This window comes from Ictalurus furcatus, chromosome 5 (assembly GCF_023375685.1).
Source record: "Ictalurus furcatus strain D&B chromosome 5, Billie_1.0, whole genome shotgun sequence".
Lineage (NCBI taxonomy): Eukaryota > Metazoa > Chordata > Actinopteri > Siluriformes > Ictaluridae > Ictalurus > Ictalurus furcatus.
The window spans coordinates 21,917,084-22,184,965 of record NC_071259.1 but is presented as its reverse complement, the minus strand read 5'-3'; the positions used below and the strand labels follow the sequence as shown (position 1 = coordinate 22,184,965).

Sequence of the window (267,882 nt, the reverse complement as noted above, 5' to 3'; positions counted from 1 at the left end):
CCTCAGTGAAATTTAGCTAGCTAGTTGACAGACACTGCTAAAGTTGTCAACCTGATTTGGAGGGGTTTTTTTTTTTTATTTTTTTAATTTTAATTTTTTTATGTTCTTACTTATGGATTCAAATATGTAATATTTATGGTAGTACAATCTGTACAGTGAAAAGCATTTTGGTTTTGTATGTAATTCTTGTAATGCTAGCTGACTCAAGGTTCACTATCTGTTTTAGTTTTCAGATCCCTGGCTTAGGATTGTTTCAAAACTGGCTCATACTTCATTTTTTATGATTGTAATGGTGATTGTTGCATTCTGAAATTTCACACTTTATAACTAGGCTGTGGACCATGCCTCGAAAATGTTAATTTCATGGATCCCTGGCTCATATTCACATCTAAAATATTTCTGTTAACACAGTAAAAAAAAAATGCTGGCAATAAAGATTTGTGCACATGTAATGCATGTTTCTAAAATTGTTTTTAGATTTCTAATAATAAAAAAAGGTTTAACTCAGTCTGTACAGGCAATATCTTAGTACACCTATATTGAGAGATCCAATCAGAGCTCATCTATGATGCATCAAGAGAAAGTAGGCCAATCAGATTACTAGTCAGGTGGGACAAAACCAAAGCATAAACATTACACATGTGAATAGTGGAGCAACACAGCACATTTACAGTAAACACTTTTTATTGCAAACTGTTTTTTCTTCTTCTTCAAAATCTAATTTCCAAGAAATGCAAAAAAGAACTTATTCATATTGATATGAAATGTTGTATACTGTATATAATGTCTTCTGAACACGTCTATTTCTGGCATCACCCATCTTGTGTACTGCAGTGGCAGCAGAAGTGACAATAACAACCTAAAGAATTTCTTAATAAACGGCTTTATTCTGTTCATATGTACTGTATGTGTGTGCATATGTTCATAAATATAACTTTTTTTATATACATAAAGAATTTTTTATTAATAAATTTGCCTGCATGTGTTTTTAAGAATTTCTAGTTATTACTCCCCAGAGTATCTAGCTGTACCTATAAATGTATTGCTATAGCCATTTTACAAACAAGGCAAACATTGAGCAAGCACAGAAGAGAAAAGAAAAGGCATTCAAAGAAACAGAAGGTTTGTACTTAGCATGACAAAAATTCTGCTTTCACTCTACTGTTGAAGTATAAGTTATTTTGACTCAAAATAAAGGATGAGGGTAAAAGCTGAAAAGCAGACGTGAAAGTTATTTTGACTCACTTCTATGCAAGTAAAAATATCTAATGGTTACATAATATTAATAATAGTAACAAATGCTAAATCTTCCATCAGCTGTGGTATTTGTTTATTGCTTATGCCTAGGCACAGATAGACCGGCCTGTCCTGCGTTTATACAGCGGCATTACTTTAGTCATAATTAAGTTATTAGTTTTATTTGTCTCTGAATTAATGTGTAATTGAATGACAATAATATAAAATGACTGGTTTTCTCAAAATATTTTCGATGGTATTTAATCACGTTTTGATAAAAAGTAAACTATATCTAATATGTTTTCTTAAATCTGACTGACCACATATCCTTTTCCCGCCACTGTACAGCTACTCTGGTGAGTGTGTTTCCGTTTCCATCTCTCTCTCTCTCTCTCTCTCTCTCTCTCTCTCTCGCGCTCTCTCAGGTCTTTTCTTAGTTTAGGGTCAGTCACTGTGCTCAGGTATTCTGCCAGTTTATATTCTCTGTTTAGGGACAGAGAACATTCTAATTTACTTTGCTGAGATGTTTGCTTCTGTCCAGTGTTTTAGATATTTTTCTTTCTGTGTTTTAATAATTTGATTGGGTCTGTCTGGGGTTTGGTTGGACATGTTTTGGATTGTGAAGTCAGCTCTAAAACCAGCTGGCTGAAGGGGCTTCTCTCGGGGGAGAGAAGCTCTTGGCATCTTAGGACTTTGTTATGGTGGGTCTCTGTGTTACTATTTTTAGGCGGGCATGGAATTTAATGTCTGTTTTTATTATTATTGGTAGGTACAATCCTAACAGAGCAGACATTATTTAGAGTTTTTTGTTGTACTCATAGTATATTTTTTCAGAATTCTGCCTGCAGAGTCTCTACTGGGTGTTTGTCCCCTTTTAGTGAACTCTTGGTTTGTGAGTAGGGTTATTTTCATAATCGATTAGTCGGCCAATTATTTTTCGATTAATCGATTAATCGGCCGAGGGGGGACTTTCAGTACCATTTTTTCATACATTTAATATAAAATCCACAAACTGAGTGTTACAAATATGAACTTCAGAACTTCAAAATTTTACAACTGTTTGTCCAATTATATAAGACTGATAAGAACCCAATACACACAGACACACACCAGAATATATATTATTCATTTAGGACTGTAGTTATATATATATATATATATATATATATATATATATATATATATATATATATATATATATATATATATATATATATTGGTAGAACCTGTCATTCCCCAGGGATTGGTTCAAATACCAGGTTCAATTACATTTAATTGTTGGTGTGACATTTAATTTGACTCTCTGAATTATCTTTTGTTTATTTTATCCATCAGTGTGACACTTGAACTTGTCTACCAGTCATAGGTTTTTGCAAATTATCATTTCATTTGTAAATAAATTTAAAATAAATCCATCAATGAACGATCGTCAGCTCAGCTAACGTGAAATTTGTGAATGCACACGAATAACCAAATTGATTAACTTTAAAACATCTCATTTGAATATATTTTGACAGGGCCTACATTTAACAAAAAAACCCCCCATAATATTATTTAAACATTTTTAAAACTTTCCTATGGACCCCTGCAATTACACCACTGACCACTAGGGGTCCGCGGAATTACTGCACTAGAACATACAGTATTTAATGCATAGTGTAAGTGTATAGTACGTCATTTGGGACCTTAGTATTTACATTCCGATGCGTTTTCGAACAAAAGTAATGTAATAAGTAAATGTGCCGTGCGCAGACCAACTAATCGATAATGAGATTCTTTGACAATGATTTTCATAATCGATTATTATCAATGATTAGTTGTTGCAGCTCTATTTGTGAGTGAGCCCCAGACCTTACATCCATAGAGTGTGATGGGTTCTAGAACCAACTCAATTATTTTTAGCCAGATTCTGATGTCAATTGATGTCAATTTTGATATATTTCTTACTGTAATAGCATAAAAAGTCCTCTTCGTGCTATTTCTCTCAGGTTGATGTTTATACCGAGGTATGTGTAGTTCTGAATGTGTTCAAGGGGCATGTTGTCTAATTTGAAGTTATGATGTTGGTCTTAGTGGTCTGGGTGCTGCAGACTGTTCCAGAGCCCTGGATAGTTCATTGATATATATATTGAATAGTGTGGGACTCAGATTTCCTCCCTCAGAGTTATGGAGTGAGGCAGGGCTGTAATTTGCGTGTGTTTGCCACCAATTTTAACCACTAATATTTGTAATACATTTCTGTATTCTAAATTCTTTATTCTAATATTTTGAGACACTGGATTTTTGTTTCCATGAGCTGTAAACCATTATCATCAAGATTAAAACAAAAAAAGCCTTGAAATATTTCAGTTTATGTGTAATGATTCTAGAAGATATGAAAGTTCCACTTTTTGAATTAAATTACGGGGAAAAATTTACTTTTCCACGATATTCAAATTTTTTGAGATGCACTTGTAAGTAATATTAGATCAGTCTCTAACACAAATTATGAGACAGGTATACCTTGACCAAAAATAACCTTATTTCTATAGATTTTACACCCATTGTTACTCTAAAATATAGAAAGATGTATGATTGTGGGGGGTGGGGGTGGTATGCCCAGACCCCCCCCAAAAGAGGCTTAGCTCCACCATTCAGAAATCTCTAGGGATGTCCCTGGTATATACAGTATTGTCTGATCTGCGATATTTTGTTGGCATTAGTTGAATTAGTTGGCGTTTACTCAGGACTTTTCTATCAGTGAGAAAATGGAGAGGAGTCTGTTGTTTAGGATGTTGCAGAAAAGTTTACATAGGTTGCTGTCTACACATATACCACTGTAGTTATTTGGGTCGAATATGTCTCAGCTTTTCTCCATCTCACTCTCTCTTACGCACACACACACGCACGCACGCACGCACACACATACGCACGCACACACACACACACACACACAGACACTTTCTCTCTGTATTACTATACTTGTGAGGACCTTCTACTGACAGTGACATAATTATCAATGCAGGTAATTACTGCTATGTCTACACCTAATTTCCTATAATTTTGGGGGACGTTTGAGACATAAACACACACACACAGACACACACACACACACACACACACACACACACAAAGGGAAGCGGAAGGAGGCGGAGCAGTGCTGGTGTTTCTTTGCTTGGAGCAGCGCTGATCGTGTTCACACTGACCGGCAGCATGGCAGGAGAAAGCGAGGCCGATCTGGAGCAGCGTGAACCCGAGCACACACACACCATCCGACAGCCTTTCCTCATCGGGGTGGCGGGGGGCACTGCCAGCGGAAAGGTCGGAAATCTCATTTTCTCCCCGACAGAAAATAAATTCTGCTTGCCAGGATGCCTATAATACTGTATTCTTGCTGTCTGTAGATGAGAGCTCATGACCGCGTGCTTCACGCCAGACCTTAACGTGTCCTTAACGCCTGTTCCGTTTTTCCGGCATCACGTTTACTTTAATGTCGGATAGATAACTGACCCTACAGCTGGTAACGTCATAGAGGCTATTTATACATTACACACATTAAATCTTTTGTACTTTTACATGAATTGAACTAACTGTAGGCTTTTATAGTGCCCCCTCCCAAACTATTAAAATAATATTATTATAATAGTTACAAACCGTAAACCAGTCTACATGATGATTTTAATAGGCTACAGACGGCGGTATTAAATTCCAGCCTGTGTAATATCGTGTATTGTTTAAAATAGCCGTGTTTGACTGACCCACCCTGTTCACGAACACTGACCACGAATGTAGTCATAATTATGATTCCCTCGCCTATCTCACTGAAGTTTCAAGGTTAACTGTCCCTATGTTATTGTGTAAAACAGTAGAGTTAGCCGGTTAGCTTTTGTTCATGTGTAATGCTCCACGCGCACGGAGGCAGCTCGCTGACAGATTCCATCAGATTGGCTCAGCCAGTGTTGTCTCAACATTTCTGGCTAAAAGGGAAACCACTTTGTCTTAAAAGACGACTGTTACATTTACAGTTGCTCAAAACACGGCGTTATTTACGCATTTTGTGGATGGAGCTTCCGACTAGTGCCTTACAGTAGATTTACCGGTTACGCACATTCACAAAGAACAGTGGTCCTTTGTTTGAAACGGTAACACGGCTTTTACGCTTGTCTGACCGTTACAGTATTTGTACAGTATTTAGATATTTATTTAACCAAAGTAACGGATGAATTAATCTGTTAAAGCTACATATTTGAGAGGTTGCGATCAGTAGGTAAACAATAATGGGGTCAGTAGCACATATGATGTGTGTCAGGACAGGACACACTGTGCACCACCTAGTTAAGGTTTCCAACTATCTAATCAGTCATATAAAGGGGATTTTCATCGTACATACTGATGCATGACAAAGGAAAAAACAGTGTCTCGGTTATGCTGTCTTAGGCATTTTTCTGGCATGATTTGGGTCCACTTGTCCCGTTAGAGGGAAGAGTCACTGCAAATCAATACAAAGTTATTCTGACTCATCAGCTTTATCCGACTTTCCTGATGGGAGTGCCCTCTTTGAGGATCACAATGTTCATTCATCTACAGGACACAAGGGCTAACAGATAATGATTCAGATCATATGATATGGCCTTGATAGTCACCATCAACCCAAGTGAACATCCATGTGAGATTTCAGACAACACACTAAATCATCATCATATAGTTGGTGTTTTATTTTTATAGAGTCACCTCTGAAAGTATTGGACTGGTAAGGCCAATTCTCTTGTTTTTGCTATACACTAAAGACATTTGGGTTTGAGATCAAAAGATGAATTTGAAATAGTAGATCTTATAGATTCCTAATATATGCATCTGAAATAAATATTGGACCTGTCTGACAGGTGTTTCTTGTTAGATTGATTATGTACACAATATCTTTGATTGTCAGCTCTTGGTTTGAGCCCTAGTTTCTGCCTGTGCAGACTGCATTTTAAAACAAACAAACAAATAAATAAATAAACCAACATAAAGAACAGAGAGCTGTCTATGGGAGAAAAGCAAGGCATTTTGAAGCTGAGAAAAGAGGGGAAAAATGATCAGAGGCATTGCACAAACCTTGGGCATAGTTAACACAACAAATTTGAATGTCCTGAAAATGAAAGAAACCACTGGTGTACTAGCAATCAGACATCATTCAGGTCGGACAAGGAAAACAACAGCAGTTGATGGCAAAAACTTTGTGAGAGCTGTGAATAAGTATCTTAAAACAGCAGTCAGTGTCATCACCAACAACCACCACTGGGCAGGGGTGAAGTTATCACAATCCAACATTTGAAGAAGACTTTGAGAGCAGAAATATAGAATCCATACCACAAGATGCAAACCACTCATGAGCAGTAAGAATCAGAAGGCCAGGTTGGAATTAGGTAAGAAATACAGAGATGAACCACAAATATTTTCAACCAAGGTTCATTCTGCCTACCCATTTACAGAGAACTGCATCCAGTCTAATTGGGAGGAACTTCATCATAAACCAAGACAATGACGCAAAACACACTGCCAACACAACAAAGCGCTTTGACAGGGGGAAAAACTGAAAGGTTTTAGACTGACCAAGTTAATCACCAGACCTTAGCCCACCTGTGCATGCAGTTCACCTCCTGAAGAGATGATTGAAACAAACAACAACTAATAGTTGGTCTGTTGGCAAGACTGCTTTATCCTGATCCTGGTCACCGTGGATCTAGAGCCAATCACAGTATCACTGGGCGCAATTCAGGAGAATGACCCTTGATGGGTTGTCAGTCCACTGCAGTCCATGCACACACACTCATTCACAACTAGGGGCAATTTAGCATGGAAGGTTTTCTTGATCTGGCCAACTGTTGCAAAGCAGTATTTCTTCACCAGTGAAAGATTTCTTCTGTCATTTGCCAAAGATTTTTCATGGTCATCTGGGCCTTTTGGTGTTACTGAGCTTACCAGTGCATTCTTTCTTTTTAGTAATGTGCCAAATAATTGGTTTGGCCACACCTAATGTTTTTGCTAGATGGGTGTGTTTTGATATTTAAGCCTAATGATGGCTTGCTTCACTGGCAGTGACAGTTCTTTGGACTTCATATTGAGAGTTAACAGCAACAGATTCTAAATGCAAATGCCACAACTGAAATCAACTCTAGACCTTTTATCTGCTTAGTTGTAAGTGAAGTAATAATAACACACCTGAGCAGCCAATTGTCCAATTACTTTTGGTTCTTTAGAAAGGAGGGGACCACATATAAAAAGTGCTGTAATTTCTACACCATTCAACATCCATCACATGAAAGTGTGCACTTTGAGGTCATATTCATTATTTAATTTCAGCACCAATATACTGGGGTAGACAGTTAAACTAACAGTAACTTTGTTAAAGTCCCAACATTTATGGACCTGACTGTATATAGTACAAGTTGGATGTTTTGACAGAAGTCCTTCCTCGGCTGTACTAGCAAATATATATGTATATATATATATATATATATATATATATATATATATATATATATATATATATATTTGCTAGTACAGCCGAGGAAGGACTTCTGTATATATATATATATTCGTATAATATACAACAAAAGTGAGCTGTCATATTAAAATAACTACATTAATTCTAATTTGACATAACTAGAAGCTGACAGACAAAAACATTAATTTCTATATTGTACTTGTGATGATTTCCACAGCTGAGTTACATACTTACATAAGCCCTGTTACACTCTTTTATCAAAACATTTATAATTGCTTGACAGAGTGAGAGTGAATGCCTGTTTGGTTGCTAGACTGCTTGCACAGAAAGTTTGCTCAACATTTCACTCTTTCATGAATGGTATCCAAGAAGAAAACTGTTATCAACAAATTGAATATTTTAATTGTATGAAACAGGCATGTATTACTATATTGTACTTGTATACTGTATATTTTAAATATTTTATTATTTCCTATACATTAATGCATATATCTGTGGTGTTATGTGACTTGGTTTTCTCTGTCATCATATCACCAGCTGGCAGGTGGCCTTGCTACATCTCTCCAATTCACTTGAGGAAGTAGTTTTATTGTGGCCAGGTTTATGTGCTTTGACTGCTCTTCCTAAGATATAGCTTGTATTTGACCTCGTCTGGTTCCATTAGATCTTTTATTTATAGATTTTTAAAGTTATGCTATGTCTTCAGAGGGCTCATGTAAGAACACTGTGTTGATGCTGTAAAGGTACTTATACTCAGAATTAAGGATATGCGGCAAGAGAGTGAACTTAATACCGCTTGTCTAATTATATTGAATACAGGAATTTCTGGTTCTTGTGGCTCTTTTGGCTCTATTTTATTCATGACATGGCACCATATTGACAGTATTGCATTCAGGCTCAATGGCACTGGCATTAGATCTCAAAAATTGGTTGGACTGGGGCTCAGGCTGAGACAGAAGAATGTTTAGTCAGCGTTGACAAGGGCTGGTCAGTTGGCTTTTTTTCTGTGCCCTGATGCAGCATACTATAGTTTTCATTGATGTGGGGTCAGTGAGTGCAGTAAAGCCCTGACATAAAATGGTGCAATTGCATACAATTATAGTTTGTTTTTAAAACTTGTTCTATTGATAAAGAGCTTAGCATTTTGTAGAATAGTTTAGTACAAAGATTTAAAACCCCATTTTATTTCTGTAGGATTCTGTACAATTTCAAAGACCTAAAAGTCAATGAGGCAGCAATGTCAGTTTTTCTTCAAATCATGGAGCATGTTTATGATTGCTTACAAAGGGCCAGAAACAGCTTGTGAGAGTTTGCAGATTATGTGTTAAATGGATTGAGACAAGCAGTACTGCAGCTGATAAGAGCTCTGGAAGGCATGGTGAAACAGCCCTGAGAGACTGATACACTTATTGAATTCTGTGTATGTCAAACATTGTGTTCATGGATTAACTTATGATTTTGTTATCACATACCCTTATTTGAATTTTTAATGTAATATTAATTTGCGATTAACATTAACTAGCAGTAAGTAGCTATAACACGTGCTTGCTGGTGGATAGAATAACAGTGTAAATAGTGTTTTGTTATTGACTTTGTGAGATCCTGAAACAGTGAAATTATTTGCTGTGCCATTAATACAATTTTCCTATGCCATGCTTTTATTCTGACTTTTATTAGCCAATTAATTAATATTAATACTCTCCCTTGTTTTATACTGTATTTTATACTGCATTGTAGTCATTCCTGAGCATTGTTTTCTGTTACTCCCTCCCATATAACAAATGTAAAAGTATTTATGAGTTAGTATTAACCCCTACACATCGCTGTCATGTGGCTAAAGTGTTGTTGGTTTAAAAAGGAGCTAGACTTATTATGATCATGTACTTCTTCATAGCACCATACAGTTAAGGGCATCTGCTGTGTGGGTGGTTGAATTCAGAAATAGAAAATTCAGCAGGGAATGTTGTGAACACTGTAAAACTAGGGGGGGGGGGGGGGATGGGGAGAGAGAGAGAGAGAGAGAGAGAGAGTGTGTTAAATTCTCACACAGAACCTAACCTAACAATTAACTCAATACACTGATATGATTGCTGTAGTAACACCTAGATTTTCCTTGGAAATGTGAACACTGAAACAACACAAGCATAAGGCATTTCAATCCAGTTTCTAGTTTTAAGATATATAGTCAGCTCCATAATTATGGACCCTGGAATTATTAAACCTTTGTTAAAAAAAAACAGGTTAAAAAATGGTTATGAAAATAGGGATGCTCCAATCAGGATTTCTTGTCATCATGATCGGCCAATACCGATCCTGATTGTTCAAGCTTTATATAAGTGATATGTTAGCTTTGAGTTGACCATCACTGTTTCTCTTTTTTTTTCAGATTAAGTAATACTACAGATGTTGCCTTGGTTATATTATTTACAGTAATGTTGTAGATTGTTGTTTTAATTGAGAATCAAATAAATAAGCACAACAAATATTCATTTTACAATTAATATTTTAATAGGCCTTTAAAAATACACGGCAAATGGCAAATATGGTTTCTTGAGACCTTGTAATAATTTCACACTGGTGATGACATGACTGCAGTGCTAAAGTTTAACGTTGTCAAATTGCGATAGAATGTGATTATCGGCCAATACCGATTGGTGGCCAGTCGATCGGAACATCCCTAATGAAAAAATGCCATTCTTCTGTGTCACCTGAGTATATCTCTGTGTTTCCACAATGAAACAGAAAGGAATGAGTTCCTAAACACTCAAGTGAACTTCACAAGGTCATTTGTACATTGGAATATGCTTCAATTACACACAGTGTGTACAGTTATTAGGCAAATAGTATTTCTCAGCTTAATTTTATTGGTGAACAAATACAGTGGTCTCAGTTGATCCTAAATGTTTATTTCACATCAAAGTAGAATGTTTAACAAACAAAAACTGTAATATCTCTTTCTCAGAAGAAATTAACAGCATGCACAGCTATTAGGCAACTAAATTTCACATATTTATTTTTTACTTACTTGTTTGTTCTCCAGTCTTAAAGTATTATTTAATAAATAACTAACATAATATAACATTTAACAATTGAGGAAAAAAATATTTTGGCACTTCAAAAATATTCAGTGATGAATATAGCCACCCTTCTTTTCAATAACTCCATGAGCCTTCCATCCATCGAATGTGTCAGTTTCTTGATCCATTCACAATCAGTTTTAGCGGAGGCAGCCACCACAGCCTCCCAAATTCTGTTCAAAGAGCTGGATTGTCTTCCCTCAGTGTAAATCTCACTCTTGAGAATGGCCCAGAAGATCTCAATAGAATTTAAGTCAAGTGAGGATGGGGACCAGGTCATCTTTTTCTGTCATCTTTCATACCATATCATCTTTGTATGTCATTCTGTCATCTTTGATACCTTTGCTGGCTAGTGTACCTTGATGTATGCTATGGAGCATTGTCCTGAATAAAGGTCATGGCCTTCTTGAATGTTGCTGACTTCTTCCTGTACCACTGCTTGAAGAAAGTATCTTCTACAACTGACAGTAGGTTTGGGAGTTGATTTTCAGTCCATCCGGGGCTCTCCCAGCTGGTCCATCTAGAGTCATTGTCATTTCATCATTTCACAAAACCTTTCACAAAAAAAGAAATCGTCTTCAGGTAGTTCTTGGCCCAGTCATGACGCTTCAGCTTGTGAGTCTTATTCAGTGGCAGTTGTATTTCAGCCTTCCTTGTCTTAGCCATGTCTCTGAGCACTAGACACTTTGTATTTCTGGACACTCCTGGAAGGTTGCAGTTCTGAAATATGGTGGCACTGGACTCTAATGTGTTCCTGGTAATTTCATGTTAAGTCTTAAGTCTTTTGCAGTCAATTAGTGGCTTTTCTTGTCTAAACATTTTTTTGTGTGTGACCCTGTCGAGTATTCTTGGCAGATTGTTTGATTGTTCAGTGGTCACGCCTCAGTAATTTTGCAATCTTCAGTGTGCTGCATGCTCTGATAGGCATTTTACAATTTTTGACTTTTCAGTCTGTTAAATCTCTTTTTTTGGCCCATTTTCCTGAATTAGAATCTGCCTAATAATTATGCACACCTTATATAGTGTGTTAAGTACTTTAAGTCACACCCTGCCTCATTAAACAATTAAACGTCACTCGCAAATAATTATACCTTGTTAGCATTCAGTTTTATATGGTTAAGAGTTGGATAATATGCATTGAAATAATGATCAGATCATAATACTGACTTGCCTAATTATTTTTTAAAAAATTATTATTATAATAAAACATAAATAGTACATGTTCACAAGGATTTTTTAGGTGTTCCAATAATTGACACATATTTTGTTATTCTTCGTACAATAATTAACTAAATAACAAAAGACATACTTCCCAAGGGTGTCTATAATTCCGGAGTTGTCTGTATGTTGTTTTCTGCAAAACTAGTAAACTAAATGTCTCATACAGAACACTTGTAAATATCTTACTTATAAATAGGCTGGCTTTGGCCTGATAAGTTACATGATAAGACATGCACAATGTTACCCTTGAGCAGGGAGTGAGACACTTTTCAAGACACAGTGTACAATGTCACACCTACATTGCCTCTACTTATCCAACAAGAATCAGTCGGGATTAAAGTGCAATAGTAAGAAAGCCCAGTTAACACGAAGCTTGCTTTCCTACGGTGTAACATGCAGACTTATTGTTGTATATTTGAAAGCACAGTTTCTTTGCAAATTCTAGTACTAACAACTCCTTGCAGTGTCATGATTGACAGCAATACTATTTTAATAAATACTGTGAGGAATTAGCCCGGGGAAGGGCGGCGTACAGACCCACAGGAGGCAGAAGTACGTTCACAAACGGTGGTTTATTGGTGCAAGGGTGAAGTGAGTGGGTTGTGAGGGGATGAGTGCGGGGCTTGTGGAGGCGTGACTGCCGGTGTAGCCTACTCGTGGCGGAGGCGGGATTCCCGAGACGGGGGCGAGGGTTTTCCCAGGCCGGCGTCCTCCGTAGGTGGGACTCTCACCACCCGGCGATCTCGTCCGCGCTTGCACCTTTTGTGGGGAGAGAGAGAGAGAGAGAGAGAGAGATTAGCGTGGGGCGTGAGGTTACCGTCGTGCTCGGTGATTGCGAGTCGCTATGTCGCTGGAAAACACGCACGGAGTCCGTCATGTCGCTACGGTCTTCTCTCCTCTCGTACGGCCGGAAGTGCGCCCTTTTATCCTCCTCCGCCGTCGCCTGAGTGGTGGAATTTCTCCGTTGGGTCCGCCAATCGCTGGCCGGCGTCGCGTCAGTCCCGCCCTGCTGCGGCGGTCCTTCCGGCTGGCGGAATGTTCGGCACGAAGCTGCCCACGTCGTGCCGGTGCGGCAGTTGGAGAAGGAGCGATTTCCTTCTTGTGTGCGCCGGCTCTCTGCCCGTCGCGACAGTACCCCCCCCCTCAGCTCCGAGCCTACTGCCGCTCGGTGGTGGGCCCAGAGGGTGTCTCGTCGTGAGAGCCCATCCGCGTTACCATGCTGGGCCCCCGCCCGGTGCTTAACCTGAAAGGAGAAGTCTTGTAAGGCGAGGAACCAGCGGGTTACCCGGGCGTTGGTGTCCTTCGCCTTGGCCATCCACTGCAGGGGGGCGTGGTCCGTTATGAGGACGAAGTGCCTGCCTGCCAGGTAGTATCTCAGCTCCTCGATGGCCCATTTTATCGCCAGTGCCTCCCGCTCGACCGCCGCATACTTCCTCTCGGCCGGGGACAGCTTCCGGCTGATGTAGAGGACCGGGTGTTCTTCCCCGTCAAAGGTCTGGGAGAGGACGGCGCCCAGCCCGGTCTCGGATGCATCAGTATGCACGGTGAACGGGAGGTCAAAGTCCGGGTTGCGGAGTACCGGCGTGCTGGTGAGGGCCCCTTTTAGGGCCTGGAAGGCCCTTTCTGCGTCGGCTGTCCACCTGACCTGGTCTGGCTGGCCCTTCTTTGTAAGGTCTGAGAGGGGAGAGGCTACAGCAGAAAAATTAGGCACGAACCTGCGGTAGTAGCCCGCCAATCCCAAGAAGGCACGTACCTGCTTTTTCGATGTCGGACGCGGGTAGCCCTTCACAGCCTCGATCTTCTTTAATTGGGGCTTCAGCATTCCCCGTCTGATGCGGTATCCCAGGTACTGGGCTTCCGTCAGCCCTAGGTGGCACTTCTTTGGGTTGGCGGTCAGGCCGGCCGCCCGGAGTGCTTTCAGGACCTCCCTGAGGTGGAACAGGTGGTCGGCCCAGGTGGAGGAGTGGATGACCACGTCGTCCAGGTAGGCCGCTGCAAACTGCCGGTGGGGCCGCAGGAGGATGTCCATTAGCCGCTGGAACGTGGCGGGCGCCCCGTGCAGCCCAAAGGGGAGAACCCGATACTGCCAGTGGCCGGTGGCCGTGCTAAAGGCCGTCTTGGGCCTTGCCTCCGGTGCGAGCGCCACTTGCCAGTAGCCTTTGGTGAGGTCCAGGGTCGATATGAATCGGGCTCTCCCCAGCCTCTCGACCAGGTCGTCCACTCTGGGGAGGGGGTAGCTGTCGAACTCTGACACCTGGTTCAGCCTCCGGAAGTCGTTTCATAGCCTCATGCTCCCATCCGGCTTCGGCACGATGACGATGGGGCTGGACCAGGGGCTGCTGGACTCCTCGATGACGTGGTCCCGCAGCATGCGACTGACTTCCTCCTCGATGGCCTGGCGCCGAGCCTCGGGGACACGGTAGGGCCTTTGTCTCACCACTACACCGGGAGGAGTCTTGATTTCATGCTGGACCAGCTGGGTCATCCCCGGGGTAGCCGAAAACACATCTGCGAACTGGTCGATCAGCTCGGTAAGCTCCTGTCTTTGGGCGGGGGTGAGGTCCTCCCCTAAGCCGACCAAGGTACCCTTGCCCCGGTCCGAATCCTGAGCTGCGAACGCCGACACCACCGGGGCTGGTTCCACCCATTTTTTCAGCAGGTTTACATGGTATAGCTTCTCGTCCGTCCGCTTACCGGGCTGCTGCAGGCGGTAGTTGACCGGGCCCCGGCGCTCGAGGACAGTATATGGACCTTGCCACCGGGCGAGGAACTTGCAGGCGCTGCTGGGCACTAACAGGAGGACCCGGTCCCCCGGCTGGAATTCCCGGGGCTGTGCGGGGCGGTTGTATACCTTCTTCTGCTCCTCCTGCGCCGCGTGCATGTGCTCCCGGACGATGGGGCCCACCCTGTCAATCCTTGCTTGCATGTCCTGCACGTACTCGATGACGGAGTGGAAGGGGGATGGTTGCTCCTCCCAGGCTTCGCGGGCCACGTCCAACAATCCCCACAGGCGCCGCCCGAACAGGAGCTCGAAGGGCGTGAAGCCCGTGGACGCCTGGGGGCACTCCCGAACGGCGAAAAGTACGTAGGGGAGGAGGAGGTCCCAGTTCCTTCCTTCCTCGTCCACCACCCGGCGCAGCATCCGCTTGAGGGTCTGATTGAACCTCTCGACCAGCCCGTCGGTTTGGGGGTGGTAGTCCGACGTCCGGAGGTGCTTCACCTGCAACAGACGACACAAATCCGCCATTAGCTTCGAGACAAAAGGCGTACCTTGGTCGGTCAGAATGTCCTTGGGGATCCCCACTCGACTGAAGAGGAGTACCAGCTCCCTGGCGATGTTTTGCGAGGTGGCCTTGCGGAGCGGCACCGCCTCGGGGTACCGCGTGGCGTAGTTGACGAGGACCAGGATGTATTCATGGCCCCGGGCAGACTTGGGTAGGGGCCCCACAAGATCCATGCCCACTCGCTCAAACGGGACGCCGATAATGGGCGGGGGGATCAGGGGCGCCGGCGGGGGCCTCCGCGGGGCCGTGCGCTGGCACTGCGGGCACTGTTGGCAAAAGGCCCGGACCTCCGCATCCATCCCGGGCCACACGAAGCGGTCCCGCAGCTTCTCCAGGGTATTTCGGGCCCCCAGGTGGCCGCCGAGTGGATGGGTGTGGGCTAGGTGCAATAAGACGGCCGTCTTGGGTCAGGGCACCACCAGTAGGTCCACCTGCTCCCCACGGCGGCAGGCCCGTTGGTAGAGGAGCCCCCCTCGGACGAGGAAGTACGATGTGGGGAGCCTCAGGTCTGGACTCTGGTCGACCCCCTCTATCACCCGTACCTGAGCCCAGCAGTGCTTCAGCCGGTCGTCCTCCTTCTGCTCCCGGCCGAACTTCCCCTCTCGGTTCACCTGGGGAAAGACAGACGACAGAGGGTTAGTAGCTTGGGGGGTCTTACCTTCCATGGTGGCCTCTCCGTCGTCCTGGGCCAGGTAGGCCGGCCGGGCCGGGGTCCCCTTCGTACGTCGCCGCAATCTCCGGGGCTCGGCTCTCGGTACCACCAGGAGTCCTGGCCAGTCTCGTCCCAGGAGGAGGGGCACGGGGAGTTCGGGGACGATTCCGACCTGGAGGGGCCAGGTGCCGGCTTCGCCCCGGATCTGGACCTCGGCTGCGGGGACTTCCCGGGTGTCCCCATGGACGCAGGTCACGGTGAGCGTCCCCCTTGGGCGGTGCTCCTCAGGCAGGATGGAGGGCCAGGCGAGGGTCACCGTGCTCCCGGTGTCCAGCAGGGCGGTTACCGGTCTCCCTTCGACCCACACCGTCAAGGAGGGCGCCTCCGGCAGTTGCTGCTGATGGAGGGCGCAGCCTGCCAGCCATGGTTTTGTAAGCAGCCGGGCGGCTTCCCTCTCCGGCTCTGTAGGCATGGGCTCGTCTCGGGGGTGTTCACAAGTGGGCGCCCTCTGGGGGTTCCTCCAGGTGCGGGGCCGGGTCTGGCGGTCGGACCGGGGGCCCGGGGCACCGGGGGGCCGATCGAGGTGCTGCTGCTCCCCGGGGTCGAGCTCCAGGGTGGCCAAGGTTCGCTCCAGGACAGTGAGGAGTTCCTGGGGCGTAGTTGGGGCGTAGTTGGGGCGTAGTTGGGGCGTAGTTGGGGCGTGTGCCCGCGCGGCCTGTCTCTCTGCCCGGGGTAGCGCCCTCAGGAAACGGTCGACCGCCACTTTCTCCGCCACCTCCGAGGCGGTATGCCGATCCGGCCGGAGCCATCGTTTGGTGGTCCGGATGAGGGCGTTCATCTGGCAACGTGGTCGGGCCCCTGGTCGATAAACCCAGCGATGGAATTCAGTAGCAGCCTGGCCAGGGGTTCGGCCACACCATGCCAGGACTCCCTCCTTCATTGCCAGGTAGTCCGCGGCCTCCTCCGGCTCGAGGGCATAGTAGGCTGTTCGGGCCTCTCCCGTGAGCAGTGGACCAAGGGCGCGTGGCCAGTCGTCACGGTCCCACCCCTCCCGGCGGGCGATACTCTCGAAGGCTTCGAAGTACGCCTCGAGGTCCTCTTCGGGGCCGAGGGGGGGTAGTAGGCGGCAGGTCTCGCTACTTGCGTCGGGGAGAGGCACGGAGGCGGCGGGGGTCTCAGTCCTCATGGCGATCAGTGTCTGTGTGGCGACCTGAAGGCTCTCGGCGAGCTGCTGCGTCACAGCGTGCTGCTGGAGGCTTGTCTCCAGCAGGTGTTGCAGGGCGTGGTCCATTTTGGGGGTTTTTTTTTTTTTTTGGTATTTATTTATTTATTTATTTTTTCTCTCTCTGTTTTTTTTTTATTTTTATTTATTTATTTTTTTTACGTTTGTGGTAGGCGAGTCTGTACTATGCCCGCATCCTCCACCAGTGTGAGGAATTAGCCCGGGGAAGGGCGGCGTACAGACCCACAGGAGGCAGAAGTACGTTCACAAACGGTGGTTTATTGGTGCAAGGGTGAAGTGAGTGGGTTGTGAGGGGATGAGTGCGGGGCTTGTGGAGGCGTGACTGCCGGTGTAGCCTACTCGTGGCGGAGGCGGGATTCCCGAGATGGGGGCGAGGGTTTTCCCGGGCCGGCATCCTCCGTAGGTGGGACTCTCACCACCCGGCGATCTCGTCCGCGCTTGCACCTTTTGTGGGGAGAGAGAGAGAGAGAGAGAGAGAGAGATTAGCGTGGGGTGTGAGGTTACCGTCGTGCTCGGTGATTGCGAGTCGCTATGTCGCTGGAAAACACGCACGGAGTCCGTCTTGTCGCTACGGTCTTCTCTCCTCTCGTACGGCCGGAAGCGCGCCCTTTTATCCTCCTCCGCCGTCGCCTGAGTGGTGGAATTTCTCCGTTGGGTCCGCCAATCGCTGGCCGGCGTCGCGTCAGTCCCGCCCCGCCGCGGCGGTCCTTCCGGCTGGCGGAATGTTCGGCACGAAGCTGCCCACGTCGTGCCGGTGTGGCAGTTGGAGAAGGAGCGATTTCCTTCTTGTGTGCGCCGGCTCTCTGCCCGTCGCGACAATACATAAAAATATTAAAGGTTAAATGCACAGTATAATTAAAGGTCTACAATTTACTTAAAAAGATTTGAGTGAGATGCTATGTTTACAGTGTAGATAGTTAAAAACTGTTACACATTTATTTATTATGACACATTCATACATCCTTTGTCTTTTGATTGATTATTAGTAGACCTACATTGTAACAGAGGATATGAAAACAATAACAGGATATGATGAATATCTGCATCATTGCAGATGTCTGCATATACTTTAAATGGCCAAAAGTATGTGGACACCTGACCATCACACCCATATGTCAGCCTTCCCCAAACTGTAGCCACAAAGTTGGAACTTGGAATTGCACAATTGTATATGATGGCTTTGTATGCTTGTAGCATTATGATTTCTCTTCACTTGAACTAAGAGGCGCAAACCTGCTCCAGCATGATAATGCCCATGTGTACAAAGAAACGTCCATGAAGACATAGTTTGCCAAGGATGGTGTAAAAGAACCCGAGTGGCCTGCACTGCAGGGTGCTCTGAGTCCAACCCCACTGAACACCTTTGGGATGAATTCAAATCTAGTGGCAAGCCTTTCCAGAAAAGTGAAGGTTATTATAACAGCAAAGGGGTACTAAAGCTGGAATGGGATGTTCAACAAGCACATAGATGTGATTGTATCAACTGTGTATGCTACAATACCAGAAATAAAAGACATTACTTGCAATCAAAAAAATATAGTAAAATTATTATAAAAGCCAAAAACTTTTCTTGGATATGGTCCAGATCCTGCCCCACCAAATATACTAAACTTTTCAGCTTGTGTACAACAACATTGTGATGAAATTAATCATGTTTATTATATATAGTCACCTAAATCACCTAAACACTTTCCGGCTATAGAGGAAAAAATTTACTGAAATGGGAGTAAACTAAATGTCTCATGCATAATACTTGTAAATATCTTACTTATAAATAAGCTGACTTTGCCCTGATATGTTACATGACAAGACATGCACACTGTTACCCTTGTGCAGCGAGTGAGACACTGTCAATTTACAATGTCACACCAATAATGCCTCTAATTACCCAACAAGTATCAGTCAGGATTAAAGTACAATAGTAAGAAAGCCCAGTTACTACAAAGATGCCCTGTGTGTGCAGAGTTTGCATGTTCTCCACGTGCTGTGGGAGTTTCCTCTGGTTCAAAGACATGCATGGTAGGTTGATTGGCATGTCCAAAGTGTCCATAGTGTGTGAATGTGTATGTGATTGTGCCCTTCAATGGATTGGCACCCTGTCCAGGGTGTATCCCGCCTTGTGCCTGATGCTCACTGGGATAGGCACCAGGTTCCCCGCAACCCTGTAGGATAATCGGTATAGAAAATGGATGAATGGATGGATGGAAGATTAAAGTGTATTATAAGTTTGAAAGTTATGTCAAGTTCTCCATATTCAGAGTCAGTTTGTTAAATTAAAATTAACTCATTAAATTAACCTGTATGTAGTTCATGTCTCCAAGGTTGCCAGATTTTTCTTCAGTAAAGATTGGGTGTTCTCAGTAGCGGTCCCATGTCCTCCATGTGGAAGAAAACTTTACAGGGACAGTCAAGTAATTAATTCAAGGACTGAATCACCTGTAACTGAGACATGCTTCTTCACAGCTGCACAAAAAGTCCTGCACAGCTGTCTGAGTAGCACATAAGTCAGTAGGTCTGAATACTGGTATAAGCAATTTCAGTATTAAGTCCTCAGTATGCATGTGTAACTCAACATTGATTACGGCCCTAAAAGATTGGGGTTGTTGAAATATTTTGCAAACCTTTTGCATATGTCCTTGGTATTTTAAACATGTAATTGGTTGATACAACAATATTGTACTCTTTACAACAAAATTTGAATGATTTATTAGAAAATTACCTTTCAGATTTTCAGGCATGGGGGCCCAAATGTCATAAAATTTTTTAAACCGACAGTGGACTGTTACCACAGGTTTATACATCGGACAGATATTTGAATGATTTTTTGGTATATTTTTCCTTACAGTCATCCGTGTGTGGTAAGATTATGGAGCTTCTTGGCCAGAATAAAATTGACCATCACCAAAGGCAGGTTGCCATCCTGAGTCAGGACAGTTTCTACAAGGTGCTTACCCCAGAACAGAAGGCCAAGGCTCTTAAAGGGCAATTCAACTTTGATCACCCAGGTAACTGTAATGTAAGTTAGGAGCTGAAATTTTTTTGAAGGCTCCTGATATCTATCCTATAGAATATGTTTTGGAATTTACACTAGTTGTGGACCTGGAAAGTTCTTTTTTTTTTCTTTTTTTCTCATCCACTTTTTCCTTCCTCCTCTTAGATGCATTTGATAATGAGTTAATAATTAAGACTCTGTGGGACATCATGGAGGGAAGAACAGTTCAGATCCCAGTCTACGACTTTGTAACCCATTCCAGGTAAGCCCCTGCAGCCTCTCACATACAAAGTGATATGGATTGTGTTTAATTTTCTTTCTAATTTCTCCTGTGTTTCTTTACAGGAAGAAGGAAACGGTAACAGTGTACCCAGCTGACGTGGTGCTGTTCGAGGGGATTCTCATGTTCTACTCGCAGGAAATCCGGGATCTCTTTCAGATGAAGCTGTTTGTCGACACAGATGCTGATACACGACTCTCACGCAGAGGTGAGTATGGTAGCACTAACACTACCAAGTGGTGTATATACAGTTGTGTTCATAAATTTACATACTTCTTGCAGTGTGCTGCTCAAGAAGGCAACACAATGCATTAAGAGCCGGGGGGTGTAAACAATTGAATAGGGTGATTGGTGTAAATTATTATTTTGTCTTAGGGTTAATGTAGTGTGTTGCCTTCTTGAGCATCAGTGAATGTTTGCACCTTTTGTAATAGTTGTGTATGAGTCCCTCAGTTGTGTGAAAAGATGGATCTCAACATCATATAGCCACTGCTGGAAAGAGGTCAAATGTGCAGAAGATACTGGAAAACCAAATAATGTGCAGGACCTGGAGGATTTTTCTGAAGAACAGTGGGCAGTTTAACTGCTCAGGACAAACAAGGGACTCATGAACAACTATCACAAAATATAAAAACAGTTGTTGATCATCCAGGTAACAACACATAGTATTAAGAATTAAGGGTATGTAAACTTTTGAACTGGTTCATTTGTGTAAATTCAGTTATTATTATGTCTTGTGGACTATATGTAAATATCTGTTATGTGAAATAGCTTATTCAAGGCAGGACTAAATAAAAAACAAAATGCAACTTTTATGATCCCTCTTATTTATTTTTAAATTATTAACATTTTTTCAGATTCTGCAAGGCGTATGTAAATTTATGCGCACAACTGTAGTTTCAGTACTTGTATCGCATTGTTTGTAGGCACATTACCTTCTGCTGCATTTTCTTCATTCTTGACGTCAATTTAATTTGAACTATTTCCTAGTTTGTTTTTTCCTTTTTTTTCCATCAGTCTTGCGAGACATCAGTGAGCGAGGACGGGACCTGGAGCAGGTCTTAAGTCAATATATCACATTTGTTAAGCCTGCTTTTGAAGAGTTCTGCCTACCAGTAAGTGCTGAAGTATTTCCCACAAAACCTCCCATTAGTTAATCACCTCTCTATGGAGCAAAACTGCAAAAGTGAGGACCTGATTGTTTTTATATAGACAAGAATATATTTTGTCATTTACAAATTTGAAACAAGTCTCTACCTATGAAACATGTTCTGTAGTTGTTAAGCACTGTTTGTAATGTTTTTAAATATGTATTTAAATATCTTGACCATCTTTTGAAAAATTGAAAAGGGAACTCTGTAGATGTTGAGATACTTTTATGTGAGTTTTCATAATCTGCAAGAAACTATAATTAAACCACCATCTGGTGGATTATGGGTAGAATATGATGCACCTAGATGCAGAATAAATTACTCCAAATATGTGCATGGTTCATGTTCTCAAATGATCATGTATAGTTAAAAAAAATGAAAGAAAAAGGCATGATGGATCAAATTTTACACAGATATGGGTCTGATCTGGTCTCCACTGAAATTAAAGGATTGTTGAATAAAATGAATTGGTGCAGCAACTAGTTAATGTTAGCACACTAGCCGGATCATATCAACAGACTAAATTTACATTTACGACATTTGGCAAATGCCCTTATTCAGAGCAACTTACATTTATGTCCTCTATTCAGCTGAGCAGTCCTTGCTCAGGGGCCCAGCAGTGGCAGGCTGGTGGTGATGCTGGGATTTGAACTCCTAACCTTCCAATCAGTAGTCCAATGTCTTAACCACTGAGCCACCACTGCCCACAAAAGCAGAAAAATCCACTCTAAATAAGACTCATAACTACATAGCTACAATTAAATCAATAACCCAAAAATATAATCTTGTTAGTTTGAATTGGATGAGTAATTTAATAATACTACCAAATATGGTTAGTTTATGTTTTCATTTCTAAAATGTGTTCTACATAGTGCAATGAGTAATTTACAACTTTAAACAGAAAGCAAAGCTTCTATTAATGATTAACATATTTTTTTTATTATGATTTAAATGTTGTACATATACAGTACAGTGCCCTCTGAAAGTATTAGAATGGCAAGGCCAATTCTTTTGTATTTGCTATGCACTGAAGACAGTTGTGTTTGAGATCAAAAGATTTAGAACATGGGACCATTTGTTTGAACCCACCCATTTTTCAAGTGATCAAAAATATTGGAACATGTGACTGACAGGCATTTCTTGTTGTCCAGGTGTGTCCTGTTAGATTGATTGTTTAAACAAGTAATAGCTCTTAATGTCTACTCTTGGTTTTAGCCCCAGGTTTACCTGTGAAGACTGCATTTGTAGTTAAAAAATGTTAAACCAACATGAACACTGGAGAACTGTCTGTGGGAGGAAACCCATTTTGAAGCAGAGAAAAGAGGGAAAATCGATTAGAGCCATTGCATAAGCATTGGGCATAGACATTACAACTATTTGGATTGTCCTGAAAAAGAAAGAAACCACTGGTATAATAACAATCAAACAGCAGGTTGATGACAAACTCTTTGAGAGCTGTGAAGAAAACAAAAAACAACAGTCAGTGACACCATCAACAACCTCCACAGGGCAGGGGTGAAGGTATCACAACCCACCGTTTGAAGATAACATTCGAGAACAGAAATATAGAGGCCATAGCACAAGATGCAAACCACTCATCAGCAGTAAGAATCAGAAAGCCAGATTGGAATTCACAAAGAAATACAGAGATGAGCCACAAAAGTTCTGGAACCAGTATTAACCTCTACCAAAGTGATGGAAAGGCCAAAGTGTGGAGAATGAAACGATCTGCTCATGATCCAAAACATACAAGATCATCTGTGAAACATGGGAGAGGTAGTGTCATGGCTTGGGCTTGCATGGCTGTTTCTGGAACAGTCTCACTAATCTTTATTGATGATGTAACTCATGGTAGTAGCAGCAGAATGAATTCGGTCTAATTGGGAGAAATCATGCAGCAAGACAATGACCAAAACACACTGCCAACACAACAAAGGACTTCAGCAGAGCAAGAAAGTGGGAGGTTTTAGACTGGCCAAGTCAATCACCAGACCTTAAGCCAATTGAGCATGCATTTCACATCCTGAAGAGGAGACTGAAGAGTGAAACCCACCCAAAACAAAACACAACTGAAAGAAGCTGCAGTACAAACCCGGAAAAGCACCACAGAAGAAGAATGCAACAGTTTGCTGATGCCAATAAGTCACAAGCTTGATGCAGTTATTGCAAGCAAGGGATATGCAGCCAAATATTAAGTGTTATTAACTTTAATTTTCTTTACAACTTTTGCTTACCTAAAAATTGGGTGGTCTGCTACAAAAGGTGCCACATTGCCAAATTGTTTAACACATCTAGATGTAAATATCAGTAATTGAAAGCTGAAGTTTTGATCTATTGCCTCATATTCATTTTGATTTCAAAGCGAAATGTCTACAGTATACAGCAAAAACAAAAGTATACTCCCCAATGTGTGTGTGTGTGTGTGTGTGTGTGTGTGTACAGTTGAGGTCATATGTTTACATATGCCTATGCAGAATCTGCAAACTTTTGAAAAGGAATATCAGTGTATATTGTTATTTTGTTATTATTGTGTCTTGTGGACTATATGTAAACATCTGTTATGTGAAATAGCTTATTCATGGCAGTACTAAATAAAACACAAATTGCAATTTTTATGATTCATCTTATTTAAAAAAAAATTATTAACATTTTGCAGATTCTGCAAGGGGTATATAACCTCAACTGTATATATTAAACTACAATGGGTTTAATTAAGTGGCTAATAAATGGCAACATCATTATAAATGTAGGTTGTTTGGGTTGAGACTGAGTGAGAAAGTTTTTTTTAACTGTTTGGTTTAACTGTCTTCCTGTATACTAGTGAGCTTCAGGTTTTAACTGCCGTTTCGACTTCCTGAAGCAGGTGTTTCATGCTCCTTTTTTTTCTTGTGTTGCTATCACATCTGTAGCTTGAGCACCTAGGTATGCATTCTTTCTGGGTTTAAAACATTTTTTTTTTTCACAAATTTAGAAAATTAAGTTTAGAACCTTATTAGTGTTGATATATACAACATGTAAATACAAACATATTTCATACGACTATATTAAATTGGATAAAAATATACAGTACTGTACGAATGTTTTGGGCACCCTATTTTTTTATTACAAACTTTGTTATAGATTTTTATTTTGTGATGTCTACATTATCGAGTCAGTACAAAAACATTTTAGATTTCCTAACAGTTTTCCAGCACAAAATTAAATGTTACAGAAAAACATTTGGCTTAGTAGTGATGTTGGCTACTAAAGTCTACTACAATTACTAAAGTCAAATAGCTACTACTGGAGATGTAACATAAGATAGCTATGTACCTGCCAAAATTAGAGCAGTATAGCGTTTGGGTAGCAGGCTTGCTTAGTTAGTGTTAATAAATATTGGACTTGCCAATACTGTTAGGCATATGCACTCTTTTTTTTGGTTGCAGGTATTGTGTGGGCCAATGCTATTTGCAAGAGTTTGGTGGTACTCACTAAGATTCCTTTTGGTTCAACACTGGCGTCACTGATAGGAGGCAGACCCTATCATGCCTACGATTTTGGTGTGATACTTAATACTTATCAGATGGCATATATGTGGTAACTAATGCAATAAGTCCAAAAACTAGCTACAAATTTGACCTGACTTTTTTTTTTTAAACAAAAAAGCTGTAGTGCAGAATTAATGATGGGTTTAGAGTAAGAGTCACATACACTACTTGCTGCTGTGGAGAGTTTACTAGTTGGGGCAGTGTCAAAAACAGTGAGGCAGATGGTAAGGAGATGTAGGCAGATGATTATAAAGAAAGTGGGCTAAATGTATTTTGAAATATTTTCAGACTAGATGAAGCCAATTCTATAGCCATCTGTACAAGACTACACTGGGGAAAGTCTTTTTTCATTTTCTTTTGCTAATGGACTATTAGCACTTTGATATCACTCTGCATGAAGTTTTAATTAATTTTAAATGCATTAGTTTTGAGGGGGTTTTTAAATCCTATTTTTTTAAAAATGTCAAACCTGCTGCCAAAGGAATTCATCCCACAGTTATTTTTGTTGTCAGTTAAAGTTAAATAAAATTCAAATGAAATCCTTGCACTAGGACAGAGTGAATTCAGTTGTGACATGTGCTGTACAAAAGAGTACATTTGGGGCAGTATTTTTGCAGATCACTATCCAATTCCTCTCAGCTAGTTTAGAGTTTAGTTTAGACCACAGGTGCATGCCAGCTCAAATAGGCCCATCCTGACGTGTTTTCGGATAATACCGAGTTAGAAATGGCTGAAAAAACTCTTAGACACTGCTATAGACGCATCCTTCGTCCATCATTAAGCTATAAGGAGCTTCAGCACTGCATGCTCTCAGTTTCAGATTCACCGGTTTTAGTTCAGCTCAGCCACAAGAATGTATTTTATCAAATGGTCCTTCAGTAGTGTTATATGATACACAGATGTATTATTTTGCACATTGATTGCACCGCTTTATTTACTTTCATTTTTAACACTCTAGCCTAAAAATCCGCTGAAGTTGTAAATATAATTTGTAGCCTGTGTAATATCTGTTAATTTAAGTGCAGGCTGATGTGTCCTTTGCTACATGAATAAAACACTCTTAAAAATATTGATGTCCTGAATCTGTTTTAGATTTAATTCTAGCTGTCTATTTTTTTTCTTTAATTACTGGTCGACTAGTAAAAATTTGTGGGCTTGCAACTGCTAGTTTAGAGATCTGTTATTTTTTTTCTAGCTATTTGTAGGTCTTTTGCCAAACAATAATCAAAATAGCCGTTAGAACATTTAGAGGATTTCTCAAGAACTCAGTTTCCTTGAAAAACGTCTAGTATAAACATCTCTGGCGTCGTGCCAACCAGGAAACGGTTATAAAATGCTGATCGAAAGCCACCTGTGCACTTGAGTGTCTCTTTTCTTCCTGGGAACCTTACTAAACTGCTTCTTGTTTTTATGTTTCCAGACAAAAAAGTATGCTGATGTGATCATCCCAAGGGGAGCTGATAATCTAGGTGAGATTAGTGTGTGACCGTGGAACTAGAAAATGTTTTGGTAGTAATTATCACCTCTTCTGTTTTGGAATGCTGAATGTTTCTTAGCAAGGCCATTCTCAGATTCTGCACATTCCTATTCAGCCGCCTTGCCCTTTCCACCCACCCCCAGATGTTTAGTGGTCCTAAAGGTATACTATTAGTAAAAACAGACTCAGTCAGTCTCACAGCTGAAAATTTCAAATTTTATTTAAAGGTGGTTGTTTAATTTCAATGTCCTACTTAGTATGACGCCCAAAAAAGTAATATAATTACAGTATAATTACAGCTAATGCTCTAACCATTCATAATGTTACCAGTAGAAATAGAATCTGTAATAAAGTAGATAGCAGCCATGTTTTATTTAAAGGTAACATTATACTAATACTTTACCAATTCTACTGTAATATTTTGATATATTGATGATATTTTCTTCTGAGGTGTGTTTGACCCCTTATTATTCTTCTCCTTCTCTAGTTGCCATTAATCTGATAGTGCAGCACATCCAGGACATTCTGAACGGTGGCTTAACCAAACGACTGAACGGTTGTCTTAATGGCCACACTACTCCTCGCAAGCGGCAGCCATCAGAGTCAAGCAGCAGGCCACACTGATATGCCCTACAAGGGAACCAGAGAAGAGTGGCAATGGACAAGGGACTTGAAGGGGGGTTGTGTGTATATATATACACTGATGATTTGCAAACTGTATTTAAAAGAAAAAAAATCAAGAAATGCCTTCTCTGACTTGCTACAGTGTTATTGTTTTGTCTTTTGTTTTTCAAATGACTGCTGCACTTAATTGTGAGGGGAAAATTTTCCTTGCTGAAAACAGTTGGTCAAAGCTATTTTGCCTGTCCTATTAATTTGCATTGGCATATTTTATCCATCTGGCCCTAGATTATGAGTGTTTCTAAAAATAATAAGACCGTACGGGTCACTTCAGAATTTGCCAAAGGGACATAGCTGGTAAAGACCTGCACTGACTTGAATAAAAAAAACAAAACACAGCATATTTTCACGATTAAAGTACAACTTCTGCCTCTGTTGTAATATTATTGCCTCTAAAGCATTTTCAGCTCCTCTGCTGTATGTTAGTGTTTATTCCAAGAGCAAAGTGACTTTATTCAAAAGGAGTGATGCCTTTTTTTTTCTTTAATTCCTTCATTTTTGCTAACATCCATCTTCATTATTCGTAGGTCAGGGCTTGTATTGTATCTTGCACTGTAAAATAAAGCTCAGTGGCATGTTATGAACAGTATGTTAACATGACAGAGATGCTTACGTACAGACAAAGAAAAGTTTGGATGTTCTCCAGGTCCTATGCAGCATGTTCAAAGACAGACTCTCTCAACACACCTTAAAGTATATGCAGATTCAGTAAAGAAACCAAGAACTTGTATGGCTGTCCTTGATCTACTGTATTCAATGTAGTGTTTTGACACCTTTCAAACAACACTAAGAGGCAGATGATAAATTGCAAAAATACTGATTTTATTTAATAGAATTTGTTTTTACAGATAATTCTTGAGTTATATTTATTGTCAGCTGCAAACATAAAGCACACATTACGATGGGACGCCACTCAGTATGTATTGTATGGATTTTAACCCAACAAATTTTGCCACACAATCTATTTTGTCATTTTGCAGAAGGAAACAACACTTTCAGTTTTCTCTCTAACTCAGGATCCCATGTTCATGCATGGGATTTATGCAGGGACTCATGCATTGGACCAGTGACTTTTCTTCTTCATTTTCCTTTTATAAGGGCTCATCAATACCGAACCTCTTTTGAGAATATAATCCTGTCCTAACTATAACAGATTTTGTATCTCTTATGTTTCATATTTATTATTTTTCAAAATCTACTTTAAAATTACTCTCAGAAATGAATCAGTACTGTAGATGGTCTTACATTGTCCTTTCTGTCCTGGCATACTGTACATTTCTTCCACTTTTTGTTCCTGCTACATCTACACCGACACTGCTGCTATGGTACAGGGTAATTCGTAAATGGCTGAACAGTGTAATGAAAGTGTATAATCAAATTGAGGTGGTTGTCTAAGCCAGTGAATTTATATTTAATTGTTATTTTAGGAAGCTGCAGTTCAATAAAAAAAAAGTGAATTAGATAGAGAATTGTGGTGTTAAAAGAACGGTTTGGTCTGTCCCCATTAAATACAAGTTGTGTAAATAACTGTTCTTTTGACATTGTTTATGTTTTATGTATAAACTTTAATGTCATGACACAAATCAGTATGTTCTGATATTAATCATGAATTTGCAACTGCCTCCTGGTGGACTGTGCTGCTTCTACTCACAAGTACTAATGCAAAAAACACATACCTTAATGATATATACCTGTGGTTGAATCGGTGAAGTCTCTCAGACACCAGCTGTAATAAACTGCAATATGCCTTATAACAATTTCAATTTCACCACTTTGCATTTTTATTTCAAATTATGCAGACCAGAGAATAATTTTATTTCAGTTTGATTTCATTATGGGGTAATCAATTTCTGTGGTATAACTTTTTGTTAGTTGTTCTTGGGAAATGCATTCTTTGACATATTTGTGTGCTTTTTTTCAGAATATGTACAACTGTATGTATACTTGTCGATATCATCAAACTGGAGATGTAATGATTCAGAAAGTTAAGAAGCTTGCAAACTTTTTTTTAATTTTTTAAAATTTATTTATTATTTTTTTTATGGACCAGGTATGATAGCAATGCAAGTTAAAAGATAAGAGGCACTGTTTTGATGAAGGATTATAAATATGTGGTTCTGCAGCAAGTAAATGATATTAATAGATAATGGACAGTATTAGATTAATCATGAGAGATAAGTTGGGTCATGCGTTTGCACTTCTTTGTAATCGTCTCAGTGTTTCACAATGTACTGCAATTTAAATAAACGAATAAACAGAGATAAGATGGACGATTAAATAAAATTTTTGTACTATACGTTGTATTGTATGTGAGTCGATTTTTTTCAACGTTGCCATCATCGTGTGGTAGGCGATAGTCATTGCAAGCGCGTTTCGCGCATCATCAAAATGCGACCATCTGACGTCATTACGCGGCGCTTCCTGTAAGCGCGTATGTGACTTGCTAATCGGTGGCGAGAAGATTTGAGCCGTTTGTTCAGTGAAAGGTGCTAAGATAATATAGCTGTATATACGCCGAATATTTTGTCGCTTGTATTTGCGCAGTTATGTCCACGAACGACTTTTATTTACGATATTACGTGGGACATAAAGGGAAATTCGGTCACGAGTTTCTGGAGTTTGAATTCAGGCCGGACGGTAAGTACGGCGCCATGTAAACTTGCTAGCTACACAACTAGCTAGCTACACAACTAGCTAGCTAACATTGCTAATTGCTTTCTCGCTTAGAATGCCTTAAAATGTTTTTTACAGGTCGACTTAATGTGTTGTGATGTATTCAGTAATTCTTGTTGTGTGAGAGTGCATTTGTGTTTATATCTTGAGGATATTTCGAGCAAACTCCAGTTGTAGCTTGTGTTACAAACGCGCCATGGTCCTGCTGTGTTTAAACTGGTTTAGCTGCACTGTGATATCGTAATGTTACATAATATTAGAGGTTGATTACCTTTGTTTTAAACTTAGTGTATTATAGATTTCACTACTGTTTATAATAAATCACACCCCTAGTGCTGTTTTTTTTAATGCAGGGAAGCTGAGATACGCGAACAACAGTAACTACAAAAATGACGTCATGATCAGGAAAGAGGTAAAGCATTTCTCATGTACATGTTTTCTACCAGATTCTGTGCCAAAGCAGTGCTTTTTAACATGTTTTTCGTTTTAGGCGTACGTTCACAAGAGCGTGATGGAGGAACTGAAGAGGATCATTGACGACAGTGAAATCACGAAGGAAGACGATGCACTGTGGCCTCCTCCTGACAGGGTGGGCAGACAGGTGTGTACTAGGTTTTTGTACTCTTTCTCTGTATGTACTGTGCGAAGAGAGGAGAATGTCATTTGTTTTGGGACAGGGAATGTTTTGGCAAACCACTGATTTCAACTTTATTTTTCTCCTCTAGGAACTGGAGATTGTCATTGGTGACGAACATATCTCATTCACAACTTCCAAAATTGGGTCTCTGATCGATGTTAACCAGTCTAAGTGAGTATAGTTCATCAGTGTGTAGTTAGTTACTGTGTGTGGCCTGCACATCTCCACACTGTGGGACCTTGATAAATGTACCTACCAATAAACATGAAATGCATATATATTTTTTGTTTTAAACAAAATCTGTAATAACCCTTGGCCAAAGCCCATATATGGTTTTTATTTATTTTCTGAGCCCAGTTATTTACATAGCAGACGTATAACTTCTGCCTAATTTGCTTAACATCCATAAGAGTTAATGTATGGGTGTTTGGCTAACTTCTAGGATTGGGAAATGGTCTTTAATGTGGCCTAATGAAGTATGATTTTTCTCCCCGGCAGTGGTGGCATGCATGTTTGTGTTTGGCAGATGTTGTATAGAGAAAGGAAAAAACAGAATTAAATGCACATGTCTACGTTTTATATCAGCCTGTAGACTTCACGCAGCAGCACACATTCAAGCATTAGCTTAAACTCAAATTTTGTTAAAGTTCACAGTAATATCATGCAAAGCAATAGCATGTTTATAATATTCTGATGGTTTGTGCCACTACTTGTAATTTTTTTTAAAAAAACACATGAATGCTCCAAGTAAGAGCTGTGACTAGTGTAAAAGGGAGGTTGGTTGCAATGTGCTGTGTATGCAGCATTGCTGCATTTAGTGTAAAGTGGAACTATCTGCTGTGTCTGTTGTAATATGAATCTTTTGTACTAAACAGTATTGGATATGTGTGGTGGGTTTTTCTTTTTGTACAAGTTTCTTATCTGACCACCTGTATGCAGAAGAGTAAAAGCCACTAACTGCCGAGATTTAATTTTCTTTTGGTCCCAATGCATCACCTATCTTGGTGGGCAAGTTAGTGCTGCTCTCTGCACATGTGGACATGGGGCATAACAAACATGCAAAAAGGTGTTATTGGTTTTTTTTTTTTTGTATTCAAATACTGGCACCTCAAACACTTAACCAAGTATTGAACTACCCCTGCACCTCCCGTTCACATAGTGATCAAATTAAGAGTGAAATTAGGTGGGTCTTTGTGCAAGGAAATGACAGAATATGAAAAAGGCCATGTCTTTGGATTTGATTAAATGAGTGAAATGTTGCTACATGAGAAGCACCTAATTGGAACCTCATAGACCCATGTAAACTCATTAGGAATTGAATGTGATACAGCATTTTACATTTTGAAGCATTAAATATTTAATAATCGTAATTAAATATTTGTGGTTTTCTTCTCTCGCAGGGATCCAGAAGGCCTCAGAGTGTTCTACTACCTGGTACAGGATCTCAAGTGTCTCGTCTTCAGTCTCATCGGCCTCCATTTTAAGATTAAGCCGATCTAAATTCAGCAGTTTCTACAGACAGTTAATTTAGTTTGTTTAACCTTTCAACGTTTTGTACAGTAATTTCTGGCTTGTCTGCTGTTTTCCTTTTTTAAATAAAACACTGTTTCAGAAGTATGAAACATTTAAGTGTTTTAATGTGAAAAACTGTCACTGCTACCTTAAATGCACAAGCATCCTGGTCAGGTAAGAGCAAAAGGTGTTCACTGTTGTATATCTCTCTGCTCTTGCTAAACCAAAAACAGCACCTGAAAGTTAATTTAAAGTTAATAAAATAAAAATTAAAAAAAGCATCATTCCTCTAGGTCAGACTTGGCAGTAAAATATTTACAATTAAACTAAATTACATTAACAGGCTGGACCAAGACACATTGAGGGACTTGAAGCAAATCAAAACTTTGCACATGTACTGTATAGAATTATATTTTAAATAATGAACTTAATTAGTTGGGATTCTTGTCAATCCCTCCAGGATTTTGCGATCGCAGAAATGAACACAATCAAGGAAACTACAATATTCGCAGGAGCTTACAACTTAAATTACTGCAGATTTGGGCCAAGATGTGTCATGTGACAACACACATTCACCCAAAGCCTTCTATTCACGTTCGTAGACCTTGAGTACAGCTAAAAGGGCTCATTTACCAACAACCATCACTGCAAAAGATAGTGTAAAACAATTTTGTGCAGTTGCAATTTTGCCAATTCAAGTAGTTTTCTGCAAAAAATGAGAAAAAACTGCAAATTGTTTAGCAGATTTTGAAAAAAGCTACAGCAAAATCAAGCATTTTTGGATGCAACAAGCAAAAAAAAACCTGAAAAATCATTTCATTTACAGCTACAGATTTAGATAGTGTACACATCCCAAAATGAACATTGAACATTCATTTGTACTGTAAAACTTTGCAGAAAGTTTTAATAGATTATTTGTCAGAACTGAAAGTTCAGAGGAGCTGATCTACTCAAATAACTGCAGACAAAGAACTATATGTTGATGAAAACATTAACCTCTGAGCACTCTAAAATGAGTCATTTTCATGATTCCTCAAAACCGATCATTATTCTTGTATACTTAGCTGGATTGTATTGGCTTTCCTTCAAGAACCGTAAATATATCCTCCAGAGACTTGTGAACACATCTGAGAAATTCATGTACGTTCCTGGCGGGGTAGCTGGAAACGTTGCAACCGATCCAGTCGTCATGGATGCCATAGCCCACTCCAAAGCCATCTGGGACCACGGGGGCAAAGCCACCCAAACTGACAGCAGGGCTAGTGAGTGTGCTGGTGGACAGGATGTTGTGGTTTATGGCTACATAAGCTGGATCCTGGTACAGACTCGGCATAGGCATTCCTTTAGAATTTACCAGGTAACGTAAGGCAAAAAGATGCCGGTCAAATCCTTGTCCTAGTTGGAAAGATAGAAAGGTTACAGAAAATTTAAGATCAGTGAGGGTTGGACATTAACACAACACTGAAACTTTTTATTTTTTCCCCAAACAAATTTAGATCTGATGTAATAGATGACCTGCCTGATATCCTACACATATCAGACAGTTCAATATGTTTTTGAGCTGCCCCAGTTAACTTTCACATCATCTACATTACAGACTGGCTATTTGCTGAACCATAGGACTGGAGCAACAAGGATCAGATTTTTAAATAGGAACATCCTTGACCTCAATATGACAGTATTTCATTGCTCTTGCTTATAAAACACCATTTTTTTCAGTTGCAATGAATTCAAGTTCTCCTCTGTATGTCTACATTTATGTGAGCCTGATAGCTCACCCCTCCAAAGGGTCATCTAACAAACCTCCACTGAGCTAATACAGTAAGAGAGCAGCCATTAAGATGGCTTCAGAGGGCAAGTTGACAAGGCCATGTTAAAAAACAAAAACAAATAACAGTACTGATGGCACTCACCCATGGCTGCCTCCTTTGTGAGCTGCCCATGGTATTTGGAGCAGGCATCCAACAAAACTATGAGCTGCTCCACACTATGCTGACCAGGCTGTTGAACAAAGGCTTTGGCACAGCGCTGTGTGTATATACTGGCAGGCCGGATGGTCTCTGTGCGGCCATGTTTGAAAGCTGCAGTGCTGCAGGACTCGTATGTAGCTACGGTCTGCCCATACTGCCGCAGGAATCCCATCTGGAAAGCCAGCTGGGCAATGGCATCAGGGCTGAGCTTCTTCTTCTTCAGCTGCTCTTTCCCCCCTTGCTTGAACTCCATGGCATCAATGGTAAGCTTCGAGACAGCAGCCTGGAAGTTCTCTTTGGCTTTTCTTATTCCTTGTTCTAGTTCAGGATTTAGCTTGAATTCCAGCCTCTGGACAGCAGAAGCTGAATCTACAGCAGCAGGTTGGGTGCCAGGATTCATCTGTGGTCTCTCTGTGGTGTCTTTGAAGACTTCATTTTGGAATCGGAGGACAGCCACGCCATCACCCCAAGAGTGCTCAAAATTAATGGCTGCTTGTCCATCTTTGGCCAGGATGATACTAAATGACTTGTCATACCATCGGTTGCAGCCGTCCCCATGAAGCATATTGTGGGAGATGTGTATATGATCACGCATTTCCTCCTCATCAAGACACAGGCAGAACAGAGCATTATCCACTAAACCCAGAGCCTCACCATTCCCTGCTTGTAGAAGCTTCTCCCTTAGTGCAGCCCATACGTCCCTGTTCTCGCTCGTCAGAACACCCAGAGGAAAAGCAGGAGCTGGTTTTGTGTCTGCAAGGATGTATTTGAGGTGTGAAAGGATTTCTGTGGGTTTCACTAGATTACCATCCCTATCCAGTGCATCAAATGTATACATATTTCCTCTTCTCATGACAAGCACATGGCGACCTTTCTGGTCTGTGAAGAGCTCATCCCGCTTGGGTTTGGGGATCCGTGTAGAGTTGAAGAGACGGAAGTACTGAGACATATCCAGGGGATAGGCATTCACCATATAGGCTCCAAACCATGAGATAGAGGAGGGCACCCATCGGATGAACTTCTTGAAGGTATCAGTGTTGCTCTTGGCAGGGTTTAGGTGGAACACCTCTGGTTCAAGGAGACCAGCACGTAGGGTCTTCATAAACCGAACCGCAGAACACACCATGTTAGCAGACCGAAGAAGCTGGTTATTATACTCAGGTTTGGGGTCAGGGTTGAATGACATAAAAGGATTAAAGTTCAAGACCACAGACTCGCGCGCAGATAGGTACATGTCAAACCATGGACCTGGTAAAACAAAAAAAAGTTGTTTTTTTTGTACACAAGTAGGACAGAAGCTTAATTTAATGTGTATTTCACTGTAGAATCAGGTTTATAATGTACAATTTGTGTGTGATGTGCTGTGGTCATGGCCGATTAGTGCTGCATTTGTCTCAACTCAGAAGTAGAAAGTCTGGACTAGGAAGTCTCATTTTCTACCGACAAAATGGGGGAAAAACATGGACACCTCCATGAAAGTGTGTTTTGTTAGCAACAAGGTAGCCAGCTAACATTAGTAATCATGAGTTTATGTATTTACTTTCTCAAAACAGTGAACTGTATAACCAGTATTATAGATTTAACCAATGAATGTGTCTATGATGATTGATCTAAAGTACTGTTGACTTTCTGAATAGGAATTCCAAGTTGAGAGGACGTTTTCCTTAGTTTAGTTAAGATTGGAAATTCCAAGTTATGAGTTCAGTCAAACACAGCATTAGTGCCATTGGTGAGAAAGCTCTGGCAGTGTCAGAAATTTAAATCTCAGTGTGGGACCGCTACTTTGATGCTGGTCTAAACACCACCAATAGGAGGACCATATATGATGCCAAAACTCACAGGACAGCTACAAATACAGCAGTGGCAATAGTGAAACATAAATGAAATATGCTAAGGATAGAAAAATAACCTTATGGTTTCAAGCTCACTTTGAAGAATGTTTCTGTTGCAAGCCCGTTTTCTACAAGAGCCCGGATTACACTGATTTATGACGCAAGCAGTTCATAGTAATTTTCTTTTAATCACAAACCTATCGTTCGAAGACCTTTATCATATAATCTAACATGGAGAACATTACCTCACAGTCTGTTACAGAATTCAAGATTTTATTTGGATCATCTCATACAGTGTGACAGGTAATAATCTTAAAAGACTGTAAATGTGCAAGGTAAACCAGTGTAACCAAGACAGAGGTACACTGAATTATGAGTCATGTGTTTTATACATTTTATTTCAATTATGCTTTCCCAAAATAAATCAAGCCACTCTTTCCCAAAAGTATTGTAAATTTATCATATTAACTAGTAGAGAAAATGTTCAATATGATGCCCGCTTGAACAGTTAACAGTGATCCTTGTGAACTGTGACTGGGATTTATAAATAAGAGTAGCCTGCATGTTCTCACCTGAAATATAGCTGGTGTGCTTGTTCATTTTGTCCTGAGCCACAAGCTCCTCATGTAACTGCTTGCCAATGCCATTCTGGAATTCATGAGCCAGTTTCTCTGTTTTACTGCACACACAGAATTCACACATACATACACTGTCTCTTTTATACCTACGAATATCAATATGATTAGCTGGCTTCACTGCCTACCTGTACTGTTCTTCATTTAACAGGGGTTTCTGAGCTGCCAAATATCTCCGTATTGTGTCCTCCAGCTTCGGAACTGGCAATCTATCAATAAGATAATTGAAAACAGTATCATCACATGTGTGTATTTTATTTTAATAAAATATCCTTCAGTTGATCTTTCTATGTAAACAGAGTGGTGCAGGGATGACGTCATTTTGTATGCCAAAACCTGGAAACGAGTTCGCATTTTACCACTTCCGGTTCCACCGTCCCAAAGTCAATGGGGTTTTTTGAATGGGATTTTGGTTAAAAGCCTGATATAAGGTCTGTGGTGAAACACAAGCTCAAAATATTTTCACGTTTTATTTACGACAAAAAATACATCAGTAATACCCACACTCATGTTTTTTTAAGCTTTTACATGTATTAAATAAGGCGCTTGCTAACATGGTGCTAAATAGCATTACAGACGCTGTCGGGGACATTAAACGTCATCACGACGAACAGGAAAAAATTTTGCAGATAAACTAGTTCAGTTATACTGTGCACAATTCCCCAAAAACGTGGATGAAAAAAAACTCATCCAGAGTAAATCCGTATTATGGAGAATGTTTTTAAATCAAGTTTGGAAAAGTTGGCGGAAGCTTTGTGCTGGTTACGTTAAAGTCGAGCGACCGTGGTGTAGTTCGTTTATAGCATACGATTAGCTTTTATTTCTGGCGATTGTATTTAGGCTTCAAACTTCATAAAAGTTGTGTTCATTTGTGAACATTATCTTGATGGACAAAACGTGTTAGTATTGTAAACTTTTGTCGATCACATAACTTTTTTTGCGATAATCCAAAAGCCTATGGGAAAATCCTATTGTACCAGTGTTATGCTAACTTCCGGGTTCAGGTACAAAATGACGTCATCCCTGAGCCACTCTATAGGGCACCAGATTGTAACAGTCTCGCCCCGCCCCGTGAGTTTACATTGTGCTCTTTCACCTAGATTTTTCTAAATGGCACAGTAGCACTTGACCGTCATAATACATGAACCAGGAAACCTGTAATGTGCTCCGCACTATTTACATTTTATTCATTTTGCAAACGCTTTTATCCAAAACGACTTACAAATGAGGAAATACAAGCAAGGCGATATATCAAGCGGGGAACAATAAGAAGTAATGCTACCATACACGATCTTTAAATTGAGTTCTAGAAAAGCAAACTGCCAGAGTAATTTTTAAGGATAATGTGGGGTTGGGGTTTTAGGGGTTAGTTAGGTGTTCACGGAAGAGGTGGGTCTTTAGCTGTTTTTTGAAGATAGTCACAGACTCTGCTGTCCGGATTGAGGTTGGAAGTTCATTCCACCATTGAGAACTGTTACTGAACTGTACTGCAGTTAATAAAATGGCTTTGTGTGATGCAGTTCTCCATGAAGCTTTACTTACCTCGGTAAGCTTTTCTGATAGTGCATACTCGGAACAATACTTCTGTGCAAATATTCAGATCCTTCATATTTACTGCTGTATGGTCGATGATATGCAGTTAGCGCCGACCATGCAGAAGTAGTCCTCAGTGTCAGGGGCTTCAGTGTTGTCTGCAGTTGAAAAGAGAGAAGATATGCCATGTCTGTTTAGCTGGCTCGCCGAGTAGTAAAGTTTGCACGACGATATCAGCCGAGAAAACGAACTGCTGGTGGTTAACACTAGATGTAAAGAAGGTGAGGTTACAGTTGTTTTAGAAACGACAAGATGTGACGCTTTGTGTTTTTAAAAACACCACAATGTCCACACAGACTAATTACTATCTGTGGAAGTAAGGTCATATATGAATTAATCTGACCACTTTATGTGATAGGAAAAACGTCCAATGTACAAGGTGTCAGATTCTGACTTGAGTTCTAACACTAACTCGGATCTTTCTGGTTATAAAACAGATCCCCAGCTCTATTTTTTCTCTTATCCAGTCGTCACTTCCGCGAGCCAAAATCACTCCGCGCTTCTGCATCTGATTCGCTGTACCAGCGCCGAAATAAAAGTCCAAAACTAACCCCTAGCAGCAATGCCCTAAATGATGTCTGTTATTGAAAGTTTACATCTAACTTTGATCTCGTTTACTCCTCCTCCTTTCTTCACTGCATTTTATACTTATGTTCGTGTTTGTTTAATGCAATGCAAGTTTGTTTAATTTTACAATTTATGCTATTTTACGATACCCCCATTGCTCTAAATCATGAACAATTTTATCTACGCCTTCAATAGTCTATAACATTTTTCCACAGTAAAAGTCCCCATGCATTTAATAGCAAATTACAGTTCTGAGATGGAAGTATTATTTTCTTAATTATGATTAATTTCATCTTTCCCCTTTTTTTCCTTTTCTGTTTCTAAATAAAATAAAAAGCTATTTAAAAAAAATCCACATAGTTAAATTGGCACACAGGGCTTAAATAAATACACTGAAAATAAATATATAACTCAGGTGTGGCAGAGACAGCTGACATCCTGTTGTGTTGCACCTTGTGTTTTATATCAGTTTTTTGGAAAGATAATTTCAATAGCATGCCCTACATTACCACAACCGATTGCTATATACTAGGTGACTAGGAAGCGGAAATAAATATAGATTTTAACCACACTGATTTTAATATTGTATTATAATGTTTTAGAAATTATTATTATTAATAGAAAAATTATTAGAATTTGGGGGCAATATGTGGTAGTAATTATGTGGACAGTTATTTTTTATAATAATAAAATAATAATAATAACAACAATACTACTACTAATAATAACAATAATAATAATAATAATAATATATTTGTGTGTGTATATATATATATATATTGTTGAATGCTGTAGGTTGTCTATATAATTCCTTGTACTTGTCTAAATAAAGTGATTCTGAGTCGGAACTACACATCCTTTGGATTTATGCAGTATGCACGCATAAAAATTTAGACTTAATTAGATTTCTGATCTTAAATTGAAAAATTTAACAAAGCGGTTTGGTCAGATCTATTTAATTTTAGGACGGTGAAAGTGTGACGAATGTTGAACACCCGTCATAAATCAAAGTCTCAGAAATGCATTAGGTTTTCAACACAAGCGCACACGCGGGGAAGACTGGAGCAGATGTAGTGAAGCATGGCGTCTGTTCTGATTGGTTGAGTGATGAACAGCCCTGAAGCTGATTGGATGTTGGGTTTCTGAGGTTACGTGGTGGCAGCTCATCCTCAGTTGAGCGCCTCAATGGAAATCAGGCACATCAGGATAAGAGCGTCATCAGGACCAAACGTGTGAGGCTGTATAATTCACTAAATTAAATCGAAACAGGACTGGAAATTCTCCATCACTTCGACCAAACAAAACTGAGTGACAAATTTGGGTAAGCAAAAAACATGACACGTTTTCTAGACCAGTGAATGGTGCATTCCGGGTTCATTTACAGAGCAGAGCTCCTAGCGAGGATGCTAATCCTCTGCTTTTCACCTCCCTTTATAACGCACATTACATTACTTTTACTGGCTAAGCAGTTATAGCTAATTAAATAGGATTCAAGGTTATTAATTCAGCAGATAGTGGTTATTGCACCACATGGTGGCTAGGCTATGCTGTTTGCATTGAGGAACAGAAGAATTATTTACACCAAGCACTGAATTTCATTTCCTTCTGTATGAGCGTATTACATTAGCTATGACGTGATGGCTTATATAGTGTACTGTATATGGTGTACTATGGTAATATGGAAATGTGTGACATTCATTCATCCATCTTTAGTAACCACTTTATCCTGGTCAGGGTCACCGGGGAAACACTGAATGGGATACCAGTCCATTACAGGGCACCATGTACACAAACACATCCATACATACACTCATTCACACCTAGAGCAATTTAGTATAGCCAGTCCACCTAACGGAATGTTTTTGGGAGGAAACCTGAAAAACCCAGGATCGCACCCGGGACCATGAAGCTGTGAGGGAGCAACACTACCCGCTCTTGAGTGGCATACAGTTATTTTAAAGTTTTTGTGCCTCAGCCCACAAAGACTTGGTAGACAGGTCTAAAGGCAATGTACAGGGTGTTCCAAAAGTCTCCATACATAGGGGAAATTAACTTTATTTACAAAACATCCTTACATGATTGGGAGAGTTGATTCTGTGTGTGTTTACAAAGAAATGGCACTCATGATGATCTCATGTAAACACATCTGGTGTTATGCATGTAATTGCATGTCCATGGCAACAGCTTGATTGAGAGAACGATTTCAATACGTTCAATATACCTTGAAATTTGAAGGATCTAGAGAGATTCTGTATGGACTAATGGTCTCAGATCCCTTGCCATGTATTCTCCAATCTCATCAGGCATTATAGGAGAAGACTCAGAGCTGTTATCTTGGCAAAGGGGGGTAGCACAAAGTATTGACTAAAAGGGTGTCAATAATTGGTGCACACATATATTTAATGCTTGCAATTGTCTTATATCCATGAGAGCAGAATATTTTTTGTGAATTTTTTTAACAAAAGATCAAAAGGTTTACAATGAATGACAGTTTACAGACGTTAGGCAATTAAGGTCACAGTTACAATAACTTAGGACACTAAAGATACCTTTTTACCGACTCTGAAAAACACCAGAAGAAAGACGCCTAGGGTTCCTCCTCACCTGCGTGAAAATGCTATAGACCTGCTGCAGGAAGGCATGAGGACTGCAGATGTGGCCAGAGCAATAAACTGCAATGTCTGTAATGTAAGACGCCTAAGACAGTGCTACAGGGAGACAGGAAGGACAGCTGATCCTCCTTGCTGTGGAAAATTACATGTAACTGTGTGTTCCCCCAGACGTGATCAAGAATTTGGAAATGCCGTGGGGTAACTTCTCACAGCAAGAACTGACAAATCTGGAGCAGTCCATGAGGATGAGATGCACTGTAGTATTTAAAGCAGTACAGGGACTCAGTTTATGTCTCAGTTGTTGAATCTTTATATGTTAATACCGATATTTACACATGTTAAGAAATTTGCTGGAAATTAAAGCAGTTGAATGTGTAGTTTTAGTGATTTTTATTGATATCAAACTGATTTCATCTTTCTCTCAGCAGGTGAAGGAAGGCCATGGGCGCTCTCAGCCGGCAGCAATTCTTCCAGGAGCTTCCTTTGGGCTGCTTGCTTCCAACTGCCCAGCAGGGTCTCCTGCAAGTGTGGCAGCTGCTGATCATGTGTTTAGCATGCAGACTGCTGTGGAGAATTGGTAATATCATGGATTGAGGTGGGGATGATTTACACAGGCAACAGTGCCTATATCAAGAGGTTGAATCAGGATTTTGTATAAGGGGGACTCCTACACCTTTGCCTCTGTATAATTCAGTTTCTTGATATATATGTTTCTGTCCTAACATTTAATGTAATTAACCATGAATGAGTGGCCAGATCTTAAGCATTCTGTATTATTTGCTTGTCAGTTTTGGCATCATAATGATTGCAAAACAGCTTTTGATTCATTGAAATTATTAACTGTGTATATACACAGCAGATAACAGTCTACCAAAAGGATACATTTTACAATTGTGAGTGTGAAATATATTTCTCTATAAAGCAGTGTGAAATGGGGTTACATCATTATTATCACCAGCATTAAATTATAGAACTGGATCTTTCCAGTGTAGTATGGTTGTGTTGATATTAGCAGTTTGTCTCCAAAAACAGGCTCCTGTGTAGGCTTCTGTTGATATATATTTAAATTGCTACTATTGTTGGTTACTGTTGCTTATTTCCTAAATTACAATAACACCTCATAATGATTTTTTTAAACAAAATATCTTGTTTGCTTACTTTGGCTTAATCTGTGTCTGACTTGAGCATGGGATCTCTCTCTCTCTCTGTCTCTCCCTGTGTGTGTGTGTGTGTGTGTGTGTGTGTGCGCGTGCGTGTCTTTCTCCCCACTGACAGGTCGCCTACCTGCTTACATAAAGCACCTCAGCACAATTGCATGTGGCTTTTACACCCTCTACCTGTTCTTTGGGTTGCACATGGTGTGGGTGGTGCTGCTCAGTCTTCTCTGCTACCTCATCCTCTTCCTGTGCCGCCACTCCAGCACTCGTGGCCCCTTCCTTTCAATCACAGTCCTCATCTACCTCCTGCTGGGGTGTGTGACATGCAAAATATTTACATGCATTTCTGTTATAGGAAATGTACAGTTTACATTTTATGATAACTAAAGGATGCTCCTTACTGTACCATAATAGCCTCTCTACTTTTTCTATAGACAACACCATATTTTTTAGGATGTTTATATATTATATAATTTTCTTAAATAATTCTGCAGTGACCAGTAAACTGCAGCTATATTGAACACATATGTCTACACATTGCCTAGCAGAAATCTACAATCTTTTTCAGGGAGCTGCATATGATGGACACAAACAGCTGGCACAAAATGAGAGGTCAGTTTATAATACTGAATATACTATTCAAATTTTTAACAGTGCTTTTGTGTGATAGTCACAATTGCAAAATTACTTCCTTTAACTTAGCCTTGAAGCAAACAATAGAAAAATCATTTGTGATGTTATAGTAATTGATAGTAATGAATTATGTTGGGATCAATTCTATTGAGATTGAAATCTTATTAATGCCTGTCATGTCTGCTTAGGTTCCCAAATGGTAGTTGCCATGAAGGCGATCTCTCTTGCCTTTGACTTGGACAAAGGCACAGTGGAAAATGTCCCGTCTCCAGTAGAGTTTATGGGCTATATTTACTTTGTGGGAACGGTCATATTTGGGCCCTGGATCAGCTTCAGCAGCTACAGGGAGGCCGTAGAAGGCAAAGAGCTTGTGAGTCACTGAATCACAGTAAAAGCCTTTCCTAACAGCTCCCAGTCTCTGTATAAATGCAGATTGTAAAGCTCAAGCCTGTCTTCAACAGAGTGTCTCCTGGTTGGTGAAGGTAGCCAGCAGCTGGATAAAGAGCCAGTTATGCCTGGTGATCTCCAACTGCGTCGCTCCTTACCTTTTTCCCTACTTCATCCCTGTCTTTGGAGACAAACTACTAAAAAAGTGAGTCGATACTAGATCTGCTCAATATCATCATGGAATAATTAAATGGAATTGTGTTCATTTCATATATCATGCCATATACATAATCACTGTCATACTATATTATATGGTGCATGTTTTGTTTTTTGGTCAAGATCATAAAAGCAGTAAAACACACAGAGAGTGTGTTTAGGCATTAAACTGCAGTCTTATCTTCTCTTATCTTTATTTGATCTTATGTAATTATTATTACTGTCCTTCCCCCAGTAAGAAGAGGCGAAAGAACAGGTACATTCCTTGTACTACATTTACTTTATACTAGAGATGCACCAATGTATCGGCCGATAATCGGTATCGGCAGATAAAGGCTATTTTTCCAGCCATGGGCCATCAGCCGATAGTTTAAAAACATCCGATGATCAGGGCCGATTATATCCTGTCACTCAAAAGAGGGCAGGAAAACACATTGATTTCGTGCTGTGTGTAAAGAAGATATCTCTTGTGTAGATTGATGACAAAACCGCAGTTTGTAAGCTCTGTAATCTCTGCACTACTAAAATTTTACACCAGAAGTGAGCAGCACTGAAGCGGGAGTTTCAGCGTCGAGTCTAATTTTAGTTATGCTCCTCGAGCTGCTCGCGCTGAATTAAAGCGCCAGTATGCCGTTGAAAGATTTAAATAAAGATGAGTTGACAAACAAGTAGCATATATTGCACAGAAAAATATATTTGTAGAGTAGCGTATTTCATATCAAGTTAATGTTAATATATAAAAAAGTTTATATTATATATTACCCGTTTGATGTTCAGTGATGAAGTAGAAATGCTTTTGTTTGTGGTGAGTGAATGTGAGACTAACAGGAGTTTTTTTTTTTAGAATTTAGTCAGTTAATTCTGTTAATATGAATTAATAACATTCAGTAAGTTAAGAAATCTTACTTTAATCTTCACAATTTAGTTAATGTATTAATGTTAATTTGAGTAATGTGTTTTCTGTTTTTGAGACCAGTTACTGTGAAACAACTTGTTGAAATAAAGTTTATTCATAGAGAATAAAGTTTTTATTTGCATTTCTTTCAGAATTGTGGAATTAATTATTATTAGGCATAAAAGGCAGAACTATCGGTATCGGTTATCGGTATCGGCTGATATCACTGTGAATAATCGGTATCAGCTGAGAAATTTAGTGTCGGTGCATCTCTAGTTTATACTGCATATTCAATTGTGAACACTACAGAATCTGGTGAATGGTATGAGAAAATGTATTAAGTTTCCTGAGAGACAGCAGCACTATACAGGATTTTGGTTAAAATCATTAATGCTCTTAAAATTATTTTTTTTTTATGTTTTAGTATTTATGTTTAATTATTTTTGCATGTATTATTAAGATGTCCAATTCTATATAAAGGAATTGAACTGTAAAGGTCAAATGGTTTAACCAATTTTTGGAAAGAAACCATATAATCTGGATAGTCTTTTGAGGCATAGTCAATGCTTAAATATATACATAGATTCTGAAATGAATCAAATTAATAAAAATTTTTTTTAGTCTGAATTTCTGTTATGTGACACTGCAGAATTTACAGTATATAGTAAGTCTGTGAGTCTCACGTTTCTTAGTGGCAGCTTCTGTTTTAAAGTTTTTCCTCGTTTCTAATAATTTGTCTATTTTTCTTTCACTCTGCTGCTTCTCAGAGGTTTTGTTGCAAGGTAACATATTTTTAAAGTATAATTCTGATTTGTAATTGTGATTTGTTTCCTTTCTTTATCTTGACTTAAGTAACTCAGATAACCATTGTTTCTCCTGTTTATGGTGTCTTCTATCTTTCCCTGTCAGGTTGTTGATGGGCTATGAACACAGCATGGGTTTCCATTTTAGTAATTATTTTGTAAGCTATCTGAGTGAAACCACAACCACACTGTCAGGTGCAGGTTTCACAGACGAGAAGGACCATCTCAAGTGGTTTGTACAAACACGACTTACTACTACACAAAATAACACTGCTTTTTAGCTTAAGTGCATCTTGCTGTCTGTCTCTCCTAATTAACCACTCTTTGTTTTACTGATTCTGCAGGGATCTTACAATGGTTAACCCACTAAATGTTGAGTTTCCCAGGTCTGTGTCAGAGGCTGTTATTTCCTGGAACTTGCCTATGTCTCAGTGGCTCAATATTTGTAAGTTTGTGTTAATAGTTGATGATGGATTTTTCAGCTCATGGCATAATGTCATGTTTGCTGTAGTGTGTTTAACTGCAATTAGAGTTTTAACTTTAATATGATTTTGTCTGTATATTCAGATGTATTCAAGAAGGCTCTCAAATTTGGGACATTTCAGGCCATCCTCATCACTTACACAACCAGCACTTTGCTGCATGTGAGTCTCTGTAGCTTCCTTTGGCCATGTCACTATGACAAATCCTCCGAGTGTTCTCAACATCTAATTTTTCTACTTTTGTGACTTACCTGCTGTTATTTTAATGTGATACCTCAGGGATTAAGCTTTCACATTGCAGCTGTGTTATTTACCCTCGCCTTCATGACATATATTGAGTATGGTGAGTATCTACAGTATATTTACCTGTAGTGTTATTTATTTATAAACTTTTTATTGTATTTGTAATTAAAATCAGATCAAATAAACAATTTTTATATATATATATATATATATATATATATATATATATATATATATATATATATATATATGTGTGTGTGTGTATGTGTGTATATATATATATATATATGTATATATATATATATATATATATATATATGTGTGTGTGTGTGTGTGTGTGTATGTGTATATATATATATATATATATATATATATATATATATATATATATATATATATATATATATATATATATATATATATATATATATGTGTGTGTGTGTGTGTGTGTGTGTGTGTGTAGCATGTAGCATGTTCAGTACTTGACTGTCGTCTTAATCTTTGCAGAGTTGAGGAAAAGACTGTCCGTCATCCTTAATGCATGTGTCCTTTCCAAGAGATGTCCATCAGACTGCAAACACCAAAATAAGAAGGTGGGGATTTTATATTAGACTGGCAAGTTCAATTTATGTCCAAAATAACATAAATGTATCTCTTTTCTTGGTATTTTTCTTTGGTATTTCTTTTCTAAAGAAAACTTAAAGCTACTTACGGAATATGTGTTCTACAAAAATATACAGTATTTAAATAATAATTTTTCAAGCAGTGTTTCAGAATAGAACTTATGAAAGATATTAATAGTAACTCAGTTAGGGGTTGTGTAGACTAGTCAAATAATAAATTCTCTAGTCACTATGGTGGGGAGCTGTTAACTATGATATTGATGCAGCCAGTGAAGAAAGCAGGGTAAGTGTACTTCATTAGTCTAAAAATATTTCAGACTAAATGAAGCCAGTTCTACAATTAACTGCACATTGTGTAAGACTACATTGGGAAAAGTCATTGTGGAACTTCCATATCAATTTTATGGTTAAATAGAGGTGTATTTGGGACTATATTTTAAATCCCACTTATGTCCATTATGTCTGACTCATCTCCTACAGTTATTTTGTTTTTGTATCCATCCACAATAGCTTCTAATAAAATATAAACAAATAAATTATTTAAACCACGGAAACCATGACCAGGATAAAGTAGTTACTAAAGATGAGCCAGTGGCCGAACTAATGAGTAAATCCAAGTTTATACTGCCGGGTTAATCAGTGTGGCCATTCTTCATATCTGAGCACCTGCACATGGCATTAAAGAGATTTTTGTGTGTGTGTGGATCCAATGCAATCCCCATCCCAATGCACATCTCTAGTTCAGAGTTCCATGTTCAATGTTCCAAATGTCTAAAGGTTTTAAAATGGTGTAATATGATACACAGATTTATTATCTCACACATTGTAAACAAGAGGCATTGAAGCTGATGGTGTAATTTGTAGCTTGTGTATGGCTCTTAATTGAAGTGCAGTTTAACACATTATTTGCAGTTGTTTATTAGAATTTAACTGCACTAATATAATAGCCTAAAAATAGCAATGCCCGGAATCAGCTTTTGCTTTAAAACTATGGAAAGGATCATTAGTCATGGTGACTCACTGCAGCGGAGGAACATTTTTTTTCTTCTCTGACTCTATAATCATAATTTTTTCATTGTCCTCAAAACATCCTGCACAGTGATTGTACTAATGAGCATGTCTGCTATTTTCTCTCTTATTCTCTCTAGGCATTTTGGGTTTATTTTATTAATGGAGCATTTAGTGTACTAGCAGTGCTGCACCTCACCTACCTGTCCTCAGTCTTTGGCTCCAGTGCTGATGATATAGACCCAGATGAGGTAAATGGGCTGTTTTTATTAGCGGAATGTTTCGAGCACAAATATGATCTATGGCAATATATAGCAAACATAAAATGATCAAACTCTGAGCACTTTTTTAAAAAAAAATTTGGTCCACAGGATGGTATGGCCAGTCATACTTTTCATAAATGGAGTGAACTGAACTGGACGAGTCACTGGCTTACCTTTGGCCTCTGGGTTGTATACCGCATTATTATGTAAACACAGACAAAGAGATTAAATGGACAGGGAGCAAAAAACAAACCTACAGATGTTTTATCATTCGCATCTGAAGTGGTGGATGCCGAGCTCCGTATGACTTCACTGTGAATTCCTCAAGCACTGAAGGACTAGAGAACAAAACCTCTAACAAATCCAAACTTTATCTGATCATCAGTACAACTCTAGTCCGGATGCTGTGGCACTTGAGTACCGTACAAGTGTCTCTGTGGTTTCTTTACACATTTACAGGCCACATCATTCTTCCAAGAGCAAGCAGCAAGAAACTGAAACTGATTTCACTCATTTTTGTGTATATGTAATAGTACATATTTATATTGTTATAGTGTGTGTGTGTGTGTGTGTGTGTGTGTGTGTGTATATATATATATATATATATATATATATATATATATATATATATATATATACACACACACACACACACACACATACATATATATAATTTCTACCTGATTGGATGATGACAAAATTATTTTAATCAAAGAACACTGTATTGCATATACACTTTTAAAAAGTATTCAAGTATTCCCATTTGAAATTTGCATTGACTTTACACAGATGAAGGAATTTAAGTTTTTTAATTTTTTAAATTTTTTTTTAAAGCAGTGCTTGGTTAGTTAAACTAAAAAAAATTACCACTGATTTACACTCCTCCTTAAGTGGAACCATATCATTCAACCAATGATTTTTGAGAAACACTAAAACCCATTCCCAGATGGACATGGAATCCATCTGGCTGGCTTTGATATTGTTTAGGGTCAACTAGGGTGATTTTCAAAGTAAAAAAAAAATCAGTTAAGTAATGGTTTGAATTGTAGTCCACAGTTTGAATAGCTTAAAATACTGGTGCAGTAATGCAAATCTGTTTCAAGTAAAAGGGTAATACCATAAACAAAAACATTAAACGTGCAATAATTCAATAATTGAAACCCAAAGCTCAGCACGTGTAGTATTATCTATACTTATGCACCAACTGTGCAAACATCAGCTAGACTTTATTACCTGAGAATTTAAAAAATCTAGCAGGAATTAGGTTTAGTATTTAGGGAGAGAGGACAAAAACAAATATCTGTTAACCACAGCACATATCATACCGTGTTTCACACATATTGTTCAACAGCCTGTATTTATCCATTTAAAGAATATTGGATTTATTTTTAATATGACCATGAGCCAGTGCAGATTCCAGTTTGTATTTCATAATAATGTGAAACTACTCTAATATTGGACTGTTTACAGGATGTCATTAGATATTTAAATGTTTATTCAATAGTAAATTATTGCAGATCTTATTAATTAATTTATCTCTCTTATTCCTCTTGTACTAATATTTTAGTCTTATGCATTTTAGTATTCTCACGATTTCCCGTCGCGAAAAGCGCTGGACCATGCAGCGCGCTCTGAAAACCAAAGCGCGAGCTCGTGGAGCGCGCTTCCGGGTTTGTCAGTGACATTGACTTTGTTTACTTGTGACGTGTGTTTTGTTATGGTTTATGTCCTGTCTCTGCCCCTGTATTATCATTGGTTGTTTCCCTTATGCGTCATCATTAGTCTCAGCTGTTTTGTATTCACCCTTGATTACGTTTGATATTTAAACCCCTCATGTGTATATGTTCAGTGCGAAGTATGGAGTGTTATCGCCATGCCAAGTCTTTGTTCATCGTTTCTCGTGGCATGGGTTTTGATCTCACGTCTAGTTTCTCGTTTTGGTTTTGCCTTGCCTAGTTTATGCCCATTTGCCGATCACCTGACCTTTTTCCTGTTTTTGGACCATTCTTTTAAATCACAATTTGGATTTGTTTGCCTGCTTCTCTTTAATAATGCTCTTATCTGCTTTTGCATCCGTCCTAACCTCCTGTACGTGACAAGTACACTCATGTATTAGTATTTTTCATTATGTTTTGTTTGTTCATTTATTTGCATAGTTGTAGTTCAAACTTTATTATCGTGGTAGATTAGATCGATCAGCTGATTCATATTAAGATGTGCCAAATGGAGCAATCAACTCATTAATATTTAATCATTTTCCCAAGCTATATGTGTTTTTATAATCTTTGTATGATGATTTGTCCATCCAGTATTCATTGGCATTCTTATTTATAATCTCCTTTTGGTAATAAACAATAAATAAAGACTTTATATTGCATACAAATATTTTGTGTGTTTGTTGGAGGGTGAAAACACTAAAACTTATCAAACGACTCCATCATCAGGTGTTAGTTTTGGACCTCAGGACTGCTGATGGCTGGATAATTACCACTGTGTCACCACTGTGCTGAGAGTGTTGCACTAGAAAAGAATCTCTGGTCATGTAAAGCATAGGCTCCTGATCACTGTGTCCTGTACATTTTAGTCTTTTCCTTGCTCTAACACACCCACTTCCACTCAGGAAGTGCTGTTAATTATCTGATTAATTGAATCTGGAAGCAGGGAAAACTCTAAAATGTGTAGTCAATTAGCAGGGGATACTTCCACCTGTGACGCAAGGCAGTAGTTCTTAAATGGCATTCATGAAGCATAAACAGAGGGGTCCATGATTTTTATTTTTGTATTTTTTTAGTTTCAGTGGTGAAGATCCATCCATCCATTTTCTATACCGCTTATCCTACACAGGGTCGTGGGAGTCTGGAGCCTATCCCAGAGAACTTGGGGCATAAAGGCGGGGGAGGGACACCCTTTATCACAGGGCACAATCACACACATTCACACACTATGGACAATTTGGAAATGCCAATCAGCCTACAACACGTCTTTGGACTGGGGGAGGAAACCCCTGAAGCACAGGGAGAACTTGCAAGTGCAGAACACAGGGTGGAGGTGGGAATCGAACCTCCAACCCTGAAGGTGTGAGGCAAACATGCTAACCATGGTGAAAAATTATAACCCACTATTATGGAAATTATTTTTTTTTTTAGTTCTTATAGTTATTAGCCATTTTGACTAGACTGTTGAATTAAATTGGTTTAGTTAATAAACAATTGTTAGTATTTATATAATGTCAACTTGGACCTTTTAGATGTTATAGAAAGTTCTGGAATAAAAAGCTCCATGCTTAAGCTGACAAATATTATTGTAAATAATGTTCAAAAAATAAATGCGTTTGAAATGTATTTTCAGTTAAAGGGGACCCTGTCTGCGAAAATGTGCGACTAATGTCCACGACGAATATCAAAAGAAGCGACTAAAAGCTTCGTTTTAGTACCGCACGTAGTACAATTGACTGTCCGGTAGGTGGCAGCAGCGTGTTAGCGTGTTACGGTGCCTCGCCTAGAGAACTGCGAAGGAGAAGCTCACGGGCCATGTGGAACAAGATGGCGTTGTCATCTCGTTTGTTTTTGTGCAATCGTTTTGGCCGAACCGCAGGCGCCCTCCTGCTCAATAATAAACAACCGACAGTCACGCTTCCCTGCAGATGTTATGTTGCCGTTAGCCACCGAAATCGTGAGTACAATAAATGTTGTCATGATTTGTAAACGAATAAGTACACGTAGAGGTCACTACTGAGCATTCCAGGCATCGGATCCTAAGCGATCACTTGGTAGTATTCATTTTTAATAAATACGTCTTTAATGCTCTTCGTTTTCTCTGCCGCCGATTTTTTTTTTTAACCAAAAGACGTCCTTGTGTGGATTTGTGTGGCCCATGTATTGGGTGACAGTGCATTTTGCCTGGTGTACACACCACACTTATTTGAAACTGTACGACAAATGTACCACAGGTTTAATTGATAAAGCCTGTGTGAAATGACTACAAACCTCAAATTGATTAATCTGTTATATCTGCATGGTAGACTTCATTTCCTCTGCCAGAGTGTCTAGTGTGAAGCTGAAATTGTCTGTCCTGTTTTATTTCTATTCACCTGTCAGAGTTGCAGTTCAAACTGGACGAGCGTACGGCCCACAGCAGTCTCGATCTCTTCAAGAAAGACACAGGAGTGATTTACCGAATGCTGGGCCTAGACCCAAGCCACGTCCAGGATTCCCCTCTGCGTTTTTGGGACTGGGCCGTCGTGTTTGCTGACAGCCATGTTACCTCTGGACGTCACTACTGGGAAGTCACGGTTAAAAAGTCACAGGAGTTTCGCATCGGCGTTGCAGAAGTTGCCATGTCTCGTGACGAGTGCATTGGCACAAACTCGTCCTCATGGGTCTTCTCCTACACGCACAGTAAGTGGTATGCCATGACTACCAACAAGCAGGTGCCTGTGTCACTGGTGGGGAAGCCAGATCGAGTGGGGCTGCTGGTAGACTTTGAGGCTGGCAAGCTCAGTTTAGTAGATCCCCAGATTGCAAAAGTGGTGCACTCGATAAAGACTCATTTCCCCTCACCAATCTGTCCAGCTTTTGCACTGTGGGATGGCGAAATACTCACACACTCTGGGTTGGAGGTGCCATCAGGTCTTAATTAGAGTACACACTCCTCCTCCAACCTTTTTTGGATCAACATAGCAATAAGCAATGTCTGTGTACCAAGTAAAATGCAGTACCTCATGTCCCTGGAATATTCAGAGTTAACTGAGAGTCTAAGCAGATCTCCAAATAAACCTTGTTGGGATAATAAATACTGATGAGCCATGGGACTGATTGTGCATATTAATGAAACATTATTTGGCACATTAATGCATGCATCGTGTATCAACATTTATATGCTGTTATACACTGGGTTCAGCAAAACTCTTACATCTTCTACTGATTCCTGAAGATAATGTATGGCAATGTACATACGTTCATATCTCTCTACTCATGCTATCTCTGTGTGCATTTTCATGATGTGTGCTCAATAAAAGAGACTGTGTGGCAGTGATCTTTATTTTATATTTCATTTGCTCTACTTTAAAATATATGTATTACATTAGACACTTAAGGTCTCATCGTTACTGTAATGAGTACAAACTTGTGTTTGGTCAATCAGAATTTGATTTGTATTTGATTTTTGAGCATACAGATGGTATAAAACCAGTTCCTTTCATGGCACTGACTATATATAATGGGTACAAACAATACAGAGCCCTTAGGAATTCACAACAGTAGTAAAAATGATGTCAAACAGCAACTTCTTAACTGATGCTTAATACCCTATATATAGTGATTTATTGTAATAAATAAGAGAATATGCATTTTTCAAATATAAATACAACCTTGCTGTATTATTATTATATATATACACAAAAATATGCACATATTTACAAACATGTACAACACCTGAGTGCTTTGAAAGCACATACCATATCTGTAAAGCGTTCATCTATTTTAAATAAGTGAAACTGTCATATTATGGATTTATGGCAGAAGTTTTACTCTAATTTATGAAAGGTTTTAAGATTAAACCTTGTTAGAGCAAGTGCTACAATGTTGTCATTTAAATGAAGCTATTATTCACTGAATATTTACAGGAGCATGCAAGTTTTTTCTGACATCTGATTTAAAATGTGCCTGTGTTTTGGTAAATAATTATAGTTCCAAAGACATCAGGGGCACTGTACTATTTACTTCCATCACACCTAAGTCATGTTATAAAAATTTCCTGGTGTCTTATTACATTACTCAGGTTTGTTTTCTGTTGGCATAGGGGAAAAGACTAAGGATTACACACAAGCCTTATGGATGCAGCCTAATACTTTGATTAATAGCTGTGTTCATCTGCATGGTATGATCTAATATGAGAACTCAGCATGAGACTAATCAGTACATCAGTATCAACAGCACACCTGGTCTATGACCTTTCATCTACATGGCAGACTCCTAATGTATCATCTTACTATATTTCTCTCAGGAATGCATTTTCATTCAAATGCTGGTGTCATCTATCTCACACAAGCTTCTCCAGAGTCTCCATGTTCCCCAGATCGTCTGCATCCAGTTCTGCCTCACCATGGGCTTGTGTGATGATCTCCTCAGGCATCAGGGTGTGGGAGTAAATGCGCTGATACTCCTTTAACGCCTCAACTACACTGTGCTGTCCAAACTCCATAGCATCATCCAGGGGTGTGTTTCCCCACCTGAGCAACAGGCACATAGAGGAGTGGTCATTTTTATTATTACCATAAATGTGAATTTAAGATCAGAGCAAAGTGAGGTAGGAAATCTTCACCTGTCTTTAACATGAGGATTCACTTTGCATGTCCCTGTTAAGAACTTCACAGCTTCCACATGACCTAAAATACAAGCAGTCACTGAATGCAGCATTATCCATAAAAATCACAGAATGAGTGTGAAAGTTGTTTACCTTCTGCGGCAGCCAAATGCAGAGCCGAGCGAGAATCATAATCCCTTAACTCCATATCCACTGCTGACAAAGCAAACCTGTGAACATTACATGATAATCATTGACAATAGTAACATAAGCAAACAGTTTTATCAAACAAAGAGATTATACAAATTCTTGAAAGTGTTTTCAACCTATCCTTTATCCACCACATCTGTAGTGTAGGTGTGATTACCACAGACACGTACATTGTATTAAGTCATGAACAGAATACCTGTTTAGTTAAAACTCAGTTATAATGGAAGTCTAAGGGCAGTAGTTGTTACAGCAGTCAATGGACATTTATGTGAACCATGTATTTTTATGGGATGTTTTCATGGATTGTTTGACAAAGATATTTGTAAATTAATTCAGTTCAATGAAATTTTATTTGTAGAGCATTTGTAACAATGGACATTGTCACAAAGCAACTTTACAGAGATATATAAATTCCTGATATATATTTTAAATGTATAAATTTATCCCTAATGAACAAGCCAGAGGTGACAGTGGCAAGGAAAAACTCACTGAAACGATATGAGGAAGAAACCTTGAGAGGAACCAGACTCAAAAGGGAACCCATCCTCATCTGGGTGACAACAAATAGTGCAATTATACATAATTCCCTGCTTTAACTGTGTACTACATGGTCAAAAAGTACAATTCATATGAAATCCAGGAAATTCATTATAGTTTTCACATGATGTCCTATCCTTTTAGAGATAGGACCGTTTATTCAGGGGCCCACACCTGTAGGAATGTGTAAGTATTGCACCATTTAAAAAAAAAAAAATCTACATGGTTTGAAAAACTTTGGTCCTAAAAGCTTTATTGAATTTGTAGTATAGAATTGCATATTTTAAAGTTATTGACAAAACTCAGCAGTTTCAACTAGAATATTATACATGACTTTTTAGTGAAAGAGTGTTTTTTTTTCTCAGTATCAAAAAGACCATGGTATTTGCATGGAAATCAAGATTAAGTTGACTAAACCCTGGAGTATTCCTCTAAGCCTAAACGTTTTTAGTGGCAAATTGCTCAGTACCACGGCAATCCAGAAATAGTCTTAATCTAGTGTAAAGAAACCAGCTCATTAAGTTTAGTATTCGAAAATTTCCAGCACAGGAAAATTATTTTTTACCTTCTGAGTGCTGAGACATCTCCACTGTAAGCTGCAATCATCAGCTCAATTACAGCCTTGTTCTGTAAAAAACATACAGTACATACTTAATCTAATTCATTCATTCCAGAGTCTATCCCAGAAACAATGGGAATGAAGCCTGGATTGGACGCTCATCAATTGCAGAGCATATTCAAACTATTCTAGATAATAAAGTATAGTTCCATAGGGTGTTTTAAAGCTCATATTTGAGACTGTGACAGCTGGTTACTTTTAATGTGAATGCTGGCAGTGTCGTTTGATTTGATGCTATGTGAAACTGCTTTAGTAGTGAACGTAATTGGTATCTATGAGATACTGCTCTGAGTCTCACCCTATCATGGCCAGAATGTCTGCGAGGATCCAGTTTCTTGGCGAAGTGTCTCAGGTTGTCATAATTATGGAAGTTAAAGAGAGAAACCAGCTCCTGAGAAAGACCACCACAAACACAGTATGTAGTTATAACGTTAGTGTTAGTCAGTAGTGTCAGTGGGGTGTGTGTAAGAATATGTGTGTACCTGACAGAAGTGCACGCCTCGTACACTGTTACCCACACGATCAATCGGTGGGGACCAGCACATCACTCCCATAATATTAGGAACTACCAAAAGCATGGCACCAGACACTCCTGACTTAGCTGGCAAGCCCACCTTGTGGAGAGAAATATCAAAACATTAACAAAAAGGTCTTTCAGAAGAAATCCACAAGGTAAACATTTCACATTTAGATCATGTTTGTGCATATGTGGAAGACTCACATGGAAAGCAAACTGGCCAGAGAAGTCGTTCATGCCACAGGAGTGCATGAGACAGAGAGTGTTTCTCACAGCCTCTCCACTCAACACATGCTCGCCTGTGATTGGACAGATTCCTCCATTAGCTAGAGTGGCGGCCATGACACTCCCTGACTCGCAGTTAGCCTCGATGGAACACAGCTGGAAGGAGACAGAAGAGCAGACATAAATAATTTCGAAAAAAAGAAACAGTTAAAAGAATCTTTCTTCATTGTGCTTTTATGTCCTTCATATAAAAATGTTTCATTACCTGAAAGTAGAAATCAAGAGCTGATACCATGTCTGAACTATTAGGGAAACACTACAGAGCACAGACAAATTAAAGTCAGTGGGTTCAAAATTGGGATATATTCAAAGCTATTAAAGGAATATTCCTACATTTTTTAACTCAATCTCTAGCCACCACATTAGTAGAGTATGTACGATTACCATCAACAAGAATTTTAAGACTTTTCCTTGCACTGACAATAAACAGAAAACCTTTGTTGTGACATTCATTAAATGAAAAGTCGTACTGTAGGACTCTACTGTTCTCCCTCATGGGTCCTCTTGGGTTTCCTCCAGGTTCTCCACCTTCCTCTCACCTCCCCAAAAATATGCATGAAGGTGAATTGGCTACACTAAAATTGCCGCTAGGTGTGAGAGTGTGTGAATGTGTGTGTGCGTTGTGCCCTGAGATGGACTGTTCTCCCATTCAGGGTGTATTCCAGAGTTCGTGGTATAGGCTCTGGATCCACCGCGACCTCGACTAGTATAAAGCGATTCCTTATGATGAATGAATGATTGTATTGTTCAAGTGTTGGAAAGCTGGATAAAAGTACAAACAAACAGCTTTGGCAAGACATACTCACATGTCTGTCTTATACTAAAACCTTCATTGTATTTCCAACTAGTCGACTAAGTAGTGTTGAATTTGAGTCAACAATTCAAATTTTTTGAACTGTGTTGAATTATTATTCATGGTAATTGTACATAAGTTAAAGATCGTGGTGGATAAAGATTAGGTTAGAAAAAAACACTTGAGTATTTCTATAAATATAAGAAACATACTAACTTTTTTCTCCTTCAGATAATAACCGATTGCAAAGTTTCTATCACCCGTCTCTTTTTCTGACTGAAAGCTATGGATAAAAAGTTATTATAATGAACTGAATGTTCATGAAAACACATTTGTGTGCATTGCTACAAATACAATGCATGCCCATCACTAATGAAGCAGGAAAGTGTTAGAACCCTAATAAGGCGACTTACGTGGCATTACTGAAACCCACATATTCGCCACCTGCCATTCTCTTCATATAGTCCATCATCTGTGGGATAGATGATGATAAATAATCAGTGATAATTGTCTAGTACATTGAATAGTAAATTGCCTTAACATTTTTTTTGACTATTTGACTTACATAATCAAATTTCTCGGCCTTCTTGAAACCAGGCTGAAGAGAAAGCCAGAGAGTAAAAACGTTGTCATTTGTGTACAATAACACAATGAAATTAGTTAATAATAAGAATATAAATAATGAAGAAATAATACAGTTATTAGGAATAAATGTGCATGATACAATTGTACGTGCAAGTTACTGCATAAAGACAGCCTAGGTTAATAATGCAAATAAAACTGTAATGGCACTATAGTCAGTTGTGTAATATGGTGTCTTCAAAAAAATAAAACAGTAGAAGGGCGGCTTTTCAACTGACAGTGACCGCCAGCAGTTCTCTACCTTCCTGTAAAGCGGTAGGGTATGTTAATGTGCAGAGCTGCAGTATGTAGTATGTGCTACTATCACTGGGAGGTTGGTGGGATTAAAGGTTTGTGCATGTGGATATTTGGTTAGCTCGTTAATCACAATTACATGGGATTGCTTGTGAAATTAGAAAAATTCTATTTTAGACGGACAAATTGTTAGGCAGCAGGTGTATATCTGTGGGATGTAGTGTTGTGTTCTAACTCCAATGTTTTTAGCCAGTCATATTCTTAAAATACAGTGTAGTATTTTGACACAGGGTGGCAGTGTGCACACAGATTACTAGGCTGAAGGAGGTCTTTGAAGAAACACTATCACCATTACCATTACTCATCATAAATCACCGTTCTAGTCTTGACAGCTAACTGTCAGAGCTTTTTAATGCTTTTCTGGCTATCAGCTGAGACAGTACGGGACACTCTCTCTGTGTGTCAGCTGTTGCAACACACCACTTTGCTGATCTGTTTTTCCTCTTTATAGTTAGGCCATAAAAACCGAGGTTAAAACTCAGTCTTCCACAAAGTGCAGCAGGGGATGACATGCACTGTAGGGAAAGGTTAGAACAGTGTAGCCTGACTGAGGAATGTCTCTGCCTTAAAAATATACCCACGTGTCTGTTGCAGTTCTCTCTCAAAAGCCTTTTTAGGCAGCTCATTTTGGACATCTCAAACTAACTTTCTCACTCGTATTGTCTTATAGGATCAGAGTAGTGGAATGTTACATGTGAAATTGTCACTCTTTCTTTCATCATCAATCCAATTCATCCTTCTTAACAGCTGATCTACGACGCTCCCTCTCTGACACACCTCTTACTAACCCCCAGTAACTAACACTTATTATAGCATTGGGTGAGCCAATCTCCTGCTCACCCACACCTCATCAGCTGTTCGATAAGAGACTGTAAACAAGGAGAGGACGAAAACCCGTCCTCACCAGTAAACTATGTCAATGGATTGTTGGTCATTAATGGTCACTTTTGTGCTGCAGCTGGAGTCAAATGCACACTGCTGATGTATGTTGTAAATATGTTATAGATATTATGAATAGGAATGTTCATACCTTTAGAAGAGAGCTGATCACTATGGCCCCTGCATTAACCATCGGGTTATGAGGTTTTTCTGTGAATAAATAAATAAATAAATAAATAAATAAATAAATAAATAAATAAAACCACAGACACACAATTTAGAACAACTGACATATGAGGTAGAGCATGTCACTTGAGGTGTGTTTTGAGTTAATCCTGGTTTAATAATGCTCTCCATCCTTCCATTTTCTATACTTCTTATCCTACACAGGGTTGCCTGGAGCCTATCCCAGGGAACTCGGCGCACAAGGCACAGGGGACACCCTGGATGGGGTGCCAACCCATCGTAGGGCACAATCAGCCTACATCAGCCAATCAGCCTACAATGCATGTTTTTGGACTTGGGGAGGAAACCGGAGTACCCAGAGGAAACCCCTGAAGCATGGCGAGAGCGTGCAACTCCGCACACACAGGGTGGAGGCGGGATTTGAAGTCAAACGTGCTAACCTCTAAGCCACTGTGCCCCCCTTAATAATACTAGTGATATGAATATGAATAATTAATAGTAATAGTGCCTGTAAAATGGGACACTGATACACTGGTGATTAAGATTCTGAGCTTGTGATTGGTAGGGTATGACTTAAGACTTCCAGACAGTCACTGTTGGGCCTTTAAAAGCTTCTGGAAAATTAATTAATTATAAATGCTGTACTAATGTGCATTAATATGTACTATACTACCATTACAATTTACCATTACATTTAAACTGTATAAACTTTTCTAAATATTTCTCAATAATTACTTTGATTTTCATGTATAGTAACATGTTTTATGTTAATATTTAAAGGTTTTACAATATTCAAAGAATGTATAATGTAAATCAATATCAGTTATGAAAACAATGGGCCAAAATTTCCTTTGTCATACAGTATAATGACAATATTTAATTTTAAAACAGAACAATATATTTTTATTGCTCCAAAAAATTAAAATTGATAAATGGCATACAAATTTAAATAGTAAATTAATTAAAGAATGTTTAAAAAGGTTGCTTTAAAACATTAAAATATCTATATTTTGCTGTTATAATAAAATCTCCTATCATTCCCAGTTAACAGTGATATGTCTGTACATTATTCAGGTGGTATAATTACAATGTATGCCTTAAATTATTTTTTGACTCTTATATGTTATATTTTAATGATCAAATGATTTTGAATTCCTGTTCATGTTAATCAAATGAAGTATTTTTGACATCATTCTTTAACATATAGGATATTTAAATGACAATATACAGTATAATTTGCTAGATTATTTGAAACATTATAATGTTTACTATAAAACAATTAAAGTATTTCACATTTTTATTTGATTGACTGACTGAGTGATTGATTCTGTTTTGAAAATCTCATTCATCTTTGAACTTTTAGTGTACACAGGTAAAACAGGTAAAAAGGTCAACATGGATATAATTCATTCTCACCATCATCATTTAGACTTAATTTGTTAAATTTGACACCACTGGGTTCTTTTCCCACATATGTATGCACATGCTCAGTCCCAAAATCATGGACAGCCAGAGCGTACTCAAGTGGCATTATGCATGACTGCAAACAGAATGGTTGCCTTGTGTCCCCTACAGAATGCCTGAATAGAGAGAGAGAGAGAGAGAGAGAGAGAGAGAGAGAGAGAGAATGAAAATAAACAACAGACACAGAAACAGATCTGTGGAAAGCAATTTAAATATTTTCTCACCTCTGACCATCGACAGTGCACAAAGCCACACCCCAGAGATCAGGGCTAAATTTAGCAAGTTGAGGAATGTAGTTGGCTACCTGTACATACACACACAGCCATGACAAGGTTATTGATGTACTGTAAGTACTGGAGAAGAACAAGTAAATAATTGTGCATGTGTGTAGAACTCACTTGGCCTCCTTGCTCAGCTTGTTCATTATAGTACAGTTGGTTAATATTGGATGCAAATGTCATGAAATCTGGGATGATGAACTTCTTCTGGAAGGCTTGAGTGAGCAAGACAATATTACTGCCAGCACATCTACAACAAAATACATAAATAAATGCTGAAATTCCGACGACACAGACAAACTAACAGGACTTGTTGTGACTAAAATGTATCACATAAACAATTATATTTATTAACAATTTAAAATCTTCAAAAAGTTAATTATTCATTTATTCATCTTAAAGCATATTATCAGTGACCTTTATGAATCACTTAGTAACTAAAGTGAAAGTAATACAGAAACATATGTATTGGAGTTTAAGGGGTTAAGAAAAACATTAAGGAGAGCTGATGGCAAAATATAATAGTCCATGTGATAGTCAATGCTTACTGTAAATCATTAGAGAAAGGACATGTGGGTTAAAGGAATAGAACAAGTATCTTGTTATAGCTTAACATAGCTCAGATATCGCCCACATTAAGCACGCACACACAGCAGGTGACTCTCTGTTGTACTGCTACATGTTTACTCACCAAGTCAGATGATGTTTATATTTATGTGTGTTAGAGTATGTATGTGCCTGTGTGTTTTCATCGGTGTGTAATACTTAAGAGAGTATATCTGTAATAATTAACAGTGTGGTATTAAACTACAGATCTTGTGAATTTGGTTAAATATTTCCTTTTATATGCTTACTAAAACATATAGACACTTACTTGTACACAGTGTACTGCTCTCATGCTGCATATTGTGCATGCTCAAAATACACTGTTAATTAAAGACCTTGTTTATCGCGTGTTTGTCTAGATGTAAATCTCAGGAAATGAAAGCTGAAATTCTGGTCTATCATCTCATATTCCTCTTCTGATCTCAAACCAAAATGTCTTCAGTGTATAGCAAAAACAATCGAATTGGCCTTGCAGTTCCACGACTTTTGGAGGGGAGTGCCTAATAAATTAGCCATCATTATAGAAAGGTTAACATTTGAATAAGCACATCACTGTGATTTGCCTTACAGCCAGAACTACTGTCAGAGCTGCTGTCGTACAAAACGAATCAACACCTTCTGACAAAACAGATTCAAGAATTCAGCAGTTATGTGGTACAATGTGTTCTAATACCACAGTCTTGCAACCAGTAAACATTTCCCCCCAATTTCTTTTTACACCATGTTGTAGCATAATCCTTCTTGGGGTGTGTCAAAAGTAAAAAAAAAATAGCCCCAATATGTGTGAGCAGACATAACAGATTATTTCATTAATAGTACATGCTCTAATAAACCTCAAGTATCATCATCATCATCATCATCAGGTACTAGTGGACCACTACTGAAGTCCCTGCTGATGGGCTATATATACCTATAACAGGTTAAAAAATGTCAGTTTTCTTTTCATGCTATGCTGGTTTTGATGATTGACTGCAATGCAAAAAAATCCCTCAAAATTCCACATGATCTAGCTACAGTCCTATATGCGCACACACACACACACACACACACACACACACACACACACGCACACACACACACACACACACACACACACACACACACACACACACACACACTTACTTCCTGAAGAGCTGTTGGTCCATCATTGCTGTCCCAGCAGACTCATGTAGTGCATGATGGAGCTGCTGCATGCAGTTCCTCAAACGAGGGTCAGAAGTCAATAATCCTGTGCTCTCCAATTCCTGAGCAACACAACCACACAAAACCCACTCCTCATAAATAACAATTGTACATGCAGAATAGAGAATCCAGTTATCACTTATATATCGGTTACTGACAGTTGTATGATAGCTTGGCTTTCTGGCTTTTACTTATTGTATGATAAAAAGTAAAAAAATAAATAAATAAAAAATTGAAAAAATGGTTGTGCGTATACATGTATACAAGCCTCTTGTGGATTAAAGTGCACTACTGTTCACTCATAATGTCATTTGGGTTCTTTAGTAATCAATTATTGTTAGTGTTTAGCTAATTGAGTACATTCAGAAATTCAGAACGATGCTGTTAGTAAATGTATCACTTTAATACATCAATGAGTAAAGAACAGTTGAAAATGAGTCAGTAAAAAGATGAAGAAAATTTGTCTGTTAAAGGATATTCACACACACGTACATGTGCACACACTCACACACAGTGTCCTAAATATAAACCTAATTACTGCCTCACACAGACAAACAAAAATTACAATCTCCAAAAGCTGCAACTTCCAACATCCTACAGGAAAGAGGTTATAGAATTTGTTGGTGATGAATCTGAAATTCCTAGCAGCATGTGATAGGGCTTGTGATAGGACTACCTAAATTTATAAATCACTTTAGATACAAGTGTCAATATCAGTGGCATCATGTTTCTCTGTCATGGCTGGATAATCTTGAAACATGAAAGGAGGGGGGAAAAAAGTACTCTTCTTAATTATTCCTAAGAGCACCCTGATACACAAATACTATTACTGTTACACATGCAAAACCCGGTAATGTTGTCTGTAACCATTTATTTGTTTTTATAATTAACTTGAAAATTGCTTTTGGAAATTTCCTCATGAATTATATAAAATATTTTAATGTACTGTCTCAATATTTTACATAAATTTACATGTGTGTGCATGTGTGTTTGCATGCTTATATGTGCGAACAGTGTGTTCTGTGAACTTTAACCTTGCTACTCATTTGGTTCTAGTACTTGCAGTAAAACCAAATGTGAGTCATCATTTCTTGCAATCTCACTACAAATACTAGTGTCACTTACACTGATGAAGCGTCCCACTGAGATTTTCTCCTCTCCTTGAGTAATCGTGTAAAACAGGAGGTCCTCCAGGCCAGACCCTGCACCCTTACTAACACAACCAAATCACAACAATTGTGAAAAACAACAACCCATTATGTGACATTGTTCAGGCTATCCCTATCAGATCTGGTTATCTTTACAATAACAGTAGGGATTACTGTAAAAGTATGGATTGAAATGCAAAAGAATATTATAATATTTAGATTTTTTTTTCTCCAGAAATTTCACTTACACATTAGTGCAAATGTTTGCCCATGTCTAAATGACTTACAACAGGCACGTCTAGAAGAATGGGCAAAGACGTGCCAAGCAGTCTGACACAAATACAACATATATGTTAGGAAGAATGCGTGGTGTAAATATTACAACTCCAAAAGCTGTTCAGAGTATATGTAAAGTGGGCGGATACAGTACAATGTATTAGAGATTATTTATATCACACTCAGGAAGGGACATTCAGAAGTAACATATCTTTTTGACCACTGTCAATATTTATCAATAGTTGACCTTTTTATTGATTTATTTTAAATTAATTGTGATCAAAAATGAACATCTGGGAAACCTGACACTCTAAAGGTCTTGTTGCTATAAAAATCGATTTTGCACTCAAACGTACTTCATGATTAACTTAACTACCTGCATGACCCCAGGTTAACCACTTAGCATCACACATTAGTCTACAAAACTACATGAATAAGAAATCTAAGTGCACTACATCTCCCAGGTCTACCACAATACCAGCATACGGCATGTAGGGCTGTACTCCACGATGGATTTATAGTGGCCTACTGACGCAGCCTATATTACCTGTCCGTCTCTGTCTCCGAGTCCAGCATCACGTGCTGATGACGTGGATGTTGCAGGAGTGCTGCGCTCGTGCGCATCAGCCTGATCAGACTGCTTCGGAACAAATGTCCATTTCCATTGTCTAATTTCCCCGCTTGTCTAATGACCGAAACACCAGCGCTGATTGCTCCTAAATGCTTTAGACAGAGCATAGTCTGAGGAAGTCGGCGAACAACAAGGAGATCCCACTACTATAAATATAACTTGTCTCTCTACAGGTTGCTTCTTTTTTTTCTAGCAGGTTCCACGCACTGAGCAGTCATGCAATGTTGTCAGCTGTAAGCTACAGTTCCGGAGTTGATCTAGTCGCATGTGAACTCATACTATAAGTGGAGCTGAAAATACTGAGGGAGGAGGTGGCAGAGCCAGTGTTGCTGGGCCAATGACTAACAGCGTGGAGACCTGATCTAATCCCAAACTTGGCAATGGTGATGATTCACTCTCTCTTGGAAAGATATCAGCGAGGTGTTGCATTGAGGTTGTAGGACAAATGCTGTAACAGAGACCAGTGAACTAAGGACGTATTAACCCAAATTACATAACACTTAAATCATATCAGCATAATAATAGTAATTTCATTGAATATTAATTTATTAAGTTACTTACCTAGTGAGAGTAGATATTATTGACAACAGGTGGGTAAATTACCTTATTAAATTCAATCTTAATTCAAATGGTTTATAATTGTAAAACACAACCGGTTGTATTACTACATGATTAAATGTTGGTTATTTTACATACTGTGAATAGTTACCCTCACTATCACAGGAAATAAACTAGGATGTTTTAGCTCTAGATATACTCTTGCTATATTCTTTCTGCCATATTGAAATGAAATACACAGAATTTACACTCTCAGAAATTAAGGCATCAGAGTGTTTTCCTTGTCACTGGGTTGGTAGGCTGCCTCATTTGTACCTTTAGTATGTATTTTTTTATTTAGGAAGGTGCATGTGGTGCACCTTTAATCCCTCTCAGTGTAAGGCTTTGAAGGTACATCAGTGATCCTTAATGTCCTATTATATGGCTTAAGTTACACTATGTAACAATTACACTATGTTTGTGTGTATATATATATATATATATATATATATATATATATATATATATATATATATACATAACTGTTACATAAGGTGCAAACATTCACTGATGCTCAAGAAGGTAACACGATACAGTACATTAAGAGCCAGGGGGGTGTAAACCTTTGAACAGGATGATTGGTGTAAATTATTATTTTGTCTTCTGGGAGACATGTAAATATCATAGTTAGCGTCTGAAGAGCAGTACCAAATGGAAAAAAAGATCTTTAAACAAAATAATAATTTACACTGATCATCCTGTTCAAACGTTTACATCCCCCTGGCTCTCAATGTATCGTGTTACCTTCTTGAGCATCAGTGACTGTTTGTACCTTATGTTGTAATAGTTGTGTACGAGTCCCTCAGTTGTCCTCAGTGTGAAAAGATGGATCTCAACATCATATATCACTGATGGAAAGGGGTCAAATATGCAGAATATGCTGGAAAAGCAAAGAATGTGCAGGACCTGGGGATTTTCTTGAAGAACAGTGGGCAGTTTAACTGCTCAGGACAAACAAGGGACTACTATCACAAAACATAAAAACAGTCATGGATCATACAGGTAATGACACACAGTGTTAAGAAACAAGACAAACTTTTGAACGGGGTCATTTTTGTAAATTCAGCTATTATCTTGTCTTGTGGACTATATGTAAACATCTGTTATCTGAAATAGCTTATTCAGGACAGTACTAAATAAAAAACAATATGGGATTTCTATGAGCCCTCTTATTTTGTTAACAGTAAGTATTAACAGCATTACGATTTAGCAGATTCTGCAAGGGGTATGCAAACTTTTGGCACAACTGTATATATTGTTCCTGGGTAGTAATGTTATTTCCTAATTGCTTATACGACACAAAAGTATATAAAAATGGCTATTATTCCCTTCCAACTTTGCTTTTGTGACCAGGACATTGGTATTTTGGGTGGGTGAATTTGCATCTTTCCTTTCACATAAAGTCAGAACAAAACAGGTAAATTTCAAACTTTATATGAACAAAAAGATGCAAATTCACCAATTACAATAAAAAAGAATGTTCAGCAGAAATGTTCAGTAGAAGTGTTCAGTAGAAATGTTCAGTAGAAATGTTCTGCAGAAATGTTCTGCAGAAATGTTCAGCAGAAATGTTCAGCAGAGATGATCAGTAGAAATGTTCAGTAGAAATGTTCAGCAGAAATGTCCAGCAGGAATGAAACTGGAGATTGTTTGTTTGAGCTGAAATAAAAAAAAAAGGGGGGAAAGAAAAAAAAAAAGAACACTGGAAAGTTCTAGAAAGTTGTAGAAGTCTGGAAATGCTATGGAAAATAACGTAAATTTAAAAAATGTGTTATTTTCCAGAACTTTCTAGTACTTTCCAGTAATGTAAATAGTGTAAATACAGGGGCCTTAAGTCCACCAGTTTAGTTTAGTTACAGCTGCCTAAATGTAAATATTTCAACATTTTTCTTGGAAGGTATCGAGAGGCTGTACGCATCCAGCGAATGCATTTTGCTATGTTCGCAGTGAATTTATCAAGACAAGCTAAAAAGTACTCCATGTAAGCATCTTCTAAGATGTGTGAGGCCTACAAGGTATATTTCTGCATGCCTGTCAGGGATCAAGACAAACCATGGTTACCGTCATTTCACCTGTGAGCACTGCAAAAAAACAACTCTGGAAGGTAAGATGGATAATTGGTTTCAGTTTATTGAAAAATATATCATATAAGAAAAGTCAATAACAAGATTCTCTTACACGTAAGTAATGGGTGAATTTTTTTTTTCTTCATACAATTTTACTTTATTCTTTTGCAGGATGGTACAGAAGGGAAAATAGTTCACTATCCCAAGAATTTGGCAGGAACCCACTGACCACTTAAGCAGCTGCTATTTCTGCATGGTGAACCCTTCCAATGTTTGAGTGCTATCACATACCAGAACCTTTCTTCATCCATTGCCCTGGTGCCACACTGCCCTGAGCTTCCCATACCCTCTCCTCCGAACAGAGAGCATCCAGTTAGTGAGCAGCAAGTCAGAGAGCGAGGAAGACATTGTAAATCCAGATTACAATTTCAGAGGTGGAGCTGAGGAGAGAAACCCATACATAAAGCATAAAGACCTTAACGTCTTGATCAGAGATCTTGGTCTCACCAGGTCTAGTGCTGTACTTTTGACATCTAGGCTTAAGCAGTGGAACATGTTGGATGAAAGTGTGCCAGTCTCAGGTCATAGGAAGCATAACCAATCTTTTTCCATCTTCTCCACCATCAAGATGCCACATGGCAGATGTTGCTGCCACAGTGTGGCCAGTCTGTTTGAGGCAATTGGAGTCACCTGTAGCCCGAACGAGTGCCGCCTCTTAACTGACAGCTCATCCAGGAGCCTCAAAGCCATGCTGCACTATAACTGGAACAATTACCAATCAAAGCCAGTGTCTTAGTTGGACCAAAGATAACGAACATCCTGGAGTGCAAGGAATTCCCCAAGAAGCTCTCTAGAATGGAGAAAGCAGCTTGGCACAGCTTTATCGCAATGGTTTGGGGGTCCCTGGGCAATCCAGAGCCGAAAATTATATGGAGCTGGTTGAGATTCTGGTGAAGAAGTAAGGCACAATGGGCTGCAGGATGTCTCTCTGAGTCCATATCATTGATGCTCATCTTGATAAATTCAAGGAGAACATGGGAGCATACTCAAAGGAGCAAGACGAGGGCTTCCACCAGGATGTACTGGACTTTGAATGCCTCTACCAAGGAAAATATAATGAGAACATGATGGGAGACTACACTGGGGGCTGTATTGTGAAAGTGATTTACATTGTAATTGAAATCTTGAAAAACTACTCACTTTTAAATCTTTTGTGGTCATTTTTGTATTACTTTAATATAAATATGTATTAATTTTGATTAATATGTTGTTGTTTTCTCAGACTTTATATGAACAAAAAGATGCTTTTTCTCAACAAATATAGTAAATTTCAAAATACCAGTGTCTTGGTCACAAAGGTTTGTGGGGATTAATCGGCATTTTTCATACTTTTGAGGCATACACAATTAGAAAATATCAATTACTACCCTGAAACAAAAATTGTGTTACATGATGTTATTTTTTTAAAGTATACTATATTCACGTTTCCAGGTAAAAGATACACTATATGGCCAAAAGTATATGGACACCCGATCATCACACCCATATGTGGGCCTTCCCCAAATTGTTGTCACAAAAGCACGGACACCACTGAACACCTTTAGGATGAACTGCAATGCTGACTGTGCACCAGGCCTCCTCACCTGACATCAGTACCTGACTTATCTAATGCTCTTATGCCTTAATGGCAAATCCCCACAGCCAAAAATCTAGGGCAAAAGCCTTCCCAGAAAAGTGGCGGTTATTATAGCAGCAAATAGGGGACTAAATCTGAAATGGGACGTTCGACAAGCACATATGGTTGTGATGATCAGGGGTCCACAAACTTTTGGCCATATTGTTTACATACTAAAGGTACAAAACTTGTAGATGTCAATGGTATCACCCTAGCAACAAGAAAAAGTACATTTATTTGATATTTCTGAGAGTGTATAATCAGACAGCACTTGGTCACAGCATGAATGTCGATCACACTGTGCTCAACTGGTTGTATGTTGCCACACTGATGATGTAGCTGAGCTATTTGCAATGATATAAGGACACCCACAGTCATCTGTGCAAATGTTTAGTGTTGTGAGTACAAATGTGAGTACTGATGACACCCTGACCTATTAAACAGTGTAGGGGGAAAGAGGAGGGTATCACTGTTCCTGCATATCACTATTCGCAGTTCTGTGTGTTGGGGATGAACATCTTCATCTTTATGAGAAAAAAGCTGAGGAGCTGTTCTTCCTCGGCTTGGAGCTCCAGGTTTAGGTTATCAGTACCCAGTCACCCAACCGTGCACCATTATAAATGTTGCTTGCAGAGAATGAGAGCTCCATGTTTTCAGAAATGCACACCAGGTTACCCTTGGAGCTCAGTTCCCTAGGAGCGTAGCCATGGAGGAGGCACTGGGGACTGCCCTTATTGAGATCTAGAGAATTCTCACCTCAAAGACAGTATTGCAAGTTAAACTGCAGAACAAAATGTGATTTTAATCATGCATTATGGTATGCTTCAATTTCATATTGAATTATCCATCTGTTTATATATATATATATATATATATATATATATATATATATGTGTGTGTGTGTGTGTGTGTGTGTGTGTGTGTGTGTGTGTGTGTGTGTGTGTGTTTAATCGCGAATCAAGATAGGAATAGGTGCTGCTGTCTATGCAATAACAGATCCGTTTCTTTTTCATGTATGTGGTACTCTGTACTATGCTGTGGGGGCCCCCTGGTGGACATGAATGTAGCTACACATGTGTAACGTTGATTTATTAAGTAATCATTAGTAATCTGTCAAGCTTTTATTAAGTACTTACTGAACGTTTCGATCATACTAGACTTGCTTATTATGCTTCATTACGAAATGAGTAGATTAATGAAGCTGATATGCATTTAGAATGGTTAGTTACATAATATGAGACCCTAATATGATAATAATACTTTTCTTACAGCAAGCTGTTAGAACCTCTTTATGTCTGCAGTCAAAGCCCAGGTCAGATATGATCTTACACTTTATGAAGACTGTAGGGGGCGCACTGCACCCACTGACATCCACAGACAGAGCAGTAGATTCACAGTAACACACTGTAGGTAGAGTAAGTCATGCGGATAAGCCTCACCTCTCTAAAGTCAAATACCAGTGCCACCTTTCAGTGCCATTCAGTGTAATCAGTGGCCTCATATAAACCCACACTTGGTCTGGTTACTTAAGCAGAAGAAAAGCATCTTGCCTCCTCACTGTAGAAATATTTGGAGTCTGAGTTCTGTGCAAGTTCTCTCTAAGGCCTGTGTTAGCAAAGTCACCTAGACTCATCTATAAATCCCTACACAGGATTAGTTAAAAGCATGTTGGTTCTTCACACCCTAAAGTTATTCCTGTCATCTCCTCACTAAAGCTGGTAGTTATTGGGTGGTATTGGGTGGAGAGTGTCTTTACACCAAATCCCTGGGTCACATTACACCTTCTTATTATCAGATCAAACACACGTTTCCTCCATGTCATATCCGCTACTGGTGGCACATACACTCTCACACACATATCCTACCCCATAACGTACCAATACATCTTGAGAAGTAAAATGTTTTTCATTCCTTCTCTATGCCCATGAATGCTGGCTTTGTGTTACTGCGCCATCTTAAATCCCCTTCTCTCCCTACATCTTCCTTACCACTGCCTCACCCTGCTCACCATGATCTCTCCCAGAACTCTGGGGGGGGGGGGGGGGGGGGGGGGCTCACACTCATGCAAATATTACTGCGGGGCTAAATCATTAAAAAAAAAAATTCAAATTCAGTTTTAGTATCTTACAGGTTAACCTGTAATGAAAAGCAGCTGATGTACAGGTGACACTGATAATGCTGCACATGTTTCACAGCTAAATCACTGATATAAGGAATGTGCATGCATGGAACAAATTTATACTGACTGCATATATTGACAAGACTACAGCGCTGTGACTTTCTGGATTCTTAAATTATTTTCAGCACTGAATTGGGCCAGTTTCTCATGGCAGGTCACAGGGCTTACCCTCACTCTCAAATGTGTGCCAAAGAGCTGCTAAGAATGCAGGGTCCTAGTGAACTGTTTGCTTTGTTTTGTCTAAGTAATCATTAGGTGTTTGTGTGTGAGTGAGAGAGTGTATATGTGAATTTGTGTGTGCCAAAGTATATTTTTCTAGAGCAATGCCTTAGTTTTTTTGTATTTCAGACATTTTGTATCCTAAGAAAGCTAGCATTTTATACGATTGACATTTTGTCAAAGCACAATTACAAATGTTGCCCACATAAAATCTCTCCCCCAGAATCCTACATTAGTGCAGTGAGTTTTATAAGTCAGATGAGCAAGACCAGAAATTAGGATATTTCAGTTTTAACACTAACAAATGAATGAATAGCAAAACCTAGGGTGTATTACAGTCTGATCAACTTCAAAAGAACATCCTTGACTCTAGTAGCAAACACGAAAAGCACCAGTAAATGTCAACAAACATTACTTAAACAAACTTACTTACAGTTAGATTACCAGTAAAATTGAGTGGCCCAGATAGACATCATGCTGTGATGGGAAATGTCTCTAGGAAAATCTGTTCATTTGTGTCCATATCCTATGCATTTAGACTTGAATAATCCATTTAAAATTGTGCAAATGAAACCTTAATAACAAACCATGGTGCACATCTTATTACAGACAATAGATTTTCATGATCGAGTGCCTAGTTCTCATTTCACAGACCTTCACAGATGTACCTTTGAAAAAAAAAGTTAATTAAGTGTGGGTACCAGGTATGGCAAGGCCTTTTTTTAGCACCACTCTGGTCAAGGGGTTGGTGCTGAGCCGAGCCCTCGTGCCAACTTCATCTTCTCCTGAAACCCAGTCACCCTACACACCCCTGGAGCCTCGGCGTGGTCTCTCAATCCTCATCTCCTTCCTCCATCCTTCTACCTTTCCTCACCCGCCCTCCACCTACACCCATGGCTCCGTGCTCCCCCACTGCCCAGCTCACTCTCACATTCCTCAGGCCTTCACACAGAGCTGCATTGTGTGTGTGTAGGACAGAGTACACAGTCAGTACTCACTTCACACACACACACACACATACACACATTTTGATATATCAGTGCAGGCACACATGCGCACACACACACATACACACACACACAGACAAACATTCTTGAAGGTCTGTATATAAAGACACACATTAATGAGTTCAAACAAACACAGACACACAAGCAAACACAAACACACACTTCACACGCTCATCTACATACACAGGATGTCTCATACGGAGGCCGGAATTCCAACAGCCATGTTCCTGGCCTTTTCATCCTCGGCCGTCTTTTGCTGTCTTTATTTTGATCCCTGGATCCCTTGAGCGCCAAAGTTCTCTATCTCTTTCCCACAGAATGATAGATGATATGGCTGTGTTTTATTGTTATTGGACCATGAAAAGGAACTCTCAGAAGAACAGAGCAAATTTGCACGTGTTTATGAAATATTCATTGATTATAAATACCCTACAAATATCAGCTGGAAAAAACCTAGACATAAGTAGTTCATTCATGAACCAGTGCGTCCAGACCTACGGTCCCACTTAAATTCACTAGTTATTGAATAATATGCTTTTAGATGAATAACTGAGTAAGACGCCAAGAGTTAAATATAATTTCAAATGCTTTGGACAGATATGGAATAATATGTTACCCTGAATCAAGTCTGTGTTCAGTGCTGTAGCATTCGTTAACCAGCTGGTCAAAGAGCTAAACTTTCTAAAAGTTCTGTTGAATCTGTTGGGTTCTATAATTACACCAGTGGTCAGGCTGTAAACATGCTGACCTGTCTGAGGGTCAGTTGGCTTTTAACCTCCCTATATATATATATATATATATATATATATATATATATATATATATATATATATATATATATATATAAAACCCTATTCATATATGAATATATGAATATAAAGTTAATACCCTGTTAATAACACAAGCTGATGACCTGTGCCCACATGGCCTAAAGGATGATGCATCCTATGAGCTGGGATTGTGGGTCTGAGTCCCACCTAGATGGCTTCTTTGTTTAACCTTCTTCAGCAGTAGCCCAGGCTATAAAAGTATTTAAATGAGCTGGCAGCAACGCTAATGTTTTGTCTGCATAAACAAGATTAAGGATTCACACTCTATTTAGCTGTCACTGGATAAAATCCAACTGTCTGCACGGATCCTTAAAATATAGTGCTGTTAACAAAGTTACTGAAGAGTTCTCTGATCCCCAAAGAGCAAATCGTTATGGTTGATTATTTTTAAATCTCAATTTAAATGCATGACAACATGACTTATTCAAAGGCTGAAAATAGTACAGTGAAAGTCAGCAATCCTCATTACATGCCATAACTTTTAGAATGATTTACGTGTAGCCTAATTCTCCTCTTTGTATTTTTCTTCTTCTTCTTCTTCTTCTTCTTTTTTTTTTTACACTTCATGTTGTAAAGAACCTGAAACATTCAAACCATTCAGAATTAAATGAAGCCTTTCACTGTTACCTCTGTAAGACTTTATGGCAAGGACTGAGACATTCTTACTATTAATGAAACATGAGTAAACTGGACAGTTCACAAACATCTGCACAAACATCTGTCACATCATTTCCAAATCCAAATAATACATTCATTCAGATTTTTCATGGATGTAAATCTTTTGCACTAAAATGCAAGAGCATTGTCCATGCAGAAATGGATGGTACACGTATGAATGAAAATGTCTGATCTATCAGATTAGGATGCCTCATGGTGTGCTTGTACAGTCCTAACCATAATGACTATAATCAGTAGTGTTCAGTAGCCTAGTGGGGCATCTTTTGGGGCATCTTATAAATTCTTTAGAAGAAATCTAGCAGTAGAGTGGTCATATAGTGACACAGTGATAAACGTGACAAAATTCTGCTCTGGACGTGTGTATGAGAGAGGAAAATGGACAGCCTGAGGTAGCTGAAGTTTTTTAATTATCAATAAAATCTAATAAACGTTTCGGTACGCGGCGCTAAGCGCGTTAAAGGCCGAAGAGTAAAGTCAGTGTGCTCCTAGAACCGGGAACGGATGGAGGGATGGAAAGAGGGAGGGAGGATGGCTCCCGGTGAAAATGTGCTGGGACAGAGGTGGCCGGATATTTTTTTTGGGATGGGGTGTGTTTTGGGGCGGTCGATCAAGCTCGTGTTTCAGTGGCCATGGGGGGTCGGGGCTGGCCCAAATTTTTGGAGTATACTAAGATTCATAACTGCACCGGTGGACATAAAACCACGGAGCTCGCGCTGACGCGGTGGGTGCTGTCTGCGCGCAGGGGCCTGGCGTCGGATCCCCCAAAAACACACAACACTCATCAAAAAGCCAACACACTCCCTGCGATACACTGCAGCTGCAGCTTCGCCGATCTCGGCGAAATCTTTCATCCTGAGGAACTGCATGTCTAACTTTTAGACATGTTCAAAATTGTGGACTCACGGACTGTCCTGCTACTTGTAGCGACACAATGTATTTTGCTAGCCCTTGTCAGATGTCAACAGGAAGATGACCGTAAGTTGGACATTTTTTTTGTGTGTCTTTTCATTGAAATCCTATTTTTCCCCCTTGGTAGTAAATGCCTTATGTGTTACCGTGGCGATAGGAGGGGGCAAGTTTGTGCAGGTTCAAAGATATTTGACTCGCTCTTTTTCCTCACACGGCTTGCGGATTTGTGTACTTTTTAATTAGAACATAGTTAACAGCTCTGAGATGTTGTAGCAGCTTTTTATGTGGTTAAGAAAAAAAAAGTTACAATACGAATTCCATAGCCTTGGGATGCAAATTTTCGCCTGCCCGCCGTGCGCTTTGTAATTGAAAACCTAGAGTGGGATTCGGGCTCGCGGGTATCGCGAGATCTAGACAAAGCACAGCAGTCTTCACGTAAATTCCTAAATACCAAACAGCCCTCTATTGGACATATAGTGCACTATATAGGGGACTGAATCCAGTATTGCATACCCTATGTGGTGCACTAATACATAGTGCATGGAGTTATTTGAGAATCACACACAGCTCTATTTCTACCTTCAAGAAATTCTCACCTTACCTTGCCTGGAGCTGAAGATCCTAGTATGCAGCAAGTCAATGAAAGTTTTTCCAGACGAATACCACAGACTGCAGCCATAGCCAAAGAGTTATATAATAGTGTCACTTTAAACATTAAAAGGTTTGTTTTTGGCACACATGGTAATGTGTACTGATTTTATTGCACGGCCTGGAGAGAGTATTGGGCCATTTGTCAACATTATGTTATTGTTATTGTTCACTGCAGTTGTGGGATTTGTAGAATAGTGCTATCCCAGAGGGGAATAACTTTTTTTTTTTTTCTTAGAAGAAAGGTTCTAGTAACCTAAAAAAATCTGTATTTCGTTCCTCTAGGGGGATCCATTAGCATTAAAGTTCTGCTAAATGTTAAACAAAGGTTCCTATTAAAAACAAACAAACAAACAAACAAACCCCACAGAAAGCCATTAATTCAGAAAACTTTTAACAAAACATTTTTAACAGTGTAGGTGAAACAGTCATTTATTGAATTGTGTTGTTATAACTACAGAATTCCTTACACAGCAAATAACTAGGTAAGAGCAGAGAGTGTATGTTGTAGTCATGTTGTGCTCTTATACCGTAATAATTGGAGAATCCTATAATCTGATAATGATTAACACGAGTTACAATTAAGATACTGAACAGCACCACTTGTCACTGCTGTCTAAAGTAAAATACAGTATTTTCTCAGTTGGTGCTAACTCAGCATGCAAGGATGCACACTTGTGTGTGTGTATGAGCATGTGAAAGACAGATTAAGACCAACAGTGCATCCTAGGAAGGCTCAAATGTGCTCCATCAGCGAATGTTCAAAGGGGTTTGGTTTATTTGTTCAGTGTCAGGGCATAGTTCACAGGGTCTGAGATTGATGGGTTTGGCAAAAGGTGGCTGGTGGAATGTTGTCCAAAGGGACCAAAGCCACCAAGGACAGCATCAGACTGCCACCAGGGTAGGAATCAGACTAGGACCAGAGAAAGAATCAGATTGGGACCAGGGAAGGATTCAGACTGGCAGGTTCAAAGGGCCATGAAAACCAGCTGGAAGTGAGAATGAAAGGTCGACAGGTTGAAAGTTTATACTGTGTTGTGTACATCTTTTGTCCTTTACCTTACAGGAGTAAGGACTGAAGGGCAGAACTAATGAGGGTTTTCTTCTGCCTCATATTATGTACAGTTACTTACTATCCCCTTTGGCCAATCAGACAAGAATGTTAATTACAGGAGCAGGTTGGGGTGAACTTATTTAATCTATACAGAAATGTTTAGAGCAACTAAGGAATTATAGAATGAATGTTGATTTTGTGGTTTAAGCAACTACGCTTGAGTCATTCACTTATACTCCCATTCACCCTTGGAGTTTCAAACACAAATAGGTCAAGCACAAATGCCCATGTGTACTTATATGTGTGTGCATTTGTTGGAGGCCTGCCCTGTCCAACCCACATAGGTGTGTTTGCACTACGGTGGTGAGACCATTAGAGCCAGATGGAGGTTGTGAGTATGATGTGTTTGTTTAAGGCACCAGTCTGTCAATGCTGCCCTGTGTGTGTGTGAGAAAGGCCTATTCATGCCAGGTTTGGTGGATGCAGGATTTGGTTTCAGTCAAACTTGGTTCACAAAAGCCCATATTTACAGTACATACAGTGTACTGTATATTTATCTACATTTATTGAGGCATATAGATACATAGTTCATATACATTTTTAGTCTTACAGTAACTTTATATCATCAGCAATGTTCTCAGTCATGGGCTGCAATTTTCATGGATCTGAAGTACATTGACTGTTGAATGGCTGTGGTATGACTAACAAATTATAATGAACATTCATAGGCATTGTGATCAGATGATATTTATTTGCATTGGACATACGAAAGAAAGTATTGATACTACAGCTTATAGTTTGTATGAGGGCATGTGTATGTGTTCACCTGTGTCTTACCCCCACACATCTCCTCTGTGTTGCCCCCCTGGTGGTGGCTGCAGAGGAGGAGTTAGGCGGCTGCATCCAAGATGGCCAGCATTTCGAGGACCGTGCAGTGTGGAAACCTGAAGCGTGTCGGGTCTGTGTGTGTGACTCGGGGTCAGTGCTGTGTGATGAGGTCATCTGCGAGGAGCTGAGGGATTGCAACAATCCCATCATTCCACCCGGAGAGTGCTGCCCCATCTGCCCTGCTGACCAAGACCAGACTAGCGGTCTGCTTTCTCACACACCTCTCTCTGCTCACTACAACTGTTTCACACACCCCCTGCTGTTTGTTTTGGGTTCTCATATTGTCACATGTAACCAGGCTCCACCCAGCCTCTTAAATGGGAGGGGTTAAGGTTAGATGACAATTGAGTTTGGAATTCAAAACTAACAGTCCATGGGCAAAAAAGCGCTTCTGAGTTTTATGTTTTATACATAAAAGCATCAAATACAGAGTGAAAATGAAAGTTTTTCAGCTTTATTCTCTTAGTTAACTGCACACTTATTTATAGTGTTTTTAGTGATTTATTTTACTGTCCTGATCATCTCAAAGTGAAGCTGGTTTGAAGCTGGATTGGGTTTATTCTGAAATCAAAACTACAAATTATGTTTTTTGGCCTGCTAATCCAGTACATATATAAATGTAGGATTACAATTTTAGGCACAACAAACAGCCAGACCACATCTATTAGTTACAGTATTTTTATATTTCCTAGTATACTACTTTGTTTAAAGTATTTTTATTACATTTTGACCTCAAAACCCCATTAGGCACAAATGCTGCCTCTAGCACATTGTGCCAGAAGTTGTTTGAAGCAAATTTTCTAAGGTATATTTAAAGCACAAATTTACAAATACTTTACAGGCTTTTCATGCACAACTTCACTTATTGAGGAAAACCTGACCGTTACTTGTGCTTTGAAATCTCATTTTGTACTTTACAAATATAGACAAAAACATTCAGAAATTGGATTCTCTGGTCATGGACTATGCTGAGAAAATAGCAGAAAAAACTTTCATTTGAACAGTAAATATATAATGTTTGCTTAGGCCTTATTCTGATATTGAACTTGGTCACTGGCTCCTCAGGCCGTTTAAAGGAAAGGGTTTGGAAAACCCCTTCATCAAACAGCTGAACTCAGAGGCCAGTGTTATTGTATCAGATCTATTAGACTATCAGCCAAACAAGAAATCACTTTAGCTGACTCACCAAATTCAATACTTAAGGATTCTTATTATTAACTACTACCACACAATTAAAACAGTGATTCATTCAAATCGCTACTAACTACCTAAACGAGAAACATCTTTGAACATTTTTTTCAAAAGCCTTCAAATTCTGAAGCTTGACAATATTGGCATAAAACTGGGAAGTGTTTTATAGCAGCAAGCTTTTCATGCACAACTTCACTTATTGAGGCAAACCTGACTGTTAATTGTGCTTTTGAATTTCTTAACATTAATTAAAGTGGTGCATGAAAAGGCTTAAGAATTTTCATATGATAATTGATGAAACATCCATTCATACTAAGATCAACACATTTTGTGTGAAACACAATGCATTTTGATTAACCATTCCAGCAAAGACTCATTCTTTATTGATGTACTATTACTGCCAAAGAATGAGTGGTTCAAGACATGTTTAATTGCTATACATGTATGTTAACTGAACCACTGCTGCTGTTTCCTCCCTTCCTTTAAAACACTAACTCAGCAGAATGGGTTCCGAGCATGATGTGGAGGTGGTGCACTAATTAGCAGTGTTGTCCACTTTTAATCCCATGTTTAGTTTCATCCAGGAACCACTGTTGATTGGTTCTGTCAGTGAGAGGAGGTTATTAAGAGCTGGGGTTTTCTAATTACCACCATTTTTGAGAGGTGTTCTTTTGAGCTCTCCACTGTTCTAGTCATTTCAGCTTATTATATTGTCACATAATTTTTGTGACCCTTTGTTGAACCAAGAGGTGTTATTTTTCAACCTTTGTCATCCAGAAAAAGTGCTAATATTTATGTTGTTTACATTTACATTTGCGGCATTTTGGCAGACGCCCTTATCCAGAGCAACTTATATTTATCACGTTTATACAACTGAGCTGAGGGCTATTAATGTCCATAAAAATTGTGTTAATTTTTTTTAATGTTATCTTGTCCCCCCCAATCGCTCATTCTGTCACTGCACTACAGAGACCTTTGGTGCAAAGGTGAGTACAATGTTTATTTTTTCTGATAATAAAATCACAGGATAGTGTATTAGAAATAAAAAACAATAAGACAATCATTTAATATTCATTTAATATAGAATATACATGAATAAATTCATTACACACTTTAATATGAACTTCACACTACACATTGCCCTGCTTTATGCTATACAACACTAATTTAAAACATAAAAAATTTTTTAAATCCAAAATCTAATGCAAACCTCTCTGTAATTCATTAAAGGGACAAAAAGGAGAACCTGGCGATATTGCAAATGTAAGTTCATTTATTAAATCTGGCATTCTTGTAAAATGTTGTGTGTCTTTATTTTGAGGTTCACATGATTGTTATGAATACCGATGAAGGGAGAAAATTCCTTGGACTGACATGAAAATTGTATTTGGAACGGTGTTTATACTTGTGATTTTCCCATGCAGAATTGTAATATATTGTCGGTATATTGCTAAATATATAGAATAAACTTGAAATTCTTTTTCTACAGAATAATCTAGACATTCTATATAGATTACATTTTCCATTGAGCATTATGCCAATTGAAAGAATAATTATGTCATTTGCATTTAATTGCATCAAGATAGTCTTTAATGAATATTATTTTTTGTGTTTCTGTAGGTTCTAGGACCAAGAGGACCGGCTGGCCCCATGGTGAGATATTTCAAAGGATGTTAATTCACCTCACCTCATGTGATCAATGCTACCAGTGTTAACGGTGTTAATGTGCTGTCAAAATATCTCCACCAGGGGGCTCTGTAAGATACAAAGTGTTTGCCTAGAATAACATAGTTGTGTCTTTTACTGTGACTCTTAGTATAGACGTTTAATTTCTTTCACATCTTTTATTTAGTTTTATTTAAAGATTTTGCTTTAAGTGAAGTTTAATTTTTTTTTAACCTTATCCTCTCTGCTATTAAAGGGACCACCTGGAGAGCAGGGACCACGTGGAGACAGAGGCCCTAAGGGTGAGAAGGTAAGTCAGTTGACATTTTTGACATTTTTTCTCCCAGACTTGAGAGGCAAAGTAATGAATAAGGCATAACACTCAGCAGGGTCTTGTCATGTGAAAGGGATTGTGCTAATGTCTTCTCTTTGCTTTCTTTCTTTTCTCATCAGGGAAGTCCAGGCCCCAGAGGAAGAGATGGCGAGCCCGGCACACCAGGCAACCCTGGACCTCCCGGACCACCAGGCCCAAACCCACCTGGACTTGGAGGAGTGAGTTTTTTCTGTCCTGTCCTCTCTGCTCCTCTCCTCTCCTCTCTGTTAATGTATTAAAATAGATTGTTATTCTTGTATTTAGTCTTAAGTTTGTGTTTTTGTGTTCTTCTGTGTGTGTGTGTGTGTGTGTGTGTGTGTGTGTGCATGCAGAACTTTGCGGCTCAGATGGCTGGAGGTTTTGATGAGAAAGCAGGTGGAGCTAACTTGGGTGTGATGCAAGGCCCAATGGTGAGAGACAAGACTTAACATAAACATAAACACTGTTTAATATGATCAATCTAATATGATCAGCTACCACTGTATAATGAGATGTTAGCAATAAGACAAGCCATGTGAACGTAGTAGGTTAAAGCTATTTCCAAGAGAAACACACTTTTAATTCATTGACTCACCGCATTGCACATACATACCACACTGTACAATTCAAAACTTATTAATATTTGAAACAGATTGGTGTGATCAAACCATATGCAATATACAGGACTAGGTCAGTCCGGTCCAGCTGCACCCTTTACTGATGCTTTTTCACAATTCACCTGCCACTCAGCTCTCTTGTTCATGAACCCAAACCCAACAAATTATTATTGTAATAGTACTGACTGCAAATTCCAAATGATCTTTTAAATGATATTTTCTTTCTTAATCACTTAACATTCTATTCATTATATTTTTGAAATTATGCACTGATTGAACTTTATATATTTTTGTAGGGCCCCATGGGTCCCCGTGGTCCTCCTGGCCCCTCTGGAGCACCTGTAAGTATATAGATGCACCAACCCACCATAATTTACACATTTAGTTATAACATGGATGGAAATAATGTCCACTTTATTATCACATGTCTAAAAGCATCTCTGGGTTACAGTGTTTGAACAATTAAACACCAACAGATATTGTGTACTAATAATGGCACAGATCTTAAACAGTGCAAACACTGGGGATAATAGACACAGATATTAAACCTTAAACAGTGAAAGATTACATCAAACATTAAAGTTCACTTGCAAAGAGAATAAGTGGATTGAGAAGCCTGATGGCTTGGGGGAAAATTGTCCTTTAAGCAACTGAGATACATCTGAGTCATTGATGAAATACTTACATGAGATATATTTATGACTCATCATGTGCAACTCCTACATCCGCCAACATATAATGACACACTCTCATCTGTTCAAATATAGGGCGTACAAGGGTTCCCAGGCAGCCCGGGAGAAGCTGGTGAACCCGGACCTTCTGTGAGTATCACGAATGGCCTTCTTCCATCTGACAATACCAGCTTGCACACATTAAACTGAGAAATATAAAGTGCACACACACACACTCACACTCACACACACACACACACACACACACACACACACACACACACATCCAACAATGTATTTTCCCTCCTGTCCTTTTTTTAAAAAAAACGCAAGTTCACATTATTGTTTATTCCATCAGGGCCCTATGGGACCTCGCGGCCCACCTGGACCACCTGGAAAATCTGGAAGTGATGTGAGTAAGCTATTTGTAATCTCATGGATGTAATTTAAGCAGCTGATGCTTATTCCTGGTGCTAAGGTGAGTGTCTAACTGTTATGCTTGCACCTGTTCTTCTCTAGGGTGAGAATGGTAAACCTGGCAAGCCTGGTGACCGTGGACCCACTGGACCGCAGGTAAAAAAAAAATCTACAGCATTTGACCCATATATCGTATTGTTTGTATGTATTTTTTTTGAGTCTCTATTCTGTGAAGTAAGATTTGTAATGGACGTTTTTTTTGTTTTGTTAAACAGGGAGCTCGTGGATTCCCTGGAACCCCTGGACTTCCTGGCATCAAAGGACACAGAGTATGTTGTAAAAGGAAATTTATCTGATTTGCTATACTTTTATGGTTTTGCAGTGTGAGTGTCTTGATTGTAGCTCAACTTTTGTGCCTATGTGTATATGGAAGAGTATATTAAACTGATATCTGTTTGTATTTGTAGGGACACCCAGGTCTTGATGGCACCAAGGGAGAGACTGGAGCTGCTGGAGCTAAGGTACAAAATCACAATGTCCTCCAGATCACTCTGGAGGACAAAAAACATCCTGCTAGGACAAAGCAAATTTCTTTATCATATACGTTACATGTGTGTATTGACAGATGGTCTGTAAGTCAGGGTTTGTCATACTTTTTGTAGTCAGGGATCCCATTAATTGTAAAATTAATGGGACAGAGTACAGAGTACAGAGTACTCAGTACAGAGTTATTCCATACAAATAATTAAAATGTGTTCAATAATATTTTATGTATTTATTAGAGCCATGACACTTTCCATTCTGGACATGTCCACAGACAGAACACATTAGGCCCAAGTTGACATCATTTTGTTTTTGTGTTATTGAGATTTTTGAGTTATTTGAGTTATTGAGTTTTGGATTAAACCCACTTAATCAAAGGGATCAATCGAACAGGCTAATAACTATAGGAACTCAATAATAAACATAATAAAATTGATAAAGGTGGCTTGTGATTTCCACAGCTGTAATAAAATAATAATAAAATAAAATAATCACAAATCCCTTGGTATCCCCAGGCCTCATACTGAGAGCCACTGCTGTAGATGACCTCAAAAGAAATACAGTTATACACTACACACATTCTCTAATGTAGGTTCTGCACATATTTCCAAATATTTAACAACCTTTTCCTAACCTTAAATCAAACCTAGCCAACAGTGCAGACTATATATATATGCACATGTTTACACCCTATTTCTTCTATTAATGCAACATTTTCTACATATCAGTATATGTATACAGAGCAAAAATATTCTCATTTTATTTAGCTAGATATATGAAACAAACAAGTCTTAAATATTTATCTCTCTACACTCCATTCCCATAGGGAGAGTCAGGCTCACCTGGTGAGAATGGCGCCCCTGGACCAATGGTGAGTTGGTTATGTTGTATTATGTTCTAAACCTGTCCTAGTGACCTAATATATAATGCTAAACACATATTATATATATAATTCTATACAGCTAATGTTTCCCTCTTGCCCTTGTTTTTTTCTCTTAGGGCCCTCGTGGTCTTCCTGGTGAGAGAGGACGCCCTGGACCTTCTGGAGCCGCTGTGAGTGATTGATTACAATAGTTTTATGGTGTTCCATAATATGTAAATAACATAAATGACTGCTAGAAAAACACATTGTAACAGGTGTATTATAACAACCGTTGGAGTAGATGAATGACCAAATCTTGAGTGTTGTTCATTAAATGGGATTTTGGTCTAAACCTTGTTAATGCTTGACTTACTCTCATCTTGTGTCTCTGCAGGGTGCCCGTGGTAATGATGGTCTTCCTGGGCCTGCTGGTCCTCCTGTAAGTACTGCCTCTCTCACTGGCAAACCTTTACATAATTTGAACTGAGCAATAAGTTTTGTTTATTCACATAATATTAACTCTGAGTACTTTGATGACTTTGCTATACAGGGTCCTGTTGGTCCTGCTGGTGCCCCAGGTTTCCCAGGAGCCCCTGGTTCCAAGGTAGGTCACACCTGTCAGTCACCTGACTGAAATTAGCTCAGCTCTTAAAAAATATTTATGTTTAATAGGTTGGCAGTTCTTACAGGATGTAGTTTAGAAATCGGTTAACACTACTTTCTGTCTGCTTATCTTCACTTTAAAGGGTGAGGCCGGACCCACTGGTGCTCGTGGAGCTGAGGGAGCCCAAGGATCCCGGGGAGAGGCTGGCACTCCAGGTTCTCCTGGACCTGCTGGAGCCTCTGTATGTAAAATGTCTTAATATTTGATTCCAGTACTCAGGCAACATCTAAAACGTATTTTCTTCTATTTGCCCAAACTTCACTGAGGCAACTGTACATTTATTGATATACATTGTGTTCTGACACAACAGTCCGTTTGATTTAGGAAATTAAATGGATCTGCACATATTTTACAAAGATAACAGTTGTACACAAGCCCCTCATGCTTTTGCAAATTTTGACAATGCAGGGATGAGCCACAAGCACATGGATTCTGTACTAAAAACAGCCTAATATGCTGTTATTCAAACTTTTTCAACTGATCCCATAACACAAGCTACAAAGCTACATCCTAACTAGATCTGTATACTTTAAAATCACTCACTCAAGCGTATTGCTGTATGTTCACTGCTAGAGACAAATTTATGTAGCACAACAGAGAATCTTTGTAAGCATGTACTGAGTGATAAGGGCTATAAATGTATAACACTTTTTCTAAATCTCAATAGTTTAATTATACGAAATAAACACTACTCTGTGTTTTTTCTTTAGCATGAATACTAAGCATCATTTTATGGTTTTTAGGGTAACCCTGGTACTGATGGTATTCCTGGAGCCAAAGGATCTGCTGTGAGTGTTTTTTTGCCACATCTTCACTATTTTGTATTATGTAATTTCACTAAAATAAATCCAATTGAAGTAAATCCTCTTACTGTGCACTTAAGTGAAGTAGACACCATCAGGATACACTATAATGATTTGGACTTGGTAAACACTGTGGGAAGTGGTAGCTCAGTGTTTAGTATGTTGGACTTTTGATCAGAAGGTCGTGAGTTCAAATCCAAGCACTGCCCAGCTGCCACTGCTGGGCCTTTGAGCAAGGCTCTTAACCCTCAATTGCTCAGTTGTATAAAGAAAATTAAATAATTGTAAGTCGCTCTGGATAAGGGTGTTTGCCAAATGTCATAAATATAATGATGATGTGTGCTACAAGTATATAGTTAGAATGAGTAAACACTGTAAGACTTCATTGGATTTTAGATTTTCATGAATTTCACATTAGCTAACCTTATTATAATTGATTACAACATGGTGACTTCAGATTAGACATAACAGAATGTTGTTGACTGTACAAGAAAAGACTCCACTCTTAATTGGTGTGTTCCTCTGCAGGGTGCCCCTGGTATTGCTGGTGCCCCAGGTTTCCCAGGACCTCGTGGCCCACCTGGACCTCAGGGAGCTACCGGACCTCTTGGACCCAAGGGTCAAAGTGTAAGTATTCCTCATGTTAATCTGGATGTCTTTTGGTCCTTTTATTTTAATCAGTTTTGTGTATTAATGGATAAATGCATATTGTGTATTTTACAGGGAGACCCTGGTATCCCAGGATTTAAGGGAGAATCTGGACCAAAAGGAGAGAGGGTAAGCCATATGCTATGATGATCAGAATTACCATACTTTTAATCTCTACTGTCATCATCATTGTCACAATAGCGTTGTTGTTTTAGTGTAATAAGTAAATATTAGTTTTGTAAATGTTTTGGAGTCTGTTAATGTCCTTTGAATACTTTTTTTTATGATCAGGGCAGTTTGATTATATTTGACTTAACAATCTTGGTGTCTCTCCACAGGGTGTTGCAGGGCCTCAGGGAGCCCCAGGCCCAATTGGTGAGGAAGGTAAAAGAGGACCTAGAGGAGAGCCCGGTTCTGCTGGCCCTCTTGGACCTCCAGGAGAGAGAGTGAGTCTGATAATCTTTCTTAATATAACATTGCTACTAGTGCATGTAGCCAGGGCCTTAGAAAAAGTTTAAATCTATAAAAATCCACATAAGTAATAATGTAAAATGCCTCTATTTCTCCTTACTAGGGAGCTCCAGGTAACCGTGGATTCCCTGGTCAAGATGGTCTTTCTGGTGCTAAGGTGGGTGAAAATAACGCACACATTTTTTACACCAGCATCCACAAGCATTGGTATCACTGCTGGTAGCTTTATACAAGTTATTCTCAGATGCTTGGATGCTAATCTGTTCTCTTGGGTTTTAATAGGGTGCTCCTGGTGATCGTGGTGTTCCTGGACTGTCTGGACCAAAAGGTGCTGGTGGAGATCCAGGTCGTCCTGGCGAGCCTGGTCTTCCTGGAGCAAGAGTATGTAGCACAGTCCAAATCTATTTAGTGAATGTTTCTTAACAAAACAGACTGTTCTGGTGTTTTCATTTTGACTTTATCCTTGTTTAGTCATTTGCCTTTGATATACATATTAAATGACTGTATTCTTGGTCTTTCCCCCCTTTCCTGCATGTCATAGGGTCTCACTGGTCGTCCTGGAGATGCTGGACCCCAAGGAAAAGTTGGCCCAAGTGTAAGTATCCCACCATCTCAGTGCACCAGCATTTTTCCTCATTCATCCATTACACGTATTATACTGATTTGTACAAACAGTACTCTGATGCAAAACAAATCCTTTTAGGCGGGGACTTTTTCCATGCATAAATAACAAATACTAGGATCATAATTTCTTTAAAGCTGCTTTTTGGCAATGTTGTTGAAACCACACAAATAAATTGACTTGAATGTTATCATATAGACTGAGGGTTGCAATATTGCTTATGATAAGTTGATATTGTTTGGATGCGGAAAGGAATCAATGGTATGTGGGATCTTTTTCCCCCTCATATAGGGTGCTCCTGGTGAGGATGGTCGTCCTGGTCCCCCTGGGCCTCAGGGAGCTCGTGGACAGCCTGGTGTGATGGGATTCCCAGGACCCAAGGGAGGCAATGTAAGAGAACCGCAAACCCTCAAAACAGTAATATTTGTGATTAGATCCTCTTTTTGGAGATCAAATGTGTGTCTTGTCTCATTTAGGGTGAGCCTGGCAAACCTGGAGAGAAAGGACTTGTTGGCAGCTCTGGTCCCAGAGTAAGTCATCCTTATTTCAACACGGTGACTTGTTGTGTTCAGTTAAAGAATATCCCATAATAAATGGACACTGTCTCTGTCTGTTTTCAGGGTTTGCCTGGTAAAGATGGTGAGACTGGAGCCGCTGGCCCTCCTGGCCCTGCTGTGAGTTCTGTTTTATATTAAGAATTATGATTGATCATTTATTTTTCAATTAAACCTGTGTGTATACAAATAAATATCCACTTGTGTGTATACAGAAAATATCCACTTGACCTTATTTCTCATTTTTCAAATATGTTTTCTAAATTCAGGTGATGCAGATAAAATGAGGAGATATTAACTGAGCTAATTTCCTTGAGAAACTGAGCCTTGAAAAGGCCCTTTAATAAAGTAGTAAAGAGTTCACTATGAATGGGACAAATATTATTGTAATGCTGAATTTTTAAAAAATAGTCTGGAAATGACAGGGCATTAGTACTACTAATAAAATATACTATATTATAACCATGATATATTGTAATTTCAGGGACCTGCTGGAGAGAGAGGTGAACAAGGACAGCCTGGTCCTCCTGGCTTCCAGGTACAATAGGATCATTTTATGGAGAAACTCATAATCACATGTATTGATCATAATGAGCTAAATTAAACAGCTGTTGCAGTGAACTATACTTAATTATATGTGAAAAAATGACTGCTTTTAGTTCCTGTCTTGCAATTGTTCTAATCTAACTTCTTTTTTTGTTTTTTGTAGGGTCTACCTGGACCTTCTGGACCCCCAGGAGAGGGCGGCAAACCAGGTGACCAGGTGAGAATGACTCCAGACTCTGATTATCCTCCTTCAATTGCTCTATCTTGATAATAGCAATACTAATTTTGAGTATTATGACCCCAACCTTTCTTTCTCTTTTTGTCTTTCTACAGGGTGTTCCTGGAGAGGGTGGTGCCCCTGGTGTGGTTGGACCAAGAGTGAGTTCCTCTCTTCTACCACCAATATTTAAAGTCTTGTGGCAGCACATATACAATAATTGGATCAGTACAGTGAATTCTATATTTGCACCAGTTTTAACTTTTGGGAAGATAACTCCTTCTGTCCATGTCTTTGTCAGGGTGAGCGTGGTTTCCCTGGTGAGAGAGGAGGTGCTGGACCCCAGGGTCTTCAGGGACCTAGAGGACTTCCTGGAACACCTGGAACTGATGGACCCAAGGTGAGACATTTTAATTTATCTGCAACTCAGCATCTTGCCTCTGATTTAAACTTTATTGTCTCCTACAATAATTCCTCTGAAGACTGCTGTATCTATTCATAGTATTTATCCTCAGGATCTGTGACTCAATACATAAACATGTAACACACAAAACATACCAGTATAAAATGTACAATTATACTATTATACTATTACTATTATTATACTATATACATTTAGTTTGCTTCAGTTTAACTCTGGATAGAAGCTGCTGTAAAATGAGTTAATTCAACACTAAAGCATTTCTATATATATATATCATATCATATGCATTCCTACATTGATTTATAAATTATATGTATAAATATGGCTCTTCAGTTGTTCTTTGGGTTATTAACAGTTCTTATTAGTTCTAAAGGAATTATATTTGGTACTTTTTATGAAAGGGAAATCCTCTCTTGTAGGCTTTATCTAGGGGTTCCCCCACATGGACAAACCAGTGTACAATTTAGGGTTTCAGATGGATTTTTTTTTTGTCACATTCCAAGACAAAACTGTTGATATGAAGCCATATAAAAATTTCACCTTACATGGTTATTCCATTAGTCCATTAGTTCCTGTTCAGTAGTTTTTCTTATGCTGTAATACTGTATCGTAGGGTGCGATAGGCCCGGCTGGTGCTGTTGGTGCCCTAGGTCCACCTGGTCTGCAGGGTATGCCTGGTGAAAGAGGTATTGCTGGTATCGCTGGTCCTAAGGGTGACAGAGTAAGTACATCTATACCTAATCGTAGAACTCTGAATGTCATCTAGTTCACTATAAACCATAGTTCATTGGAGTAATTTTATTTTCCGACTTGAACAATCTCGCCTTTTTCAGGGTGACTCTGGAGAGAAAGGACCTGAGGGAGCTCCTGGCAAAGATGGTACAAGAGTGAGTGCTAAACTATGTCACATATTGATGCCGTTTAATTTAGCATCAAGTTCATTTTCAAATTATATTCTGAAATATGTTATTCTTACATCTGTCTATAGGGTTTGACTGGCCCTATTGGTCCACCTGGTCCTTCTGGTCCCAATGGAGCGAAGGTGAGAGTCTTTCTCAGCCACTGATGCTTTCTGTATGTTTTTTTCCTTGTTAATAATTTGATATATTATTATGTAATATCTATAATCTGTCTTTCTTTGAAAGGGTGAAACTGGTGCTATTGGCCCAACTGGAGCTGCTGGAGCTCGTGGTGCTCCTGTAAGTTGATTCTGTGTTATTTTGTCTGAGATCTGTGTGTCTAAGCATGGGTTTCTGTTGTCTCCTTACACTCAATTTTATTTCTTCTCTTCATAAACTTTTTTATTTTCTCTCAAGGGTGACCGTGGTGAGGTTGGACCTCCTGGCCCTGCTGGTTTTGCTGGACCCCCTGTGAGTAGGGCTACAATTATCATTCATATATATTTATATAACACAATACTACATTCATTAATTAAACAAATTAATGTCAGCCGCATGAATAAATATGGGTGCTGAATCATTGCAACTTCATTCAAATAGGATTTCTTCCAATAAGCAGTAATAATTTATTTATTATATATCACAACTCATTAGATCAGTCTTACATAACTGAACACAGCTCAGCATTACATAACTAAATGGAAATGAAGAGAAGTGTAAATGAATATCACTGACTGAAGTTGATTGAGGCAGATAATTAAAAAAAAAAAAGATTTCTACCAATAAGCAATGATAACTAATCCATAATCTTCACAGCTCAAACATCGCAGTATAGAGTAGTGAGTTGTGGAGAGGTTGCCAACAGATTGGGAACTATACATAAATGAAAATGGGTATGTGAGTGAGGGTCCATGTTCTGAGTGCCACTGTGAAGCGCACTAGTTTAAATAGACCCAAGTCTGAATTGCTGTGAGGTTTAACCACAAAGGGAACACCAGGCCCAAAAAACATTGCAAAGATTTTTATTTACAAAAATAGTTTGAATATGTGTCTTTTTACGACACCACCTTAAGTAATAGTGATAAAGTATTGGCAGTTTGAGCATGACCAACAACCCTAGTTACTGGTACAGTTATCATAATAGCCATTACCAATATAAGCAGGCACTGCATTATGACCATCCAACCTGTTTTCTCCTTCAGTCACTTTAGTAACCAAATTATGAGTCTAAATACAGCTTTAGTTCGAGCCTTCAATAAAGTTTGAAATTAGAGGTGACATTATCTTAATAACTGAACATGCATATGATTTAACACAGTTAACACCATGACCATAATTAAGAATCAGCACATTTAAATATCCTGTTCCTTATCAGGGTTCTGATGGCCAGCCCGGAATTAAAGGAGAGCAGGGAGAGTCAGGCCAGAAAGGAGATGCTGGATCTCCTGGACCTCAAGGACCCTCTGGAGCACCCGGTCCAGTTGTAAGTAATGTTTAAAAAAAACATGCACTTAGATATTTTTAATGCTATACCTAGGTCCATTCGTGTAATGCTATACCTAGCTCCATTCATGTTTTCAACAGAATGTGGTTCACTTAGGTTGGTAACACCACAGTATATTAATGCACATTTGCTTGGTTTCAGGGCCCAACTGGTGTCTCTGGACCTAAAGGAGCCCGTGGAGCACAGGGAGCCCCAGTAAGTCATTGTTTTAATTATTCCAATGAATGCATTAATCAGATCATGTGCCTCTGTTTATTTAGCTGTTTTCTGGTTTTGGCAATGATCATATTCTATAGAAGAATGAATCTGAAGTGGTAATTAATTAATTGTGTATGATGTAGACTTAGAGTTAACGTGGTGTTCCTTATTCCAGGGTGTTACTGGTTTCCCAGGTGCTGCTGGAAGAGTTGGACCACCCGGTCCTAATGTAAGATATTGATTAATATAAATTCTTGCATTATCAATAATGACTTAAATGGATATTAATAATGTTTAAAGGTTTGTGATAGTACTCATGATATGAAAGATTCCTTACATATGGTTTAATTATTATTATTTGGCATAAAACTTACTTTAAATTGTATCTTGTTGCAAAGAACCATTTCAAGTGGAAAAAAGTTCAATTCCATTTGTAGCAGTTGTTTATTTTTTGTTTATCTTTTGGATTATAAACCAACACTCCTTAAACATTTTTGTAATTTTATTTATTTTCTGTTCAGTTTTCAAGTTAGTTGCATTATAAGCAGCTTTGAAACAAACAAAACATTTGATCAATCATACATATTTTTCAAACCCTATATCATTCAGAAATCTGGTCATTCAGCACCAGTTCATATGCATCACTAAGAGTTATAACCCATATTGATGGCTCTCAATAGTAGTAATGATTAGTGCTTGTTGAGCTACATTTTGAGGTAAAAAATAACCCTCTCAGTGTTATAAAAATGATATAAAACATCACATGTCTATTTGAAATTAGGGCATTTTTATTGACTGTTAAACTTGGGTATCAAGATGGACCAAAATAGGCATACACCTCTGAGGGTTAATAAAATGATAAATGGGCATGGTATTTGATAAACCAATCATACTAGGCTAATAGTACCTGATACTAGAAGACATTTTAATCTCTTCTTATTATAATTTACCTTAATATAATTTTAATACCTTCTTGTCATTGACTTTCACTCTCTTAGGGAAACCCTGGCCCTGCTGGTCCTGTTGGTCCTGCTGGTAAAGATGGTCCTAAAGGAGTGCGTGGTGATGCTGGTCCCCCAGGAAGACCAGGAGATGCTGGACTGCGTGGACCTCCTGGACTCCCTGGAGAGAAGGGAGAGGCTGGAGAGGACGGCCCCCCTGTAAGGCTCCAACTTCCATCATTCCAGTTTTCCACTAAGAGTCATGCAACACTACATATTACACATCAAAATGCCTCATTAATTACTCCCTTGTCTTTTTCTTTTTCTCTTGATCCATAATTAGGGTCCTGATGGTCCTACTGGTCCTTCAGGTTTAGCTGGTCAGCGTGGTATTGTTGGTCTGCCTGGTCAGCGTGGTGAAAGAGGTTTCCCTGGCCTTCCAGGACCTTCTGTGAGTATAAAAATCACTATACCACTTTGTTTTTATCAGAACACACAGAGAAAGAGCCATACAAAGAGCTAGAGCTTTTCATCGAAATAGAAATTTCAACAGAATGTCAAAAACACTACCATTTTAATTGGTTTGGCCTGACCAGATTTTATGTTGGTCATTATTCATCCACAAGCTGATATTGATTATTAGCATATATAAAATCTTGAATCTATATAAAATACTGTTTATTATAAATAATTACAGTTGCTTTTATTTTTTAAATGGCAGTTTACATTCTTATATATCTACATAGATAAATAAATTGGATGAAATCCTGATGAATTGGTATATTACATGTTTAAAGACTACATGCTTTACTTTTTATCTACTTCAGGGTGAGCCTGGCAAACAGGGTGCTCATGGTATTGCTGGTGAACGTGGCCCCCCTGGCCCTGTAGGACCCCCTGGAATAAGTGGACCTTCTGGAGAACCTGGGCGTGAGGTAAAGATATGACCAAAATACACAACACTGAACTTGATTTAAAAAACAAACAAACAACTCCCCAGAATAATGTGCCTCACATCTCTAATACCAAATGTATTAATGTAAATCTCCATTAGTGTAAATAGATGGACTAGAATAGCCAATATTAGAATTACAGATAAGAGTTTATCTTAAACCAATCATTTGGTCAAAAAATTACATTTAAATAAAATTTCCTTGACCCCAAATGTAGGTGATCGTATGGTCACTGTCCTAACTTGGTTCTTTGGTTTTCTACTGGATCTATGAGGCCAGTATGTAGCCAACAAATCAAGAAACCTTTCAGTTTGGCATCATGAATACCTAAATTACCACATATTTTTTTCCAAAAGAATGTCTAAATGACACAATTTGTACATAAAACATTGAAATAGCAGAATCTATATACATTTAAAATAAATCGATAATCAAATTGAAACTATTTATCATCTAAATCACTTTGTATATTTGGATAATTCTATAATTCCTCCTTCAAACATTAGGCCACACAATTTACTTGAGTCTGCTCAGTTATATTCAATCGCTACTTAATTGTTATTCCAGCCAAGATGGCTGCTGCTATTACTGATTTTAGCTATCATACATAATTTTGTCACAACTCCGTGTGAGTTTACTAATGACATTAATCAAACGAAGGTACTATTTTTTAACAAGTCTTCATTGAAATTATGGACCTAGAAGCAACATGCACAGAGAGAAGTGTACAGAGGCCAATGTTAAATATAAATATAGAATTTCAGAATGATGAGTGAAAGACTACTTGAATACTTTTATGAAAATAAAAATGCAGAACCCAAGTACATACTTAAGAAACCACAATGAATGCTTAGGGAAAAGTTATTAAGGGCACAATTGAGTGCAAGGCAAAGTTCCCTTTCCTGATCCTGAAGTACCCCTTTCCTGCACATTTTACTGATCCCCAACTCACCCCAAAGTATGCTTGATCATGCAATAACCTTTCTTGTAGGGCACTTTATATAGCCTACATTTTGGCCAATTTAGATCACCTGTATAGAATTAAGTTTCTGGCTTAGTGACTTTTATATCTTATCAGTATCCAGATATAAAATAAATGACTTGTAAACCTAAGAAATGACCTTAAAAAATTTTTATTAAACAATTTGATTCCTAATAGTTTGTTAGGCTACACAATGCATAATGTAATATGATATGCCAGCTAGCAGCTCTTTGTTAGACAGGACAGTGGCAGAACTTTGGAACTGTTATGTGACGTGACCAATAGAATAAACTAAGCTTCAGCAGTAGCCTGACATGGAGCTGGTTTGTCCAAAAGCATATGTTGCCAAGTAACCGAGCTGGGCTTAAGATTAGCTTTTGTTATGGAACCAAATTTTGATGAAAATTAGCCAGGCTTGTTAAATAGCTCACAGTTAGAATACACTCCTTATTTTAGGCAAATGTGTGATGACTTAGACATACAGTTTGCACAATGTTAGCCTAGCTGCTAGTAGCTGAGGTGATAACTTTACTCATTCAGCATAACGGAAGGATCATGTTAATTTTTGGCTCTAAGTAAAATGGCATGAACTGAATTGTGTAGAAAAACATTATAGAATAAAGATCTTCAAAAGATGGTAATACTGCACACCAATGCTGGGCCATATCTTGCACTTTTGAATCATAGCCAACAGATTGAGACAAATCTGCTTATCCAGACCTGGAACTTGATGCTGTTTATCCCACACCTGGATAAGACAATACTGAATGTATATTTGTATATGTTTGTGTTTAGGGTAATCCCGGATCTGATGGTCCTCCTGGCAGAGATGGTGCCCCTGGTGTGAAGGTAAAGATCAACCATACATTGACCTACCTATTTTACAAATTGCAGGTTTTCTTGAGTCAGAGAAATATATAACAACTTTATAGTGTAACTATAAACTTACACAAACAGCAAGCTAAAAACATGTTTGTGTCTCCTGCAGGGTGAACGTGGTAACACTGGTCCTATTGGTGCTCCTGGTGCTCCTGGTGCCCCTGGTTCTCCTGGTCCTGTTGGACCTGTAGGCAAACAGGGAGACAGAGGAGAGAATGTGAGTACTGCAGCCACAGGAATAAGAGATCCCATATTTATCAGGTGGTCATGATACCAGAGCTTAAAATGAACTTTGAACTCACCAGCCAGTCAACATTTTCCCTAGCCAAAACATTTCCCGGAAACTGTGTATAGCTTACATTTATAAAATTATTATTGAGCTGACATAATTATAAACTTTTTGCTCTGATCTTTTCACGTCAACTAAATTTTAAAGACCTATATGACACCATTATATTCCAAACACAGAGTGACAAACTGAATGGCCCTTCAGGGCTCTAGATTTAAACCTTCTTTTAAAAGTGTGGTTGTGATATTATTACTGTATATGGGAATTAAGATGGACTTCAAAATAGCGAAAAATCTACTCAAAAACCTTTGAGTTCTTTGACAGAACCATTTTACAGAGCTTTTACTTGGCATAAAATGGTATGTAATATAATGCCACTCTAGCATATATACACTACATGGCACTGCACAAATGTTACTGCCCATGACATTGTTTTCATAATATGTTAAGGGCTTTGGCCATCATTGATATGTTGCTAATGTTCTTCAACCAACAAACCGCACATTTTCCAGTGTTTTAATATTTGCATCCAGAAACCAAAAACTCCTTTGTAAAAGAGAGCAACATTTGGTTTGTTTTATTAAATGCTTGACAAACATTTTATGTCATGGCTTGTACTCATAATAGTAGTGCTAATCTATTTCCTTTTCCTTTCTATAGGGACCACAAGGACCTTCTGGACCTCCTGGGCCTGCTGGAGCAAGAGGCATGGCTGTAAGTATTTAATTCAAGAATCAAAATAGATTATCTATGAACCATGATTGTGAATAACATCTGTTATATCTAAGGAAATTCTATGTGTTATCTTATATTGAGCATCTTCATAATCTTTCTGCTCCAGGGGCCCCAAGGTCCTCGTGGAGACAAGGGAGAGTCTGGTGAGGCTGGAGAAAGAGGACAGAAGGGACACAGAGGATTCACTGGTCTGCAAGGTCTTCCTGGACCTCCTGTGAGTTCACCCATTAAAATATTTTGTCTATAGTGGTTTCCTATAAACACTGATAAAACAAAGTTTTAACATGGTGTCTTAACTAATGTTTGCATTTGGGTTTGTAATACAGGGTGCTCCTGGCGACCAGGGTGCTGCTGGACCTGCCGGACCTAGTGGAGCTAAGGTGAGAATCTCAGATTAGTATAATCAAATGTCAGAATGCTTCTGAACCTATAAATATTGAATTATTGTCGTGAGACCTGGAAAGTTGAATATTTAAGCTGTTAATTCCTTCCTTGTAGGGACCCCCTGGACCTGTTGGTCCATCTGGAAAGGATGGTGCAAATGGTATCCCTGGACCCATTGGACCCCCTGGACCTCGTGGACGCTCTGGAGAATCTGGCCCAGCTGTGAGTTCAACTTAATAATTCTTAGCAGTTTGTCTTAAAAAGTGGTGTCCAGAGAGGATCTACTGGATCTACTTTACTATGTCCAGACCAGGGTTTAAATTTATCAAAATGTGTGTAGAACAAGTTATAATTCTGTGCGTAAGAACAAGAAAATTGCCATTTATAAAATATGTAGATGTTGATGCTACACATGCTACACATTTTAAATTACTCTGCTCATGCACAGCCACACTTATTTATATAAAGAAATGTCCCCAATCACCATATATGTTGACCAAATTTGATAAGCAAAATCTTTTGTCCTAAGTACATTTTGAAAAGCTGCAATGGCATGAAAAGAATTATTTTAGTATTTTTCGCTGCTGTATTTGCAGCATGAACAATATGAAGGCATGTAAGATTTGTCATTATTTGGCTAATTTTTAGTTAGGAAATGCCAGACCGGTCTCCAGTTTCTCGTTGAAATGGGGTAATTACCTGTGGGTAAAAACCCTAGAGCAGATAGGACTTGAGTGTGCATGGGGATGCTATTGCTGCATTTTGTTGGCATGTTCAAAAGTGGGGCAAGTTGCTGACTGAGATCAATTAAAATTTCACTGGCAAACCAAGTTGCCCTATGAGTTCCTCATCACTCTTAGTAAGTAGGTTCTTCCCTGCACAAAGCTGCATGTGCCAAATCAAGCAAGGCGACACCTGTCATTGTCTGCATCATCACAGCCATTCTTTAGATGTGTCTTTTATATTAATTTTCTTTACATTTCATCTGTCTGCATCTTGTTGGGTGCACCATAGTCAGAGTCAGTTATTATTGATAATAAGTGGGATGGGACCTCCTCATTATCAGTTTACCTGCAATTATACTTTTCATTTTTCTTTCTTTCTTTTATATTTATTTATTTGTTTATGCATACATATGGTCATAAGTAGCTCTAAATTATACACACATCCTGGCATATAAGAATAATTTGATAAATCACATTCTATGCATAGAAATATACATACACACACAAAAAAATTACAATATAAAATGCCAAAACATCTTTGATTTCAGAAAGCTGATAGTGTTGACCTGCTGATTAAAAAAAAGGACATTTTTCATAGTGTTCTTCTTCTTTTGTGGCATCTGTCTTTAGGGTCCTCCTGGTAACACTGGACCCCCTGGTCCTCCTGGTCCTCCAGGCCCTGGCATTGATATGGCTGCCTTTGCTGGGCTGGGTCAGCCAGAGAAGGGTCCCGATCCCATGCGTTACATGCGTGCTGACGAGGCCTCCAACAATCTGAGACAGCATGATGTGGAGGTTGATGCCACCCTGAAATCCATTAACAGCCAGATTGAGGATATCCGCAGCCCTGATGGATCTCGCAAGAACCCTGCTCGCTCCTGCCGCGACCTGAAACTCTGCCACCCCGATTGGAAGAGCGGTAAGAATAAAATAAGAATAGAAGAAAAAGGATAAGAGAGTATGATGGATAACATACAGATTACAACTCAAATGTATAGTGATGTTAATATAATGATAATATTAAGCATACACTTTGAGATACACCAAAACGCCATAGCCCAGACCACACATGTGAGGACATAACTGATTGCTGCACTGGCAAATTTATCATGATTATTTTGACTTTTATCCACAGGTGACTACTGGGTGGATCCTAACCTTGGCTGCACTGCTGATGCCATCAAGGTCTTCTGCAACATGGAGACTGGAGAAACATGTGTGAAGCCAACTACAAGCAGCATCCCACGCAAGAACTGGTGGAGTGCCAAGAGCAAGGGTCAGAAGCACGTATGGTTCGGCGAGAACATGGGCGGTGGCTTCCATGTGAGTAGCACATTTGAGTCCACTAAAATATTAATACAGATTTTTGTTCAGAAAGTTATATGCCATAGCGAAACAGACATAATCCTAGTCAATTCACTTTGTAATCCGATACCGGCTATCAAAATGGCTGAGTTATGAGGCTAGAACCTTGCTTCTGGTTGGGATACATGAGAAACAGAAACATATTTCAGTTCAGAAAAACTTTATATAATAGAAAGTTTCTAAATTTCACCAAGTGAAGGGTTTTCTCAGGTTTTCTCACACATTTTTGTTTACATACAGAATATATGACACATTGACCATCAAGCTTTTCAGCTAACAATTGAGGTGGCACTTTTTTTAGACTTTTTTTTTCTTTCTATTTAAGACTCATCTTCATCCTATGTGGGCATGAATGACAAATGTGGAGTTTATTGCCCCAGTATCATGATGCTAAAATATCTTCCAGTTTAGAAAGCATTGACAAGGGCAGGAAATATTGGGGAGAAAAAAAGAAAGGGTGGCATTAGTCACATATGTTTATTCTTGTCTAATTAGTATTCTTTCTAGAAGTCAAAATAACGACTGACTTTCATTCTCTCGGTCTCTGGTACAGTTCAGCTATGGTGAGAAGATCCCGACTCCAAATGTGGCCAGCATTCAGATGAACTTCCTAAGACTGCTATCTAGCGAGGCCTCTCAGAGTATCACCTACCACTGCAAGAACAGTGTGGCCTACATGGATGAGGCCACCGGCAACCTGAAGAAGGCTCTTCTGCTGCAGGGCTCCAACGATGTAGAAATCAGAGCAGAGGGTAACAGCCGATTCACATACGGTGTGCTGGAGGATGGCTGCAAGGTGAGATTCACATCCTCATACACAAGCAGGGAATGTCTCACAAACTGATTTCAGTTTCATATATCACTGATTATGCCTTACAATAATTTGGTAGCAGTGACTAAATTGACTTGAACTGATTACTCTGTTTCACAGAAACACACCGGCCAATGGGGTAAGACTGTGATTGAGTACAAAACTCAGAAGACATCTAGACTGCCCATCGTGGACATTGCTCCTTTGGACATCGGTGGAGCTAATCAGGAGTTTGGAGTGGACATTGGACCAGTCTGTTTCTTGTAAAACAAAACAAAAAAAAAACACAAAAAAACAAATGTGGGACACAATATAAGACATGGAAAGATATAAATGATAAGCAATAGCTCCATGAAGAAGCAATACACTCTCCAAATAAAGAAATATGGAAGTAAAGGAAAAGGAAACCAAATTGAAAATTGATGAATGCTTTTGTCTCTAACACACAAAAGTTGTGCATTTAGTGCCCTGGAGACCAGCACTAAGCAGCACTGCCCCATGAGTCTCTCCCTCTGAAATCCAGCCATGTTTCCCCTCAATGTGTCCTTACTGATGGGAGCTGAGACGAGGAAGTAACGAGTGAGCAAGACTAAATGAGTAAGAGATGGAAAGTACAGAAACATGGCTAGATGTCATCACATTCGGCAGGTGGGAGTGGTGCTTTAGAGCTGGGTGCATTTTGGCTGTATACAATAGAAGCCCCTCCCACTAAGACCATCTTGAACCACACCCAGTCCCACTCAGCCCCTCTCTCTGCTTCCTGACTGTGACTCAGTAAAAACATCACATTCTGCTAGGTATTGTGAAATGTTCAAACTGGGGAGGGTGGGAGTTAATATTTACTGTGTATAATAAAGTAAAATCCTGGTTCAGTTGTTGTGAAAGTCTGTTTTGCAACAGCTAGTTCTATATATTTTCACAATTATATGTGTTTGCGTGAGAGAGAGTGTGTACCTGTGCACACCAAAACATTTTTTTTGGGGGAGTGCAGTTTTTAGTTTTCCTTTCTTTTTTTTTATAGTGTACTTCAGTATTTTCCCCTTGACTGCCCATTTAGGAAGTCTTGTCCCTTTACCAAAAAAGCAAAGTAAAATAAATTTGGACGATATTTCTGGTTTTGTTCATTTGTATTATCTTTTTTTAAAAGCTACCTCACAATAAAAAACCTAAGTAATAATCTTGATGTGAAGTCATCGTAAGTAGCTCTGGGGAATCTAAGACAAGGGTTCATGCTTGATCCAATCCGTCTTCAGAAGGTGCTATTAGTTTAAATCTGTCCGTAATTATTCCCTAAATTGCCACGTCCTCTCTCTACTAGCCTCACCCAACACATACAGCCTGCTCTGACATTGCAGAATGACCAGAATATTGAACAGGAAGGAGGGGCTCCTTTGAGAGTAACAGAGTGTCCCGAGCAGGATGTATGTATTTGTGTGAGGGTGTGTATATTTTTGTTATAATTAATATTATTATGATCACTCTTGTTTGTTTTCTTTTTTTTTTCATCCTGGTTTTGTTACGATTTTAATTAATGTAAATTGGAAATAAAGGAAAAAACAAGGAACGGTGAAATCAGATTTTAATTGACTTTTTGTTCAATTAAGAATTTAACACTGAGCAAACGTTTTATAAATTGTCATGGGGTATGCTTTTTAAAAAATGCTTACGCGTGTGTGTGTGTGTGTGTGTGTGTGTGTGTGTGTGTGTGTGTGTGTTGTAGGGCTAAAATATTAAGGGTTAATTACTTAGCCCACTGCTCTCCTATAACCAAGGATTCTAAGGTAACCAAAGGCACATCTAAGGTTGAATACGTGTTTTAATTTATGATTTAAATATCTGACTCCATGTAATTGATTATCTGATTCCAAAAGATAATCTTCTAGTTAATGCTAGAAGTATAATATCTCAGTGTTCTGATTACGTTTAGTCTAAAACAGTTTCATGCTAAGTATTCATTATAAAGAGACGTTCCTACGTCAGAGGCTTTTATATAGCCTATAATAAACACTTACTTTTGTTAGCTCAGAGGTTTATATCGACATGCAAGTCTAGGCCTTTCCTATGTACTTGTCAGAGGTCGAGTTTACAGTGTCTAAGATCAGGCAACTTTTGCTTAATAACCATATAAATAGAGTCATGCACTTTTTCATACGGAAGAACCACTGAATATTTAAAGATAGTAATAACAAATGAATTTATTACACAAAATCATAAAAGAAAACATACATAGAATAATGTAACAAATGTAACTTACAGAAATGTTGATCTGCGTCATGGACATAGGATGCATGATGATAGTAGCATGAATGGCACAAAAGGCAGCCTGTGATGTTATAAGCCACCTTGGGTTCTCCCAAGTATATCCTCTTATACCCTTGAGCCACTTTATAATGTATAGTGACCAAGATACCAAATGGGAATGATTGTTTTATGGCAAGATGGAACCCCCAGCTGATTAGCTCACGCTAAGGAACTGTATGTTAACTAAGTTCCTGAGAATGGGTCGGTGGGATCAAAAGGAAAGATGTCCCCCATGCAAACCAGGGGTGCCAGCATATATATATATATATATATATGATCATATATATATATATATATATATATATATATATATATATATATATATATATATATATATATATTATATATAAACATTTTTTAAAAAATACAAAAATAGCCAAAGGGTTTCCTTTTGGTCACTGAGGTTAAGGTTAGGGTTGGATTTAGGCATAGACAAATGTGTTTATAACAGTTAATGTGTGTGTGTGTGTGTGTGTGTGTGTGTGTTTTAAGATGCAAAAGCTTTCCCATGTTAAAACTACATATTATAATTGGCTATAACAGGCTAATCGGTCATTTTTCCTCACAAACATTTCCAAGTCTGAGATACACCACACTGACCACAGAAGGCAGATGACTAATCCAAACAGAATCTAGTAGGTTGTGTCCGCCTCTGCTTACCTCTTTCATCAACCATGAACATGCTTGTGTCATCTTATGATCTGTATTAAATACTGATGATTAGCTCATGTTTGTCCTACCTACAGTGCCCTCTATTAATATTAGCACCCTTGGTAAATATGAGCAAAGAAGGCTGTGAAAATTTGTCTTTATTCTTGAACCTTTTGATCTTTTGTTGAAATAATTCACAAAAATACTCTGCCCTCATGTTATCAGGATATCAGACAATTGCAAACAAAACACAGATTTATCCTCCAAAAGATCTGTTTCTATGTTAAATATAGGTGTGCAACAATTATTGACATCCTTTTAGTCAATACTTTATGCTACCTCCCTTTGCCAAGATAACAGCTCTGAGTCTTCTCCTATAATGCCTGATGAGGTTGGAGAATACATTGCAAGGAATCTGAGACCATTCCTCCACACAGAACCTCTCCAGAACCTTCAAATTTTGAGGTCCACGACTCTCCTCTTCAGTTCACCCCACAGTGGTCAAGTCAGTGGACTGGAATGGCCATGGCAGGACCTTGATTTTGTGGTCAGTAAACCATTTTTGTGTTGATTTCAATGTATGTTTTGGATCATTGTCCTGCTGGAAGATCCAACCACAGTCCATTTAAGCTTTCTGGCAGAGGCAGTCAGGTTTTCATTTAATATCTGTTGATATATGATAGAGTCCACGATGCTATGTATCCTACAAAATATCCAGGTCCTCTGGCAGAAAAACAGCCCCAAAACATTAATGAGCCACCACCATAAACCATGGGCATGAGATACTTTTCCATATGGCTACCTCTCTGTGTGCACCAAAACCACCACAGAGCTCTTATTTTGGCAAAGGTAGATAGCACAAAGTACTGAATAAAGGGGTGCCAATAATTGTTGCAAACCCATATTTAACAAAGTTATTTTTGGGGGATAAACCTGTGTTGTGTTTGCAGTTGTTTTATATCCATGAGAGCAGAGTATTTTTGTGAATTTTTTTTCACAGTTTAACAATTTCCTTTTCCTAGTCACCCAGGTGTACTAGAAAATGTAAAATATCAATGGGAATATGCTTCAAATATATATTTCTCATATGAATTCATAAGGATGCCAATAATTATTGCATAGCTATGAGAACAGAGGATTTTTGTAAATTATTTTGAACAAAAGATTAAAAGGTTAAACAATAAAGACAATTATTACAGCCTTCTTTGCTCATGTTTACCAAGGGTTCCAATATTAGTGGAGGGCACTGTACATTGGCAGCCTGAACTCCCACATGGAATCACTGACCTACCTCAGTCTGACTGTGTAGGCAGAACTCCAATATCCTCCCAGGGTATACTGTCTGTTTCTACTAACCTACTTCATTTGCCCTGTGAATTTACTGTAGTAGTTTGTGTCACTGCCTTAAAATTAAGGGCAATCTAGGGTTTTCAAAATGAAAGTACCTGCATTGCTTTGAACTGAATGCTGTTTAGCACAGAGAGCAATTTCCTGCTTCCTGACATCTCAAGAAGGTAACATGATACATTAAGAGCCAGGGGGATGTAAAATTTTTAACAAGATGATCAGTGTAAATAGTCATCATTTTGTTTAAAGGTATTTTTTCCATTTAGTACTGCCCTTCAGATGCTAAATAAGATAATTACATGTCTCTCAGAATACAAAATACTAACAATTTACCCCGATCATCCTGTTTAAAAGTTTACACCCCCTGCCTCTTAATGTTATCGTGTTACCTTCTTGGGCATCAGTGAATGTTTGCATTATATGTAATAGCTGTGTATGATTCCCTCAGTTGTCCTCAGTTTGAAAAGATGGATCTCAACATCATATAGCCACTGTTGGAAAGGGGTCAAATATGCAGAATATGCTGGAAATGTGGAATGTGCAGGACCTGGAGGATTTTTCTGAAGAACAGTGGGCAGTTTAACTGCTCAGGGCATGAACAATTATCACAAAACAAAAAAAACAGTCATGGATCATCCAGATAACGACACACAGTATTAAGAAACAAGGGTGTGTAAACTTTTGAACTGGGTAATTTTTATAAATTCAGCTATTATCTTGTCTTATGGACTATGTGTAAACATCTGCTTTGTGGAATAGCTTATTCAGGACAGTACTAAATAAAAGACAACATGGGATTTTTATGATCCCTCTTATTTTGTTAACAGTAACAGTATTAAGATTTAGCAGATTCTGCATGGGGTATGCAAACTTTTGGACACAACTTTATTATCACAGCTTCCATAAAACAAGATTTTAGGCTACTAGCTGAGCTGAGAACAGTGATCTGGAGAACTAACCATTATTTTTCTCATGTTTTACTACATCTACAACTGAGGTGGGAATTGTGGTTCATATCAGGTAGGTCCATCAGCAAGGTTTTTTCAACCAGATTATAAACGTTTACTCAGTCACTTTGAGTAGTTAGCCATTTTCCTTTTTTATTTATTTATTTATTTTTTATTAACACTTTTATTGATTCACAAGTTAACACAAATAGACAAACAACATATATAATGAAACAAACTATTTTAAGATAAATCCTCACTATAACCCCTCCCCCTACCAACCTCCCACCCCACCCTGGTCCCCCCACGAACACCCCTGTGGTCAATAGAATATAAACTCACATATTCAAAAAAATAAAAATAAATAAATAAATAAAAATACACACAATTAAAAAAAAAGAAAAGAAAAAGAAAAAAAAAGGAAAATACAATAATCAAGTATAATCATAGACTAAACTCTAAATTATACTCTCCACTGCCCCTCCTCGAGAGTCCCCCAAAAACGCCAAATAACTGCTCCATTTCTTCCTGAAGGAATTCCCAACTCCAATCCTTCTGCTCGACCCCTCCTCAAAGGCAGCCACCCTCCCCATCTCCATACATCACTCTGGAAACGAGGGCACTCCATCTGATTTCCATCCCCTTAAAATAACCTGTCTACCAATCATCACACTGGTCAAAACCCAATCTTTTTTGTACCTATCCTCCAATTTTGTGACCTCCCCATCTCCCAAAATACAGAGTCTAGGGCAGAACGAGATCTGAGTGTTCAACACCTCACATACAAAGCTCTGCACCTTCCACCAAAATTCTTGGATCTTACGACACCCCCAAAAAACATGGGTAGTGTCTCCATCTTCTGAATGGCATCGCCAGCAGGTGGGTGTGTCTTTAAGACCAAGCCTATACAATTTAGAGGGGGTCCAATAGAACCGATGTAAAATCTTAAATTGTATAAGGCGCACCCTTGCGTCTCTAGATGCAGTTTTTATATTTTTTAAAATCCTAGCCCACTCTCCCTCCCCCAATTCCAAATTTAAATCTTTCTCCCATAATCTCTTGAGAGTGGTCGAGACTCCGTCCCCTAGGCTCTGAATCAGTAAGGAGTAATACACTGATGCTTCATGCCCTCTTCCAAAAGCAGAAATCACCTCTCCCAGAGTATCTGCTGCTTTAGGGGGGTGCATGCTACTCCCAAAAATAGTAAAGAGCAAGTGGCGTAGTTGAAGATACCTAAAAAACTGAGATCTGGGGATCCCAAAATGTTGAACCAATTTTTCAAAAGATATCATCACACCACTCTCATAAAGATCACCGAGTGTATTAACCCCCCTCGTGATCCACTCTGACCAACAAAAAGGGTACTTATTAATACGTAGTTTGGGGTTTAGCCATAGGCTCGAGGCAACATTGAGATAAATATCAGAATCAAACACTCTGGACACTCTTGTCCACACTGAGTGCAGATGTGAAATAACGGGGTGTGATTTAACTTCTCTGGTTAGATTAATGCAAAGGCTTTGCAGTGGCAAAATAGGGGCAAGAACTTCTTGTTCAATGCAGAACCAGGGAGGGGCTCTCTCAGGTGGAAGTGACCAATGAGCCAAATGTCTGAGACCAAACGCATAATAATAAAACAGAATCTTGGGTAGGCCTAGCCCACCCTTGTCAACCAGCCTATGTAACTTATTGAAATTTAACCTGGGACACTTACCATTCCAAATAAAAGACTTTGCTATACTCTCAAATTGCTTGAAATATGAAAGAGGGACATCTATAGGGAGAGATTGTAGCAGGTAATTGAATTTTGAAATACAACTCATTTTAATAACATTAACCTTCCTGATCATAGATAAATGTAAAGAAGACCACCTGTCTACATCACTCGAAAACCTTTTTATTAACGGGTCAACATTAACACTAACTAAATCGGACAAATTTTTTGGAAATAAAATGCCCTGTTTGGGCCACTGGAAGGCACCAGGCTGAAAGGCCGTTACAGGACAGTACGCTGCCAAAGCTTCGGATTTAGTCCAGTTGACTTTGTATCCTGAGAATTTGGAAAAGGAATTAATAATTCTGTGGAGGCAAGGCATAGACCTAGTAGGGTCAGAGATGTATAATAAAATATCATCTGCATAAAGCAAAAGCTTATGCACCACACCTCCCGCCACCACCCCTGGAAAATCATTCTCCTTTCTTATCGCAGCTGCTAATGGTTCCAGGGCAAGACAGAACAAAAATGGGGAAAGAGGGCAACCCTGCCGGGTGCCCCTACCTACAGTAAAATAATCTGAAATTAGTCCATTTGTTTGTACTGCCGCTACCCGGTGTCTATAAAGTAGCTTAATCCAACCAATGAAAGTATTCCCGAACCCATACACTTCCAAAATCTTAAAAAGATAATCCCATTCTACCATATCAAACGCCTTTTCGGCGTCAAGTGAGATGGCAGCAACCGGAGACTGATCATTTGCTACTGACCACATGATATCAGTGAGATGTCTAATGTTATCAGAAGAGCTACGGCCCCGAATAAACCCCACCTGATCTATATGTATAAGAGATGTCATAACTTTACTTAATCAGTTAGCCAGAATTTTCGACAAGATTTTTACATCTAACTGGATCAGGGAAATTGGACGATAACTTTTACACTCACTTGGATCTTTGTCTTTTTTTAAGAATCAGACTGATCTGGGCTTGTGTCATGGTTGGAGGAAGCTTTCCATTCTTTAATGATTCTGTATAAACTTCTAACAGAAGTGGAGTCAGTTCTGTAGCATAAGATTTGAAAAACTCAGCGGCAAAGCCATCTGGCCCTGGAGACTTGCCTGTAGGCAGGGCCTTAATTACCTCGCCAAGCTCCTCCAGGGTTATCTCAGAATCAAGAGCATTTTTTTGCTCCGTCGTCAATTTTGGGAGTTCTAATGGTTCCACAAAGTTTCTAATATCTTCATCAGTAGACGAAGACATTGAACTATAGAGATCAAAGTAAAATTCTTTAAAAGCATTATTAATATCAATGGCCGAGGTAAAAATTTCACCACTAACAGACTTCACTGAGGGAATGGTAGAAAGGGCCTCCCTCTGTTTTATATATCTAGCCAAAAGTTTTCCTGCTTTGTCCCCCGACTCAAAGTATGACTGTCTTGCCCTGAATAACCAAAACTCCACTTTCCTCGACAAAATAGTATTATATCTATATTTCAATCTGGTCAACTCTCTGAGACCATCAGACGACATTCGGCGCTTCAGCTCTGCCTCTGCACTTTTAATATGTCCTTCCAACTCCACGAGTTCTCGTGCTTTGGATTTTTTAATGAATGAGGCATACTGTATGATCCGACCCCTAAGAACCGCCTTAAGTGCCTCCCATGCCACGCCCACAGAGGATACTAAGGACCAGTTGGTCTCCTTATAAACATCAAGTTCAGTCTTTAACATTTGTCGGAAATCAGGATTTTGTAAAAGAGATACATTAAAGCGCCAACTAAATGATTTCTTCTTCTCCGTTTGTGGCCACACCGCTAAACTCACCAGGGCGTGATCTGAGACTAGAATGTTTCCGATTGAACAATCAGCAACAGATGAAATGAGTGATTTGGATATCAAAAAAAAAATCTATTCTAGAATAAATCTTATGGACTGAAGAAAAAAATGTATAGTCCCTACCAGATGGGTTCAAAAGTCTCCAAATATCTGCAAGACCAAGATTTTTACACATCCTGTGAAGCGTCACTGTTGCTCTAGGGGGCTTACACACTTTTGCAACACTATGATCAAGGACTGAGTCCATCAAAAGATTAAAGTCTCCTCCCAATATTATATCATGTGGGGTGCCAGCAGATTGCAACATCCCTTCAAGATCTATAAAAAAGCCCTGATCATCAGCATTGGGTGCATAAATATTAGCCAAAATAAGACTTTGCCCCTGAATTTCTGCTAAAACAATAATTACTCTCCCTAATTTATCCTTAAACTGTTTGAGACATTTGAATTGTAGATGCTTATTTACCAATATAATTACTCCCCTGCTCTTACTTGAGCCAGCACTAAAGAAAACATGACCACCCCATATCTTCCCAAATTTTTCAGCTTCCTGCAGGGAAAGATGCGTTTCATGAAGAAACGCAATATCATATTTCTTACGCTTAAGAAAAGTAATGACCTTCCTTCTTTTTATGGGGTGCCCAGCCATTTTCAACTCTCATTCATGAAGCTGCCATTGTATTATGGGTTTTGAGGATTTTCTATCATGTAGGCCAAGTAATAATGGAAATAAGTATTTGATATGATGCTGATTTGAGACATTTGAGTGGCTGGATTATTCATGTACAGATCATATGGTAAATCAAATCCAAACCCTTCCTTCTCCAGTTTTCAATTTTTAAAGCAATTAGTCCTCACATGCAAAAATGCATAGAAACAGTCTATTTACAAATACGTTTTTAAATGATTTTTTAAATGGAGAAGAATCTGGGCTCAGCCGCAGATGGTTGAGTTCAGCTAAAGCCCCTGGAGAGTACATCTTTTACTACTACTATTATTATTATTATTATTATTGATTAATGACTTAGTTTAGTTTATTATTTATCTTTAATCAGGTACTGCTTTATGATTGCATCTGGTATCCCTGGTGATAGTGGGTACTGCTGTTAGGATGAGAGATAGAGATGTAGAGGGCCAGGAACCTCCGTGCTTTCCCGTGCGGGTTTGGGGGCACCAATAGGAATCTCGCCTAGGGAACCAAAATGGCCAGAAACGGTCCTGCAACCCAGACCGTAGTTTACCGACATTCAAAAATATCAAACAACTTAAAAAGAAACTGATTCGTTGTGCTGAAACGCATATACATTATGTCGCCAATAAAATGTTTTCGTATCAACCGCAATGTCGAACTCAGCTCTACCGATCCATAATACGCCACGCTTCCTAAACGTGAGGCTGACATTGTCACGTGACTTTGTTTCGGCCAATCACACGACCCGCTGCCCTCACAGTGTAATCAACACAGAGAGAATCTGCCCTGCTGAGCAGCAGTACACGACGTCGTTGGACCGTTACTGCTCAGCAAGAAGGGTACGAACAGCGACGGTTCCAGCGGAGCTTCCCAAAATATCGTGGGAGGAGATGGTCTTTTCTTCAGGACTGACATAACATTTAAAGGTAATGTGTCCGCTGCAGTCTTTCTTTTTTAAATGTAACATTATGTGCATTTGTGCAATGCGCGGTGCTGGAGTTACATAACTCGCTCTGCGGTGACCCAAATTCGTTACTGTTTCTATCTCAAAGTTTTCCAGTTATGGCTCCCGAATATGCCTAAACGTTTTATTACTGAATAGTACTAGTGACAGTATTGACGTTTTGTCAGGTTTGGACGACTCATACGTGTGTGAATCGGTGTTTACTGATGGAGTCTGGTCAGTTTCACCCAGTTTGCATTGACCTAATTTCCATTCGGCGCTTTGACGAACCGGCATCACAAACGTCATTTTAATTTCCTCACACTATTGCAATGATTGTGGTTAACAGGAACCAAGCGTTTCCCAACCATTTTTATTCGACTTGCTTATTAAGATGTTCTATAAGATGTTGGATAAGCTGCATCGACAATGCATAATAACTGAAATCTCCAGCGGTAAAGTTGGTGTTTTTTTTTTTGGAACATCCGCTACACATTCGAGCTCCTCTCTTCTATTTCTCAATAAATAAACACACAAAAAGGACAAAATTGGTATTTTCTTACTCCGGAGTGGGCAGAGAACCAAGTACAATTGAACATGTTTTTTAAAACAGTTTCTCCCGTATGGAAAGCCAAAAGGGTCATTGTTCGCGAGCATCGTTACCCCGTTTTAAGTTTAAAAACACTGTTTTCTAATTGCCATACGTAAACATCACATATAAGCTTAATAGGGGCATTGATTTGCTCATAACAAAGCTCCACATCTACTGTGTTTGAGGAATCTACGGCAAGTGAGATCATTCAATCAACAAAACACCAACAATGGTGAGAAGGAACTCTATGCATGCAGACTGCACCTGATAATCCTGGACCTGATGTCCTTCACTCATTATTAAATAATGAATAATATTTATGGACAGCAGAGACAAAATCCTTACCTAACCAAGTTGTAAAACAAAGTTCCTTCTCTTTGCTTTGTAACGAGCAAATCAGTGTGTCTATTAAGCAATGTGTGGCGTTTAACATCTAGCGGCATTTTCTTAACGCCTGGTTGCGATTAGAAAACTCTGTTTTTACACTGAAAACGGCTTAATGATGCACGCCAATAAGACCCATTTGGCTTTCCATACTCCATCTGAAGCCAGCTGAAGCTAATCTTTTAGAAAAGCAGGTCATAAGCACTTTATAGTAATGGAGTTAGTAAGGGATCGTCTAAAATGTGCATGGCCTGGGCAACTGTGTAAGATTCTACCAAGATTATAGGCTACTTTGCAGGATATCTAACGTATTGTAGTGTTATGATAGAGCATGGAGTCAGTACAGTGGGATGTAAGACTCACTACAAGTGCAGTAGTCTATTACACTAAAGCATTACAGAAGTGCTGTAATAAAATTTAATATACAGTGGCATGCAAACGTGTGGGCACCACTGGCCAAAATTTCTGTTACTGTGAATAGTTAAGTGAGTACAAGATGAACTGTTGTCCATTATGAAATTCATTATGTTCATTATGAAATATTCTTTTCAACATTTTAAGGAAGATTAGTGTATTTTTTTTGTTTGTTTGTTTGGGTTGTACAAAGTTTTTTTTAAAAATGAAAGGAGCACCATGTAAAACCGCATGGTCAATACTTAGTAACACCCTGTTTGTCAAGTAAAAATGAAATATAAAGTATAATTTTATATTACATTTTAATGTTTAATATAAAATATATTTTTGTTCAAGAGCTTTTTGACTGTAGGAGTTATACATGTAAAACCAAATGCATTATGATGCAGTCTATTATTGCTACTAACTACATTGAATAGATTTTAAAAACTATTAAAAATGTTTTTGAAATTTTTAAAAAGCGGACAATCATAAGACTAACTGCTAATCAGGTTTTGATCTTGTTTTATCTTCAGCTTTTATGACGATAAGCTTTAAATTGCAAATATTGCAACAAAAAAAATTGCAGTTTCGAAATGGAATCTTAAAAAATATAAACCCACAACTGTAGATGTTAGATTACATTCATAACATTCATTTGGTTTAACAATTGTAACTCCTAGTCAAAACATTATTGAATTTTGATTATATTTATTTTTAAAAGTTACAATAAAAAAAATGTAAAATTTTTGCTGTAGTTAGTAGCAATAATAGAGAGTATCATAGTGCATTTAGTTTTACCTGTTTAACTCCTAAAGTCAAAACATTATTGAATTTAGACTGTTTCTTTTAAAGAAATTAAATTAAACAGAGTTTTTCAAATCTATTTGCTGTAATTAGTAGCAATAACAGACTGTAAAATAGTGCATTTAATTTTACATGCATAACTAATGGTCAAAAAGGTAACATTCTGATTTTTTAAACAGTTTTAAAATCTTTTTTGCTCTATTTGGTAGCGATAATGAACACTATCACAGTGGATTTGGTTTTACATGCGTAACTCCTACACTCAAAAAGTAATTGAATTTTGATTATTTTTCTTTTTAAAAAAATTAAACATTTACTTTTAAAAATGTATTTGCTGTAGTTGCTAGCAATAATGAACAGTATCATGGCGCATTTGGCTTTACGTGTATAACTCCTACAGTCAAAAAGTAATTGAATTTTGTATTATTTTTCATTTAAAAAATAAAAAAGTAAAAAATTTTGTTTTTAAAATCTGTTGTAGCTGTAGATAGTAGCAATAATAGACTGTAACATAGTGCATTTAGTTTTACATGCGTAAAAAATATGTATAACATTTATATCTGTAACTCATAGTCAAAAAAAACAACTAAAATTTAAATATTTTATATTCAATCTAAGAAAATTTATCCTTTTCATATATACATATACAAATATACATATACACACACACACACATTTTATTAGAGCACTTCTTTAAGACTATGTAATAGTCTTACATCCCATTGTATCATAACACTACAATACGTTAGTTGTCCTGCAGAGTAGCCTATAATCTTGGTAGAATCTTACACAGTTGCCCAGGTCATGCACTTTTTAGATGGTCCCTTACTGACGCCATTACTATTAAACCAATTATCTGCGTGTCAGTAAGATTGGCTTCAGCGGGTTTTAACTGGGGAAAATTTAAAAATATATATTGTTATGCTTGGTTCTCTGTCCACTCCAGACTAAAAAAATACACATTTTGTCCATTTTGTGTGTTTATTTCTTGAGAAATAGCAAGCAAATCTCGAATGTGCACCCAATGTCCCAATATGAAAACAACTTTACTGCGGTCTGAAAACATGGACTTGAGGCTCAGACTCATAATATTATGTCTAGTACTGAGGTCACATTTTTTAAACAGTTGTCTGTTTCCTATACCATATATTATTTACTTTTATTTACTACTTTATTTCTATGTCATTGTGTTAATCAGTCTTGTGGGTGAACGGTATGTAGGCCTACTATTTGGACAACAGGCTGAAGAGTAGGAGAGAGTACGGGAAATGGTTTTCTTGTGACTTGTTTTTAACAAATGCACCCATATAGAATTATGGGTTTATTAAGAATAGTAACAGTAGTGCAATAGTAATTCTGCATCTGTGAAGACTTCTTTTTCTTGCTTTTAATTATAGTAACTGCAGCGTGCACTCTTTTCTCAGACAAGGTTCTTCTCTACCAAGTGATTGCATATTGCTTAAAGTCACAAAAGCCTCTGTTGCAGTGTAACGTAGTGTTTGAGTACAAATTCCCAACCTTGGTCCTGAAGTACTCCCTGTCCTGCATATTTTAGTATGTTCCATGCTCTAATGCACCCACTTCAACTTAGGAATAGTTGTTACTTAGCTGATCAACTGGATCAGGTGTGTTTAGAGCAGGAAAAACACTAAAATGTGTAGTGAGACCAGGGTGGGGAACCTGTGTGTTAGTTTAAATAGATTATCAGCTATATTGTCTTAAATAATGCTGATCACTAAATTGTGCCAAACTAGCTTTTGGAATCCCTGCTTTAAGTCGCTGTCAGCATGGACATCACTATTGTGTCAGCATGTTGAATCAGACTTAGAAGCAGCCAAGAAAACTGAATTTCACAGATTGAGAATTCTGGCAGATAGCACAGATAGACAGGATGTTTGCCAGAAGCTGGAGCAGTCCACAGTCTTGAAGGAAAAGAGTTTTTAGGAAAGCAGATAACTATGGTTGTATGGGCTCAATGGTCGTAGGCAGATGTTTATGGTAGCAAAAACTTGGTAAGAGTACATTTTACTACATGCACTTATCTTTGGTTATAAATATTGAAACTGATGTTCAATGGTATTGGTTGTGTACTGTTCAATGTGATTTATCCTGATACTCTTGTATAATGATGTGTGAGGTACATTATGAATAATGTGTAATTTACATCGTGTTATAAGAAGCATTATGTACATGTATACATGTATTACATATTATGTAATGTTTAATGATGTATTTTTAAACCTGTGATCATGGTGGTATGATTAAATTTCTATCTATATGTTCTGTTTAATATTTGTTCTTAAGGTTGTTGTTGTTTTTTAACTACATATTTGAACTTAGCCTATTAGTAAAGAGTAGAACCTCATTAGCAGGTTTGCTAACAGACTATTTTCCTGATTCTTGATCATGTAAAGCCAATACACACAATATGGCCTCTAATTCCATCCACTGGTTTCGGAAGGGCCTGCGTCTGCATGACAACCCTGCACTTCAGGAGGCAGTGCGGGGTGCAGGCACCATCCGCTGTGTTTACTTCCTGGACCCCTGGTTTGCTGGATCATCCAACCTTGGGGTCAACAGGTGGAGGTGAGTGGGTTTTTGGGTTTTGTTATGTACAACTGATGGTTTGGTTAGCAGTGAATCTGAAGTGTTATGCATGCTCCCTGTAACATAACATTTTGTTTACTGTATATATCTTGTAAAATAAACAGCATAATTGCAATTGTCGATGTCTGTGAAGTACTTGCTTCTAAGATGAGTCATATAAAAATATCTAGCTAGTTAGCTTGGGTCACAATAAAAGGAAAACGTTATTACTAAAGTAGCACTTAAACAATCTTGAATGAAGAAAGCTGCTGATGGGGGCCTCATTAGTACCTTAATCTGAAATGCAAGTTAACCATTGAGCACGTACACACTACCTGGACTTTAAGCACCTTTTGGCTTAAAGTCTAACTATGGCATACTAATTGCACACATTGGTTGTATTGCCAGCTGAGGCAATGTACCCGACAAACCAGTTTTTAATTCCTTAATTAATGACCTACATTACTAGTACAAGGTGTACAAGGTTGTACAAGGTGTGCTCCATGCGGTATACAGATTACATTAGTATACTACTATAGCATTTTGAACATTTAACATGAACATTTACATATGCACATGAATAATAAATAAATACATTCAAGGTAACACAGTGCTTTCTTTAGTCAGTGCACTAATTACTCTGTGGTTTCACTTAACTGTGTTGTGAATTTGTTTGCATAGTAAAGCCAAATGAACTTGGCTAAAACTAGATACCTTCCCCAAACCTGTTGCTGTCATGCTAATCATTTCCATATGGTACTATTTTAAACATGTCCACTCACTTAGCAATTTGACCAGCCTGGGGATCATTGCTTTGCTAGCACTGATCGCTGATTCTTTGGAGAATGTAGGCCAACTAAGAGATTAGCAGATGCTAGTGGAAGTGGAAAATCTGTGAGTCAGCAGAAAGCATTGTGTCACAGATCATGTCATTAATCTTTGCTTATTTTGTGAATGGAGTATTTTATTCTGCTTTAAAAAAGCAGTTTGCCAGATTGTGTCACGTTGAAAATTATATACAGGTGAGTGGACCTGTTCTCATTAGCTGTATGTGTACTTATGGCATCCCCATTCCTGGTTAAACACTTGCATGAAGACAAGTATTGAGTCTTTTCAATCTAATGTGCTACCAATCTAAACGTGAACATTCCATGAACCTGTTAACACTGAAGTCTTCAATATAAACTAATCATTAAGGTCTTTGTCATAATATGTGGGTGAGTCAAATTAGAGCCTTATTTATTTATTTTATTGTGTTGTTTATTGCAAATAGGTGTCACAAAAGTGCATCAGGCTTAAAGTAGCAGTAGACCGAGCTATTGAGAACAATTTTTACCTTTGCACTAGAAATTTCTAGACTTCTAAACTAGAAATTTACTCATTTGTAAGTCGCTTGGATAAAAGCGTCTGCTAAATGAATAAATGTAATGTATTGTTTCTTTAATTTATGCACTTTTAAGGTTTTCATTTGACTCACGCTTACAGAATGCCATGTAACTGTTCCTGTAAAGCATGATGTACACTGTAAATGCTTTAACCTCAGTAGTCTCATGTGCATGTTTCATTTATGCAGTGTTTCAAATAATAATGTAACTTTTATGAATAAAATAACTGGAATATGTTATGTCTCATGGTCTATGTAATGACCCTTTTTTTCAGTAATTCTACCATATCAGTACGTCTTAGTGGTGTATTGAATACATTTTGATCCATTTCCATCATATTTAATGTCTATAAGCAACAGGCTTCAAATAACCACAAATAAATAAATAATAATTTATACGTCACCCTTTATGTATTGAACGGCAAAAAATGTGATCATGTGATGCCTCAGTGTCACCTGCAGGAACATGAGACCTATCAGACAAGAATGGCTTTCAGTGTCGGAACATGATGAGCATGTGCAGTTCTGTCCCATTTTTTACTCCAGTGCCCATGAATTCACCTCAGTTTAACTTGAATCTTCCTGCCGCACCCTCTGTAGTGGCAAACTGTCACATGACCCAGAGAAATCGATGCCGGAAATTGGGTATTTTCATTCTTTTGGAAGATATAAGAAGTGCTGTTGTAGTTGAAAGCAGGTCACTAGGCTAATTTTATGCCCTACAGTGGCTGCATGCTTGCGTGTTCATATGTAGGCCAGGGCAGTTATATAAGTGATATAAGACTGGGAGTTTTCAACAATTCAGACTGGGAGTTTTCAACAACCCATTCGTAGGACATGTACTGTAGGTCAAATGAATTAATGAGTTTATAATTTATAATAATTATAGTTTATAATAATTTGTGTTACTATTTGTTATTATCAGTAAAATTTAAGCAGTTTGTTAATTCATACTCTTTTCTAACATTAATTGATTTTGGAAATAGTATAGTGATAGTAATGCATGTTTTTATGAATGAAGCTTAGAAAATAGGTGTGTTTAGTAGTCTATATAAGGCAGTTGTATAATGGAAATACGCCAGGGTGGGGGCAGTTTTCTATGTGGAGCATGGGGAGCTTTGCTGTCTGGCCCCTAATCACGGCTTTGCCAGCAGACTGTCTGACTTTGAGCTCAGTCTGAACATTTCAACTAGAACACACAGGTGGGAGGTTAACCAGGCCAGGGGCATATCTTTACACCAAGCAACTGAATTAGAGCACATATGCTTCCTGTCTATGTTCGGAACATGTGGTCTTTGTAATGTAGTGTAGTCTAGTGTAATTGTAATGTAGAGTCTGGCCTGTATTCTTTGTTTTTATTTATTTATTTATTTTTTAAAGTGTTGGTTTCACAATTACAGTAAGTCCCCCCCCCCCCCCCAAATAACATACAGTGGGGAAAATCTAGGATTTTCTTCATTTAAAATTGGAAATAAACAAGGTTTTATAATTTTGAAATATTTACAACAAAAGTATATGTTCAATATCTTGTATAAGTATATTCAAGATTGTTCCAAATTTTAGGTCCTTATTTAAACGAAGTAAATTTCTGATCTTGATCAATTTAACTGCTTTTTATAAAAGGTCAGATTTTCCATCTTCTTTTATATATATTGCCTTCACAAATTAAACCGAGTGTAACCTAATCATGGGGTCACACACTTGACAGGTGGAAGCTCAAACCACCTAATGATGTTCAAATCCTTTACATGTGCTCCAGAGTCAAGGTGTACACAAACAGACAGTTGTTGGAGCCAAAAATATCTTTAAACCTCTTCACGTCCAGATGGGCAGCATGTGAAGAAAGCTGTGAATAGAATCTTCGGTCAGCTCTAAGATAAGACCACAGCTTACTAGAAATGTGGGGCTGTTTATAGAAAAGCTTTAGGATTTAAATCCTGCAAAAGGACAGTGTTGCACGTGCAGTCAGGTTTAGATATGCCCTGAATAGTCTGCATGTCAGTCTTTTCCAACTTGCTTGTCTGACTTTTACAGGCAGTACATCTATTTGACGCTAGAGGGTAGTGTTGTTACATGATGAATACATGTCTATTCATGTAACGTGCGTGTAACCGTGGCGTGCCAAGGACTGCTAAAGTGTGATTGCATAGTTGAAAGGCATACTAGTGCATGATACAGGGCCGGATTAGCCTGGCTTGCTTGGGAGTGCAGTCAGAATGTCTTTACAACCATGCATGCCGATGATACAAAAATATCATATTTAGGAACTGCAGGCTCCATGCCATATGTTTTTGTTTAAACTTTCTGCACAGCCATCCACAAGGATAACTGGGACAGTTCCTGTAGCTCAATACTATCTGGTAAACATATACCAGTCATAATTTAAGTGACTTTGATTAACCCCAAATAAAATTCAGCTGTTTCTGCAGCTGACTACTGAAGCCATCTATTTTAGCAAAAAACAAAAACAACAACAAAAAACTGCAGGCCTTAGACAGCTGAAGATGAAGGAAATTCCCCCTTCCAGCACGAAGATCAACATTTTCCAATGGCCCAGTCAGAGCTAAGATCTAAATCCTATCAAAAACTTGTGGAATGACTTGAAGATATAGAGAGAGAGTGAGAGAGAGAGAGCGAGTGTCTGAATACATTTCCTCCCTATCACTTTAGTTTTTTATATTTATCTTTCATATACTTGTATATGAAATATCATATATCTTTTATATACTTATGAATATCTACTTCATATTTGTAAGTACATTGTTAGAGGATATTGTGTTAATTTGAAGTGGATGTATGCACTGGAAGTATATTAAATAACAAAAACAAAAGGTCCAAAAACTTATATCCTCTAACTGTATACTGAATTAATGAAATGCATTCAAATCTGTTTCGGGATTTATAAAACTGCCCGTATTTTTTCACAATGGAAGAGAATTTGTCACAGGCTAACCTGTGTGTGTTTAACCCCCCCTCTAGATTTCTCCTTCAGTGCCTAGATGATCTTGACTCCAGTCTCCGGAAGCTCAATTCACGCCTTTTTGTTATCCGAGGTCAACCAGCCAACGTTTTCCCACAACTATTTAAGGTGAAATTCATTCATTGACAATTTACTAACCACTCCTATTCTTGAGAACCTATTCTTGAACTAGGCAATTTCCTTAAAGTTAAAAACCAGGTGGAAATTTTCTTTTAAGCCCTTCCTCTTTGCTTTTCACTCCCTCAGGAGTGGGAAATATCCAGGTTGACCTTTGAGTATGACTCAGAACCTTTTGGGAAGGAGCGGGATGCTGCCATTAAGAAGCTTGCAATGGAGGCTGGAGTAGAAGTCATTGTCAAGATCTCACATACCCTTTACAATCTGGACAAGTACGAACTGCTTTAATCCTTAGTTTTATATAATGCTGGTTACCAGAATTGTAAATTATTTGCTGATTGAAAATTTCAAACATTCCCACTGGACAAACTGCCACTAAAGCACTATTCAGACGGGACTAGTTTTCCAGGGGGACGTTAGAGAAATTCGTTTTTCACAGATATACTTTGTGATTTTAATCCCATCAGAATCTGCCAAGTCTGTGTTTTTACTAATTCACTAAGGATGTAGATGTTTTTGCTACCCGATGAAGAAATAAAAAAAATAAAATCAACAAGAAGAGCCAAAATCACGTAACTTGTTAAGACTGACCCCTGTAATATCAGTGTCAGGTGATTACTCACCTTAATTTCTGCTATCAATTATATAAAGTTTTAATTATAATTTCAGTGGGTTTCTTATAAGCAACCAGTTCTATAAAATCATGTGAAGTTTATTTTAGTAAGTTTTTTAAGCTAATTTTAATAAATTAAATTTAAGTCAATAAATTAAGAAATGTTACTACGTATGCACCCATCCAGAGCATGTGATCTTCTGCAACGCCTAGATGTACAAAACAGACACTCCCACCTCTGTAATAAACACGGAGATGTTAGTCCTGCCTGAATCGGTACATGGAATCACAGACGTAGGATGATTAGAATTGATTAGAATTGTTGATTAGAGTTTTCCAATTAGAATTAGAAAACTAGTGTTTTCTCAATTTATTTGCTTTTTCCACTTTTTTTTTTTTTTTTCTCCTAACAGAATCATTGAGTTGAATGGCGGCCAGCCACCCCTCACCTACAAGCGTTTCCAGACTCTGATCAGCCGTATGGACCCGCCAGAGATGCCAGTAGAGACCCTGTCTAGCACCCTTATGGGCTGCTGTGTCACACCTGTATCTGATGATCATGGGGACAAATATGGCGTACCTTCTCTTGAAGAGCTGGGTGAGACGCCTGTGGTTTGTTTATTTATTTATTTATTATTGGTTTTCTTTTCTTTTTTTCTTTTTTTTTTACAAACTCTCTTCACAGTGAAATTAACCACAGACCTGAAATTCTCCATTGTAATAGTGTAAGTTATTTTTCCCAAGTGTAACTCAGAACTTTTCTTTTGTGTATTCTGGAGGAAAAAAAACAACTGGACATTAAATGGGTCTGAAATTGGCCATGATCATTGACTGCATACAGAAAACAAAACACGAAAACACCAGAAAAAGGATAAAGAATACTTGAATGTATTCAATACTATGTATTGGGACATATTCAGAATCACTTTTAAGTTTTATCATTTTGATTTTTCAACAACAAAAACAGGATTCAACCTAGAACTGAACCAAGATGACTGTCTCTCCCAGTGACAGTTGAGTGGCAATATTAACCTTAATCTGGAGAAGGTACATGTTGACTCCCAAGTAGCTATAGCATAGACTTCGAGAAATGGCACATCTCTAAATGGCCCATGATGAAAAGACACTCCTCACAGGGTGACACATATTACAGTAGGTCAGTGGTTTTCAAAGTGGGGGCCGCCAGGGGGTGCCCAGAGGGCCTCAACAATTTGGTGCGAAAAATAAATAAATGTATGTTTTTTCTTTCTCACACTTGGACAACCACACACACACAATCAATTCCTAATGTAATGTAAAGATGTAAGATGTAATTATTAATAAAAAAAAGGGGGGGGGATATATTCAGAAGTCTGTATTTTTAATGTGTTTTAAAGACGTCTTGCAAAAGTGGGTCAAATGTTAATGCCATTTGGGGGGCCTTGCCCTGGAAAAGTTTGGGATCCCCTGCAGTAGGGCATAAGGTCCACTTCTGGTCAAAGTGATATTCACCCACCAATGAGATAACTTCTGCGTAGACAAGTCATACCCCCATAGCAAACAATCTTACCTGAAGTGATTGATAGCAGGAAGGCAGTTTTTAAAGACACCCACTTCAAGTCAACTTCACTAATAGGTTTATAAGGTTGAACATAAAGGGAGGTTTCACATGGGGCTTCTAGGGAACAGATTCCTTTAGAAAGGCAGTAATATGCTATTGGACCTCAGGGAGATGCCATCCATGATGCTGTTGTGTGCTGTTAAAACTTCCACATACAGTACATTCAGAATAGATGGAGACTTGCTGATTTTCAGCAATGCCTGTAGAAAGGTCAATGTCCTAGGAACTGGAAAATGCATAGGGTCCAGCTGATAAGGTGAATACCAGTCAAGAAGAGTTGCCACCTGAGGGTATACATGGTCCATGTGCTAGAGGCTCTTGTATTCTGAAGCATTTTCAGGACTGTTAAATTTCAGACCATTGTTGGCAATTCAGTCTGAGGACCCAGTCACATAGAAACAGGTGTCCTGGTTACAAATGGCAGATCTCCCCCTGTATCTAGGACAGCACATTCACTCCGGGAGTAAGCTGAGTGAATGTTCTGATAACCCTTGAAGGCAGCAGCGGGAATCATGTTCTTGCCAACCATCTTTAGGACACAAGTACGGTATCTGTGCTCTAGTTGCTGAATCCAGCAACGAGTGGAAAAAATCAACTGTAGAGCTACCACCGAAGTGTAGACACCATTCTCCTGGATTAATATGCAGTCTTGAATGTGTCTGCAGCACCATTGCATGGTGAATTGCTGCATTGCAATTCACCTTAGATGAATTGCTGTGCGTAATGTCAGTTGTGGTTAGGCACACATGAGGATATTTGGTGTAAGATGAAGAGTGTTGCACTGGTGGCTGATATATCTGACTGTTAACATTGTCTTAGCGGACCAGAACATGGCAATATATGAGAATCAACAAGAAAGACCAGGACAGTTGAGGGCCAGATGGACCACACTCAACTCCAGCTGGTTGATGTACCTTACATTGGGGTAGGCACCTGCTCCCAATACATCTCTGGCACTAGACACCCTGCCAGTATCTAAGAGAAAAATCTGTGGTGAATATCTCTCTGTGGTGAAGAACAAACCAAATTGGCCCTGCACTACCAGTGGTATAATGCTTGGGTGTCCTTTACTGAGACAAGCAGGTTTCACTCTGGGTTTTGGGGTCCAGTTGCAGGCTGATGACCTGTTTCTGGAATTCCCCCAATTGAAGCAAACTTAGGGGAATTACCAATATGGCTGCTGTCATCACTCCAGTTAATCTCAACAGAAGCACATCATTACTTCTTTGGTAACGATAGTGTGATATTTGCTCTCTCTGGCATAAGGGGTGGCATGTCTGGTATGTCTGCTTTGGTGTTAGGGAGCTCCTTTCAGAGTTTATGGTGAGCCTGAGTGCTGCAATGTGATAGAGGATGGTAGATGTATTCTGGAAGGTCTGATCCTTGGTGTTCCTTGGTGAGACACAGGAGTTAGTCATCTCATTACAGCTGTGTCCAGATACAAGTGGCCATCAGAGGAGACTATGCACCTTCCAAAAAATTAGGACTGTAAATGCCTCACAAGGGAAATTTTCACAAGGGGATCGTCATTGCGATCTGTAATCAGCACTGATGTATTGCTTCATTTGATGAAACCACCAACGACACAGCACAAGCATAAATAGCAGGCATTATTCAAAAGGTTCTCTCAGAAGGTTGTTGCTTGACATGATCTCATTTGACATGTCATGATTACATTATGTATGAGCTACTCCACTATATTTGCTATATTTATAAATAGGTGCTAATTATTTCATGTTTGTGTATAGGGTTTGACACAGAAGGACTTCCCTCTGCTGTGTGGCCAGGTGGGGAGACAGAAGCACTAACAAGGATTGAGAGACACCTAGAGAGAAAGGTACAGGAACACAGGCTGGGAAGAATGGGAAGCCTTGACTTAAGCAGTAGAATAACATTTGAAATTTAAGTCAGACTGTTCTTTTTCAGACAGATTAAATATATCACATTCATGTCATTGTTTGTAACTTATTTATTCCCTTTATTCCAGGCTTGGGTGGCCAACTTTGAGAGGCCAAGGATGAATGCCAACTCCCTGCTGGCCAGCCCCACAGGCCTGAGCCCTTACCTTCGCTTCGGCTGTCTCTCTTGTCGTCTCTTCTATTTCAAACTCACAGACCTCTACAGAAAGGTTGCCCCACATCTCTTCTAAGTTTATAAACAAACAGTATGGATGAAGTTTATATTATACCAAGTGGCATTTATTTTCTAATAAATCGTGAAAGGATAGAATTATTAGGTTTGTTTGGAGCTTGTGTATTTTTTTAACCTTAGATTACTCTCAAGCTTGCCTATTAATAGAAACATAGAATATAGTTAAGTTTAGGATTCAAATTCATCAATCACTTTTTTTACCTCTAGGTAAAGAAGACCAGCACCCCTCCCCTTTCCCTCTATGGCCAGCTGCTGTGGCGAGAATTTTTTTATACTGCTGCTACCACCAACCCACGATTTGACAAGATGGAGGGCAACCCCATCTGTGTGCGCATTCCCTGGGATAAGAACCCAGAGGCACTGGCCAAATGGGCTGAGGCTAAGACTGGTTTCCCATGGATTGATGCCATCATGACCCAGCTGAGGCAGGAGGGCTGGATCCATCACTTGGCTCGTCATGCTGTGGCTTGCTTCCTCACCCGAGGAGACCTGTGGATCAGTTGGGAGGAGGGCATGAAGGTGCACATTTAGGGATATATATATATATATATATATAATATATAATTATTATTATTATTATTATTATTATTATTATTATTATTGTTATTATTATTAAATGGAATAAGGGGGGAAAATTCTTTAACATATAGAACTGAATTTCTGGTATCTGAATGTCTGCTGTCCACAAAAAAAGTCATTATTGCCCAAAAGTCTGAATTTACTGCCAAGACAATAACATTTTCCATAAATACAGTACCCTCCACTAATATTGGCACCCATGGAAAATATGAACATAGAAGGCTGTGAAAAATTGTCTATGTTTAATTGTCTATCTTTTGATATTTTATTCAGAAAATTCACGAAAAATATTCTCCTCTACTGGATATCAAACAATTGCAAACACAGGTTTATCCAAAAAAAGCAATATTTGTTAAATAGGTGTGCAACAATTATTGTTATAATTTTTGTATTATTGTGACAATTTTTCATAACCTTTTTTGCTCATACTTACCAAGGGTGCCAATATTTTGTGGAGGGCACTGTATATTGATATATGAAGAAATTAAATACAAGTTAGTAATTGTAAGTCAATAATTTATTATTGAAAACCAACATTTTATAGCTATTTATGAAAAGTCACAGTATGAACCATCTGGTAACTTTTTTTAAATAGTAATTTTGAAGGGCACTATGGCAGTGCAGCAGGTCGAGGTAGAGATCCAGGGTGTGATCCTGATTTCTTGTGTTTGCATGTTTTCTTCATGTATGAGTTTCCTCTGGTCTCCTACTCCAAATTGCCCCTAGTTGTGAATGAGCATGCATGTGTGTGGAACATGGACTGGCATCCCATCAAGGGTGCATTCTAGCCTTGCACTTGGTGTCCTGGGACAGATTCTGGATCCATTCTTTTTATAAAATATTGTTTTGTTTGAGAAAGACAGTGTAGTCCTTTCTTACATTCTATCCAGGGTTGTTTCCTTTGGAATTACTAGAGATTTCTGTGTGTTGTTGCAGAATATAAATAGCAATGTTATGGAATACCGTGACCTGCATAACCTGTAAAAGAACTCATGTTTGAGTCATGTGTCATGTTTGTCCTCATTCCCATTTTCCAAGGAGATGAGGAAGTGGATTCAAATAAGGTACATTTTAAAAAGTATGTCTCAATTTCATTAAAGTGTGTTTATGCTTGTTCAAGAGCACAGTGAAGTTGCTATATGGGAAAGGATCAAGAGAGGACTGGCTGCATTGGCGGAAGAAAAAGCTTCTTTTTTTTTTCCACAAGAAGTTTTGTTGGACACTCTGGTGGCCTCACTAGTGGTATAGGCTGATGAAGCTCTGCTCTGTAAATCTGTGCTACATGCAGCCAGAATATAAGAGACTCTTAACAAGAGACACATTACCACAGTTGCTTCTGGACCTTATTGCCCATAACTGCATGTGCATTGGACATAAAAACCTACAGGCAGCACTCCAAGCAATGAAAGACATAACTGTAGCATACAGTAGATTGGACAGTGCAGGTGAGAGAAGTGGGCTGGGTCCTTGCAGAAATGCTCTACAAAACCTGACCCTAGTAGCTGGACCATTCTTCAGGGCATTGAAATCATAGAAATCTCTAACACTGACTAAAAGAAAGATCATGGCATCATCATGCTTCCAGGGCACAGTTCACCAAAAGTGTTGAGGGATCTTGGCATCATATCTAGAAATACGCAGTTGCTTACAGTTTCATCATCGACCACCACCAACACAGGGGTCCACACCACAAACATTGTGAGACTCAAGTCCAGTACTAACTAGTCCAGTTGCTGCTAGAGAAACAGGCAATAGAGACGGTACACAGGCCAGAATGCCTAGCTGTTCCCATACATACAGCCCCCCCCACCAGTCATGTAGAAAAACAAGTGGTGATGTCACACAGCAATGGCCTCGAAATAACATCTACTAGTGTTGACCGATGCATATGAGTGAGGATTGACAACACCACAGTTTAACTACAAAGCTGATATAAAATCACAAGTGATATTAGGTGGGCAGATACATACCTTCTGTCTTAACTGCTGTTTTTCTATTGGAAATTGACGAGAAAGGCCAGAGGACAAACATGACAAGAGGGGTTCCTTTTTAGGCTTTGCTATTTGCTGTAAGACTTTGCTATTTGCACATAGCAAGGAATCAAGCACATGAGGATCTCCGCTAGTTCTAGAAGGAAATCACCCTTGTTATCCTGCAGTTAGTCATAGAACCATATCATTATGTTCTGCATAATATGGAGATTTTTATTTATTACTCCTGAATTAAAAATAGCAATTGGTAGTGGACACTGACTTGAAAACTACTGTCAGTATAACATTTTGGTGCAGTATCATCATGATCATTATTCTTGGAAGCGTTTCGTTGTTAATGGGATATATGACCATGTATTTCTTGCGGCATTTGGCTAGTCTATAATTGTAGCTGTGATCAACAGGTTTTTGAGGAGCTCCTACTGGATGCCGACTGGAGTGTGAACGCAGGCAGCTGGATGTGGCTCTCCTGCAGCTCATTCTTTCAGCAGTTCTTCCACTGCTACTGTCCAGTAGGGTTTGGTCGGCGCACTGACCCTAATGGGGACTTCATTAGGTTGGTAACGTTAACCATACACGGCTAGGTAGTAAGTAACATTGACCGCTTCTACAAATGAAGAGCTTTTAATCTAGACCTTTCATTGGTTTGAGTCTCATTAGAAGTGAGTTACTGCTGTTGGAAAATCCTTGTTTTGGAAACATAAAGATTAGAATATAAGTAGGATTGAAGACAGCTGTTTTCAGAAGCAGGGGTAAGTGAGTATTTTTAAGCAGTTAAGAATAGATAGGTAGGGCATAGCTTTTTATACAGCCTGTAGATTTTCCTTTTATTCTGTTAAATATTTTTCGGTAAGAGAGTATAAAGTATGGATATACTCCTCTTCTGAACATGCCTTTACTATCCTGTCACCTTACTTTTGCTAACATTTTTAGAGTATTTTAATTTCTTCAGCAAATGCATTATGTGTCATTAACAGAATAGCTTAAAGTCTATTTGTGATCTGATTATTTGTTGTCTTCCCGGGAATTGAGTGAAAATTTCAGTTTTTCCTTTCCCCTTTGTAAAATGTGGTTGATTGCTTTTAAGACAAAAGCCATTCTTAGCCAAAGCATTTGGAAGCCTGTTAGCTGTGATTCAGGTTGAAGTTTGATGCTTTTTTTCTGGGCAATGCAGTAGCCTGTTCTTTAGCTCGGTAGCATCTTGTTTCATCAAAAGGGATTTTAACCGCTTGGTAAGGAATTGCTAAGCCTGGCCTGCATTTAATACCTAGCCAGCTCCAATGCATTTCCAAGAGGGCATGATTGGAGGCGGGGTCCAAAGCCAGGGATAACAACACTCCTATCTAGCTTTGGGCAACTCCACTTTAACATACTCTTTATGAAATGTTTAGTAGTGCTCTTGGTGTTAAATGCAGCCCTGCCTGTGCAAGAGAACAATAACAATGTAATGGTTTTTTTCCTTGGCCTTATCACCAAGCGAACTTGCTGAGAGCACAGTTTATGCTCACGTGCTGAGACTCCATTATCTGTTTGAACAGGTGCATGTAGTAGCCTTCCCCAAAACACTGATTGCCCACTGTAAGTATTACTTGTTTTGTTAATTTCCATCCCTTGTCCAGGCAGGATATGAATGTTCCTGGCAAAAGGGTTGTGGTCCCTTTTGGCAAAACAAGGGGGCCACCCAGCAGCTGAGGACAGTATACTGTGTTGCTCGTTTGACGGCTAGCAAGTTTCTCTGCCTTGGCTTGGGATCACTGTTGTCTCAAATGCGATCAGTAGCAGTGCGAGGGGCAGGGAATAAACCTGAACCTCTTACTCAACCCTGAATTTCAGTTGGGCAGAGTGGGTGGGTTAGGAGCGGGGAGGTGCTTGATTGGATGGATCTGGCGGACACTAAGAGGGTGGGAAGGGTTGGTCACTGCCTCTGCTTTCTAACGCGTGTTATAGTAGGAATCTCTGTAGTGTCTCAGGACAGGCAGAAACTGTTGGTTTATACTGCGTCCGCCTGTCCGCAAGCATTGTGGTGACATCGACCACCTTCTGTCCAGGCTCTGGTAAGGTGGAACTTGTAGGTAGGTGGCCTTTCTCTGTCCTGGGACCAGAAGAAAAACTTCCATTGAGCCACACGTTCTGAATTCCAATAGGGCTTTATTGATGTGCTCTGTACTCTTGGCTGGTTCCTTATAGTTGCGTGGTGACGTGCATTAGAATTATAACATAGCAATGATCTGTAACTCAGTCACACTGTGTGCACAGAATGTACTTAAAGCAACAGTGTTTGCCCTAATTCTCCAAAATCAGCACTTCGATTATTTTTTCAGTATTACAAACATGTATTTATTCATAGTTTTAAAACATAGAGTTGAGTTGAATTTAGTCTATTTTTTGCATCAGTTCCTGTGTAGCAGTGAATGCTCTGATATATGAAGCACATGATTAGAGGAAATATTGCATAATAATACTAAATCCATCTTTTCTGTAATGGGAACCTGACAACCACCACACACAGCCTCTCCTGTATCTATGATGAGACTCTGCAGTTTAATCTCTCCTTGTTCTTCCAGACGCTATTTACCTATTCTTCGAGGTTTTCCGGCCAAGTATATCTACGATCCGTGGAACGCCCCGGATTCAGTGCAAGCTGCAGCAAAGTGCATCATTGGAGTCCATTACCCAAAGCCCATGGTGAACCATGCAGAAGCCAGTCGCCTTAACATTGAGAGGATGAAGCAGATCTACCAGCAACTCTCCCGCTATAGAGGACTAGGTAAGATTTTGGCCATAAGCGCTGTCTTGGTGGTTTCAGTAATTTATGTTCAGTGATGGATGAAGCATTTTGCAAAGAACTGAAAATGTCTAATGAGATTAAATATGATTTTTTTGGTTGTTAATCACTAGTACACAGGTTCACATTGTATGCACAAAAGACCCTAGCCACTGAATTGACCATGCCCACCAGTACAAGTAGTTGCTACAACAGCTGTAATTAGTGTTGTTTTTTTTGTTGTTTTTTTGTGTGCAAATGTATGCAAATTTTGTTAGTTCTGTTTGACTTCACAACTCTGCTCACTGATTTGTTCCACGAAGTCTACTTCATGATTTGGCAAACTTGATGTCTCTGTGTATGCAGTAGCCTACCTAAACTTAAATAGAATTTGTATACTCCTGCAGATTAAACATTTTTAATATCTTTGTATTGAACAGTCCTGATATATCTTTTTGATTCATCAACACAATATAACATACTGTATCACAGAACTAGTGATGGCCTTTGTCATTTAAAATATTTCCTGTGTGAGAGAGAGAGGCTTATAAGCCTAAAAGATTTGGTCTGGACAGTTTGGTTTTGATAAAATGGCAAAAATTGGAAATCAACATTTAATAATGTTTATTATTATTGCCTTTGATTTTAATAATGGGCAGCTTGACATCTGTTCTTCATTGCAGGACTTCTGGCCTCAGTGCCATCTACGCACAATGGGAACGGGAACGGGATGGCCTACTCTCCAGGAGAACAGCAGTCTGGGAACAACACACCAGGTGACAGTCAACGTTCATTATTTTCCTTGAAGTTCCCTCTACATAATGTGCTGATTGGTTCCATGGTGATTCCCATCTACTCTTAAATGCTTCTACTACCGAAGAGGTACTGTTGTATACAACTTTTGGGCACTCCTGGCTAAATTACACAACCTCTACAGCAAACTATTTAAAAAAAAAAAAAAAAATTCTGCAAATATTAATTCAGTTATTTTATATTTGATGAACTTAAAAAATAGAAAATTTTAAAATAGTAATTGTGGCATGTGTAAACATTTGGACAGCCTACCAAGGCAGTACTTGAAACACCCCCTTTGGCAGATATCACAGCTTGCAGATACTTTTTGTAGCCGGCTAGGAATTCTTTATATTCTTGTTTAACACATTTTCACCCACTCGTCCTTGCAGAAGGCTTCTAGTTCTGAGACATTTTTGGGCCGTCTTGCATGCACAGCATGTTTATGATCTATCTACGTATTTTCAATGGGACTGTGAGGTCCTTCAAAAGTTTCTTGATGTAGTTCATGTTGGGTTTTGAGGTATGTTTTGAATAATTGTGCTGTTGTAGAAACCACCCCATTCTTCATAATTGGCAAGGTGTTCTTTTAATCAAAAGCTGGTTCTTTTTTTCTCCAACATACACTTGGTGATTGTGGCCAAGTAGTTCCATTTTTACCTCTTCAGTCCACAGCACTTGTTTCCAGAATGTCTCTGGCTTATCTAGATGTGACTCTTCCATGCACATCACATTAGTGGAGCACCACCATTCCTATGTCAGCTTCTTATGGGAGTTTGTTTTGTATTTCTTCCCAGCAGAAAAGGCAGTTATTTCTGAAGTTTTCTTGTGTTCTACAGTATCCCTCAACTGCCATTTATTCATGACATTTTGGACAGTGGAAAATGTGAGCTGGAAGTGCTTTGATATCTTTTTATAGCCTTTCCCTGCATTGTAGGCAGCAATTAGCATCATATTCAGATCCTCAGTCAGCTGCTTAGAAGAACACGTGGTTGTTCAGTGTTAGCACAAGGTTTGAAAATAATTTATAATTGTTATTGTTAATGACAATTCTTGACCTGCCTTAATGCATCAATTAAGACCTAAAGAGTAAATAAAGTTGAGACTTTACAACTGGAGGAATATCCACACTTCAATACATGCCATAATTACTGAATTATTTTTTCTATTTTTAAGGTAATCAAATATAAAGTAACCATGCATTAATAATTGCAGCTGTTGTGGTGATTTATTGATTTTTCTTCACTTTAGTGTGCCTAAACTTTTGCATACAACTGTATCAGTTGATTTTAAGAAAGAGACCTGACCGAGTTTGACCACTATAGGGCAGTCTACGGAGTCATCATGTGTTTGGCCACTGAAGGGCAGTCTATAGTCTCTTGTGGTTGTCTTATACCACAAATTTCAGTGGGATAACTATACATAATATAGCACTGTCTTTCTTTAAATGTCCACCAGTGCTTTTATTCCTTTTAGAGCTTTTGTATTGAAATGGAAGTCTGTGGAATGTAAGTGGTTCTGGTAAATGCAGTCATTTGAGGTTTTACTATATATCATGATGGAATAAATGCTTTGTGAGATACAGTATGCATGGTGAATGTTCCCAGTTGGTACTATGCAGTAGTGTTGGGTCCGGGTCCACGCTTATTGAGTTTGAGTCGAGACCGAGTCCTTAACCAATCGAGTCCGAGTCCAAAAGGGGCCGAGTTGGACTCAAGTCCGAGTCCTTAATGGCCGAGTCCAGAAAGTAATTAAATTTAAAGAAAGATTTGAAATTGCAATTGTAAACTCAGCACTGAGTTATTAAATTAATATCTTAACCTTCACAAACCAATTGCAATGTAAATGTAATAAAAAAAATACCACTATTACATCCTGCCATTGCCAATTAATATTTTTTTCATGTCATCAGCACCTCAACTAGTTTCCTATCCAAAAATGGTTTCAAAGAAAAAAGGGATTTAGAGGTATATGTAGAACCTTTATTATATTACAAGTGTATGTTATTTTTTTTTAACAGTTTATAACTGCTTTGTTATTGTATCACACTATATTGTGTGCTCCAGTTCGAGTTTCATTTATTTAGTATTTTTTTTGTTTCATTCATTTAGTAACATTTCAATTATTTGATACGTCTCCCCCACAGTTATATAGGCTGAGAGAGAGTAGAGTTGCATTTCACAGCATGTCAATAACAACAAGCTTCATGCTTTATTACTGCTTTTAATCTGTCTATGAATGACAAGCCTTTCATTTCTGAACACAGCTCTGTTCTCATTTTAATTCCTAAAATGAAAAAAAAAAAATCCCTATCAGCAGGGTTTATGATATTTACTAAATTAAGAAGTACATTTCACATTTTAGATGAAATTCAAGACTGGAATCACCAAATGCTTAGTTTGTTGTTTAATAATGTTTAGTGGTGGGCAGTATGACTAAAATCTTATTTCACAACAACAATACGTTTTCTCAGGTAGGTCTATCAGTAGTATTCAAGTAAGAAATACTACAGAAACTGAATAAAGCAATGAAATGTAAAATAATATAGACTTCACTGTATGACACATACAGTGATTCTTGTTAAATTTACTGAAGTTATTCAGTCAAATGAGTGCGTGAGTGATTTTTCTCTTTGTCTTTTGTTGTTTAACATTAATGACACAGACAGCAGCAGGTTTATTAGACTTCTGTGACTTTAAGACCTAATGCACAGATACACTATGCTGTATTGACACACCTCAGATTTTTTCCGCAACTGTTTAAATTCACTTAAGACATAACTGACTTTACATGAATACACTTCCAGACCTGCATTTTGACGTGTGTGTGTATTTATTTGATCGTTCAAGCGTAATAAGCCGCTAAAGAGAACTCAGTTCAGTACTCGCATGATGAGGCAGCTTTCTGTGCGTGGGTTTCAAGTGTGTGCACACAGAAAGCCCCCTGGTCAGGCTGGGAGACCTTCATTAATTTCTTATCTTAATTTTATGTTATTTATTTTTTATCTCTCTTTTCCTGTTACACATGACACCGACTCGAGTCCAAAACGTCAGTCCTTGTCAAGTTCTAGTACAGATTTACCTGAGTATGTGACAAGTCGGGGTTCGTTCATAATTGAACTCAAGTCCGTGTCCAGGATCGAGTACCCCAACTCTACTATGCACTGCTTAATTAGCTACCTACAGTGGATATTAAAAGTCTACACACCGCTGTTACAATGGCACGTTTTTGTGATTGAATGAAAAATTAAACCAAGATAAAGCATGTCAGAACATCTCCCACCCTCAATGTGAAATTACAATGTATGTAAAGTGAATGAAAAACAATCAGAAACATTTTAGGGAAAAATAAAAAAAAAGTTACAATAACCTGGTTGCATAAGTGTGCACACCCTTTTATAACTGGGGATAATCATAAACACATAAACAAATTATTCTGATTAACTCCAAATAAAGACCAGCTGTTAATGTAGGATTTTCTTGGCATCTTCTTGGGTTCATCTGACTGGTAAAGCCATAGTCTGTGAAAAGATTACAAAGTTTGTATAGCATCTCACTGTTGAAAGGAATCAATCAGGAGAGGGGTACAAAAAATTTCCAAAACATTAAATGTGCCATGGAACAATGTGAACGCCATCATTAAAAACCTGAGAAAATGGAGCACCACAGAGTCATTATCAAGAACAGAACGTACCTCTAAAATTGACAAAGGGACGGGACCAAAATTTACTTAAAGGAGCTGGTACTGGTTAATCTCTACATTTGATAACAATTTCTCGTATTCTTCACATGTCTGGGCTATGGAGTAGGGTGGTGAGACGGAAACCCTGTCTCCCAAAAAACAGCCCAACTAAATCACCCCAAGCCATGTGGAAATGGTCTGATGAGACCATTCTAAAAGATAGAATAATAAAGGTATGTTTGGTACAAAAAAAGAACATCACCAAAAGAACTGCTTTTCTTCAGCAGGAACTGGTGCTTTTAATGATGGTGGAGGGAATAATGAATCACTCCAAATTACCAGTCAATTTTTGTGCAAAACCTTAAGGCTTTTGCTAAAACACAACAACCTGATGCACACTTCCAGATCAACAAAGGAATGGCTTCACAAAAACAGGATCAAGGTTTTGGAAGTCCAAATCTAAATTAAAGAGAAAATCTATGGAGTGACCTGAAGAGATGTCCAGCCAGTTTGAGATAGATTGCATTTGCAAGGAGGACTGGCAAAATATTGCTAAGTCAAGTTGTGCCAAACTGATTGACTCTTACCCAAAAATATTGAATGGCATGATGAAATCTAAAGGTGCTTCAACTAGGCATTAGTTTATGGGTGTGCACACTTATGCAGCCAGATTATTGTAAATTTATGTTTCATTTTTTTCCCCAAAATTTTTTTGTTTTTTTTTAATAAAGTTTTTCACCTTAATTTATAGGTTGCAATTTCACAATAAAGGTAGAAACGGTTCTGACATGATTTTTCTTCTTTTTTTTTTACATCACAAAATCCTGCCAGTTTAACAGGGGTGTGTAGACTTTATATCCATTATATCTGAGAAGCTGTTTTAGCGAGTTAGTAACTATTACATTACCTCATGATTAATGAGGCCTATTGGACATGCACCATTAATAAATTAAGGATTGGTCCAATGCTTACTGGAGTTATAAAATATAGTATGGTGGCACCACACACATTTTAATATCAAAATGAGGTATGCCTGGTTTAATTGGAAAATTATTAATAAGAATTTCAAGTAGTATTTTGCTACTGTGCCTATCACTGTGCATGTCACTACCTGTTACCCTTCAGAGAAGTTCCTCCTACTTTCACAGGTCTAGTTATGTGATGGGAAAGCCACGCATGCACTTGGTCAGAATATAGATAATACTGGGTTCACTTTTGTTGCCGACCCATGGCTAGCCATGCTGCTTGGTAGTGAAGTACATTTAGATGGATAGAGAAAATTATAGCTGCCATTCCTTGCATTCTTCGAACATGGAAGGGCGAAAGCCAAGACCATCTGACCTAGCCTGAATGAACTTCCTTTTAAAGCTTACCACTGGATCCCTTTATACCCCACACTATCAAATGGTCTTAGGGCCCTGTTGTTTCAAGAATAACACAGTTACATATAGATGTAGATTCTGGAACTTAAAAAGGCCCACAAGATACAACTTCTTTTGGCCTGAAAAAATAAGAAGTATAAAGAAGTTACCCAGAACTCCAGCCCATGCTAGGAGTTCTCTTCATTTAGAATTTCACAGTCACCCCTGTACTATTTGAAGAAGTGGTCGCTCAAAATATTTATCTAATAACTGAAATTTGGGAGAAAGGTCATTCCTGAATTGTCACCTATGTCCTGTTCCTAATTTCCCCCAAAATATCTTTCTTCCCTTTACAGTTCCACAATCACTGCCCATTCATCATTATCATGATCATTATCAATTAAAGGTGTGATCTGCTCTTGCAAAATGTATATGACTTTGTGGAAAAAGAAGTCTAAGTATACAAGAGAAGCAATGCTTATCAGTTGTTTTCTTTCAATTCTAAGCACTTACCTTTATGTAACTTGCACTGTGATAGCACCGGCCATGACAGGCAGCTCTGTTGCCAGTGTTAACTGGAGTGGAAGTATTCTGCTGAACTTTGACAGTGAGGAGCACCAGGGAGTAAGCAGAATGCAGCAGCAACAAAGGCTAGGTGAGACTGAAACTATGAATTGTTTCAGTTTGAGATGGCTTGTCATGATTATCATATGATCCAAAGTAAATGGTATCATAATGGGACAATATTCTCACTGAGCACTTTATTAGGAACACTACACTAATACTGGGTAGGGGCCTCCCTTTGCTATCAAAACAGCCTCAATTCTTCATGGAATGATTTCCACAATATGTTTGAAACTCTGGTCCATGTTGACATGATTGCATTATGTAAATCCTACAGATTTTTCAGGTGCACTTTCATGCTACGAATCTCCTGTTCTGCCATATCCCACATGGTGCATTATCATCATGCTGGATGTAGCCATTATAAGATGGATAAATTGTGGACATGAAGTCATGCACATGGTCAGCAACAATATTCAAATAGGCTATTGCATTCATGTGCTGATTAACAGGCCGAAAGTGTGATAAGAAAACATTCCCCATACCATTACACCACCCCCACCAGCAGGGTTGGGTCCATGCTGGGTCCATGGATTCATGCTGTTGGCACCAAATGCATGCTCAAAAGGATTACATAAAGTGCAGTACAATACGATAGATCCACTGGACAGTGCACTACATACTACAAAGGTAATAGGACCAGCATGATAGTGTACTGGCTAAAGATTACAAGAACTATTAAACTGTTAACTACCAAACAATAAATAGCAACAAAACGGGGTAAAACGGTAACATCAAAGTCTAAAATAAAGTAATAAGCCACAAGAAGCTGTGTTAGTGATTTTATCATTGTTTAAAAAACCCCAAAAACCTTACCTGTGATCAAAATGATCCAATAAAATCTCATGTTTAAAAAAAAAAGAATTTATAGTTTTTTTTTTAAATAACTAAATTTTTAATAAGAATTTAATAATTAATTTATTCATAATAATATTCACAATAAACAATTCTTTAGCTATGCAATATAGGCTGTTATCAGTAAGCTTTGTTTGGTAAGCAAAAAAAACAGGCAAAGATGCTTGCTGCATTAATACAGAATTCAGTTATTGTGATGTGGTTACAGGTGTGCGTACAGTGAGGATTTTACAGCTTCAAACACAGCTCAGCCAATCAGACCTTCGAACCAAAACCGTTCCTGTTTTATAACAAAGCAATGTAACTTATTTTGATCCAGTAACATACCTACTTCTCTGTTTACTTTCATCAGTGACCTTCTTCTCTTTTCTGTTTCAGGACGTGTCCTTCACATAGCAGGACGTGCCACATGTAAAAGGGAACGAGAATCGGAACGAGACACTGAAGGAGATGACGCACTCACCACCTCTCACAAGCTACAGCGACAAATAGCAGAGACCACTACTGTGCATGGCAACCAACCTGGTATGGTAAATGATCATAACATCAGCTAATAAGAATTTAACATCAGCTAATCTCATAGTCATAATGAGCCACATATATGTGACATGTCTTTACCAACTGTATTGTTTGCCATTTGTTTTTCAGAAGAGCTAGCTGGACATATCAAACTAAAGTGACCATAGAAACAACTACTGGTTTTAATATGAAGACTTTTTCTTTGTTTTTGAAGGAATTGGGAATTGGATTGCTGGGCCATATGGTTTAGAATTAATAGCCTGAATGATCAATTATAAAGAAGGTGAATGAAACTGGTCCTTTCTCTTTCAACACAATTATATATTTATTTTTTTGTTGGCAATATTTTTGTCATTTAATGCAGGTAAATACTATTTTTTCCAGGAAAAAAAAACTGCTACTGTCACTATAGTATTTTGTAAATTTGGAAACCTTTTATATCAAGAAGAATATAAAAGGCATCAGATCTTTCCAGCAGCCAGTGTATTTGAATATTTATATGCATTACTGGGAGAGTCTTAGTAGCACATGTGTTATCTACAGTTGATTGCAAAAGTTTGCATACCTTTTACTTTTAAATAATAAAACCAACAATGCAACATTTATTGTCTTGCTATTAATAGTGAGGAATTTCAAAATGGTATTTCAGAATGCGATGTAAATGTGTTATTGTTGTTTCTGTTATTCCGCTTGCCTCTAAGGACTTTTTCATGATTTTTGTGAATCACTCACAAAAAGTATTTTTTTAAAGAATATTTTTCCACTCTTTGGTCATGATTTTGTGTCTCTATTTTTTCCATTTCTAAATTTTACTACTATTAATGGTGTCACTGAACTCTGACTTTTTCACACTGTTCACCAGCTCAGGTAAAGGTCAGTTTTACGGCTTTTTTTCCCTAATTCTGCCGATTCTTGACTCACAAATTTGTGAGCCTGTTTGAAATTTTCATGATATAAATAAGGCCGAACAAAGTAAATGTGTTGACTGCTTATTGAGGTACATTAAAATAAATCAGAACATGTAATTGGGGTGCAGACTTTTGGACTTCCTAGTAAAGATAACTTAGTTACTATAATGCTATATTATAAAAGGCATTCAGTTGGATAGCATGAAAAAGCATGAAGAAGTCCTGTTCTGTAAACAGAGGTAGATTTTTTTTTTCACCCATAAAATGAGGGATGCAAACTTTTGCACTCATGTATATTGAACAATATCAGTTTGTCACAAATTTCTCATTTTTAAAGCCGTATTATGCCGTATTTCATATTTGTAAAATAATCCATGCTTAAATTAATGCCATTTTGTTAATTTATGGGAAAAAAAAGTCCTGGACACTAGTATGGTAAATAATATAAATTTGTTTTTAGATTCTCATGGTAATATTGATTTAATTAGAAGTGCCCATTTCTTTTATTTAGGATTAAATGAGCATCAACACATTATAGAGTGCTTCACAGTGGTCTATAGATAAACAAACATTGTCAGTCAGATTTCCTTAAGAATTATTTAAAAATTCTGTTTTGTTTTATTTTTATTTTTTTTATTATTTTTTTTATGATTTAGACCTCCTGGTCTGACCTCACAGCCATCAAATGCCTAAAGCACAACGAAATGCTGTTAAATAATGGGGGTAACTGGAGAAGATGCTCATACCAGCTATTCATCATAATACAGATGCATAAAATATGTGATTTTAATGTTATACATACATCTAGTTTTATAGTTGTGCATTAGCACCCTTTTTTTTACCCCCTTTCTTTTTTTTGCCCCTCTCTCATTACTGTAAATCTGCTCTGCTTGAACAAGTGTGGAGGCATTCCAAAGGTGAACATGATTATTTTCCTCCTGCTGATAGTTTGTTTGGTTTGTTTTTTTTGTTTTTTTTACATTGTATGCTGTGTTCCATCAAATTACACATGTGAAGCATCAAATTCAGCAGCAGTATTTATTGTAAGGGAGATGATGAGATTTTTTTTTCTTTTTATGTTTTAATATCACAAAAGATCTAAAACCCAACATATATTACAGCTATTTCCAAAGGCTTTTTTTTCTGCACATACCAAAATACCTAAAGAGTAGAAATCACTAAAACGTCTATGTACAAAATCACAGAACAAAACTTTCCGTGTGAGCAAATGATTTATATAACTAAAGCATCATTTTTGAAAGCACTCAAAGTGCATAATTGGGCATTGTGCTTCTCTTAACTGATCTATGTATCTAATTGCTACTGATTTTTTTTATATATATATATTTTTATTTTATTTGTTGCTGGTCAAATGACCAACATCAGTCTTAAAGCTGTTACATCTACATAAATGTTTACAGTGTCACCAGTCCAGGTGCTAGTAAGAGTTCTTTCTCTAGAATGTAAATATTAGACCATAAACCTTATACCTGTGTGTGCAGTGATTAATCAATGGTAATTGATGCATAATTTGCTGAATTTGTGTTTGTGCTGTTCTGACTGCTATTGGCGTAGCTGCATCTGTACTGCGATTAGTGTAGAAGAAGGACTGTTACTACCATGTGTAAGGATTGGTGTAACTTTTGAATGTTGAGAGTGCTTTTTAACTCTAATTCCTGTGTGCTGTTGTAGTTATCGGTATTTGTCACCGCGAAATAAGACAAGTCTTTTTTCCTCTACTTGGATTTGTTTTGTTAATTTTATTTCCTTTCTGTGAAATGTGTTTGATTTGACACTTTATACCCATCCTCCAGTCTTTAAAAGGTCCTTGTGCAAAATGAGGTTGAAGACAGAAGTAAAGTGTTGAACCATTAATTTATTATTATCATTTTTTATGTATATATTATATATTGTGACTAAACTTTCTCACTTATCTTCAATAACTACTTTTATCCAGGTCAGGGTCAAAGTGGATCCCGAGCCTATCTCGGGAACGCTAGGCCCACAGCAGAAATACACTGCCGCAAGGCACCATAAACACACACATTCACACACCCATTCGCATTTGAGGCAGTTTAATATACTCAGTCCACCCACACAAAGAGACCATGTGAAACTTCCTACAGAGAGTAAGCCAAGCTCAGATTTGAACAGGGGATCCTGGGGCTGTGAGGTGTCAATGTCCCTTACAAATTTTAGGATTTGAAATTTTTTTGTTGGAATAAAAATCGTAAAAGATGATAAAGGATGAGTGCAGTATTTTTCAGAATGTAATGAAAGTGCATTAGGATCCTAAATCTTAGTTTGCTTCACTGCCTGTCTGAGAAAAACAATATGTTGTTTATCAAAAATGACGTTTGAGACGTTGTTAAATGCTCCTTTTCCTAAAAGGAAATTAAATGCTGCATTAGGTAACAGATGACGGTTGGGGGCGCTGTTGATGTTTTAAAAATGAACATCAATTTTTCCAAGGCAGCACTAATCAGTTTTCCTGCAGAGCAGATTATGTATAATAGATGATTCTACTTCGATCAATTGATGTAGAAATATTAAACACATGAAATAGTGATAGAATAGTGCAATCCAATAGTGCAATATAAGCAACTGCTAAAGAGTGGATTGAAAAAACCAACAAAAATACAAGTAAGCTTTAGAAATGGCCATGCATATATCTTCAGATATATACATATGTACATCTTGTGTTCTATGTACCAGTATACAGCATAAAGTGGTAACCTGATTGAAAGTGAATATGAGCACATCCACAGATCTCTGTTCTCTCGCACTAGCTTGGCACAAATATTGAGAATGGGCTGAGTTTACACCCTCGAAAGGATAGAAATGGGGCCTCTTGTGCTTTTTCCCTGACCTCGCCTCACCAACCCTTGTTTCAGTCACCACAGGCCATGAATACAAAAGTTTGACAACAATTGCAATGGGAAAAAAAAACACCTTTTTCCTCCTCCTGCTGGCATCACCAATCTGTGAATCAGAATGAAACTCACTTGAGTTTCCTGTCCCCTGAATACATGGTGGTCCAGGACTTCAGTTATGTGCGTGCCCAGGACCCTGATTTGTATGTTAACGTACTTGTGAGGGGCCAAAGCTGGTTGCCATAGTGTCGCTTTCGTCCATCTCCCCCACTCCCAACCTCCACTCTCTAAGCTTGGTGAAACAAAACAAACATTGTCCTCTTAACAAGGCGAGGGGAGACAGTGCTGTATGTGGAACTGAAGGACATTCAGGTCATATTAGTGCTTGCTCACTGAGCCCAGCCTGAAGATGAGATTGAGCACATACACACAAACACACACAACTTTTCCTGTCTGATTAGGAACACCTTTAAGCTTGAAATTCAGCCCACCAATAGGTCACCTTACCCACAGACACTTTACTGAACATTTTCACTTTTCATATAGTTTCAAGGTGAAATATTTACATGCAATGCATCGAGGTTTTATTTAATTACACTTATGTAAGATTCATATATTCAGCTAATGATTAGGTTTTTATTAATCGTCTATCACCATTTAGCAGTCATTTTTGTGGTGAAACAGAAATTTAAAAAATGCAACATGTTCTTATTTTTAACAGTACTTAAAAGTTGTACTAAATGTCACACTGGTTAGGTGCTGATCCACAAATACACACATCCTAACAGCTTAGGTGTAAAGAAAAACTCATTTCCTTGAGTTTTTTGCGAGTCAGTCTTCAACATGACCATGTCCCTGCATTCACTTTGCACAGATGCAGAGGCCACAATTTTTGACTATGGTTCATATTAAGGTCATAATAAGTATTAAACAAAGGTAGCTGATCAACCTACAGAATACACATTGTTGATTGTCTGAACATCTTGATATTACACACATATGTCCATGGAACAGAGCTTTTTATATCAACAAACTGTTTTGTTATTCACACTTAAGACGTGTAAAATATGCCCTTATTATTATGTTCTTATTAATAACAGTTCTTACAGCTCTGACCCTTGTTGAGGCATGGACTCCACAAGACCTCTAAAGGTGTGTTGGGGTATCTGGCACCAAGATGTTAGCAGCAGATTCTTTAAGTCCTGTAGGTTGTGAGGTGGGGTCTCCATGGATCTGACTTTTTTGTCCAGCAAATCCCACAGATGCTCGAACAGATTGAGATCTGTTGAATTTGGAGCCCAAATCATCACTTTGAACTCTTTGTCATGTTCTTCAAACCATTCCTGAACAATTTTTGCAGAGTGGCAGGGTGCATAATCCTGCTGAAAGAGGCCACTGCCATTAGAGAATACTGTTGCCATGAATCGGGTGTATTTGGTCTCAACAATATTTAGGTAGGTGCTACATGTCAGAGTAACCTCCACATGAATGCCAGGACCCAAGGTTTTCCAGAAGAACATTGCCCAGAGCATCACACTGCTGCACAGTGACGCACACACTCCCAGCTGTCCACATTATCTAAAAGAAAACATGATTCATCAGACAGACATTTTTGACGGTGGAGAAGGGTCAGTATCACAATTTGACACTTGTCAAAGTCTCTCAGATCCTTAGACTTGCCCATTTTTCCTGCCTCCAACACATCAACTTTGAGAACTGACTTTTCACTTGTTGCCTAATATATTCCACCCCCCCCCCCCTTGACAGGTGCCACTGTGACAAGATAATAAGTGACATTTATTTCAACTGTCAGAGGTTTTATATATATATAATATGAAATTAGAGTCAGGTGTTTTCAATCGGTGGGATGACAGGTATGAGTGAGCACCCTTCTTTTTTTTTGAAGAACAGGGATCTATCAGAGTCTGATCTTCAAATCACATGTTTGTGGAAGTGTATCATGTCACAAACAAAGGAGATTTCTGTGGACCTCAGAAAAAGAGTTGATGAAGCTCATCAGACTGGTAAAGGTTACAAAACCATCTCCAAAGAGTTTGGACTCCACCAATCCACAGTCAGACAGAATGTGTACAAATGGAGGAAATTCAAGACCATTGTTACCCTCATCAGGAGTGGGGACAAACAAAGACACTCCAAGAGCAAGACGTGTAATAGGCCGTGAGGTCACAAAGGAACCCAGGGTAACTTCTAAGCAAATGTCATAGGCTAATGTTAATATTCATGAGTCCACCATCAGGAGAACACTGTACAACAGTGGTGTGCATGGCAGGGTTGCAAAGAGAAAGCCACTGCTCTCCAAAAAGAATATTGCTGCCTGTCTGCAGTTTAATAAAGATCACAATGACAAGGCAGAAGGCTATTGGAAAAATGTTTTGTGGACGGATGAGACCAAAATAGAACTTTTTGGTTTAAATGAGAAGCGTTATGTTTGGATAAAGGAAAACGCTACATTCCAGAATAAGAACCTTATCCCATCTGTGAAACATGGCAGTGGTAGTATCATGTTTTAGACCCGTTTTGCTGCATCTGGGCCAGGACGGCTTGCAATAATGAATTCTGAATTATACCAGCCAGTTCTGAAGAAAAATGTCAAAACATCTGTCCATGAACTCAATCTCAAAGAAAGTGGGTAACGCAGCAAGACAGCGACCCAAAGCACACAAGTTGTTCTACCAAAGAATGGCTAAAGAAGAATAAACTTAATGGTTTGGAATGGCCAAGTCAAAGTCCTGACCTTAATCCAATAGAAATGTTGTGGAAGGACCTGAAGCAAGCAGTTCATTGAGGAAACCCACCAACATCCCAGAGTTTAAGCTGTTCTGTACTGAGGAATGGGCTAAAATTCCTCCATAAACAGTTACCAGAAACATTTAGTTGCAGTTATTGCTGCACAAGGGGGTCGCACCAGATACTGAAAACAAAGGTTCACATACTTTTGCCACTCACAGATATGTTAGATCTGGTGGTGTTTTAGGTCAAATTTATGCAGAACAATAGAAACTTTTATCTCACACACACACACACACACACACACACACACACAGTAAATTGATGTATACAATGTACTTAAAATATGAGATACACTCAGAAAAAGGGGTTGGTATTTGATGGTTAATGAATTTATCTTTCTAAAGTAATTCTACTTGCAACCCTTTTGTGAAAAGGAACCCATTTTTTTCTACCAGTGTAGTTTTTAATTTGTTCACCTTTTTGCGGTAACATGGTTAATTAGTAATTCCATATGTGTTATTTAAAGGGTTCCCAGAAGGATAAAACCTTCAATTGTTTTTCAAAGGGTGTAGGGTGTTTTCATTCATTCATGCATTTTCAGTAACCAATATCCGGGGAACATTGGGCATGAGGCAGTTGAGACCCCAGTCCATTGTAGGGAACCTATATACATACATACATACACACACACACACACACACACACACACACACACACACACACACACACACACACACACACACAAACTCATTCACATGCTCATTCATACCTAAGAGCAATTTAGCATAGCTAATCGACATCCCAGCATGTTTTGGGGATTTGGGATTTGGGAGGAAACTGGAGAACATTGAGGAAACCCACATGGACATGGGGAGAACATGTGAAACTCCATACAGACAGTAACTGTAACTGTTATCTGTCCTAATCTGTTATAATGCATTTTGTCAGTGACTGTACTGTGTATTTCTTTTCTATGTTTGGTTGCTCATTGTTTTTCACATTGTGTGTTTGTCCATGATTGCTCATTGTTATGACTATACCTTTATCTAAAATCTTTCTAAAAGGCTTCTAGCTGGAACCTTTTAGACTCTGTTTGCAGGCTTTAGTGTGCTAGATTGACCTTTTTCTCTGTTGTTTTGATTTTCTTTAAAACACTTTTTGGTCACTGGGTAACTCCATGTATATGATTTTATAATCTGGTATTTTCATTATTGTTCACAAGTGTGGAAATTAATACAAATAAAGAACTTCCTAATATGAGTACACTCTTAGAAAAAGGGGTTTCTCAGGAGTTCTTTTGATAGTTAAGGGTCCTAATTTTCTAACAGGCTTGAAATGAAAGTCTTTTGTTGTTAAGTTTTTACATAAGACAATTAAAAGTTCTTTGTGATTTCATAGTTTTGACTATATCTTTATTACGATTCTAAAATTGAAGAAAAAAAAAAAAAGGTAAATATTTTTAAGTGTAGCTATGCCAAAATATTTGACTAGTACTGTAATTAGTCACATCATTATTATTATTATTATTATTATTATTATTATTATTATTATTATTCATTTATTCAGGACCTGATTTGGGCTTAGTTTCATTATAGGGAACAGAGATTAGTCTGTTCCGTCTCAGTCATTAGTGCCAGTAGAGCTCCATCCATAAAGATCCAACTCTCTAATGAGGCTGCTCATTCTTTTTTTCGTCTTCCCAATCCCTGACAGCTACTGAACGCAGGCCAAGGCTAGGAGTCCAAAGAGGTCAACCTGTACAAAACCTCTTTACAGGAACAGGCATGTCTCTATGTAACAAATAGTTCTCTTTGATGGAAAATTAAACGATTTTTATTCTATTACACATGTAATCTACAGCCCTGTCTACTTGTTACTATGCTGGTTTACAGTGAGATAGTCTGTAAAACTAATTGTTCAAAGTAATTTGCACACTTAATTTAACAGTCGAACATGAAAGCATACAAACATCATGCTATTAACAGATGAGCTCTGGTTCCTGTGACAACCAAGAAAGGTGGGAAACCCCAAGGGTTTTGTGTTCACTATTGGCCAGTCTGAAGCGCATGTGAATTTTTGGTGGTCTCTTGGCAACTCAGCTGTAGTCCGGACATTGATATTCAGTGGAAGCTTCCATCTTCTTTTCAGAACAATGAGAACCTTATGGGAAAGAAGAAACCAACCAAGCCTGTGCAGACCAAACTCGGCACTTAGGCATCAACAGAAATACATACGATTCAGAATAAACTCCTGTTACTTGCACATTCTGCTGCACATTTGTTGACTCTGATTACAGGCTCTGATTACATTTCATACACTTAAAGTAAAAAATAAACCCTCACAGATGTTAGTTGGATCTGTGTAGATAAAGTACTTGTTAATTCAATAACTTTATTTAATTTAGTAATTAACTGTAACAGGAACTTTTAATTGTTTTTTGTGCTAATTGAAGCTTCACATAAAAAAACAACAACAACCTTCAAATGGTGCCATTAGCACTTTCAGGTTTTGTGTTTCTTAAGTTTATTTACAATCTAATAAAACAATTCAGTGCATGTACAACATTTTATAATTAAGAGTACACAAACTAGACAAGCTGTTACATAAAAACAAAACTATGGCATCAATTATTAACCAGAGCTATTTGTTACATGAACAACCCCATGTCTCAAAAATGAGTATCTTGAAAAGATAAACCTATCTGAACAAATTAAATTTATATGAATTATTCATTGCTGGTCAGGTATTTAGAAAATGTTGAAAATCATCACTAAATCATCACTAAAAGAACTTCTAATAAAAGTCACAATTTTTATACAAAGCTGACAAACAGTGTGACAGGCCATATGAGCTAACAGTCTATAGAGGCTTGACATGATATCCTGTTGACAGAAAATGTTAATGATTTAAAGTACAAAACCCAAATCTATCTTGCGAGAATATTACAGTATCTTTAAATTTATGACAAAACGGTGCTAGTCAAGCTAAGGAACTAAATTTGTGTTTGAAGTGGGTTCTGCCTGTAAGTGACTGCTTATGCTGATTGTTTAAGCATGCTGAATTCTTCCTCCTTTTAAAATAAGCTTCAGAGCAGCAAAGGGACAACTTCTAGCACCATCTAAGAGCTCAGTGAATTTTCCCATCAGACAGTGAGCCCGGGGGAAAAAAACCTCATGGTCACTAATAAGAGATGTGATGAAAGTGGATGTGAGAAATAATTCATGGTCATCTTGTGACCTTATCACTTCAAAGCAAGGTCTGCTGACTCAGCTGCCAATAGACAATATGGTCGTGCTGTCCTTGGCTTTGTCAAAGAAAATAGATGAGGACATCTCATGCTTGCTTTCAGTAATGTTTTGGGAGGAAGAGGAGGTGCTAGGTTGGCATTCCTCACAGCAGCAGCAACAGCAGTCCATAAATGCCTGGCCCAGAGTCTTACACAGACACAGCAAGAGCACTGGCGTCACAGATGACTTAAAGAATAAGAAAAACTGATTTATCAGAGTGAGGAGAGCCAAAACGTCCTTGGATGGCTGTATAGAAGCGTATGTTAGCGTAAGGTTGCATACGTTCTCAGGCAGTGCACACACCCCATAAACCACAGCCAGTGCCATGACGGTACAGTTCAGTTGCCGTTCAACCTGCTGTGCATGTTGAAGTTTCTGCTTTGTGGATGGAGAACGCTCTTCGGTCCGCTTACCAAAGCTTCCACTATCGCTGGAGACATGGCAGGTGGCCAGCTGACAAAGCAAGGTGAAGACTACAGGCAGGCAGAAGTAACAGCCAAAGTACCACCAGATGCGAGTGTCATGGTAGTTGATGATCAGGGAGTAAATAGATTCTGGGAGGTTTGGGTACGGGCTCATGATGCAGACATCCACCTGGACACCCAGAGAAGGGGATTTGACTTGTTGTAGCTGCCATATGAGCAGCTCTGGGGCTGCAAGGACCATGGAACCGACCCACACCACTGCCAGTTTGGCCAGGACGGACTGGCAATGCTCCACTCGCCGGGCCTTCGGGAGGGAGCTGGTGGCTGCATGAAAACGGTCGATACCAAGTGCACACAGACTGAAGGATGTCACGCCTAGTGATGTCACCTGTATATGTACATAAAGAGGTTAACAGATGTTAATGTCCTACCTTCAATAATGCATTCTTTCAGGTCTTGTAGATTTCTTTGGAATAAAGCAGTGATGACAAAGTGAATCAAGTGCTGAAGATCCAAACATAAATCATGATGGACCAATATTTTGTGTCCTCTTTTCTATATTTCTTCATATTGGCTTTAGACATGTTACATGGTAAAGATGCTGCATATATTTTCATCTAATTTCTTACAATTTAAATATTCTTTAAGAAATTTAACTTTTGATTATTCCTAATCTGGGACTCAGACCCACCTCCATGTAGGGTACAACCTTGCAAGAAAAATCCCCCAGTAGCCGTTTGTGGGTGAGTTCATTAAACACCACCACAGGCAGGCAGAAACACAGGACCAGGAAGTCCCAGAAAGCCAGGCTGGCCAGGATGTAGTTCCATGCACTCCTCATGAAGTAGTTATGCCAAACAATGCACATGACAGCAAGATTACCCACAATCCCTACAGCAAACACTACAAATGCCAGAAACAGAATCCCATAGGCACTGTAAGAGCTGTTTGTCACTGGGAACAGAGGGTTGTAGATCCTTGTGATGTCTTGTTCTGTGACATTGTTTTTAGTGAGGATTCCATCAGCACTGCCATCTTTTTCTACATTAGATGTCAGACTCAAATTTGGCAGGTTTGACTGAGGTGCTGTAGTCGGGTGAGTGCCAGAAAACTCAGCTGGTGTGTGCACAGAACCTCCATCTGCATCCTCCATATAATCTCCTTTTGACATCGCCATATGGAATTCATCTTGATCAAAGTCACTAAGTCCAGCATCCCCAATGATCTTTTTTTGATCAAAAACCACTTGATCTTCTTGCTGGTTGAATGGAGATGTTACACTCTTTGCCTTGGTTTTTGTTTCAGAAGCACAGACACTCAAAAACATGACTAGGGTCAATACATAAATCAATCTCGAACTGCACTTCTCCATCTTCAAAAAAAAAGGCTTAAACTACTTTCCAAACTGGGTGATTGCAGTTCACACTGAAGCTGTAGAGTTTGAAATAAAGGGCAAAATGTAGACCCAATGTAACCAAAGCTTAAGATCCCTCATGCCAGAGACCATGTGGTATCTGCAGTCTTGTCTGTCAGAACTCAGCTCTCTTTGCACATCCATGGAAGGCTGGTCTTTTTCATTACTGTTCAACAGAGGAACGCCTTCACTCCTCCTTTCTGTTGCAAAGAATCAGTGGAATAAGGCCCTCTGCTGGTAAACATAATATATCTGAACATTACTTTTTGTATGTACCATGAAATCGTAGTAACCAAATTGGTTATTTTACATTGAAACTTCATAGGTCATTTGAAGGCTACAGCAGGGGGAAGAGCTTTCTTTTACAAAACCAACATATTATGGAATAGCCTTCCAATTAGTTTTCAGGACTCAGCCACAGTCTAAGTCTCATAAGTTCCTGTTTGCACACTTGTACTTTTTGACTATATAGTATACAGATATAGAAGGTACTAATGACTTGCCATGACAAAACGCCATTTTATACATCAGATTTAAGTAGATCATTTGCAATGTATTAATTAGTATTATGCGTGATTTCACACTATAACATTACTGATAGACTGAGTGGATGTCCTGCATTGTAGTTGCTGTGATTTGTCAGAAGAGGGCAGTGCCTGACGTGGGCAATACTATTAATTAATACATTGACTAGTCATTTTGTACCATTTTGTTCTAGGTGTTTGCAGAAAGTGAAAGTAAGAATGTACTGCACTACTGTCTACTGAACCATTTTTGTGAACAATTTTTAAATTCTAAAACTTTTTTATGTTCTGTTAAAGGGATTTGTCCTACTCTGACATTCCTATAACTAGCATTTATGAGTATACAAACTTTATGATTTCAACGACAGCAGCAGCAGCAGCAGCAGCAAAACGCCTTTAGTGTAGTCTGTAACAGGGAAACACATTAAATATTAAAGATGGCTAATGCACATAGGTTTACGTAAATGTATTCTAGCTATGGTGTGTTTGACAAGACTGTGTCAACACTGTATCTGTCAACACTATATAACCCGCTCTTAGTTGTTTTTAGTATCTAGTATTTGTAGTATATACAGTGCCCTCGACTAATATTGGCATCCTTGGTAAATATGAGCAAAGAAGGCTGTGAAAAATTGTCTTTATTGTTTAAACTTTTGATCTTTTGTTAAAAAATTCACAAACATACTCTGCCCTCATGGATATCAAACAATTGCAAACAAAACGCAGGTTTATATATAATTTTAAAAAATCTTTGTTAAATATATGTGTGCAATGATTATTGGCACCCCTATGAATTCACATGAGAAAAATATATTCCCATTGATATTTGTAATTTTTTTTAGTACACCTACATTTTATTATTATTATTATCTATCTATTTATTTTTTATTATTATTTATTTATTTATTTATTTATTTATTTATTTATTTATTTATTTTACATTTTTACATGTTTTAGTACACCCATAGAAAACTGTGGGGTGAACTGAAGAGAGTCCACCAGTGAAGACCTCGAAATTTTAAGGATCTGGAGAGATTCTGTATGGAGGAATGGTCTCAGCTCCCTTGCCATGTATTCTCCAAACTCATCAGGCATTATAGAAGACTCAGAGCTGTTATCTTGGCAAAGGGAGGTAGCAGTATTGACTAAAACGGTGCCAATAATTGCTGCACACCTATATTTAACAAAGATTTGTTTGGGGGATAAACCTGTGTTTTGTTTGCAATTGTTTGATATCCATGAGAGCACAGTATGTTTGTGAATTTTTTAACAAAAGATCAAAAGTTTAAACAATAAAGAAACAATTTACACAGCCTTCTTTGCTCATATTTACCAAGGGTGCCAATATTAGTTGAGGGCATTGCATGTAGGACACCCATGATCTAATCATCAATATTTAATAGCCCCTTATCTCAGTCTGGGAAGTGAAATAATCATTAGCTTTTGTCTTTCAGAGAGAGAGAGAGAGAGAGAGAGAGAGAGAGAGAGAGAGAGAGAGAGATTAACTCAATTCAAACACATTAAACTGTATTTATTTTCAGAATTCCACCATTTCTAAGATCTTGTTTTTAATGACATCTTAGAGTTTAGGTGCAATATTTGAAAGCACCATTACATAAAATGTACAACTATTCACAACCATTACAGTTTCTGAAAGGGCAATCTAACCAGGGCACACTTTTAGTAAGTAAGAGACCGACTATTTAACTGGTCAAATACTAGTTAGAAGAATTACAGTACTCATTAGGCTTGTTTCCAGTCAACAAAATGAGGATAAGTAAGTAATAGTTTAATCCACCTACTAGATGATTAACAGAATATTGCTAATCTCATGACTAAAACAAGGGCAATCTGCCAGGACTACTGTTTAGTAAGAGGGCTGGGCCCTCTTTGACATCTGGCTGTGTCAATAAGGATACTTCACTTTATGTGTAAAGGTAAAAGCTGTAGGAGCCTTAGATCCTGCACACACACACACACACACACACACACACACACAAACACACACACACACACGATATTTTAGCACTGTGTTTCCTGATAACATCTAATTACCTGTGAAAAAGAGCCTTCTTTCAACTCTGACATTGTTTTTCTTTCTTTTTCATAGATAAAGTACACCCCAGGAAATCTTTTTAAAAATTTTTTTTTTTTTTTTTTTTTTTTTTTTTACATATTTGGATAAGCATATTTATATATTTGGATAATTTGTTCCTCTTTGAAACAGTGCCTATTAATAAAGTTGTTACACTCTATCAAATAAGTACACCCCTACATTCATCACACCTTCAAATCCATAAAATTAGCATCAGTTGTTCAAGATTGGGTGTCAGTGATTAGAACTTGCTTAGGGAGTGCAGGTGGAACCTGTCTTATTTATACCCCTCTCATATAGTATCTAGTGTCTGGTGTTCCCTTCGCTGTTGAGGTGTGTGGTGTCATCATGCCAAGAGCTAAAGAGTTCTGTAAGACCTTCAAAAAATGGTTGTGGATGCCTATGAGTCTGGAAAGGGATTTAAAAAGATCTCAAAATGATTTGAAATACATCATTCCACTGTAAGGAAAAAAATCTACAAATGGTGCAGATTTCAAATGACTGCCAGTTTGTCCAGGACTGGCCATGCCAGCAAATTCAGCCCGTGAACAATTTGTCTAATGCAAACACAAGTCTCCTAGAACCCCAAAATTTCATCACAGGATCTGCTAGTAAGTCTTGCAACTGTTGGTGTCAAAGTGCATGCTTCTACAATCAGAAAAAAGATTGCACAAATGTGACCTGCATGGGAGGCATGTCAGGAAAAAGCCTTTGCAAGCCTACGGTTTGCCAATGAGCATATAGGCACAGACCAGGCCTTTTGGAATAATGTGCTCTGGACAGATGAATCAAAGATAGAGTTGTTTGGCCACAGTAACAGCAGACATATTTGACACTGACCAAAGACAGCTTTTCAGGAGAAGCACCTCATACCAACTGTGAAGCATGGTGGTGGAAATGTTATGATTTGGGGTTGCTTTGCTGCCTCAGGGACTGGGCACCTTGCATTCATTGATTCAATATGTGAGGCCATTTGTCCAAAAGTTGAAGTTGAACCAAAAGTGGACCTTTCAACACGATAACGATCCTAAGTACACTAGCAAATCCACCAAGGAATGGCCCAAAAAGAAGAAATTGAGGGTTATGGAATGGCCTAGTTAAAGCCTGGATTTGAATCCCATTGAAATGTTGTGGGGGGATTTGAAATGGGCTAAAGAAAATCCTCAAAAATCTTGCAGTTGAAAGAATATTGCATGGAAGAGAGGTCAAATGCAAAAATGGCTACAAGTTATTTCTGCTAAAAGGGGCTATACTGGCTTCTAAGGCAAAGGGTGTACTTAATTTATCCACAGAGGAATATCTCATCTATTGATATTTCTGTTCAATAAATGATTGAAAATGCTTTTTTCCTTGTGGTTTTGTTCAAGTATATCAACTTTATTAATAGGCACTGTTTCAAAGATGATCAAATGATTGCTTGTCCAAATATGTCAAAAAAGCCGAGAATTTCCACTTATTTTTTCACGACTGTATTTCCACTCTATATCTCTACTTAGCATTTTATCACAGTTAAATTTAATGAACACAGCATGAAAAGTTGTAAATAGTAATCTCAGATATCTGTCTAAGTGCCAGTGTACATATGGAGTTTAGAGCAAAGTCTAAACCTCAGGTTTTTCCTGAGGATTAGTGATGGCAGAGCACCTGTGAAAAAACTAAGCTTATACAGTACATGAACCATTCAGACTACTGTTAATTATAAAATGAAATTTACAACATGGCATTAACAGAGGTTAGGAATGAATCTTGGAACATGACCAAAGAAATCAAAGGCATAGAAATGGTTGAGCAACAGCACATTGTAGGTACAGTGTTGTTCAAAGACTGAAAGCAGGCGTGTGCTTTAAAGAGTTCTTAATGAGGAGGAAATGAGCTGCAGGTATCAGGGCAGACAGAGTACTAAGAGTGGACTGCTGGGAAATGGAATTTGTTACAGAAGCCCCCGTCCTAGGTCCCACTTCTGATGTGACAGAACTAAGGTCAACGTTGCCTATATAGAGCTGGGTGATCAGGGTGTCATTGATGGAACTCATCTTAAGGATGATTAAGGCCCAGGACATCTCCATATGGGATATATGAGTGCTCCTTTAGATTGTAATCCTTACAGTCCACCAGACACTGGAGTTCAGGTGGGCTCTCACAGAATAAGCCAGGGATCCTTCAACCATGATTGCAGGTGGTGACATTTCTTAGGGGAAATTGTCTTGCAGGGATTGATATGGACACAGATATTGGGCCTCTCTGATGTACTCCAGGTTATGGTGGGTCAGCTTCATGGCTAAAAGTCCCTGATTATCCAAATCGTAATTCCTCTCAGCCACAGACAGCTTATTAGAGAACTAAGTGATGGGGTGTAGCTTAGCCAGGACTTCTTAAGTTTGCGAGAGCCTGGCCCCTACTCCCACTCAAAGGTGCACAAGACAAAGAGCAGTGATGGGTCCACCTGCCCCAGAACCTTCTATCTAGAAGCTGCCTCAGTGTGGCCCTTGTGTCACCTATGTGATTTTTGATTAGATAAGTTATATCTATATCATGTGCGGAGATACTTCCCAATTGACTCTGAGGTCCAGGTCTCCCTGGGCAGCTTGATTGCAGGTATCTGGAGCACCCACAGTAAAGACACAAGCCCTCCCATATCCCTCTGGCATGTTCCTCTGAGAATAGAATGTTTCAGTCCATTTCCATGGATTCAGAAGTTATTCAGTCTGATCAAGAGAGAAATGGTTTAGGGACTAACAACAGACAAGCTCTGTTTGGACCACCTCCCAGAGCCCTTGCCAAAATTTAATAATCAAAAACATTCTATCCACTCTGGGCCATCAAGGTGCCAGTCAGGAAAAAGTTGTTGAGACATACTGGGGCAAGGCACAATTACTTTCTAATTCTTTTCTATTAAATAACCAAACCAATTTAGCTCAATTCATAGAAACAATGACAGATTTCCTTTTTAACATCCTGTTTTGAGCAGCACTGCATGTTAAACCCATTAAAAGCCTCTCACTTATAAAGTGAAGCAGAGACGGTTGCTAGAAGTAAAAGTGTTGAGATAATATAACCACAAGCAGGAACTCTACTGACAATAATAGAGCTTTTGAGCTAACGTTTTGAGCTAAAGTCATTCTATTCTAGTCTACAAAGCATAGACCTTACATAAACCTTGCTTTTAAATCACAACACTCTAGGCTTGCCGACTTGTTTTGACTATGAATTTGCTTGACAACTCATTTGAATATATTGAAACTCAGGTGGGTTTTAGGGCAGGCCTCTCTCACAGGTGTCATTTTGCATTTCACCCTCAATTTTCTATTTTCTGTTCAACTATGTGGAACATAGATTTGATCATTTTTAATTAAAAAATATGGTTCTTTTTTCAGTATGCTAACTGTAGCACTATATATACACAGCAGTGCATATATATATATATATATATATATATATATATATAGCAGTGTGAAAGTCTATGCCACCACCCACATAGCTGTGAACCAAAGGACCTTTTTGTGAATAACCACAAGTTATGTTGACCCAGCTTGCACACACTGTAACTTTTCTAAATGTACTGTGCAAAATGCATACAATGTAACTATAAATGACATTTTAAGGTCAGGGGAAATGCTCTATGCTGACCTAATCCTGTGTGAGTGGCTCTATGGTTGGACTTTCCGTTGTATTCTACTTTATAGTCCTGTGAGTTTAACAGGAAGTCTTCAGGAAGAATAATAGAACATGTAAGGCGTTGTGTTCCTTCTGAGAGACTGTGACCTTATAGTACACTCCAATGAAACTGACCTAATGAATTTATGCAAAATCACATAAAAACAGTATAGGCCATTACTAAGTTTATCAATAGATACCATTTTCAGCATAGTGTGTGTGGCACAAATACAAGTGTATCATTGTGTATTCTTACAACTTAATTAGACGGATCTACTTTCTCCATGTGCATTAATTTGTTTGATTTTATAATATACTAACTGACCTATGATATCATTTTTGATAACAGAACTGCTGTTGCCTGGTTATTTTATGTTGGTGGATTATTGTGTTGATAATCTGAGGATCTCTCAGTGTAGAATTTGAGAGCAGGGCATTACATTACAACCTCATAATTATGCATAGCTGTCTGTTTTTTGTTTTGTTTTGTTTGTTTGTTTTTCCTGCACACGTCTAGTTTTGCGAAGACTCTGCGGTCGCATCCATTTTCTTAAACCCCCCCGTGTGTGCATTTAGCGTGTTTTGACTTGCACTTGCTTCCTGGTTGAGCTCCTGAAGGCGGAGTATTACATCGCTGACTTTGTCTGAGTTCTCGGCCGGCAGAACTTTTATCCTGGCGTGGATCTTTAACGTTTCCTCAACATTTGCATTTATTTCAGTGTACAATGTTTGTCAGATAAACTTTGGGGAATGGATTTGTGCGCGTGCCCGGGACCGGTCTCGCGCGGGGACCTACTGTATCAGGAAGAGTTTTAAGACCTAGGGAGTGTGTCGAGTGATTCAAGAAAATAACACAACACGGGCATTGTTTATTAGGTTTTCTTTAATGAGTGCATTGCTCTTTTAACACCAAAACAATGTCGGATTCTATGTCAAGTTTCTTGCACATAGGGGACATCGTGTCTCTCTATGCAGAAGGGACAGTTAATGGCTTTATAAGCACCTTGGGGTAAGTGACTTCTATGTTTTCATTCAGTAAATTGTATAAAGTCATTTGATCTTGAAGATGAACTATAGTTGATTATGGTCCCTAGTCAGCTGTGTTTGATATACAGTATTGTTGCTCAGGTGTATGAGTTACTTTTGTTTTTAATAATTAAAAAAAAAAAGTCAGTCAGTGTCCCCCTTAAATAAAAAAAAAGTTCCACACTGACTCTTTTAATGGCTAAGAGTTCTAATGTTGTTCTACCGTTACTGAAAAGAAACTCCCTGTTGTAAGGTCCTATATTGAATTGGTTAAGGGCTCCACTTTGGACGAACCCTACAGGATGAATTCAGGCTGCTGCTTTACTCTCTTTGACTAATTGGCTCTGTTGCTGGTGTGGAAATCTATTCTAGTCTGTAGAGTTCCTGGAAAGCAAACCTTCTGTCAAAAGCTTCTAAACTGGATTAACCAAAGAAGGTTTAGGGTTTTAGTTGACCTCATCTTTTCGGACAGTGCAGTCTGCTGCTTGTGATTAGTTTTAGATTAGTGCTGTATCTGTGGTCAAATGTGCCTGTCATTGTTGTCAAAAAATAAATGGAAAGATGGAATGGAATGGAAGTTGATTTCAGCGACAGTCCTGATTGGAATGCCTCTCATATTGTCACTTTCATCAAACTGATAACTCGTGTATTAATACATGCATTAAGAAAAGTATCAATGATCGACAAATACGTGAAAAAAAAAAGTACAAATACAAACTAAAACTGCAAAAATCACAAATGGCTTCTTATACACTCTTAGCAGAAACTAGCCCTAACCCTACACTCCACTGTCACGCTCACTGTCTCTCAGGGAACCGTTGAAGATTCTACGTAGAAGCCTACAACGGAGGGTTTTCTTGGGATTCAAGTCTAGATTATTTGTACATTAATCCACATTTAGTAGAGACTAACACCAATTTAATGTGGATAGAAATAACATGTGATTCATATCAATACTGAATTAATTTGCTATTCAGATGCCTTTAAAGCTCAAAAAGTCGCTTGAGGATTGAAAAGCATATATTTGGCTATAATCCAGTACCTGTTCCTTCTTTATGAACAGACTTCTCTGTTATCTTGTAATCAAGGGGAAATGCCTTTGGTGATTTTGGACAAAGCCTTGTTACCTGAGCAACTAAAAACTAGCTGAAAGAGAAAACAACTGAATCAGCCATTAATGCCATAAATCATGAGTCTCTTCCTTGCAGAGACTGGGCTTTAACCAACAGCTCAACATACATGCCATTACTTTTTGTAGATTAAATTTATTATTATTTTTTTTAATTACTCGAGTTACATATAGCACACTGCACATCGATTAGAGTAGAAACAGGTATCAGAAGTACATTTTGCACATTTATGCATATACAGCTCACTAAACCATTGGAACGGCAAGGCCAATTACATTTTTTTTTTTTGAATGAAGACATTTGGGTTTGAAATCAAAAGATCTTTTTTTCAGCCTTCAGTTTCACCTGTGAAGACTGCATTTGTATTTACCAAGGATAAGCCAACATGACAATCAGAGAGCTGTTTATGGGAAATCATTTTGAAGTTGAGCAAAGAGGGAAAATCAATCAGAGGCACTGCACAAACATTGGGTATAGCCAATAAAACAATTTGGGATGTCCTGAAAAAAACAACACCACACTGGTGTACTAAGCAATAGACAGCGAATGGGTCAGACAAGGAAAACAACAACAACTGATGACAGAAACATTGTGAGAGCTGTGAAGAAAAAGCCCAAAACAGTCAGTGACATCACCAACAACCTCCATAGGGCACAGGGCTCCACCGTTCGATTATAACTTTGAGAGCAGAAATATAGAGGCCATACCACAAGATGCAAACCACTCATCAGCAGTAAGAATGGGAAAGCCAGATTGGGAGGAAATACCGAGATGAGCCACAAATTTCTGGAACCAAGATTAACCTCTACCAAAGTGTGGAGGAAGAAAGGATCTGCTCATGATCCAAAACATACAAGCTCATCAGTGAAACATGGTGTCATAGTATCATGGCTTGGGCTTGCATGGCTGCTTCTGGAACAGTCCTACTAATCTTTATTGATGATGTAACTCATGATAGTAGCAGCAGAATGAATTCAGAAGTTTACAGGAACATTTTGTCTGCCAATTTTCAGAGAAATGATAAATTAATTCTGAGGAACTTCATCACGCAGCAAGACAGTGATCCAAAACACGCTGCCATCTCAACAAAGAACTTTATCAAGGAGGAAAGTAGAAGGTTTTAGACTGGCCAAATCAATCACCAGAACTTAACCCAATTGAGCATGCATTTCACCTCCTGAAGAGAAGACCGAAAGGAGAAACCCCCTGAAACAAGCAAAAACTATAAGAGGCTGAAAAGACTTATCTGTTCCTATACTTTTGCTCGCCTAAAAATTGGGTGGTCTGATACAAAAGGTTCTATGTTTTAGGTGTTTAAAACATCTAGGTGTAAATACCAGAAAATACAAGCTGAAATCCTAAAGTCTCATCTGATATCCATCTTTTCATCTCACACCCTAATGGCTTTGGCTTATAACACAAGCGAATGAATTGACCTTGCTGTTCCAGTAGTTTTGGAGGGGAATGTATGGGCCATAGCAGAAATGTTTGTGGATATGTATAACAATAAGCTCCCCATGTAATGTAAATGGGTATTGTACAGGAAAAGTCAGGTGATTTTTGTATTTTGCATGCACAGGTTGGTAGATGACCGCTGTGTTGTGGAACCTCTAGGAGGAGACCTGGATAACCCTCCCAAGAAGTTTAGAGGTATTTTTAGGATCTTTCATTCACTGTTACTTAATACTCTTTTTATCTATATTTTACAACTGTGTAAATCCAAATGCAAAAAAAGCTCTCACTGAAGTGTGTGAAGTGTGGTCATGTTCTCTTCAGCATGCATTTCCTTTACTGCTAAATGGGTAAGCAATGAAGTGGTCTAAACCAAAAGCATGAACTTCTAACCACTGTTTTGCCATTGTCTCTATACAATATATACAAAAACACAGCAACGTGTGTGCTTTAGTCAGTCAGACAGCAGCAAGACCCTTTCAGCAATACAGAATTCACTTTAAAATACAGATCTGTGCATATTAATTATTCTATTTATTGCAGGTTAGTTTACACCCTTATCTATTTCTTGTACTTATTGGCTTCTTTATAAACAGTCTAGCATTGCCGGTTTAGTATTATATTATATGTGCAATTACCAAGGCAAATTCTTTGTGTGTGTAATATAGTATAGGTAAATAAAACTGGTCTTGAATTCTTTCTAAGCCATAATAAAGGATGGTGCATTGTTTTTACTCAGGACAGCAAATGATGTCAGATTGAAAGAGCTTAAACCCTTTTTCCCCTTTAAAAAAGTTTATTGCTTTCTCTTTCAAATAAGTGAAAAAAATACAAGAATGCATTACTTCAGAGGTAAATAAAAAGAGTGACTGAGAACCCCGCATTTTATAGCATACAAGTCACAGACAACACAAACATCAGCTACTGTATATATATTATTAACCTCATCATCCACAATGTCTAGATCTTCCATGTATTCAATTAATTCTTAGTTAATTAAACAGCATATTCTCAGGTAGTAAATAGGATAGTATGACTCTTTTAAAACCATGTGTCGTCAATGGAGGTTCAGCTGATTTCAATAGTAAAGCTAGATATTTCTTTGCTGCTGTCAATACTATCTTTGTAAACAGGTTTACACCACGACTAGATTGACGTATCGAATCAAAAATAATTCCAACATTATTCAAACATAACATAATTCCCACATTAATAAGATACAAAAGTTTTTCTTGGTATTTTCCTAGTTTGTCACATGACCAGAATAAATTAAATTCTGTTCCATTTTATTGGTCTTAGGTTTATTATTTCCTACTGTCATCTTTCAATATTAATGTCACTGCCATCATATGTTATGTTGATGATCTGGCAGATTATCCTCTATCATTGATAAGTCTCAGGAAATATCTAATCAATACATATGTGTTATTGTTTGGCAGAGGTATTCCATTCATGTCTTTTTTTTTTTTGTAATCCTTACATAGATTACTTGTATTGCTTGATTATGATTTTGAGATTTATATTAATAATCATAAATTAGCTCACTAGCCTACTTTCTGTACATATCTCTCCTTGTCTAATGAACTAGTGTATTCTGCGTTTATTTCCTTTCAAGTTATTTCTCCGACTTGTTTATTTTTTTTATTGATTTAAGATTGAACCTAAAATTTCTAGTAGTAAAGGCTTTCATCTACAGTCACACATAACGTTATTATTCTCTCACAATCTCAGCACTAAACCTTGCAATACAGGAAAAATTGTTTGAGGTGCTTATCAGAATAGGGACATTTTGATGAATGATTGCAAATGAAATTGATGCACAGATATGTTTAAGTGAAAAATGAAAAGTTCTATAACGATTCCTTTTTTGACAGACTGCTTGTTCAAGGTTTATCCAATGAACCGCTATTCTGCTCAGAAGCAATACTGGAAAGCAAAGCAGGCCAAACATGAGAAAGACAAGATTGCGGACCTTGTACTTCTTCAAAAACTGCAGGTGAGACTAAGATGTACAGTAATATGCTAAATCTGCATGATCTTATTTGAAGGTCATGTCCACGTTGTTCCAGTCAGTAGCAGAATGCAACAGAGAATAAATCTTACATCCAACACTGTTTAATATTTTTTTATTTAAATCCAAATAACATTTTATATACAGTGTATATATAAATATTTTTTCTTTCAGCATGCATCCAATCTGGAACAGAAGCAGAATGATGCAGAGAATAAAAAGGTCCATGGTGATGTAGTTAAGTATGGCAGCATTATTCAGGTAGGAGCCACTATGTGATTTCTTAAAACTGATAAGATACAACAAGGTTGTTATTTCATTACACAGTAATATTCATATAATACTAAGATGCTTTTTTTCATGACCACGCACACTGTTGTATGTCCCTTCCCTGGGTGTTGTGGTGCCAGGTAACTTTCCAACAAGATGGTTGCTGAACTGTAATATGTGAAAAGTAAACCTGTTTGAGAAAACCACACCCTTGTGAAAGCCTGTTTAAGCGCCATTTATTGACATGACATAATCACAATTCAGAACTCAAACATTGTTGTTATGGGGTTTTTTTGCCTTTGTATCTGTAAACAAAAGAGTTTCAAGCGCACAGTGCTTAAAAGACTTGGGTGGGAAGTATGTCATTTAATTTACCAGGACTTGTGAATGGGATAGTGGAGAGTAAATAAGATAATGTATTCTGCCACATTGTGAAATACACAACCAAAGTATATAAACTCAAGAGAGCAATAAAATGCTGGGACATTTCCTTAGTCAAGACAGTTACTGATATGAGCAGCTCTGCTTACAGTATAGGAAACAGAACTTTTCCCTGATATAACACAGTGTCTTAAAATAAAAAAGTTCCTACAGAGTTTAAAGAAAATTTGCAATGGGGCTATTGTAAAAGTAGATTTAAAAAGTTAGTTTTTCACATGCCTGCCAGAGTTTGGAGAAGTATAGAATTTAATAACACTGATTTTGGAAAAAATAGCATGGATATTCATTTATCACCGTAAGACTCACAATACTAAGATTCTGTATGAGGAGTTTCGAGTAAACACTTTTGAAATGCACATCATCTTTCAGTTAATGACCTTTAATTAAGATTATTAACAGAAATTTAACAACAAAATGAAAATTCCATAGACAGTCTGAAAAGTTTTTAAAAAATAAATCAAGGTGTCACCAGTCTATCTGTTGACTCAAATTCTCTAACTGCAGAGACAGTACCACTGAAGGTTGGTGCCACAAAGGGGTCAGTAAGTTCTCTTATTATGGACTCCCACCACACCATAAAGTTTTGCAATAAAAAGTCGGCCCTTTTAGATTACATGTCCCTGATATCAGTGATTTGTGATTTAGATAGTAGTTTACAAATATGTTAAGTTTCTACTCAATGTTATCCCACATTGTCCCAATGTTGTCCCAAACTATTGTCATTTTGTGTGTTTTCTATTAGCTATTGCACATGAAGAGCAATAAGTATCTGACAGTTAACAAGCGCCTGCCGGCTCTGCTGGAGAAAAACGCCATGCGGGTCACTCTGGATTCGACTGGTAATGAAGGATCCTGGCTGTTCATCCAGCCTTTCTGGAAGCTCAGGGCTAACGGAGACAATGTAATTTACTTTAACACACACATGTACACCAACAAATAAAATGCAAACTTTACCATTAAAAAAAACAAGTTTTGGGAAGTCTTGATTTATGAATCCATTTGTATTTGGCTAGTTGTGTGGCTGGCGATAAAGAAATTCTGCATTGTTTTTAAATATATGAATGTATGAATTTGAAATTTTCAGGTGGTGGTTGGAGACAAAGTCATTCTGAACTCAGTTAATGCAGGACAGCCTCTTCATGCCAGCAACTATGAGCTCAGCGATCACCCTGGATGCAAAGAGGTGCACCTGCTTGTTTTTAATATGAAACCCGTTGGAAGTGATATTCATTTTAAAGCATAGTATTCGATAATTTCTGTAAATATACAAGTTTTCTTTTCCTGTGTCATTTCAGTTTATTACACATTACTTTATTTATGGACATTAATGTTGTGATTTCTTTATATTCGTGGATTTTTTGAGATATTACTGATGCCTGGTGAAAATTTCATATGAATATCCTCATTGGAAATATATTTACTGAAAAAAAAAATGCTGACATGTTCAATACTTATTTCCCTATATGAAGGTATGTAGTTACAAGAGTGGGAGGTGTAAGAGTTACCTAATGATTTTGAAGAACCTAAAAATGCTCACATTTTGAATCCAAATGTAAAAAGAGGACAATATGCAAACAGAAAAGTTGATGAGTCACCCAAATGCCTACATAAGTGTGAGTCTGCCCCCTACAGATCAACTCAGTAAATGGCAACACTAGCTGGAAGATCAGCCTGTTCATGATGTTCAATGACCACAGAGATGAAGTTCTTAAAGGAGTAAGTTCACTCTAGATTGCCATCACATCTGTACAGATGTCTTTTACTCATTAATCAGATGCACCATTTGAATGTTTGTAGAGATATGAACGATCTGAGCTTTGTTTTTACCTTCGAATACACATACATATTATATTTTCCCATGGCTTTAATGCTAGTTTAACCAGCAAGTGTGTCTATCAGTGAAGCATAATGCAGAATCAGAGGTTTCCTTCTTTTCTGGCGTAGGGAGATGTAGTCCGACTTTTCCATGCTGAGCAAGAGAAGTTTTTGACCTGTGACGACTACAAATCCAAGCTGCACGTCTTTCTGCGTACAACACTGCGTCAGTCTGCTACTTCAGCCACCAGTTCTAATGCATTATGGGAAGTGGAGGTACAGTAAGAGATTATCCAAATAAGATGTGCTAAATTAGTGTAAATGGTACTCATAACGGTTGCTAAATTAAGTACAGGTTCAGTGGTTTTAGCACAATTCCTGCAAATATGTACTTAGTTTGACTTGTACATTAAACAGTCTGATGTAGAGGGCTGTGTAAATTTAGGATTATTTTCACTTGAAGTTTTGTTAATGGTTGTTAATTCCTGGGTATTTTTGGTAGGTGGTACATCATGACCCGTGTCGAGGAGGAGCAGGTCACTGGAATAGTCTCTACCGTTTCAAACATCTGGCCACAGGCCAGTATCTTGCAGCAGAGGTAAAGTAACTCATTTAAAATGTGAAATAATAAAGTCCTTTTTTAAAGATCAATGGTTTTATCAATGGGTTCTTAAATTGTTTTCTTTTTTTTCAGGAAAACCCAGGCTACAAAGGGGACGTCCCTGAAGTACAACCAGTGGTAGGCTGGGGTTTTAATGCACTCACCATGCTTAATGCTATGCTTCAATTTTTTTTGCTCCTTTTCCGTGTGCTCTAGGTTCATATGCAAGCATAATTTAGTGGTGTAGCACTGACATGTTACTAATTTGGTTGAGAGTAAGCCAGTTTTTTTCCCATCTGCACTCACTTGCTATTTTTCATTGTCAGAAATTTATGCACCTGCTCAGATTTGGACAGAACAATGCAACAGGGGGTGTGACATTCAAAATCAGTTGATAGAGTGTGATTTGCCTCTTTTTACATGCAGTGCCAATCCTTTTATTTATTTATTTATTTATTTATTTATTTATTTATATTTTTTTACACACATACATGAAGACATTTGGGTTTGCGATCAAAAGATGATTATGAGACAATAGATCATTATTTCACTTCATTTCATTTCATTTTCAGCTTTCATTTCCTGATATTTAAGTCTCCAGGAGGTGAAATGCATTCTTAATTGGTTTCATTTCCACTAGTTTTTGGAATGTGGCTGTGGGGAAGACCCACACATGGGTGTGATGGTCAGGTGTCCACATACTTTTGGCCACATGGTGTATCACTGAGGCCGTAGTAACACCTCCCTCCCACCCCACATCCCTAATCAGGAATATGCTTAATATATGAATTCTAACGTAACCCCTTTTCACATTGCTCCACGCTTTGCCGAGTCACTACCTGCACCGTTGGTCATAAAAATAACAAGACTAAATGATACGGTGGGCCTGCGTCTTTGACTTTTTCTGTGCATGCTTAGGACACCAGTCGCAACAGCAAGAAGAGCCTGGGGGAACGGATAAAATATAAACTAGTTGCAGTACCTCATGGGAATGACATTGCCTCTCTATTTGAACTGGACCCCACCACATTGCAGAAGACTGACTCATTTGTGCCAAGGTGCTGTTTTGTTCCTGTCTGGACAAATAACAATCATGCATATAGTCTAATATATAGACTAAAATGAAAGTTTCTTCATTTTTAAACAGTTGCTCTGTGCGCCAATGTTTTGTTCTTTTCCTTACAGAAACTCTTACGTACGTTTCCGACATCTGTGCACGAACACATGGATCCATAGCACCAATGTGCCTATTGACATTGATGAAGAGAGGCCCATTCGCCTGATGGTGAGAACATTCACAATTTCACTTATGCTGTCCTTGTAAACATTACACTTCTTACAGTTAAGTAAGTTGAAGTGTTATCATCGCAAAATTTCATGATTTCTTATGAGAATTAATTTGTAGGAAGTTTTTGAACTTGACAGTGATGTGTTTATAGCTATTTTTTTTTCTCTCTTTATAGCTGGGAACTTGTGCCACTAAAGAGGACAAAGAGGCGTTTGCCATCGTTTCTGTGCCCACCATGGAGATTCGAGATCTGGACTTTGCTAATGATGCCAGTGCCATGTTGAGCACAGTGGTGGAGAAATTTACCGCTGGATATCTCTGTCCAAATGATAGGAGGTCAAGTAAACACATAAGAGCTAAAATGCTGAAACCTAAAATAAAACCCATCTCACTGTTGTAGTGTAGTTTGAGACATGCACTTATGTGAGCTCTAGATGAAGCTTGAGTTATAGTGGAAAGAAAATGAATAGACACACTTGAACTATTTTTATATGTAGTTGACCTATTAAATGGAATTAAAATAGAATAAATTTTTTATCCACACACAGTACTTAACAAAAGTTCAGTGTCAAAGTGAAATGTTAACAATAAGTTATATTATTATTTTTTTTAATGAACAACTACAATATCTTGGTTTGATAAGTATACACTCCCTTTATTTTAACATCCCTTAAACCCATGGTTTAAAAATGGGTCGGAAATTCATATTCTAATAGTGCAGTGACCCCAAGCATAAGGCCAACGCTGCCGTGGTGTGGCTTGTTCGGGAGAAGGTGGATGTTCTCGAGTGGCCTAGTTATAGGCCTAACATAAATTCAACTGAAAATCTATGGAATAACTTCCATCAGGTTCCATCAGTGAAAACCAAATAACCTCTCCCAGCTTAAACAGTTCTGCAAAGATGAGTGGGGAAAAATCTCTGAGGTGTGCCTTAGAGCGGGGGTTCCCAAACTTTTCAGGGCAAGGCCTCCCAAATGACATTAACATTTGACTGAGGCCCCCCTTTTGCAAGATGTCTTTAAAACATTAAAAATACAGACTTCTGAATATATCCATCTTTTTTTATTAATAATTACATCTTTACATTACATTAGGAATTGATTGTGTATGTGTGTGGTTGTCTGAGAGTGAGAATTTATTTTTCACACCAAATTGTTGAGGCTCCCCGGGTGCCCCCTGGCAGCCCCCACTTTGGAAACCACTGCCTTAGAGGAATGTGACCCAGGCTTGCAAGTGTTTTACAGAGCTACCCCAAAAGACTGGTAGTTGTAGTTGCTGCCTAAGGTGCCTCTGCAAAGTACTGACTCTCTGAGGTGTATACTTAAGAAATGAGGAAATTTAAATTCTGTCAAGTTTACAGAACCTGACAAACAAAACGAAAACATTTTTTGATAGGGGATGTATTCATTTTCTTTCCACTGTACACTGATAAAAATAGACAGAAACCCTAACAAGCTTTGTATCTCTTTCTTTCCTGAATGTTTTATTGTGTAGATATGCCATTAAGTTGCTGGAGGACCTTGTGTTTTTTGTGGTGGATCAGCCAAACACTGGGCAGCCCGTGTTGGATGTGGTGATGACCAAAGCCAACCGTGAGAGGCAGAAACTAATGCGGGAGCAGCATATTATCAAACAGGTATGTCTATGAGCTCTGCATTTCACTGTAAATAACGATTATTGAGAGTGCTAAAAAGTATGTTTTCCAGGCTGACCTTGTAGAATTAATTGAACACAAGTTGAACAGCACATGTCCAAACAGCTGTGTGTACAGTGCTGTGAAAAAGAATTTGCCCCATCCTGACTACTTCTGTTTTTATGTTTTTATCTCATAGTGAATAGTTTTAGATCTTCAAACGAAATACAACATAAAACAAAGGCAACCTGAGTAAACACACAATACAGTTTTTATTTTATTTTTATTGATGCAAAAAAAGTTATCCAACACCTATCACCCATGTGAAAAACTAATTGCCCCCTTAAACATAAAATCTGGTTGTGCCACCTTTAGCAGCAATAACTGCAACCAAATGCTTCTGATAACTGGAGATCAGTCTTTCACTTACTTCTAGGATTTACTCCTATGCTTTGGATAATTGTCTTGCTGTATAATCCAGCTACGCTTGAGTTTCAACTTACGGACTGAAGACCAGATATTCTCCTTTAGGATTTTCTGGTAGAGAGCAGAATTCATGTTTCCCTCAATTATTACAAGTTGCCCAGGCCCTGAAGCAGCAAAGCATCCCCACACCATAACACTTCCACCACCATGCTTGACTGTAGGTATGATGTTCTTTTTGTGGGATTCGGTGTTTGGTTTACGCCAGATGTAACGGGACCCCTGTCTTCCAAACAGTTCCACTTTCGATTGATCAATCCAAAGAACATTCTCCCAAAAGGTTTGAGGATCATCAAGGTGTGTTTTGGCAAAATTCGGATGAGCCTTAATGTTCTTCTGAGTTAGCAGTGGTTTTCACCTTGCCACTAATATGGATGAAATTTTTTCCCAGTGTCTTTCTGATAGTGGAGTCATGAACAGTGACCTTTAATTGATGCAAGAAAGGCCTGTAGTTCCTTTGATGTTTCCTTGGCTCTTTTGTGACTTCCTGGATGAGTCATTGCTGTGCTCTTGGAGGAATTTTAGAAGGTCGGACACTTCTGGGAAGGTTCACTACTGTGCCGAGTTTTTCCATATGGAGATAATGGCTCTGACTGTGTTTCTTTGGAGTCCCTTTGAAATAGCTGTGTAACCCTTCCCAGACTGATGTATTTCAAGCACCTTCTTCCAAATCATTTTTGAAATTTCTTTCAACTTTGGCATAGTGTGTTACTGGGTAAGACCTTTTAACCAATTTCATGCTGTTGAAAAATTCTATTTAAGTGTTGATTTGATTGAACAGGGTTTGCAGTCATCAGGCCTGGTTGTGTCTAGTCCAGCTGAACCCCATTATGAATGCAGTTTCATAGATTTGGGGAGTTAGTAACTGGGGGGCATATACATTTTCACACAGGCCCAGTTAGTATTTGATAACCATTTTTTGGTTCAATAAATAACATTATCATTTAAAAACTGTATCCTGTGTTTACTCAATTTTCCTTTGTTTTATCTTAGATTTTGTTTTAGTTTCTGAAACAATTTAGTATGAGATAATAAAATATACAAAAACAGAAGAAATACTTTTTCACAGCACTGTGTCAGTGGGCAATGTGCCTAGGACAAGTAGATTTTGTGTGTAAAAGAGAAAAAAAAACACTACTTCATATTATTAATTCGTTGATAGTCATGACAAATAACAAATCAGATTTATATATATGTGTGTGTGTGTGTGTGTGTGTGTGTGTGTGTGTATGTATGTGTATATATATATATATATATATATATATATATATAAGTGTAATGTTTTGGTTATGTTCATATCCCTGCTGTACATCATTAGGTCAGATTTTGTAGCTATTTCATTTCTTTTGTTTTAGATATTTGGGATCATTAAGACTCCGTTTAAAGAAAGAGGAGGGGAGCCCCCTTTGCTGAAGTTAGAGGAACTGGCTGATCAGAAGAATGCTCCATATCAGTACATGCTGCGGCTCTGCTACAGAATCCTTCGCCACTCCCAGGAGGATTACCGCAAAAACCAGGTATAAACACACAGAACAATACTATGTGTATGACGTTTGTAAATGTCCTTGCAGTGATGATGAAGTAATTGATACACACCATTATACCAAAAATGTAATGTAAGGGGTTAGAAGTGTAATTACATTTAATGTAGTCATAGCTGGGGATATCAATTGATGTGGGATAACATAAAGTCAAAAGCTCCTTTCTTTTTTTCTCTGTCTTTAGGAGGACATAGCCAAGCAGTTCGGATTGATGCAGTCTCAGATTGGCTATGACATTCTGGCTGAGGACACAATCACAGCCCTGCTGCATAACAACCGCAAGCTATTAGAGAAACACATCACTAAAACTGAGGTTGAGACCTTTGTCAACCTGGTGCGCAGGAACAGGGAGCCCAGGTCAGTGCTTTTACAGTCTTAACTCTCTTTTAATCATCATCCTGCGTGGTTTCCAAGATTCAGTTTGCATTTCCCATTATTTCTGGGTAAAAGAAGAGGAAAATGTCCTTCTTTTTTTGCAATTTATGTGCAAGAAATTGAAAATGAACTGTGGGTGTATTGTGAAGAGGTTAAAGCAGGGATGTCAAATTCATATAAGGTAACTGGTCACGTTACACTTTAGGCAAAAAAAAAAATAGTTTAGTGACCATTATACAACAGTTCATTCAAACCAGTAATTTCATTAGAAAAACGGTGTTCCAAAAGGATATTTAATATAAGCTGTGGTTTCTTTGGGAACTATTTTCAGAGATGGGGCAAAAGTAAAAAAAAAATAAAATAAATAAATAATAATTAAAATATATATGTTCATATTGTCTGTTACTCTATATTAATTTATTGTTAATAGATCTGTTTCATATAAGCAATATCACACTCGCAGTTGTGCTAATCAACATGGCTGTGATTACCTGCTGAATCCAGTACAGCAGCACTCTTGCTCATCAACTCCTGTTAAATGTGTTCAATTATCTGCATGTATCTAAAAGGTACAAATAAAAGCTTGTGGGCGGCTGTGGCTCAGGTGGTAGAGCGGGTTGTCCACTAATCGTAGGGTTGGCGGTTCAATTCCCGGCCCACGTGACTCCACATGCCGAAGTGTCCTTGGGCAAGACACTGAACCTCAAGCTGCTCCCGATGGCAAGTTAGCGCCTTGTATGGCAGCTCTGCTACCATTGGTGTGTGTGTGTGTGTGTGTGTGTGTGTGTGAATGGGTGAGTGAAACGCAGTGTAAAGCGCTTTGGACAAAAGCGCTATATAAGTGCAGACCATTTACCATTTACCAAGTTGTGATTGCATAAGTATTGACCACAGTATTTCACAGTCCTGTGAAATGCAAACTTTTTATTTATTTATTTATTCATATATTTATTTATTTATTTATTCTGGCCAGTTTTGTTTATAATGAAGTAATCATCTTAGAATCTAGAATTGAAATTACCATGTCTTTTTTTTATTTTGTCCTAAGGGTATGTAACATTTTACACTAAATTGTAATAATAAGTTTCAGTGAACAGGAAACGTTTGGCTTGTTTAATGTAATGGCTTATGTTTGACTGTACAGTGGAGGTCTTTGTAACAATGCAATTTTGCTCTAGGTTTCTGGATTACTTGTCAGACCTGTGTGTATCGAATTATGTTGCCATCCCAGTGACACAGGAGCTGATCTGCAAATGTGTGCTAGATCCCAAAAACCAGGATATTCTTATCAAAACAGAGTAAGTTCCTTAAAAGTCTTTGAAAAGTTATGAAAATTATAAATAGGCCTTAGATGTTACTATTTTGACAGCTCATATAAATACTATGTAACTCTGTCAGTCAGTAGATTGTTGCCTGATTTGATTAACACCTACAGTCATGCGTATGTGTGTGCAGACGACGTCCTGTTAAGGTGAGCCAACACCCGTCTGGATATATAGAGGAATATGCAGAGGAGAATGAGGTATGGTTGGTCTGGACTGATAAATCCAATGAGACTCATGCAAAAAGCATTCGGCAGCTTGCACATGAGGCGAGACAAGGAAACACCCATGATGAGAGTGTGCTGACGTATTACAGGTATTCCTTTCTGGAGGAGAAAGTGAGAAAAACTGCTGTAGAAATAATGTTCATACTTTGTAATGATAATCGAAGTAATCTAACCGATTTATAATATTTAGTACAGAGACTTACAGTTTTCTTTTAAAAACTAGTTTTATCCATTTACTTCATGGCTCGCAATAATATATGACCTGATCTTTTTCTTTTCTAGGTATCAGCTGAAGCTATATGCTCAGATGTGTTCAGACCGTCAGTATCTGGCTATCAATGAGATCTCAAAGTATCTGGATGTGGAGCTGATTTTTCTCTGCATGATGGATGAGACTCTTCCATATGACCTGCGTGCCTCTTTCTGTAGACTTATGCTACACGCCCATGTAGACCGCGACCCTCAGGAGCTTGTAACTCCCATTAAGTTTGCACGGCTCTGGACTGAGATCCCCACCTCCATCAGCATCAAGGAGTATGATCACATGCACATAATTTGTTGTGATTAGATTATTGACATATGAGTATTGCACTCTAATGTGGACACCACCTCGTTATATTTAGTCATTTAGCAAGAGTGACTTACAAAACACCATGTAAATGTATGATGATGAAAAAGTAGGTGCCTTTTAGAGTTTGTCTATTGTACAGAAGTTGTTGGGCCTAAATCTAAGTCACTTTTTTTTTTCTAGTTATGATTCTCATATGGACTACTCAAGAGACAACAAGAAGAACAAGTTTGCCAACACCATGGCTTTTATGGAGGAGTATCTCAACAACGTTCTTAATGATGTCTTGCCTTTTGCTGATGAAGAGAAAAATAAATTAACATATGAGGTACGACTCGGATGAAGTCCTTTATTACTGTAATACAATTAATTAAGTGATTGATTAATGACCGGCGCTTAGTAGTGCCTACTCAGCATGGCTCAAGGTCCTTTCCAGAACCTTCACACTAACTGTCCCTCAGTTGTGGAATGAACTTCTAACCTCAATCCAGACAGCAGAATCTGTCATTATCTTCAAAAAACAGCTAAAGACCCACCTCTTCCGTAAACACTTAACTAACCCCTAAAACACCAACCCCACATTATCCTAAAAAAAAAAAACAAAACAACCTACTCTGGCACTTATACCTCTATTCTGCGCACTTTGCTTTTCTAGAACTCAATTAAAAGATCTTGTATGGTAGCATTACTTGTATTGTTCTCCGATTGATATATCGCTTTGATTGTATTTCCTCATTTGTAAGTCGGTTTGGATAAAAGTGTCTGCTAAATGAATAAATGTACGTATAAATTAACCTGGTGTTTCTACAATGATTCATTCATTTTGAGTCATGTTGTGTCCCTTCTCAGGTTGTGAGTCTTGCCAGACATCTGATCTACTTCGGCTTCTACAGCTTCTTTGAGCTGTTACGGCTGACACGCACACTTTTGGGTATCATTGACTGCATTCCCAACCCTGCTGTAGCCAGTCCTACGTTCAGTGATGATGGCACCAGTAAGTACTGAAAACACTTGCCATTATTTGATGTGATCGTGTCAGGGTGTCAAGTGTAGACTGTTTCAAGTCTTGCAGGTTGAAAAAGAACTGAACTTACCAGTGTATTAGCTGTAAAGACATGTAATAAAAGTCTTTTTCATTTGTTGAGATAACAGCAAAACGAAATGCATATAAGTAAATACCTGATTGCCTATAACTTATATATTGCTATATTGCTGTGCTTATATATTGATATCAGGGGTGTTACACAGCAATATATCAGGTTATTCACATAGGATATGCTGTGTTCTTTAATTCATCTCAGCTAAGAATATCCGGCGCTCCATCCATGGAATGGGCCAGATGATGTCTACCATGGTGCTGAGCAGAAAGCAGTCCATGATGCTTACTGGTGGCCGTAACATGATGGGTATGGATGGTGAGACGCGCACTAAGGACAGCATTGACAACCAGGACATCACGGTCATGGACACCAAACTGAAGATCCTGGAAATCTTACAGGTGTGACTTTATATCCATGTTTATGTTTAAAGCCAATATAATCAGGACCTCTAATCTTTAATTGATTCTGTTGGGGTGCAGTTTATCCTGAACGTGCGCCTGGACTACAGACTGTCCTTCCTGCTCTCCGTATTTAAGAAGGAGTTTGCGGAGTTGTATCCTATGGCAGACGCAGATGCAACATCAGCAGTGGAGAATGCAGGTAAATGATACTCAAAAAGCAACAACTATTTGTATAATTATGTATTTACTGGTGGTTTGTATTTCATTTGATTTCGCATGGTTTTGTTTTTGACAGCAACCATCAACCTGCAGTACATAGGGGAGCAGGCAGAGGCCATGTTTGGAGTTGGGTATGTGGCGAATAGTCTTCATTTTTTCCACATTATTGCTGATAAGTATTCATTATGGCAGTTTAATTATTTGTCTCTGAATAGCATGTTTGGACTTGCTACCCATTAGGAAAGCGAACAGCATATTAGAGGTGGATGATGAGGGAGGACGGATGTTTCTGCGTGTGCTGATCCATCTCATCATGCATGAGTACCCTCCGCTGGTCTCGGGGGCATTGCAGCTCCTCTTCAAACACTTTAGCCAGAGGCAGGAAGTCCTACACACCTTTAAACAGGTAAGCCACAAGGACAAACCACATTTTCAGACAAACACAAAGGCATCATTTGGCTGACGGTCCACTATCACTTGTCTAAATTTCGATATACTGATTCGATATTTTTCTTCAGGTCCAGCTCCTAATTTCTGAGCAGGATGTGGACAACTACAAGCTCATTAAGCGTGATTTGGACGGCTTGCGGACTATAGTGGAGAAGTCTGAGCTCTGGGTGGTCAAGAAAAGCGGCTCAGACAAGAAGAAAGATAAGAAGAAGGATAAAAAAGACAAGGATGAGAAAAAAGATAAGGAAGAGAAAAAGGATAAGGAAGATAAAAAAGACAAGGAAGAGACAAAAGCCAAGGATGAGAAAAAAGACAAGGAAGAGAAAAAGGATAAAAAAGATGATAAGGTGAGCTTAGCATGACTACTGGTTTGCCAAATTTAACCACATTAGAAATATAGTCAACTGTATCACAATACTCCTCTAAGGAAAGTATATTATTTTTGTATATTGAAAGTATTTTTTTCCCCCTAGGCCTCTGCTGCAATCGTAGAACCTGGCCCTTCCAAAGAAAAACTTGAGAAGAGTAATGAAAGCTATCAAAATGTCAAGGAGGTTTGTTGAATTACTGATTGAGGTTGAATTAAGATGCGTTGAGGTTGCTCTGAGAGCATAAATGCTGTGGATTGAAATAAAATAACGCCTATTTTTTTCATATCTAGATCCTGGAGCGCTTAAATAAGATGTGCAATTCTGGGGTGTTTAAGAAGCAGCAAAGGCTTCTGAAAAACATGGGTGCACATAAAGTCATGTTGGACCTGCTGCAGGTCTCTTATGATCGGGTAGGTAATAATACTGTGCATATCACAGTCTCACAGTTTGTACTGTTAGGACATTAGACTTGATCGGAAGGTCGTGAGTTCAAATCCCAGCACCGCCAAGCTACCACTTCTGGGCCCTTGAGCAAGGCCCCTAACTCTCAACTTCTCAGTTGTGTGTGTGTGTGTGTGTGTGTGTATATATATATATATATATATATATATATATATATATATATATATATATATATATATATATAAAAAGAGATGATTGTAAGTCAATCTGGATAAGGGCATCTGCCAAATGCCATAAATGTAATAGCACCTAGCTTTCATGTGTTAATTTAATAAAGACAAGATATTGAGCTGATTGTATAGTCTTTCTTCTGTTATGTATGATGGAGAATTCTGTACAAAACATACTGGTCCTTACTCATATGCCTATTGTGACTCTGATTTATTCTTTCTTTTTTTTTTTTGACAGACTGACAAGAAAATGCAAGAGATCATTAAGTTCACCCACCTTTTCCTGCAGAAATTCTGCATTGGAAACCAAGAAAATCAGGCTCTGCTCCACAAACATCTTAACCTTTTTCTTACCCCTGGAGTAAGCTCAATCATGGGGTCTATTTGAAGGATTTTATTTTTAGGGTCACACTGTATGCATGCTACATGTATACAGTATAAGCAAATTTAGTACTTAACTATAAATACAAATGAGAACTAATGGAGAACTAATGATGTTAAAATTCTCTGGGTCTAACCCCCCTCCCCCCCCCCCAGGTTCTAGAAGCAGAGACAGTGCAACATATCTTCAGTAATAATTACCAGCTTTGTTCAGAGATCAGTGAGAATGTCCTCCAACACTTTATGAACTGCTTGTCCACTCATGGGCGCCATGTACAGTACCTCAGCTTCCTGCACACTATCATCAAGGCTGAGGGGAAGTATGTGAAGAAATGCCAAGATATGATCATGACCGAGGTATGGGTTAACAACTAAAGTATGGTATCGTGTTATATACATTGTTCACATTAGGAGGATTGTAAAATAGACCCTTACTGTTCAGCTTTTAAAATAAATACAGTATTTATTTATTTTTTTATATAGAGTTTCTGAAATGTTGAGGCTTCTGTATTTTATGTACTGTCAGCTGCCAGTTTATTACGCACACCTCCCTTGTAATTACACTTATCAGCCTTATCATCTTGAGGTATGTCAACCATATAGGTGCACTTTGTTGGTATAAAATTACTGAAAGTAGCCCATCTGTTGCACAATTTGCCAGGCCTCATCTACAGTACCTGTTCCATTAATGGAAAGAGACCACCATACAATCACCACTTCACTTCAGTAAATCGCTTTAAGAGCAACAGCTAAATGCTGTAAACAGTACATTGTTGGTACAGTAGTGTTGATAAGAACTGTGTATTGTCACTGTCTATTTTATTAGACACATCTACCTTGTTAGTCCACCTATTTTACACTTTGGGATGTTGTCATTTTTCCATGCACAGTTTCTGTTAACCGTTTTCTAGTTTGATGATGATTAATTTACCTGGATATTATTGGTTGGTGGATTATTTTCCCCTCATCCATGACTCATACACTCATACCAGCGCCACCACACCAACATGTCCTTACCTGTCGTGCTGAGAATGGTCCATTATCCAATTATTCTCCTGGTCAGCAGAGGTACTGCAATGGTCTCTTTCCAAATAATTTTGCACAAGAGCAGAAGTGGATACAGTAATTGTATACCTAGAAGATGACCTACAGTATATGGTGAGTTATCCTGATGAAAGTGGCAATAAGTGTAGGTGTAAGGAAGGTGCACCTAATAAACACATGAGCTTAATGCTATTTGCCATGTTATGTTTGTTTAAAATATAACATTTAACACTGACTACCCAATTATCTACTGCTTCAAAACAGTCTCAGTCAAAACAGAGACTGGGGACATCATGGGACAACAAATTGAATGCTATCTTTTAAATCATTGTTACCCCACTAAAATCTCAATATCAACACAGATATCAGTGTTGTATACTCAAATGTGAAGTTGCCCACTAGCTTTAATGCTTAATAAAATAAATGCAGCTTTGGACATTGACAGTAACTCAGAACATTCTTAAGAAATGTTAGAGATCCTACTCCCTCGGTGAGAAATCTGTTTAATATAATTAAACACACTTAATGATGTTAATCTCTGATTTTATCTCCTGATCTATATTCCAGTTATCAAATTTAGGTGATGATGTCGTGGTCTTCTACAATGATAATGAGTCTTTTGCCAAAATGCTGGAGCTCATGATTGAGTCTAGAGAGGGGGTGCAGGAGCACAGCCCACTCCGCTACCATATTTCCCTGGTGGAGCTGCTGGCTGCGTGTGCTGAGGGCAAAAACGTCTACACTGAGATAAAATGCACCTCACTGCTGCCCCTGGAGGACATTGTTCGAGTCGTCACACATGAGGACTGCATCACAGAGGTAGCATGGTTTCAATAGTATATAATTCCTAATATCAATTAATATAATAAAATGATGCTTTTTCAAGCTACTTTACAAATATTTGATTAAATGAGGCTTTCTGTGAACAACATGAGGCACATGGTTAACTGGCCTGTGGCTTCTCTATTCTGAATGTATGATAGGTGGCGGATACATGGTACTGCTGATCTCCTGGGACTTTCACACACAACAGTCTCTAGAGGTTACACAGAATGGTGCTAAAAAACAAAAAAACATTGAGTGAGTGACATTTCTGTTAGTGGAAATGCCATGTTGATAAGAGAGGTCAAAGGAAAATGGCCAGATTGGTTCGAGTTGCCAGGAAGGATACAGTAATTCCTTTAATCACTCTTTATAACTGTGGTGAGCAGAAAAGCATCTCAGCATGCACGACATTACAAACCTTGAGGTGGATGGGTTACAACAGCACAAGACCACATTGGTTTCCATTCTGACAGTTAAACTGGACAGTTTAAGATGACGGTGAGTCTGTGCCCCTGCTTGCCTCAGATACTTGTTCTTGGCTGACAGGAGTGGAACCCAATGTGACTTACTATAGATTTCCTGTCAGCTCAGACCAGTCTTGTCATTCTCCACTAATTTCTCTCAAGGTGTTTCAGCTTGCAGACCCTCCACACACAGGATTTTTTTTCCCGCACCATTCTGTGTAAACTCTAGAGATTGTTGTGTGTGAAAATCCAAGGAGATCAACAGTTTCTGAAATACTCAAACCAGCCCATCTGGTACCAACAACAATGCCACTGTTAACATCACAGAGATCAGACACTTTGAGTTCTTATGTGGCCTCTTAAGGGGAAAAAGTTTTGGATACCCCTATTGCTTGTGGACTCTGCAAGTGCTCACTGTTTATCATTGCTGTCTTGTGTCTCAGGTGAAAATTGCCTATGTAAATTTTGTGAACCACTGCTATGTGGATACAGAAGTGGAAATGAAGGAGATCTATACCAGCAACCACATATGGAACCTGTTTGACGATTTTCTCATAGACATGGCTAGGGTAAGACACAGCCTACAGGCAATCCTCAAATAACTCACATTAGCTGTTGTCAGACCTGATCAATTTATTATTTTGTTATATGGAATGGAGCCCCCCGATAATAACTGTTGTCTTTAGATGTGTATTAACCGTGAGAAGCGCCTGCAAGACCCAGTTCTGGAGAAGTATGTCTTCCTGGTTGTACTGGATACTATAAATGCCTTCTTCAGCTCACCTTTCTCTGAAAACAGCACCTCTCTGCAGGTGAGCCACTACAACAGCCAGTGCTGTTTTAACCTTATGATTTATACTTTTGACATAATTCATTGTTTGAATTCACACGTCTAAAGCAACAGCTAATGGCAGTAGAGATGCATGATATGTGTTATTCCTCTTATTCCACAGTAGTTTGCCAACAGTAAAAGTTATTTATTTACTAATGAATGACATGTCATACTTTTATCAGTTTATAGTTTATATTTTAATGTTGTGGAATCTGCCGAACAAGCTCGTTACTGGTATTGAACCACATTCTTAAGCACTGAGGGACAAATTCTAGTTAATGGTCATTATTTTGATCTGTGTATTTTCCAGTCTCATCATGATATGTTGATAAAGTTGCTGCAGTCTACCATGCGTCTGATGGACTGTCCCTGGCTTCAGGCCCAGCAAAAGGGACTAGTGGACAACTGCATTCGAACCCTGGCCGTGACTGGTATAGCAGAGCTATTTGTTCTGTCACTATTGACACAAAAAGGCTTAGCTGCACTTAAATGCAGACTCTCGAGATAAATCATGTTAGGTTAAATCTTTTCATCTTTTTCAGTTTAAACAGTGGATAAAACATGATGATTTGTTGATCAAAAATATAAAGTATGGTATTTGTAACTTTAAAATTAAAACAAAATTTGTCCTGACTCTATCTATAGCTAAGACCCGATCAATCTGTCTGCCGGTGGATTTAGAAGCCCTTGTTAATGTAATGCTGAGCAACAGTTCAATGAATGCTCTGGCCCGTGCCAACCTCAACTACAAGAGTAACACACGATCCACACGACCCACCGGCTCAAACAACCCATGGGACTATAAGAACATAATTGAAAAGCTACAGGTTTGTGTATAGGAGCTGTATGAAACCAATTAAGTAAAATTCTGGTTAGAGTAGGATGTTTTTAATACAATTCTGGTGGCTGACTTGGTGTTCTTGTAGGATGTCATTAACACGCTGGAGGATCGGTTAATGCCGCTGGTTAATGCAGAGTTGTCTGTATTAGTGGACGTCCTGCACCAGCCTGAGCTACTCTTTCTTGAAGGCTCTGACGCTCGCAACCGCTGTGAATCCGGTGGCTTCATTTCCAAGTGAGGCATCTCTTCGTCAACATGCTGCTCCTTGATTAATGTCATGAAAAATTTAAAGACCTCTAAATGAATAAAAAGCCATGTTTTAACATGATTGCCCATGGTACAGTGTATCAGCAGGAATGTATTTACTTACTCTCTCTATCCTCCAGACTAATTCAGCACACCAAATCCCTGATGAACTCTGATGAGAACCTCTGCATCAAGGTGCTCAAGACTCTACAGGAGATGCTAATCCGCAACCTGGACTTTGATGAGAAGGTTGGATGTTTAAGCATGATGTACATTCCCAAAAGCTTTTGAACATGGTTGGATTTACAGTACAAGTCTCAAACAAGCCTTTAATTAAATACCTAAATCTTTGCATCTAAGGACTATAACTATTCTCAGATTCTAATTGGTACCCTAAAGTGTTTTTTTAAAAAGTGCGTTATTAAAGACAAAAAGTGCACTTGTTTAGTGAACTATTTACTATGGTTAAATGGTTACTATGGTAAGATTATATCAGTGTTAGCTTTTTTTTTGTCCAGCCATTGATTTGTACACAGTGTTACTTTCAACTTTGAGATAACAATATGTTTTGTGCTACAATTTTGTGTCTATTGGACTTCCTTGTCCACTGTTTATTCACTAATGAGTGTGAATGTTTCTTTTTGTAGGGGATTGCCTTGAGAAAGGTGTTGTTGCAAAATTATCTCTTTAACAAAAAGAGCATGAAAGCTGATCTTGCTGAACTCGGAGCTGGAGGTTTGTGCAGCTATGACTAATTCATACTATAGTAGAGAAAGAAGTCATATTTTTTTAAATGGATACATGTTGGAGTTATAGTGACTAAGGGACTTGTACCATCAATCTGAATTGCTGTTATGATGGGTGTGTACCATTATCTAACCAGAAAAGTCAGAAAATGGACACTAAATGTACTTGCTCTGGAATGTCCTTTAAGGGGATTTGGAAAAAACCCCCAAAAAAACCCATAGACACTTATGTTAGATGACGGGACAATCTCCTGTTGGTGTTGGTGTACTAGTATCAGTTCAATCATTGCATTTATCTCTTTTTTTTCATGTTTGTATTGTGCAGATATAATAGAAAAATTAATCCAAACACATTACAAATTTGGTGCAGCACATTGAAAAGAAACTAAGGGGCCTAGAAAAGCCCACACTATCAGGGGAAAAATGAGGATTATTAAGAGGATGGAATGGGCCAAGCATAGATATGTCTGGTTTGAGCTCTCTCTCTCTCTCTCTCTGTGTGTGTGTGTGTGTGTGTGTGTGTGTGTGTGTGTGTGTGTGTGTGTGTACGTACATCATTAGGTGGAGAGGCAGAGCGAGACTGGGCTGCTGTGGCTGTAGTACAGTGTCGTCTGGATAGAGAGGGTGGCACAAAATTGTTTACAGACATCATTACAAGCTCCAAAAATGAGAAAATCTTCCAAGAGGCTATCCAGCTAGCCATCTGTCTGTTAGAGGGAGGCAACACTGAAATACAGGTGTTCATAGTCACTGGACATGTGACTTCTACTTTGTTCTTAGTTTCAGCAACACTAATAATATCTAAACCTTTTTAAGCTTTAAGCCTTTTTTTTTTTACACTCCAGAACTCCTTCTACAAACTGATGATGGGGGACAACAAGTCTGAGAAGTTCTTTAAAGTCTTCAACGATCGTATGAAAACTGCACAGTTGGATGTGAAAGCCTCCACTTCAGTCAGTGTTGGTGAAATGAGCCACAAAGCCAAAGATGAAAAAGAGCTGGAACCAGGTGAAAAAGCACGGAAACAAGTTTTTATGGAGTCGTCTTAAAAAAAAACAGATACACCTACTATGCTGTTAAATGGCCTACTGTATAGTATGAAAATTAGATTAGTGTGGTTTGTTTAGTGCAGTGGTAAAGAGGATCCTCCCTGTTTTACATGCTGTTCAAAACCAGAGATTTTTTCTGTGTTGCATGAGAGATGAATTTGCATTCTTATTGACTCTAATTGAATTTTTTTAACTTAATGAATATCATGCAGTTAAGATGGGGGATAGAGATTATGGGATAGAGAGACAGAAAACAGCATTGTGTAAATTGTTAAAATTATACAGGCAAGAGTTTCAGAGTTAAAATGACATGCAATGTGTTACATTGACATAAAGAAATTACACACAAAAAAAATCCTCAAATACATGATCTAGCACCTTTAAACAATAGGCAAGATGAAAGGAAAAGACCATGACTGTCTAACTGTTTACTACTACATGTGAAATGTGCTGTAAAGTAGGAGAATGTTAATGATTAACATTCTGTCTTCTGTTGTAGGGGCCCCTGCAATGTATCCACTAGGGGAAGCAGCCCAGTATGGCCAAAATCCCATGGCCCTAGCTCCTTCTAACCAGGCTGAACAGCAGGAGGTGGACACTGAGATGGGCCCCACAGTCATGATCATGAAGCCTATTCTACGCTTCCTTCAGCTGCTCTGTGAAAACCACAACCAAGACCTACAGGTCAGCCACTGCTTCATCCGTTTTTACATCCTTACATTTTGCCCAAAGGTTTTGGTAATTTTGTTAAGCCCTTTTGGCAGAATATAACTCCGTACTAATTCCATTAATATTGCTTTTTAAGAATTTCCTTCGCAGTCAGAACAACAAGACAAATTATAATCTGGTCTGTGAGACACTTCAGTTCTTGGACATCATGTGTGGGAGCACTACAGGTGGCTTGGGTTTGCTGGGGCTCTACATCAATGAGAACAATGTAGAGCTGATCACACAGACACTGGAGACGCTCACAGAGTATTGCCAGGGACCATGCCAGGAGAACCAGGTCAGAAAACTAACCACAGATGGCCTGACTCTATAAACGCTTCACTGCATACATAGCCACACACGTTATGTCAGGTGCTGTAGTAGGTTAATGATTTGTATGAATGGACACGTAGATGAATTTTGTGCTGATTTTGTTTCTCTGTTCTGTCTGTTTGAAGACTTGCATTGTAACTCATGAGTGCAATGGAATTGACATCATCACTGCCTTGATTTTGAATGACATTAGCCCTCTGTGTCGCTACCGGATGGAGTTGGTGCTCCAGCTTAAGGTATTATCTTGCTGTAATATCTCTGTACCTAATTATCTGACAAAAACTATCAGTTATGCTAATCATTTCTAACATTCTGGCCTCTCATGTTATACATTATATATTGCTTACATATATTATACATTATACACACACAGTATTACATATACAGAACATTTCTTAAGGTGATGCAAGGTTTCCTCATTTTTAATGCATAAGAGGAAGGTTATGTGGTTAGTATCTTTATTGTAATGTGCTTCTTGGCAGGACAACGCCTCCAAGCTTTTACTTGCTCTTATGGAGAGCCGCCATGACAGTGAGAACGCAGAAAGGATTCTGATTAACCTTCGACCCCGTGAACTGGTTAGTCCACTACCTGGCTGTGCACCAGAGTCAAAGATCTGCAAATTCAAATATACGGTAAACTCATCACATGTCTTCACTGGCCAACAGGTTGAAGTGATAAAGAAGGCTTATCTGCAGGAGACTGACTGTGACTGTGAGGATGTAGAGGTGTCACCTAGGGAAGTCGGCCACAACATCTACATCCTGGCACTACAGGTACACTATTGACCAATTATGTACTATAACTCAGTTTCTTGAATGCGCTTCAGAATGTTAAACCTCAATTTTGTCATTCTGTATAGTTGGCACGGCACAATAAGACTCTCCTTAACCTGTTGAAGCCACCAAAAAAGTCAAAAGAAGAGCTTGAAGAGGGCATCTCTTCTATGGTAAGGGTTTCAAATGACCGCCACCTTTTTCGCTTTTAATCATTATGATGAGTAAAACAGACATTTCTCACTCAAATGGTCTTCATGACTACATTCTTGCTTTTTCTGTAGCTCAGTCTGAACAACAGGGGATTCTCCCAAATGCTGAAATCCTCAGCTCCAGCAGAGGTTAAAGAGGAAGATCCACTGGAGCACTACGCCAAACACACTGCTCAGATTGAGGTTAGCTTTTTTTTCTTCTTTTTTGTTTCATTACAATAACACTTCTGCAAAGCTTTCAGAACCCCATTAAGCAATTTCCACCCATTCACAGTTGGGTTAATTGAGTATGACTATTGCATTACATCAGATAGTTCGTGAGGATCGCAGCATGGAGCAGATTGTGTACCCTCTCCACCCAATCTGTGAATACCTGACAGAAGAGTCCAAGTTCCGTGTCTTCACCACCACAGAACTTGATGAGCAGGGCAGCAAAGTCACAAACTTTTTTGAGCAGACCTCATTCCTGCATAATGAGATGGAGTGGCAGAAGAAGCTACGCAGTATGTGCTGAGTTCTGTCTTTTATCATCTGAGAAGTTCTGAAACATTTACAATAAGGTTCTTCACTAGAGTATGGGAAAACCTGTCTGATGTCTCTGAGGCTGAATACTGGCAAATAGCCAGAAAAGAAGAATAATTGGGATTTGACCAAAATTTTATTTCATAGCAGTGCTTTGGTATAATTTTAACTAAATTATAATGTTGATAGAGATATTCAATTAGACTTCTGGTTTTCGGTGTAGAAAGTGACTACTCACAGGTCTCTGTCTTTTCAAGGTATGCCAGTGCTGTACTGGTTCTCTGGCCGAATGTCACTATGGGGCACCATCTCATTCAACCTGGCTGTCTTTATCAATCTCATCATTGCCTTCTTCTACCCATTTGACACTGGCCAAAGTACATCATCAAAATCTCTACTGCATATTATATGTTTATATATACATTGCCAGTTTATTAGGTGCACCTGCCTTGCTGGGTATTTTATCAGGTAGATCTACCAGACATGTGCAATTTCTAAATTTACATTTACTCATTTGGCAGTTGCTTTTGGTAGCTCAGTGGTTAAGGTGTTGGGCTACTGATTGGAAGCTCATGAGCTCAAACCCCAGCACCGCCAAGCTGCCACTGTTGGGCCCTTGAGCAAGGCCCTTAACCATCAACTGCTCAGATGTATAAATGAGATAAATGTAAGTTGACCTGGATAAGGGCATCTGCCAAATGCCATAAATATAAATGCTTCTATTAAAAGTGACCTTACAGTTGAGCTGAGTAGATGAAGGTTAGTTGACCTTCCTCAAGTAGAAGCTTAGCAGTACTGAGATTCAAAATCACAATCTTGTGATTGATAGCTCAAAGCTTCAACCACTGAGCCTCTGCCCCTTTGTAGGTACAGAATACACCTAGAGACCGTGACCTATCTGTAGCTATACACAGTGTGTATAGCTATACACTGTCTAGTAGTGAAAAGGGCCACAATTGAATCAATGTTGACCACATATAACTTGGATCTTTCTCAGCCTGGTATTGATAATGCTATGGTAGCGTGTGTGTTGCTGGGGTTTATAGACATCTCAGTGTCACTGCTGCATGGAATTAATAATCCACCAATCACATAATCGGGTCATCAGTGGTCTTACAGGCCTCTCTATCAGGTAAGGGAGCTGTCAGATCATCATACAGGTAGTAATTGTATAGCTACAGAGTGCAGCTGCATGTAGACTTATCTGAAAAATGTCAATACAAGGTGGGTGTACCTAATAATGTTGCAATATCAGAATCAGTATCTTAATGCTTGGCTCTGACTTCTTTCAGGTTCCATTGATTCTTCTTTGTTGTACCTTCTGTTCTGGGCCTTTTCGGGCCTATCCGTTTTGGGTCTGTTGACTCAGCGCTATGGTCTGCAGCTTCTCACCGTGGCGGTCATCCTGCGCTGCATCTACCACTTTGGCATTGGCCCTACTCTCTTCATGCTCGGAACTATCAATGTAAGTCAGAAACATCAGCAAGGTGTGTGACCAAAGGGATCTTTACATTTGGCTTTCACATACAACAAGGTATCAGTGAACAATTGAAAGAAATTGGCTTGAAAGATGTTGTCTTCACTACTTTCCAGTGACTTGGGTAAGCTCTTCTGAATGTAGCACAATAAAATTAAATAAAAAGAAATATCCATTATATTTACTGTAGCAATATAAACAATTTTTATTACTTTATCAATATTAATCAATATAATCAAAGATGTGTTGTTTTTTTTACGCACTAATATTTCACAAGGTCATAACCTCTATGAAATTGAGTCAAGCATGTAGTTTTATGATGAACACATGTTTTAAGTATCGTTCTACATTTAGTGCCTTGGCCTGAACAGACTACGAGGATTAAATGATGGCTAAAAAGAATAAACATGATTTTAATGGATGTTTGCATATGTATCTGGCCACCTAACCTAACCATCACACCCATATGTGCTTGTTGAACATCCCATTCCAAAACCAAGTGCATTAATATGGAGTACATCCACGAAACCCCTCCACCACCCACACACACTATTTCTGCTATAACGGCTTCCACTCTTTCCACTAGATTTTAGAATATTGCTATGGGGATTTATGGCAATTCAGTGCCACAAACGACATTAGTGAAATTTGGCACTGACTACGTTTACATGGGCAGAAGTAATCTAATTATTGATCTTATTCTGAATAAAATAATATTTTTACAACAATTTCATGTTGGAGCAGGTTTGGGCTAGGATATTTACTTCCACTGAAGGGAAATGCTACAGAATGCTTCTTAATGCTACAGAATGAAAAGACATTCTAGGCAATTTTGTGCTTCCAAACTTGTTGCAACAGTTTGGGGAAGACTCCTGTATGGGTTTGATGGTCAGGTGCCCACATGCTTTGGTTCTATATTGTGATTGATTGATTTCTGTTAACCTTGCAATTTGTTCTCTGTCTGTCTTCTCTCCCGTTGCTGTTACACAGCTCCTCAATAAGATTGTGTACGTTGTGAGCTTTGTGGGTAATAATGGTACATTTATCATGGGTTACAAAGCCATGGTGATGGATGTAGAGTTCCTGTACCATCTGTGCTATGTGTTCACCTGCACACTAGGGCTATTTGTCCATGAACTCTTCTACAGCCTAATGGTAAATATATCATTTCATTTCTGACAGCAGTTGATGTGTCAAATCTTCTGGTTTCTGTGCTGACCTTGCACGCTTAGAGTAAAATGATTTGAAAGACTAAATTATGTACTTTACACAATTCAAACCTTTCCAGTTATTTGACCTGATCTACCGTGAGGAAACCCTTTTCAATGTCATCAAGAGTGTGACGCGTAATGGACGCTCCATTCTTCTGACTGCAGTGTTGGCCATCATCCTGGTCTACCTCTTCTCCATTGTGGGCTTTCTGTGCCTCAGGGATGACTTCATCATGGAGGTGGATCATTTACGTTCCACTGATGCAGGTATGCTTGGTTTTGAAAAAAGCTTATAGAGCTAGTGAAAGTTGTAAATGAGAACAAGAAAATCTCTCAGGGGGATATGTAATTGATCCTTATTTGTTAGCAGATCTTTAAAAAAAAAAAAAAACCCTGAAACTGTTTGCATAAGTATTAAATTTATTCAAACTAACAATAGGTAAAACCACCTTTTGCTGATATAACAGGTTTAAAGTATTTTGGGGTAGGGTCCTATCAGCTTTTTACACTGTTTGGGAGTGATTTTTGCCACAGTTTTTTTCAGGTTTCTTGGATGATGTTTGTTGACTGCAGTTTTCAAACAGTCCCACTAATTCTGGGATTCAGATGTTGACTTGTCTTGGCCACCTTAAACATGAACATTTTTGTTTTTAACCACTCCTGTGTTGCTTTGGCCTTGTGGGACCATTATCCTGCAGAAAGCTGAAGTTTTTTCCAAGCAGACTGAAGCAAGTTGTCTTGTAATATCCTCATGTATTTGGCTCCAACCATACTCCCTTCAGTTTTGACAAGAAGAAGGTTCTGAGGATGATTGTTCCCAGAGCATGATGCTGCCACCACCATATTTTACTGTAGGGATGGTATTAATTGAACTCTGTCCTGCCTTAGGTTTGCACCACACATAGAGCTTTGAAACTTGCCCAATTACAGTATCTCGATCTTGGTCTCATTATAGAGTAAAAACAAAACATCTTCACTTTGTCATTTTTGTGCCTTCATGTGGCTCTTCTTGAGAAACAATTTCTTTCTCCCTTACAGTCCTCAATTATGTAGAGCTGTAATGAAATGGTTATCTGGTGCACCTTCACTCCACTCTCATGCATTCTGTAACTCCTTCAGAGTGACTTTTGGCCTCACTGAGGCTTCCCTCATCAGTCTCTGTTTTGTCTTTTGCTCCGAGTTTTGAGGGAGGGCATCGTCTAGTGCTTGGGTGGTGTGATGCAGCTTCCACTTCTTCACTATTGATTCAAAAAGTGCTTACTGGGATGTGTAACCTCCTCATAACTAATTTTACACCCTATTCCTAAATTATTAAATTTTATTGGCATAGCTTTCATTTGATCTCATCTTAAAATGCTCCTTAGTCTTCATTTTCACTCCTTTCCTTCAGACTGTCTCTTCAATGGCCGTTCAACTGGGGTGCTTTTTTGTTCAGAAAATGGAAGCTTTTTTTAAAAAAATATTTCCATGTGAAAGCCAATTATAAGTCACTTGGGTCCTTGTTAATACAACATCTTTCATCTAGAGCTTCTGGAATCTGTGGGTTTGAATACTTCTGCAAGCAGCATTTTTCAGTTTTTGAAATTTGTTTTTGAAATACCTACTGACCAATAATTAATTTTGACTTATATAATTAATTTCTTCCAAAATTGTTATCATTTGTTGAAATCTGATAACTTCCAGGGGCGTTGAATACTTTTGCCATCTACTATATCTGTGGCTGGGAGTCTCAGAGAGCATAACTGGCTCTTTGTGTGGAAAGCTGAGTGGCCCTGGACTATCAGTTCAGCTGACCTATGTCTGTATGAGCAGCAAAAAGATGTGGCAGCTGGCTTTATGTGTATTGGAGGAAGCATGTGTTGTCTTTCATCCTCCCAGAGTGGTACCAATTGTGCAATAGAGGAGACAAAGAATTGGCTTTGACCAAATTTTAGGGGGAATACATTAGCCCAAATTGTGATATCAAGTCACATAGTCAATGAATTTATAATCAATTAATGAAGAGTGATTTTAAAATCTTGTGACAGTCTTTGTCTAGCTTCCTGATGGATTGTTCTTAATTTAGATTCTGAGGGGAGCTGCACTGCAGATGGTGTGGACTGCAATGAAGAGACTGGACTTATAGCAACATCAGAAGGTTAGTCTTTTACTTACTGCACTCAGTCAAACATTTTGCAATGTAAGCTTGAAGAATGACCCAAAGGTTCCAGTCAACTCCAATCTCTGACTTAAAATGATCTTGCAGAAGAAGACAACGCTGAGCGAGCATGTGACACATTGTTAATGTGTATAGTCACTGTTCTGAATCACGGCCTACGAAATGGAGGAGGTGTAGGAGATGTCTTGCGCAAGCCCTCAAAAAATGTGAGAAGGCAAATGCATGCCCTTAAACACACAAATGTATCACATTAAAGGAATATATTGCACAGAAGAACTAATTTGGCATTAGCTTATGCAAAAAGCAACTAAAGATTTCTTATATTTACTGTATAGGAGCCTCTGTTTCCTGCACGTGTGGTATACGATCTTCTCTTCTACTTTATTGTCATCATCATTGTACTGAACTTGATCTTTGGTGTGATTATTGACACCTTCGCTGACCTGCGTAGTGAGAAGCAGAAGAAAGAGGAGATCCTGAAGACCACCTGCTTCATTTGCGGTAAGAGCTTAATAATGAGAGACCAGTATTTCCAGTCTGTTGTGGCTGGGAAGCACAGAACCATGTATCCTGTGAAAAGTCTGTAATCTAATGTAAGACTACTGATAAAACTTCTTCACTGGAAGTCCTCTGAAAAGCATCTGTGTCCAATTGCTTTAGCTTTAGGCCTTTTTGACTGTTGTGGTTTCATTTTTTTTTGCCAATAGGTCTTGAGAGGGACAAGTTCGACAATAAGACTGTGTCTTTTGAGGAGCACATTAAATTAGAGCACAACATCTGGAACTACCTTTATTTCATTGTACTGGTGCGAGAGAAGAACAAAACTGACTACACTGGCCCAGAGAGCTATGTGGCCCATATGATCAAGGTGAATTATTCAGTTGCTTGAATATTGGATGATTAAATGTAGCTATGATTCCATGATATTTAGTCAAATTCAAGTAAGCTAAAAAGGTTTTATTAAACGTGAAAGAAACGGCACTAATTGTTTTTGAAGACACGATTAAGCAAAGTGTCCTGTCATTTGTCTGTAGAACAAGAATCTGGATTGGTTCCCACGCATGCAGGCCATGTCTCTGGTCGTGACCGAAGGGGAAGGGGAGCAGAATGAGATGAGGATCCTACAGGACAAACTCTCGGCCACCATGAAAGTTGTTACACACCTCACTGGCCAGTTAGCAGAGCTGAAAGAACAGGTGAGGCAAATAACCGCTAACCATTGGCACAACACTTAAAATGTTTACCATTCATACAGACGAGGGCATTAAAAGTTCTTCTCTAAGTGAGTTTAGCTGTACTGTAACATTGCATGTGCACCTGAAAAGATATGGTGGCTAGCTTCATGGGTCATGGAGGAAGCATGTAATAGCCTTCACTCTTCCAGACTGGCAGCTGTCATGAGATGAGTGGGAATTGGAGATGTAAAAATTGGGAGGAAACAAATGCTTTTTATAGGGTTACTTACAAATGTTGTGGTGCACAGACCCATAATGTGTAGAGCATGAAGCACTTTGTTTTCACAGTTAATTTTACATGTACATCGAGAGACGAACTTTTTTCAACAGAAGTGGAATTAGGTTATTTCTCCGTATGCTTTTATTTAATGAAGAGTAATGACTTCCTATTCATCCAATAATGAGCTCATCTTAGGAACCCTATTTTATGTATTACAGTATATTTTCTGCTTTTGTATTTTTTCCCTACCATTATAGCTGTTGTCTGTATTGATATCAGTGTTTACAGTAGAGTTCACTTTTGAGTCTTTGTTTATTTGCCCTTATTTACCTTTGTAGCTTAATTGCAATCACTGTTGCAAAATACTTAAGTGAGTGAATCAAGTTCTGTTAAATACCTTAGTGTTTGCTATTAGCGCTGGTGTGTTTTTTGTGTGCAGATGACAGAGCAGAGGAAACGGAGGCAGAGGATGGGCTTTGTGGATGTCCAAACTGGTTCTAATGCTGGATTGCCCCCTAGTGCTGCTGGAGGAAACTACAAGACTTGATGCTGTGCATTGTTACCTCTACCAGCTCATCACAATTCAGATCTGAATTGTGGATTTTACTGACTTGATAATGTTTTTGAATGTATGCATTAATGCAGTCAGGTTTCATTCAAAACTAGCCCTGAATGCCACAGAATGTTATACTTATGACTGGCTTTTATGGTTTATGGGAAAAGAATTTAGCATCCTCAATTTTTTTTTTTTAATCATATTTTAAAGGGAAAATGTATCATTTGTAATATATTTTGGTGTAATTTTATTAATTAACTTATACGGATGTGCTAACTCTACTAGTTGTGAAAGTGCCTAATGCTGCAACAATCATCTGATCTTATCCTTCTGTGGTGTGTCTATTTAACCACATGAATAGGAGTCATGAGAGACGGTAGTGGTACAAATTACATAATGTACATAGTTATTTAATTATGTATTTGAGATTAAGATGTTTCCCTTTTCTTTTTATATCTACAAAATTATTTACATGAATTCCATTTTTAGATCGCAGGTGGTAGAAGCAGTCTATAAACATGAAGAATTCAATAAAACCAAATGTCAAATCTGTGTGTCATGGCTGAATCTTGTTCAACTGTACTTCAGAAATGTAAAAATTTATATAGGCTACATTGCATTTCAGTGTAAGCATAGCACAGCTTACATAGGGTAAGGTAGACTACTATCAGCATGAATTGTGGTTGTGGCTGAATTTCTCTAAATACTATAACAGGGATTGATTAGTAAAACCTGTGCCCATGGGCAGGAACTTATGTAGGACCCCTCTAACTAGCCCCATCCTGCAACTCAAGACGTGAAAAATAATATGCATACATTGCTACATGTACATTATAAGTATTTGACTGACCTCAGTGCTATGCAGAAGGCTGGGTTACCATAGGGAGCTGGCTTCTTTCTTGCTTTTTTACCTCACAAACTTTAACAGACTGAATGTTCTCTGGAAAGTTTTCTTTTCATTGGGATACTTAGTGTGGCTTTACGGTTATCTGTGTTGGGCTTTTCTTTCATTTGCTAATCTAACACCAGGATAAAAAAAACACTTGGCAAATAAATGACTGCTCATTGATTACAAATTTTGTAATTCACATTCATTGTCTTGTGTTCTATGTATTGTGTGTGACCAGGGGTGCTTCTCAATACTCAAATTGATGCTTCCTCATTTCCTCACTCCTCCGTTCCTCCAACCCGTGACCCGGAAATCGATCGATGTCAACCATTCAGCATCCTTCCCTTGCATCCTAAGGGGTGGAGCTAAGACACAAGGAAAGGAAGTGAGAAAAGGAAACAAGGATACACGAATAAGAAATGAGAAGCACCCTCAGGCCTGGATGATGGTGGCCGATAGGGCCCCTGGGCATTTGCCCAGTAGTACAGGTGAGTAATCCATCCCTGACTACAAGGCTCATTCAACATTTGATTTGATATAGAGAATGAAGTAAAGGTACGGCTTGGAGATCCATCCATCCATCCATCCATCTTCTACCGCTTACTCCATTTCAGGGTCACGGGGAACCTGGAGCCTATCCCAGGAAGCATCGGGATGAGGGAAAATGCTAAATGAAATCACTGTCTGTGTGGAGTTTTGCATGGTCTCTGTTTGTGTGGGTTTCCACTGGGTTCTCCAATTTCGACCCCCTGTCCAAAAAGTTGCAGGTGGGTGGACTGGCTACACTAAATTGCCCATAGATGTTGAGATGAATGTTTGTTCATGGTGCCCTGCGATGTCCCAACGGGGTGAATTTGCCTTGTGCCCAGTGTTCTTCCTATAGGCGCTGAACCCATTGACCCTGACCAGGATACTGAAGATGAATGAATGAATGAATCTGTCAACCCATCCATTTTCTGTACCATTTATCCTAAACAGGGTTGCAGGGGAACCTGGAGCCTGTCCTGGGGCACACGGGGCACAAAGCGGGGGAGGGACTGGATGGGATGTCAACCCACTGCAGGCCACAATCACAAACCCATTCACCCACTACGAACAATTTAGTGATGCCAATCAGTCTACAACGGATGTCTTTGGACTAGGGGAGGAAACCTGGAGGACTTGCAAACTCATGGAGGAGGTGGGAATTGAACCCCTAACCTGCTAATCACTAAGCCTCCATGTCATAAAATACCTTTATGACAGTTCCATTGAAAATTGTTAAAGTAACATGCTAGAAATAAGTGGGAATGACACTTTATAACAACAGATGTACCTTTATCTTTCTCCACTTGTACTATGTTCAGTTTAGCTTTTAAGGAGAAACGGGATAATCCAATACGTGATTAAACAAGTTAAGGGAGGAAGAGTAATCATGACTTTTGGCCGTTAAACCTTTATAGACATCAGTGTAGTTTGCGCAATTACTGTGCAAAACATGCTATTTGACACAGCATATTAACCATCTGAATAAACATTTGTAACTGTCATAAAAATGCCTTTAAGTCTCTCTTTTGTATAGAGCCCCAAACACCTCCCCACCTTCCGCTACGCCTCTGGGTAGTACAGCGTATGTTGCTGAAAGGGCGGACCCAGAAACTGCGCTTATTGCGCTCAATCCCCTACACACTCGGTTTAGTGAACTGTCGCATTTGCTATTGTTCAGACGTTCGTCCTCAGTGCAGGTCAACAGGTAGGACATTACACACTGTCTTGATATAGTGCACAGTATGCACATTTTCTGTAAATATGATTCTTATAGGCTGTCTATGGCGAGTGTAGAGTATAAAGTCTCCTTAAAAAATACAATAAAAGTAGGTCTTGTACAAAACGCCCCGTTTACGTACAATTTTTTTTCTATCTCTACATATAAAGCCTACATTCAGTATAGGCTAAAAATATAATACACATAACTTATTGCATACTTATAGAATTGAATGTTGTAACTGTATGCCTAAATATATATGCAAAACCCATACATACAATACATATATTCGATTCATTTATATGTAAAACTCTTTGAAAATGAAAAGTGTTATGTAAAAAGTAATAATAGGTATTATTATTATTATTATTATTATTATTATTATTGTTGTTGTTGTTGTTGTATTAGTACAAGTATTAGTAAATATACAGGCAAAATAAATAAGCTACTCAGTTCCCTTGTTATGGTTATGTTTCTTATCTGATGTGGCAGCTTGATAGGTGATGACTTAAAACCACAACACTGAAGCACAGTAACAGAGCATTTTATCTTTTTTTTTTTTTTAAACCAACAAGACTGTAAAGGGCTGCTACCAGACAGTATATTTAAGCAATGAAATAATTAATAGGTGCAGTTTTTATATTGAGAGGATATCAACATTCACAGACAAAGCTGCATATGTACAAGCTAGGCCTGTATTTTATTTATTTATGTTGTATTGTTTTGCTGAACGACACTGAACCATCTACACATATCTTACGCATTTCATCACCTAATTATGTTTTTCCCTATCTGATCTCTGTTTGAAATACCTTCTACCGTCATTTCCACTAATTTTTAATTTTGAGACCTCTATGCCCATAAACTGTACTCCAACAAAGGTTACTTAGGTTTGAAATTACGAGGGGGAAAAGCCTATCACTATAAATTAGATAGAAAAATGATCAGCTAGAGTGTTTATTGCAAATTCCTAGTATTATTGAGGCAATGAATCCTTTATTTCGAGTTGATCATACAGAACGTGAGGTGCTAGTTATCGGCGCTGTGACGTCTATCTGACACTGTTCAGCACTGGGAGTGAAGGACAGCGCGAGCGTGTGCGAGGCTGATAAATGGGCGCTTACACACCACACCCGCAGAGACAGGCACAGTCAGAAACAGCCTCAGAATTACTTCATGTAACAGCATTACATGGAAAGTGTGCCTTTTTTAAGGGTGGTGGACATTAACTTAGATGATTAACACAAAAAATCACTCTCAGTGTTTGTTTGTTTTTGCTCAAACCTAATAAAAATGTTCGGAATTAAAGTACTAGGTCACCATGGAACAATTTTGGTAAATAAATAAATAGACTAATTAATTGAGCAATTTAATGTAAAACGTATTACTGTGGTTTAAAGTGGTTTAAATATAATATATTTATAACATTAACGTCTTTATGCCAAACAAATAAACAATTAAATAAAAAATGAACAGTTCTTCCTCTTCTTCAAAAATAATTAAGGACATGAAAATAAGTTCTAGAAAGGAAGCTGCCAAATATGGTATTTCAACGATACAAGATAGAAGAAGCATTTTATTGGTGCTACAAAGAATTAAAAGGAATTGCAATCTATTTTTTTCCGTCAAGGGTTTTGTTGTGTCCCCCTCAGTGTGTTGCTAAATATAAAGGACTCTTCTCATTCTTCTTCCGTCAGCTGTTGAAGTCATGTCTGCCTTTCTGCATCGCTGTCCATTCCTAAAGTCCTCTCCGGGTCCGGCGCTGAGACATGTCGGGGGATTTCTGGGTATGGCTGACCGGTGCCCCATCATTGTCCGCCGGATCACCGTACAGTCCACTCAGAGTCCGGATGAAAAAGGTATTATATATTGCTGTCATTCATAGAGCATGCCATTGGCACATGCACAATATATTACTAGCCTAGTATCTGCACTCATAGATTATTATTATTATTATTATTATTATTATTATTATTATTATTATTATTATTATTATTATTTTATATAGTTCATGGTTCTTAGTTTCCTAAAGGATCTTTACTTTGCGCATTCACTATGAAAAACTGAATCTTGGGCCTACAAGATAATTAATTAAGACATATTGCGCGCTATGTACTCGGGCGCGCGCAACAACAAACAACGCACTAAAGCGCACAGTGGTTGCGCGCACACGATACTAGCTAATTCCCGGACACTGATCTCTGCTTATATGCTAACCATGCTTGTTTGGAGGAACATTCTGACATGTTATTTGCTAACATTAGAAAACTTTGATTATTTTGTAATCACATGCTTTATACCGTACAAAATACTGCTTTTTCATAGACTAAATGTTTTCTGTTTAGCTATAGAGGCTAAATCTAATCTACACCTAGCAACAACTAAAACAACAACTAGCCTGGATATAAATTATAACTATTATTTATTTTCTTCTAACACGAAATTCAAACTAGCTGTAAAACACTAAATGTTACCCTTTATGATAGTGCTGGTGGACTACTTAATGACTACTTAAGTACTTTACTACTTAATTTAGCTACTGCTTCTCTACTACTACTACTACTACTACTAGGTCTACTACTACTCTATTTGTCTCTTATATTTTAGAACCCTACCATACTATTTCCCTAAAAGAAGTTTCAAGTAGACCTCCTCTGAAGTGCTCTTCAAAGTCTAATGACTTAAATATGACCGCAAAAGGTGATAAGTTACAAGATAAATTTGATAAATTTATTTAGGAAAAAAGGATGACAAACGAGAGAACTGTATGTAATAATGTAATATCTAAAACTGCATACCTAAACTTCTTCTTCTTCTTCTTCTTCTTCTTCTTCTTCTTCTTCTTCTTCATCTTCTTCATCTTCTTCTTCTTCGATTATCTCTACCCCTTTGGAAATTATATTTTACATTTCATAATTTAGAGAATTACTTTGAAAGTAAAGACTTTTAACCTCAGTGCTTTTGAAAAATCATTTTACGGTTACATTGCGTATTTTACATACAGTAAATTCTGTTTATTTTGTTCAAATCTATAGTTGACTCATGTCAGAAGTTCTTTTCTGTATAGACCTGTCACCGCATAAGGAAGCCAAACGCTCCTTGGCTACATCTGCTGCTCAGGTTGCTGTGTCCATGACCAAGGCCTGCCCCTTTGTCTCCTCTAAGATTGGACTAGTTAAAGCCAGCCCTCAGGTTCAGGAGGATGTCCACTCAGCGCTGCCTCCTATTTCAGAGGAGGAAGTGACTTCAGGTAAAACTGCTGCTTTTACACTGCAATGATTTCAGTCTGCATTTTACTGAATATGATATGTTGAACCACAAAGCAGATGTAATGTAATAATAGCATACTTGATTTGCAATACATTTATTTATTTATATTTGCATACATATCTGTCATTCTTGTTCTTCTCCCATATCTGCAGGAACGCTCAGCTCTGTGTTTAGTGGCTTACAGGGCCTTCAGTCATCTTTCCCATCCCACCTTCTCAAGGACAACATTGGTTTGTGCATATCATAGTTTGTTCAAGCAACTAATATAATGCCATAAGTATGTCCAATTGTGCTATTGTTAGTTTGTGAAGATATTTATTTCCTTTTTCTTTACACTCAGTTGGATCCAGTTTTGACTATGATGACTTCTTCACCCAGAAGATTATTGAGAAGAGGAATGACCACACCTACCGTGTCTTTAAGACGGTGAATCGGTTTGCAGATGTTTATCCCTTTGCTGAAGATTACTCTGTTCCAGGACGCTTTGGCTCACAGGTGTCTGTTTGGTGCAGCAACGACTACTTGGGCATGAGTCGCCATCCACGTGTCATTAAAGCAATATGGTCAGCTCCTAACAGAGGTTTCTGATAAGAATCTAAAAGCATACAGTAGTAATTCATAGTAATGAACTCTAAGAGCATGTTTTTTTATGTAGCTGCTCAGTTTAGCACAGGTGTATAGCTAATTTATGATTAAAATATACATGTAAACAATGTGCATATGTGACCTGTATCTCAGCGACATTTTGGAAAAACATGGTGCAGGAGCAGGTGGCACTAGGAATATCTCTGGGACAAGTTACTACCATGTGGCTCTTGAGAAAGAACTGGCTCTTCTTCACCAAAAAGACGCAGCCCTTGTCTTCTCCTCATGCTTTGTGGCCAATGATTCCACCCTCTTCACTCTGGCAAAAATGCTTCCAGGTAGTCATTGAGACACTAGATACATTTCCATTCTCAGACAGACATTTTTGTTGACATAAAGGAGCATTTTGCATACTTTTTCTCTGCTGCAACTGCAATAGAAATCTATGTGTGCATCATGATTTGGCAAGTAAATTAGGCAAAGCTGAGCAACTGTTCTGGCTCATGGAGGAGATCAGGTTTGGGTCAGGAAAGTACAAAAAGTAGTTAAATCTATTATTTCTAATGTATCTTTAATATAATATAATTATTATAGCCATAGAAACTTAGAAACAAACTGTACCTAAAAGAGATTTATTTTTTTCCCCCAGTGATGACAATATATTAAAGTTATCTGTTATGTTTTATTTAGTTGTCTCATAAATAACATATAATTGTTATCTAACATATATCTGTTTAGGCTGTGAGATCTATTCAGACATGGGGAACCATGCCTCTATGATTCAGGGCATCAGGAACAGTGGAGCCAAGCGTTTCATCTTCCGTCACAATGATGCAGGACATCTAGAAGAGCTGCTCAGTCGTTCTGATCCAAGGACACCTAAGATCGTGGCATTTGAGACAGTGCACTCCATGGATGGTGAGTGAATTTTATTCTGTATATTTTATTCTGTAAAAAATTACAAACTGCTATAGTGAGAAATTCACCTGGTAGGGCTGTTGTCAAAGACACCACTGTCAAGTCCTAGACAAGTGCAAATCCAGGAGTGGCTGAAAAAAGTCAAGGCCGAGGCATAATGAGGTGAAGACAAGTGAAGATTGAGTGAGATTGAAAATTAAAAGTGAGAAAATTAAAAGTAAGACCGAGTCAAAATTGAGATTGAAGTGATCAGATCCTTTTTAAGGTCAGACCTTTAGTTTCATTTCATATATGCCAGACCAAATTTCCAAATTCTCTCAAGAATGACCTAGAGTAAAATCATGTAAAATCATTCTGGACAATAGATTTTGTTCAATAATTTGGTTACCACTAGAGGTCAACACAAACATTATTTTTTACAAACTGTCAGTCAAGGCCAAGACCATATTTTGCAAGTGGAATGCCTAAGACCAAGACCAAGTACAAATACCAATAAGTCAATACAGAAAATGTCTCAAGGACAGACTTGCATTTAAATAAACACCTACTTTATCCATTCAGTTGAACACACTTTTTTTTTTTAATCTTAGGGGCTATCTGCCCCCTGGAGGAGCTGTGTGATGTTGCACACAAATATGGTGCTCTCACCTTTGTGGATGAGGTTCATGCAGTAGGCTTGTATGGACAACATGGAGCGGGGGTTGGTGAGAGAGATGGCATCATGCACAAGATTGATATTGTCTCTGGTACACTGGGTAAGAAAGGCTTAATATTTATTTTCCTTTTTTTTTTTTTTTTTTTACTATGAAAAGTAAATTCCATTTCATTTTCATTTTGACTTCTTGCCTGTGCGCAGGTAAGGCATTTGGGTGTGTAGGGGGCTACATAGCCAGCACTGCTGCGCTGGTGGACACAGTGCGATCCTATGCAGCAGGCTTCATCTTTACCACCTCACTGCCTCCCATGGTGCTTGCTGGAGCTCTGGAGTCTGTACGGGTTCTGATGAGCTCAGAGGGTCAGGCTCTGCGCCGAGCTCACCAGAGGAATGTCAAACACATGAGGCAGCTTTTGTTGGATGCTGGTCTGCCTGTCATCAATTGCCCAAGCCACATTATCCCCATACGGGTTAGTGCCACCGTATCTGACTGCAAAAACTATAATCATTACCACTACATTTAAGTTAGGACAAAAGTGTATCATCCATTGTTGTTTTTACTATGGAGATTCTCATATCCACAGTCCTGCCCACATTTTCCTTTTTTTAGAATAGGTCTTTTGATCAAAAATTAATGGTTTGACCCAGGCCTTTGTATTATACATTCTGGGCTTGCTCTTGTGTAATACTGTATGTATACCATCATTCACTCATTCATTCATCTTCAGTAACTGCTTTATCTTTATCTCTTTATGTCAGAGCTAGGTTGGATTCAGTGCCTATCACTGGAACACTGGGCATGAGGCAGGAAAACACTCTAGGGGCAAATTAGTGCAGCCAGTCCACCTACCCTTTTTGGGAGCGGACATAGAGATAACATGGACAAGCCCATGTTTGAAACAAGGAGGCAGCAACACTAAATTGCACATACAGTATGTGAATGTGTGTGTGTGCTCGTGTGTGTGTGTATGTGTGTGTGTGTGGTGCCCTGCAATGTTACGTAGTGTTACTTCTATCTGTTGTTTCCTTTTGGGCCTGGTTCCCCTCAAGGTTTCTTCTTCATGTTGTCTCAGGGTGTTTTACTCACCACTGTTTCCCCTGGCTTGCTCATTAGGGATCTAAATCTACATCTGCATTTCTGTAAGGCTGCTTTGAGATAATATCAATTGTTAAAAGTGATATAAAAAGAACATTTTACTTGAATTGTATTAAAATGACAAATGGCAACAAAAGGCATGACCATGAAATTATGCTTAAACTAAACTTGCTTTAATTAATATCACAGGTTGGAAATGCAGAGAAAAACTCCAAGGTGTGTGACATTCTGCTGGAGAGACACAGCATCTATGTACAGGCGATAAACTACCCGACTGTGCCACGCGGAGAAGAGTTGCTGCGTTTGGCACCATCCCCTTTCCACAACCCGATCATGATGGACTATTTTGTGGGTGAGTGAGACAGTTAGTCATGAAATACATTAGCTATTGAAAGCCAATATCATCTGATTAATCAGGTGGATTCAGGTGTAGCTCCTGCTTGGTTGGAATGAAAACCTGCACCCACACTGCCCATTGCGGATAAGATTGGACACCCCTGGTCGAAAGGGACAGATTTAAATGACAATGATTCACACCAGACTAAAAATTATTTGAGTTTGCAATGAATTAAATTATTTATTTATTGGTTTTGTCCACTTTTATTTGACAGAGAAATTGGTGGATGTATGGCAGGAAGTTGGACTGCCTCTCAATGCCCCTGCAACAGCCTCCTGCACTTTCTGTGACCGCCCCCTCTACTTTGATCTCATGAGCGAGTGGGAGAAAAGTTACTTTGGCAACATGGAACCAAGATATATTACAGTTGCAGCACAGTAAGAAAAATGAAAGAGAAGAGAGATGGAAAGCAACATTCAATGTAACCAGCTGACATCAATAATAAAGAAAAAAATCATAACTGCTGAGATATCTCCTTTTACACTATCATACATACTGCTGCCTTCTGCAGTTACATCATTAGTACTGGCTTTGGTGCTTTTGGATTATATACCGTATTATGGAATATTATTTCTGTGTCCCCTCTGCATATTACAAAACCTGCACATGGGCACTTTTAATGGAAACTATTAAAACATATTGACATACTTAATTTTTTTTTAATTATTTTATATAATATTTTTATTCACATTCCTTTCATCAGTTATAGTTCATGCATAGTCCTGTACTAAATCTCTCTGTATAAAGCCACATCTAAGTCTCTTATGCATTATACTTGAATTTGAATGTAATAGCTGTAGCTCAAAGGGCAGGGCTGGGAGTCGTACCTTTTCTTACAACTCACATGAAATCAAATGAAATCCAACCACATCACCTTAATCAAATTTTAGGTTCTCATGAGATCAGATTGGTGTATTTCAATTGGAATTTACCATTTAACTGCACTACACATTAATAACAGACACTAGTTTGTTTGCTAACCAGCTAATCATTATTTTCTCAAATTTTCCAAATGACATGTATATTCCAATGTACTTTGTTAGATGTCTAAAAACTAGCTCAATTTGGATATCAGCAACATACATTCACTGATTCACTCTTGGATTGTAGGCTGCAGAGTCCTTTTAAACAGCAGAACCTTTGTGATAGCTGAGAACTATAGTCCACCTTAGCTACAACTTAAACACTGTGATGCACCTGTTATCACATTAACTTTACTAATTTGGTACTGCATTTAGGCAGGAGTGTGCATAATGACCTCAGGAATATACAGCATCAATCTACTTTGCTTCTTCAGATAATGTTTTATGAGAAATAAGGCCAATGTTTTATGAGAAATAAAGTATAACAACGCTCTTAGAATCATGTTTTTCTTCTTCACGAAAGTACTTTCTTATAAACGAACTGCTACATTTTTAAAACCATCAAGACTGACATGTCGGACAACTTATTTTTCTTGTTCTGCACTTAAGTAGTATTCTAGGGCTGTTTTATTTTTAAAGCCCATGTTCTTCTAATCACCCACCCACCCACTAATGCTCTCTTATCACACATGGCAGCTGCCGACATGGAAGGCTAGCCCTAGCTTTTTTCTTCTTCTTTTTTTAATTACGTGTTTCCTAGTGGATCTCTGTCTTTTTGACATTGCATATACAATTTGAGAAAATCCAAAGTCCAAATTTGTAGGCTCATGGTGAATAGTACTTTACAGTCATTTGCAATTAAGGTCAGTGCACTGCTCTACAAGTTTGTTCATTTGGACCCTTACCATACTGCACAGATTGGAAAACAAATGGCACTACTCAGGTCCACAAGCAAGGCATGCAAAATCTTTTTCCACATAATATGAATTCTGCTTTAGACTTGTGTTTTTATTTTTCCACTTAGTTGATTTATACTGATTACTGTATTCCTTCTGTGTTACCAATGAAAAGAAATACCATCCACCTTATTTTTTTTGACTGGCCAGACAGCATTAAAATCATTCTTGTTTGACATTGTTTTATAATATATAATATATATAATATATAATATATATATATATATATATATATATATATATATATATATATATATATATATATATATATATATATATATATATCATATGTGGCAATACTATAAGAATAGATTGATATTTCCAGAACATCTTGAGGTTATGCTATGCTTTTGTTGGATCACAAATTTATATGTTATTCTATGAGCTATGTCATCTCCCTCTTTCTCTGCCATGTTCACCCCATGTTTGGAAAGTGTAAAACTGCCTATGAGGTGCTATGTTTATCTCCTACCAGGTTGCCAGATCTGACAAAAAAAAAAACTATATTGAAACTAGCCATAAATTAGTCCAACCCCAAACCTCCCATACTTTATTTATCTGTCAAGATTTTTAATTTTATAAGACCTAAACGTATTATTTCTGCTGCGTTTAAACCAGCCGTATACATTTTATATTTGTAAGTTTGAAAGAAATGTACAGCAGATTTTGCATTTTTAATTTGCAAGGCATGTAAATTAAATATAGATATATACTGTACATAATAGAGCATATTCTGTTTATTTGTAAGAATTTGGCACTAAATTAGCTCCACATCTAAGGGTTCATGGAAACTAAAACTACATCCACCATATTTTATGTTAAATGTAAGCAACAGTAAGAGTTGTTCCTTGTACAAATACCACAGCAGAGACTGGGGAGAGATGGGATGTATGATGAGGGGTATTTCTATTAATAATATAGCTATTCTTTATTTATTTATGTATTTATTATTTAATTATTTTTAAGCTCTTATTACATCTTCAGCATTTATTTGCTTTCAAAGGGAGGTCAAATACCCTTTTGGAGGTGATTCAATGTAATTCAAACACTGGTTGAGAGCCACCTTACAGGTGTGTACTTTAAGCTAGAAATGGACTTGAAATCTCTAAGGTTTCTTTTTGTACAGGAAATAAATATGCAACCAGAGGATCACTGTCAAACAGATGTTTTATTCTTTGCGATGTAGAGAAAGATTTTATGTCATCCAAGCTGACCTTAATTGCTGGCTATGGTCTGTAAACAGAGGAAAAACAAAGTTTGTTCATACACAGAACTGTTTGATATGATTTTCTAACACTAACACGTTTCTAGTGCTCATCAGCAGGATGTTACTAAACTTACAGTGCTGATCCAGCTGGTGTATGAGCTGACTTGAGTGAAGACTGTGGGCTTCTTCGGGTAGTTGCAACTCAGGCCAGAGCCAAAGCTCACAATACCATGGACTTCCCAGGCACCATCAGCATTCTGACAGTTCAGGGGGCCACCAGAATCACCCTAAATCACACGACACAAAGGTAGATTAAACACTCACTCAAAACATTTAAATAGTAAAATAACACATGGAGTCCCTTTCCAATGAGCTCCAGGGCCTCAGAACTCATAAATTATCTAAACAACAGATTCATTTTATAATGTGACATGAATGTAACCCTAAGTCCAATCCCAACTGTGTCCTATAGGTTTAGCCTTTCTATAGAATTTCACAGACAGCACTTACATTGCAGCCAGACACAATGCCGTCTCCTCCAGCACAGACCATGGTGTCCTTAACTTGAGTTCCCCACCAGTCAGATTTAGTGCAGGTAGCATAGTCAACCACAGGGAGCAGAGCCTGCTGCAGGATATCTGCAATGGGGCCTCCAGCTAGAGAAAGAGATAAAGAGAAAGGATATAACCAAATCTCTAAATGTGTGGAGATACAGAATGCTATTATCTCAGCTCCAGCCAAAGTAAACCTTGCTAGGACAGGAGGAGATTAGTGTAATGAGTGTAAAGAGAGCTCTACATATTTTTTTTTCTTTTTTTTTTCACACTGAAGTCCTTTCTAATGTAGCAGTGTTTAGCCTAATGTTCAGTATTATTGTGCCGAAAGCTCACTCTTCATTCGTCCCCAGCCAGTGACATAGCAGGGAGCATTATGGGCCAAGATGTAACCATCCTCAGGAAGACATGCAGGTGTGATGTTTTCACTAAAAGGCACAGGGGTGTCCAGCTTCACCAGGGCGATGTCATTACTGTTACACACATGAGATATGACAGGTGTCAATTCATAACAGGTGTCAATGTTAGTTGATTCTAGTATTTCTCAAATTAAACTACTAGATTTGCGACACTATGTTGACTGTAAAATATGCTACAGAATGTCCTGGTAACTAATGTAATTCCATCTGCTTTTATAATAAACTCAACAGCTGCGATAAAGTTGGTATATATTTCAGGTTTATATTTGACAAATATTTTTTGGGAAAGCCGTCATAGGTCAGCATTACAGATGACTTACACATTTTCTGTTATGTATTTCATTTTTATTACCGGATTAAGAGAGAATTCCACTTCTCATGGACGATGATTTTGCTAGCCGGGATTGCCACAGAACCATCCTCATCCAACTTCAGGTTGTGTTTGCCAAGGTAAACTCTGTAAGTTCTGCTCTTGCTGTACGACCACAAAAGATACAGCTGAGTCATGAAATTTGAAATGTTCTGTTTTAAAACAATTTTTTAACTCCACATATTATTTTTAACATGTACCCACCAAACCACCCGCCCATTTCCACCCAACTGTCACCTTCCAATTCCCACCCATCAGCCAGCTCTCCCCTATTATAAGAGAGATACCAACCGAGGAAGGTGAAGGCTAACATGATTCCTCAGAAACACGTTAGACCAGCCAACTATATACAGTTGCTGTATACAGTGCTTTTGAAACTGCTGCTCATACAGTGATACATGAGCCCACAGGTGCCTATAATTAACTAGTGGCACTGTGATTGACAAGGGAGAGAATGTACACCATCCCTCTTACAAATTTTGCTGCCATAGATGGCTGCATCATTGTCGGGACTTAATCTTATGATCTCCAATCAACAATAGAGCAAACAGGAACCTCTAACTCCACATATTTGCATCTTAGTGTTTCTTATTACCAGAATTTCAATGGAGAATTTTAACAGGGAGCAAAACTCCATGTTGAAATTTTAAGTCCAACATCAGCTTTAATTAGAGTACTGTGGTAAAGTAGTATTCTGTCAGGCATGACACTATGCTTACCTGATGCAGTGAGCAGCAGTCAGAACCCACTGGTCAGAGATCAGAGTTCCTCCACAGGTGTGGTACCAGTTACCACTGCTGGTATACTGCAGGGAGATCTGTGGAAACAAAGAAGGGAGTATTAAATGTACAGTAGCATGAAAAATCACTTAAGGATGTAAAGTAGTATAGACTGTATTATTAAAACTGTAGGCAGTATAAATATGCGGTTCACCTGCCAGGGCCAGCTGTGGGGACGGACATCCTCACCACCCACAACCCTCTTTACAATGGGCGGGAAGGTGGGCAGACCACACCCATAAGCTGAGGAAGACAAATCCTCATTGAAAATCACATTTTACAAAAGAGCACTGAGATATATTGTCTATTGTAGCAGTACAATAGACAGTATGAGAGAAATCCTGAGGACATGCAGGTCTGTATACAGCTTAGAATCAACAGAAAGATTCTTACCTCCAACAACTAGGACAGCTAGGACCAGAAATTTCATCATGTTTGCATCTTCCACTCTTTTCAACTTCTACCTGGGGTTTAAATACTTTGGAACAACATGGGAACTGGACTGCTGGGAAAGTTGTGTGGAAATTCAAATAAAAGCAGCTTAGCAGGATTCACCTTGAACTGACATATCTAATCAGAAAATAGCTCCCAGCTAACATCTGTTAGACCTGCAGTTTTTTCACACCTTGGGTGTCCACAAAATCCACCTCACTGATGCATTTAACTCATGCTTATGGACCTACATTAAGTAAAACAATGTACAGTGCCCTCCACTAATACTGGAACCCTCGGTAAATATGAGCAAAGACGGCTATGAAAATGGCCTTTATTCTTAACCTTTTGATATTTTGTTAAAAAAAATACTTCACAAAAATACTCTGCTCTCGTGGATATCAAACACAACACAGGTTTATAAAAAATATCTCTGTTAAATATAGGTGTGCAACAATTATTTGCACCCCTATGAATTCATATGAGAAAGTATATGAGAAAGTATAATCCCACTGATATTTAAAAAGGAACAGTCACAGGAATTGTTCAACCATGACTCCCTATTTAACAGGATATAAATATGTGGTAACACATAGTCCAAATTCCCTTAGTCATTCATAACAATGGGTAAGACCAAGGTATATAGCTGTGATGTGCGGCAATAGGTTGTTGAGCAAATTGTTTTGAAGGGTTTCAAGAAAAAAGCCTCTACTCTCATCTAAAAACAAACTCAAGCATTGTGTTTGCCAGACACTACTGGAACTTCATATGGGATTGGGTTTTATGGTCAGATGAAACCAAAATAGAGCTTTTGGCAATAAACACCAGAGGTGGTTTTGGCACACACAGAGAGGTAGCCATATGGAAAAGTACCTCATGCCCACAGTTAAATATGATGGTGACTCTTTAATGTTTTGGGTCTGTTTTTCTGCCAGAGGATCTGGACATTTTGTTAGGATACATGGCATCGTGGATTCTATCAAATATCAACAGATATTAAATGAAAACCTGACTACCTCTGCCAGACAGCTTAAAATGGGCCGTGGTTGGATCTTCCAGCAGGACAATGATCCAAAACATAAATCAAAATCAACACAAAAATGGTTTACTAACCACAAAATCGAGGTCCTGCCATGGCCATCCCAGTCCCCTGACTTGAAACCCATAGAAAACCCATGGGGTGAACTGAAGAGGAGAGTCCACCAGCGTGGCCTCAAAATTTGAAGGATCTGGAGAGATTCTGTATGGAGGAATGGTCTCAGATCCCTTGCCATGTATTCTCCAACCTCATCAGGCATTATAGGAGAAGACTCAGAGCTGTTATCTTGGCAAAGGGAGGTAGCACAAAGTATTGACTAAAACGGTGCCAATAATTGTTACACACCTATATTTAACAAATTTATATATATATATATATATATATATATATATATATATATATATATATATATATATATATATTGTAGAAACCTGTGTTTTGTTTGTAATTGTTTCAAATCCATGAGAGCAGAGTATTTTCGTGAATTTTTAGAACAAAAGGTTAAACAATTAAGACAAATTTTCACAGCCTTCTTTGCTCATATTTACCAAGGGTGCCAATATTAGTGGAGGGCACCAATTGTATGCTTGTATTTTTAGTACATATGCGTACACATATCTCTTTTGATTACGGAAATGTTGTTGTATGAAAACGTTTTGAGCTTATTCATATAAACCATGTAAGATTTCTTGGTATCCGCTGTGAAATTCACAGGTTAAGTGTACAGATAAAGATAATCCAAGTATTTTAAGACAGTTATCTACAAAATTAAACATATCATTCATGGGCAGAAACAACAAGGTAGGTGGAGCTAAAATTCTTAGGATTGTGTGATTATATATATAAAGTGCAAACTTGCAGCAGCTACTGTACATTCACCATGAAGCTCTTGATCTTGGCTTTGTTCATTGTTGGTGGTAAGAGGAACTTTGATTTCAAGCTAATAACATTCCTAATGTTTATTATTTCTAAACATTTAGGCTTTAAGTTATTTTAAATTATGTTTAAACATGTTACATTATGTTTCAGCGTATGCCTGAGATAGAGAGAAAAATTTATATAAATACAGGGCCCTATATATATATATTCCTTTTCAGCTTTTGTTTAAAAAAATCACAAAAATACTCTGGTCTCATGGATATCAAACAACTGCAAACAAACCACAGGTTTATAAAAAATATATATATCTTTGTTAAATATATGTGTGCCATTATTGTCACTCTTTTAGTCAATACTTTTTGCTACCTCCCTTTGCCAAGATAACAGCTCTGAGTCTTCTCTATAATGCCTGATGAGGTTGGAGAATACATGGCAAGGCATCTGAGACCATTCCTCCATGCCAAAGTGTCTTTGGGCAAGACACTGATCCCCAAGTTGCTCCCGATGGCAGGCTAGTGCCTTGCATGGCAGCACTGCTGCCATTGGTGTGTGAGTGTGTGTATGAATGGGTGAATGAGACACAGTGTAAAGTGCTTTATAGAACCGTTAAGGTTAAAAATCACTATATAAGTGCAGACAATTTACCATACAGAATATCTCCAGATCCTTCAAATTTCAAGATCCACGCTGGTGGACTCTCCTCTTCAGTTCACCCACAAGTTTTCTATGGGTTTCAAGTCAGGGGACTGGGATGGCCATGGCAGGACCTTGATTTTGTGGACAGTAAACCATTTTTGTGTTGATTTTGATGTATGTTTTGGAGCATTGTCCTGCTGGAAGATCCAACCACGGCCAGTTTTAAGCTTTCCGGCAGAGGCAGTCAGGTTTTCATTTAATATATGTTGATATTTGATAGAGTCCATGATGCCATGTATCCTAACAAAATGTCCATGTCCTCTGGCAGAAAACCAGCCCCAAAACATTAAAGAGCCACCATCATATTTAACCGTGAGCATGAGGAACTTTTCCATATGGCTCCCTCTCTGTGTGCGCCAAAACCACCTCTCGTGTTTCTTGCCAAAAAGCTCTATTTTGGTTTCATCTGACCATAGAACCCGATCCCATTTGAAGTTCCAGTAGTGTCTGGCAAACACAACACTTGAGTTTGTTTTTGGATGAGAGTAGAGGCTTTTTTCTTGAAAACCTTCCAAACAACTTGTGGTGATGTAGGTGACTTCAGATTGTAGTTTTGGAGACTTTCTGACCCCAAGACAAAACTAACTTCTGCAATTTTCCAGTTGTGATCCTTGGAGATTTTTTTGGCCATTTGAACCATTCTCTTCGCAGGGCACTGAGACAATATAGATGCACGTCCTATTCCAGATTGATTCATAACACTTCCAGTTGACAGGAACTTCTTAATTATTGCCCTAATGGTGGAAATGGACATTTTCAATGCTTGTGCTATTTTCTTGTAGCTACTTCATCATTAATAAAAAAAAATCTGTTATATAGTTACATTTAATGTTGTCGAACATCCATTAAACAAGTTAGTTCCTATTATCACTTAAATTATAGCAGCTATAAACATATTTTTCTCATCAGCCTCTCTTTTTTTCTCTCTTGAAGTAATAATAAAAAATCCCTGCAATGCATTAGAGTGAATGCATTAATATAAACCTGTAGTTTGCTGTGCAGCCAGCACTACAGTCAGAGCTGCTGTTATAGAAAATTACCTCAGAAGATAGAAAACAGCTTCTGATCACTCATATTCAATAATTCTACAGCACTATTTTATGATATAAAGTACTACATGAATTAGTACATTAATACATTTCCCACCACCCTGGTTGTAGTTAAATAATTTCTGACAACAACTTTAAGTAATTATTAAGAGGAAAATGTGAAAGCATTTCACGTTCTTTTTGAGTATATACATCAGTGTGGGTATATTACATATAAATTGTGTGTGTGTGTGTGTGTGTGTGTGTGTGTGTGTGTGTGTGTGTGTGTGTTTAACAGCCTATGGATGTGGGCGGCCCACCTTCCCACCCATTGTGAGCAGGGTAGTTGGAGGTGATGATGTTAGAGCCAACAGCTGGCCCTGGCAGGTACTGTGCACATTTTCATCAATGTTTCATTACATTTTAGTGTGTATTGCATGTTTTGGAACCAAACGATAGATTAGAAATGACCTTACATTTTTTGTGTATTGACCTGGATAACCTGTAAATTTCTCATGTTTGCTAATTCCTTGTTATTTTGCAGATCTCTCTCCAGTACAAGAGTGGCTCAAGCTACTACCACACCTGTGGAGGAACCCTGATTGCAGACCAATGGGTTCTTACTGCGGCTCACTGCATCAGGTAAGAGACCTCTTTTCATTACTTTTATTTCAATGGTGAACTATGTTTTATAACAAACAGAGCTGATATAATGTCACAAAAAAAATGCACGATACTAAGCAGATATACTAAACCCTACTAAACTTGATGTATGTGGTCCAGTAGCAGTCGAACGTACAGAGTGTATCTGGGCAAGCACAGCCTGAACACTGCCAATGAGAAGGGCTCCATTGCAATGGATGTTGAGAGGATCTTTGTCCATGAGCAATGGGACTCTCAGAGAATCAGGTTAGTGTTTTAAATATAGTTTCAGTAAGCTTCAGAGTAACACTGCTGAGTAACACACTGTTCTTCAGTATTTCAGTATTCATATGTGACAGTTTTGTTTGGCATTTTGATGTCATGTTAAGGCATCTTTACCTTGTTTTCTTTTTTACGGTTGTTTGTGCCTCCTCATATTTCAGGAATGACATTGCCTTGATCAAGCTGCAGAGCCGTGTGCAGCTTTCTGACATTATCATGCCTGCCTGTTTGCCTGAGGATGGACTGGTGCTGCCCGGCGACACCCCCTGCTATGTCACTGGCTGGGGCCGTCTTTGGAGTGAGTAGAACTCTGCAACAACTATTCATCTCTACAAAATAATCCTGAGTTCTTTCAGGAGTCAACAATAAACCCAAAAATCATTATGTTATTTGTTTTTCTATCTCTCGTTCTCTCTCTTTTTCCAGCTGGAGGCCCCCTTGCAGATGCCCTGCAGCAGGCTATGCTCCCCATAGTCAGCCATGCTACTTGCAGTAAGCCTGACTGGTGGAGCACTCTGGTCACTGAGCAAATGGTGTGTGCTGGAGGAGATGGTCAGCTGGCTAGCTGCAATGTAAGTGCATTGTTTTGTGTTCCCTTTCTTCAATGCTGCATTATACCTCTCATATTACTACACACGAACAAGGATGCACCCCGCTCTACACCATTTTACCTTCGAGCCTTAGGCATGGCTTGACTTGACCCATCATCCGTCAAGATATAATGAGATCATGCATCAAAATGACAAAGCACTTTTATAAGTCCCTCAGGATAAGGCCAAATTCTGCAAATGTAATGTAAAAGTGTAATCCATTTAAACATATTGATTTGACATACGCATTAATGCTGTGAATACAATTGCCATGCTGACACATGCTATTCTCTGGTTCATCAGCTATATGCAGGACAAGTCTACACCTCCAGATTTCTTGGCATATGCTTTATTTCAAAGCAACTCAGAGTTAAACCCAGAGGTTCTGAAAGAACTGATAGTGATAAACTTGCTGCATGAGCAATTTGCTACATAGAAACAAGTGTAAGATATAGTAGTTGTTGGAATACAGAGAAAGTCTAAGGCAAATAACTTGTACCATACTTTTAAAAAATGGTCTGTAAGTACTCTTCAGTGTCTCTGAGGAAACCCTTACAAGTTATATGTAGAACCCGACAACAGAGTGTTTACATATTAGAAATGGTTCAAAACTAGAACCCTTAGAAATAGTTAAACCCTTAATTATACAACAACAACAAAAACATTTGAAGAAGCCTTTTTTAAGAGTGTAATGCCAAGGTCTTACTGTAACCACAAGCAACACTGTATAGTAATTATTTCTGCAGGTCATAGTACAGAAAGTGGGAACACACCTACACTTGCACACTCACCCTTGCTTGTAATGACTTTGTACAGGGTGACTCTGGTGGCCCTCTGAACTGTCAGAGATCTGATGGTGCCTGGATAGTTTATGGTGTGGTAAGCTTTGGCTCCAGTATGGGCTGCAACTATTACAAGAAGCCTTCCGTTTTCACCCGTGTGTCCGCCTACATCCCCTGGATCAACAATGTGGGTGTACCAACATCTTACACATTTATATCTTATACAGCAGTCTTCTATACACTTGCTAACACTGTATACACAGTTAGATGTGTGTTTATATGTTCACTTAGCAACTCTGTGCAGTTTCTGCAAAGAGTTTCTGGTGCTTATCTCAGGTCAAAGAGTAATCAATTCTTTTTCCTTTCTAGGTAATGACCAGAAATTAAACTGATGTGCTTCATGGGCAAATAAAATATGTATATTCGCATTGCTTGTCTTCTTTCTTCAGTTTTTCCCACAATTGCTAATGACAAATTGTACGTATCAAAAATCAATCAACACAATATGCACTTCCATGAAAGAGTTAGTGAGCCATTAGAAAAGAAATCTCGACTTCATGTAATCAAAACACATTTTCTGTAGCTCAGCATTTTTAAAAAATTTTTTTTTTTTGCCTGACTCTCAGGTTGGTTTATAAAGCTGAGTTTGTCAAAGATTTGTTAGTTTTATGCTCACAAATCTTATAATATTGAACTGATTATCTGGTCTAGTATCAAATACAGCAATAATTTGTTTGAGATATTATTATATTATAAGTCTTTTAGTAGACTAGAACAGTCTGATCTACAAAACACCAACTAAATATTTCTGAAAAATAGTCCTTCTAGAATGATTTGGTAAAAGGTTTCTTTTAAAATTGTTTTAAAATATTCTTTTATTTCATGACTTTTCTACAATTAAAATATTTTGATAGATATTCTACAAATATTGCAAAAAGGATTAGCTTTAGAATAATTTAAGGATAATAAATAGCCTAATAATAAATGTAATTTTTTTAAATCTTATTGTTATTATTTATTTAAAAACTAAACTCACTATCTAAATTAGTACAAATTCACAACAACAACGACAGAAACAACAACAATAATACTAATAAATTCAAGTATAAGAAAATTTACATTTCATTTCTCTGTGTATCCAAATAGCTTAGTCTAACCGATTAATGGATAAATTACCAATATACAGTATAGTCGAAGTCGGACAACATGGTTAGATTCAAACCTGCGCACTTCAATACTAAAAAGTATATATATATATATATATATATATATATATATATATATATATATATATATATATATATATATATATATATATATATATATATATAGTTCATGCTGCAGTCCCATTCCAAAGTCCAAACTCCAAATCCTTTCTCACTAGATAGGATGTCAACATAATTGAAATGCACATCATTGTGTTGCATTGGACTACGTCTAAAATAGCACTTTGGCATACTAAATAGTATTCCGGATAGTGGGATACGCCCCCCAGTGGCATACGATTATAAACCTGCTCTGTAGTGCTGAATTGTGCGATTTGGACGTAGTCACGCTTTTGTGGGCAGGGTTTCCCCTAACAGCGTTACCATGACGCCCGTGTACACTTCGATTCGTGACTTCACTTCAATTCCCTGAGGTTTTAGTCTGTCGAGATATGTAAACAATGTTACTTTTCATCGAAGGAATTTAATTCAGATAAATGACACGAGAACGAAATAGTAAATGCGGGTAAATTCATTATGCGTGTAAATCAAGAGGAACTATAGCGTATACATGCGATGTTTAAAATTACATAAATCCATCAGTGCTGAAGTTTAGTTGTGTGTTCTCTGGATATTCTTAGCAGTTTAAAATGAGAGGTTATCTTAAAACTTTAAACTGGATATTTAAACTCCAACCCAAGAGCACTACGGTGGGAAAACACAGGGATTCACATCTCTGTCTCCAGGTAACATTAATCATTTTTGCTTGCTGATATTTCATATCTTTGAACTGAGAGTTGTTTGGTTTCTTTTCTTTGTATAACAACACATGTTCTAACAATCAACAACTAGATTTTTTTTTGTTTAAATAATGACATACAGTCAGAATTAATGACACCCTTAATGAGAATAGGCAAAATGGGCAGATAATATAAGCATTTCACACAACTATTTAAAAACGTTAGCACATTTGCCTGGCATCTCAGGGGTTGGGGGTTTGAATTCTGCCACCGCCCTGTGTTCCAGATTGTTCGTAGTGTGTGTGTGCAGAGTGAATGTGTGTGCAATTATGCCCTGCTATGGGTTGGCACCCTGTCCAGGGTGTACCCTTGTGCCCCAAGTTCCCTGGGGAAGGCTCCAGGCTTCATTAATCAAGGGCTTCATTAGTTGCAAAAGGTGTGCTTGAGCTGGAACACATAATATACCTGAACTGGCTAGGTGCAGAAAATGCATGTAATACCTGGAGGGTGAGAAAAAGGAAGCTATCAATGGCTGCAAACAGATTTCTGAGAAGGCAGGTTTTGAAAAACCCTTGAGTGACTGCAAAAGACCTGCAGCAAGACTTGGTAGCAACAGGCATCGAGGTTTCAGTTAGCACAGAAAGGCGCATACTAAATGCAGCAGTTTTCCATGCAAGAACTCCGAGACATACACAATACTGACCCAAAAGCACAAGAAAAGTTGGCTCAAAATCCTATAAATAAGCCACAGAAGTTTTGGTGGATTCTGTTCTGTGGAATGATGAAACAAAACTGGAACTTTTTGGAATGATGGATCAGCAGTATGTCCGGAGGAAGAAGAATGAAGAAAGAAGACACTGTCCACAGTCAAGCATGGTGGTGGCTCAGTGATGCTCTGTGGCTGCTTTGCGTCCTCTGGCACTGGAAATCTGCAGCGTGTGGAAGGCAAGACGGATTCATTGAAGTATCAGGAAATCCTAGGAGAAAACGTCATTCCATCTGTGAGGAAGCTGAAGCTTGGGTGTCATTCCACCTTCCAACAGGACAATGATCCCAACCATACCTCAAATTCCACCAAAGCTTGGTTGCAGAAGAAGTCCTGGAAGATTCTACAGGGCCATCACAGTCACCTGACTTGAACCCCACAGAAAATCTCTGGTGGGATTTGAAGAAGGCAGTTGCAGTATGCAAACCCAAGAATATTACTGAACTGGAGGCCATTGCTCATGAGGAATGGGCTAGGATTCCTCAGGAACAGTGCCAGAAGCTATGCATCTTGTTTGCAACAGGTCATAACAGAAAAAAGGTGCTCTACTAAGTACTAAAGATACTTGCCATGATGATGTTGAATAATTTTGAAACTGGAGAAATCATTATAAGTTGTATTTTCAGTTGAATTTGGGGAAACCACTTGAAGCATGCATTGTGTTGAACTATTTCAATTGCTTTTTTTTTTTCAACATCACCATATGTTTAACTTATCACTAACTGCAGGTGCTGCTCATTTTATATATTTGTTTTTTGTTCATTTTTATGAATGGTGCAAATAATTATGGAGTTGGTTTTACAAGTGGTAATAAAAAGGCATAGATATCGTATTGTCATGACGTTGTTATGGAAGTATAATAGTGCCAAATATCCTCAAGGCAAAATGGCATGTTGAATTACATAAACTGAATAAAAACATATTGCAATAACTATACTTGTATTTTTCTGCCCAGTAATTTGATGCAAATTGGAAAAAACCCCAGCAATAACAGTGCTTGAATTAGTTTCCTCTGCAATTCATTGGGTTTGTATATTTTGTTTGAAAACAAAATTCCAGCATTCAAAATTCAATGCACACATATTCACCTTCCTAAAATACGGTTCCAAAATATTCAGTTGTTAAAATACCATCTTCATTATTCGTCAGGTAATATTTCAACACATTATTTTTCAACCTCACAAATTCAGGCTGCAAAAATTCAGGTCTTAAAATTTGGGTCTTAAAATTCAAGTCTACAGACACTGTTATTGCTGGGGTTTTTTTTCAATTTGTGTCAAATTGCTGGGCAGAAAAATACAAATATAGTTATTGCGATATGTTTTTATTCAGTTTATGCAATTCAACATGCCATTTTGCCTTGAGGACATTTGGCACTATTATACTTCAATACGTTGTTATGGCTAAAATTGAGTCAACTCAAAAGACTTAATTCTGATGCAAAATATGGCCAAATTTCTTGAAGGAAAGGGAATTGAATTGTTCCATAAGGAGAAGGATGGGATCTCTGACTTTGCCCTATACTTTTACTCCTATAGAATGGTGGTGTGGATGAGCACCATGCTACTATTGAATGGAATGAAATGGAGCACTGCTATGTTCTTAACGACCTGAACTCTGCCCATGGCACTTATGTCAATGACTGTCACATACACAACGTAGCAGTGCGTCTTACACCAGGGGATGAGATTTACTTTGGCTATGGAGGATCAGCCTACAAGCTCTTAGTAGATCCTGCAGACCCAGTAAGACATGTTTAATTACACCATGGAGAATGTTTTGTGTAGAAATGTTCCCAATTAGATTATTTCTTAATTCACATGACATATATATCACATAACATTTGAGATAGAGAATGTGATCAAGTCAGTAAGGAGTCTTGAAGTAAGTTAAAGACTGTATTTCCTGATTTCTGCCATTTGCTGTTCCATTTCTTATATTACTAGCATTTGGTGATTATGGTGTTTAATTTCTTTTCCATATTCACCCAGCTCCCTGTTCTGCCTATACAGTCATCCATTTCTCCAGCTGGAGTAAGGAGTCGTGCTCTGTCCTCTTCTGTTACTCCTCATCCTCCTCGCAGGCCTCGACCTGTAAGTGCAGGAGCTACACGCAGCAGTTTGGGCACAAATGTTCAAGATTACAGTGGCTCCTCTCGTAAAAGAGGTAGTGGCTCTGTTCTACTTCATTAAAACTTTCCTTTTTGGTGACTGTGAAAGTCCTGTAAATCCATAATTTATCCAGGATAATAAATGAAAGTAGTTATTGTACCTGTAATAAATGTTAGTATGGTCAATGTTCTTTATTCCCACAGGAAGCTGTGCTAGCACTATAGGAAGAGGACTCGTTTTTAGAAATGCAAGCATGTCCCAGAGCTGTCAAAGTATGCAGGACTTATTACAAGACAAGGTGGGTATAACTCCAGTGTTTTTCAACCTAATCTCTGTCTACCGCATCGGTAATGTATGTCCGATCACTAGGAGCAATAATTTCAACACATTTCCCTGTACTGAGAAAAGAATGGAAAACCAGTTTATTCAGGCCAAATGTTAGTGGACACCTGACAATCAAACCCATATGTCCTTTATGAACATCAACATTCCAGATTTAGTCCCCCTTTGCTGTTATGGGAAGGCTATCCACTAGATTTTGGAACATGGCTGTGGGGATGTGCTCATTCAGCCACAAGAGCATTAGTGAGGTCAGCCACTGATGTTGGGCGAGGAGGCCTGGGGTGCAGTCATCCCAAAAGTGTTGAGTCTGGCTGAGGTAAGAGCTCTGTGTAGGCCACTCAAGTCCTCCCACTCCAACCTTGGCAAACCATGTTTTCATGGACCTCACTTGTGCACAGGGTCATTGTCATAGTGGAACATGTTTGGGCATTTACTTCCAGTGTAGGGAAATTACAATGTTACAGCATACAACAATATCCTATACAATTGTGTGCTTCCAACTTTGTGGCAAAAGTTTGGGGAAGACTCACATATGGGTGTGATGGTCAGGTGTCCACAGACCTTTTTGGACATATAATAGTGTTTAATGGAAGACTAAGGGCGGTTGCACTGGTGCAGAACATAACAGATTCAGGGGAACATTACAACAAGCTTTCACTTAGTTCACCAGCAGAGGTGAATTAAACATTTAAAAGTTAAATTGCAGAACATTGAGAGAGAGAGAGAGAGAGAGAGAGAGAGAGAGAGAGAGAGAGAGAGAGAGAGAGAACAAAAAGACCAAATAAAGAAGGCTCATGTGTGGCACATCAAGTAGCATCATGCCACATCATTTGTGATAACACAAATTCAAAACTACAACAATTACCTTCTAACAATTACATTTGTGCCCAAACACTTCCTTAGACTTCTTATATTCTAGTGACTTACCTTCTGCTGTTAGGAGACCCCTAAAGCTTTGCACAAACTAAAGTTTCACCTTTGTTTCAGTAGGTAATTTCACCAGGATCCTGCAGACATGTACCTTCTAGGAACTGCTGCTGCAATCATCAAGACTATCCTATGCTTATCCCAGGGCTCCTATTGTCTTTATACTTCTACAACTGCATACTGTAATAATTTACCCAGATAAGCCACCCGATAGAGAATGGATTTCCCTCTGCATCTGTTTCCTCTCAATGTTTCTTCCACATGTTGTCCGTGGGAGGTTTTTTTTTTTTTTTTTTGCCATTGTCACCTCTGGCTTGTTCAATAGGAATCTGAATCTACACCTGAATTTCAATAAAGCCCTTGTTGTCCATAGGAAGAAAGCTGGGCACGGTGTAGGGAGGAACAGAGTGGTGTGCTGGCATCTCAGGGTGAAGCTCAAAGGAAGGAGTGTATGATCTCAGCTCTGAGGGAGGAAGTGTCAGCACTCCGGTTACAGCTTTCCCAGAGCAACCAGAATGACCCAGACATCAGTCACAAGCTGCACAACCTGACCAGAGACATCCAGGAGAAAAAAGAAGAGATCCAACAGCTAAAGGAGCAGGTGGAGCTTTGAGTGCTAATGTTGCTCTTTGTGTTTTTTTCTCTTGTTGCCTTACTCTGTCTTTCTCTCTTTTGCTGTAAACATATAGAACAACACCTACTGGTTAAATATTGATTAATTTTTTTTTGCTTAAGCTAAATGATGAGCTTGATGATTCCGCGAACACTTAACTAACCCCTAATAAATAAATAAATAAATAAATAAATAAATAAAATAATTACTCTGTCACTTACACCTCCACTCTGTGCACTTTGCTTCTTATAGAACTCAATTAATGGATCTTGTATGGTAGCACTACTTGTATTGTTCTCTGCTTGATATATCGCTTTGCTTGTATTTTCTCATTTGTAAGTCACTTTGGATAAAAGTGTCTGCTAAATGAATAAATGTAAATGTATGTAAATGTAAAATTGTGACGTAACATCTATGCTATGTGTAGATGCTGGAGATGCAGGTGAGATCTGATGAGCGTAATGGCCAGGCTGTAGCAGAGAGAGATCAGAGGATCAGCAATCTCAAAAAACAGCTGGATAAGCTGAAGAGTGAAAACAGCAAGTCAGCAGGTAGAAGTAATGAGCATATAACCGTTCCTTCACTGTTACTTTGACCAAATATATGACATATAATGGGATTACTTTAAGCCATCCCACAGACAACATTGGAGTCATTTTTAGAACAATACTTAGAACATACAGTACTGTGCAAAAGTATTTCTTCTGTTTTTGTGTACATCTCATACTAAATTCTTTCAGAAATTCAAACAAAATCTAAGATAAAACAAAGGCAACCTGAGTAAACACAAAATACAGTTTTTAAATGATGATGTTATTTATTAAATCAAAAAAGTTATCCAATACCAACTGGGCCTGTGTGAAAATATATTTGCCCCATAGTTGCTAATTCCCCAAATCTATGAAACTGCATCCATAATGGGGTTCAGCTGGACTAGACACAACCCTGCAAACCCTGTTCAATCAAATCAACACTTAAATATAACTTTTTCAACAGCATGAAGTTGGTTAAAAGGTCTTACCCAGTAACACACTATGCCAAAATTGAAAGAAATTCCAGAAATGATGAGGAAGAAGGTGACTGAAATACATCCACCTGGGAAGGGTTACAAAGCTATTTCAAAGGATCTGGGACTCCAAAGAAACACAGTGAGAGCCATTATCTCCAAATGGAAAAGCTCGGGAAAGTAGTCAACCTTCCCAGAAATGTCCGACCTTCCAAAATTCCTCCAAGAGCACAGCAATGACTCATCCAGGAAGTCACCAAAGACCCAAGGACAACATCAAAGGAACTACAGGCCTCTCTTGCATCAATAAAGGTCACTGTTCATGACTCCACTATCAGAATGACACTTGGCAAAAATTGCACCCATGGAAGAGTGGCGACGTGAAAAACACTGATATCTCAGAAGAACATTAAGGCTTGTCTGAATTTTGCCAAAACACACCTTGATGATCCTCAAACCTTTTGGGAGAATGTTTTTTGGATTGATGAGTCAAAAGTGGAACTGTCTGGAAGGCAGGGGTCCCGTAACATCTGGTGTAAAGCAAACACAGAATTCCACAAAAAGAACATCATACCTACAGTCAAGCATGGTGGTGGAAATGTGATGGTGTGGGGATGCTTTGCTGCTTCAGAGTCTGGGCAAAACATGAGGGGAAACATAAATTTTGCTCTCTTTTTTGAGGGGAAACATGAATTTTGCTCTCTACGAGAAAATCCTAAAGGAGAATATCCGGTCTTCAATCTGTAAATTGAAACTCAAGCGCAACTGGATTATACAGCAAGACAATGATCCAAAGAATATAGTAGGAGTAAGTCCTAGTCCTAGAAGTAAGTGAAAGATTGATCTCTATTTATCGGAAGCATTTGGTTGCAGTTATTGCTGCTAAAGGTGTCACAAACAGATTTTAAGTTTAAGGGAGCAATTAGTTTTTCACATGAGTGATAGGTGTTGGATAACTTTCTTTTTTCTCATTATAAAATGTTTTTAAAAAATTATTGTGTATTTACTCAGGTTGCCTTTGTTTTATGTTGTATTTTGTTTGCAGAGCTAAAACTATTTAATATGAGATATACACAAAAACAGAAGAAATCATGATAGGGGCAAATACTTTTTCACAGCACTGTATTTTATACTACTCAGCATTAGACTATTATTCATTTTGTAGTGGTGCTACTTTGTTATGTGTTTGATTAATCAAGTCAGACTGAAGTGGGTAGCACAGTATTTTTAATTTAGATTTAGCCTCAAAGATTTAGCCTCAGTGGTTAGGACGTTTGCCTCACACCTTGGCGGTTCGATTCCTACCTCCACCCTGTGTGCGTGGAGTTTGCATGTTCTCCCCGTGCTTCGGGGGTTTCCTCCAGGTACTCAGGTTTCCTCCCCAGTCCAAAGACATGCGTTGTAGGCCGACTGGCATCTCTAAATTGTCCGATAGTGTGTGAATATGTGTGGGAATGTGCCGTGTGATGGTTAGGCAGCCCTCCAGAGTGTCCCCTGCCTTGTGCCCTGAGTTCCCTGGGCTAGGCTCCAGGCTCCCCCGCAACCCTATGTAGGACAAGTGCTATGGAAAATGGATGGATGGATGGATTTAGCCTCAAAATCTCTTTCATATCACCTTAGGTCATTTTAAGTAAGGACAAATCAAGGTCAAAGTAATTAAAGTTGATACAAGTAATTAAAATATAAGTCAGACTCAAGTCCAAGTCAAGAAATTCGAGTGCTATTTCACTTTTCCAGCACTGATCAACAACACACAGAAGGATCTGTTGGCTCAGGAGAAACAGGCATTAAAACTGGCTGCTGAAGTTGACAATCTCAGAAAAGATGCAAGACACAAGGATGCTCAGCTTAGTAACATGGCTAATAAGGTTCAACTTTGTTCTCTCCTTGCTTCTGGTATTTAGTTCCAATGTTTTCAAAAATATAATTGTTTCTAAATGTGGCTCTTCTTTCATAGCTGTCAAAGCTGAAAGAGATTGAGAAGCATCAGGAGGAGTTTCTTGCCAGGGAAAAAGAGGTGGTATCCTTCAAAAAGGTGAACATTCTTGATCTTATGTGCCATTCAGACCATAATCATACCCTTTTGTTTTGAAAGTAATTGATCTGTATTTTCATGCAGACTGTGGAGCAGATGGAGATAACTCTGAGAGAGAAACAGAGAGAGATAAAACAGCAGAATACAGAGAGAGACTTACTCAAACACAGACTGGACCAGACGACACAGGTTAAACCAAACAGTTACATTTTGTGGTGCAGAGGATAGCATTGCTACCCTCAGCTCCAGGGTCTCCGGTTTGATCCTGAGCTTGGGTTACTGTCTGTTTGGAGTTTTCACATGTTCTTCCTGTGTCTGCATGGGTTTCCTAATTGTTCTTCACACTTCCCATCTCCTTGAGATGGAGTGATTTCACATCCATGGTGTATTCCTGCCTCATGCCCAAGGATCCTGGAATAGGCTGTGGATACACCAGTATCTTGTACAGGAAAAATCTGTTACTGAAAATGAGTGAATGGATGGTATAAATAATTATAGAGCACTATTCTTGTCATCGGGGGCATGGTGGCTTTAGCACGTTTACGTTGCATCTCCAGGGTTGGAGGTTCGATTCCCACCTCCACCCTGTGTGTGCAGAGTATACACGTTCTTTTTCGGGGGTTTCCTCTGGGTACTCTGGTTTCCCCCTCAGTCCAAAGACATTCGTTATAGGCTGATGGTCATCTCTAAATTGTCCGTAGTGTGTGAGTGTGTGTGCGATTGTGCCCTGTTATGGGTTGGCACCCTGTCTAGGGTGTTCTCCACCTCGTGCCTCGAGTCCCCTAGGATAAGCTCTAGGCTCCCTGTGACCCTGTGTAGGATAAGCAGATAGATGGATGTTCTTGTCATCATATGTGTACATAATGTAGTACTGTGCGGGTACTAAATATTAGTTAATATACATAATATACAGTACTTGTCCAGACACAACTGATGGGTCTGTGAATGTACAGTATTTTGATACATTTGATACAAAAGCACCCATATGAAATGAACACTTATTGCTTGTCTGTAGTATGCACACATTGTATTCTCTTCATATGGCCTTACTCCTGTGTTTGTATACTGTGGTGTAGGAGCAAAGCTGTCTGCAGTCGGAGATGAGCAAACTGAAGCTGCAGCAGCAGCAAACACTCCAGAGAGAACAGAAAGCTCAATCAGAACTAAAACACACACAGACAAGGGTGAGGGACCAACCATTTAATGAGAAATCTTTGTAATCGGTAAATGTAATATGCATTTACTAGCAGCAAATCATAACTTCTTAATCTCTTTTCAGCTTGAGAACATTTGCAGACAAATTATGAAACATGTACTCGTCACATCAGAAACAGTATCAGAACAGGAGGTAATGTAAAAGTACTTCCAATTACAATCAGTCTGTTAGTTAGTTCATCCGTACATCTGTCCATATATCTTTGCATATAATCATGTGTTACCCAGTTACACATTTAGCTCAGATTATTGTGAATGAATCTAGTCTTCTTTATGTAGATATTGAATCGTTTGTCAAAGTTAAGTAACCAGAAGGAAGTGAATAACTCCAGAGTGCAGGAATTAGAGCAACAACTGCAAGAACACAATGAGAACCAAAGGGTGGTGGAAGAAGACACTGGGAAACTCAAAGCCAGACTTGCTGAATTTCAGGCATTGTGAAATACACTATTGGATCAATACAATAGCTAACTAATATTGTATAAGTAGTTCTAAAAAATAATGAATTGAGAAGAGTAATGGATATATTTCACTCTTTCCTCTGTCCATAGAGTAATGTACAAAAGGTATATTTGGTAGATGCCATGCAGAGGCAAATATCTGCTTTCCAGGATGAGAATGTGTGTCCTGCAGTCAGCTGGGTTCAGACTCACACACTCTCTATACTGACCAGTCTACACACACTGCTACAGGACACAGCACACTCACTGCTGGCAACAGGGGTTGAGGTGTCTGAGAAGACTGGAGGTACGAGATCATGAAAATGTGAGCCACAAACAGATAATACAGTTAGAGATCTCAAGAAAGCATTTAAAACAATTAAAAAATGTGTTCACTTGCTGCTGTAGGAGTCTCAGGTGCTGTAAAAACATTGTGCCAGCAGCACCAGGAGATCCAGTCACAACTCAGGAGGCTACAGGTCTGAATGTATACTTTTAGAGTGTAGATCAAGAAAGTCTTTAATCATATAAAACATCAGAGCACATACTGTAAGAACACAAGTAATGTAGTGTGCATGATAGGCAGAGAAGAAGAAGTTTGAAGAGAGGGAGGACCAAGCTCAGGCACAACAGAAACTTCAGGTGAAGCTACTGACACATAGTACATCACATCATGATTAATTTGGCGTCAGTGGTCTGGAACACAGATAAGTTTATTCCAATTCAGCAAACTTTGGACTTAAAATCATAAGATGTTAAAGATACCTTTAAAAACAAAAACTTGTTGTATCACAGTGGATTTACAGTAACTAGTTTCTGGCTTCTGTTTTACATTTTCTGGGCCTGATATTAGCTTTACCTTCAGCTGCAATAGAGATGCTTATGTGGAATTTAATAGACAGAGTGGGATTAGTTGGAAATAGGAATGCTTGTTGATGTTTTGATTGCAGTTCACCTCACAGGCAGATGACCTTACTAACTGCAATATACTAATTAGGGATACATTTATAAATTAAAACTTATATCCTGAATTTTATATTTCTATAAAGCTGATTTGTGACAGTGTCCATTATTAAAAGTGCAATACAAATCAAACTGAATTGAATTGAATTGAATATGCTCCCTAAACTGAATTGTGTAATCCTTTTTCACAATTTCCTGGTTGTGTTTAATGGAAATACAGGCAAAAATGGAGGACAATGTGAAACTGCAGCTGGAGAAAATGAGCACTGATCTGGAGGCAATCAGAAAAGCTGAAGTGAGTCAAAACTAACATTGTGCTCTGTGATAAGTGAGCAAGTAAACTGTGTAAGTGATTTAACACCTAAATAAAAAAAACATGCATCCATTGTAAATAAACCGTACAGTGTGTGGTCTGTTCAGCAACTGACGTGTAATTCAGGTTAAACTTTTAATCTGATTTTTAAAAAAAGAATTGTAATTATATTTTGTTGGTGCTTTATATTCATTAATTAACATTCCCTTAACTGACATTATTTAACACATTAGTTAACATAAACAAACCATGATCTTCAGCATTCCATAACATTAAAAGAGCAACTAACACTTTAATGTTTATTGCACTAATTAACTAAATAACTCAAATAACCAAAACACCTACAAATAAAATGTTTATACTATCAATTAGTAAAATTAAGCCCATAATGTCTAACATGATCCAACACCTTAATTAACATGTTTTGGTTGTCTGAAACCGTTAAAATTCAGAAGTGAGGCTGAAAAGCAAGCTTCAGTATTTACATTATAAACATTTTAGAATATGCTATAATTTATTTTTTGTATTAATTTATGGATACTTATTTGTAGTCATGGATTAAATATTAGTCAGTACAAGTGTATTTCATTAACATTTAAACAAACATCAATTAATACATGTTAACTCTGTTAATACATTTATATTACATTAAATTTAATAATGCTGAAGTTCGTGTTTATTTAATGTTAAGGAATGCAGTAAATAATGTTAGTTAAGTGAAATATTTTAAATGTAAATCATTAACATGTTATGTTATATTGGAAATCCTCTAGCTCTATCATCTAACATCTGTAGAACATTTAACCTTCAGGCTGTTTTACGACTGGAGATGGAGACACAGGAGTTGAAGTGGCGCACCAATCTGGAGGAAGCAGAGAAAAGAGAAATTGAACTGAAGGAGAGGGTTAGAGAAGTAGAGCTGCAAGAGGAGCAGTGGAGAAAAAAAGTGAAGGAGGAGGAGGTAAGAGAAGATGAGTGGAGGAGAAGAGTAGAGGAGGCCCTGCAGAGAGGAGCAGAGCAAGAGAGAGAGAGAACCAGAGTGGAGATTGAGGAGTACAAGGAGCAGGTACAGTGTTTCACTTTTGTTGCAGATTTGGAATACTGAATAAGTCTTTTTGTCTACAACTCCAATTCCATAAAAAGTGGGGCAGTATGGAAAATGCTAATAAAAACAAAGAGGAATGAATGTAGTTGACTTGAGGAAGAGGAATGTAGTTGACTTGTATTTAAACAAAAGACATATAAAGACAATGTATTTGATGTTTTACCTAGTCAACTGCATAGGTTTTTGAAGTTAAACATTTATTTTGAAATTGATGCATGCAACAGGTTTCAAAAAAGTTGGGACAGTGGCAATTTAGGACTAATAGTGATGTGACAAGTTGAAATAAGAAGTTGATGTGAAACAAGTGAGGCAATCAGCTAATCATAGTATATAAGGAGCCTCAAAAAAAGGCCTAGTCCTTCAAGAGCAAGGATGGGTCGAGACTCACCAATCTGCCAACAGATGCGTCAACGAATAATCCAACACTTTGAGAACAACATTCCCCACAGACAAATCGGTAGGATTTTGGGCATTTCACCTTCTACAGTGCACAATATAATTAAGAGTTTCAAGGAATCCGGTCAAATCTTGGTGCGTAAAGGGCAAGGCCAAAAACCACTTCTGAATGCATGTGATCTCCGATCTTTCAGACGTCACTGTCTTAAAAACCATCATGAGTCTGTAATGGATATCCTGACATGGGCTCAGGAATACTTTGGCAAACCTTTGTCAGTTGACACCATTCACCGCTGCATCCACAGATACAAGTTAAGGCTTTACTGTGCAAAGCAGAAGCCATACATCAACACTGTCCAGAAGCGCTGCTGACTTCACTGGGCTCAGTCTCATCTGAGATGGACAGTAGCACAGTGGAATCGTGTTGTCTGGTCCAACAAGTCAACATTTCAAATAGTTTTTGGACAAAACAGCCGTCGTGTTCGCCGGGCCAAAGAGGAAAAGAACCATCCAAGCTGTTATCAGCGTCAGGTCCAAAAGCCAGCGTCTGTCATGGTATAGGGGTGTGTCAGTGCCCATGGCATGGGTAACTTGCACATCTGTGAGGCCATCATTAATGCAAAAAGATATGTGCACAATTTGCTGCCATCCAGAGCAGGACAATGCCAAACCACATTCTGCCCAGATTACAAGTGCATGGTTGCATAAGCAGAGAATGCGGGTGTTAGCATGGCCTGTCTGCAGTCCTGACCTGTCTCCAATTGAGAATATGTGGTGCATTATGAACCGCAAAATAAGGAAACGAAGGCCCCGTACAGTTGCGCAGCTGAAGAAATGCATAATGGATGAATGTGGGAAATTCCACTTGCTAAATTTAACCAACTGGTGTCTTCAGCGCCCAAATGCTTAATAAGTGTTATTAAAAGAAAAGGTGATGTTACACAGTGGTAAACAGTCGACTGTCCCAACTTTCTGGAGTGTGTTACAGTCATCAGGTTTGAAATGAGTGTATATTTTCCAAAATAAATTAAATTCACAAAGTAAAATATCAAATAATGTGTTAATAATGTATTTTCAGTATAGTACAGGGTGAATTGAATTTTCTAATGACTCATTTTTTCTGGGGTTTTTTGCATTTTCCATACTGTCCCAACTTTTTTCGGAATTGGGGTTGTATTATATGCATGTTTATACATGTGTGAAAACTTGTTATTACTAACTATATGAATTGAAATGAAGGTGCGGCAACATGCTCACACCATTGTTGCCTTCGAGGAGCAAATGAATTCAGCAATACAGAAAGCGAGAAAGATGCAGGAAGAGAGAGACTCACTAACACATCAGCTTACAGGTAAGTAGTGCCCAAGATAAACTGTGTATAGAGATTGAGCTCTGCATGCGACAATTTCCATACTACACAATTATCTTATTTTTCAAATCACATATATTATAAAGAATATTAGTTATATATGAGGTTTACAATTTAGGGTCTCACTGCCTCGCATAGGTTTCATACTACGTAGTCTTGCAAGCCAGGCTTCTAGCATTTGTTACTTCTAACATTTGATAGTTTTTAATCACAGAAAAGTAGTAAATGCTAGAAGTAGCATACATTTGACTGATGTTGCAAATGACCAACCAAATCTTTTCCTGTAGCCTTCTGCAAACATGTGTGGGTATTGTTAAAAAAAAAAGCAGTCTGTAGACAGAATCTGGAGTTTACCTAATAACTGATAAAGACAAAAATGCTGTGAACTTTCTAGAGACTATATCTTGTTCTTAAAAGATCATTGTCTTGCGAGCTTCAAAAGCTTGTTTTCACTAGGAAACAGTGCACAGAAGTGCATATGCATGGATGTGTGAAGAACAAGAATCAGATTCAAACCTTCAAAATCCTGAAGCTTGTAGTAAGAAAAGTGTACAAAACATATCATACACTCCATGGCCTATCTAATGCTGTGACTACCATACACCAAATACACCAGATTTGATTTATGAAAGACTTCATGATTGATAAGTTAGCTCCATTGTGTTGTGGGAACAGTGCAGGGTAGTAGGTTTACGGGACTGGAGCTAAGACCCCAAAGTTATATTGGGCCTAAGCATGCTGTTGCATTAATTGTCCTATTAACCTCCTGGGTTTTTTTTTTAGTGTATAATAAAATTTGTCTTAATTTAAATGTCCCATAGAGGCATTTAACAAGGTGGAGGATCTCAAACAAAGTCTTTCATCAGAGCAACAGCAACTGAAGCAGACAGTGACATCCCTCAGGTAAAACAAAACTTGAAATACAATAGAATATTTCAACCAGAAATTCACATCACAATGTCATTTTTTAAATCTTGGTATTGGCATTCATCCGTTGGAAGCTAGTGCCAAAGGAATCTTGCTAAACCTAAAATAATGCTAGTTTAATTTAGATTGAAGTAGTTGAAATTTGCTTTTCTTATATGGTATCACTCAATTTAGGTCAGGTCCATAAGTATTTGGACAGTGGCACAATTTTCGTAATTTTCTAATTTCGTAATTCTGACCTCAACCCTATTAAGCATGCTTTTCACTTACTGAAGACAAAACTGAAGGCAGAAAGACCCACAAACAAGCAGCAACTGAAGGCAGCTGCAGTAAAGGCCTGGCAAAGCATCTCAAGAGTGTCTATGGGTTCCAGACTTCAGGCAGTCATTGATTGCAAAGAATTTGCATCCAAGTATTAAAAACCATCCTTATATTTATAATGATGTTAGTTTGTCCAATTATTTTTGAGCCTGTGAAGATGGAGGGACTCTTATGGAGGGACTGTAATTTCTAAACAGTTAATCCGCTTGAATTAAGGCTGAAAGTCTATACTTGATTGCTTCATTTCAAATCACTTGTGGTGGTGTACAGAGGCAAAATTACAAAAATCATGTCAAATACTCATGGACTCTACTGCTCCGCATTCTTCTGTCATACTTGCAGCACTGTTTGATTATTGTAACTCATTATTATTATTGTAAAAGATTCATTCCTTGATAAGGTGATAACCAAGTATTATAACAGATTCACAATCAGATGCTGAATCTGTTTCCTGTTATGGATATGTGGAAGTGCTGCCCATGCCTGTTTGTGGGGTGCTGAAAGCTATGCACTGTGTGAGAGAGTGAACATGTGTAGGATCCAAGAGAACACCTGAGTGGCAAATCAGTACACAGAAGCTGGAGTTCACTTAAAATCTGGGCCTATATAATAACTACTTGTACATATTAACTCTGAGTTAGCAGTATACCCTTTGTATGTTTTTGAATATGTTTCTTTATCTTCACATTGGTGTCTCACTTGAATGTTACTACATCTAGAATAATATTCATTCATTCATTCATCTTTAGTAACTGCTTTATCCTGGTCAGGGTCATTGTGAATCCGGGGCCGATCCCGGGAATGAAGCGTGCATGAAGCATGATTACACCCTGTATTAGACGTCAGTTCACTGAAGGGGACCATCCATGCAAACACACATTCACAGACTCATTCACACCTATGGGCAATTTTGCATAGCCAATGAGAGGTAGGAGGAAACCATAGAACCCATAGGAAACAGACATGGTCATGGGAAAAGCCCGGACAGAGAGTAACCTACGCTCAGGTTCAAACCTGGAGCTGTGAGGTGGCAATGCTGCCTGCTGAAATTAGAAATAAGTCGTAATTTTTTCTGATGACTCTCTGCATGACTCTCTTTTTCAGGGCATCACTTGGAGTGTCCCAACAGGAAATGGTAAGGCAGGGTGAGGTCACTGCATCTCTCAGTCGTGACCTCGCCCACGCCCACGCTCGTCTCTCTGACCTCACAGGTACCTTACTCTAATGCGTAACTTGCTGTAAGATAAAGGCATGAATGAATACAGTTTGATGAATACAGTTTCAGTACTGCTTTTATTAATGTATAGAACCATTATTGTGTATAGGAGAACTGAGTGAACAGCAGAAAATGGAGCTGGAGACACACAAAGCTTTAGTAGTGGACCAGAGAATGCAACTGAGCATGCTTACACAGAAGTTAACAGTGACCACTGAGCTGCTTGAACAGAAAGAAGAGGAACTGAAGACACTGAGAGAGAAATTGATGTATGTTGTACAACCCCAATTCCAAAAAAAGTTGGGACGTCGTGTAAAATGTAATAAAAACAGAATACAAGGATTTGCAAATCTCATACACCCATATGTTATTCACAATAGAACATAGAAAACATATCAAATATTTAAACTGAGGAAATGTACCATTTTAAGGAAAAATAAGGTAATCTCCACACAGCCACACATATACATTATTAATCACATTCATCATATCTAATCATCCATATTGTTATAAAGTAAATATTCTCTAACATTCTCTAATTCTCTGTTTCATCCCTACTATTAGACGAACAGAGACAGATTTGAAGAGAGAGAGGACAGAGCATGCAGGCCTTCTTCCTCTAACAAGCCCACACACTAAGGTGAGACAGCAATATACATGAAGAACAATTCATCCCACAATTCATTGCTGTGGATACATTTAGTTTGAGCCTTATCTTGGAATTGAGCTTAATTTACATCTATAAACTATGACTCTCATCAGGCAGTGACTGTGCTGTAACCCTAAAATTAAAGAAATACTCCATTTTTTTTCCAACCATATCTATATCTACCACATCTGTAGCCTGTGTTTGATTACCATGGGCAAAGATTGAATAAACTGCTTACTCAAAACTCTCTTATAATAGATTTCAAATGGTGATTTTTGTAGATTTATGTAGATTTGGCTATAGTTCATGCCTGTGAGGTTGCCAGAATTTTCTTAAGTAGATATGTCTAAGACAGGGTTTTCAAGAAGTACCTGCATTTAAACCTGAAAACATTGTGTCAACTGCAATACTTTGTAACACAAAAGCAAGAGGCAATTTTAAAATGGAAAAACAAACAAACAAAAAAAACATCATAATATGATGATATATGGTTGAGAAGAGTCAAAGCATTCAAATGAACATCTAATAGAAGTCTAGAATATTGGCAGTATAATGTATTGCTTCATGAATTCTCCTTCTACATTCATTTTTGTAAGTAGTCTACAATCTCTTTCCTGGAGCTACTGGTGGAATCCCTCCTTTGTTTTTCATTTGCATTGGTATCACTAAGTAACGTAGTTACTTTGGCAAGATGTGCAATGTGTTAGCCGCTTTTATTTACATATTATTTAACCTCCCTTTACTTCACCTCCCTATTATTTATGCAGTGGTAATACTTAGATCTTCAGTGAGTGATGTTAAGGCTTTTCTCTCTTTGTAGTGGGGGTAGAGTTGTTCTGGGATGCTATTCTTAGCATTAGTACTCAAGCTTAATTCAGTGATTCACAGTCACCAAACTTTACTGCAAGAAAACATTCTACAGGTATTTCAGTTTCTAATTTCCTTCTTTGTTTTTCAGGATGTTGCCATTATGGTTAGTCCCAGCTATGTGCCTAATCAGGTGTCCAAGCGCAAAGGTTGTCGTCAAGAAGAAATGATATGTCAGGGCAAACAAACCCTCAATGCACTGAAAGGGAGGATTAGTGCTGTAGAGCACAAAAGGCCCTGCAGTGAGTTGCACTAGACCTTGTTGTTGACCTTGAATATAGCTAGCTACACATTCTTGTCGGATACATTGGTATGAAGTCACTGAGCTGAAGTCACCTGTACTGATGTGTGTTTGTAGAGGTGTTGGCCCAGCAGAGGGAGCCAATGAGACAGGACCAAAAGAAACCAGTTCAAATGAAAGGTCAAAGGCTTAAGAGATCTGCAGCAAAAAGAGACTCCTTCAGCTCTGTGGTATAGCTGTAACTTTACATTTATATTAATAAAAAAAAATCCTCCTTTGGTGTGAGCCATTGCATGTGTCTTTTCAGATGTGCACATACAGGTTTGTGTGTGTGTGTGTGTGTGCGTGTGTGCTGTCTGGGTTACGTGCTGTAGGAGATTAATAAGTGTTGGTTTGCTTCATGCAGAGTGGCTTTGCCTTCCCTGAGGCTCTGAGTGAAGCAGCACTGGAACGCACAGCAAGACTGGACTTGTCTGATGCTTTGGAGCTAAGTGAGATGACGGTGAGTCACAGAGAGGGGGGGGGGGGATGAAGCGAGCATATGTATGCCTGTTATGAAGAAAGGTCACTTATAACACATAGTGACCTTTTCTATAATCTTCTCATTCTGTTTATGACCGATCTGCATTTCCACTTGTCTTTGTATTTCTTTTCTCATCAGTGTTATAGGAACTATTTTTTGAAGAAGCAATTAATTTATCACAGCAATCTCTCCGACCCCCCCCCCACCCCACCCCACCCCACCATCACCACCCCCCCACCACCCCCACGCACTTGGTGTGAGACTAACCAATGTGCAACAGTGGTGATTTCTTCTATATTGTTAGAATAAAAATGAGTGGAACACAACCACTCTGACTATTTCAAGAGCTGACAGAGTTTAACAATACACCCACTTCTTACTGAAAACCTTTTATCATTATGACTGAGCATTTTGATCACCTAAATAATATTGCCACAATTTAACACACGCACTTCTCTAATGATCATTTTTACCAAGCTTTTTGGTACACAAATCATCCTTCACAGCTGGCCAGTTGTGTTTAGATGGATCTTAATACCAAGTCTAAACAAGTTCTTACATTGTAGTATTGGGAAGAGGCCAATATTAATTATTCTAATACATGCCCGTTCCAAAATGTGATAAATATACATCTACTTTACACTATCTAACACACCCTTGAAGCTAATTACCATTGTTTGTTGTATGCCTCTATTTAGTATGTGGATCTGGCACGTGCATTGTGTGAAGCTCTGGAGTTGAGTGAGGGACAGCTTTCAGGATGTATCCCACTGAAGCACCTGCCGCCAGGGGAGAGAGAGCACATGGCCTTGCTCAGACAGGAAGACCTGGAGCTGCTACGAAGCCGACTCGCCCTGCAGAACAGCCAGAGCCAAAACAAAGATCTGCTACTGCAAGAGTGCCAGAAGGAAATACAGACACTCAGGTGCTCAAAAAGATTAGATTCATACTTCAGATTAGAATCAAATATGCACAGACACCCAAGGACCTACCCAAAAGATACAAATTGAGCAATTCAGCATGAGCATACTAATAAAGTATGCAAACATATGGTTATTCAGCCTCTCTCCTTCTCTCTCCTCTAGGAACAGCCAGGCCATTGGGCAGCAGCTGCAGATTGAGCTGGATAATGTGCATTCAGAGCTGGCTACACTGAAACTGGAGAACAGTACACTACGCCAGACCCTGGAGGACATGCAGACCCAGCTCCAACACTACTCTAACCACAGGAAGAGCATGGTAGCTTACACACAAGCACACACACACACACACACACACACACTCACACACACACACACACACACACAAAAGGATAGTGTAGAATTAATTTTAAATAACTGCATTGAGGAAGGAAACAAAGACCAATAGACAGACAGAAAGACAGACAGTAACGACACATAGACAGACAGACAGTAAACAGAGAGACGGGCAGTAAAGACAGATAGAGATGAAGACCGACAGAACAGACAGACAGACAGTGAACTCAGACAGACAGAAAAGACAGACAGTCAGACAATAAAAACATACATATGAAACACAGTAAAGACAGACAGAAAGTAAAGACAGATGGACAGACAGACAGACAGACAGTAAAGACATACATACAGACAGGTAAACAGACAGTCAGACAATAAAAACAGACAGATGAAAGACAGTAAAGAGAGGCAGTGAGGTCAGACAGACAGTAAAGATGGACAGAAAAGACAGAGACACTAAATACAAACAGACAGATACTAAAGGCAGGCTGAGAGACGAACACTAAAGACAGACAGACACTAAACACAGACAGAAAGACAGTAAAGACAGAGAGAGACAGACAGTAAAAAACAGACAGCAAAGACAGACAGGAAGGCAGTATAGACAGACAGACAGACAGAAAAGGCAGACAGACAGATAGCCAGGAGAGCCACGAGCATGGTACCTGGTCTCCAGACACACACACTACATTATTCAGTCCACCAGGTTCTGCTGAGGATCTCTATTTCACAGGCCCTGCTGAGATGAAGAAGGCCTTGAGGAACAGGAAGTGTGTACTGGCTCTGTGCCTGATGTATTTTAACAATGCTTTGCTCTTTTGGACTCACAAGAGCTCGGTTTTACTAAAAGCCAAGAAAGAATCGCTTTGAGTAACTCATGAATGGTGGTCCTTAATATTTTTTCATTGTGCTGGTCCTCATGAAAGACATAAATGCTCTAGAATCAGCATCTAATGATTCATATATTCATTTATATAATACCATTTACCTTTAAACTGTAGTGTAAATTCACATTACCTTATAAGAGCAATTTAGTGTCTGTATGTTCACTATAGGCTTTTGTGGAAAGAGAAAATAAAAGAGAAAATATAGAGAGAGATAAAATGACACAGTTGTTTTACTAGGATGAATTTCCCTCTAGCAGGTACTGTAAAAAAAATACATTTACAAAATGTAAATCATACATTAAAAAACGTCTAAATGTTGAAGCTGTCTAAACAGTAACACTTCAGTGTTGCAGTAAAAAGACACTGACACTGACTTCATTTTACATCCAGGAAATTACAGCATGCTTTTGTGATGCTGTGATACACACCATGCATATAGCTATTTAAAAAAAATAATATTGTGTATGTATAAGAGAGGGGAGTTTTGGAAATAAATAAAATGATCAAAAAATTAAATGATGATGAGTTGCAGTTTATCAGGTGCAGCTACCATACACATGCACTTTTTACGTATACAATTACTGACTATAGACTATATTGCCATCATAAACCAACACTGATGAAAGGCTAGAAAATGACTAGCACAAATTGTGCATTGAAAAAAGATGGTCTCTACTTCTATAACTACCAGGGGATCTAGATGGTAGGATTGTCTGATACAGTGGCCTGTAAGTCTGTGTCATTATTTACCAAGTTATTGTAGTACATTTTTAAACCAAAGTCTCTTGTTTGTATACATAATGCATCTAATATGCACTTTTGGATATTAAGCCTAATACTTAGGTGATTAAGTGAAACACATACATTACTGTGTATATATTTAAGTTGAATGATGATTTAAGCGTTCAGTTTCTACAGTGATAAAGTGGAGGTACTAGCTTCTCTCATGTGTTAGATCCATTAATCTTATAGTGCCAATGAAAAATGAAAATCGTGAACTTCAGACAGCAAATGTTATGTCATTTTTTGGCAAATTGTTCTTGTATTTTTATTTCAACTATCCATTCTTTTCTCCCTCCACCATTTTATAATGGTGCTTCTTTTCTAGGCTCCAAATATAGACAAAATGGAAGGGAGGAGTAGAAGAATTGGTCATCATGACTGTATACCAGACAATAACTTTGGCAAGGTAAGTTCAATGGGACCCTCTGGATCATTCCCTACAGAGCTAAGTATATGTAACATAAAAGATCTCCTGCCTATATGAATCTGTTCCTTAAGTCTCTTTCCCACTTTCTCTTACATTAATCATTTTTGTTCTCTGCACTGGCAGATGTTGTTGAGATCCGCCAAACATCTGTGCTCAGATATGACGTACTGTATTTCCTTCATATTGTAATGTGTTACACTTAAACATATTAGGAAATAAAAACGATTGTTTCAGTTCCTCCTCATTATGCTGCGTGTGTCTACTGCTGTCTGTCTACCACATCTTCTTTTGAACTACAACACACACGCACACCAATATAAAAACACATCAGGGTGCATTTAGAGTCTGAGCTTATGGTAATGCGATTATCATCATCTCGCCAACAAAAACTAAGATCATAAATCTCTCCGCGTTTCATAAATAATTCACCCACTGTATATCAAGAGCTGTCTGATACTCTGAGATATGCTTGTAAAGGGAGTATGAAGTGTGCGTGTGTGTGTGTGGTGTGTGTGTGTGTGTGTGTGTGTGTGTGTGTGTGTGCATGTGCTTGCACGATAAATCCTTGTACACCCTCCCCTCTATGCAGTGTGCTTCAGGCTGTGCTGACTTGAGTTTTATTGTGTACCTCTGCTGTTTAATTAATAGCTTTTCTAACTGCCCCCACTAATTTATGTTTTCCCTAATGTAATTTTTATGGCTCCATTTTCTCAAGCTTATAAACTCTCTGACATTTTCCCATACCTTAATGTTTTATATGCTTAGCCAGGCTGTTCACTATAAAACCTTTGTGTGTGTGTGTGTGTGTGTGTGTGCGTGACATGTATATGTGTGTTTGTGCATGGATGGGGATGTTTGTACAGGTAGCAGTCATGAAGAGGTTGAAGAAGCCAGCGAAGAAGCAGAGGGCAGAGGGTGAGAAGGATGTCCCGAGGAATGAACACGAAGAACGGGAGAGCTGAAACATGGCCGCTCAGATAGCTAGCGTGGCACAGCAACAGCAGAACTCTACGCTCACTGAGGCAAACTGAGGCCCGCTGACACAAACATTAGTTCAGGTTCAGTCCTCAAAATGAATGACTTATTATATAAAAAAATGCACTTGAATCCATATGAAGTAAATTATGTTTGCCAAAAGAAATGGCCGCACTTCTCACAGTAGCCAACGACATTATAAATTAATGATTGGTTTCTTTTTATTTAAAAGAAGAACGACGTGTACTTTTTATATGTGTGTAGTAATGTTGTGAAAGATCTGCAAAACAAGTTAGTTTCTGTAATCACTAATAACAGTTGTTCCCTCACTAGCCTGTCTTTTTTCTCTTTCTTGAAGTTAACACAAAAAATGCAACTTGCAATGTTACTGAAAACTGTTGTGTCTGACAACTTTAAGGAACAGCTGTACATTTGACAAAGTGCTGACACTGCTTCCATAAATAGTAAATAAAAATGTGTAACAGAAAAATATGCCCTATCAACAATTTTAATGTTTATGTGGACCATCCATCATATATAACTTCAGTGTGTAAGTTGTTACTATAGAAACAATAACATATTAGAATGAGCTCAGTAATATAAACCTGAACTACCACCAGAGTGATGCTTTTATAGCAAATTAATCAATAAGTTCTGACCAATCAGAACTCAGAATTCAAACTATGGTATAAGAAATTATAATGCATTGCAAAGTAAAGTTGCTATGCTGGTCTGTAAAGAGTTAACACTTATTAACACAGACATTAGAGGCTCTCTGTGTAAACATAACTGCACACTTGCAGACCGAGACCAGAGTAAAAATTATGCAACACTATTTGTCAAGGCTGTTAGTCCTCTGCAGTGTCTCACACACATTATGTAAAATCTAATTGTGGTAGCAATTGATCGGAAATACAAAAGCACACCAATGCGTCATAGGAAAAAAATAATTATTTTTTTTACTTTCCATATTTTCTATGATCCACTTTATTGCTAATTCTTAAAGGTAAATAAATGAAAAAAAGCGTGTCCAAACATTTTACTGGTGGTTTATACAGTATTATGGTTTATATGAATAATACATTGACAATATAATGTATACCATAAGTTATTGTATATTTGATTAAATATATTAATGCATTTTGGGAGGCACAGTGGCTTAGTGGTTAGCATGCTTGCCTCACACCCCGGGGTTATGGGCTTTGCGTGGAGTTTGCATGTTCTCCACCTCATTGGGGGTTTCCTCCAGGTACTCCGTTTTCCTTTCCCAGTCCAAAGACATGCGCTGTAGGCTGATTTCTCTTTCCAAATTGTTTGTAGTGTGTGACTGTGTGTGCGATTGTGCCCTGTGATGGGTTGGTACATTGTCCAGGGTGCCCCCCGCCTTGTGCCCTAAGTTTCCTGGAAAAGTCCCCAGGCTTCCAGTGATCCTGTATGGGATAATTAGTACAGAAAATGGATGGATGGATATAGACTTGCAGCAATGCATGAGATACATGGCATAACATTCATTTACCAGAGAAAAAACTGATACTTCACAAGAAAAAAGCACAAAATGCAGCATGTACAATATTGGACATATACTACAATAAATTTAAGCACCTATATTCCTTATTTTGCAATATTCTGAGGGACATTTGCAAAGACTTGAAGGTGATTTTAAAATAAGTAAATGTATAACATCTAAAATATATGAGAAATTTATTTAATGATTATGTGGGTGACTTTTGCATAGAAATTGCCAAGCACACTCACTGGGAAAACATTTGTTAAATGCATTACATGGTATTTTGCTGGATAAAAGGACATACATCTGTTGTTTAATCGCATGTGTATAGGCTATGTTTTCCTACAGTCAAAAAAGTATCAGGGTGTACAGATGACTCTATACTGAAATCACAGTGTTTCTGATACATCATCACAAAAGCCACACTATCGTAATGACTCATTGTTCTGGAATCCTAAAGTGGCCTTGCCAAGGGTGCAGGATTTCCAAAAGAAATGTCTTCTGGCTGAATCTTAAAAATAAAATGCCTTAAAATACCCTTTTTAGGTCTTCAAATGTATTTAAAAGCCCTTTTTTGATTGACAAATTCAACTTTGCACTACTATTACATTCAGATGTAATTTGAATGGACAACCTTCAGAGGTGGGAAGTAACAAAGGACAAGGATTTAAGTCTGGATATTAAAAGCCTATTCTTTACTTGAGCTGCTCTTTCAACTAATGTGTTTGACTTTTACTTACCACAGTCTACTCACTAAATTTCCCAAAACTACATCACTGTGCTTCTCTGTATAATCATATACTGTACATGTCAAATCATTAGGTTACTTTTTAGCATCAGCAACTTCAAGGAGTTTATCTAAATTCCTAACAAATCCAAACTTTAACACTTGTGGCAGCAAGAATGAGTCTTAACAGAGACATTGTCGTGCTAGCTGACATTTGAGAGAGCAGCAATAAAACTTAGCTAATGTTTAACACATTCCTTGGTTCATTGGTGAACGGTCACTAATTTACCATCCGTAACTAAAATCTGTGTCTGATTTTCATTTGTGAATGTTTCTTGTACTTTTACTTTAATACTTTAGGTAAAAATGTGAATAAAAAGGTGAATGAAGAATTTGATTCTGAAACTTTACCAGATTATTTCTTTTGCTGAGTGATGCCACCTCTGACTTTACATATAAAATACTTCCAGACAGGAGATATATCTGCTTTGACTTTTTACTGTAATTGTAAAACTAACCTGTTTAGGACTCCCATGTCTGTGGAATTGTGTGTGTGTGTGTGTGTGTGTGTGTGTGGTTTGTTGCTCGTAATGAATATGTAAGCCTACTGGTTCGGTTGATAACAAAGCACGGTATGTTTGCGCAGAGTTTGCATGTTCTCCCCATGCTTTTGGGGGTTTCCTCTGGGTACTCTGGTTTCCTCCCCCAGTCCAAAGACATGTGCTGTAGGCTGACTGCTGTTTCCAAATTGTCTGCACGGTGTGAATGTGTGTGCGATTGTGCCCTGTGATGGGTTGGCACCCCGTCTAGTGTGTCCCCTGCCTTGTGCCAAAAGTTCCCTGGGATAGGCTTTGAGCTCCCAGCGACCCTGTGTGGGATAAGCGGTATGGAAAATGGATGGATAGATGTTATAGCATACTGAAAGAAGAGGAATTACACTTGTACCATAAATATATGTTGATTGCATCCTATAATTCATAATCTACAAAACAACACTGACTACCATGGAGGCTGTTACAAACATGATTTCTTTGTATACATAGAGCTGAAAAGCAAATGTGTTCATTCTTTTGGTTATTTCCCGTGTCTCTTTCCCATGACATGATGGATGTAATGGTGTCAGTGTATTTTCACCACTCATTGACCCAGATGTGCCTTGCAGGGGAAGAGAAACAGATGGTGATGTTACGATACTTCAAGTCAGTGGCCTGGTCAGTGTATTATAGTAGCATGGTCTTAGACTAAACAAAAAAAAAAGTCAATCAAACTGAACATTAATAGCTATTTTATGATGATATTCACCATCTATGTTAACTAAATACTACTTATTTTTCCAGAGATGGATTAATTCCTGGCTGATTACTGTAAATTATTCTGATAATCTATCTAGTGATTATTCATGCTTTGAGTACAACATGTGCACTTTGTGCATACTTCTGCTTCCAAAGCAAAAGGTTTATGAGAATGAATCGATTCAGTAGGAATCATTATTTATAGTCACACGGCTCTCTTTTTATTGGAGGGAGAAGTGAGATGATGAGTGACATATACACCTCCTCCTCAGTGTGGAGGAATCCTACGTTTCATTCTGTCTTTCTCCTTATATGGAGAGAATGCAGGTAGCTGGGGACTTCAGTGTCTATATGGCTCCTCCTCTCTTGTGGAGGGGTGGGCGTGTGTGTGTGTGTGTGTGTGTGTGTGTGTGCTAGACAGCGCAAGGGCTCTACTCAGCTTCCCATGAGTCACAAATCAGCCCACTGCCTCAGCTGACTCATTTAGTCTTTTTATCCTCTATGCGTATGTGCACGCAGACACACACACACACACACACACTAGTATTATGAACCCACACACTCATACACCTGCTCCAAGAACACCATCTTTAAAGTTATGAATGAATCTAGTCACAGAATCATGTTGTTTCCAAAGCACTAATCTAATGTGTAATAATACATAGGAAAATAAATAGCACATGGTGATCAAATGCAAACCACATAGCACTTAGCACTTTGAATACTTTTTGCATGCCAACAGTTAGTATAACCAAAAGTACTGAGCGATGTACCCTATTGTAGCTAAAGGTCTACATTATTCAGTTGTGATAAACATAAATGAATATTTTTTTTACATCAATACCATGAACAAATACATTATTTAATCAACTATTGCAACCCAGGACACAAGGCAATAATTACTCAGCATATTGAATATTCAGGACAATAAGACAATAAATATGCTTGACAGTAAATAGACAGGACAATAAAAGCAATGGACAATGAATACAGAGGACAATAAATACTCAGGGTAATAAATAGACAGATAAATACACTGACCAATAAATACAAAATTCAAAAAATACTCAGGATAATAAATGCACAGGACAATAAATACTCAGGATAGTGAATATACAGGAAAATGAACACTCAGGGTAATAAATGCCCAAGGAAATACATTCTCAGGACAATAAATACTCAATTAAATACGCAGGACAATAAACATTCAGGACAATAATTACTCAAGATAATAAATTCTCACGACAATGAATACACAGGACAATAAATACTCAGGACAATAAACATGCAACATAATAAATACACAGAACAACAAATGCACAGGACAATAAATGCATAGGCACATCTAGGAAAATACCATCAAATCATTATTTCTACACACAGGCATGCTTGTTCAGTTTGCTTTCAAGTGTAATGTGCAAAAAAAGGGATCACATCACTCTGGTTTTAGCCTCTCCGCACTGGCTCCCTGTTCAGTAATGAATCCATATTAAGGTCCTTTTATTTATTTTTAAAGCTATTAATGGTCTGGATTTCCCAATACTCAGCTTCTGTAATAGGTCTCTGAGGTCTTCTGATCAGTCACTTCTGGCAGTTACTAGTTACTACAGTTACCTGGCTTCAGTTACTAGAATTGGGCTCAAGACCACTTTAGGTGATACCGTGTCAAGACCAAGACCTTAAGCAATGGAGTCAGAATCAAGACCGAGTATGATGGGACAAAGATGAGACCAAAACCACGCATGGCCGAGACCAGATGCTCAGATGTATTAATTTGCTGGTTGTAGTATCTTCCTAATCTGACATGAAACTTCTACTGAATTAACTAAAATAACCCATCTACTTCGGTATTATCACTTTGTACAAATAAGGACACACGTAGAACATGTACAGCGTAGTCCATTCGTCTAGCAAGAGCTACAGTGTAATCCTATCTTATATCACTGCCACATAAAGCACACATGGAGTGGTGGTTAGGAAGTGTGTGAAGAAACTCCACGTACAGAGGTAGACATTTACAGTTTTGTACTGTAATGGGAACATTACAAAGAACTTGTTCATGGAAATGATGTTATGGTCTATTATTACTATTTCATCTCTTAGCATTATTCTTTGTTTCTTGTGCCCTGTCTGTATTTTTATTTAGTCTCAGTGTTATTCTTATATATGTACAACACTTTAAGCAAATATTGTTGTTTTAAATGTGCTTTATAAATTAAAACTAACTATTTAGCCAAGAGTATCCCTCTGCATAACTGAAATATTAAAAACCACGCCCCATACAAACCACGCCCCTTACAAAGCACGACCACTATTACAAGTTACGCCCACAACAAATAAGGACATTGAAATTCGCGCGCCTACTGTATGTTGTGTAGTTGTGTGATTTGCTAGTAGGCGTTCCTTGAAATGGGCGCGGTTTGCAGGACGCAGACAGACCCTTCTTGTGTGTGGCCGCTTTAAGAGGCGTGGCGTCACGTCACCCGGAAGTGAGTAGTTATTCTACTGCTGTTCACGCGAACTCTACACACAGGCGTGCGCTGTCTGTTTGAATCGTGCGGTACGCCGAATGAACCGTTGACCACTGTCGTTAAGCTCGCGCGCTACATTTTTAAGATAAACGACGTACAAGCACATACTCAGGGTTTTACTCACTGAAGACAGTCGCGTACGAACTGCGGACGTTGTAGACTGAAGTGCTTTATAACCCATGTGGTTTGTCTAGCGGGCAGCGAGCTTGTGATAACCAGTTAAAGAGAGGAAAATGGCCTCGAACGAGCTGTCGGCGAAGCTTCACCGGCGGCTGAAGATAGAGGAGGGCGAGGAGGAGCCGCATGCCGTGGACGAGGGTCATGAGAACGGCGCGCACGAGAAAGCGAGCACTACCAATGCCGACTCGGAGCTGGGAGCCAAACTTCTGCGGCGAGGCGAGCTGAACGAGGGAATGGGCGAGCACCAGCAGCCCAGCATGAAGGTGTTCAACCCGTACACTGAGTTCAAGGAGTTCTCCAGGAAGCAGATTAAGGACATGGAGAAAATGTTTAAATTGTAAGTACGCACGCACAGAGTTGTTATGAACACTCAGTTACACGCAAAATATCTCACATGTCCTGACATTGCTTTCTGAGCACCTTCTACATATAGGGTGTGGAATCCATTATTTCATAGACTGTTACCTATGTAGTGCCCTCGTGGAGCTTATAATATTGGTTCTGCAATCCACGCCATAACAGCAGAGTCTTCAAACAATCAGTGTCCTGTCCCTGTCTCATCTGTCCCTGTCTCATCTGTCCCTGTCTCATCTGTCCCTGTCTCATCTGTCTCAGTCTCATCTCCCTCATCTGTCCCATCGGTCCCTGTTTCATCTGTCTCATCTGTCCTTGTTTTGTAACGTTGCATACAATTGAGTATTTTTAAGATTAGCACTCAGTTGCTCTTGCTGTTGAGCTTGTTTATGATCATCACATAAACCTGTAATGCAGTCTGCAGTAATCTTCAGTGCATATACTGCATGCATTTGTGTGGTGATCTTTAAAAGCACACAAGTGTGTGTCACACTATAGGTGTGTCCCATAATTCCAAGATCTTGGCCAGCCCCACCCAGACTGCCTTCACTTATGCTGCCTGAGACACACACACACACACACACACACACACAAACTGCTTAATGCCTGCAAACTGAGATCATTTCTTTGATGCAGATTCAGTGTTTTGGAAAAATGCATAACATGGTGTAGATTTTTCTAGAGTGATTTACAAAATGTGGTCTAGATGGTTAATTGTCTTGAACAAGTGGTTCCCAGAGGAAGTGTGACAAAAAATAGAATAACATAAAATATAAATGCTGCACCCCCTCCTGTCCTGTGTTCCTGGTCCACCATGCCCATTGCTGTAATGCTTTAATGCCAAAACCAATTTCAAAAAATTCTTCAGGGTTCCTTCTCAGCTCTGGTGGCCTAAATCCTGCATGAACCCCATATGGGAATGCTCTGGAGATATTCTCCTGGCTCCATGGGGACAAGCAGCTGTGGTTCATAACCCCAGTTACTGGGTGTCTTTCTAATAGGACAAGAAGTGTTGCATTGAGACCATAGTGTCACACACTTCCTCTCCAAACTTTTGCTTCTTCATTCTCTGCGTTACAGACAGAGCTGTCTTTGTACCACCACAGACAATCGTCTACTATACAGTTAGCCAGAGCTGTAAACAAAAGCTGTTTTTAGTACAGTGTATACTTGTGAGAATTTTTTTTTTTGTTTTGTTTTGCAGGAAGAGGGTTTTGAGATTTTTAGGAACTTGCAGTTTTTGTAACTTGCAGTTAAGCTATACTTCCCTATTGAGTCCACTGACTCTTTATGAACAGCTGTTGGACTGCGATAACCTGTCGAGCAGTCCATTTTCTGGCCGATTTCATGCAACATAACAGATGCAGAGATCTTTGTGTTCTTATGCTCCCACATGAAGGACTTGCAGTTACTGCTGCCCCAGGTGCAGCAATAACAGGCTCCTGATAATAATAACCCCCTAAGGGTTTTGTACAGTAATGTGCTATCTGAAAAAACTGCTGCTCAGGTTTATGACCAGTGTATTGTGCCCGGAGAAGGGATATTATGCAAGACTCTTATCTATGCTGGTTTGATAAAAAAGGGGGTTGATTTTTGTAAGACGTGTATGCTATTATGAGTTTGAGTTTGTCACATGGGTGGGGTGACTTTATTCATTTTGTTCAGGGGACGCTGCAGATCTGATCAGAAAAGACGGAAATAGCTCATAGACTAGGCTGTACGTATAATCACGCTGGCAGTGTTTATACAATTATTCAAAAAATCTTTTAACCAGTTCTTTCCTTGTGACGCCATTCTTGAATACATTTCTCAGGAACTGTGTTCTGCTAACAGTCGACAGATCTGACATTTGCATTGTTGTGTCAAAAGGGATGTGGCCGACTGGCCTTTGTAGTTAAACATTAACCAAATGAACTGAAATGATTTTTCTTTTTTAATCCTGACCTTTTGCATGTTTGTTTATTTATTTATTTATTTATTTATTTATTTATTTATTTGTGATAAACTGGCTATTGTGTAGGTGCAGAGCAGTGAATGGCCCTTTGGAGTTTTGTACTTAAGTACTGATTGTACTCTGGTTTCAATTTTATAACTTTGACTGGGATTCTGTGCTTTAGGATGTATTAATGAATCAGAACGGATTGCACAGTTTGACGCTGTATTACGCTGTATTCGGGGGGGGGAAATGCACATTAGTATGTTTAAGATTCCATGTTCTATATGTAGTCATTTAACACTATGACGATGGAAGCATCTAATGCATTTCATAAACTTTTGCCCAATTTTTTTTGGTGGTTGTTGTTTGATACAAGTAAATGGATCTATATAAATTTCTCACTTATGGCATACATTATTTTCTCAGCTTTACAAATTATGTGTCATTTTAATCAAATTATGGCTCAACTTGCACACTGTGTATGGATGCATTATGCTGAAAAGGAACCTAGTGTGAAAAAATAAGTTCACCCCATGGAAATTGTTGGCTTTCTTGACATGTTTGAATCAGTGCCTGTTAATAAAGTTGATATACTTGAACAAAACCACAAGGATAATTTTTATTAATAGGTATGGTTTCAAAGAGAATCAAATGTTTGCTTGTCCAAATATGTGTTTAAAAAAAGAAAATCCAACAATTTCCATGGGGTGTACTTATTATTTCACATGACTGTATTTGAGATTCCGTTAAATTCGATATTCGAGTAGATTTAAAAAACTTTTTTTTTATATTATTGGTAAATGGCTATGGTATGAGGAATAAAACACGTTTCATGATCAGCTTTGTGGTTCATCACAACACCCTGTTTTTGAATATTTTCATGTTTTATTCCTTACATAGTATTGTTTGTTCACAACAGTTTTCATGTGTTTTATGAAAATAGCAAAACCACTAATGTTTTCTGTAGTGGTATGAAATCCTAGAACTGAATACAACATCTTTTTAATAATTAAAATTCAAATATGATTGATTTACTGCGGTTGTGCATTGTGAATGCTAAAGTAAGAGATGCCTGAGGTTATAAATGAACACAGAGGTGGTGCTGGGGTTCTGGATGCCATCAGCAAGCTGTCAAATTATATAAGCTTTGCCTATAGAAAGTTTGTTTTTATTGCACGAGTGTTGTACTAGATTGTCTCCACAGTGTAATCATGCAGCAGGTGTCTACTTGTCTACCAATAATCCCATCTTCTACATTACTACTTCAGAATTTTGCTGGTATTCTCCTCTTTGATGGTGTTATCATAGTTTTCATTTGAACAGATTAGCTTTCAGATTTGCCTAAAAAAAGCTGGTGATCTGTGTGTAGAGCAAAGCTGTATATTAAGAACAGATGAGGAGCAATGCTGGCTCTGCCCAGGCTTTGGGCCTTTTAACACAAGTTTATTTCAACTCCTAGTTTGGGATCTGCGTATGCAAATGCAAGCCTCATATGAAAAATTGTAAGACGTAAAGTTTCAAACAGAGCTAACTTAGTCTGAGCACAGTTAGTACAAGTTACTATAGTAAGCATTATTGTACAATTTACTTTTATCCTTTTTCTTGCTAAGTGTGCATGGGGAAAACAAACTACATGTAAACAAGATTTTACACATTTGCTGAAACTGGTGACACACCCGTGTGAAGAGTTGCTCTCAGGAAATCAGGCCACAGGAACCTGTTGCACAGACCTGCTGCTTTTGCAGTGTCTCTTACAGACTATTATTTAATTTATTTATTTAATCTGTGAAAAATGAATACGCCTGCAGTGATGCGCATGTTGTATACTGAGAACTGTGGCATTTTTTCTGAATATGGTTAGCTAGATAAACGCATAATCATCAGGAGCCATTTGTCCAGCACAGCTGGGTTCTGTTCTTTTCTATTAGTGGGTTAATAGCGAAGGCAATCTGCCTAATTCATTCAATGCATATGCTTATTGGCCCTGTGCTGTGTGTGCATTTGAGGGGGAGCTTTCGGTTCTTTAAGCAGCATTCATGCTGAATTGTGAAAGTAGATACAAGTACAATACAATGTAAAGGGCTTTGAGTGCCTAGAAAAGTACTATATTAATTTAAGGCATTATTATGATAATATATTATTATTATTATTATTATTAAAGCTTGTGCTCCTACTTTTGACGATACATATCTTCATGTGCATCACCGTTTCTCTTTTGGTATATTTAATTGTTAAGGTAACATCAGGAAGTGCTAGGAATGTTGAGACTTAGGCATGTCATGTCTTGTTATAACCTCACTCAGTTGATGTTGGTGCTTTAAAACGAAAATAAGTTGTTTTTCTATCATGAAAGAGCATGATTTTCAAAGGACATAGCAGGTGATTGTAATTAAGCCTAGACAGCCTAAATCATTAACAGTCATGTCCGTGTGGGTTTCTTCCTGGTTCTCTGGTTTCCTCCCACCTCTTAACTTAATGAAATAAGAGAAAACCATGTCGAGATAAACGCTTACCCTGTAGGTCGTCTGTACTTTATCCCTATATAGAGATTCTGTGCTCTCCACTGGGAATGAAAATTGCCCATTTCCTCATTCCTCCATAGCCCCTGTGGTAAAGAAGCCTGTATGCTCTGTTGGATCCGGTCCTCTATGAACAAAGGAATGGTGGTGTTCTTTGCCCACCGATAGCCTTGAATGTGAATACAACTCTTATGTTCCTAGAAACACTTTAGAATAAAGGTTATCCATTCTTTCTCAACTGGGCAAGATGGTTAACATTTTGACGACGCAAGAAAAGGTGTCTAGTTTTTAAGAGCCACTGAGAACTTGTGTCTATAAAAAAAAAAGTATGAAAACCCTTTGCAACGCATTTGCTTTTTCTTCTGTGATGGGGTATGCCTGGGGTATGACTGAATGTGTGTGGTTAATTTTTTTTTTGGTACTTCATGAAAGCAAGAATATTAGCAGACTTCACACCTACATACCCCTACGTACTGTATGACTCACTGTCCACATGTCCATGCGACTGAATGACTCAGAGAAGCAGCAGGCACTATAGAAACTTGGCCACTTATTAAGAACAGCCATATGCATGTTTTCAGTACACAGTTTTTTCCGTAACGCAGTAATTCAGTGATTGCACCTCTCCCCAACCTGGCCTCCCTAGTGCATACTGTGTACAGGATGTTTACTTTCAGGGTTTTCACATTGTCCCCTTGCTGTCCTGTACGCTGACACTGCTAAAAATAAGCTCTTCAGGTTTTGAGCTGTCTGCAGTCATTGGCTGATGCAGGTGGATTAATCACCTGGTTTGTAATCTTAGCAGAGGGAGTGTCCTCAATTGCAGGTTCACCTCCACTTCCATTTGTTCCATTAAATGCTTACTTTTACTGACAGCAAGACCTTGTACTTTTATCTAAGAATGAGATTTTTACTTATTTTTAAAAATTTAATACCGGGGGGGGGGTGTAACATAAATGCACCGGTAACCATTGATATATTTTGACTAAACTATGACGGAAAGGCTGTGTGGGGTGGCATGACATGAAGTATCTGGACGTTTTTATAAGCTGTACTTCCCTGTGTTGAAGTGATCTGACTAGTTTAAACAAGCAATGGAATGTATTCTGCACTTGAGATTTGATGCTGATTCATAGCATGATAAAGTAGTTACTCATGGCTGATTTATTCATATGCATAGCCACACATAAAAGTATCTAAATCTCAGTGCTGAGAAGGGCAAAGAAGCTGATAAGCACTCTTCCAAAATCTGAACAATTGCTGATTGATTGAACAGGACAGTGTATCCTGTAGCCCTGGGGTTTTGTTTTGAACTATACGCTGGACTGTTTTTGTCCCTACTTCCTACTGCTCTGAGATTATCTTTAATTTCTACTTTCTTGCAATATATTTAACCCACTTTAATCTAAGAGTCTAATTATCTCAAATGTAAGCATTTTCAATAATTTTTAACGAACACAGTAAACAGACTTGGGATTTCACTCACAACTGCCTACTTGGAAGCCAGGATCACTCAGACTGAATGTGAATAGTATTTGCCTGGTGGAAAAGCCACTTGAAGAAGAAAGGAGTTCATTGAGGTGAACATTATTTGTTCAGCTTGGAAACATGAGCTGATAGAAAACAATAAAGTGATCTGGTGAAAAAAGTTTTTTTTTATTATTATTATTATTATTTATTTGTTTATTTATTTAACTAGTAAAGGAGTGCTATTAATTAAGTATGCATTATATTACCAGAAGGTTTTTAATTCTGAACAAGAGCAGAATCTTGATGTACTTGTAGTTGGACAGTAAGGCAATTTAAGGGTCAGTTAAGGGAATCTGCTTGTCCAACATGCAACTATGAATTAAAAAACAACTAATCACCTTGGGTGTGTGGGCTACTGATTTGCTCACATTTTCCCATGTGAATGTTTTTGTATGACACCTACAAATATTCAGAAGTATAAATCTGACCTCCATCTGTGTGGGTTTGGGGGGGTGTTTTTTTTTTGTTTTTTTTTGCTGTTGGTAGCCTGTATGTTGTTGCTTCCATCATGACTGCTTTATACTCCTCCACTATATATGAACGTGTTGGAATGGAGTTGTGAAATGGTTTCCTCTGTAGCTCTGTGCAGGGTGATTATTTTTCCTCCACTAAAAGATGAACCACCGTCTACAGTTGCTCTTCACAGGGCTTCGTAAGTCATAAGTCCAGTTATTGTAAAAATAGGCATTCAGGCTGTAACTAGAAGTAGTGTTCTGAACTTTTTAAAAGGGAGAAATATCTAAGCAGTAGCTGTGCTAAGCTCATGTGATTTAATGTCTGTGAATCAGATGAAATAACAACCTTCTTTCAAATTTTATGGCATGTGAAAGTCCAATACTCCTCCAGTTACTGGTAGTCATATAACCCAAGTGGTCAATATCTGCCATGTTTGACATGTTTATTATTAATTATGGTCAGCTTGCAGAAGAATTGGGAAACAATGCTTAGTGATGGGAATACTCTAATCGGGATATTTAAAGTGTGTACTGCTGCTCTGAATCTGAGCCTTTCTTTTTATTAACATTTGACATGCATTATGCTGCTCTCAGTTACATATACACCATATATTATAATACATATGAACAGAATCACATCTTATTTGCTTTTAAGTCATTTTAAAATATAAGAAAGATAGATGTTTGCTAAAATGTGACTGCAGTCAGAACTGAAGCCAAAACTAGTTAACTGATGTGTGGTTTTTCTTTTTGTTTGTTTGTTTTTGTTTTGTTGTTTTGTTTTGTTTTAAAAAAAGATGCTGTTTTGTGCCATTTCTAAAATAGTGATTTACAGTGACCAGATGGAGGCTCAGTTTCTATGGATTGCCATTTAAATGTAAAAGTTTGTATAAATAGCCAGCAAATAACAAACTATGTTCTGTCTTTATAGATCCCCATTGGCGCAGCACACAGTCTCTACACGGTCACAAAATAAATATGCCCATTAATTTAGAATATTATTTATAAGTCTATTCGAAATGACACAGTATTTTATGGTTGCAACCATTTTGAAACGTTTGCCAGAACACCATTACTAATAACTATACATGGTTTTGCCTGGCTTGTAATTGAGCTGATTCTCTGTGGGATTTCTTTTCATTTTTTTTTTTCATAAAGTAAAGCAACAAATGAGCTCTTTAGTTTCCCGTGACCCTTTGCAGAGTGGGACTGAGCTCTGAGGTCTCACAGCTGGCCGGAAGCTGCGGACACCACATGGCTTTGTTTTAAAAGCAGCTTAAAAATGACTGTGAACTGACAGCAGGTCTGACATATTCCACATGATTCCATGTAAGCCAAGCCAGGTGGTCCGAGTAAACTATGACTGCTCCTGGGAGTGAAATGGCTTCTTTAATAGACAATTTCCTGAAACATATCCGTCACTTACATGTAGAATATATCTCATACCAGTAACAACTTCATCCCACAGGTGAAACATTGCTTATTGGCTAGCTAATAATAAGCGACGTGATGCTTTTTAGCCAGTTGTACTATATCTGTCTGTACAAGCACTACGGCGAGACATGGCTTTGCACTAGGTTCACATTTAAGCATGGCTTTCTCTTGAAATTAGCAAACACATTATCGCCATGTTTAATAACTTAGATTGTGTTTTATATGTGAGCGTGTAGGAAGACTGCATTACTGAAAAGGTATGACCTTGAATGTAATGAACAACGCATTAACTTCATTTACTTATACTGCAAAGTTAAAATGATTAAACGTTTTACACACTTATTCGCAAATTGGATATTGAAAATTAGTGGGGTTTTTTTTGTTTTGTTTTGTTTTGAGAAGTCATCTACAAATACTGTGTAAATCAACAGAGTATTGATTAATAAATTCATCCTGAATTTTATCTTAATCTCGAACCATGAGAAGCATATGGTTGTCAGTGGAATCTGTGCTGCTGTTGTGGCAGGGCAGAGAGAACAAATAAATAAATTTTCTACACACACACACACACACGTGTGCACACACAGCAGAGCTCCATTATACATGTGTGCGGTTCTGATATGAACACATCTGTAACATAAGTAGGCTATCACAGAAAATGGTACTCAATCTGTATGGGTGTGTCAGTGAGCGAGGGTTTTCCCATGTCTGTACTGGTTAGCTGTTGCTCAGCAACCAAGGATTAAATCACAAATTGGCAAAGGGAGAAGGTGAGCATGATCAATAGAGTGAAGACCTACAATGAAACTGGACAGACTGTTTGGCTGCTTTCCCACAGGACTAAACCTTTCAATTTATCAGGCTACTTCATTATTGTTTATAACGTACTTATGTGAAACATAAATCAATAGCAACATGGAATGACTTTAAGCCTGGTGACTTAAAGAAAACATTGTTTTTGACATTTGTAACATTTGGATAAAAACGACTTAATGTATTGAATAGTCATTACAGTTTATTAAATGACCTCATATTCTATGGCATGATCCAAACCAGACATAATTCAAGACAAAATATTATAATTATGTCCACACAATAGTTATTAATAAAAACTTTTTTTAAAATATAAGGCTGGGAAGCATATTTGTTCCAGTTCAAGCCCCTGAACAAACAGTTATTTCAGGTTGATTTAACTTGTACTCTAGGGGTTTGTATGCTCATTTAACCATAACGTCTGGTTTCAGTGAGGTGTGATCTGAGACATGAAAGGATATAAATGTCTTGAAGTTGACTTCAGCTCAAATTAGAATGGATGTGATCATGCTTTTAAGCTTTACCTGGTCAGCGAATTGCTCATTGTGTGAAAAAACAAGGAAATGCAGTGATTTGCTGGAGTCTAGCAGAAATTGTTATTGATTTAATTGAGATGAGGATCTTAATTGTTGTAAAATCTGGAAATATTCATAGGGACAGTTGTGGGTCTTTTTTTGTTTTTTATATAAATGAAAAAATGCTTTGGCCAGCGGTTTTCATCAGAAAAAGACATTACATGTGAACGCAGTCTAACTTTATTTAGCTACCAACCATGTTGGATGCTAACTTTTTAGTTCAGTCTAGGTATCTTTATTTAACGTCATGTAACTAGCTTTGCTGTCTGATGTAACTTAACCAATTACCAATCTGTTATTGTTAACATCCACAAGAATTACTCCCTAACAAAAAAGATTATACTTCATTTATTTTGTTTAGGCTTACCTTATCAATAGCTTCCGAGTCAATGGTTGTAACTACCATCCCGAGGTGACGGTACAGAGAATTATCCAGTCAGCTATTTGATTAGCTTGGCGATGAGCTTCTGTCACACACCAATCACACAAACATTTGTCCAAACACTGATTGTTGATTGGCAGCTCATTCCTATTGCCAGATTACAGTTTGAGATCAAGTCACTTTTTTTTTTGTTTGTTTGTTTGTTTGGTTTTTTCCTCAGAGCATTGAACTCTCACCATTGTGAGGCCTAAATGCCTTTTTATATTCATTCGGTTTAAGGCGCACTGCAAAAACACTGCACCTAAGACTTTTTCTTGTAGGGAAAACCCTGAAAAACGGTGAGGTTCTCTGGGCAAAAGCAGGCCATTAGAATGTGTCTGTGTATAGTTAGCCGTTGTACACCCAATTCAGGAAGAATCTTACATCCCTCACTACAAAGCCACTGTTCTCCATTCATTAACTCCACTTAGTGAACAATCCCACAGTATAAACTTTTCCCACAAAGCCCCTACACACATTTACATGGACAACAATATTCCAATATTAACCCGATTTAAGACACTACTCTGACTAAAAAAACTACCATGTAAACAGTGATTATTGATTACCTTAATTCAGCTAAAGTCATATTCAAAGTAAAGACAAATCGAATTAAGACGTGTGGCGTATTCTTGTTTTAGTCGCATTATCGAAGTGCATTGCAAACATGTAAACACCTTAATCACACTATTAACGTCGTGTGGGAGTTTTCACTGCATTTTGCAAAGGGACACGTACACACACGGCAGTGCTCAACCGTTTGACGGCAAATGAGCGCAATGGATTTTTCCTGGCACGCCTCCCATGCAGGTCAAACTTGTGCAATCTCTTTCTGGTTGTAGAAGCATGCACTTTGACACCAACAGTTGCAACACTGGCCCCTGATTTTGAACAACTGATGCTAATTTTATGGATTTCAAGGTGTGATAAATGAAGGCTGTGCGTACTTTGTCCATGTGACTGATCTTTTTTTATTTTTTTTTTTGTGAAAATTACTACAAAATGTCAATTTTATGTGTCATTTGATAGTGTTTGATAACTTTATTAATAGGCACTGTTTCAGAGAGGATCAAATGTTTGCTTGTCCAAATATGTAATAAAAAAATAAAATAAAATAAAAACCACTCCAATAATTTCCATGGGGTGTACTTATCTTTTCACATGACTGTAGATAGATGTTAGCATTGGCAAATTTCTGTTTTAGAAACAGTATTTCAGGACATGCCATGATTTGGAAATGAATCAACTTTGGGGTGTTGATTATTTTCCTATAATGACACATCCCAAACTGTTTTTGTTTTACACCACAGAAATTTGCCAATGCTAACAAGTATTTTGGGATCAGTTTTGCTTGATTGTCCTCACATTCCCTTTCTTGAGTTCCTCTTTTATCTATTGGCCAGTCTTTCCATCTCAGCAATCTAACTCCTCTTCCTGGCAGAATGCAGAATTCACATTCAGTTATTTCCTTCAGAAAAAGACAGGCCTTCACACACTCATTAAAACTGTTCACTGGAGACTGCACTGCTCACTTCTGTATCACCCTAAGAAGAAGAAGAGACACCAAGACCATGTTGAAGATTAAAAATATTTAAAGATCCTCAGTTCTTATTCTTGTTTTTAGGCATGCTTATTATTGAGTGACATGTATTAGAAAGCAGTGTGTTGTGCATTACTGTTAGCTGAGGAGTCCTTCTGGCAAACCCATTTCTACTGTACCTTACCATGTAGTGAAATGATATATGACAAAAGAGAGAGAAACTGTAGTCAAGGTTTTTGTCATACTGAAGCTTCTTTTTAATGTGGTTTCACCCCTTAACTCTTGAGTACATGATTGATTTATTATTCAATTTTCAAGTTCTCATGAAGACATTTAAATCGCATGGCTTTCTAATGCCCTTTCAGTCGGGCATCTTTCACGTAAATACCATATCAGGTTGCGTACAGTAACCTTGCGTACAGGTTGCCTCAGGTGATGTTTTTTATTTATTGAAAAAAAAATTCCCCCCTTTTCATAGATAACTTCCAAGAAGTAAGTGTGTGTGTGTGTGTGTGTGTGTGTGTGTTTTTTTTAGTTTTTTTTTTTTTTTTATAAATCAACCTAATTTATAAGCAAGTTCTTAATGTTTTAATATGTTCACACATGGTTTATGTATCACTTTATTATTTTATTTACATGTTCTGTATAGCTTATTAAAGAACCACAATGCATTTAATAACATAATTTACTTAAGTCAACAACAGGAAGTCCTCTCTGAGTCAATACTGAGTTTTAATCTACAGGAAAGTTGATTGCACTCACTTTACCTCATTGCACTACACAAGGAAATGCGGCCTTGGCCAGTTTCCTCAATCACTTGACTTATTTGGTCAAAATGGAGCTCTGCTTTCAAGTTCCTCACAGTTGCACATGAAACTGACATTTATGCTGACTTCTTCCTCTCTGGTATTTTCACTATTACACTAAGTTCAGAGTTCAAGTTATTGACGTAGTAGTATTTACCAAATCATGAAATGTTTGCTGACAACAGTAAAGCATTGTTGAAATTTTTATGACTATCTAGAAATGAGCCTCTCTTCTTGAACTCAAGTAAAGTGACATGTAAGCCCTAGTTCTTGCTTCATGGTAATAAGTATGCTAATTAGACAGGAGTATGAAAATCACTGGACTTTTTTTGGGTGGCAGTTGTTTGCATTATAAAGACTGCGCATAGCTGCTCCTAAGAGTTACTTGTTTTGGGGACATTTCACAACATTAAATGGTTAAAGTAGAGATAGACCGATAATTGGTTTTACCGATTTATTTTTCCAAAAATTTAATAATTTTTTCCAGATATTGCTTTTGTAATATCGAATCTACCAATAAATGGCGCCATCTTGTGGGCATTTTGAGAATTGTGCACCATTGTAGCATTGCATCTGTTTTTTTTGTTTGTTTTTCGTTTTTTTAGATTTTTTTTTTTTTTTTTTTTTTTAACCTCATGGAAGCATTCAATTTAAAAAGACCCCTTTTTATTGGTGTATAAATAAGAGTTGTTTTGTTTTGTATGCAAGGAGATGAACTTGACAGTTGTTTATAAATAAAACGGTTCATTTAGTTCAGTGGTGTTTATCATGGTGTCAAAACAGAAGTAAAACAATGGATAAATATTGGTTCTGCATATCAGTTATCAGGCACATAAACATGCAAATAATCGGTATCGGTCATGTAATAAAAAAAATCGGTCGATCTCTAGTTAAAAGTACAACGTGCTATTCGTTAATGTATTACAGTTATCACAAGCAAATGCTGTGGAATAAAATGGAATAAAGCACATCAGTGTGTGCTGTTGTATAGGAAAATAATCATCACATTACCCTGTTGATGGTTTTTGTTTTATTTTTTAAACAACAGCATGTCCTCTTGTGTTTGTTTGTTTGGGGTTTTTTTTTTTTGTGGTTTTTGCTTGTTTTTGGGTGACTTGAACACAGATTTTTTTAAAAAGAGAGAGAGAAATTCACTTTTTTTATTCTCATTCTCTCCCTCTATGTGGACCCCAAACTGTAGCTAGTGCACATTGGCACTGAAGTCTCATTACATGTAGCTTTGTTTCATAGTTTGGAGGTTTCATTGCTTCTCAGGAAGCCTGATGGCTGATTGTGCAGCTGCAGTACATGACCTCCTATTCTTTTATCTGCCTCGGCCATCGCTTTCATTAAGCATGCTAAGTGTCATATGGTAAGTAGGTTTTAGTTTAGTTGAGAAACATAAAGAGATGGAGTCAGGTGTGACCTGATATAGCAGATAGTGTGACGGTGATTTGACATCCCAGGAACTCAATTTCAGGCTTAATTGAGAGTAGGCACACAGCCATGCACGCACGCACGCGCGCACACACACACACACACACACACACACACACACACGCACACACACACACACACACACGCACGCAGCCATGCACGCAGCCATGCACGCACGTACGGAGCCATGCGTGCACACACACACACACACACACAGAGACTTATTAGATTCTGAATAATTAATGCAGGTTGTCAGACACAGTGGAATACACAGTTAATTCAGGGTAAAAGGTGTACGTGGGGGTGTGAGACAGACATCAGCAGGAATCCTTTGTTTTGGAGATAGTAGTACTGTTGCCAGCTGTGAAGACAGATGGATAGAACCAGACTCCATATTCATGAATAGAGTGAGCACAAGGATGGGGGGGTACTGAGCTAATGAGGCAGAAACACCCATTACTGAGTACATGCTGGTGCACCAACCCACTGTGGTGAGCCCACTGAGAATAAGATGCACATGGTGTAATATGCTAATAACTATTATCCTGAGGTGCAGCCAGAGCTGTTATGATTTTGACCCCTTGCTACAGTGACATGGGAGTCACCTTAAACTATGCTTATTTGCTTTTTCAGTTAAACAATGATCAGATTGAACTGGAATGAAATTGTTCAGACAGTAAAGCCAGTTCACTGAAAAGGACAGAATATGGAACGTTAAGGACAGTTACTTTGACTTCATGTCAACTTTATCCTGGTGAAGGCTGTACTGTGTATTTACAAGTCTCGTCTTTGAGTCAGAAGAAAGCAAGTGTATTGTTAAAAAAAAAAAAAACTAAAAATGGAGCGATCATACCAGACTTGCTGTTTCCTTACTGTTGCTTGGTGCACATCTGGAAAAAATAGCAGTACAGATATCCAGAAACATACACCAGGGTTTTTGTGGTCAAATTGAATTTTTTTCTTCTCTTTGCCTTCTAGAACCGTCTTGTTAGAAATGTTGCCACCTCTGAAATAACGAGTTACCAAATCTGCTGTCATAAAGGGTTGCTATATGTAAATCAGTGAAATCTCCAACAAACTACATTTTTATGTGTTTTTCACACAAAATTTCAAGACCCATTGTAATCACGATACGAAGTGGCATAATGGTAATACATGCATGCGATTTGTTGGGTTCTCTAGATTTTTGGATGTTGTGGTTGGGATTGTTTGCGTCGAGGGTTTGGTACAATTAGTGAAGTGTCAGTGTCAGAGAACAATCGCTGCTCCTCTTGAAAATGGTGGTCTTGGGTTTGCTTGAACGAACCCATAGTGTGTTCCACATCAGGCATGGATGCTGTCCGTGCTCTGTTCCACATGCCGGGTTCACGTGATTGGTTCAACTTGTCTCGTTACTTTCTTGGGACTGGAGCACTGTAATTAGCTCTCCTTTGTGCATGGATAAAAATTCTGCTTGTTTGCAGGTATTCCTGGTGGATGGTGCATCCAAAAACATTTTGATACCAAAAGAAAATAATTTAAAAATGTTTAACATAAAAAAAACGCAAATGGATGGTCCTTTAGCCTACCACTTTGTAAACCTGCATGCACAAATGTGGTCTATGGATTTGTGTGATCAATCCATGGATTGGATGTGAAAGCAAACCTGTGATTATGAGCCCAGAATCGGTCCCAGGTGCGGTCTAGAGTATTCAGACCAAGTGTGAAAACGCCATTAAACTATCCAACCCAGACTGATTGGACAGCTATTTAATTTACTTACCTACTGCAACCCATATAAAATATTGTTCCATCTGTAAAGTATCAAGCCAAATGAAATAAAGCCTCAAATAAAGTGCAATCATTGGAAGAATTCAACAAAATTGATGAACATCAAAGATAATTTATCTTAAGACCCTAGAGAACCTCCCGTACGTACTTTGTACTCACTTGAGTGTATTTAAGTTCATGAAAAGTAAATTAAAGCAAAATGGTGTAAAATGCCCCATATCAGTAAAAAACAAATAATTGCTTAAATACAGATGGAAACAAATTATGCTTTATGATTGCATGTACCGTTTTTGTTTTATTCTCAAGGTTTCTTCACTTGTGTGATCACGGATCCTCTGCTGCTCTAACTTGGTGCACTGTTTAAGGATTTAGCGTTAACATTTAACTTTGTATGTGTGCAGGTATGACTCAGAGAAGGATAACTACATTGACCTGATGGAGCTGAAGCTGATGATGGAGAAGCTCGGTGCTCCACAGACTCACATGGGCCTGAAGAATATGATCAAAGAGGTGGATGAAGACTTGGATGGCAAACTGAACTTCAGAGAGGTAAGTGATCATACAGTCGTGTGGAAAAAATAAGTGGCTGTTTTGACATATTTGGACAAGCAAACATGTGATCATCTTTGAAAAAGCTAATTGTCTGTGACTTTGTTCAAGTATATCAACTTTGTTAATAGGCACAGTTTCAATCATTTATTCAACAGAAATATCAATAGATGTGAGATTTTTCTGTGGAAAAAGTACACCCTTGGCATCAGAAGCTTGTATTGCCCGTTTAGAACAAATAACTTCTTGAAGGCATTTTTTTTGCATAATTGTCCACCAGTCTCTGATATTGGTTTGCTGGAATCCTTTACCACTCTTCCATGCAATATTATTTCAGTTGCAAGATGTTTGAGGGTTTTCTTGCATGTACTGCTTGTTTCAAATCCCCCCATAACATTTCAATGGGATTCAAATCCAGGCTTTGACTAGGCCATTCCATAACTCTCCATTTCTTCTTTTAGAGCCGTTCCTTGGTGGATTTGTTAGTGTGCTTAGGATCATTATCCCGTTGAAAGGTCCATTTTCAGTTCAACTTCAACTTTTGGACAGATGGCCTCATATTATCTTCTAGCCTTCTTTGATATGATGCAGAATCCATAGTTGAATCAATGAACGCAAGCGGTACAGTCCCAGAGGAAGCGAAGCAACCCCAAACAACATTTTCACCACCGTGCTTCACAGTTGGTATGAGGTGCTTCTCCTGAAAAGTTGTCTTTGGTCTGTGCCAAACATGTCTGCTGTTACTGTGGACAAACAACTCTCTTTGATTCATCTGTCCAGAGCACATTATTCCAAAAGGCTTGGTCTTTGACAAACTCATTGACAAATTGTCGTGTTAGAAAGGCTTATTCCTGTCACGCCTCCCGTGCAGGTAAAATTTGTGAATCTCTTATTTATTTATTTTTTTCTCTTTTCTTGGAGACTTCTTTTTCATCAGACGGTCTGTTCTTGAACTGTGATGGCCAGTCATGGACAAATTGGCAGTTGTTTGAAACCTGCGCCATTTGTAGATGATTTTCCTTACAGTGGAATGATGTATTTCCAATAATTTGGAGATCTTTTTAAATCCCTTGCCTGACTCATAGGCATCCATAGACTTTTTTTCTGAAGGCCTTACAGAACTCTTTAGATCTTAGCATGATAACACCACACTTCTCAATAGCAAAAGGAACGCCAGACGTTAGATGTGATCTCGCATCTTAAATAACACCCGCTCTCCCTAAACAGGTTCTAATCTAATTTTATGGATTTGAAGGTGTGATAAATGTAGGGGTATACTTACTTTTTCCATGTGACTGATTTGTTTTTTGTTACTTTAAATTGTGATGATTACTACAATGTGTCAATTTTATTTGTAATTTGATGGAGTTTATCAACTTCATTAATAGGCACTGTTTCAAAGATGATCAAATGTTTGCTTGTCCAAATATGTCAAAAAAGCCAACAATTTCCATGGGGTGTACTTATTTTTTCACACGATTGTATAACATTTAATATGCCCATAAATATGCTATGTGGAATTACTTGGTTTATGATCATTAATATTTTTATAATAGTGGAAAACAATATCTATCCTTCCATTCTCCAGTTCCTCCTGATCTTCAGGAAGGCAGCAGCAGGGGAGCTGGCTGAGGACAGCGGGTTATGTGTCTTAGCTCGTCTCTCTGAAATTGACGTGTCCACTGAGGGTGTGAAAGGAGCAAAGTCTTTCTTTGAAGCCAAAGTAATACATTTATTTAATTTTCTTCCATTTACTTCAAAGCATATAAACAAGTTTCATGTCTCAAGGTGTTGGTGGGTCCTTAAGCTCTTAATTTGTTTAGATTTGCTTTTTCTTTTTTCTTTTTTTTTCTTTTTAAACAATGAATGGATTTAAGTATTAAATTGTATTACATTGGAGTTTACATGGTCCTAGATTTTGGGATTTATAAGCAGTTCTTTCTTTAATTTTTTTTACATTAAATTTTTTCCTTATGTAATTGGATCTGTTGTGAAAACATTTGACCGCGCGCACACGCACACATAGACCCAGTGCATGATACTGGGTCATTCATAACTGTGATGCCCTGACAATCTTCCCCTTAAATGGATCTCTAACATCAGCGCTTAACATCAGTTGCTTTGTCACTGCTGTCGAGTCTCTCTTGTTCACACACATGCACATAAACATTTCCATTCTTATGGAGCACTGAATGCCATTCTGTAGTCATTTTGTCTTATTGTTTGTTAGTGTATTATTGTTTAACTAGCCAGTCCTTTTGAAAAATGCACAACACACAATCATCAGTACTAATTTGTCCGATTTGTGTCAGACATCTTTGTTCATACCTTGTGTGCATGTTTGTCTTTTATCTGAGAAGCTCATGAGGGAGGAGGGATATCAGAGATTATAAGGAGTGCAGAGTTAAACACTCATCTCCTCCTTTTAACTGCATGCACTAATGCTTTAGCATCAGGTGCCAGTGTTTGTGCATGCTGAGGACAGCGGGTTATGTGTCTTAGCTCGTCTCTCTGAAATTGACGTGTCCACTGAGGGTGTGAAAGGAGCAAAGTCTTTCTTTGAAGCCAAAGTAATACATTATTTAATTTTCTTCCATTTACTTCAAAGCATATAAACAAGTTTCATGTCTCAAGGTGTTGGTGGGTCCTTAAGCTCTTAATTTGTTTAGATTTGCTTTTTCTTTTTTCTTTTTTTTTCTTTTTAAACAATGAATGGATTTAAGTATTAAATTGTATTACATTGGAGTTTACATGGTCCTAGATTTTGGGATTTATAAGCAGTTCTTTCTTTAATTTTTTTTACATTAAATTTTTTCCTTATGTAATTGGATCTGTTGTGAAAACATTTGACCGCGCGCACACGCACACATAGACCCAGTGCATGATACTGGGTCATTCATAACTGTGATGCCCTGACAATCTTCCCCTTAAATGGATCTCTAACATCAGCGCTTAACATCAGTTGCTTTGTCACTGCTGTCGAGTCTCTCTTGTTCACACACATGCACATAAACATTTCCATTCTTATGGAGCACTGAATGCCATTCTGTAGTCATTTTGTATTATTGTTTGTTAGTGTATTATTGTTTAACTAGCCAGTCCTTTTGAAAAATGCACAACACACAATCATCAGTACTAATTTGTCCGATTTGTGTCAGACATCTTTGTTCATACCTTGTGTGCATGTTTGTCTTTTATCTGAGAAGCTCATGAGGGAGGAGGGATATCAGAGATTATAAGGAGTGCAGAGTTAAACACTCATCTCCTCCTTTTAACTGCATGCACTAATGCTTTAGCATCAGGTGCCAGTGTTTGTGCATGCTGAGGACAGCGGGTTATGTGTCTTAGCTCGTCTCTCTGAAATTGACGTGTCCACTGAGGGTGTGAAAGGAGCAAAGTCTTTCTTTGAAGCCAAAGTAATACATTATTTAATTTTCTTCCATTTACTTCAAAGCATATAAACAAGTTTCATGTCTCAAGGTGTTGGTGGGTCCTTAAGCTCTTAATTTGTTTAGATTTGCTTTTTCTTTTTTCTTTTTTTTTCTTTTTAAACAATGAATGGATTTAAGTATTAAATTGTATTACATTGGAGTTTACATGGTCCTAGATTTTGGGATTTATAAGCAGTTCTTTCTTTAATTTTTTTTACATTAAATTTTTTCCTTATGTAATTGGATCTGTTGTGAAAACATTTGACCGCGCGCACACGCACACATAGACCCAGTGCATGATACTGGGTCATTCATGCGTGAGAAAAGGCCATGTGTTAAACTACCTGCTGTGTACATGCTACCTCAACAAACATGTTGTTTTGGGGAAAATGTTGCGTTTGAGACGATGTTGCAACTTGTAATTCCCACCTCCAACCAGTAAAAGCCACAGAAAATGCCTCCAACTGGAAATTTTAACTCGTCAACTTGGGGTGGTCTTCTCAACTACCTGTTCCTTCCCTGTTTGTGAATGTGCACACTGTGAACAGTGTAAACAGACCCCTTCTCTACCTTTTTAAATTAGTTTACAGCAGTTTTAGCTGTAGATCAATTAATAAGCAGACACGGTACATTGTTAAACCTATAACACTGATCATATGTTTTGAGAAGGTAATCGTCAATGTTAGTTATCACTCATATAACTAACTAACTAACGTTAGCTGTCTAGCTTGTTGTTAATGCTATCACTATTGTCTGCTGTTGTTGCTGTACTGCAGTTTCAGTTCAAAATGTTGCATGAATGTCTGAAGTTCACTATAGTAGAATGGTACTAATATCCAATCAAGCCTGTAACTGTAAAAGTGTGATTGAAGTAGCTTTTTATGAGCTTTATGTGCTCTGACGGAGCAAAGAAAAGACAGGCTCTCATGGAGGTGTCCATGTTTGTTCCCCACTTTGCACACCGAATGTTTCGCAGTAAGAAATGATGTCATTACAACTTGCCAAATGCAGCATAAATACAACCAAACGTGGTTAGAAAACAGCAACTGGTTAAAACCTGCCTTGAAACAACTCCAAAATTTTGTGCATACTGATATTAGCTATTTTAAAAACAAACTTGATTTGTGACTTCTGCAGATGATGCATTTTTTGTATTCTTGCTTTAAAATGAATCAAATGGACAGTTTTCTTATATGCCAGGTATTATTTTCATTTTTAGTTTGTGCATCAGTAGTGCAAATTAGACCTTTTAAAGTACATTTGAAAATATATTAAAAGGTATTCAGGTTGACTTTAGGGTATCCTTTTATTCTCTCTTCAGTCCCTCCAGGATTTTGCGACCACAGAAATGAATGGCAAATCAAGTGAACTTTGCAATATTAGTAGGAGCATTTCCATTCTTGTGGAGCAGTATCGAGATTCATTTCCTTAAAAAAAGATAACATTTTTATAACTAATTGAGACTGCTTCACAAGATAACAGTTGATATGGTTTGTTTTAATGCTCTAGCAAATTACCATAAATATTATGACCTATCATTAATAAGAGCTGATTTCTCTTGTACCAGGTCCATGCCATTAACGAGTCGAACCGTTTCGAGGCAGAGATCCGTAACGAGCAGGAGGAGAAGAAACGACAGGCAGAGGAGAAGAAACAGAGACAAGCGGCATTCAAAAATCTACAGTCAGCCTTCAAATGACCGCCTTCCTGTCCTATTAGTGCCCTGCTTTAACCATCCTCCTCTTCCTCATTGTTTGTGTCAGTCTCCTGTTTATCAGAGCACCATGGCAGAGATACTATGCAACGCTTTTAGAGGTTTCCATTCCAGGTTCACTCCCTTAGTGAGGGCTCGTAGTGTCAGTTTCAAGCTTAGACCTTTAAGTAGGGTGTTGAAGTGGCTACTGAGATCCTCACTATTTGTCTCTCTTGATTTTGAACTTGCAGTCCTCTAAGGACATGTCTCTTTACACTGGACTGGATGTGTCACTTGCCTAATTTGTTCTCCACTGCTATAACTTAACACACATTTTGCATATGTGAGGTGCTTTCTATTTCACTTCACTGTCACATTGTTCTTTAGTCAAATAAGCAAGACAGAGGTGTGAGTATCTCTTTTAAAGGGAATTTTTAAAAATGTTTTTAAACTGTCGGATTATATCGGCGCATCCAGTCCATTGTGACCCTCTTGTATTCAGCATCATGTGTTGTGGAATAAAGTCTAGGTTTCATCTTGCTAACTGGATTAGTACAGCAAATATTATTATGAACTTAAACCTTGCTTAAGAGTTCTGTATTTTTACACTGTGGCTTGGAAGGGAATGTGTTAACATGCATGTGCTGTTGGTTGGGTTTTATTTTTTTGAATGATAACTGTGATGCCCTGACAATCTTCCCCTTAAATGGATCTCTAACATCAGCGCTTAACATCAGTTGCTTTGTCACTGCTGTCGAGTCTCTCTTGTTCACACACATGCACATAAACATTTCCATTCTTATGGAGCACTGAATGCCATTCTGTAGTCATTTTGTCTTATTGTTTGTTAGTGTATTATTGTTTAACTAGCCAGTCCTTTTGAAAAATGCACAACACACAATCATCAGTACTAATTTGTCCGATTTGTGTCAGACATCTTTGTTCATACCTTGTGTGCATGTTTGTCTTTTATCTGAGAAGCTCATGAGGGAGGAGGGATATCAGAGATTATAAGGAGTGCAGAGTTAAACACTCATCTCCTCCTCTTAACTGCATGCACTAATGCTTTAGCATCAGGTGCCAGTGTTTGTGCATGCTATAGCCAGTACACAAATTTAAGCATTTGGAAATGTTTCGATCCTTCTTTTGAAATGTAGTCTGGTGCTAGTACGAAAATATAGTTGCTTACCTCTCAGCAAAGTCGTTTAGACTAAAATGTGGTCTGTAACTTTGTGGCAAGTAGATATTTTTTTTTTTCTGCATGGTGTGTAACATCAGACTGGCAAATTAATTTTTAATTACTTTAAATTCTGCAAATAATGTTTTACTCTGGAGAAAAAGGGCACATTGTTGTAGACAAAATTGTCTCCATGCTTCCATTTGAATGATTTTAAATCATAATTGAATTTCAGTTGTTTGACATTTAAAGCTAAAACTTGTGTGATTTGCAGCACGTGTCAGCACAGGTAACCGAGAGAATCAAATATTTTTTCCAGAAATAAAGTTGCAGAACTAAACTGCCTTTAGTTTTGTATGATGAGGGGCCTTTTGAAAACGTTCCTTGAAATGCCATCCTTGTTCACAAACTTGTCTCCTTTCACATCATCAGGTGTTCCTCACAGTTTAAGTGCTGTTCTGTGATTGAATGTGAGATTTTTCTGCATTTATTTTTTATTTTTGAGCTAGTGGTCTGCTATGCATCCATTTATATTCTTGTTAAGTACATATATTTGGAGTCCCTGGCAGTCTGTGATGATTTTGTATTATGAATAAACAAACAATAGATGCATGGCTATGTTGAATAGCTTTATGTCTTCAGATGTATTTGAGTGTTCTGCAGATTAAATGTGGGGTTTGAGTCAATAATCTAGTGTGTGTGTGTGTGTGTGTGTGTGTGTGGGTGGGTGGTGGTGGTGGTGGTGTAGATTTCTGATGGAAACACTGGAGTACCTGAGGGACATAAAAATTGTGTGATCCTCCATCATTATTTAACTTGCTATGAAAAACATGTACACCAGATATTTGGATACATTATAAAATTACAATGTACATGAAGACATTGTGGAAGATTCAGTGTACAGAATGTAGAAATGGATTCCACAAGCCATTCAATAAACCGTGTCTGCTTAAGTAGCCATTCTGTAATTCTCTGTATAAATTTTCCAGGTTGTCAGGCATGACATTTCATGTGTCCGAGGGTTTATTGTGATTATGTTCATCAAATTACATGGAGAATGTTATAATCCAGATTGAAAGACTTTGAACTTTATGCTGACCACTAGCCAGCACAGCACGTTATCCAATTAGCCAACTCTCAGACCACGTCTGCTTTTATTTTTTACCTCTCACTTACTTCAGTGTTTCCATTGCAAAGGGATGTACTGGTAACTTAGTGACTGGTGGTTAATGGACCAGTGCTTTCTAACTCCACCTTGTCTGTAGGCAGCCAAAATACTGTACTGTTCCTCAATGTTGTTTTGATTTTCTTTGTTAAATGTTTTAACAAAGCTCTGTTTGCTTTACTAATTTTCACATAATTCCATTAATTCAATATTGTGGTTGACCATAAAAAAAAGTGACCATAAACTGAGAGATGTTTTCATGAGTAGTGACTGTGGTGCAGTGATTTACAGATACAGAAGACCATATTTGTGTTGTCTTTGTTCAATTACGCATCATTCATGCTCTTAGAGTGTAAGAGGAAAAACAGATCCAGTGCAATGTATGTGTTGCCCAAGACTTGGTTTTAAATCATTTCTGAAGTTCCAGATCCAAGCCTTGGATTTTAGTATTTTTGTTCCAGTCCTGAAGCGTGCAAGTATTAGTTGAAAATCTCTGGCCTAAGATACAGAGTGTAGAGTCTGTCAAAACTTTTTGAATTACAGTCTTATGATTTTGTTAGTAACTTTCACAACAATCCCATTGATGCTTTGTGTTAAGAAACTGCCACAATTTTTATTGCTTTAGTTGAAAAAGCCAAAACTCAAAGGTAGAACAAAACACACAAAATATTTCTCTTTTTCAGTTATGCCTCAAGCAAATAAAACAAAGATTATTTTTTTTATGAATAATTCTGCACACATTTACATTACAATGAATGGGTTCCAGTGGCCTTGGACCATCTTTAGCTGTATCTTTTAGTCACTGTCTTGATCAGTTGGTGGTTTGGGGCTCATCCTTGTGTAGGCTTATACTTATTCATATATGGCTGATAGCTGTAGTTTTTTGTATAATTCTTATGGCAATAAAATGTTTAAATCTTAATCTTTCAGATCTACATCAGTCATTTCACTAAAACAACTGATTAGTAAGAACCAAACACCTCTGATGTGCTGATGGTTAAGGTTACTTGACTAAGCGCAGATCATTAGTCTGTGGAAGAGATATTAATGAGCAAATATTCCACACAACACTCAGTACTACATCAGATTCAGTAGGTTTCTGGCTGTAGTACATTTAAAAATGTCACTTTTTACTCACAATTTTATAAATTACAGTTTACATTTATAACATTTAGAAATCACAAAATGTTAGAGGATAAAATCTCAGCCAGACTGATAGACTGACGATAGATAGATAGATCTCACTGTGTACTGCACACCATATATGGCTGTGATGATAAAGATCTACTTGACTTGACTTGATAATAACCGCCAGGAAGAGGAAGGGATAGGGATAACAGGAAGGGATAACAACCCTTCTGGGAAGGGTTTCCACTAGATTTTTGGAGTGTTGCTGCCGAGCCCATTTAGCCACAAGAGCATAAGTAGAAAAGGTTGTTTTTTTTCTTTCTGCAGAGGTGATTAGAGTAGCCAAACGAATTACTCAAGTAACAGTAAAAGTAATCATGTTAATAATTACTTGAGTAAGAGTAATAAAGTATCCAATGAGAAGACTACTCAAGTAGCAAAAACTAGTTACTTTGGATCTGATTAAAATGAAGGGAAAATCCTGAATCTCAGACTACATGGAGAACTGTAAGTCACATCTCTCCTTGAAAGTCTGTCTGTTCTGTTTATATGATATAAAACCTGGGTTCAAGATGAAGCAGCATATCCCATTCCTGTGAGGAGTACAATAACACAGAACCTGTCTTTTTCAACACAAAATCTCTCACACACCCCAAAAAACAACCATTTTCCCAATTGTTGACTGTGTCTTTATTTTCACATATATTTAAACGTGTGTGTGTGTGTGTGTTACATCTTTCTCCCTCCACTTCACACTCTCCATCCCCTTCATCCAGAATTAGAAAGGTCTGTGAAGTTTGGCCCAGATATTCTTATCAATCTCTACATAATTACTGACTTGGCAGCTAGAATGAGACACACGTCGTCTTCTGCAGGACGTAATCCTTGGATGACTTAAAGAACCGGTTGGCGCCAATGCTATGCATATTTGACTTGGCAGCATGCCTCACTTGTTTCATATACTATTCCCGGGTAAAGAGCACCATCATACTTTCCTACCATATCTGGGGTTTCCTATTGAATGTCTCCATCTGTTGGTGATGTGGATATTTCTCTTGCCTTTTCCATTAATCATTTAATGTAATGTCCATTTCCAGTAATTGATGTCACAGTAACAAAGTTAACCAGTGGCAAGGGTAACTGCCTGACGGAACCTCATACTGGGGGTATCAGGAGGGGTGCCGAGGTTTTGTAACTCTTTTTTTCCTGGTCTTGCTCCTCTGAAATGCCTCCCTGGTTGAATGCGCTGAAATGCGCTGTTCACTGTTACTCCCTGGTTGAGGTCTTTGATGGCTTCCTTCCGGCTTGATTTCTCATACTGCCTTCATTTC

The 267,882-nt window shown here is 38.3% G+C and overlaps 15 protein-coding genes across 26 annotated transcripts; 11 read left to right on the top strand and 4 right to left on the bottom strand.

The window, feature by feature from the left end:
- Positions 1–3,938: 3,938 nt before the first annotated feature.
- Positions 3,939–29,595, top strand: uck2a (uridine-cytidine kinase 2a). Its single transcript, XM_053625259.1, has 7 exons — positions 3,939–4,536; positions 20,028–20,187; positions 20,340–20,436; positions 20,520–20,662; positions 21,472–21,569; positions 26,553–26,601; positions 27,097–29,595. Exons 1-7 carry the CDS (start codon positions 4,429–4,431, stop codon positions 27,231–27,233), a joined length of 792 nt encoding a protein of 263 aa, XP_053481234.1. The 5' UTR covers positions 3,939–4,428; the 3' UTR covers positions 27,234–29,595.
- A 103-nt stretch (positions 29,596–29,698) lies between these two features.
- magoh (mago homolog, exon junction complex subunit) lies at positions 29,699–32,224 on the top strand. The gene is made up of 5 exons (XM_053625262.1): positions 29,699–29,927; positions 30,317–30,375; positions 30,454–30,564; positions 30,689–30,771; positions 32,001–32,224. The coding sequence occupies exons 1-5, from the start codon at positions 29,837–29,839 to the stop codon at positions 32,098–32,100; spliced, it is 444 nt and encodes a 147-aa protein (XP_053481237.1). The 5' UTR covers positions 29,699–29,836; the 3' UTR covers positions 32,101–32,224.
- Positions 32,225–32,313: 89 nt separating this feature from the next.
- On the bottom strand, positions 32,314–38,766 carry cpt2 (carnitine palmitoyltransferase 2). Its single transcript, XM_053625256.1, has 5 exons — positions 38,092–38,766; positions 36,678–36,758; positions 36,487–36,593; positions 34,026–35,330; positions 32,314–33,507 (listed from the first exon to the last, which is right to left on the bottom strand). Exons 1-5 carry the CDS (start codon positions 38,268–38,270, stop codon positions 33,173–33,175), a joined length of 2,007 nt encoding a protein of 668 aa, XP_053481231.1. The 5' UTR covers positions 38,271–38,766; the 3' UTR covers positions 32,314–33,172.
- On the top strand, positions 37,680–48,572 carry porcn (porcupine O-acyltransferase). Its single transcript, XM_053625258.1, has 15 exons — positions 37,680–38,095; positions 41,747–41,898; positions 42,597–42,792; positions 43,047–43,090; positions 43,300–43,481; positions 43,573–43,703; positions 43,950–43,970; positions 45,377–45,391; positions 45,519–45,644; positions 45,757–45,857; positions 45,980–46,056; positions 46,174–46,237; positions 46,645–46,730; positions 47,909–48,019; positions 48,140–48,572. The coding sequence occupies exons 2-15, from the start codon at positions 41,763–41,765 to the stop codon at positions 48,239–48,241; spliced, it is 1,392 nt and encodes a 463-aa protein (XP_053481233.1). The 5' UTR covers positions 37,680–38,095; positions 41,747–41,762; the 3' UTR covers positions 48,242–48,572.
- Positions 48,573–50,513: 1,941 nt separating this feature from the next.
- Positions 50,514–54,044, top strand: spryd4 (SPRY domain containing 4). The gene is made up of 2 exons (XM_053625261.1): positions 50,514–51,703; positions 52,129–54,044. Exons 1-2 carry the CDS (start codon positions 51,562–51,564, stop codon positions 52,668–52,670), a joined length of 684 nt encoding a protein of 227 aa, XP_053481236.1. The 5' UTR covers positions 50,514–51,561; the 3' UTR covers positions 52,671–54,044.
- On the bottom strand, positions 53,334–65,243 carry gls2a (glutaminase 2a (liver, mitochondrial)). 2 transcript variants are annotated; one of them, XM_053625257.1, is made up of 18 exons: positions 64,798–65,243; positions 63,952–64,039; positions 62,767–62,888; positions 61,159–61,288; positions 60,985–61,064; positions 60,713–60,876; positions 59,262–59,320; positions 57,861–57,893; positions 57,709–57,767; positions 57,512–57,578; positions 56,708–56,758; positions 56,422–56,598; positions 56,183–56,314; positions 55,999–56,091; positions 55,647–55,708; positions 54,488–54,564; positions 54,353–54,416; positions 53,334–54,260 (listed from the first exon to the last, which is right to left on the bottom strand). In XM_053625257.1, exons 1-18 carry the CDS (start codon positions 64,986–64,988, stop codon positions 54,071–54,073), a joined length of 1,839 nt encoding a protein of 612 aa, XP_053481232.1. In that variant the 5' UTR covers positions 64,989–65,243; the 3' UTR covers positions 53,334–54,070. The 2 variants fall into 2 exon arrangements, 1 of the variants encoding a protein (XP_053481232.1); XR_008385982.1 differs by lacking the exons at positions 53,334–54,260; positions 54,353–54,416 and adding an exon at positions 55,034–55,094 and having other exon boundaries at positions 54,484–54,564.
- Positions 65,244–74,659: 9,416 nt separating this feature from the next.
- col2a1a (collagen, type II, alpha 1a) lies at positions 74,660–101,334 on the top strand. Of its 2 annotated transcripts, XM_053625254.1 has the most exons (54): positions 74,660–75,107; positions 77,625–77,834; positions 79,792–79,808; positions 80,053–80,085; positions 80,443–80,475; positions 80,744–80,797; positions 80,941–81,039; positions 81,193–81,270; positions 81,753–81,797; positions 82,224–82,277; positions 82,486–82,539; positions 82,647–82,700; positions 82,820–82,873; positions 83,012–83,065; positions 83,914–83,958; positions 84,087–84,140; positions 84,344–84,388; positions 84,500–84,553; positions 84,696–84,794; positions 85,357–85,401; positions 85,945–86,043; positions 86,140–86,193; positions 86,403–86,510; positions 86,639–86,692; positions 86,818–86,916; positions 87,077–87,130; positions 87,449–87,547; positions 87,634–87,687; positions 87,778–87,831; positions 88,196–88,249; positions 88,421–88,474; positions 88,591–88,635; positions 88,776–88,874; positions 89,512–89,619; positions 89,732–89,785; positions 89,887–89,940; positions 90,044–90,097; positions 90,215–90,268; positions 91,173–91,280; positions 91,443–91,496; positions 91,675–91,728; positions 92,498–92,659; positions 92,784–92,891; positions 93,268–93,375; positions 95,171–95,224; positions 95,364–95,471; positions 96,204–96,257; positions 96,385–96,492; positions 96,605–96,658; positions 96,777–96,884; positions 98,018–98,306; positions 98,523–98,710; positions 99,306–99,548; positions 99,684–101,333. In XM_053625254.1, the coding sequence occupies exons 1-54, from the start codon at positions 75,014–75,016 to the stop codon at positions 99,828–99,830; spliced, it is 4,473 nt and encodes a 1,490-aa protein (XP_053481229.1). In that variant the 5' UTR covers positions 74,660–75,013; the 3' UTR covers positions 99,831–101,333. The 2 variants fall into 2 exon arrangements, with proteins under 2 accessions (XP_053481229.1, XP_053481230.1); XM_053625255.1 differs by lacking the exon at positions 77,625–77,834 and having other exon boundaries at positions 99,684–101,334.
- Positions 101,335–109,832: 8,498 nt separating this feature from the next.
- cry3a (cryptochrome circadian regulator 3a) lies at positions 109,833–139,551 on the top strand. Of its 3 annotated transcripts, XM_053625251.1 has the most exons (14): positions 109,833–109,978; positions 114,586–114,757; positions 119,121–119,229; positions 119,368–119,510; positions 120,265–120,449; positions 123,200–123,288; positions 123,439–123,579; positions 123,810–124,121; positions 126,577–126,728; positions 128,737–128,939; positions 129,620–129,712; positions 135,309–135,425; positions 136,628–136,774; positions 136,898–139,551. In XM_053625251.1, the coding sequence occupies exons 2-14, from the start codon at positions 114,600–114,602 to the stop codon at positions 136,927–136,929; spliced, it is 1,881 nt and encodes a 626-aa protein (XP_053481226.1). In that variant the 5' UTR covers positions 109,833–109,978; positions 114,586–114,599; the 3' UTR covers positions 136,930–139,551. The 3 variants fall into 3 exon arrangements, with proteins under 3 accessions (XP_053481226.1, XP_053481228.1, XP_053481227.1); XM_053625253.1 differs by lacking the exon at positions 114,586–114,757; XM_053625252.1 differs by lacking the exon at positions 135,309–135,425.
- Positions 139,552–145,793: 6,242 nt separating this feature from the next.
- Positions 145,794–148,496, bottom strand: gpr37l1b (G protein-coupled receptor 37 like 1b). Its single transcript, XM_053623922.1, has 2 exons — positions 147,704–148,496; positions 145,794–147,400 (listed from the first exon to the last, which is right to left on the bottom strand). The coding sequence occupies exons 1-2, from the start codon at positions 148,382–148,384 to the stop codon at positions 146,567–146,569; spliced, it is 1,515 nt and encodes a 504-aa protein (XP_053479897.1). The 5' UTR covers positions 148,385–148,496; the 3' UTR covers positions 145,794–146,566.
- Positions 148,497–154,790: 6,294 nt separating this feature from the next.
- itpr3 (inositol 1,4,5-trisphosphate receptor, type 3) lies at positions 154,791–190,439 on the top strand. 2 transcript variants are annotated; one of them, XM_053625246.1, is made up of 58 exons: positions 154,791–155,708; positions 158,435–158,505; positions 160,182–160,303; positions 160,493–160,579; positions 161,772–161,930; positions 162,114–162,212; positions 162,662–162,745; positions 162,974–163,120; positions 163,347–163,442; positions 163,539–163,583; positions 164,364–164,503; positions 164,631–164,730; positions 164,909–165,069; positions 166,228–166,369; positions 168,205–168,366; positions 168,575–168,747; positions 169,944–170,063; positions 170,221–170,403; positions 170,597–170,848; positions 171,066–171,210; positions 171,732–171,876; positions 172,184–172,380; positions 172,462–172,582; positions 172,679–172,733; positions 172,843–173,008; positions 173,121–173,399; positions 173,526–173,606; positions 173,714–173,833; positions 174,294–174,416; positions 174,593–174,793; positions 176,048–176,299; positions 177,213–177,338; positions 177,456–177,581; positions 177,912–178,032; positions 178,247–178,428; positions 178,528–178,676; positions 178,829–178,937; positions 179,336–179,423; positions 179,996–180,171; positions 180,280–180,442; positions 180,983–181,167; positions 181,289–181,489; positions 181,650–181,760; positions 182,007–182,102; positions 182,193–182,300; positions 182,387–182,473; positions 182,585–182,695; positions 182,823–183,015; positions 183,292–183,411; positions 184,327–184,499; positions 185,502–185,666; positions 185,800–185,989; positions 187,788–187,859; positions 187,968–188,086; positions 188,216–188,381; positions 188,588–188,748; positions 188,915–189,076; positions 189,775–190,439. In XM_053625246.1, exons 1-58 carry the CDS (start codon positions 155,617–155,619, stop codon positions 189,880–189,882), a joined length of 8,088 nt encoding a protein of 2,695 aa, XP_053481221.1. In that variant the 5' UTR covers positions 154,791–155,616; the 3' UTR covers positions 189,883–190,439. The 2 variants fall into 2 exon arrangements, with proteins under 2 accessions (XP_053481221.1, XP_053481222.1); XM_053625247.1 differs by lacking the exons at positions 154,791–155,708; positions 158,435–158,505 and adding an exon at positions 161,534–161,567 and having other exon boundaries at positions 160,213–160,303.
- A 1,937-nt stretch (positions 190,440–192,376) lies between these two features.
- Positions 192,377–200,807, top strand: alas2 (aminolevulinate, delta-, synthase 2). 2 transcript variants are annotated; one of them, XM_053625249.1, is made up of 12 exons: positions 192,377–192,512; positions 194,222–194,383; positions 195,132–195,224; positions 195,592–195,774; positions 195,947–196,024; positions 196,135–196,357; positions 196,533–196,717; positions 197,118–197,297; positions 197,888–198,052; positions 198,154–198,422; positions 199,238–199,400; positions 199,660–200,807. In XM_053625249.1, the coding sequence occupies exons 1-12, from the start codon at positions 192,392–192,394 to the stop codon at positions 199,824–199,826; spliced, it is 1,989 nt and encodes a 662-aa protein (XP_053481224.1). In that variant the 5' UTR covers positions 192,377–192,391; the 3' UTR covers positions 199,827–200,807. The 2 variants fall into 2 exon arrangements, with proteins under 2 accessions (XP_053481224.1, XP_053481225.1); XM_053625250.1 differs by lacking the exon at positions 195,132–195,224.
- A 1,606-nt stretch (positions 200,808–202,413) lies between these two features.
- On the bottom strand, positions 202,414–205,052 carry LOC128607947 (chymotrypsin-like elastase family member 2A). Its single transcript, XM_053625243.1, has 8 exons — positions 204,987–205,052; positions 204,748–204,836; positions 204,534–204,631; positions 203,797–203,919; positions 203,362–203,498; positions 202,982–203,127; positions 202,606–202,758; positions 202,414–202,497 (listed from the first exon to the last, which is right to left on the bottom strand). Exons 1-8 carry the CDS (start codon positions 205,024–205,026, stop codon positions 202,480–202,482), a joined length of 804 nt encoding a protein of 267 aa, XP_053481218.1. The 5' UTR covers positions 205,027–205,052; the 3' UTR covers positions 202,414–202,479.
- Positions 205,053–206,935: 1,883 nt separating this feature from the next.
- On the top strand, positions 206,936–211,391 carry LOC128607948 (chymotrypsin-like elastase family member 2A). 2 transcript variants are annotated; one of them, XM_053625245.1, is made up of 8 exons: positions 206,936–206,981; positions 208,966–209,054; positions 209,212–209,309; positions 209,454–209,576; positions 209,753–209,889; positions 210,018–210,163; positions 210,998–211,150; positions 211,333–211,391. In XM_053625245.1, the coding sequence occupies exons 1-8, from the start codon at positions 206,945–206,947 to the stop codon at positions 211,348–211,350; spliced, it is 801 nt and encodes a 266-aa protein (XP_053481220.1). In that variant the 5' UTR covers positions 206,936–206,944; the 3' UTR covers positions 211,351–211,391. The 2 variants fall into 2 exon arrangements, with proteins under 2 accessions (XP_053481220.1, XP_053481219.1); XM_053625244.1 differs by having other exon boundaries at positions 209,451–209,576.
- Positions 211,392–212,375: 984 nt separating this feature from the next.
- Positions 212,376–235,913, top strand: fhad1 (forkhead-associated (FHA) phosphopeptide binding domain 1). 4 transcript variants are annotated; one of them, XM_053625241.1, is made up of 29 exons: positions 212,376–212,914; positions 215,213–215,419; positions 215,666–215,840; positions 215,989–216,083; positions 217,428–217,655; positions 218,095–218,218; positions 220,411–220,541; positions 220,631–220,708; positions 220,793–220,897; positions 221,785–221,892; positions 221,988–222,056; positions 222,203–222,355; positions 222,475–222,670; positions 222,772–222,842; positions 222,946–223,005; positions 223,547–223,621; positions 224,451–224,705; positions 226,380–226,491; positions 227,331–227,412; positions 228,862–228,968; positions 229,083–229,242; positions 229,538–229,613; positions 230,581–230,731; positions 230,848–230,960; positions 231,137–231,232; positions 231,952–232,178; positions 232,339–232,492; positions 234,518–234,585; positions 235,470–235,608. In XM_053625241.1, exons 1-29 carry the CDS (start codon positions 212,819–212,821, stop codon positions 235,471–235,473), a joined length of 3,576 nt encoding a protein of 1,191 aa, XP_053481216.1. In that variant the 5' UTR covers positions 212,376–212,818; the 3' UTR covers positions 235,474–235,608. The 4 variants fall into 4 exon arrangements, with proteins under 4 accessions (XP_053481216.1, XP_053481215.1, XP_053481213.1 ...); XM_053625240.1 differs by having other exon boundaries at positions 212,377–212,914; positions 222,224–222,355; positions 234,505–234,585; positions 235,470–235,913; XM_053625238.1 differs by having other exon boundaries at positions 212,377–212,914; positions 234,505–234,585; positions 235,470–235,913.
- Positions 235,914–241,617: 5,704 nt separating this feature from the next.
- On the top strand, positions 241,618–265,686 carry efhd2 (EF-hand domain family, member D2). 2 transcript variants are annotated; one of them, XR_008385981.1, is made up of 4 exons: positions 241,618–242,155; positions 257,810–257,957; positions 259,546–261,373; positions 262,956–265,686. XR_008385981.1 is itself a non-coding variant. In XM_053625231.1 (4 exons), exons 1-4 carry the CDS (start codon positions 241,872–241,874, stop codon positions 263,085–263,087), a joined length of 699 nt encoding a protein of 232 aa, XP_053481206.1. In that variant the 5' UTR covers positions 241,619–241,871; the 3' UTR covers positions 263,088–265,686. The 2 variants fall into 2 exon arrangements, 1 of the variants encoding a protein (XP_053481206.1); XM_053625231.1 differs by having other exon boundaries at positions 241,619–242,155; positions 259,546–259,680.
- Positions 265,687–267,882: the final 2,196 nt, after the last annotated feature.

Coding starts and splice junctions, on each gene's coding strand:
- porcn (XM_053625258.1), top strand. CDS start 41,763: ATGGGCGCTCTCAGCCGGCAGCAATTCTTCCAGGAGCTTCCTTTGGGC. Junction 45,858..45,979: donor GTCTCAGTGGCTCAATATTT/GTAAGTTTGTGT, acceptor CTGTATATTCAG/ATGTATTCAAGAAGGCTCTC. Junction 46,057..46,173: donor CAACCAGCACTTTGCTGCAT/GTGAGTCTCTGT, acceptor GTGATACCTCAG/GGATTAAGCTTTCACATTGC.
- spryd4 (XM_053625261.1), top strand. CDS start 51,562: ATGTGGAACAAGATGGCGTTGTCATCTCGTTTGTTTTTGTGCAATCGT. Junction 51,704..52,128: donor TGCCGTTAGCCACCGAAATC/GTGAGTACAATA, acceptor TTCACCTGTCAG/AGTTGCAGTTCAAACTGGAC.
- itpr3 (XM_053625246.1), top strand. CDS start 155,617: ATGTCGGATTCTATGTCAAGTTTCTTGCACATAGGGGACATCGTGTCT. Junction 161,931..162,113: donor TCAGGGCTAACGGAGACAAT/GTAATTTACTTT, acceptor TGAAATTTTCAG/GTGGTGGTTGGAGACAAAGT. Junction 182,103..182,192: donor ACCTTCGACCCCGTGAACTG/GTTAGTCCACTA, acceptor ACTGGCCAACAG/GTTGAAGTGATAAAGAAGGC.
- cpt2 (XM_053625256.1), bottom strand. CDS start 38,270: ATGGCATATCTTCTCTCTTTTCAACTGCAGACAACACTGAAGCCCCTG. Junction 36,759..38,091: donor TATCAGAAAAGCTTACCGAG/GTAAGTAAAGCT, acceptor TCTTATTGATAG/ATTGCCAGTTCCGAAGCTGG. Junction 33,508..34,025: donor CACAAAGGAGGCAGCCATGG/GTGAGTGCCATC, acceptor CTTTCCAACTAG/GACAAGGATTTGACCGGCAT.
- efhd2 (XM_053625231.1), top strand. CDS start 241,872: ATGGCCTCGAACGAGCTGTCGGCGAAGCTTCACCGGCGGCTGAAGATA. Junction 242,156..257,809: donor ATGGAGAAAATGTTTAAATT/GTAAGTACGCAC, acceptor GTATGTGTGCAG/GTATGACTCAGAGAAGGATA. Junction 257,958..259,545: donor GCAAACTGAACTTCAGAGAG/GTAAGTGATCAT, acceptor TCCATTCTCCAG/TTCCTCCTGATCTTCAGGAA.
- LOC128607947 (XM_053625243.1), bottom strand. CDS start 205,026: ATGATGAAATTTCTGGTCCTAGCTGTCCTAGTTGTTGGAG. Junction 203,920..204,533: donor ACTGCTGCTCACTGCATCAG/GTAAGCATAGTG, acceptor GTGGTCGTACAG/CAAGAGCAGAACTTACAGAG. Junction 203,499..203,796: donor TGGAATTCTCTCTTAATCCG/GTAATAAAAATG, acceptor TGTGTGTAACAG/TAATGACATCGCCCTGGTGA.
- LOC128607948 (XM_053625244.1), top strand. CDS start 206,945: ATGAAGCTCTTGATCTTGGCTTTGTTCATTGTTGGTG. Junction 206,982..208,965: donor GGCTTTGTTCATTGTTGGTG/GTAAGAGGAACT, acceptor TGTGTTTAACAG/CCTATGGATGTGGGCGGCCC. Junction 210,164..210,997: donor GTCAGCTGGCTAGCTGCAAT/GTAAGTGCATTG, acceptor GACTTTGTACAG/GGTGACTCTGGTGGCCCTCT.
- gpr37l1b (XM_053623922.1), bottom strand. CDS start 148,384: ATGGAGAAGTGCAGTTCGAGATTGATTTATGTATTGACCCTAGTCATG. Junction 147,401..147,703: donor AGGTTGTACCCTACATGGAG/GTGGGTCTGAGT, acceptor GTACATATACAG/GTGACATCACTAGGCGTGAC.
- gls2a (XM_053625257.1), bottom strand. CDS start 64,988: ATGCTCTGTCTAAAGCATTTAGGAGCAATCAGCGCTGGTGTTTCGGTC. Junction 61,065..61,158: donor AAGCTGAGCAAGGAGGCCAA/GTGAGTTCTACA, acceptor GTGTATGTACAG/GTAGCCAACTACATTCCTCA. Junction 59,321..60,712: donor ATTAAGTCTAAATGATGATG/GTGAGAATGAAT, acceptor ATTTATTCACAG/AAAAACCTCATAACCCGATG.
- alas2 (XM_053625249.1), top strand. CDS start 192,392: ATGTTGCTGAAAGGGCGGACCCAGAAACTGCGCTTATTGCGCTCAATC. Junction 194,384..195,131: donor TCAGAGTCCGGATGAAAAAG/GTATTATATATT, acceptor CTTATATTTTAG/AACCCTACCATACTATTTCC. Junction 199,401..199,659: donor CATGATGGACTATTTTGTGG/GTGAGTGAGACA, acceptor TTTATTTGACAG/AGAAATTGGTGGATGTATGG.
- magoh (XM_053625262.1), top strand. CDS start 29,837: ATGTCCACGAACGACTTTTATTTACGATATTACGTGGGACATAAAGGG. Junction 29,928..30,316: donor GTTTGAATTCAGGCCGGACG/GTAAGTACGGCG, acceptor TTTTTAATGCAG/GGAAGCTGAGATACGCGAAC. Junction 30,772..32,000: donor ATCGATGTTAACCAGTCTAA/GTGAGTATAGTT, acceptor CTTCTCTCGCAG/GGATCCAGAAGGCCTCAGAG.
- cry3a (XM_053625251.1), top strand. CDS start 114,600: ATGGCCTCTAATTCCATCCACTGGTTTCGGAAGGGCCTGCGTCTGCAT. Junction 114,758..119,120: donor CTTGGGGTCAACAGGTGGAG/GTGAGTGGGTTT, acceptor CCCCCCCTCTAG/ATTTCTCCTTCAGTGCCTAG. Junction 119,511..120,264: donor ACCCTTTACAATCTGGACAA/GTACGAACTGCT, acceptor TTCTCCTAACAG/AATCATTGAGTTGAATGGCG.
- col2a1a (XM_053625254.1), top strand. CDS start 75,014: ATGTTCAAAATTGTGGACTCACGGACTGTCCTGCTACTTGTAGCGACA. Junction 81,798..82,223: donor CTGGCCCCTCTGGAGCACCT/GTAAGTATATAG, acceptor GTTCAAATATAG/GGCGTACAAGGGTTCCCAGG. Junction 91,281..91,442: donor CTGGAGCACCCGGTCCAGTT/GTAAGTAATGTT, acceptor GCTTGGTTTCAG/GGCCCAACTGGTGTCTCTGG.
- uck2a (XM_053625259.1), top strand. CDS start 4,429: ATGGCAGGAGAAAGCGAGGCCGATCTGGAGCAGCGTGAACCCGAGCAC. Junction 21,570..26,552: donor TTGAAGAGTTCTGCCTACCA/GTAAGTGCTGAA, acceptor TTATGTTTCCAG/ACAAAAAAGTATGCTGATGT. Junction 26,602..27,096: donor AAGGGGAGCTGATAATCTAG/GTGAGATTAGTG, acceptor CTCCTTCTCTAG/TTGCCATTAATCTGATAGTG.
- fhad1 (XM_053625238.1), top strand. CDS start 212,819: ATGAGAGGTTATCTTAAAACTTTAAACTGGATATTTAAACTCCAACCC. Junction 222,057..222,202: donor AAACAGTATCAGAACAGGAG/GTAATGTAAAAG, acceptor TTCTTTATGTAG/ATATTGAATCGTTTGTCAAA. Junction 224,706..226,379: donor TTGAGGAGTACAAGGAGCAG/GTACAGTGTTTC, acceptor ATTGAAATGAAG/GTGCGGCAACATGCTCACAC.